This window comes from Eleutherodactylus coqui, chromosome 2 (genome assembly GCF_035609145.1).
Source record: "Eleutherodactylus coqui strain aEleCoq1 chromosome 2, aEleCoq1.hap1, whole genome shotgun sequence".
Taxonomy (NCBI): Eukaryota; Metazoa; Chordata; class Amphibia; order Anura; family Eleutherodactylidae; genus Eleutherodactylus; species Eleutherodactylus coqui.
The window spans coordinates 249,136,264-249,424,621 of record NC_089838.1 but is presented as its reverse complement, the minus strand read 5'-3'; the positions used below and the strand labels follow the sequence as shown (position 1 = coordinate 249,424,621).

Here is a 288,358-nt window from a genome sequence, read left to right as displayed (position 1 = left end):
CCGAAGGAGGTGAGAGGGTCGCTAGCACAGGTGGTGGGGCGAGCAGCGGAAAGCAACCTGGAGACTTCTTCTTCTGTTGTTAATAATATCAGTTATCACCAACCAAAGGTTACTTGTTTTAACTGTTTATAAAAGACTGTACCTTCATCTTTTAGATGTTGTACCGCTATGCTTTTTGGATAAGTAAATTGTGAGTTAACCTGTTTTATGGAAAGCTGATATTGTTACATTCACATATGTTATATGAGTATGATATTATTGCATTAACACACCCTGTTGCAGACAGGTTCATTAATGTTTATTGGTTTCGTGGTTAAATCTTGAATGGAACTTTGATCCCATTCTCTCTTCTGTAATATCCAAGATGTGGTAATAGCATCTGTGTGTTCTTCTTGTCCCTCGTTAACAAAGTTGGTCACAGTAGATACGGTTAAGGGGAGTCCTCCTTATTGTCTCAGTCACTCAGGCAAATACAAATTCTATCAGATTCAATGTCTCTGAAGTAGCCCATGAAATGAGAACTATATTAAGGCCCTTTTAGACACAACGATTATCACTCAAAATTCATCCAAACAATGGTTTTTGAGCGATAATCGTTGTATCTAAATCCTACTATTGTTTGCTTTTCTGATGAACAATGGATTGCATGAGAGCATGAAATACCTTATTTGTGATAGCAGGGACTGCAGGCTGGGTTCTCCACGGGCAGCGCTGATAACATTGTTATTAGCCTTCAGCCCATGGCAGAACACAGGACATGTGTTTAAAGAACAGACCACCTGCTGTTCTGTAAATACATCTGCAGGCGGCTTATTGACATGCAATTATGTTAGTTAGATGCTAATGGACATTAGTGCCCATTAGTAGCTATGCAAAAAGATAGCTCAAAACTGTCACTCAAACTGTCTTTGTGTGTAAATGGGGCTTTAGAACAAAGGGGAGATTAATAACTAAAATTAGGGTTTATCTGTGGGGTATATAAAATAACCATATTTCCAGAATTGGGAGACAATGCAGAGTCCAACGCTTCCACTTCCAACTTTGCATGACCTCACGAATAGGCCAAAGTGGATATCTTCTGAACCAATAATGCATTCCTAATGCATATGGCTATTGAAAAGAAAAGAGTGGTGACAAAAGTCACAAATCATGGTGAAAGTAATTTGTCGCTTTTCTACACCATGGGTACAAAGCTCTTACTAAGTTCCATCCTGTAAGTCTGAAAAATTATTATAAAGCCTAAAAACTCAATGTTTCCAATAACAAAAGTCGATTCTTATGAGGAATTATGGAATGTACATAATGGAGATTCACCTTGGATCACTAAATGAATGTCTTTTTCAACGTAGCACTTTTATTCGAGGCATATTACACTGCTGATTTCATATGAACAAATCTACATTCATAGCATTTAGATAAATTACCTTATTGCATATATCATATTTGCTTGATTTCTATCAATATCGAAATAAGGTTTTAATTGAGTCAAAGAATTGTATGTCGAAAGACAAGGACAACTTCTGAAGGCTGTTATCAAGTGTTCTCAACCCAGTTTACCTAACTAATTTATTTGATGATTAATAGTTCAGTCTGGAAAAAATATCTAGTACAGCAGTCTCCGAGTATATAAATATGGAAATAGTGTGCAGAATCGCCCTTCCTTGGATTTAGGGTGTGTTCACACATAGCAGATTTTGGTACAGAGCTACAACAAAATCCACTGCATATTTTCCGTTTTGGATTTTGGTGGGGATTCAAACCAAAATACATACAAAGATCTTCACCATTTGGTATGGATTTTGACATGGATCTACAACAGATGTGACCCCTTAAACTGAAGGTGTGAAATCTATATCAAAATACACTACATGTCAATGCATCCTAAAATGGGTTTTTAAAAAAATAGACTAATATAAAAATGTTTATTCCTGACTTCAGTCTGTATTTTTCAGCTAATCAACTTAATGGGAAGGTATCAACTTTATTTTTTTACTAATCAAAACCATGTAGTGAAACATATTGCATTTTCCCATCAGTTTTTATGTCTGATTGTAGATGTGTTTATTCTATTGTCTGTTCATGACCATTGGGGCCGCCCTCTTGTCTTTGCTGCAGAGATATTCTTTACAGCTACTTTTAGAGATCTACTTTACAGCAGCCTCAGGGGCAATTCATGCAATGAACAAGAGCTGACCCAATAACTTCTATAATAAACTGTTCTAGGCATGCTCTGTGACCTATGCAAATGTCACTATGCACTTATCCATTGAGCTGAATAGCTCAACAGGAAGAGCTGCCACCTGCAGAACAAGAGCTCCTGGGTGTGAGCACTGAAAGCAGCCACCTCCTTCTAGGATGGTCTCTGGAAATCTCAGGGGCTGGCTTTCCCAGATGCTTCCTATCAAAATCCGCAGTGAGCCTTGTGGTATGGATATTGTAGTCTGGCTCCCATGAATGTTCCTTTGGTCCATATCCCTTTCATTTTACCAGGTACTGTAATTTCCCTCTGCAAATTCTGGAATCCAGAATCTTGTCAACTATAAATGCTTCCTCCCCTTGCATTTTTACTGGTGGAGGGGGTGGATGACTTCTTTGAGTAAAAGTGTTCTCCCTGAATGGCTTGAGCAGTGACACATGGAATACTGGGTGAATTTTCAGTCTGTCAGGGAGTTCCAAGTGGAACACAACCTGGTTAATCCTTTAAGCAATCCAAAAGGGTCTTTTGACCCAATTTTGGAGATAGTACAGGTGTTTTTAAATTCTTCATAGATAACCAAACTTTGTCACCAATCTGAAAGGAAGGAGTAGCTTTGCCATGTTTATCCGCGGCCTGCTTATTGTTTTCTTGGGCTTCTTGTAGCATGTCTCTTCGATTTTTCTGGGTTTCATGCAACGTAGTTAGTCTGTGATTAACAGTAGGAGTAGGATTATCATACGGAAGATCAGGAATAAATACTGGATGTACGTCATAGTTAGCATAAAATGGACTTTGAGATTTAGAGTAATGTTTGAAATTGCTATAAGCGAATTCTGCTGTTGGTAAGTAGTCCACCCAATCATCCTGGAGATAGGAAATAAAACAGCAGAGGTATTGCTCAAGAGTCTGATTAGTCCTTTCAGTCTGGCCATTGGTCTGCGGATGGAAGGCAGAAGACAAATTAATAGTAATCCCAAAGGTTTACAATTAGAGTTATTCATGTGACCAATCCGTTTCCCTATATCTGGGTTGCAGACCTTGGATGGGTGGTTGTGTAAGAGTAAATAATGGTTATTAATAATTAATTTCATGAGCAAAATCTACTGGTTGATTTAGAGAGAATTAAAATTGTGAATAATTTACCAATTTTTGGCAGCTTTGTGTATAATGTATGGGAAGAGACAATGAAAGTGGTTAAAAATTGAGGGAACTATATTCCCTTAATAGTAGATTGCACAAGACGAAAAATCTTTTGGGGTTCAAAAACTAGAAAACTAGAGTAATGACAAGACTCAAATAGCCATATAACACAACAATTTATGTCAAGGATTTAGTTTAAAGAAAAAAATGGTATCTACAGTACTGGTAATTGCTTAAAGAGCTAAAACATATGGGGTTGGGAAAAAAAAAATAATTTTGCAGATTTAGATTGTTTGACATTTATTGTATTGAACAAGAATTGAAGAGGTGGCATTCGGAAGTTATGTTTTTTACCGAAGGGTTCCTTGAATTGTTAATCATGATCTCCGTAAAACAGTTGTTTGGGAAGTTACTATTGATGATCCATCCTCAGGATAGTTCATCAATAGTTTATTGGCAGGGCCTGCTGCTCAGGATCCCTACTGATCAGCTGGTCACTTGGGCTGCTATAACAGAACTAGAAGCAGACAGCACTGACCATAGTGCAGCAGTCTGGTTTGCATTGCAGGCTCAGCTCCTTTCGAATTCAACAGGAGATGCATCTGCAAAACCAACCTGGGATGCTGCACTACAGACAGAGCTGTCAGCTTCAGGCTCTGTCTGCAGTGACAGCTGGTCCTACATGAATTGATAGAGGAGATTACGATTGGTGGACCCTGATGGTCAACTATTGATGACCAATCCTGAGGATAGTAGTAAAGTCCCATTCAATATTTTTTAAGTCAAAATGGGAAAAAGATATTGGATTTTAACTGAAAAGAGTGTGAACAAAAGAATCTCAGATCGCTCTATGTTTTCCTTGCACTGTATATCAATTTTATTTGATCTCTAGAACCTATTATACACCTAGCAGGCTGAAAAAGATTTTTTTTAAAAGATGGGCTATAGAGGGAAAATTATCTCTATGAGCTGTAAGCAGGTGAAAAAGAATGTAGTGCATATTATGTGAAGATGCCCAAACTACATCCATATTGGAAGGAAGTATTAGTGAATTTACATACAGCATATAATGTAAAAATAGATACAATGTATACAGGATGTGTATATTTGAAGAACAGCAGATACTTTTTAAGTAAACAAACTTGGCAACTATATATGGCTAGAAAACAAATTCTGAGTTTGTGATTTTGAGGAAAACTTCCCAAAACTTCAGGCTGGATAGAAGCTCTGGACATAATCTTCTGCATAAGTAGCATGCCTGCCCTGCGTAGACCAAATGGCAAAATGTAAAGTTTTGAAAAGATGAAAACCCTTTATAGAAATTACTGGAGATCATTGAATGCTTATTGGTGTTTATGATATTATTCCCACCCCCCTCGGGAGTATTGGATGGGTGAGGTGGCAGGGATTGTAGGTGGGTTGTCTTATCTTGTGATATGAGTAAGATATTGATATATAGATGGTTGTTTAGATTTTATATAAGCAAAGTACAAAAAAATAAAGAGAAAAAAAGAAAGAAGGAGTTAATGGAGGTTCACCGTAGGATCACTAAATGGATGTCTGTACTCTCAAGGCAATACAATATTATTTTATTCAAGACAGTGCTTTGTAACAAATGCGAAGACTTGCATTACAGCCAAATAAAATCACCTTTGACTCATCTGTCCAGACATATCATAGCAGAAATTGAATTCTATACTCAGAAAATCATTATAGAAGACTTTGTCTCTACTTTGTAAAGGCAAGGAGGTGTTCAAAATACCCCCCCCCCCTCCCCTACACACACACTCACATGACTTCTGATTTCCTATGAACAAACCTACATCACATATCATTTAGCTAAATAGCCATATTGCATATATTACACCTATTTGCTGCATACCAACATCAAAATAGGGTTTTGATAGAATCTATGTACTGTATATCCAACGACAACTACAACTATTGAAAGTTATTATCAAGTGTTCTCTACCTAGTTTACCATACAGTAGTACATTTTTACTGTACGCCCTTTCAGTTTGACTTTCCCGAAACATATTGACAGCATCTTCCTTTTATAAACAGGCACCTAATAAATATCTATATTATTATAAGGAACTTCCTATATGGTATCTTGCAAGAACCTACATCATATTTAAGTGTATAAAAACTATTTCTACCACTTCCTATTTCACTCTAAAAATAACCTCATGTTGCCTGCAGAAATGCAATAATCCGGCATAAGCTGTTATAATTTATGTACTGTACATTAAGTAGAGAGAATCGCTTTTCAGAGTAGAGACTTGTTTATGAAGAATTCTGCATTACTGCTTAGTCATATTCTGTTATCTTTGCCACCTTAACTGCCTGCTGTTGCTACTGCCAGGTAGGCACAATTAAATAAGTATGACTCACTGTGTCAGATGGCAGATATTTTTGTACTTGTTATATTCTCCTCTTGATCTGCTTCAATATACTGTACAGTGTGATTTAAAGAGCTAATACCATAGCAAAAACTATAGAAATAAAAGATCCATCTATCACCTTACATCAGACAGGAATCAGAAGTTGGTCTTGCAATTATGCTGAATATTTTGAAGCCTCAGCTTATTTCCATTGCTGTGCAATTAGGAAATGCTACAATGTCTCTGCAGTATAACCTATCCAAAGCTAGCTTCCCTATAAAGTAAGTCAATGTCCCACCCTCTGATAGGTCTTGCAACTTGAGTAAGGATCTGGGGTGTAACTATAGGGAATGCGGTTGCACCTGGGTCCAGGAGCCTTAGGGCTCATGTCCACGGGCAAAATATGATTTAAGATCCGCAGCGGATCTCCCGCATGCGGATCCGCACCCCATAGGGATGCATTGACCACCCGCGGGTAGATAAATACCCGCGGATCGTCAATAAAAGGGATTTAAAAAAAAATGGAGCATGGAAAAATCTGGACCATGCTCCATTTTCGTGCGGGTCTCCCGCGGGGACGGCTCCCGCGGGCTTCTATTGAAGCCTATGGAAGCCGTCCGGATCCGCGGGAGACCTAAAATAGGAATTTAAAGTATTTACCATCCGTAGCGGACCGGGAAGGTCTCCTCTTCCTCACGGCCGCATCTTCCTTGCTTCGGCTCGGCGGATGTGCCCGGCGCATGCGCGCGGCACGTTGACGACGTGCCGGCGACGTGCCGCCGGCGTCAGAAATCCATCCGCCGGCCGAAAATGAAGATCCGGCCGTGAGGAACAGCTGACCTTCCCGGTCCGCTACGGATGGTAAATACTTTTAAATTGCTATTTTCGGCGCTCATCTCCGCGGGGCAGGAGGGACCCGCTGCAGATTCTCCATTGAGAATCTGCAGCGGATCTGATTTTCCCCGTGGACATGAGGCCTTAGGGGCCCAAAAAGGCCTCTCTTCTCCATATAGAGAGCCCATCACTATGCATAAAGCAATTATAGGTGGGGGCCCTGCTACAGATTTTGCATTGGGGCTCAGTAGCTTGAAGTTATACCATATATAGACAGCTGTTTGGGGGTACTTGCATCTCCCAAGTTTACAGTAGGAGTGTAGTTCCTGACTGAGGGTTGTGAGGAAGAGGTTAAAGGGGTTGTCTCGCGGAAGCAAGTGGGGTTATGTACTTCTGTATGGCCATATTAATGCACTTTGGTTAATGCACTGATTGGCTGGAATCGGCACACATGACGGGGCGGAGCTATGCGATGACGCGTAGAAGGGGGCGGAGCCAGAATGCCGCTGCTGCCGGACAGACCCGAAGGCAGAAGATCCTTCTGCGCAAGCGCGTCTAATCGGGCGATTAGATGCTGAAGTTAGACGGAGCCATGGAGAGAGGGACGCCAGCGCAGGGAAGGTAAGTGAATAACTTCTGTATGGCTCATATTTAATGCACGATGTATATTACAAAGTGCATTAATATGGCCATACAGAAGTGCATAACCCCACTTGCTTTCGTGAGACATATAAGGTCTTCCCTGAAAATCATCCCTAGCTGGTGAAAAAAAAAATTATATACTCACCTCTCTGCCGCTCAGGTGCTTCCTCCGGCTGGCTCCCTGGCACTGCTGTGAAGCTCTTTCAGCAGGCGGGGATTTAAAAACCCTCGCCTCCTGAAACGGTTGTGCTGATTGGCTGAGCGCTACCTGTGATTGGCTGAATGAATGACAGGCGAGAGCTGCCTGTGATTGGCTGAGCGCCCTTAGCCAATCAGAGCAGCTCTTTTAGCAGGCAGGGATTTTAATTCTCTGCCTGCTCAAAGAACTGCATTGCAGAGCCAGGGACAGTGCGGAGAAGGAGCGGCTGAGCCCTGGCAGCTGAAGGAAGTGAGTATGTTTTTTTAAATATTTTTACACTAGTTTGCCTTGTTTTTCAGGGAAGAGCTTATATATAAAACCCTTCCCTGAAAAACAATTATGTGGTTCCGGCAGACCATTGCCTTCAATGGAGCCACCGACAGCAGCCGTAGCTCCATTGAAGGCAATGCCTGCATTCCCTATGGTGTCCGCATGTCCTATCTTTTCAGGCACGCACCTGCAAAGTACAGACATGTGAACACACCATAGGGAATGTATTATATATAATAATGCACACGCTTTTGTGAAGCCACCCTTAGACACTATTATACACCAGTTTTAGTGGTCTTGGTGAACTTCCAGTTCAGTTTGAACTCATTCGGACCTTTTGCAGAAGTTAGTGAACCAACTGAACTGAACATTTCAAAGGTTTGTTCATCACTAGTATATTTATTTAGATCATGTAATTTCGCTGTGGCCTTCAATTGTGCTTATCGAGCATAGTATCATGATACCATTTAGCATGATAGACGTCAGGCACCCTCACACAATGGTCATTGACAACTGAATTTATGAGCATGCCAGATGATGATCCCAATTCTGCCTAAATCATTCTAGTAATGAGCTCGCCCTTGGGCTATTTGCAAAGAAGTATAGCACAGATTTGCCAATAAGAGCACTAATTGTTTTGTGTCCATCATTATTCCCAATGAAACCAGTGGAAGGGAAAACACAAGAAAATACTGGTCTTTGCCATGTCAAATACTGATTATGACTGTATTGCGCAGCCAAGAAATAAATAGCTACCCCAAAATATTTATTTTCATTATGAGAAGAATCCTTTTTTTATATTCTGATTAGGTCTATTAAATATGTATAATAAATGAATATAAATGCATTAAAATAGCTTCAACCGTGAGTTAAACTATTTGGAGAGCATTATAATGTGTCATAATGGCAGAGTTAAGAGTACTTAACACTTCATGATTAGCACGGAGATGATTTAAAACGTCTAAATAAAATGCATACACACAGAAAGGCAAATCAACAAGAAACAAACAAGAATTGGAATAGTTTTAGCATGCTGAGGTCTGTGCACTAGTTTTGCATTAATGTCTCATTTTTCAAGTAAATGGTGCATTGCAGAGCCTGAAATCCTGATACTACAGGTGTACATTCCTATTTTTCTGTTTCCATTTTTAGAATATAATGTATTTAAAAACAATACAAATCCCATACCGAAACTGCAGATTCTCTGACTCCGCAACTTGGGGCGCCTTGGAAACTCAAATGTATTTTAAAATCCTGCTTACTAATGGAGGAAAACAACAATTTAGATGCATTATACAGTATGGTAGAACTCAGCAGATAGTCTCCGGCATTCAATTGCAGTAATGGATTGTAATTCTGATTTCTGAAATTAGTCAGAAGTTCTACACTTCCTGTAAACCCTCGTCCATCTACTTTCTATTTACTTGTCGGGTAGAAGACGTCTAGTAACAGATGGGAGTTGTGCGCTTTAACTATGGTGGGAATAGTAAGCAAACATGAAAGGCACAAGTATTGTCACAGAGAGAGCCAGCATGAGCGGTGCCCTAGGCCTGTAAATCACCAGGCAGGGGACATGTCTAAACAATGCGGGGATCATGTAATTAAGGCTTTGTGTTAAATGAGGGGATGTCATTGTGCTGATAGAAGTGCAGCAAGCTCCATTAGCGGCACCCAGGCAATGACAGCAAATGAAAGATCACAGAAAACAATCACTACAAATTTATTTGCTACATTTTTTTATGGTACATTCATCATTGTCATTATTATTATTAATGCAATATTCTCTGGTTTATTATAAAACATGCATGGAATAAGCGCAGATCAGATTGCAGTTACAGAGGTTGGACAAAAATATGGAAACACCATATAAAATGCATGAAATTTTAATCACTAGGACTAAGCTGCCCTTTTGACCCCTGTTTAGCTAAGAGCTTTCCTGACAAATTTGTGTTTACTTCACCTCTTGCCCTGCTCTGGGTGGTTTTGAGAGCCAGTAGGTAACAGCAGCTGAGTGGCTCAACCCCTGACCAATGTAACCTTGTTGTTCGGGTAGATGTTCACTTCTGGCCGGCAGCATCTGTTTCATATTACCTCCATTTAACATGTCTTATTAGAATATGATTTATAATCCCATGTAACTTAAGGCATGCATTTCATACGGTGTTTCCATATTTTTGTCCATCCCCTGTACCTACGTATTCTCTAATACAGTTCTGTAAATGTTATTTTCTTTTAGTTGTAGATGAAGTTTATCTATCATTATGGTTGAGGATAAATCTGACCATAAACATATCTGTCAGCCCGAAAATATCTCCACTGAGATGTCATTTGGGGAAACAAAACCAGCTACTTCAAAACACAATCAGCTCAGGGATGTGCTGCTGATAATGATGAAAGGATACAGAAGATGAACAATCATATTAAAGATCGTTTCTCAATCATACAGATTGAATTGGGCTCTGTGAAGGCCCTTTAACTGAGCGATGATATTTTCAATCAGTGTTCGCTATCTGGCTCAAATTGAGCTGTTACACACCGATAGTAGTGGGGTCTGCCAACATTAATTTAACCCCTTCACGACCAATGACGTACCGGTACGTCATGGAGCGTCGGGGTATGTATGAAGAGAGGTTGCGATGCAACCTCTCTTCATACAGTGCGGGCGTCAGCTGTTTATAACAGCTGACACCCGCGGGCAATAGCTGCGAGTGGCCGCGCGGCCGATCGCAGCTATTAACCATTTAAAAGCCGCTGCCAATTCTGACAGCGGCATTTAAATCCACCGAACGATGTTCGTGGCCCCACACGGCCCCCACAGTGAGGTCGGGGGAACCGTGCAGGTGTCATGGCAGCCGTGGGTCTAATAAAAGGCCCCAGGGCTGCCTTAACAGACTGCCTAACAAAAATATGTATTTGGTATCGCCGCGTCCGTAAAAGTCCGAACTATCAAAGTAGTGCATTATTTTTCCTGCACGATGAACGTCGTCCGAAAAAAAAAAAGAACGTCAGAAATGCACTTTTTTAGTTACCCTGTCTCCCAGAAAAAACGCAATAAAAAGCGATCAAAAAGTCATATGTATTCCAAATTGGTACTATCAGAAACTACAGGACATCTTGCAAAAAATGAGCCCTCGCACAACTACGTCGACAGAAAAGTAAAAAAGTTATTGCGCGCACAAAATGACGGCAGAAAATAATTGAAAAAAATTAAATGTCTTTGAAAAAAAAAAAAGAGGAGTATAGTAAAAAAAACCTATACAAGTTTGGTATCGTAGTAATCGTACTGACCCATAGAATAAAGTTATCATGTCGTTTTTGTTGCCGTTTGTGCGCCGTAGAAATAAGACGCACTAAATGATGGCGAAATGTCGGGGTTTTTTTCATTTTACCCCACTTGGATTTTTTCAAAGTTTTTCAGTACATTATATAGTACTTTAAATCGCAGCATTGAAAAATACAACTCGTCCTGCAAAAAACAAGCCCTCATACAGCGACGTTGATGGATAAATAAAGGAGTTACGATTTTTTTAAAGGGGGGAGAAAAAAACGAAAATGGAAAAAGGGTCGCGTCATTAAGGGGTTAATGGGTTTGGATAACTTAAATGATGTTCCAGTTTCAGTATATGCATGCTATACTTTGCATAATGAAAAGCGGGATGATTTTTCTATCTGCACTTTCCAATTTCTACATCAATTCCTCGCTGTGTTTCGAGATCTATGCTTACTGTTATTCAATAGAAACCAGTATAGAAACACGAATTCTGGATTCTATTATATTCCAATGCTATTACCTAGAGTCAGAAGTTCAGGAAAAATAAAGTGACAGGAGATCATGCATAAGGCATGAGTTGCCCCAAGTGAAAACTAAGCAGTTTGTCCGTATTTTGTCACTTTACCACACGCCTTTTTGTAAAGATTTTAGGTCAGATGGATCACGGATATTTTTCTATGATGCTGCTATTTTGAGCAGTTCTGACAACCATGTTATATTCCCTCTATTCCCAATGGTAAATTTAGTTAGAAAATCTGATCACTTCTGTCTGCAGATTTACTTGAGTATTATTGGTATCAATTAATCCATCTCTCCAGCTGTATCCTTCTTTCCTCACTGAATATTGACCTTGTGACTGATTATTACACTTTATATACTACTGAAAAAACTACAAACTTAGTTAAGACTGGGGAAATGCTAGTGAGTTCTTAAATTCGCATTGCTAAAATTAGTACACTAATGAGTGATGGAAAAATAAAAAAATCAGTTAGACACTTTAGAAAATAGGGTGATATGAAAAAAAGCAGTCGTAACTACATTTTTGTAGCGGATTCAGGCACTAATGTGGAGCCTCGGGTGTAACAGCCGCAGGTCAGGAGAGACGTCAGAGAAGAGGCCAGGAGTCAGCAATGGGAGGTCTTGGTTTGCAGTACAGATGAATGAAGCAGGTAGCGTAGTCAGAAGGGAAGCCAGAAGTCAGCAATGTGATGTCTCAGTTTGCAGTACAGATGGATGAGGTGGGTAGCAAAGTCAGAAACAAAGCCAGGGGTCAGCAATGGGAGGTCTCAGTTTGCAATACAGATCGATGAGGCAGGTAGCGTAGTCAGAAGGGAAGCCAGAAGTTGGTCTTTTAGCAACAGCAGAGGAACAGACAGACGTGGAGCTTGACGAATGCTGTGGAGCAGAATAATCACGTAAGGAAAGAGTGTCAAGGCGAGACTTTTATAGAAAGTCCTAATCAGGAACAGGTGGAGCTAGAACAGGGTCTGGATAGGAGTATCTGGCTCAATAGGGAGAGCCACTGACTAGAGCACAGGAGGTCGTGGGTTCAAGCCCTGACAATTTTACTGAATAACGTGCAACAATTATACAGTTCATGGTAGCATGGTAAAACAGTTTTTTGTTCTGAAATCAGTATCTGCAATGGTGGAAAAACTTTTGAGGAAAAAAAATAGCATAGCATAGTTGATGTTACAAACCATCTGGCATGTTCACACGGAGTTTGATTTTACAGATTCACATCATCTGCCACATAATCTCCAGCAGAAGCTGAATTCTGCTGTGGATTTCCTTGTGGATTCACACATGGATTTAGCCCTATTCAGTGAGGTAAATCTACATGCCACCACGGGTCATAATTTGACACAACACTTTTTTTACCACACCGTATAAAAATCTGCAGCTTATGATCTACAGTTAGGATTCACATTTAAGTCAATAGGATGGTAAAATAATGCAGGTTCTGACATGGATTCCGCTTAGGAATCAGTGCAAAAATAGGCTGTGTGAAAATAGGTATTAGTATTTTTGTCTCATATGTCAGCTGCATGTAGTATTTTTTAACTCTGACAGTTTTTCATGAGTTCAACTTCAGAAGGTGCGCTACTATTTGCTCTGCTGTAACCCCACACACAGTCAGGCCTCAGTCACACAGGCGTTTTTTGCCGCGATTTGCGGATCGCATGATGGATGCGCATCCGCAAATGGCGTGACCGGGGCCGAAAAATCGCCCAAAAAATCTGCTCCTAGCCGCGTTTCATTAGAAACGGGCCGGAGCAGTGCAGCGCTGTCCAGCGCATTGAATTCAATGGAGCCGGCAATACAGCCGGCTCCATTGAAAGCAATGGGCTGTGGGCGATCTCAGGATGAATTTTCAGGAAGGGCTTAAAAATATAAGCCCTTCCCTGAAAATCATCCAAAACTGTGTAAAAAGTAAAAAAAAATATATACTCACCTTGTCCAGGCAGACGGAGTTCAGCCGCGGCCGGCCGGCAGTTCTCCTGAACTGCTGTGAGTAGTATTCAGCAGCCGGGGATTTAAAATCCCCGCCTGCTGAATGAGCTGCCTCTGATTGGTCACAGCCCTCACCAATCAGAGGCAGCTCTCACTCACCCATTCATGAATGGGTGAGTGAGTGCTGCCTCTGATTGGCTCAGCGCAGGGACCAATCAGAGGCAGCTCTCAGCTGAATGACAGCTCAGGAGAACTGCCGGCCGGCCGCGGCTGAACTCCGTCTGCCTGGACAAGGTGAGCATATATATTTTTTTTACTTTTTACACAGTTTTGGATGATTTTCAGGGAAGGGCTTATATTTTTAAGCCCTTCCCGAAAATTCATCCCGCGCTCGCTAGCAGCCCATTGCTTTCAATGGAGCCGGCTGTATTGCCGGCTCCATTGAATTCAATGGGCAAACATCATTCTTCTCTGCCACAGCTGTTACAGCTGTGGCAGAGGAGAATGATTTGTCTAGTATATGTTCTCAATGGGGTCGGCGCTGCTGCTGCCGGCCCCATTGAGCGCATATAGAGAAGAGCAGGGATCGCAGATCGCAGATCGCAGATAGGTGCGATCTGCGATTTCTGTTCTATAATTAATCGGAAGAGCGCATAAAAAGCGTTCATGTGTCCGATACCATTGCAAAGCAATGGTTCTATAAAATCGCCGGACGCGTGCGCAAATCGCGCAAAAAATCGCCCGTCTGACCGAGGCCTAACACTGTACCTTGCCCCGACCTGTATTTCTTGTGTCTGTTTCTAATGAACTAGCAGAGCATTCTGGTCAGTGTTCTAGAAGACCCTCTAATGCTCCTGTACTGGGATTAATTAATTATTGACTCATGAAACATGAGAACTGGCAGCCAACCTGCAGATACACCCCACCCCCACCTTACAGCCACAGCAGCAAAGCATTTAGAACCTCATTTAGACAAGCTTATGAAAACATGTCCGTAATACAGATCCATATTACAGACGTGTTCCAGATGACTTTACAATCATATGTCATCAGTATTTATATCAGTATTTGCCTGCATATTTTTTTCTAATTGTCAAATACTGATCAGCATTTGCCCAATAGAAAAAAATATTAATATGGAGGCGAAAATGTAAAAAAATAGGTCATGTTTAGAGATGAGCGAACGTACTCGTAACGAGTACTTACGCACCCGAGTACCGCCATTTTCGAGTACTTCAGTACTCGGGCGTAAAGATTTGGGGGGCGCCGGGGGGCGGGGAGAGGCGCTGCGGTGCGGGGGGGAGCAGCGGGGAACAGGGGGGAGCCCTCTCTCTCTCCCTCTCCCCCACACTCCCCACTGCTACCCCCCGTGCCGCCACGGCGCCTACCGAATCTTTACGCCCGAGTACTGCAGTACTCGAAAATGGCGGTACTCGGGTGCGTAAGTACTCGTTACGAGTACGTTCGCTCATCTCTAGTCATGTTGCATTTTGAAAAAAAATGGTCATCAAAAAATACAGCCATGTGAATAGAGACATTGATTTATATTAGCTCTCCCCCGCCCTCTCCATGCACTTAACACAGTGGTTGTTCAGTACTGAACGGCTGCTGTTTACACTCATCGTTCAGGATTTTATGCAGCCTAAACAATGAGCAATGATCCTGAATGATGATCATTCAGTGTAAACAGCAGTCATTCAGTACTGAACGGCCGCTGTGTTAAGTGAATGGAGAGGGGTGTGTGTGGGGGAAGGGGGGGGGGGGCAAGAAGTAAAAATCTCCTCCAGCCATCCCGGCCCCCTGCTGGCCGCTCTGAGAGCGAGCTGGCAATACTCGCTCCTGTGCAGAAGCACGGGAGCGATTACACACAGGGACAAGTGTTGGGCATTGTTTGCCTGACATTCGTCCCGTGTATATGAGCCTAAGAAATGCCAATAAGACTGAAAATTCTATAGATTTTCATGCGAAATTGTTGTTATTGTTTTTCAATGAGTGCAGAGAGTTTGACGAGTTACAGACAATGCAATAGCAGGAATAGGGGAATCTATAAATGGAGAAAAGGGAAATTTCTTTAATAAGATACTGTATGTTACAGAGTTTCTTTTTGCATACACTATTGATATATGAAACAAAGACAGAGAGTAAGTGTGCATAAAACTCCTCAATAGTAGTGAGTATCATGGTAAACACTGTCATGTTTGACCTAATACACAATTAAAGGGGATTAGTCTCTTTTTAAATGTTAGATAATCAGTGATGTCACTAATGGATAAAATTATATGCCTGATCGTGGGGTCATGACCACTGAATTTAATTGATGCTGGAGAAGTCTGCAGGTCTTTTGATCTTCTTCTGGGCTATTTTATGATTTACTGGGTGATTATTGGCTGTGCTATAGAAGTAATTTAGTCAATCAATTCTCAAGAAGATTTAGCACTGTTCCATGATTTCTTCATGTTGGGATGATGACTCTACTGTGATTTTGTAAAATTGACTTTGCAACATTTCAAGAAATGTATATTTACCAAGAATTTGTTCGCTTCTAGAATTTCATTTCACCATTGTTTTTATAGAACCATGTACTGACTATTGTTCTATCATAAAGGTAAATGTAGATGGGCTGCACTCAAGTATAAAACGACGAGGTGCTTGTGGAGGATGCTGGTCCCAATTCAAGTATAGAATGTAATCACAGTACACTCTTCTTGGCTTGATGTTATGTTTTATTATCATGTGACCTTAACAAGACACTTATATGTTGAGAGCCATAAATTGACGTTTTGGTCAACCTTTTTCTATTCATCAAAGAGTGGTGGCTGTTGCTGGTATGGAAAGAGGCTCATATAGTGCTCAGGTAGAGGATAGGTGCTGTCATAATCATAATGAACTGTACAATAAAAATAACATGGTGGACACCGTAAAAATAAATCCCAAAAAACAATGGTGAAATTGTTTTTTTTCTCTGATGTCCCATAGCAAAAAAAATTACTAAAAGTTATTCAATATTTTATATGTACCCGAAACTGGTTCTTATAAAAACTAGAGCTCGTCCAAGGTGTCATGATAAAATAAAAAAGTTATGATCACTGGAACACAAAAAGGGAAAATAATTTACTGGTTCTGAAGGCTAAAATAAGCTATTTCACTAAGGAATTAAAAATATACCTAAAAGGGTTGTACCAGAATGTCAAGTTATCCCTTATCCACAGGATAGAACATATCTTGTTCACTGGTGTGTTTCACCACTGAGAACCTGTTGATCTTGAGTAGGGATCTCCCGTGTTCTGCTCTTCTGTCATGTGCGGTCAGTGCTCCATTTATTTCAATTCGGGTGATGGAAATACCCAAACAAGTGCCACACAGATATCTCAGCACTCCTATTGAAAGAGCAGTAACCACGTAGTAAGGAGGACGAGTGGCATGAGACCCCTGTTTTTGAGATTAGCTGGCGGTCTCAGCAGTAAGACCCCACTGATCAACAAGTTATACCCTATCCACAGAGAAAGGAATAATTTGAAATTCTGGCATAACCCTTTTAAGGCAACTGAGTTTTGTGCCAAATATATTTACATGAGACAAAAATTCCAAATCTACAATAAAAAGTTACATTTTTAGAAGGGTTTTCCCAATTTTAATGTGGCTGTTAAGGCTCAGTCAGACAGGCATTTATTCGCACGTAAAAAAGATCACAATGCGCGCGTAAAAAAAGCGTGCCCATGTACATTGCCACCCATATGTTCTATCTTTTGTAGGTGCGAATTTTATGTAAAAATCCAACATGTGACCACTGCCATTAAAAAGCATTGGTTCATTAAAGATGCGGATCGCAAACACAAGTAACATGCGCACATAAAAACGCCCGTCTGAGGCCTAAGGGAGTTAAAACATCACAGAGTAAGACAAATATATGTCATCCTTCAGTGCACACCTATATATTCTTATTTAGTGTTATTCATCTTGATCAGCCAGGCATTAAAAATTGTCCCAAATTTACAAAATATATTCAACTCACAGCAAATTATTCCCAGTAAATATCCTTCTGTGGAGACCTTCCGCCTATTTGTACCCCTGTAACAAAAACCAACATTCCTGATTTCTGCTGCTAAGCTCCTAATCCTGCTTATGTGGTGCAGATCTGAGGCACCAAGACTAGAAATGAGCGAGCGTACTCGCTTAGGCAAACTACTCGAGCGAGTAGTGCCTTATGCGAGTACCTGCCCGCTCATCTCTAAAGATTCGGGTGCCGCCGGGGGGCGGGGGAGAGCAGGGAGGAACGGGGGGGGGGGGGGGAGATCTCACTCTCACCCCCCTGCTCACTCCCGCAACTCACCGCTCTCCCCCGCCGGCACCTGAATCTTTAGAGACGAGCGGGCAGGTACTCGCATAAGGCACTACTCGCTCGAGTAGTTTGCCTTAGCGAGTACACTCGCTCATCTCTATACAAGACACAAATTTTTAAGCATTTGGAAACCTTTTTACGAATACATCACTTCCAACAATTTTTAGCTTGGGTCCATGAACTTCACCCCAAGCGCTCTACTACGTCATAAATCCCCCCACATACCCTACTCCCCTAATGCTTCTAAAAATCCGTCCTCAGGTGAAACCTCGAATATGTTTGGAGAATTCAGATAATTTTCTCATTTACCACATAACAGCGACGGAATCTTTTAGACACAATTGCCTTAATCAGTTACCTTATTACCTTGTTTGTTTTGTGTTTTAGTTTTCTGTTTTGTTTGTTTTAAATCCAAAATACTATTATTGCAGGAAAGTAATGACCTCTTCTATATTTAAACATTACAAATCTAATTGGAACTTTATGTTAACAAGTAATTAAATTTATAAGTTCAGTTAGGAACCTGTGTGTTCCTGCCTCTTCCAAGTCTTTCAACCTGAATTAATATTAATGTAACCTGCATTTTCATTCTGTGATATACTCAATTAAATAAGATTTAAAAAAAAAATTGTCACACATTTGAATGCACTAATGCCCAACCATTTCTTTCTTCCAAAGAGGAAAACGAGAGTGTGTCTGTGTGCGTGGCCAGCACTCCACAGGCAATGTGTATTCAGAGGGATCTGAAAACAGAGGTGCCAGCTCATGATGTTCGCTGTAACATAGGGTCCCCCCAGGAGGAGAAGGATGATGAAGAGGAGGTGGAAGGAGATGAAGTACTCAATCTAATATGGAGAGGCAGGGGGAGTCATCCTAGCAGCTTGCAGGGGGATGAGGAAGAGGGGGACATTGCGGTGCAGTACTCTTCCAAGTCAATGCGTAGGGTGTCCTAGAAAAACAAAAGGACAGTGCCATCATCCTCAGGTACTTCTAGTACCTCTCAGTACTTCTCAGCTGAAGCAACATCAGGCCCACAGTTAGGTCTGCTCACAGGACTTGTGCAACCTTGCCATTCTTTGAAACCACACATGATTACTTTGGACTACAGAAGAGTAGTCATCTGTAGGATCTGCAGTTAGCATTTAAAATGTGGCAAGAATGTAAGCAACCTCCACACAGCACATATGAACAGTCACATGAACTCCCACCACCCGCTGCCTTGGAAAGCCCACTTGAGTTAGAGCCAAAAGAATCTGCCTCATCTTGCTCCCTTTTCAGCTGCTGCAGCTGTCTCTTCCTTAATCTACATCCCTTTTTCATGCAGTAGCCTCTGAACGCAGAGAGATAGTTTTCTGTACGGGCAGTAGCACACCTATTTCAGGCCTCCTCTCCACAATTGTCGATCAGGCTGCAGGCTTCAGAGCCAGCAGTGGAAAATGTAGAGCAGAAATTGGACCACCACCATCACCCCTATCTTCAATGACATTGACATCTACCCCATATTCCAGCATGTCCCAGGTCAGCAGCCAGCCTTCCATCCCCCAGCTATAAGAACTAAAAAATAAATACCACCCTAACCATCCATGAGCACAGGGCCTGAACACAAGCATTGTACAGCTTTTTGCACTGAAAATGCTGCCCTTCGGACTAGTGGACACAGACACTTTCCACAACGTGATGCTTTGTACTAACCCACAATACTAGATGCTCAGTCACCATTTCTTTGCCCAAACAGCCATCCATACCCTGTACCGCCATATGAGAGAGAACATGTTCCTGCCATTGAAGAACGCTGTTAGTGGAAGGATGCACCTCACCATGGACACATGGTCTAGCAAAAGGATAACCAGGGGCATTACATATCCTTTGCAGCACACTGGGTCAATATCCTGCAGCCAGGGCATGAAGCCAAAACTGGAACCCCCAAGAGTGGTTGGACATTTATCCTTGTCTATCCTCTCCTCATCCCCCACCTACTCCTTCTTCGCTTCCTTTACCTCCTCATACCTCTGACCTCCATACAGCAATGCACATGGTAAACTCCAAAATGCTGTCCTAAATCTCATATGTCTAAAGGAGTGCAGACACAGATGAAGAGCTGTTGATGGCTCTGCAAGCCCAGGTTGACATGTGGATAACCCTGCACAATCTGAAGCCTTGCAAGTTTGTGTGGGACAATGGGGCCAACTTGCTTGCAACCCTTCACCTCGGCATTCTCACACATGTGCCTTGCGTGGCCCATGTGATGAATCTGGTAGTGCACTAATTCTTAAACAATTACCCAGGTTTGCATTCAGTGCTAGAAAAGGCCAGGAAGCTGTGCTTATACTTTTGGCGTACACACCCAGCTGCCTCTAGTCTGGTGGAAGTGCTGCAACAGTTCGAGCTACCACCCAATCGTCTCAACTGTGATGTGCCTGCATAGTGAAATTTCATATTGCATATGTTGCAGAAGCTAAGCCAGCAGCACAAAGTGGTCACATAGTACCAGATAGGGTAGTACCGTGATGATGCACTGATCAGTATGACCACCCCTGTTGTTTTCCAGTTGGAAGAAATGCTGCAGGACCTCTGAGAAAATGACATGTTGTTGTCACAGAAGGAGGAAGGGATCGCAATCTCCCAAGTGTCTGGCTCATCTGCCATTACTCAACACCACAGCAAGGGTGGCTTTGAGCAAGTAAGAGGGGCATTATCTCCAACACATTTCTCCACCCATGGGAAAAATATGGAGGATGAGAAAGAGGAAGGTGATAATATAAGACCAGAGGCAGGGGAGGGGGCTGTGCAATGTTCCTTCCATCCTTCACTAACCATAGCTATACTTTGTGGATGACAGCACCAGCCGGAGGACACTCTTGTGGCTGACCCCAAACAATATAAGCCATCACCCTTAGGCACGTTGAAGAATATGAATGCTTTTATACTGCACTGCTTGCAGAAGGGCCGTTGTATGGCCCACACTAAAACATCAGATCATTACTGAGTGGCCACCCTCCTTAATCCCTGCTACAAGGCCAAAATGACAAATCTCATTCTGGAAGTGGAGAGCGACCCAAAAATGTAGCACTATCAGAAGAAACTATTAAGCTGCTTGAACACAGCATTTCCTCAAGGATGTGGGAATGGACCCACAATGGATCACAGCTCTGTGGCTCATGGTGGATAAGCAGGAAGCCGCTGCAGCAGCAGCACCAAAACCAGTGCCATGGTGTGATATAGTTTTTTTCAGCCCATCACAGCCTGCAGTAATAGCACAATGTAGGATTCAAAGTCACAGGCAGCATTTATCCAAGATGGTCCAAAAGTATGTCAGCTCCCACATGGATGTACTCAGACATGTCTTTGGCTCCTTTGACTTCTGGGTGTCTAAGCTGGACAAGTGACCAGAACTTGCATAACCTGCTTTAGAGGTGCTTGTCTACCTCGCTGCCAGTGTGCTATCAGAAAGGGTGTTCAGCCTTGTGCTACAATTGACCCTCACACCACTGTACACTATTTTCACGAATTTGTTAGAGGATCACAGTGCTTCCCAGATGTTTGGCTGTATTCACATGTGATTTGGGGGCTTTGGCTGCAATGGGGAACCCCTGAAATGCAAATTACTGAACCCAATTTGTATTCCCATTGTTTTTAATTGGAGTCAGAATTCAATGTCCTGATTCAAGACAATTTTCATGAAATCAACCAGATACTGACACAGACTGATTATTCCACTAATCGCTTATCACTATTCTTATTTACTGAAAATTCTTATGATACTCTTTGCTTTTAATGAACATGTACAGGATTCAGGATGCCATGAGAGCCTAAATACATTTATTAACAGTTGATTAAGAAAATGTTAATTTGTACTCTGCAAGCTTATTAAACCTGCAACAGATTGTCATCATGCAGGCATGTGGATGCCAAGTACATATATTTTTCCTTCCCTCCGGGGAATAGGCTCTGCTACACTGGAAGAGACATAGTGCAGCATGGAAATTAACAGCTACAGTTTATAGAAAGGAGATTTCTTAAATCAGAGCTGGACAGGTTGTTTTTATCAGAACAACGTGTTCTAAAGTGACCTTGCTTGTTCCAAGTCATCATGGGTTGATATGAATCACCTGATTTAGGAATAATATGAAGAAAAAAACAGAAGAACACTTTGAAGTGTTCTGTTTTTGTACAGGAAGCACATTTTGATGTTGTTAATATGGAATATTACTCAAATACACAGGCTTGCAGCTCTTAGCATTTTACCTATTATAACCAAATATGATTACATTGATTACGACTAGTGTTGCTCGTCCTGATAGGCCGGGTGATAAACTCAAGGTGGTTTTCAAAGAATCGGATCGGGTCAATCTGATCCAATTTTTGGTGAAAATCGTGGAAAAATTTGGCCAGTCAACAGTAGTGTTGAGAAACCCCCCCTCAAAAAGTCTTCCTCCACTGCACAGTGGTAAGCACTGTTGCCTTGTAGTCTTCAGATCCTAGGTTCAAATCTTCCCAAGGATAATATCTGCCTTGGTTTCTCCTTTATATTAATTATGATCATCTTTCTAGGGGCTCACAATCTATATTCACTCCATGCAGATGTTTTCCTTGGCTTGATTTGAGCCTGGGACCCCAGTGCTGCAATGCAACAGCACTAACCACTGAGCCATTGTGCTTTTCCTTACTCCTCCTATGTAATATGAATTATAGAATGGTAGAGTTGGAAGGAACCTCCAGGGTCATCGGGTCCAACCCCCTGCTCAATGCAGGATCACTAAATCATTCCAGACAGATGTCTGTCCAGCCTCTGTTGGAAGACTTCCATTGAAGGAGAACTCACTACCTCTCTAGTGTTAGATATCCCTCCTAGCTTTGTGTCGTTGGCAAATTTGATCAGGTTCCCCTCAATTCCCTCCTTCATATAATTTGTAAAAATGTGAACAACACTGGGCCAGGAAAATGACCGTGGTAGAACTTGATGCTGCAATCTTCTGGTCTGGAGTCAGACGCCTTATCCATTAGGCCACACAGCCCTTTTTGTTAGGCCGTGTGCTATATAAAAGGAAGCTAAGAAGGAGAATGATTATTTATTATATTGTTACATTAGAGACATTTTGGAAGTCAAATTAGTGAACCTGATGTTTACTTACTATGGATAGGGGATAACTTGCAATCTTTGTACAACCTTTTAATCACAGGTAAGATCTACATAAGTTTGAAATTCTTTGGTTTCCAGTAGCCTTCTGCTCTAACACTGTGCAAACAGTTAATTACTCATAGTTCCTGCTGCATCCATTATACATCTGTCCCAGGTTGCCAGCCACGTCAGAGGATTGATACCGGGGTGACATCATAGTGTCAGACACGGCCCATGTGATCCTCATGCTGGCGCATTCTCAGTTCATTTTGGTGCTAGATGCTGATGGAGACTCTTCTCTGTTGGTGTGTGTATTAATTGGTCAGCTGAGAGATATATATCCCAGCCAGCCACTCAGCTTTAGTTTGGACACATTTACTGTCTCCTCCTCACAAAGAACGCTGGTTATACTATTATACTGCAGGTGTTTCTGGTCAAGTTGGTGACTGCTAGGGAACTGACAAATTAAGTATCATAAATTTTGTCTTAAGCTACATAATTATTATTATGCCTTAAAGAAGTTTAGTTCAATAAATGGTTATGAGAAACAGTTGGAATGCTTGCAGAAAATATGCACATCACACACAAGACTACGGCCTTATTAAGAATGCAGTTTTGTCTTTGTTCCTTATCTAATGAGAGCAGAAAGAAGTTGTAACATAAAATAAGAAATACTGGATCTTGGACAATGGTAACAGCCTCTGCCTATAGAGGGATGACTTGTCTTCAGCATATGATCTTTCTATTCTACAGAAGAAGAATCAGTTCAAACCAGCTCTATTGCAACACACCGTAATACATATGTCTATTAATATAACAGATGCCAGATAACATGAAAGCCTTGAGGTGAAACATTTACTGAGAACAAGCAAAATAGCATGTGCATGGGTTAATGATTATTGGTTATATGCTAATAGTTTAAAAGCTAAATAGATTAATACGAATACAAGTGGCAACTTGTTGTATGTAATACTTCTAGCATTCTTATTAGAGATGAGAGAACCCCCCCTAATGCTTGGGTCCGCATTATTCGAGTCAAGCTTTTCGTAAAATTCGAGAGCTCTACTCGAGTAACGAACCCCATTGACTACAATGGGAGACTCGAGCATTTTTGTATGTGGGTGGCCGGATCCTGAGCTTTTTTTTTCTTCTTGGTTTTGGTTCTCTCTCTCTCTCTCTCCCTTCCTGCCTGACAAAAAATTTGCCAATGACGTGCTGCATCGCGGGGGGAGGGGCCGAAACAGGCACGTCACAGCGGGGAGGAGCCAAAAACTGGGGCGGGGTTGAACACGGCTTGATGCTCGTTCGAGTAACGAGCACCATCGAGTACGCTAATACTCAAATGAGCATCAAGCTCGGCAGAGTAGGTTCGCTCAACTCTAATTCTTATGATTGGCCCTATATAGGAGGATGTTTGTCCTCAAAATAATATATGAATGGACACCTAAATACAATAACAGTAGACTCAGCTTATTGTACACCTTTTATGATGTGTTACATATGTTGATTTCTCCGAGCTCATACCAACCACACCTAATATAGCACCCAAGTATATCCAATAGCACAGTTGCACTAACATGACTATGCTCCAGTCCAGCATTTCAGAAACACCTAAGTCTGTTTGGCTACTAGTGTAATCTGGGGTATTGTTACATCTTATCCCTTGAACAAGTGTGCTACATGCACTTGTGTAACATCTAGTTTTTATGTGTTCGCGTGACACCTAGCTTTTCACGTATTCATATAACATCTATTATAGCCATATTCCCTGTTTCCAACTAGGGAAAGTCATGGTCATCCAAGAATCCTGATGTGGGGTTACCCTCATCGAGGTGAGTGCTCTGCTTTTAGGTAGAGTCTCCTAACATTAGTAAGTTAGGGTCAGATTTCCCATTTCTCCACTTTTTGGTTTTGTTATAGAATATCCATGTTAGCACTTTATGTGTATATTCATCCTTTAAGGATATAACATTACCTGTAGTAGTGTCTTGCATCTAACTCCGACCAAACTACTCCCCAAGGGGACCAAATAGCTTCAAGGGCTTCAACTTTGTCGTGTGTAAGCGCTGTCAAGTATTCCACATTTTGGACATTCCATATTCTGGAGTATAGTTCCATACCAGAAGGTGAGGAGGTTGCCTTCCAGTTCTTTGCAATAAGACATCTAGCAGCTGTCAAAATATGAGTGAGCAGCCTGGCAGATGATTTTTTTTAACCAATTTTAAAGGGATGTATATTTGGTAGGAACAACACAGGATCTAATGGGAAGTCAATAATAAGGATCTGCACTGACAGAGCTCTCACCTCAGCCCAAAATGACCCCATCATAGTGCAAATCTAGTATATGCGAGAATGAAGAGTACTCTTATGCGCCTCCCATTTCCAACAGACATCAGCAACTGAGGAATTAAGAACATGTAAAAGGTATGATACCAGGACATCAAGGGCTTACATTAATTATCTTTTAAATTGCACAAATGTATGACTCAGAGGCTTGTTTCTATTCTCTGCCCTGGATGGGAATGTAGTAAATCTTAAGGAAACTGAGCTTGAATTTATTATGTCTGTTAGAGTTTACAATCTAAAGAATTTGACAGGTGTGACACACATGGAACAAAATCTTTATTTCTCCGATAGACCAGTCACTTGTACCAGTTATGTACAGAATATAAATAAAGCTTCATGAACCTGTTACCCTGACAGTATCTGTACTGAGTTGGGTGAAGAGGAATAGAAAACCAGGTCAGTCTCTAAATGACACTATATGTGGGTTATGGGATTAAGCTAGCATTTTGTGCTTATATGCCAAACATCCTTATAGAGATGAAGTTTCAAGGTACTATTAAATAATCATTAACATTTTAACAAAGATGTGCTTATCCACTAGCTAAAATGATAATTAACAAAGGTACAAATTATCTATTTACCTAAAATTACATTTTGTGATGAAAAATACCTTTAAAATGCTTGCCACTAGGGATCTGCCTTCCATCTTATTTGCTGTCCACATGAAGGTGGCTACTGGATTTAATGGTGGGTGATTTACTGTTCTTCAAATACTGGAATCACATGTATACTGCTCAGTATTGCTATACATTGTTCTCCATGATACAATTGTATGTATGTATGTCACAGAGAGCACAATAAAACGTTTTCTCCCTGTGAAGTGTATAGAAAATTGCACAGCAGCAGTTTCCACCCACCAGCTCAAAGATAACTGAAAATTAGATATATGTAAGATGCACCAATGATCACTTCGGAAGGGGGTTAAAAGATATTTCCTTTACCAATGTTTCACTGGAATCATACAGTTGTGCAACAAGCACAACCATGCAGGATTTTTGAGATAAAATTACAAGTAAACAGACAAGTCCATATATTCATCTCTTTGCATCTCTTCAAATTAACTCTTTGTCAGGGCTTGTCTCCAAAGTTCATGCTGTCTTAGCATAGTACCCGATTCTCCTATGACAGGTTTGTTCTAAGTCGGAACTGTCTCTCCAATCTGCAGCTGTCTTCACTCCAATCTGGCTGTACTGTTCTGTAACCAGCTGATACACTGCACCACTGCACGATCTTGACACTCAACACTTTGCTCAACACACAGTAGCAGGTATGGGCTGTATGAGTTGTGCTTCTACACATAAGGGTTTTGCAGTGATCTCTACCGCTAGCCTTCTGCTTGCCCACTATACTGTTTCACTGCACTGGAAGGACTTTCTCTACCTATCCCAGCAAGCACCTTTCCTTCCAGAACAGCGGCTTGCTCTCTCAACTGCATATAGAGCCCTTTTGACTCTCTCTTATGGTAAATGCTTGTTACATATACAGCCTGCAGAAGAGAAAAATAGTTAAAAAAGCAGGATGCAAGTCATATAATGGCCAAAAATAGTTTTATTTCTCACACACAGAAACTTATTCTAAAAAATCACCTGAAAAGGTAAGTACACATTTGAGCTATGCCTATTATGTGAGAGGCTAATATTCCAAGACAAAGCATGCTATGGGATGCGTGCAGCACAGAAGGAGTCCTGAAGATGGAAGTAAAAGAATTTAATGATGAGAATAATAGTTAACAAAAATAAATAATACATAATATACTATGCACTCCTATCAGAATACCAGAAGTAGCCATAAAATGAGATGCGTTATAATAAAAACATTAATAAATGTTTTATAAGACAGCATCACACATAAAACCTGTTTGCATATATCTGGCCAGCATGAGTCGATTTAACTTTTTTAATCATACTGAAATAGGCATTTAGCTGTTCTTTTTAATAAAAGGGGATAATCCGAAAGCCATATATTATTTTTACAATAGGAGTCAATGACGTTTGTATATTTCTGGGGCCTAAGTTCGTCAGCGCATTCAACTGTGCATGCTGTGCATAGTTATTAGGTTGTCCCTCAGTCATCTTTTTTTCTAAACTAAATAATCCCAAATTTGATAACCTCTCTGGGTATTGTAGTCCATCCATTCTGTTTATTACTTTAGTTGCCCACCTTTGTACCCGCTCAAGCTCTGTTGTATCCTTCTTGAGTACCGCTGCCCAAAACTGTCCACAATATTCCATGTGTGGTCTGACTGGTGACTTGTAAAGAGGAAGAACAATGTTCTCATCGAGTGCCCCTAGACCTCTTTTGATGCACCCGATGATCCTATTTGCCTTGGCAGCAGCTGTCTGACACTGGTTGCTCCAGTTGAGCTTACAGTTAGCTAAAATCCCAAAGTCCTTTTCCATGTTAGTTTTACCCAGTGGTTTCCTGTTTAGTGTGCAATGGTGACAATTACATATGAGGTTAGTTTATATTACATTTATAAGGTTCCCCATAATTTAATAGCTCACTATACCGATGAGCTCCAACCCAGCATCCCAAGAAGAATGGTCTGTCTATGAAACTTATTTTATTAGCCAGGTTTAACATGAGTCTTGATGCGTTATGATAACCAATTCATTTGTCCCATCAATTGCTTTGTTGTTTTAAGATGACAATAACTTTTTAATGGCTTAAAGGGGTTGTCTCGCGGCAGCAAGTGGGGTTAAGCACTTCTGTATGGCCATATTAATGCACTTTGTAATATACATCGTGCATTAAATATTGGCCATACAGAAGTTATTCACTTAGCTGCTCCGTTGCTAGCGTCCCCGTCACCATGGATCCGTCTAATTCTGATGTCTTCTGGCGTTTTTAGACGCGCTTGCGCAGAAGGGTCTTCTTCTTCTGGTTCGTCCGGGCACGAGCGGCGTTCTGGCTCCGCCCCCTTCTACGCGTCATCGCGTAGCTCCGCCCCGTCACGTGTGCCGATTCCAGCCAATCAGGAGGCTGGTATCGGCAATGGAACGCACAGAGCCCATGGTGCACCATGGGAGAAGACCGGCGGTGCACCATGGGAGAAAACCGCAGTGCATCCCTGGGAAAGGACCGGCGGCCATCTTTGGAGAAGAATTTTATAACTCCATATTTCGTCGGATCGGTGAGTAGCAAGCGGTTTAAAAACCGCTTTAAATTGCTATTTTAGGCCAGGGGGGGTGACAGGGGAAATGGGATAATGTAAAATTTTGAGGTTTGCCGCGAGACAACCCCTTTAAGATAACGTGTTACTACAAAGTTATTGCAGTCAAGTTAAATTTGGCTACATTGGTATGGTGCTGGTTCTATGTAGTTGTAACGGCTGCATATTACAGCTGATACTCTGATGCAAGAGCCAGGAAAATTATAAGTATGGGCTGAATTTAAAAACTAATGGGGAGATTTATGAAACTATCTAAAAGAAAAACTGTCTACGTTCTCCCTAGCAAGCAATCACAGCACAGCCTACATTTTTAATTCTGCTCTGGTAAAATTAAAGCTCTGCTATGATTCCTTGCTATGGGCAGTAAGGAAAATTTTTCTTTCAGACAGTTTCATAAATCTGCCTTCAAGGGACATACCCTTTAACTGGGGCCAGGAGAGAGAGGTGAGTAACGAGTAACCACTTTCCTGCCCCAGACCACCAAGAAATTTATTATGAATCCCATCACTGACATGAATCACTTGGAGCTTATCCATTATTTCCATCTACTCTATATTTATGCTGGATGTGCACAAACAGTGTATGAAGCAGGCTCAAGAGTAGAGTTAGATTGGCTGCGTTACATAGCTGACACTTGTCTGCAACAGTCAGGATCGGAGATAACTCAGATTCTGGCTGTTTAACTGCTTAGGGGCCACAATCGCTGGCATAACTATAGGGGATGCACCTGGGTCCAGGAGCCTTAGGGGGCCCATAAGGCCTCTCTTCTCCATATAGGGAGCCCAGTGCTATGAATTAAGTATTATAGTTAGGGGCCCTGTTACAAGTTTGCAATGGTGGCTGGGAGCTTCAAGTTACGCCTCTGGCCACAATCAATCATTGGCCAAGCTAAAACCAAACACCGCCATGTAACATCAATCTACTATTATTCCCCCCATGCCCTTGCCCTTTAATCCTTTGCTTCTTCTTCTGGTATTTTGCTACTGCGATACATTGTGTCTTCTTTTGATTGTAAGTATATGCTCAGTACTGTAAACAGTCACACAACAGGCGAAGGACAATGCACCGTTTACAGTAACATATTAACTAAGAAATATAACAAAAGACTTAATTATACTAATAACTAATTATTTTTGCACTGCATAGTGCGTATAAACCTTATTTACTGTTAACGTAGCTTTCCATTTATTTTGCATTTACTCTATAATTATGTTAGTGATTAGGTAAGGAAGGCTTTAATTAGATATGTGGGTATATGCATGTACCGTATAAAGCACCAGCATCACAACTGCAATATAAAGAGGAAATAGGTAGGTTTCAGTTATAAGCACAACACTGGTTAAAAGCAAAGTACAACAGTCACAACACTGAATTTTGTCATTTAGCTCTTTGAGGATCCCTCACTAGCCAGGGATGACTCGGACTGGAAGTTAGCACAAAGTCTACCTGAAGAGACGTGGATCCCATATGCTGCAATGGATGTGGCTGAGAGTTACTGAGATGAGTAGTCTAAAGTATTCAATAGTTTCCACCCTGTAACTCCTGTACAAAGATATGAACTTCACTGCAGGGAATCCACAATAATCATGGTGCTAAAGCAAATGCCAGAAGTACAGTCAGACAAGCTGAAGTCAGGACAGGTGAAGTTCTCTCATAATGGTAGACCGGCAAAAGTAAAGTCAGGCAGAGTTCTTTTGTAATGGCAGAAGGGCAAATGCACAGTGCAGGGAGAAGATAGCTAGACACGGTAGTATAACAAGCCAAATCAGTAAGTCGGAAGATAATACAGAAATACATCTTTGCGCAGAGCGGGAATCTTAAGAACCTTATTTTTTAGGTATTGATAGATGGGGGAATTGTCTTAAAGAAGATTGTAGTGGCTGAAGATTGGCAGAGGAGGAATTACACTGGAATGCACTAGTCCTTTAGGAGTATGCACTAGAGTCAGCTCCAAATACACCACCTCCCATTAGATGCAGACAGCCCAAATGCTAAATGGAGGAGCTTATAACAGGTGTAAAGTACTGATGAACAACCGCTCACATGACCACCCTACAAAGACGGGAGTGGCTACCTAGTGCTACACCTGCAAATAGATAAGGCATATAAAGGGTGCCAGGCCCATTGACTGAAACATGTGATTCCCCATGCAGATCCAAAGCCCACAATTTAAAGCGGGCTGAGCTGCAGCCCAAAAGCAATCCACATTGGCATTCCTCCATTTAGCATTTGGGCTGTCCACATCTCATGGGAAGTGGTGTATTTGCCTTCTCATCTATGTCTTACTAGTATTTTGGTAGGTAAATATGGCCATACTTATTTTCTGTGATTATGTAATTTGTCCCCTTTTCTGTGATTTTTTTAGAGTCAGCTCCAAAGATTCAGGCAGGAAAATGGCATCGGTAAGCAGGACACTAAGCAGGAAGCTCCAAGGATCAGCAGAGTGGGCAGCAGAAGACGCCCAGCATTGACCATGTGGAGAGCAGTGACAGCCACAAGGAAAGCAATGGCAGCTGGTGAACATAAAAGTAATGATATCACAATGAGGCCTCACACACACAGGTGTAGTGTATTAGGCCCAATATCCACAGGCGGATCTGATTTGGGGAGATTGGCAAATCAAGCCATCCATAGGGATGCATTAGCGTCCGCAAAGCAGCTAAAAGCATGTGGATGTGATTTTTCTTCCCAGGGTGCAGATCGCATGCACGGGAAGAAATTGCAGTATGTTCCATTTTCCTGCGGATTCCGCAGGACAGCTTCCATTGAAGTCAATGGAAGCCCTCCGATCCGTGCCACAGATCCACGGAAAAGCAGGAGATTTAAAAACAAAAAAGATTCCTCCCAGACAGATCATCGTGCTGAAGAAAGATGATCAGGGTGGCATGGTGGAGACCTGCGCTGGCTGTGGGCACACACCAATTCTGCTGAGGGATTCAGCAGTGGAATCAGTGCATGCAAGTGGACATGAGGCCTTAGGGTCGCATAATATGCAGCTTATTGGCGTGACCAAAATACATGTTGCCTTTATATTTGGGGCTTTTTGCATGCGTAAATATACAGTGATCACCAAGTATTTACAAGTGCAAAAAAACACAGAAAGGTGAAGATTAGAGATGAGCGAACGTACTCGGATAGGCACTACTCGTCCGAGTAATGTGCCTTATCCGAGTACCTCCCCGCTCGTGCTGAAAGATTCGGGACGCGCTGCGGAGCGGGGAGCTGCAGGGGAGAGCGGGGAGGAACGGAGGGGAGATCTTTCTCTCCTTCTCTCCCGCCCGCTCTGCCCCGCTCCCCGCCGCAACTCACCTGTCAGCAGCGGAGCGCCCCGAATCTTTCAGCACGAGTAGAGCGGTACTCGGATAAGGCACATTACTCGGACGAGTAGTGCCTATCCGAGTACGTTCGCTCATCTCTAGTGAAGATTTATCTTTCTTTCTTTTGTCAATATGCAGTGAATATGCATATTTACCGAATGTTTTTACTGTTCCCATAGACTCGCATGGTCTATTTTGGTCCATAATACGAACCAAAATAGGACATGCTGCAATTCTTTTCATGTGCGTAAAATAAATGCATGAAAAAAGCAAGTATGGGGATTCAGCCAAAAATACACCTGTGTGAGTGAGCCCTGAGATGTATAACTTATATCTGGCAGATCATGGTTTGTAGAGATCTATTAGTACTAAACCTGGATAGAGTTCTGCCTGTTATTGGTGCTGTCACCCTTCTATTTTAGTACAAAAAAGGCTCATCTTATAATGACAAGTAATAGACAAGTCTTTTTGTTGTTATGTTTTATATATTAATAGTTCATGCATATCCAGTATGTAACTCTGTAAGGTACCGTACAATATTCTACCAAAAGAAATAAAAACTGAGCAATAACCAAAAGTAGAATTTATTCACATATGTTAATACTTGGTGGCCTCCTTTAGCCCTAATGACATTGGTTACTCTCCGTGACAAACTTTCTACTAATGTCCAATGCACTTCACCTGCTATTTCCCTCCATTCATTTGTCTGCCAAGTTCTCACGAAGAAGACGGACGATGTTCATGTTTCCTTACCGGACATTGCAGTTCGTCCCAAAGATATTCATTAGGGTTACGATCAGGACTCTGTGCAGGCCAGTCCAGTCATGGAACATCCATATCCTCAAAGCAACATAAAACAGAGTTGGATTTGTGACAAGGCGTGTTGTCTCATTGGAAGGATTGATGACCATTTCCAAAATATTTCCACTTTGTCAGCAACACATTGTCTAGAATGTCAAGGTACATCTCCGTGTTACTGGTTCTTGCTGTTACAACTAACGGACCAAGACTATGCCACGTAAACCATCCCTAGACCATAACAGAACCTCCACCGTATGTAACTGTGCAGAACACTCAAGCAAAAGACGTTCCCGAGGCATCCTCCACATCCAGGTATGTCCATCTGATTTGAAGTTGAAATAACAAGATTTGTCACTCTATAGAACATTCTTCCATTGCTTAACTGTCCAATGATGACACTCCATGCACCATTGTAGACAGACCATTACATTATGCTTCATGTAGGACATCTTGTATGCAGCAGGGTAACCTGTATATCCAATAGCGTTCCCGTCACAAACTATGGCTGACACCTCCAAGGGTCTACATCTCATATAGCATGGTTTAGGACACATGACATGCGAATAAGACATGCTCCATTCGACTTATAAGCGTATCCAAATATTTTTGGGAGAAGGTGACATCTCTCTCACCTCCAACAGCTTATATTTCTCTTTCACCTGCCTGAAGTCTTTATTTAAATGTTCAGAAACCTCTTCAGTCTTCAATAGCATTTCTTCTCCTTTAAGAGATCACACTAATTAATGTGAAAATAACACTTAATGGATATTGGCATCTAAATTTCCAGGTACACTTTATAAGGTGTCTAATGGTTGGAAAAGTTAAACCAAGTAGGCATATGCTAATGACAAGAAATGCAGTAGCTGAATTAGTCCCTTCCATATTTCCACACAATACTGCTTGATAGTTCATTTCCTCTTAAATGTTAAGTTTTACAGATTCTATTTTTATTACACATCTTGTGCCAGCGGGGAATAAACCAACATATTTTTTTTTTGCCATAATGAATTCTATAATCTCCTTGAGATCATAAAATATATCTGGATTTCTTCTTGTAATTTGATAACTCATTAAGGAAACCCCATTGTCTAAATACATATGGCCAAACCGAGGGATTCCTTAATCCTCAATAACAGTTACTTGATAACATTTGAGTCTCGACACGTATTATGCTCTAATACTTCAGAATGTAGTGGAGCATGGAGATAAGCAATAGCACTGTGACATACATCTTTGATTTTCTAATACCCTGCATCTTAACACATACATCAAGTCCGGGGACAGTGTTTGCCTACAGACATCAATCAATTGAATAGGCTACACTCGGCTTTAGTCATTGTTTGCAAGGAGTTAATGAGCACTAAGGATGAAAACTGCTGATCAATAGTTGAAATCAATAAATGCAAAAGTCCACTAATGGGGTTTTCTATAATTCTGCAAAAGATAGTCGTCATGTTCGATGGCGTGATACACAGTGACTAGGTGACAGGGTTCATATCCTAAACATAAACTGTCACTTGATTCTCCATAGCCATTGTGACATTGTCCTGAAATATTAGAGGTGTTAAAAACCATTCTGCGACTCCAACATGCTGTCTGGTACATGCACACCATGCACTCTGCTGACTGCCCTGTCATCGCCAGCAAAGTAAATAAATCAGTGAAACATAATCAAAATAAAATCATGTATTTTCCTCCCACTTCCTTGGAAGAAGTGCCAAGTGTTTCCCCAAGAGACCCCTCTCACTTTCTGCATCGCTGATTTACACTGACACAGACTAGCACTGTGAGCACAGGGGAGCGAGGACGACTTGTTGACAGATCTATTCTTAGAATATTTGTTTAGACGGGTGCATTTATTTGGAAGCGGGTGATGAGGGGTCACCCGCCTGTAGGATGTAGGGGGTCATATTATTCCCCACCTTTTACATCTTCATCAGCGGCATTGTTTCACCTCTGTCTCATGCTTGTGAGTACATTGTAAAGAGCCATGTTAAAGCAATAGGGAAGACATGAAGGGATTTGTGCAGTGGTATACAATGCGGGAAACAACAAGAATGTAAATCAGACAGAAAGTATTGTTTGTTGCTGTATAAAGGCATATGGCATGATTAATTGCTTTATTTAAACGGTTTATTCTGGGAATGTGGTTTCATGGGAAACACAGCATACCCTAAAGGTATGCAATATGTTAGCATTGTATATGGATGTAAATATTGGAAGAAATCTGTTGTTTTTTTATGACAACATCCATATCAATAGCATTGTGCCTAATTGTCAACATGCTATGATAACTGGGAGTTAAAATAGTGGTCCATAGCAATAGACAGAAGAGGTCGGCAGGCGTTAAAGCAACCCTCCCGTTTCAGGACAAAGGGGCAAAGGGTATATTACCTGCAGTTGTTCTTGTCTGTTGCCCCTCCAATTCGTTGGTACTGGGTCCTATTTTAAGCCATCCAAGATGGTTCACACAATCTTCAAACTAATCCCTATAATTCATTGGTAGTGTTAGACTACCATTCATCATATCTGCCCTCTGTTTGGCCAGAGAAGCTTACATGATCAATGGTGGGCAATCAGGGAGCAGTGCACACTTTGCATTAGGTAGTTCAAAATTTGCTGTGGCCATTTTGGAAAGCCAAAAAGGAGGCCCTTGCAGGGGTGACAGAGAAGAACAACTGTGGGTAACATATCCCACTCTCCCACCTGTCCAAGCTCTGCTCTGGTGTCCTTTGAATATTCCCACAAAATGAGTGGGGTTTATGCTAACGTGTCATTTCATCAACTTTTTTTGTTGTTGTTAGCTGTTTAGTCGTTCGAGACCCTAAAGGCTCCCGCCCTCCATATTTTTTGGTTTTGCACTGCTTCTTTCAGTTTTGTGATATCCATGCCAGTATCAGCTCTGACAGTATCAGCCATCATGTCCTTTGGCGACCAGGTCTTCTTTTCCCACTGATCTGTCCAAGTATAGATTTTTCTAGTGACTCTGCTCACATTACATGGCCAAAATACGTGAGTCTGAGTCTGGCCAACTTGCCCTCCAGTGATATATTGGGTCTTATAAGATTCTGGACTTTTATAATTAGTCGTTTATACAATTGAGGACTTTTATAATTAGTAATATCTAAAGTGTCATCAAGTTGTGTAGTGCTTTACATTGCACAGTATTAGGATAACACATTATAGTTACAAAAGACATTGTGATACAAACAAGCCAAACATTGTTTGCAAAATACATTTGGTAGATTCCTTGGCCGAATGAGCTTGCAGTCTGTAAAGTATATGGAGTAGTTTCAAGTGATTGGGAAAAAGAGTCAGAAAAAGCTTTAGATATGTAATTGTTATAATATTTTATGAAGACTGGTTGCAGCCAACTCCATACCCTATCTCTTGCTGTCGGTCGTGGCCAGTACATGTATCCTGTGTCATCTGCAGCAGATGCCACATCAGCTGTCAGTTTTCTGGTGTCTATTATGATACAGTGGATCCACACCTGCTGATCGGATGCAGTACCAGTTGGGGGACTCTTTTGACCCAGTTATGCACTCATCATTTTCATGGAGTGCTTAAAGGTTTGGAGAATCTTGGATGATATGAGGGAGGGATTTTTATAGAAGAGGTGAGGCACAAGATAGTTCTTGCGAAAGAGTGAGGAAGAGATTCAAGTGGTGGGAGAAGGTTGTCAGTGGCAGAGTGGAGGTCGAGTGTAGAAATGTATCTGTGAATTAGGGAAGATATGTACCATGGGGCATAATTGGATAGAGCATTCTGAGTTAAATTTATAATACTGCCTAAGCCTTGAAAATATTTTACATAAGGGCATGGCAAAAGTATCTTTCCTGTTTCTTGCATTGCAACCTGGATTTAAGATGGAGTTTTGAGGTGTTTGTACCATTTTATTTGCACAACATGTCTGCCACTATAAGGGTGACTACCGACTACAGGTTTTTTTTTGTGCGAAATTTGCAGCGTTTTTTTTCTCCAGGGGTCTATGGGACTTGTTAATGTTAAAATTGCGATCGCGAAAAATCATGATTTTGCGGTAAATTGCGATTTTGCGCGATCACGATTTTAACATTAACAAGTCCCGTAGACCCCTGGAGAAAAAAAACACTGTGAATTTCGCAGAGAAAAAGAAGTGTAGTGGGTAGTCACCCTAAAGGGGCAAAAATATTTTATTCCCACAAACAATAATTAAAACATAAATAACTTAAATGTACATAAATGTTTACCACTTGAAAGTCAATACTTTGTGCAGCCATCTTTTGCTGCAATTATGGATACAAGTCTCTGAGTATATCTCTATTAGCTTAGCACATCTAGACCCTGGGATTTTTGTCCATTCTTCTAGGCATAACTGCTCCAATTCCTTCAAATTACAGCAGATGGGTTGTGTTGGTGTAAGTCATCTTCAAATCATGCTACAGATTCTCAATTGGATTTAGGTCTGGACTTTGATTAGCCTATTCCAAAACATGCCCATGTTTCCCCTTAGACCACTCCAGTGTATCTTTAGCAGTATGCTTAGAGTTGTTGTTCCGCTAGAAGATGAGCTTCATTCTCAGTCTCAAGTTTCTGGCAGGCTGAAACAGGTTTTCCTCAATAGTATTTACTACCATGCATCATTCCTTCAGTTTAGGCTAGCTTTCCAGTTCATGCAGATGAAAAGTATCTCCACAACGTGATTCTGCCACCATTGTGCTTAGCTGTGGAATTTGTGGTCTTGGGTTGATGGGAAGAGTTGTATTTGCACCACACTTATTGTTTCCCATGATGGCCAAAGAGTTCACTTTTAGACTAATCTCAGCAGAGAACCTTCTTCCATGTGTTTGGGAAGTCCGTCACTTGCTATTTGATGAACTCCAAAACATTTTATTTTTATGTTCTTTAAGCAATGGCTTTTTTTCTGGGCACTCTTCCATAAAATCCAACTCTGTGAAAGTACATCTTATAGTGGCCCTATGGACAGATACTTCCATCTCCATTGCGGATCTTCTGAGCTCCTTCAGAATTGTCATTGGTTACTTTGTTGAATATCCGATTATTGACCTCCTTGCCAAGTCTATAAGCTTTGGTGAGCAGCCTTCTCTTGTCAAGTTTGAAGTTGTGCCATAATCTTCCCATTGTGTTGTAATGGATTTAACAGTGCTCCATGGGATGTTCAAAGTTTTAGATATCCACCTCTGATCTATACTTTTCCACAACTTTTTCTCTGATCTGTTTGGAGAGCTCATTGGTCTTCATGTTTCTTGCTTAGTCGAATTATAGACTTAGGGGCCTTTCAGAGCCAGTGTATTTATATTGACATCATGTGATAAATCATGTGACTCTTTGACTGTACACAAGGGGATCTTATAAAATTAATTATGGGATTTTTAAGGCTAATTGGTTGGACCAGACCTTATTTAGGGGTTTCATGGCAAAGAGGGTAAATACATATGCATTCACAACTCTTCTGTTTTAATTAATTAATTAATTAATTAATTTTTAAACAATTTTTTTTCCATTCCACTAACAATTTGGGCTATTTTGTTAGGTCCATTACATTAAAATCCATTTTCATTCAAGTTTGTAATGCAACAAAACAGGAAAAAAGGTGGGTGAATACTTTCACGAGGTACTGTACATGTTCTTTAATGTACTAGTAAACCCCTTTGAGGCTTGCTGTGCCACAGTGGGTGCCAATATTGAGACTCCCATTCTATTAGCTAGCCATTCCTCGCCTGGTGCCCCAGACCATCATATGACTGCCAATTTCAACTGTTTCTAAATCATTAAGACATGGATATAGTTTAAACATATGGCAGAGCAGTTATCCATATGCTCCCTGCTATTTTTCTCTATTCCAGGGCATATCTACTGTAAGTGTACCTGAGTTTTGCAGGACAGCAGATGCCCATGGAAACAAAATTCAGCTTCAAGAAAAACAAGCATTTCCTCTGTGCGTTCTGAGCGATAACATCTAGGTAAATGTCTGTGACCAGCTTCCGTCAGGTGGAGCCACAGTTTGAGAACTTTAGTCTTCACTTGCTCTGAATGAGGAATAAAATCTCACTGATGACCACACTGTCATTTGCACCATTCGTTTTATGTCCGAACTTCGGAAGTGTGTCCCTGCCTGACCTCATATGATTAGAGATGAGCGAGCACGCTCGGATAAGGCAGTTACTCGAGCGAGCATCGCTTTTCTCGAGTAACTGCATTCTCGTCCGAGCAGGCTCGGGAGGGTGGTGGGGGTGAGCAGGCGGCGGTGGTGGGTAGCGGGGGGGAGAGAGAGATCTCTCTCACTCTCCCCCCGCCAGCCCCCCGAGCATGCTCGGACTAGAATGCAGTTACTCAAGAAGAGCGATGCTTGCTCGAGTAACTGCCTTATCCGAGCGTGCTTGCTCATCTCTACATATGATGCTCTGAGTTTGGGTCCGGAGACCTACAGTCCAGCTAGGACATACTTCTAAAGTCCTTACGTAAAATGGATGATACTAAAAAACAACATGGTTAGCCCTTGACTGTTACATGGTGTATCAAGGATTGAAACTGCATAGTAATCATAGCAGAAAAGTTTCTGTAGATAGTTAGACACAACAAAATATCTTTTTTGTTTTCTTGCTGGTGTCTCATATTTGTTACTATATAGCCACAGGAGACATAGGCCATTTTTAGTACTCAAAGTAGTCAGTATATCAAAGCAGAATTGGGCAAAATGTACTCAATAAATCTAAAATATATCTGTCTCATTGTTACCTAAATTTCAAGACTCAAATCAGTCTGTGTTACTCTGACCCAGGTATAAACTGATGAAAAATAGCCCCCTTACTCGCTATTTTTAAGGTAATATCATAGTAGTGAACCAGTATTAGATTAATAGATAACTTATCTTAATATCTGCCACTGTGCAGTAGAAGGTAGCCTACAGAGAGAGTTCCATTGAGATATGATTCATTCCGCATCAAATCATTTCTTTCCATGGTACTGGTATAAACAGTGTCTTCAGACCTGTTGGAATTGCAGTAGAATGCTTCATAACAGTAGTAATCAAACACGATTTTTTATTCATGAACCATACTGCCGCTTGAAAATGGCATGATTTTGTCATCCATCTGCTCTCGGTAATTTTCTCCCGCTCTATCCATGTGCTCTGCTGATATTTATCCTGCTTATAACTGGAAAAGCTAACATAAAATTTATAACAATTTTAAAGGGAAACCAATTTGGGAGCATAAAGAACACTAAGTATAATTCATATTGCTCCTATATGGAATAGTATATGACAGTATTTAAACATACTGGATAGAAAGCTTTTTAAATGGATTTTGCAGTTTTTGCTGGGGATTAACAACACTGGATGGAAATATTATTTTTTATTTTCTATAAAGAAAAGAACTTCAAAACATATAAAAGCCAAATAGATAATTACATTTATTGGAGGTTTTCATTCTTCCTTCAGTTCAGTCAGCATAAAAATCACACAAAAATGTGAATGCCAGCATAGGAATGTGAAACACTGAATGAGAAGTCAATAAAAAATCGGGCATTTCTTATTATGCCTAAAAGGAGCATGAGTCATAAAATGTCTATATAATGCTCTGAGAGTATTATACAGGGCTTTTAGGGCTCTTAGGCCTTATGCACGTGATTGTGATGGGCTCCGCAAGCGGAATACTGTAGCGGAATCCGTCACGGCCAACCCCCAAAGACCCCATACTTACCTCTGGATCCACTGCCCGAAGTCCCACATGACGCGCCGGCGCGCATGCGCAGTGCAGCGTGTGACACGCCAGCAGTGTCATATGACGTGCCAACGGTGTCACATGACCCACCAGCAGCGTCATATGACATGGCCGGCGGTGGGCGCGGCGCGTATTCACTCTATACTTCCGCTGTGCTGCAATGGAAGTACAACCTGACGGGCGGCTTCCATTGACTACAAATAGGACATGCTGCGGGTAATTTCATACTGCGGAATTCCGCAGTGGAATTCCACAGCATGTACATTGAACTATTCGGTTCAATAGAACCTAATAGCTTCAGTGAAACACCGCGGATTTCCGCCGCGTTTTATGCAGTGGAAATCCGGCCATGTGCATTAGGCCTTAGACAGTATTGTACACCCCTGTTCAAGACTAGTGTCGAGAAAACCAAATCAATAGAACCGTGCTTCGGGTAAAACTTTGTTTGCGTTTTACTGGTTTGGCTTGCTCACCACTGCTTGAATGTATAATAGGTAGAGGCAGAACAAATTCCCAATGCCTTGGGTAGTGGTTATAGAATATACTTCTTATTCTCCGTTCCTGAAGTTCAGCATGATTGCAGACATATTCAGAGGTGTAGTTAGGTTTTCCTGTACCCGGGGCAACTGCCCCTCCTCCTCCATAAACGTCACTTTCTGAGCTCCCTCCCCCTATCAATGAATTTACAAATCGTATATAATTCAGGTATCAAATGTATTTTAACATAACAATAACTTAAAATAGTTTAAAGACGTCTTATTAAACAGGTTGCATAACTGAAAAAAGTATATGGTGGCTTAATGGACAACCATATCCAGTCAGCCCACATCTTGTATGATGGGTGGAAGTTCTTAACTTGTCAGGATCTGGAGATACAACCTCCCATGGATTCCTATTCGAGAGAGTATGTCGGTAAGTTTGCAATTTTCTCAGCCCCACAGAGTGCTGAAGTCAAATTCTCAGCACTACACAACATAACCAGTGAGCATACATATTGTGCAAAGAAGGGAAATTTCTAACTTGTCAGGATCCAAAGATCCTCTCTCCAAGGAGATATCAACTGCTAAATGTCAGAGCCTAAGTCAGTACGAGACAGAAAGAGTATGTTGGTAACTTTGCTATTTTCCCTGATTTAGGCCCTGGCATTTAGCAACTAATATCACCTCGTGACCTGCAGCCCCCGAAGTATGAGCCTGTCTTAATAATCATGCAGCAGAGTGGCCCTGCACAGCGCTCAGCCTTCAACACTGAACAGCTGATTGCTGCTCCTGACCAGTAGATGCCGAAGTCCAACATAGAGCGCCTCTGTCAGCCGCAATCAGCTGTTTTACTTCACTGATGGAGGTGCTTTGTGTTGGTTTCCTGAAGTTGCAGGTCAGAAGCACTCAGCAGCAATCAGCAGTTTAGTGTTGGGAAGCTAAGGGTCTATGGTGGGCGGGTTTGGATGGCTGTAGGTCAGGAGATATAATCACTTTAGTACTGTCTTAGAGTGTGCGACTCATGCACCCTGCCCCACCTTCCCATTCTAATTACACCTGGGCCATATTCCCTGGCTGCCTCCTCCTAACAACATCCCTGTCAAATGAGCAGTAATTCATTTAATGTTCCCTTGTCACCCCTGCTTCCCAACAATCTCTAACATTCTTATATATAATGCATACTCCCCATTTCCTTCCACTATTATCTCTTCCATCATATGCAGTTCTCAATACAGAGCCACATATCTGTAGAAGGGTCTGCATCTTGGCTCCCAGGTCTTTTTTAAACTAGATCATCCTTATTCTTAATGCAGTTATAATTTTAATACAGTACCACATAATTTATATGCGTTAATATATACATAAGCATAATATACATAAGGCATATCAGTACCCCACCCAAAAAGTGCATTGAAACATAATTATGTTTTAAGCATGCCAGAGTTTTCAACAGGTTTTCTAATATAAACAAGATCCTCCTTACTGATTTGCACTTTGTTTCATGGCTGTAAGTTCTGATTTTCGGGTGGTAGCATTCTGCCAGAAGTACACTGTCCTGACTTCCTTGCCCTTACTTCTCATGCTACATGGCTCTGTCTCTGGTCTAATCAGCAGGGGGGCGATATTTGAATGCCCACCACTCTGTTTTCCCAAGACGATCAGGCATTCAGAGAAATTCTGGCCAAATGGTTAGTAAACCCACTATAATGCATGTGAGAGTAATGTGTGCACATACACACACCCACATGCTATAAGAACAGAAGATGCAGCTTTTGATTTTGAGTGACTGAGAGCCGCCTTTAAAGATAGCTCCTCCCCCTGTTGCTATGGAAATATCCATATGTCATAGTTACTACAGAGGCTCTGTTCTTAATAACAAAGGGGGATTGTAGAGAAACTGTAAGGGAGACCCTAGTGGCAGCCACTTCAAATGTGATTTACAGCCGTAAAGCAACAACATTTTCAAGGCAGTATTTTACAGAAACGATGAGATTAACACAAGCTAGTGGAAAAACAGACGTTATCTGAAATGTTAGTTCCCCTATAAACAGAACAAAACCTCCCCCATCCCCAACAAAGCCTACTTAAACAGGAAAACAACAGCATTAAGGCCTAAATCCCCTAGCCCATTCTAAATGCTATAAACTTTATCATGGTACCCCTCTATGCAATCAGCTTGCAATATTAACCACCTACTTATATACTCGACAATCGTCCCCAAATTTCCTCAAACTAAGGGCGCCCACCCACTGGCGTTTGCGATTTTCGTGCGTGAAAAACGCCGCGTTTTCGCGGCGTTTTTCCCGGCGCTTTTTGCCGCGTTTTCGCGGCTTTTCCATTAATTTCCATTGACTTTCATGGGTGCATTAGGAGAAAAATAAGGACACATATGCAACTGACAGTTCCTATGTTAAAAAACGCAACGCAACGCAAAACGCCAGTGGACAGGAGTACATTCAATTCTAATTGCTCTGCAGGAAAAACGCAAAACGCAAAGAAAAAAAAATCGCCAGTGGGTGGGCGCCCTTAATCAGGCAACTTTATATATATATATATATATATATATATATATATATATATATATATATATATATATATATATCCCCCTTTTCAAAGATAGAACCTCTCCCCCACTGTCAGGGAAGGGAGGCTACATACAACAAGCTGGTCTATCCATTACCTTTATATGCAATGGCAAATTAGAGTAGGGGCAAGTGGGGAAATTGCCCAGGCCTGAGGCTCCAGGGGGCTACAGCTGTTCCAATCACTCATATTATAATCTGCCCTGCTAAACCTCCAGATGCAGAGAGAGGAATGGGTTACGTTTAACCCCTTTCTCTCACTGCATCTGGAGATTTAGCAGTGGTGCTATGTTGTCTATTATGACCACTCTACCTATACTGTTTAGGGTACAGAGAGGGCTCTAGTAGTAGTTAGGGCCACTGAGAAAGCTGTCACTAACTGGTGAACATTGGAGGACCTATTACTAATTGAGTTCACTAAGGGGGTCTTATTACTAAGTGTAGCCACTGAAGACATTACTAATACTAAGTGGGGTCACAGTGAGCATATTATTATTATGGGAGGAACTGAGAAGTTGATTATGGGCTGCAGCAGGAGAGTGAGCAGAGGAAAGTCATGGCTGAAATAAATCTCAATGGTGAATTTGGGCCCAGAGATAAGAAAAACGAATACAGACAACTCCAGAATACAGACAGAGGGTGGCTTCACATGAGCATAATTTTGTGTGTGCATACGCATGCACAAACACACGCTTCTATTTGCAACAATGCATTCCCTATGTTGTGTTCACATGTCCGTGCTTTACAGGCGTGTGCCTGCAAAGATAGGACATGCGTGCACCATTGGGAATGCATGCATTGTTTTCAATGGAGCCGTGGCTGCTGCTGGTGGCTCCATTGAAAACAATGCTCTGCCGGCAACCCTGCATTCTTTTTCAGGGAAGGGCTTTACATATAAGCCCTTCCCTAAAAGAGAAACATTTTAGTGTAAAAAAATAAATAAATAAAAAATGACGGCATTCATTCGGCGAGAGCTTTCTGTGATTGGCTGAGCATGTCAGCCAGTCACAAACAGCTCTTTCAGCAGGCGGGGATTTTAAATCCCCACCTGCTAAAAGATCAGCACTAGAGAGTCGGGGACAGCCAGGAGAAGACACTGCTGAGCCTGGCAGCCGAAGGGAGGTAAGTATGTTTTTTTTTTTCTTTTTACAGCACTTTTACTTGATTTTCATGGAAGGGCTTATATTTAAAGCCCTTCCCTGAAATCAATTGCCGGCAGCAGAATCCTCTACTGCAGCTGACGTGTTACAACTGCGGTAGAGAATTGAAGAATTCCTCTGCTGCATCTTTTAACTAGCAGGGATGAAGGAAACATCTGCCGCATGTGGCAGATGTGTTCTTCATCCCCGCGGGGATCACAGCAGCAGCGGAGAGGTTTTTTTTTTTTTTACACTAAAATGTTTCTTTTTCAGGGAAGGGTTTATATGTAAAGCCCTTCCCTGAAAAAGAATGCAGGGGTGTCGGCAGACCATTGTTTTCAATGGAGCCGCCGGCAGCAGCTGCGGCTCCATTGAAAACAATGCACAGACCTGCATTCACGCATGTTTTTGCACGTACATGGGTGTACGCTCGTGTGAAGCCACCCAGAGACAGCATAACCTGTAATTACTGGAGGCAACTGCACTGTAAGAACTATTAGGGTGCATTCATACATAGTGGAAATTGTTGTGGATTTACACAAAATCTGTAACAAAATCCACATAAATTTTGCATCAAAGACCACATCAAAATCTGCACCATTTGTGTGGATTTTGATGCTGATTTCAGTGCAGATCTACAGCTGATTTCACCCTTTCAATTGAAAGGGTGAAATCTGCTGTGGACCTGCATCAAAATCAGCAACAAATGTGTGGATTTTTACATAGTCTTTGATGTGGAATTGACTCAGATTTGGAAAATCCACACCAACTTTCTCGACATTTGAAAGTATTGCTACTATGTAGAGCTTGTATTTCAGTGCATTATATGGTACCTATTATTTAGAGTCTTAAAGGGTATATATATATATATATGTGTGTGTGTGTGTGTACGTTTAGAGTCTTAAAGGATATATAAAGAAGGGGTTAAATCAGGGTCAGGTCTATGCTAAAATTCACAAAATTATTGTTGTAGTTACTTATTTAATGTTTTACCAGACAATATTACTGGTAGGACATGTTGTGTGTTAGGGGAGCCCAAGTTGTGTCAACAGCCCCAAGCCCATGTTCCTCTTAATCTGCCACTATCTATATATGAATACTTTTGTGAGTTTGTCACAGCACTAATGTAATACCCCAGAGTTGGGGTCCCACAGCATTGCTATTGCTACCTCATGTAAAGTGTGTGTGTGTATATATATATATATATATATATATATATATATATATATATATATGTGTGTGTGTGTGTGAAATTATGTGTATATCTGTTTAAATGGTAAGGAAAGTGTTAAATCCTGGTGTTTCTACTGCCTAACCTGCTCTCTCACACCTGTCAGTCACCCCTAGCTAGCATGGGATTGGATAGTAAGATTTCCCTTAGCATAGGATTGGTGGACAAGAAAGTTATAAAAGGTAGAGAATGGGTGGGGTTAGCTAATCTAGTCCTGGAGCTAATAGAGTAAAGATCTTCCAGAGATAGAGATCGGGGAGGAACAAGGAGAACATCTCCCAGAGTCAGGGTGATGGGGAGCTATAACATCTGAGTGTGAGTACTAACAAGCCAAGTTTATGCTGAAGAGACAGTGGCGGGGGGGGGGGGGGGGGAGAGAAAAGAGAGAGCAAAGGGAAACAGAAGAGAAACGGAAGGAACCCAGTCAGTGGATTTTATGCACAGTATTAGACAAGGCCAGGGATGAAAGCTGGAACTGTTTTACTGCAATGTGTTGCCACAACTCCCTGAGAAAGAGTTTCAAGTGTTGTCAATGCAATGTCCACAAGTGCAATTCAAAGTCTTCAAATACTTCTTATCAATGTGATTTAAAGCTACACTACCATTTTCATTTCAAATAAACTGTCCCTCCCGGCAAATAAATAGTTCAAAGTTGTTTTTACCATCTATAGTCTGTGACCTGAAGTCTCTTCCCATCACCAACATACTACACTAAGGTACCACACTAACGCTTCAGGGACAAGGACTACTACCCCCATTATTGTTTATTTCTCCAATTTTTATAGTGATTATTTTAGTCCGGAATGGGTCCCAACTAGTGATGAGCGAGCATACTCGCTAAGGGCAATTGCTCGAGCAAGCATTGCCCTTAGTGAGTATCTGCCCGCTCGAGAGACAAGGTTCGGGTGCTGGCGGCAGGCAGGGAGCTGCGGGGGAGAGCGGGGAGGAATGGAGGGGAGATCTCTCTCTCCCCCCCGCTCCCCCCTGCTGACTGTCGCAACTCACCGCATCCCCGCGCCGGCACCCGAACCCTGTCTCTCGAGCGGGCAGGTACTCGCTAAGGGCAATGCTTGCTCGAGCAATTGCCCTTAGCGAGTATGCTCACTCATCTCTAGTTCCAACCCATATATGGACTGGCATCACGACAAACTAACATCTTCCCCTACCGGACTCCACGGGTAGCAGGCTATAAAAACTGCCGATTTTATTTGTTTTTACCATTGCATGTGGCTTGCTAATACAGATCACAATTATACATGTTTTTAGGGGGGCAGCAGAGCCACCATTGACAGCCATCTTATTCCCTACTGCTTTACCCTTATCGCTGGTCTGCACTCAATCTACCACAGCACTGAATCAAAGCAATCATCACACCCTACACAATAATCATTTGGTCAAACACAGTATTGATGTACTACAGGATGTACGCTGATCCTTTGGGAAACGAGTCGTGGGTGCAGGAGAGCCTTATGGAAAGAGAGCAGAGAGCCAGCAGTGGACACAGCATAGTATGCAGTACATGGAGAAGGACGGCGCCCAGTGTCAAGTGAGCAAGAGGAACAGTGCCGCGCCATGCCAAAAGTGGTTGCACAAAGTAGTAACTGAATAGCTTATGAGTTACAACTTTTATGTAGAATAAGGGCCCTTCCATACAGGCTGATTTAATGCCTGTTTAACAAGTTCCAGTCGACAATACAGCTTGTCAATTGGTGCCCGCTACTGCTGTTCACATGCGGAAGAGGATCACTAGTATGGGGCCCAATCAATGTTGATATGATAGCTCTTTCCCATACAGATTGCATTTGTTTCCAGCACATCCCCTGTTTACATGTTGTTGATGAGAAAGTATTTTTATGCTCACAGAAAAGATTTGATCTGCTGATGATTTGCTCAAATGTGGGCTGATTGTAGACATATTCACACAGTCCGATGATCGGGCAAAAGAACGTTCATGCGGACATTAGTGCCCGATCATTGGCCCAAGTAAAAGGGCTTTTACTGTTTTAATGTATGCCAATCTTCTACATCATAAAATCAGTATTCATTTCATAAGTCATGATAAACAAGCTATATATCCCAACCAGATAAGAGCCATGAGACTGTATTCGCACATGAAATTGTAGGAGAACAGAATTTACAGTATATTTTATTTTCATTTAATTGTAAATGGATTTTCTTCAATAAAACATGATTTTCATATTTGAACATCTGTTGTTCCAATCTTCTACAATATAGCCTGCTGAAATAGTCGACCAATGCTCTCTCTTAACTGCATAAGATAGATATATTATAGTAAGCAACAGATAAATATGACATAAACCATATGGTAAGGCTAGATGAAGACTTCAAATAAGCCCTGCAGCGTGCCAGCCAAAGTTTGACAACTATCATCCAGTAGACATTGCCTTACATTTGTGTGCAGCTTAATAGGGCTGTGATACACCGACACTGAGATTGCATTTAACCGCAACTTGACTGAGATATTGTAGGTGACACAACCTACAAACAAGTATCAATCAGCTCACCAGACCCTCCGGTCTAGACAATGTAGTGCACGCAGCTTATTTGTAAGGCAGTAAGAAGGACACAACAGGAACAAGTACAAGAATCCTACATTTCACAATCTAATACAGTACACAAAGTCAACTTTATTGATTTGAACACATAAGAAGCAGCTTTGTGACTTCCTTTAATCTTTTAGGCTGGCTTTTAGCACATACGAAAGTGCATGACCATATAAGGTGCAGAGTGTAAGCTCTCACTCACGACCTGAGGGTTGTGGATTTAGGTAGCCAGCTCAAGGTCGACTCAGCCTTCCATCCTTCTGAGGTCGGTAAAATGAGTACCCAGCTTGGTGGGGGGTAATAAATAAAAATTACCAGAAAGCGCTGCGGAAAGGCACGATCGCCGTTTAACCTGGTAGCATGCGGCAAGCCAGATTGCAATATAGAGGAGCAAAAATATTCATGTGCAGACTGATTGAGCAGGCATTCAACTCAACCCAGTGTGCACATGAACATTTTGTATGTGTGGCGCACCCATCTATGACGGCCATCTTGGTATCGGTTCATATTGTGCAGACTGGGTTTGTTGTCAGTCACCCCTCCCCTACCCTGGGTTGAGTTGAATGGCTGCTCAATCAGTCTGCATATGAATATTTTTGCTCCTCTATATTGCAATCTGGCTTGCTGCATGCTACAAGGTTAAACGGTGATTGAGCCTTTCCTGCAGTATATATCCTGTATCTGGTTTCTTTTTCTGTGAGTTATGTCACTGAAAGCAAGAGAGTCCACAATTGAATTTTCCACTCCCGGGACATGTACCGCCACTACCCAAGCATCTACCGTTCTGACGAAGATTGCAACACTAACACAGTAAATTCACTGCCTGAGGAAGGACGCTGTTAAGCTGTTAATAGCCTGCCCCGCCCCCAAATTATCGCAATGAAACCTAACCTTCTTGTTGGGAAACCATTTGGCCCATAGCGTAACCATAACAATAATGGGAAAAAGCTCAAGCAGCACCAAATTCTTCGCCAAGCCTAACCCACTTTTCTGGCCATTGACCAGCGCACCATTGCCCCTGAAAAAATGTGCCAAACCCAGAAGTGACCGCCGCATCTGCAAACAACTTACAATCCAAATTTTCAAATGTAGAGAGTAAATGTGGCAGCATTCATGGGTGTAGAAGTCACGTTTCCTTTATTCTCCTATGACAAAAAAAATATATACAGGTTACGTTTCAGTCCCCAATTGGACCTTTGTCAAACTCAAAATCACTGGAAAACAATCCCTACTTAAATAGCATAAAACATATATAAAACACACCCACCTATTACTATCTAATCACATACAGTCGTGAAGCACCACCAGACATACATAGCAGAGGATAGTTACCTAATCATCCACAGCCATGTGCAGTATCAGATATGTCCGCCTTCAGCATCCTGGACTCCAGTGTCAGTCCGAAGGAGCTCACATGACTGGAATGTCATGTCAGCCAGGTACCGGTGCCTGCATGTGTCAATAGACCATTGTGCTCACATTGGAGCAAGCTCACATGACTGGAAACTGGTCATGTGAGCTAGATGTCAGCTACTTGTACATATGCAAAAAATGCAAAAGCCCCTCTAGGAGCAATAAACATATAAATAGCGCAAAAGAAGCCAGTCAGCAAAATGACTCCTATAAAAGATAAGGCACTAAAAAACAGCATCATTGTATATAACATCTTGTATGCCAAAATAGTTATAAATATTAAATATTATAAAAGACATTATAATAAAAAAATGAGAATCATCCAATTAATATTCAACCCCCTGATGGAGACCAATAAGGTAACTACAACTATCCAGGAGGACCGAAAGATTCTATATATCATATAAAATAGTTCCTACAAGCTCATATAACAAAAAAAAAATTACAAAGTAAAAAAAATTTTTTGATGCTAAATATTTTATTAATGTAGCCAAGACACAGAAAAAATACATTGCTCCTGGGAGACCAGAATGTTAGGGCGAGCACATCAGAAAACCGCAACCACAACCTAAAAGACATATAAACCAACAATTAATATCATAAAACAGTTCCAGAATCCCCTAAACAATACAATACATACAAGTTAACGGCAAGCTAAATATAAGGCATAAAGTAATATTCTTGATTTAACCCCTTCGGGGACATAGTATACAGCTCATAGATCCAATAGTGCTCTCTTCTCTTTAATTGCACAATTCTATCACCACCCCTAGGAGACGCCAGGACATGGTCTATGACCTAAAATTTTAGTTGTCTTACAGCATGATTACTTTCATTAAAATGTTTGGAGAGCGGTAAATCCGTGTTCCCAGTGCGTATTGTTGATTTATGCTTAATTATGCAGGAACGAACCTCCATTGTGGGCTCGCCCACATAGACAAGACCACATGGGCAGGTGATCAAATAAACCACAAAACTAGAAGCACTGGAAAAGCGTTCTCTGATGAAATACTTATTCCCACGAAGGAGATGTCTAAAACTATCCCCCTTCAGGAGATTGCCGCAGACCGAACATCCAAGACAGGGAAAATTTCCTTTTCTTGGTAGTTGCAAGCAGCCTTTGTGTGGATTTAGTGCTACACTCAACAAGTGATGTTTGGGCCCCTCTTATATGCCGTCATGGGAAACCCACAAAACTCAGGTACAGCCGAATTAGAATCTGCTACTAGAGGCCAATGTTTCCGAATAATTGCTGTCACCTTATGGCTCAGGTTATTATAGGTGGTAGAGTTGAGCGAACATACTCTGCCAAGCTCGATGCTCGTTCGAGTATTAGCGTACTCGATGGTGCTCGTTACTCGAACGAGCATCAAGCCGTGTTCGACCCCGCCCCAGTTTTTGTCTCCTCCCGGCTGTGGCGTGCCTTTTTTTTGCCCCGCCGCAACGCAGCGTGCGTCATTGGCAAATTTTTTGTCTGGCAGGCAGGGGAGAGAGAGAAAGAGAGAGAGAGAGAGAGAGAAGCGATGACCCTAGGGGGAAAAAAAGCTCGGCACCCGACGTCCCACATACAAAAATGCTTGAGTCTCCCATTCTAGTCAATGGGGTTCATTTCACGAGTAGAGATTTCGAATTTTACGAAAAGCTCAAGTCGAATAATGCAGACTCGGGCATTTAGGTGCTCGCTCATCTCTAATAGGTGGTGATAAATGGAAGTCTATCATGAGTCGTTGTGTGTGATTTTAGTGTCAATAGGTCCTAACCTTGGTCTTTGCTTCACTAAGAAGAGACCTGGGATAGCCCTTTACCAGAAATTTCTCACACATTTCTTCAAGCCTAATATTGACCCAATTATCATGAGTTGTTTTCCAGTGACTTCTACACCCATGAATGCTGCCACATTTACTCTCTACATTTGAAAATTTGGATTGTGAGTTGTTTGCAGATGCGGCGGTCACTTCTGAGTTTGACGCATTTTTTTCAGGGGCAATGGTGCGCTGATCAATGGCCAGAAAAGTGGGTTAGGCTTGGTGAAGAATTTGACTGTGGATTAGGTACGGATCCGGGTAGCTGGTGCATTATTGAGGGTCCCACCACAGGAGTGGTCGTTATATTGTGCTGCTGGGAATATCTGCACAATCCAAATTTGCAATTGACTTCACAATTATTGATGACTTTTCATTATAATGTTCCAGAAAATACATCCACACCTCCAAATCTGCATTATGCTCCTTCCCCAAACAAATATAATGATAGGTGGCTTTTACTCCCGACGCAGCAGCTGCCAAACATCAACAAAAGACCCTCCCCATGGGCATTATCCGACACATAAAATAAAGTTTACCCAACAGAGGTTATAAATCTCACAGCATATTCTTACTAACCCGCTGGACCTTGTTGATCTCTTGCCACAAGGAGTTCAATTTCTCCATTGGTAATCTATATTCCATAACTGCCGTGTCTATAGTAATGCCTAAGAAATTCAAGCAAGAAGAAGAACCTTCTGTTTTTTTCAGGAGCTATTGGGACCCCAAAATGCTGCAACATCCACTGTACCGTCAAAAGAAGAGTAGAACATATTGGTGAATTTGTCAGACCTAAACATAAAAAAAATTGTCAAAGCAATACTCGCTACATCTCTTACTACCCACTCTGAGAACTAACTGAATGCCTTGAAGTACAGACAAGAATTTGAACAACCCATAGGCAAACTTCTATCTGCAAAGTATGAACCCTCCCAATAACATCCCAACAGATGGATGCTTTTGGAATGAAACAGAAAAAGGCAAAATGCTGATTCAATACCAGTCTTTGCCAATAGCGCCCCCTTCCATATTTTCACACCCAAGTAACTGCTACATCAAATGACTTAACAATGCTCCAGATCATTGACTGATGCACTTTTTGGATGTTTTTAAATAATGTATCCTTTTTGGGGGACTACACCAAGTGGGGAAACAACAAGATCTGAAAATGGAGGTTCCCTGAAAGGCCCTAAAATGTGACCCATAAGCACCTCCTTTTCCAGCTTTTTCCTGACTACTGGATACGTAAGAGCAGATTGGAGATTTTTATTGGAAAAGAGGACTCGATGTAAAGGGGGTGGGATCCTAAAACTGTCGCAAAAACCTAAAAACAAAAGCTTGACCTTAAGCTTATCCAGGAATCTATTTAGGATTGGAACCATCTATGGAAGTTTCACTGGAGTTGCCCCTTTTTCCAAAACTAGATGATCTCTTCTATTTTCCTTTCTTAAAGCACCAGGATGCCCCATGGGATGTCCCGTTACATTGGAAACACATATCCTTAAATTTACAGCTCCCAGCAAACTTGCATTGGCCCTCATTAAATTGCCAACCCAGGCCTGTCTTTTGCCCTGCTGACTGCCCTGAAGCATGGGAACTCGTGGCTGAGTCGGATGACCCGGTTCCCCTGAAAAAGACTGCCTATATCTTATTGGAGCCATCACTCTCAACCACAGGCTAATGTCCTTGTGATCCTATCTAATATTGGGACGAACTGCTTTTCTTTGCCTGAACTGTTTGTCATATCGCAGCCAGGTTTGCCTGCTGTATACTCAATATACTTCCCCCACAGCATCTATATAACAAAGAAGTGGGGAATAGTTTTCCGGCGTCTTTTTCCTGATAATGCTGGCTAAAATGGTGAATGCCTGAAACCAATTAGTAAAGTTCTATGGTATCAAACAGCATCTTCCGTTTCCTTTTTTGATTCTGTCCTCTTCTCTTTGTCCAAATTACATTTTTCCAAAGGCAGGAGAGAGAATATCTCATAGTTATCCTTTTTTAAATGCGCCCACAGCAGACTCTCAAAACATACATACACCTCTCTTTTTGCTGTTACCAAACCACCTATTGTGTCTGAATCCTGACGGTCCTAACGAGACATCACCAATGCTTCACATTCCATTACTGGTGCGCCTTCTGAAATCTGGACTGTCTACCATAAAGCCACTGCTGCAGAAGCCATCCCCATTGTCCTTGACGATGAAGCTCTCCTCCGCATTGTATGACCAGCCGACTGTAGTCCATTGCCACCGACCCACTGACTGCTAGACCACAGGCCTCCTCTTCTTGCCTCTCTTCTGATGGGTGACAGGAAAGCTCACCAACCAGTGCAGTGGAGGGTCCCCAGAGGGGCTCCCCAGATGCCACCAGGCCCTACGCGCTACCTCAGGGCTGAGACACATCAGATGCCTCACTCTCTGCGACCGCCATTCTCAAGCAGCTGGCAGCACGATTGGTGCTCCTGCACTCTCCAGCACTCCCTCCATCTACTTAGTCATCCACTATAGTCCGTGTACTCCAGCAGCAGTGCGGAGCTGCTCCAGAATAGTTTTGATCTCCATCCGGTAAGTATGTAATCTCTCAACTTCTTCCCAGATTATCTCACTCCTAACTGCCTTTCCCAAACTTTCTCCCCCTCTTATCTCCTCCTAGCACCCTTCTTTCCTCCTCCCTCCTCCTAACTCCTATTAACCCTTGAATGCCCTTTCCCTGTCAACCATGTCGTGTGGGGCTTCACCCACGGTCTTAAGGCCTCCTGCCCACGGCCGTGTCGGACTTCGCCAGCAGTATATCACAGTGGAGTTCGACACGGTGCCCCTCAAAGACCCCATACTCACCTCTCCGGATCCGCCATGCTAGTCTCGTCCAGCGGGACAGTGTGCATGCGATACTACCGCTGCGCTCACAGCGGAAGTATTGCCTGACAGATGGCTTCCATAGAGTACAATGGAAGGCAGGACTTTTTTTATCCACAGCATGCGCGATTTCTTTTATGCTGCGGTAGAATTCCGCAGCGTGAATATTGAAAGGCAGAAACCTATTAGTTTCCATAGAACCTAATAGCTGTGGGATAATGCCGTGGATTTCCACCATGTGAAACGCGCCAAAAATCCGTACATGGGCATTACCCTTAGTTCTCTGTTTCGGCTCTTACGTTTTAGTCAATATCACACAATACATTCCAATAATCTAATGTAGCTGCATTATCTTCAAACTTACACAATTTTACCAATTCTATCCTCCAGTATAATGCAGAAACTAATGTTTCTGTGAAAATAGCTCATCAATACACCTACTCTGCCATAAATAAACTATAAAACACAATGTACAGAAATAAAATCAATTCAAAAGATGAGCAATAGAGAGCGATTAGGGGGAAAGCAAGCCCCCACAGCATTGTTATAACCCGGTAGCAAATGTTTCATCGTGGAATATGGAAAAGTTACTGAAAATGAAATGTTACATTAGAATTTCACAGGAGGATGATTAACAGATGTGGAAAAATACAAAATCAGAGGAAACAGCACAAAAACAACGGCTTACATTCTGTAAGGGAAAGTGTGGCTGTAGTGCTAGAATACATCAGACTCCAGCAGATGTTATATAAGAAATAACAGTGCAGTTGGGCAAACAGGTTTTCACTAATAAACATTGGTTAGCCAATCATAAAAAGGAATGAAAAAGTTAAAATGACACAAGTTGTTCCCCAAGATCAGTATTCTTCCATGTATAAAGTAATCTGTGTGACCTGTAGCAATGCTTTGTGTTGGTAACTATAAGAAGTAACAGCGGTCCAAGCTTTAGACTTAATGCCTTGTAGGTAGGTGTCATATAATACAGTGTTTCCCTGAAAATAAGACACTGTCTTATATTAATTTTTGCCCCAAAAGAGGCATAGTGTCTTATTTTCGGGGGCTTATACTCACCTGGTCCTCGGCGTCCTGATGCCTTGCAATGGTCTCCGCGGCGCTGTGGGAAGATGCAGAGTCCTGCGCTGACATATCAATTTCCTTCTGGTAAACGGGGCTTTGAATACCCTGCCTCCAGCAAAGTGAGCGCTGTGATTGGATCGAGAACCAGCCAATCACAGTCGGTGCTCGATGAGCCAATCACAGCCATTCAGTGATGTAGTTCACTGAATGGCTGCAAATGATCGAGCGCCGACTGTGATTGGCTGGTGCTTGATCCAATTACAGCGCTTGCTTTGCTGGAGGAGGGATATTCAAAGCCCTGTCACTAGAAAGAAACTGATATTTCAGCGCAGAGGACACTGCAGCTTGCCGCAGCGCCGTTGGAGACCATTACGAGGCACCGGGACACCGCAGACCAGGTAAGTATTGATGTTCTTTTCATGTAGGTTAGCAAGGGATTATTTTCATGAAGAAATTGTATTTCAAGTCTCCTTCGAAAACCAGGGTAGGGCTTATTATCGGGCTAGATCTTATTATCGGAGAAAAGCGGTAAGTACAGTATGCTTCGGAAGATCATAGATTCCAAACAGCTGACATAGTACTTGCCTAAAAAATACTTGGGGAAGAAACTACTAGAATAACAGCAGCTCCAAAACCAAGACAAGACCAAAACACATTCATATCCACGTATTTGTGCTCAAAAGTAATATATTTTGCATGAAATACAGAACGTGTGCAATGAAAGAATTTGATCCTTTTTGTCTTATATTACAATTAAAACTGAGAAAAATATAAAGAATTCTCACCTGGGTTCCAGAAGATTAGCCATGTCTTTCCTTCTCACTATCCAATGACTGGCTGTAAGAAAATAGGCTGCAGCAGAAGCCTTTCCCACCCACTCAGTCTGCAGTAGGACAGGAAAAAATTAGACCAAAAATTAGAACTTTTATAGGTCTTGTCACTCACCAGCTGAAGATGGAATAGCTTAGCTTTAGATTAACCCTTGTGTTCCCTGCAAGATTTCCATAAGACCGTTTCACGATCAGACAGGCAGTGCTGCAGACTAACATACAGTGATGGCAACTATATTACTTCTATCGTCCATTTCTAGTTTTAGTATGCCTTTAGCAGGAATCCAACAAGTTTAGCCCGATATGATGCACATATATTAGGCATCCACAGAACTACTCTTTGTGGTACTAACATTTCAGGATTTAATCATTTATTGGAAATGTAGATAATTGCAATATCCAATATGCAAATATATCCATCCATCATCTCCTTATTATCTGTATGATCACTACTGCTGTAGCAGCATTGTTGCTACAGTTGGCATTTGGGAACATTGTTATTAGGTGGCTGGGCATTTGTAATATGATTACAATTAGTTTTTTACTTTATTATTTTAAAGGGATTTTCTTGGAGTGAAAAAAATTCCATGGGCAGAAAATTTTTGAATACAGGAAAATTAGGCATACTCACTGCTAATTTGGCTTCTGATCCAGCAGGCCAGTGAAGAGACTGTAGTCCTCACCATTCCGTTTCTAAAAGAAGTTGTGTGCAGGGGTTGGATGGCAAATTTTAGTCCAGGGGCAAGCACACAACACTGCTCAATGAGTGGCAGCCCACTTTAAAGGTATGCTCATATGTAGTAGAGTGAAGTACCCTAAGGTGCAGCTGTCCACACAGTGCCAAACTACAACTACTCACTACTGGCAAAATTATGTGGCAAAGTTATACGTCATTCATTCGGGGAGAGCTGCCTGTGATTGGCTGAGCACCTCAGCCAATCACATTCAGCTCTTTCAGCAGGCGGGGGTTTTAAATCCCCGGCTGCTGATAGATCAGCACCACAGTGCAGGGGACAGCAGGAGAAGATGTGGCTGTGCCCCTGCAGCTGAAGCAAGGTGAGTATCTATTTTTTTTTTGTTTTTTTAAACCACTTTTATTGGATTTTCATGGCAGGGCTTATATTTAAAGCCCGTCCCTAAAATCAATTGAAGTGGTTGCCGGCAGCAGAATCCTCTACTGCAGCTGACGTGTGTCAGCTCCGGTAGATGATTTAAGAATTCCTTTGCTGCATCTTTTAACTAGCGGGGGTGAAGGAAACATCTGCTGCGTGCGGCAGATGTGTTCTTAATCCCCGCGAGGTCACGGCAGCGGCGGACAGGTAAGTATATTTTTTATTTTTTTTACACTAAAATTTTTCTTTTTTAGGGAAGGGCTTATATGTAAAGCCCTTCCCTGAAAAAGAATGCAGGGGTGCCGGCAGACCATTGCCTTCAATGGAGCCGCCAGCAGCAGCCACGGCTCCATTGAAAACAATGCATGCATTCCCTATGGTGCACGCATGGCCTATCTTTGCAGGCACACGCCTGTAAAGCATGGACATATGAACACACCACAGGGAATGCATTGGGGCTAATAGACGCGTGTTTTTGTGCGTGCATGCGCACACACAAAAAGACGCTCGTGTGAAGCCACCCTATATCAGTGTGTATGGCCTTTGGCATTGTTTTTTTTTTTTTTTTGGCTTTTACAAGGGCCAGCTATTGGACGACAAAAAAAAACACTCAAAAAAGCAATTTCCAATTGTAGTTGTCATGTCATGTAAAAACAGGACCCAAAGGCTTCTCAGCAAGAAATTAGTAACTAGTCACTGAAACAAAGCAACTAATGACTCCTCACGCAGTGTAAACATTCTGTAGGGGTCGATAGAGTAAGTAAGTGAACTCTTCCTTTTAGTGCCTAGCACTGTTGCCTTGCAGCGTTGGAATCCAAGGTTTACATCTGACCAAGGACAACATCGGTATGGAGTTTGTATGATCTTCCTGTGTTTGTTTTCCTTCTCCTCCTCCTCTGCAGCAGGTAGAAGAAGTATAGTGGTTAACAGTATTGCCTTGCACTGGAGTCCTAGGCTCAAATCTGATCAAGGACAACATCTATATGGAGTCCCTAGCACTGCAAGACAACAGTGCTAACCACTGAGAGACATCCACTGAACCACCCCCAGGCTTTTAGACAAGATTGAATATTTGTTCTTGATGTTTTTATGAACCAGCCAAACCAAACTTTTTTGAAAGATATAAAACATAAACGGAAATCCTCTACATGGCCAAAACAGTTGTCAAGAATCTCAGTGAGTTCTTACGGACTAGTATCATTGTGTGATTTATTTTTTTGCAACATAATGCCTGTGTGTAGCCCCAGCATAACATCATAAAGTTTATCCTGCTTCTTTCTCAAATCCAAGTGTATTGGGTAATTTTATGTTGCTTTAATCCAGTCCTAAAAATACGTATTTTGACAAAATGTTAATTCTGGTTACATTTCGTCTGTTATCTTAATACATCTGACTAATCCTTCATGTTTATTATGTCTCATGTGTTGTAAGCCACTCGTTACTTCATGTTCTTAATTAAAAAAATGTTGAAAACAGTGACTAAATGACGTTGGAGCAGTCAACCTCGTTATAGTGTACATAGCATTCTTTCTTTAACATCGCTTTAATGTTGAGCAATCAAGTTCCCGGGAACCAAACAGCAGCACCATCTACTGGCTATCAGAAATAAGATTTGGTGAAGGAAGTCTGTAGGAGCATCATGTACAGCTGTGCAGTGGCAGATCGCCTCAATAGTTACTTGTGTTAGTCGGTTATAAGCCAATATGCTCCTTAGGACAATCTTTTAAAGGGGACATGTCACAGAAGAGGAATATTCGAGATGCATTGGTTTGCTATGTTCTATACAGCTACACACCAACGCCTAAAGCTTTTTACTCTCAGAACTATTAAAGTCGGATTATTCGAGGCTAGCATTTAGCTATATGGGGTTTTATAAACCGGTGATGACTAATTTCTGCAATTTCAAAATGGCTCTCCAGTAGAACATAAATATGGCTTACAGCAATGAGGATGTGCTTTGATTCTTTTATAACATAGAACTGTGATTTAAAATATAGTGGGAAGGAGATCAGTCATGGGCAGTGTTTGATTGCTTTTACTATACTATATCTCATGTATGTGAACATACACTGAATGGACACTTTATTAGAGACACCAATTTAGTTGTGCATTGGACCTTCTGTAGCCTTCAGAACTGCCACAATTAGTTATGGCATAGATTCTACCAGGTATTGAAACCATTTGGCAGAATTATTGACCTATATAGACAGGATAGCTTCATACAGTTACCACAAGTTATGAGAAGCTACTGACATGCTTTTAGCACCTGACAGGAAGGGTTCATTGATTCATGCTGCTTGCACCAAATTCTGACCCTGCTTTCAGCATGGTAAAAGTCTGGAGTATCTGCTCAATGATTCATTTTTTGTGCTCTTTTGACCACTGCAGTCTTGTTTTCCTGCTTCTCTTAGACAGTAGTCTTGAGCGAACTGAAACAGTAAAGCCCTGTTTCGGGTAGAACTTTGCTAAAACTCTGAACCTGAACAAAGGTTTTAGCAAAGTTGTACCAGAAACAGAATTCTACTCTAGTGTATAACACTCTCTAAGAGCCTTAAAAGCCATGTATAAATCTCTAATTATTATGCAAGGCTTTTATGTTTCTTAGACAGTGTTATACACCAGTTTTAGGGGTTTTGGTGAACTTCCGTTTTGGTTCAAACTAAAGACCCATTTACACGCAACGATTATCACTTAAATTTCAGTCAAACAACGGCATATGAGCAATCACCGTTTGTGCAAACGCTGCCATCATTCACTTTTTGGCTGAACGATGATTTTAAGGTGAGCTTACAATCCATCATTCCGCTGGAGAGAGATAACAAGGGACTGCACAATGTGTCAGAGATAACATTGTATTCTGCCAACAGCCCATGTGAGAACAATGGAGCTGTGTGCAGAGCTCAGACCACATGCTGTGCTCTGCAAGCAGCTCCTGAAGGACCTTTTACATGCAAATGAAGATGATATAGTGCTAATGGACATTAGTGTTCATTAACACTTTTTGCAAAGTGATCGCTAAAACTATCAATCCTTCAATCGTTTGAAAGATTGTCTATCTCTGCGTGGAAATGGACCTTTAATCCAACCAAACCAAACTTTTCAAAAGTTTGCTCATCACTATTAGAAAACAATGGCCCTGAAACCTGTTTTTGCTGCTATAGCTCATCTGTTCTAAGGAATGACACATTGTGCACTTGGACATGTTAGTTGAAGCACCAATGATGCATTTGATTGCAGTTTGCTAGACTGTGCCCTGCCTGTTTGTAAGAACTATTTTTGACATTCTTCTCTGATCTCTTTCATCAACAAGTTGTTTACGTCTTCAGGATGACTTTTTTCTGGATGGGCAGACCTTATTCGAAGTCTCTCAAATCACACAATTTCCCTATTCTAATGTGAATTCACACTGAAGCTGAACCACAGAAAACTTTGACATTTGATTTTATGCTGCACTCTAGGGTCATGTGGGGAAGATCCAATCATGAAAGGGCAGGTGTATCTAATAAAGTGGACATTCAGTGTAGATCTCTACAGGTGTATCAGAGTGTAAGATCAATGCTTGCAGACTGATTTTAGCAGTGAACATATTATATTGTGCTTACTGCTTAAGGGTGCAGTCAGACGACCGTATATCGGCTGTGTTTTCACGCCGCTTGATATACGGCGTCTCTCTCTGCAGGGGGAAGAGGCTGGAAGAGCCGGGAGCAGTGCTCTGAGCTCCCGCCCCCTTTCTTCCTCCTCTCCACCCCCCTGGACTATTTTCAATGAGGAGAGGCGGGGTAGGGGCGGAGCTAATTCCCAGAACTTGGCCCCACCCCGTCCCGCCTCCTCTCATTGAAAATAGTGCAGGAGGGTGGAGAGGAGGCAGAGAGGGGGCGGGAGCTCAGAGCACTGCTCCCAGCTGTTGCAGCCTCTCCCCCCTGCAGAGAGAGACGCCGTATATCGGTCGGCGTGAATACCCGGCCGATATACGGTCGTCTGAATGCACCCTAATCTAAATGTTTATATGTACCAAACACTTTGGATGGGTTCACACAGGGCAGAATTGCCGCGGAATGTCCGTGTGGACTTTCTGCATGGAAATTCTGCCGCATTTTTAATCCCGGAATTAGCCAGCAAGGTGGACGAGATTTGCAAAATCCGTTGCAGCCAAACCACGCTGTAATTGCCCTGCGGCGCGGAAATCAAAGACGCAGCATGTCAATTCTTTCTCAGTTTCCGCAGCGGCCTCTCTCCTCTCTATGGGGAGAGATAGCCACAGCAGTATGCCAATGGCGAAGCCGCTCCAAACTCCACACCTATAGGCCGCGGGTTTTGAAGCTGCACTTGACCCAAAGAAATCTTTAGTTTTTTCTGTGCAGTCATTCCGCGAGATTTCAGTTTCGTGTGAATCCAGCCTAAATGTTTTGTCTGGAAGTACATAAATACAACAGTGTTAACAAACTCCAAAGTGTGCAATAAACCCCAAATTTACTAAGTATTAAACTTTTTTTCCACAAGAGATCCTTTTATTGAATAGCCCTTGAGTGGAGAAAACATAAGGTTAATGCCATCTTAAAGTATTCAGAAGCTACCAGAATATTTTGTACAAGACTTTAAAGGTAAATAATGTAATCTGACCAACCTTAAGTTGGGTAATTGTAAGTGCAATAGGATGGGGGATTCAAGATGGTACCTCTTTCTTACAAACTCTAGGACTGAGATTGTGTTATTCACTCTCATACTCCTATTGTGCTTAGTATATTGTGACATACACGCTTGGTCATGGATCATGGAGAGAGATGAGCGAGCACCCAAATGCTCGAGTCCGCGTTATTCGAGTCAAACTTTTCGTAAAATTCGAGAGCTCTAGTCGTGTAACGGACCCCATTGACTACAATGGGAGACTGCAGCATTTTTGTATGTGGGACGCCGGGTCCCGAGCTTTCTCTCTCTCTCTCTCTCTCTCTCTCTCTCTCTCCCCCCTGTCTGCCAGACAAAAAATTTGCCATTGACGCGCACTGCGGCGGGGAGGGGCCAAAACAGGCACGTCACAGCGGGGAGGAGCCAAAAACTGGGGCAGGGTCGAACACGGCTTGATGCTCGTTCGAGTAACGAGCACCATCGAGTACGCTTATACTCGAACGAGCATCAAGCTCGGCAGAGTATGTTCGCTCAACTCTAATCATGGATAGTCGATCAATCGGTGAAAGCACTGGAGTTGGCACAAGGCAGAGTCTATAGTAAGAAGCTGGTGAAACAGCATCCGAAATGTCTGGACAGGTCAGGCTGTTGCAGGAAGTATAGGTGAAACCATGCATGGGGCTCACTCAGCTACTTTTGTATCTTTCATAGATTTAGTGGAACCAGCTACGCATATGCGAGAACACATCTTCTATATGGATATACCAATTGTTAGCAGGACTATGATAACTTGATTTACAGCATTATAGTACAGTACAGTTATCATAACATGTTAAATGGTAGGGGTTGTCCAGGTGTGAGGAACTTTTAAAAAAGTGATCAAAAACCTGTTAGAACAATTAAAAAAACAAAACAAGGAATGAGGATATGTACTAATTAGAGATGAGCGAACACCAAAATGTTCGGGTGTTCGTTATTCGTAACGAACTTCCCGTGATGCTCGAGGGTTCGTTTCGAACAACGAACCCCATTGAAGTCAATGGGCGACCGGAACATTTTTGTATTTCGCCGATGCTCGCTAAGGTTTTCATGTGTGAAAATCTGGGCAATTCAGGAAAGTGATGGGAATGACACAGTGACGGATAGGGCAGGCGAGGGGCTACATGTTGGGCTGCATCCTAAGTTCACAGGTCCCACTATTAAGCCACAATAGCGGCAAGAGTGGGCCCCCCCCCCCCTCCCAACAACTTTTACTTCTGAAAAGCGCTCATTAGCATGGCATACCTTTGCTAAGCACCACACTACCTCCAACAAAGCACAATCACTGCCTGCATGACACTCCACTGCCACTTCTCCTGAGTTACATGCTGCCCAACCGCACCCCCTCCCCCCCACAGCGCACACCAAACTGTCCCTGCGCAGCCTTCAGCTGCCCTCATGCCACACCACCCTCACGTCTATTTAGAAGTGCGTCTGCCACGACGAGGGACCGCAGGCACACACTGCACAGGGTTGGCACGGCTAGGTAGCGACCCTCTTTAATAGGGGCGGGGCGATAGCCCACAATGCTGTACAGAAGCAATGAGAAATACAATCCTGTGCCACCGCCATCAGGAGCTGCACACGTGGGCATAGCAATGGGGAACCTATGTGCCACACACTATTCATTCTGTCAAGGTGTCTGCATGCCCCAGTCAGACTGGTTATATGCACCTTAACAGTAACCGCGTTGGTGGTAATGTGGTGGTGACTGCGGACCTAGTACCACGGTTGTATTTTGTTGGTTTTCGGAATGCGGCCAGGATTAAGTGGGCCGTGGCGGGGGGATGGTGTGGGGGCTCTCGTTGTGTCGGTAAAGGTGAAATTCTTGGACTGCCACCAGACGAAGCAATGCAAAGACATTTGCCAAGAATGTTTTCCCTGTTGGAGGAGGAGGGGGATGTTTTTGAGGCACTACGTGTCCTCTCCACGTGTCCGTGGTTATATGCACCTTAACAGTAACCGCGTTGGTGGTAATGTGGTGGTGACTGCGGACCTAGTACCACGGTTGTATTTTGTTGGTTTTCGGAATGTGGCCAGGATTAAGTGGGCCGTGGCGGGGGGATGGTGGGGGGGCTCTCTAGTAGTGTCGGTAAAGGTGAAATTCTTGGACTGCCGCCAGACGAACCAATGCAAAGGCATTTGCCAACAATGTTTTCCCTGTTGGAGGAGGAGGGGGATGTTTTTGAGGCACTACGTGTCCTCTCCACGTGTCCGTTCCATGTAAGCAATAGTAGCACTCAAGACAGGCCCCAGTAACAATTCTGAAGCAGCAGTATAGCGGGAGCGCAGTCTTCGTTCCATGTAAGCAATAGTAGCACTCAAGACAGGCCCCAGTAACAATTCTGAAGCAGCAGTATAGCGGGAGCGCAGTCTTCGTTCCATGTAAGCAATAGTAGCACTCAAGACAGGCCCCAGTAACAATTCTGAAGCAGCAGTATAGCGGGAGCGCAGTCTTCGTTCCATTTCAGTAGCCTTAGTATAGCCAAGGCACAAGTGACATTTATGTAGCTAAACTGTAGGCCAACCCCACACACCTTTCTGTACCATGAGTGCAGGCGAAGAACATAGAAATTACTATGATTACACTGTAGGTGAGGGCCCCAAAAAATTGGTGTACCAACAGTACTAATGTACCTCAGTAAAAATTGGCCATGCCCAATCAAGATGGCAGGTGAATCGCTTTGGTTAATGTGGCTTAAGTGGTAACTAGGCCTGGAGGCAGCCCAGTGTAACGAAAAATTGGTTCAAGTTAAAGTTCCAACGCTTTTAAGCTAATTGAAACTTAGAAAAATTGTTCAGAAAAATTATTTGAGTGAGCCTTGTGGCCCTAAGAAAAATTGCCCGTTCAGCGTGATTACGTGAGGTTTCAGGAGGAGGAGCAGGAGGAGGAGGAGGAGGAATATTAGACACAGATTGATGAAGCAGAAATGTCCCCGTTTTGGATGGTGAGAGAGAACGTAGCTTCCATCCGCGGGTGCAGCCTACGTATTGCTTACGTATCGCTGCTGTCCGCTGGTGGAGAACAGAAGTCTGGGGAAATCCAGCCTTTGTTCATCTTGATGAGTGTTAGCCTGTCGGCACTGTCGGTTGACAAGCGGCTACGCTTATCGGTGATGATTCCCCCAGCCGCACTAAACACCCTCTCCGACAAGACGCTAGCCGCAGGACAAGCAAGCACCTCAAGGGCATACAGGGCTAGTTCAGGCCACGTGTCCAGCTTCGACACCCAGTAGTTGTAGGGGGCAGAGGCGTCACCAAGGATGGTCGTGCGATCCGCTACGTACTCCCTCACCATCCTTTTGCAGTGCTCCCGCCGACTCAGCCGTGACTGGGGAGCGGTGACACAGTCTTGGTGGGGAGCCATAAAGCTGGCCAGGCCCTTAAAGACTGTTGCACTGCCTGGGATGTACATGCTGCTCGATCTACGCACATCCCCTGCAACATGGCCCTCGGAACTGCGCCTTCTGCCACTAGCGCTGTCGGCTGGGAATTTTACCATCAGCTTGTCCGCAAGGGTCCTGTGGTATAGCAACACTCTCGAACCCCTTTCCTCTTCGGGAATCAGAGTGGGCAGGTTCTCCTTATACCGTGGATCGAGCAGTGTGTACACCCAGTAATCCGTAGTGGCCAGAATGCGTGCAACGCGAGGGTCACGAGAAAGGCATCCTAACATGAAGTCAGCCATGTGTGCCAGGGTACCTGTACGCAACACATGGCTGTCTTCACTAGGAAGATCACTTTCAGGATCCTCCTCCTCCTCCTCCTCCTCCTCAGGCCATACACGCTGAAAGGATGACAGGCAATCAGCCGGTGTACCGTCAGCAGCGGGCCAAGCTGTCTCTTCCCCCTCCTCCTCATCCTCCTCATGCTCCTCCTCCTCCTCCTGTACGCGCTGAGAAATAGACAGGAGGGTGCCCTGACTATCCAGCGGCATACTGTCTTCCCCCGCCCCCGTTTCCGAGCGCAAAGCAGCTGCCTTTATGGTTTGCAGGGAATTTCTCAAGATGCATAGCAGAGGAATGGTGACGCTAATGATTGTAGCATCGCCGCTCACCACCTGGGTAGACTCCTCAAAATTACCAAGGACATGGCAGATGTCTGCCAACCAGGCCCACTCTTCTGAAAGGAATTGAGGAGGCTGACTCCCACTGCGCCGCCCATGTTGGAGTTGGTATTCGACTATAGCTCTACGCTGTTCATAGAGCCTGGCCAACATGTGGAGCGTAGAGTTCCACCGTGTGGGCACGTCGCACAGCAGTCGGTGCACTGGCAGCTTAAAGTGATGTTGCAGGGTGCGCAGGGTGGCAGCGTCCGTGTGGGACTTGCGGAAATGTGCGCAGAGCCGGCGCGCCTTTACGAGCAGGTCTGACAAGCGTGGGTAGCTTTTCAGAAAGCGCTGAACCACCAAATTAAATACGTGGGCCAGGCATGGCACGTGCGTGAGGCTGCCGAGCTGCAGAGCCGCCACCAGGTTACGGCCGTTGTCACACACGACCATGCCCGGTTGGAGGCTCAGCGGCGCAAGCCAGCGGTCCGTCTGCTGTGTCAGACCCTGCAGCAGTTCGTGGGCCGTGTGCCTCTTATCGCCTAAGCTGAGTAGTTTCAGCACGGCCTGCTGACGCTTGCCCACCGCTGTGCTGCCACACCGCGCGACACCGACTGCTGGCGACATGCTGCTGCTAACACATCTTGATTGTGAGACAGAGGAGGAGGAGGAGGAGGAGGGTGCTTTAGTGGAGGAAGCATAGACCTCCGCAGATACCAGCACCGAGCTGGGGCCCGCAATTCTGGGGGTGGGTAGGACGTGAGCGGTCCCAGGCTCTGACTCTGTCCCAGCCTCCACTAAATTCACCCAATGTGCCGTCAGGGAGATGTAGTGGCCCTGCCCGCCTGTGCTTGTCCACGTGTCCGTAGTTAAGTGGACCGTGGCAGTAACCGCGTTGGTGAGGGCGCGCACAATGTTGCGGGAGACGTGGTCGTGCAGGGCTGGGACGGCACATCGGGAAAAGTAGTGGCGACTGGGAACTGAGTAGCGCGGGGCCGCCGCCTCCATGATACTTTTGAAGGACTCCGTTTCCACAACCCTATACGGCAGCATCTCAAGGCTGATGAATTTTGCGATGCGGACGGTTAACGTTTGAGCGTGCGGGTGCGTGGCGGCGTACTTGCGCTTGCGCTCGAACACTTGCGCAAGCGACGGCTGAACGGTGCGCTGAACTACACTGCTGGATGGGGCCGAGGACAGCGGAGATGAGGGTGTGGGTGCAGGCCATGAGGCGGTAGTGCCTGTGTCCTGAGAGGGGGGTTGCATCTCAGTGGCAGGTTGGGGCACAGGGGGAGAGGCAGGGGTGCAAACCGGAGGCGGTGAACGGCCTTCGTCCCACCTTGTGGGGTGCTTGGCCATCATATGTCTGCGCATGCTGGTGGTGGTGAGGCTGTTGGTGTTGGCTCCCCGGCTGAGCTTTGCGCGACAAAGGTTGCACACCACTGTTCGTCGGTCGTCAGGCGTCTCTGTGAAAAACTGCCAGACCTTAGAGCACCTCGGCCTCCGCAGGGTGGCATGGCGCGAGGGGGCGCTTTGGGAAACACTTGGTGGATTATTCGGTCTGGCCCTGCCTCTACCCCTGGCCACTGCACTGCCTCTTGCAACCTGCCCTGCTGATGCCCTTGACTCCCCCTCTGAAGACCTGTCCTCCTGAGTAAGCGTTGCACACCAGGTGGGGTCAGTCACCTCATCGTCCTGCTGCTCTTCCTCCGAATCCTCTGTGCGCTGCTCCCTGGGACTTACTGCCCTTACTACTACCTCACTGCAAGACAACTGTGTCTGATCGTCATCGTCCTCCTCACCCACAGAAAGTTGTTGAGACAGTTGGCGGAAGTCCCCAGCCTCTTCCCCCGGACCCCGGGAACTTTCGAATGGTTGGGCATCAGTGACGATAAACTCCTCTGGTGGGAGAGGAACCGCTGCTGCCCAATCTAAGCAGGGGCCCGAGAACAGTTCCTGGGAGTGCTCCCGCTCCTGAGCAGGTGTTATTGTAGTGGAGTGAGGAGGCTGGGAGGAAGGAGGAGCAGCAGACAGAGGATTCGGATTGGCAGCAGTGGACGGCGCAGAACTGCGGGTAGACGATAGGTTGCTCGAAGCACTTTCTGCCATCCAGGACAGGACCTGCTCACACTGCTCATTTTCTAATAACCGTCTCCCGCGTGGACCCATTAATTGGGCGATGAATGTGGGGACGCCAGAAACGTGCCTCTCTCCTAATCGCGCAGCAGTCGGCTGCGACACACCTGGATCAGGAGCTTGGCCTGTGCCCACACCCTGACTTGGCCCTCCGCGTCCTCGGCCACGTCCACGTCCACGTCCTCTAGGCTTACCCCTACCCCTCAGCATGCTGTATTACCAGTGATTAGATTTCCCAGGCAGGAAATAAATTGGCGCAAGACTGCAGGCCAAATATAATTTTTGCCCTTTTTGGAAAACGAAAGGCCCCACTGCCTCTAGTGAATGAATTATCTAAGTTTAATAACTGTGCTGTGTCCCTGCTTATGTGTCACAGAACGTGAGGGTAGCAGAGTTATTAACTGTGGCAGAGCAGGTATTTTTTTTCCCAATTAAGGAAAGCAAATGGCGAACCCAGCAGTAAAGCGTAGCTGGCTGCGTATGATTTAGCAATGTTTTTCACGCAGCTCACACGTCTCCACAGGCGTAAGGACGGACACAGGCTGGACAAATAGATTTCTTTTCAGTTTTTTCCCACCAACAGGCAGCACTGCGTATATTCAATGAACCTGCGAAGTTTAATAACTGCGCTGTGTCCCTGCTTATGTGTCACAGAACGTGAGGGTAGCAGAGTTATTATAACTCTTGGAGAGCAGGTATTTTTTTTCCCAATTAAGGAAAGCAAATGGCGAACCCAGCAGTAAAGCGTAGCTGGCTGCGTATGATTTAGCAATGTTTTTCACGCAGCTCACACGTCTACACAGGCGTAAGGACGGACACAGGCTGGACAAATAGATTTGTTTTCAGTTTTTTCCCACCAACAGGCAGCACTGCGTATATTCAATGAACCTGCGAAGTTTAATAACTGCGCTGTGTCCCTGCTTATGTGTCACAGAACGTGAGGGTAGCAGAGTTATTATAACTCTTGGAGAGCAGGTATTTTTTTCCCCAATTAAGGAAAGCAAATGGCGAACCCAGCAGTAAAGCGTAGCTGGCTGCGTATGATTTAGCAATGTTTTTCACGCAGCTCACACGTCTACACAGGCGTAAGGACGGACACAGGCTGGACAAATAGATTTCTTTTCAGTTTTTTCCCACCAACAGGCAGCACTGCGTATATTCAATGAACCTGCGAAGTTTAATAACTGCGCTGTGTCCCTGCTTATGTGTCACAGAACGTGAGGGTAGCAGAGTTATTATAACTCTTGGAGAGCAGGTATTTTTTTTCCCAATTAAGGAAAGCAAATGGCGAACCCAGCAGTAAAGCGTAGCTGGCTGCGTATGATTTAGCAATGTTTTTCACGCAGCTCACACGTCTCCACAGGCGTAAGGACGGACACAGGCTGGACAAATAGATTTGTTTTCAGTTTTTTCCCACCAACAGGCAGCACTGCGTATATTCAATGAACCTGCGAAGTTTAATAACTGCGCTGTGTCCCTGCTTATGTGTCACAGAACGTGAGGGTAGCAGAGTTATTATAACTCTTGGAGAGCAGGTATTTTTTTCCCCAATTAAGGAAAGCAAATGGCGAACCCAGCAGTAAAGCGTAGCTGGCTGCGTATGATTTAGCAATGTTTTTCACGCAGCTCACACGTCTCCACAGGCGTAAGGACGGACACAGGCTGGACAAATAGATTTGTTTTCAGTTTTTTCCCACCAACAGGCAGCACTGCGTATATTCTATGAATAATAACTGTGTTGTGGCCCTGCCTATACAATTCTTTCCCTGCAGTATCAATGGAGGGTGCAATGCTCTGCAGAGGCGATTTTGAGAAGCCCAAAAAAAATGCAGCACAGCCAACAGCAGCCTGGACAGTACTGCACACGGATAAATATGGCCCTAGAAAGGACCGTTGAGGTTCTTGAAGGCTACACTCACTCCTAACACTCTCCCTGCCTATGCAGCACTTCTGTCCCTAATGCCAGGTGCAACGGTCTGCAGAGGCGATTTTGAGAAAGAAAAAAAAATCCCACTGCTAACAGCAGCCAACACACAGCTATCAGTGGCCCTAATAAGGACCTTTGGGGGGTCTTGAAGCCTACACTAACTACCAATTCTTTCCCTACAGCAGCTCCGGTATAAACAGCACTGTCCCTCATCTAACTCACACCGCATCTGAGGCGAGCCGCGGGAGGGGCCGACTTTTATATTAGGCGAACACCTGATCTCGCCAGCCACTCACAGCAGGGGGGTGGTATAGGGCTTAAACGTTGCAGGGGGAAGTTGTAATGCCTTCCCTGTCTTTCAATTGGCCAGAAAAGCGCGCTAACGTCTCAGGGAAGGAAGTGAAAGTAACCAGAACACCGCATGGTGTTCGTCACGAATAACGAACATCCCGAACACCCTAATATTCGCACGAATATCAAGCTCGGACGAACGCGTTCGCTCATCTCTAGTACTAATCCAATCAGTGGCCACATTAGTCAGATGCCAATCTCCTGGCATCAAGACTCACAGCATCGCAGTGGTAATGTCAGGAGATCGGCACCTAACTGTTGCAATCTCTTCAGCGGTCAGGTGGTTTCTGCTCCACAACAAAGAACGCAAGGACCGTATGACTGCATCACTCGATCACCAGGGCGGAGGATGGGTATATACCCTGCTTTTATTGTTTTAAAAGGTCTGCATCCATTTTTTAAAAGTTGCCTCACAGCCAGACAATCCCTTAACCCCTTTAGTGGCACACCCAGAAAATCTCCTTGATTTTGCTAAAATTATGAATTCTTTTATTTTTCAAAATTGTTATAATGTATACTTTTATTACAAAAAATGTTGCAATGTGATTGTTGCATTCCTTAATTAATACTTGTGAGATTATATTGCATTGTAGACTCATTTAAAAAACCTGCCCTGTGAGGCATGACATGGTAATAATAAACCTGCCACTGAAGGGGGTAAATGTTTGTTACATCTATACATGGCTGTGATAGTGAAAAGTCTTCCCTTGGACATTGTTAGTGAAAGCAATAAGGTTTTGCTTTAGGGGTATGTTTGCAGGTTTCCAAATGAGTTGCTTTATATTCGAGCTCGAAGTAACTACCGGAAGCAAACCACACGCAAGCTAATGTGATTGGAAGTCATCTGTTTATTCAATTACCAAGCAGAAGCATATATACAAAAGACATTTGCAGTGGGACTAGAACAAGTCCCACTTGTAATAATTACAATTTATTATAATTCATTTATTATCTTTGGTTCAAAAAACTAAACAAGAAAATTAACATCTCAGTCACCAGGCAGACTTTTCGCAAGCAGAGTAGCACAAAAGGGACAGAAGTGTATAACAATAAGATATTGCAGGAACAGGTCGCTCCGACCCCAGGCCCATGTATCTGCTTTCTTTATATCTTTGCTATGGAATGTTATAAATAGAGATGAGCAAACGTACTCGTCCGAGCTTGATACTCGTTCGAGTATTAGCGTGTTCGAGATGCTCGTTACTCGAGACGAGTACCACGCGATGTTCGAGTTACTTTCACTTTCATCTCTGAGACATTAGCGCGCTTTTCTGGCCAATAGAAAGACAGGGAAGGCATTACAACTTCCCCCTGCGACGTTCAAGCCCTATACCACCCCCCTGCAGTGAGTGGCTGGCGAGATCAGGTGTCACCCGAGTATATAAATCGGCCCCTCCCGCAGCTCGCCACAGATGCATTCTGACAGAGATCAGGGACAGTGCTGCTGGTGCCGGAGCTACTATTGGGAGAGCGTTAGGAGTTATTTTAGGCTTCAAGAACCCCAACGGTCCTTCTTAGGGCCACATCTAACCGTGTGCAGTAGTGTGGAGGCTGCTTTTTGCAGTGTTGCACTTTTTTTTTTTTGTGTATCGGCCGTGCAGAGCATTGCGCCCTGCAGTAATTATACATAGTCCAGGGCCAGTAGTGGTGGTGAGGCAGGGACAGAAGACATATTTATTGAATATAGGCAGTGGGCCTTTCCAAAACCATTTGGGAAAAAAAATCTATTTGGGCTGCCTGTGACTGTCCTCAGTGTACTGGGTCTGTGCTGGGGGTAGTTGTCCTAATTCATACGCAGTCAGCAAAGTGTTACAGCAGGCTTGCGCAAAATTATTTCCTGGCTCTGTGTTGGCTGTTACATCACCGCTGTATTCCAGTCTACAGTGCAACAGTCTGCAGTTATTTTACATACTCCAGGGCCAGTAGTGGTGACGCAGAGAGAGAAGACATATACAGTGTATATAGGCAGTGGGCCTTTCCAAAAACATTTGGGAAAAAAAATCTATTTGGGCTGCCTGTGACTGTCCTCAGTGTACTGGGTCTGTGCTGGGGGTAGTTGTCCTAATTCATACGCAGCCAGCTAAGTGTTACAGCAGGCTTGCGCAAAATTATTTCCTGGCTCTGTGTTGGCTGTTACATCACCGCTGTATTCCAGTCCACAGTGCAACAGTCTGCAGTTATTTTACATACTCCAGGGCCAGTAGTGGTGACGCAGAGAGAGAAGACATATACAGTGTATATAGGCAGTGGGCCTTTCCAAAAACATTTGGGAAAAAAAATCTATTTGGGCTGCCTGTGACTGTCCTCAGTGTACTGGGTCTGTGCTGGGGGTAGTTGTCCTAATTCATACGCAGCCAGCTAAGTGTTACAGCAGGCTTGCGCAAAATTATTTCCTGGCTCTGCTGTGCGTTCCGTAAGCGAAGTCAGCCTCCAACCACAGGCCAATAAGCGGCACATTTAATTACAGCGTTCTGTTTCTGCACTACTGGTAATACACCATGCTGAGGGGTAGGGGTAGGCCTAGAGGACGTGGATGCGGGCGAGGACGCGGAGGCCCAAGTCAGGGTGTGGGCACAGGCCGAGCTCCTGATCCAGGTGTATCGCAGCCGACTGCTGCGGGATTAGGAGAGAGGCACGTTTCTGGCGTCCCCACATTCATCTCACAATTAATGGGTCCACGCGGTAGACCTTTATTAGAAAATGAGCAGTGTGAGCAGGTCCTGTCGTGGATGGCAGAAAGTGCATCCAGCAATCTATCAAACACCCAGAGTTCTGCGCCGTCCACTGCTGCAACTCTGAATCCTCTGGCTGCTGCTCCTCCTTCCTCCCAGCCTCCTCACTCCATTACAATGACACATTCTGAGGAGCAGGCAGACTTCCAGGAACTGTTCCCGGGCCCCTGCCCAGAATGGGCAGCAAGGGTTCCGAATCCTCTCCCACTGGAGGCGTTTGTCGTGACCGATGCCCAACCTTTGGAAAGTTCCCGGGGTCCGGGGGATGAGGCTGGGGACTTCCGGCAACTGTCTCAAGACCTTTCAGTGGGTGAGGAGGACGATGACGATGAGACACAGTTGTCTATCAGTGAGGTAGTAGTAAGGGCAGTAAGTCCGAGGGAGGAGCGCACAGAGGATTCGGAGGAAGAGCAGCAGGACGATGAGGTGACTGACCCCACCTGGTTTGCTACGCCTACTGAGGACAGGTCTTCAGAGGGGGAGTCAAGGGCAGCAGCAGGGCAGGTTGCAAGAGGCAGTGCGGTGTCCAGGGGTAGAGGCAGGACCAGACCGAATAATCCACCAACTGTTTCCCAAAGCGCCCCCTCGCGCCATGCCACCCTGCAGAGGCCGAGGTGCTCAAAGGTCTGGCAGTTTTTCACTGAGAGTGCAGACGACCGACGAACAGTGGTGTGCAACCTGTGTCGTGCCAAGATCAGCCGGGGAGCCACCACCACCAGCCTCACCACCACCAGCATGCGCAGACATATGATGGCCAAGCACCCCACAAGGTGGGACGAAGGCCGTTCACCGCCTCCGGTTTGCACCGCTGCCTCTCCCCCTGTGCCCCAACCTGCCACTGAGATCCAACCCCCCTCTCAGGACACAGGCACTACCGTCTCCTGGCCTGCACCCACACCCTCACCTCCGCTGTCCTCGGCCCCATCCACCAATGTCTGTCAGCGCACCGTCCAGCCGTCGCTAGCGCAAGTGTTGGAGCGCAAGTACGCCGCCACGCACCCGCACGCTCAAGCGTTAAACGTGCACATAGCCAAATTTATCAGCCTGGAGATGCTGCCGTATAGGGTTGTGGAAACGGAGGCTTTCAAAAGTATGATGGCGGCGGCGGCCCCGCGCTACTCAGTTCCCACTCGCCACTACTTTTCCCGATGTGCCGTCCCAGCCCTGCACGACCACGTCTCCCGCAACATTGTACGCGCCCTCACCAACGTGGTTACTGCCAAGGTCCACTTAACAACAGACACGTGGACAAGCACAGGCGGGCAGGGCCACTATATCTCCCTGACGGCACATTGGGTGAATTTAGTGGAGGCTGGGACAGAGTCAGAGCCTGGGACCGCTCACGTCCTACCCACCTCCAGAATGGCGGGCCCCAGCTCGGTGGTGGTATCTGCGGCGGTGTATGCTTCCTCCACTAAACCACCCTCCTCCTCCTCCTCCAACGCAACCTCTGTCTCGCAATCAAGATGTGTCAGCAGCAGCACGTCGGCAGCAGTCGGTGTCGCGCGGCGTGGCAGCACAGCGGTGGGCAAGCGTCAGCAGGCCGTGCTGAAACTACTCAGCTTAGGAGATAAGAGGCACACGGCCCACGAACTGCTGCAGGGTCTGACAGAGCAGACCGACCGCTGGCTTGCGCCACTGAGCCTCCAACCGGGCATGGTCATGTGAGACAACGGCCGTAACCTGGTGGCGGCTCTGCAGCTCGGCAGCCTCACGCACGTGCCATGCCTGGCCCACGTCTTTAATTTGGTGGTTCAGCGCTTTCTGAAAAGCTACCCACGCTTGTCAGACCTGCTCGTAAAGGTGCGCCGGCTCTGTGCACATTTCTGCAAGTCCCACACGGACGCTGCCACCCTGCGCACCCTGCAACATCGGTTTCATATGCCAGTGCACCGACTGCTGTGCGACGTGCCCACCTGGTGGAACTCTATGCTCCACATGTTGGCCAGGCTCTATGAGCAGCGTAGAGCTATAGTGGAATACCAACTCCAACATGGGCGGCGCAGTGGGAGTCAGCCTCCTCAATTCTTTACAGAAGAGTGGGCCTGGTTGGCAGACATCTGCCAGGTCCTTGGAAACTTTAAGGAGTCTACCCAGATGGTGAGCGGCGATGCTGCAATCATTAGCATCACTATTCCTCTGCTATGCCTCTTGAGAAGTTCCCTGCAAAGCATAAAGGCAGACGCTTTGCGCTCGGAAACAGAGGCGGGAGAAGACAGTATGTCGCTGGATAGTCAGAGCACCCTCCTGTCTATATCTCAGCGCGTTGAGGAGGAGGAGGAGGAGCATGAGGAGGATGAGGAGGAGGGGGAAGAGACAGCTTGGCCCACTGCTGAGGGTACCCATGCTGCTTGCCTGTCATCCTTTCAGCGTGTATGGCCTGAGGAGGAGGAGGAGGATCCTGAAAGTGATCTTCCTAGTGAGGACAGCCATGTGTTGCGTACAGGTACCCTGGTACACACGGCTGACTTCATGTTAGGATGCCTTTCTCGTGACCCTCGCGTTACACGCATTCTGGCCACTACGGATTACTGGGTGTACACACTGCTCGACCCACGGTATAAGGAGAACCTTTCCACTCTCATACCCGAAGAGGAAAGGGGTTCAAGAGTGATGCTGTACCACAGGACCCTGGCGGACAAACAGATGGTAAAATTCCCATCCGACAGCGCTAGTGGCCGAAGGTGCAGTTCCGAGGGCCAGGTAGCAGAGGAGGCGCAGAGATCAGGCAGCATGTACAGCACAGGCAGGGGAACACTCTCTAAGGCCTTTGACAGCTTTCTGGCTCCCCAGCAAGACTGTGTCACCGCTCCCCAGTCAAGGCTGAGTCGGCAGGAGCACTGTAAAAGGATGGTGAGGGAGTACGTAGCCGATCGCACGACCGTCCTCCGTGACGCCTCTGCCCCCTACAATTACTGGGTGTCGAAGCTGGACACGTGGCCTGAACTCGCGCTGTATGCCCAGGAGGTGCTTGCTTGTCCTGCGGCTAGCGTCTTGTCAGAGAGGGTGTTTAGTGCGGCTGGGGGAATCATCACTGATAAGCGTACCCGCCTGTCAACCGACAGTGCCGACAGGCTTACACTCATCAAGATGAGCAAAGCCTGGATTTCCCCAGACTTCTCTTCTCCGCTAGCGGACAGCAGCGATACCTAAACAATATGTAGGCTGCACCCGCGGATGGAAGCATTGTTCTCTATCACCATCAAAAACGTGGACCTTTTAGCTTCATCAATCTGTGTATAATATTCATCCTCCTCCTCCTGCTCCTCCTCCTGAAACCTCACGTAATTGTAAGCCGCCGACCGGGGTGGGCTTTCCAGAATACAGCGAAGTCCTGAACAAAAGACGCGACTCAGAACCAATCCGTAGCAATGAGATTTTACTTAATTTGGCAGAACCCTTAACCAACCCGAACTCCCCCAGAAAGTTACATACGCTCAGCGGGGAGGCTGAGACTCTTGTGCCATGCAGCGCTGTGCTCTATAATGTGCGCCTTCAATATCCTCCAAGCTTTTGCCTAGCCGCCGGCCGTCTCTAACCAGCCGCTATTACCTTCTATCACCCTGGAAGCAGGAACAATCAGTGTGGATGCTAGGGAAGCACCGGCGGCACAGCACAAGAGCTTACAATCTTATCAACACACCCGTATTCTCCCCTTACACAACACCACTCAACAGATATAACAATATATAGCTCACAAGTCAAGGCAAAGTACAGTTGCGTAACGTGTGACTTGTAGATATCCTTAGACAGCTCTACGAGTATAGAGTTCTCTGTGTGTTAGGACTATGTCGGACAGTTCAGTCCCCAGCAGTGCGGCCGGCGGCCATCAGTATGCCTAACTAAACTAGCTAACTACAGGCCTTGTTATTAGTCTCAATCAGTTTGGCGGTGCGTGCACGGTTACACCAGAGGCCTTAGTTCTCTGGCTGACCCGGGTCTGGTGGGTACCTTTAGACTTTGTCCGGAACGCAGGAATAGGATTTCATCCAAGAACCATATGAACTCACTGACGCCGCTACTTCTGAGCCCGGTCTGTAATGACCATCTTCTCCGTTAAAATGGTAGTCTGACAAACTCTGGAACAGTCTCTAATGCAGCTCCCCTCATGATAGCTCCGGTCCTCGTTGGGGTCCTTTTCCCGGTGGATCGCAGTGTCTCTCTCGCTAGCTGCAGTCCTCCCCAGCTCATCTCAGCTCGCTCACACGCACCTCTCCTCCTTTTCCTCTGCTCCTCTCTCTGGTCATGATGTACTTCTTTTTTCTCTATCCCAGTCCAGAGCACAGTGACCTCTTGTGGTCAAAAACAAAATGACATTTACAACAGAAACAGGGACATTCACAGCAGGAGGACTGTTTCACCACCTTACATGCCACCCCACTAGATGTTGCCGTCCCTGGCAACCTCCCCCACTCAAACTCATCCTGCGCGTAGCGCTGTGGGGGTACACCAGCGGTGGACCTGGCCGTCCTGCGCAGAGTCATAGGACCAGGGACAGTTGGCACACTCGATGGATGTGGTTCTGCTGGCTGGGCATCTCTCTCCCTGGGTGGCGAGCTTGTCACGACCGGGGACTCCGACATGGCCGGGACAGAAACTACCCACCATTCATCATCTACCAGGGGTTCCCCAATACTAGGGGTAGGGATAAGCATCTCCTTATCAGCCGCAGGTTGCTGAAAGTGACAGTGTCTCAACATGTTACGGTGGAGGTTCCTTGAGGGTCCCCCAGTCCCCTCGGGCTCAACCTCATACACGGGGATATCAGGATCTACCTTCTGCTTCACTATGTATGGAACCGCCTCCCACCGCCCATCCAATTTTCCGGTTGGCCTCTTGGCTCTGACTATCACACGATCACCTGGAGCATACTCATCCATCTGCACTGGCCCCGGGTTGGGGTGCACCACTTGTCTCAGGCGCTCACCCACAAGCTTATGTATTGCTCTCAGTCGGCGACGATGGTCTTGCACCCAGGCGGTGGTGCTCCTCGGCGGAGGCTGCCTCGGATCCGGCATGTGAAGATCCTCGATCTCCTGGCCTGCTCTCCCAAACATAAGCATGTGTGGAGAGTAACCAGTGGTATTGTGAACCCTATTGTTGTAGGCCCACATCAGCTCAGGTAAGTACTCTGGCCACTGGGCTTTTTGACTTTCCTCTAGCGTCCGCAGCATCTGTATCAAGGTGCGGTTGAACCGCTCACATGCCCCATTCCCTTGTGGATGGTACGGAGTCGTGCGGGAACGTTCGATACCATAGAGCTGATACAGCTCCCTCATCAAAGCACCCTGGAAACATGCCCCCTGATCTGAATGAATTCTCCGCGGACACCCAAACACTTGTATAAAGTGTTTACAGACTGCCTCAGCAGCCGATTCAGCCGTCTGATCTCTGGTGGGCACGGCCACTGCATATTTTGTAAAGTGGTCCGTCATGACCAAACAGTAGGGGTGTCCGGAGGTAGAGTACCCGATCTGTACATAATCAATCAATAAGATTTCCAGGGGGGCGGAAGTCCGGATAGTTTGCACAGGGGCCCATTGCTCGGGGCTTTTACTCAGCCCGCAGGACCGACATTTCAGACATGCCTCGGTCACCATTTCTCCCAAATCCGGGCAATATACGAAGCGCTGGAGCCATTGGTACGTCTTCGTGCTCCCGAAATGAGCCCCCCTCTCATGGGCTTCTTGAGCGGCAGCTGATCCCAGTGACATAGGGATGACAACCTGTTGCCGGTGCTGCAGCTCGGACTGTACGTATATGGTCCGGCACAGGAGCCCCTGGTTAATACTCAGCTTATCCCATTGTCTCAGCAACTTCTGACCTTCCTGCGTCAGACTGGCCCGCTCGTCCGGGCTAGGCCAAACCTTAGTTCGGACCCACTCTCTCACTTTCCATAGGTCCGAGCAGCTACTTTGGACTCGTTCCCAATCTCCCAACGTCTTCCCCAACACCATCGGCATCCCTGAAGCCACCCCACTTGAATGTGTCAGATTCTGGAATGGTGGTACTCTGCCGAGGTGTGGAATTTCAGTGTCTTCTAAATCCTCTTCTCCCCTCTTGGTTGGCGACCCCACCGGAACTCGGGAGAGGGCATCGGCGTTGCCGTTCTCCCTCCCTGACCGGAACTGGATGCGGTACTGATACTTGGAAAGGCGGGCCATCCATCGCTGCTCAAGGGCGCCTAGCTTAGCGTTCTCCAAGTGCGCTAGCGGGTTATTGTCCGTCATCACAGTCACTTCTGCGCCCGTCAAATACTCTGCAAACTTCTCAGTCATGGCCCAGACCAGCGCCAAAAGCTCCAACCTAAAGGAACTATAGTTGTCAGGGTTGCGCTCCGACTCCCTTAACGACCTACTGCCATAGGCAATGACCCTCTCACGCCCGTCTTGAACTTGAGATAACACAGCTCCAAGACCATATAAACTTCCATCCGTGTACAGCAAGAACGGGCTATCAAACTGTGCATAGGCCAGGATTGGGGCGCTGGTCAGAGTTCTTTTCAATGCCTCGAAGGCTTCTTGCTGTCGTGGTCCCCACTCAATGGGGCGATTCCTGGGCCCTCCGGTTGTGCCTCTCAGCAGCTCGTTTAGTGGACCGGCCAGATGACAGAACTTGGGTATAAATCTCCTGTAACAACCGGCCAGGCCTAGAAACGCTTGTACTTCCCATAGGGTTCTTGGCTGGGGCCACTTTTGCACGGCCTCCACCTTGCTAGGGGCCGGTTGTACCCCTTCTGGAGTGACCACATGTCCCAGGAACTCTATGCGCTGTTGAAGCAGTTGACACTTTTTGGGCTTGATTTTCAGACCATGATCTTGTAGTCGTCCCAGGACCTGCCGCAGTTTTTTAAGATGATCTTCGAATGAAGTCCCAAACACCACAATGTCATCCAGATATATCAATACTGATTCAAAGTTTAGGTCACCCAGACAGTGCTCCATCAACCGCTGAAACGTCCCTGGAGCGTTGGTCAGTCCGAACGGCATCCTATTGAACTCATATAGTCCCATGGGCAAGATAAAGGCTGTCTTTGTCTTGTCTTTTTCAGCTACTGGCACTTGCCAATATCCACTAGCCAGGTCGAGCGTGGAAAAGTACTTAGCTCGACCCAAGGAGGATAGTGACTCTTCGATCCGTGGAAGAGGATAAGCATCCCGGATGGTTCGGGCATTCAATTTCCGATAATCTACACAGAACCGAAGACTTCCGTCTTTCTTTCGCACCAGGACCACAGGAGCAGCCCATGGGCTTTTACTTTCCTGTATCACCCGGTTTTCCAGCATGCTGGCCACCATATTTTTCACCTCTTGATACATCTTGGGTGGGATTTGCCTGTACCGTTCTCGAACTGGCGCAGCGTCGCGGGTAGGGATTTCATGCTCGATAGCGGTGGCACACCCGAAGTCTTCATCATGCCTTGAGAACGCTTCCTGGTACTCCCATAGCGTGTCTTCCAGAAGCTTTTGTTGCCCCGGGGTCAGAGAGCGGGGGTCCACTCCCATCAGAGACATGATCACTCGACCGTTCCACTCAGCTGTTGGGGCCTGTTCTTGCTGGACCTTCACAGCAAAGGTCCAAGCCAACCTCCCATCTGGCTGTAGCGTGAAGCTCCTCCGGTGAATGACACCGCCCTCGGGCACATGAACTTCAGCCAGCAGGGTATTCCCAGGAACGATCGACTCACTGTCCCAGACATTGAGGCAGCGTATAGGCACGCACCCATCTTTCACGGTGACGAGTGCTCGGGCTACCAGCGGGCGGTTCTGCATTTCTCCCCGTGGAGCAGGCTCGATCAGGACCTCCAGTCCATTCAGTGGCCGCCCAGCTCCCACTGGAAGCATCAAAATTTTCTCCTGTCGTGGTGGAATCTTCACTGGAGCTCTCAGCGGTACTCTCACATGCCCAATAGGACACCCTGACATGAGGCTCTTCTGTAAACTGCAGCTCCTCACCATCTGCTGTAGGACCTTTTGAGTTGGCCGGTGCGTGGTGGTCCGCTGCCAGTATTTAGGCCCTTCCTTGGCATAGAGGTAATGATCGAGGTCTCTCAGCACGTTCATGCCCAGCGTTACATCGAGTCCCTTTCGGGACGGATGATCTACCAGCACAATCCCCTTTTTGCCAATGTCCTGCCCAAACAGCCGGACTCGCATCCAGACGATCCCTTGTACATCCATTGCACCATTATTGGCAGCTGTCAACCGGATGACACTTCCATCTTCCGGTTCCATCATATGCCCGAAGTGTCTCTCGAAAAGCTCCAACGGCATCAGGGTGCATTCCGATCCGGTATCCACTAGGCAGTGTACCTTTTGGCCCTCCAGCTCAGCTTCCATAATGGGACTGCTAGCATAGAGATCGCGTTCATTGCGTAGTGGGCTTAGCTCTGAGGGAACTGCCGCAGGATGCCCTGTTACTGCGGCAGTCGGAAGTTTAAAGCCAGCTCAGGTTCCGTCTGTTGGTGGCACTCTCGAGCGATATGGCCATACCGTCGGCAGCTCCAGCAAAGGGGTCCCCTTGATCCCCGCACCCCGGATGGGTCTGGATTAATGGATCCTCGCCCCCGGAACACTCTCTGTGGAGGTGGGCAGGACGATGGGGTCAATCCCGGGGCCCTGGATGAGTCCGCCTTCATCTGGGAGACTTCCAGGCGGAGTTCTCTCATTTCTGCTCGTAGGGCCTGGACCACATCCTTCAAGGACTCGGAGTCTTCAAGACCTCCCCGGGCCCCTGTCACTTGGGTGCTACTCACTGCCTTCACACTCACAGCCATGGGCTCTTCTTCTCTCTCTACAGCAGCCCGGTAAACATTATAAAATGTCAGGTCAGCATCTGCCCGGGTCAACTCTTGCAGTTTATCCTGTAAAAATCTATTGGATAGTCCTAGAATAAATTGGTCTCGTAGTAGCCGGTCCACTTCCTTGAAAGCTCCCATGGCCCCTGAATCCCGTCGTTGCACTTCATTCAACACTTCCTGTAGGGCGTTAGAGTATTGTATTAACGTTTCACCCTCTCGCTGGGACCGGTTGAAGAAGCTGCTGCGCAAATGCGCTACCCTGGTTCGCCCTCCCTGTGCCCCCTCCAGCAGGGAGAATATTTTCTCCAAAGTGTCTCTTTCTGACTCGGGCCGTACCATCACGGTCCGTCTAGCGTCGCCTTCCAGGGCCCCCAATGCTATCTCTGCACGCAGCGCAGGTATCAAATTACTCAATTTAACTATACTTTGTACCCTTTCGGTCCAGTCCTGCAACCCCATATTTTTACCGTTAAACTTTGGCAAGTGCTGCATTAGTGCTCCAGCCGATAAGTACCCTACTTGGGCTGGCGTGACAGGTACTGGGGCTAGGAATTCTTGTTGCGCAGGGGCACCCTGGGCCGCTGGCGCTAGGGGAATGTTTCCCGCCACGTCTCCGTCCATGACGATCGCTGTATCCTGCCGACTACGCCAAGTGTAAGCCGCCGACCGGGGTGGGCTTTCCAGAATACAGCGAAGTCCTGAACAAAAGACGCGACTCAGAACCAATCCGTAGCAATGAGATTTTACTTAATTTGGCAGAACCCTTAACCAACCCGAACTCCCCCAGAAAGTTACATACGCTCAGCGGGGAGGCTGAGACTCTTGTGCCATGCAGCGCTGTGCTCTATAATGTGCGCCTTCAATATCCTCCAAGCTTTTGCCTAGCCGCCGGCCGTCTCTAACCAGCCGCTATTACCTTCTATCACCCTGGAAGCAGGAACAATCAGTGTGGATGCTAGGGAAGCACCGGCGGCACAGCACAAGAGCTTACAATCTTATCAACACACCCGTATTCTCCCCTTACACAACACCACTCAACAGATATAACAATATATAGCTCACAAGTCAAGGCAAAGTACAGTTGCGTAACGTGTGACTTGTAGATATCCTTAGACAGCTCTACGAGTATAGAGTTCTCTGTGTGTTAGGACTATGTCGGACAGTTCAGTCCCCAGCAGTGCGGCCGGCGGCCATCAGTATGCCTAACTAAACTAGCTAACTACAGGCCTTGTTATTAGTCTCAATCAGTTTGGCGGTGCGTGCACGGTTACACCAGAGGCCTTAGTTCTCTGGCTGACCCGGGTCTGGTGGGTACCTTTAGACTTTGTCCGGAACGCAGGAATAGGATTTCATCCAAGAACCATATGAACTCACTGACGCCGCTACTTCTGAGCCCGGTCTGTAATGACCATCTTCTCCGTTAAAATGGTAGTCTGACAAACTCTGGAACAGTCTCTAATGCAGCTCCCCTCATGATAGCTCCGGTCCTCGTTGGGGTCCTTTTCCCGGTGGATCGCAGTGTCTCTCTCGCTAGCTGCAGTCCTCCCCAGCTCATCTCAGCTCGCTCACACGCACCTCTCCTCCTTTTCCTCTGCTCCTCTCTCTGGTCATGATGTACTTCTTTTTTCTCTATCCCAGTCCAGAGCACAGTGACCTCTTGTGGTCAAAAACAAAATGACATTTACAACAGAAACGGACATTCACAGCAGGAGGACTGTTTCACCACCTTACATGCCACCCCACTAGATGTTGCCGTCCCTGGCAACCTCCCCCACTCAAACTCATCCTGCGCGTAGCGCTGTGGGGGTACACCAGCGGTGGACCTGGCCGTCCTGCGCAGAGTCATAGGACCAGGGACAGTTGGCACACTCGATGGATGTGGTTCTGCTGGCTGGGCATCTCTCTCCCTGGGTGGCGAGCTTGTCACGACCGGGGACTCCGACATGGCCGGGACAGAAACTACCCACCATTCATCATCTACCAGGGGTTCCCCAATACTAGGGGTAGGGATAAGCATCTCCTTATCAGCCGCAGGTTGCTGAAAGTGACAGTGTCTCAACATGTTACGGTGGAGGTTCCTTGAGGGTCCCCCAGTCCCCTCGGGCTCAACCTCATACACGGGGATATCAGGATCTACCTTCTGCTTCACTATGTATGGAACCGCCTCCCACCGCCCATCCAATTTTCCGGTTGGCCTCTTGGCTCTGACTATCACACGATCACCTGGAGCATACTCATCCATCTGCACTGGCCCCGGGTTGGGGTGCACCACTTGTCTCAGGCGCTCACCCACAAGCTTATGTATTGCTCTCAGTCGGCGACGATGGTCTTGCACCCAGGCGGTGGTGCTCCTCGGCGGAGGCTGCCTCGGATCCGGCATGTGAAGATCCTCGATCTCCTGGCCTGCTCTCCCAAACATAAGCATGTGTGGAGAGTAACCAGTGGTATTGTGAACCCTATTGTTGTAGGCCCACATCAGCTCAGGTAAGTACTCTGGCCACTGGGCTTTTTGACTTTCCTCTAGCGTCCGCAGCATCTGTATCAAGGTGCGGTTGAACCGCTCACATGCCCCATTCCCTTGTGGATGGTACGGAGTCGTGCGGGAACGTTCGATACCATAGAGCTGATACAGCTCCCTCATCAAAGCACCCTGGAAACATGCCCCCTGATCTGAATGAATTCTCCGCGGACACCCAAACACTTGTATAAAGTGTTTACAGACTGCCTCAGCAGCCGATTCAGCCGTCTGATCTCTGGTGGGCACGGCCACTGCATATTTTGTAAAGTGGTCCGTCATGACCAAACAGTAGGGGTGTCCGGAGGTAGAGTACCCGATCTGTACATAATCAATCAATAAGATTTCCAGGGGGGCGGAAGTCCGGATAGTTTGCACAGGGGCCCATTGCTCGGGGCTTTTACTCAGCCCGCAGGACCGACATTTCAGACATGCCTCGGTCACCATTTCTCCCAAATCCGGGCAATATACGAAGCGCTGGAGCCATTGGTACGTCTTCGTGCTCCCGAAATGAGCCCCCCTCTCATGGGCTTCTTGAGCGGCAGCTGATCCCAGTGACATAGGGATGACAACCTGTTGCCGGTGCTGCAGCTCGGACTGTACGTATATGGTCCGGCACAGGAGCCCCTGGTTAATACTCAGCTTATCCCATTGTCTCAGCAACTTCTGACCTTCCTGCGTCAGACTGGCCCGCTCGTCCGGGCTAGGCCAAACCTTAGTTCGGACCCACTCTCTCACTTTCCATAGGTCCGAGCAGCTACTTTGGACTCGTTCCCAATCTCCCAACGTCTTCCCCAACACCATCGGCATCCCTGAAGCCACCCCACTTGAATGTGTCAGATTCTGGAATGGTGGTACTCTGCCGAGGTGTGGAATTTCAGTGTCTTCTAAATCCTCTTCTCCCCTCTTGGTTGGCGACCCCACCGGAACTCGGGAGAGGGCATCGGCGTTGCCGTTCTCCCTCCCTGACCGGAACTGGATGCGGTACTGATACTTGGAAAGGCGGGCCATCCATCGCTGCTCAAGGGCGCCTAGCTTAGCGTTCTCCAAGTGCGCTAGCGGGTTATTGTCCGTCATCACAGTCACTTCTGCGCCCGTCAAATACTCTGCAAACTTCTCAGTCATGGCCCAGACCAGCGCCAAAAGCTCCAACCTAAAGGAACTATAGTTGTCAGGGTTGCGCTCCGACTCCCTTAACGACCTACTGCCATAGGCAATGACCCTCTCACGCCCGTCTTGAACTTGAGATAACACAGCTCCAAGACCATATAAACTTCCATCCGTGTACAGCAAGAACGGGCTATCAAACTGTGCATAGGCCAGGATTGGGGCGCTGGTCAGAGTTCTTTTCAATGCCTCGAAGGCTTCTTGCTGTCGTGGTCCCCACTCAATGGGGCGATTCCTGGGCCCTCCGGTTGTGCCTCTCAGCAGCTCGTTTAGTGGACCGGCCAGATGACAGAACTTGGGTATAAATCTCCTGTAACAACCGGCCAGGCCTAGAAACGCTTGTACTTCCCATAGGGTTCTTGGCTGGGGCCACTTTTGCACGGCCTCCACCTTGCTAGGGGCCGGTTGTACCCCTTCTGGAGTGACCACATGTCCCAGGAACTCTATGCGCTGTTGAAGCAGTTGACACTTTTTGGGCTTGATTTTCAGACCATGATCTTGTAGTCGTCCCAGGACCTGCCGCAGTTTTTTAAGATGATCTTCGAATGAAGTCCCAAACACCACAATGTCATCCAGATATATCAATACTGATTCAAAGTTTAGGTCACCCAGACAGTGCTCCATCAACCGCTGAAACGTCCCTGGAGCGTTGGTCAGTCCGAACGGCATCCTATTGAACTCATATAGTCCCATGGGCAAGATAAAGGCTGTCTTTGTCTTGTCTTTTTCAGCTACTGGCACTTGCCAATATCCACTAGCCAGGTCGAGCGTGGAAAAGTACTTAGCTCGACCCAAGGAGGATAGTGACTCTTCGATCCGTGGAAGAGGATAAGCATCCCGGATGGTTCGGGCATTCAATTTCCGATAATCTACACAGAACCGAAGACTTCCGTCTTTCTTTCGCACCAGGACCACAGGAGCAGCCCATGGGCTTTTACTTTCCTGTATCACCCGGTTTTCCAGCATGCTGGCCACCATATTTTTCACCTCTTGATACATCTTGGGTGGGATTTGCCTGTACCGTTCTCGAACTGGCGCAGCGTCGCGGGTAGGGATTTCATGCTCGATAGCGGTGGCACACCCGAAGTCTTCATCATGCCTTGAGAACGCTTCCTGGTACTCCCATAGCGTGTCTTCCAGAAGCTTTTGTTGCCCCGGGGTCAGAGAGCGGGGGTCCACTCCCATCAGAGACATGATCACTCGACCGTTCCACTCAGCTGTTGGGGCCTGTTCTTGCTGGACCTTCACAGCAAAGGTCCAAGCCAACCTCCCATCTGGCTGTAGCGTGAAGCTCCTCCGGTGAATGACACCGCCCTCGGGCACATGAACTTCAGCCAGCAGGGTATTCCCAGGAACGATCGACTCACTGTCCCAGACATTGAGGCAGCGTATAGGCACGCACCCATCTTTCACGGTGACGAGTGCTCGGGCTACCAGCGGGCGGTTCTGCATTTCTCCCCGTGGAGCAGGCTCGATCAGGACCTCCAGTCCATTCAGTGGCCGCCCAGCTCCCACTGGAAGCATCAAAATTTTCTCCTGTCGTGGTGGAATCTTCACTGGAGCTCTCAGCGGTACTCTCACATGCCCAATAGGACACCCTGACATGAGGCTCTTCTGTAAACTGCAGCTCCTCACCATCTGCTGTAGGACCTTTTGAGTTGGCCGGTGCGTGGTGGTCCGCTGCCAGTATTTAGGCCCTTCCTTGGCATAGAGGTAATGATCGAGGTCTCTCAGCACGTTCATGCCCAGCGTTACATCGAGTCCCTTTCGGGACGGATGATCTACCAGCACAATCCCCTTTTTGCCAATGTCCTGCCCAAACAGCCGGACTCGCATCCAGACGATCCCTTGTACATCCATTGCACCATTATTGGCAGCTGTCAACCGGATGACACTTCCATCTTCCGGTTCCATCATATGCCCGAAGTGTCTCTCGAAAAGCTCCAACGGCATCAGGGTGCATTCCGATCCGGTATCCACTAGGCAGTGTACCTTTTGGCCCTCCAGCTCAGCTTCCATAATGGGACTGCTAGCATAGAGATCGCGTTCATTGCGTAGTGGGCTTAGCTCTGAGGGAACTGCCGCAGGATGCCCTGTTACTGCGGCAGTCGGAAGTTTAAAGCCAGCTCAGGTTCCGTCTGTTGGTGGCACTCTCGAGCGATATGGCCATACCGTCGGCAGCTCCCGCAAAGGGGTCCCCTTGATCCCCGCACCCCGGATGGGTCTGGATTAATGGATCCTCGCCCCCGGAACACTCTCTGTGGAGGTGGGCAGGACGATGGGGTCAATCCCGGGGCCCTGGATGAGTCCGCCTTCATCTGGGAGACTTCCAGGCGGAGTTCTCTCATTTCTGCTCGTAGGGCCTGGACCACATCCTTCAAGGACTCGGAGTCTTCAAGACCTCCCCGGGCCCCTGTCACTTGGGTGCTACTCACTGCCTTCACACTCACAGCCATGGGCTCTTCTTCTCTCTCTACAGCAGCCCGGTAAACATTATAAAATGTCAGGTCAGCATCTGCCCGGGTCAACTCTTGCAGTTTATCCTGTAAAAATCTATTGGATAGTCCTAGAATAAATTGGTCTCGTAGTAGCCGGTCCACTTCCTTGAAAGCTCCCATGGCCCCTGAATCCCGTCGTTGCACTTCATTCAACACTTCCTGTAGGGCGTTAGAGTATTGTATTAACGTTTCACCCTCTCGCTGGGACCGGTTGAAGAAGCTGCTGCGCAAATGCGCTACCCTGGTTCGCCCTCCCTGTGCCCCCTCCAGCAGGGAGAATATTTTCTCCAAAGTGTCTCTTTCTGACTCGGGCCGTACCATCACGGTCCGTCTAGCGTCGCCTTCCAGGGCCCCCAATGCTATCTCTGCACGCAGCGCAGGTATCAAATTACTCAATTTAACTATACTTTGTACCCTTTCGGTCCAGTCCTGCAACCCCATATTTTTACCGTTAAACTTTGGCAAGTGCTGCATTAGTGCTCCAGCCGATAAGTACCCTACTTGGGCTGGCGTGACAGGTACTGGGGCTAGGAATTCTTGTTGCGCAGGGGCACCCTGGGCCGCTGGCGCTAGGGGAATGTTTCCCGCCACGTCTCCGTCCATGACGATCGCTGTATCCTGCCGACTACGCCAAGTGTAAGCCGCCGACCGGGGTGGGCTTTCCAGAATACAGCGAAGTCCTGAACAAAAGACGCGACTCAGAACCAATCCGTAGCAATGAGATTTTACTTAATTTGGCAGAACCCTTAACCAACCCGAACTCCCCCAGAAAGTTACATACGCTCAGCGGGGAGGCTGAGACTCTTGTGCCATGCAGCGCTGTGCTCTATAATGTGCGCCTTCAATATCCTCCAAGCTTTTGCCTAGCCGCCGGCCGTCTCTAACCAGCCGCTATTACCTTCTATCACCCTGGAAGCAGGAACAATCAGTGTGGATGCTAGGGAAGCACCGGCGGCACAGCACAAGAGCTTACAATCTTATCAACACACCCGTATTCTCCCCTTACACAACACCACTCAACAGATATAACAATATATAGCTCACAAGTCAAGGCAAAGTACAGTTGCGTAACGTGTGACTTGTAGATATCCTTAGACAGCTCTACGAGTATAGAGTTCTCTGTGTGTTAGGACTATGTCGGACAGTTCAGTCCCCAGCAGTGCGGCCGGCGGCCATCAGTATGCCTAACTAAACTAGCTAACTACAGGCCTTGTTATTAGTCTCAATCAGTTTGGCGGTGCGTGCACGGTTACACCAGAGGCCTTAGTTCTCTGGCTGACCCGGGTCTGGTGGGTACCTTTAGACTTTGTCCGGAACGCAGGAATAGGATTTCATCCAAGAACCATATGAACTCACTGACGCCGCTACTTCTGAGCCCGGTCTGTAATGACCATCTTCTCCGTTAAAATGGTAGTCTGACAAACTCTGGAACAGTCTCTAATGCAGCTCCCCTCACGATAGCTCCGGTCCTCGTTGGGGTCCTTTTCCCGGTGGATCGCAGTGTCTCTCTCGCTAGCTGCAGTCCTCCCCAGCTCATCTCAGCTCGCTCACACGCACCTCTCCTCCTTTTCCTCTGCTCCTCTCTCTGGTCATGATGTACTTCTTTTTTCTCTATCCCAGTCCAGAGCACAGTGACCTCTTGTGGTCAAAAACAAAATGACAGTTACAACAGAAACAGGGACATTCACAGCAGGAGGACTGTTCCACCACCTTACATAATCATGCCGAACGGGCAATTTTTCTTAGGGCCACAAGGCTCAGTCATATAATTTTTGTAAACAATTTTTATACGTTTCAATGCTCATTAAAGCGTTGAAACTTTCACCTGAACCAATTTTTATTTTAACTGGGCTGCCTCCAGGCCTAGTTACAAATTAAGCCACATTAACCAAAGCGATTAATGGGTTTCACTTGCCCTCTTGGTTGGGCATGGGCAATTTTTCTGAGGTACATTAGTACTGTTGGTAAACCAATTTTTTGGGGCCCTCGCCTACAGTGTAATCCAATAAATTTTTTGCCCACCTGCATTAAAGTTGATGTTACATCAGCTGTGTTGGGCACTGCAATGGGATACATTTATGTACCGCCGGTGGGTTCCAGGGAGCCACCCATGCTGTGGGTCCACAGGGAGTTGTAACTGCATGTGTCTACTTCTAAAGAACCCCAGTCTGACTGGGGCATGCAATGTGGGCCGAAGCCCACCTGCATTTAATCGGACGTTACCTCAGCTGTGATGGGCACTGCAATGGGATACATTTATGTACAGCCGGTGGGTTCCAGGGAGCCACCCATGCTGTGGGTGCACACGGAATTCCCATTGCGGAGTTGTACCTGCCTGTGACTATTTATAAAAAAACGCAGTCTGACTGGGCCATGCAGACACCTTGACAGAATGAATAGTGTGTGGCACATAGGTTCCCCATTGCTATGCCCACGTGTGCAGCTCCTGATGGAGGTGGCACAGGATTGGATTTCTCATTGCTTCTGTACAGCATTGTGGGCTATCGCCCCGCCCCCTTTTAAAGAGGGTCGCTGCCTAGCCGTGCCAACCCTCTGCAGTGTGTGCCTGCGGTTCCTCCTCATGGCAGACGCACTTATAAATAGACATGAGGGTGGTGTGGCATGAGTGCAGCTGAAGGCTGCACAGGGACGGGGGGGGGGGGGGGGGTTGGGCAGCATGTAACCCAGGAGAAGTGGCAGCGGAGTGTCATGCAGGCAGTGATTGTGCTTTGTTGGAGGTAGTGTGGTGCTTAGCTAAGGTATGCATTGCTAATGAGGGCTTTTCAGAAGTAAAAGTTGTTGGGAGGAGGGGGGGGGGCACTCTTGCCGCTATTGTGGCTGAATAGTGGGACCTGGGAACTTGAGATGCAGCCCAACATGTAGCCCCTCGCCTGCCCTATCCGTTGCTGTGTCGTTCCCATCACTTTCTTGAATTGCCCAGATTTTCACAAATGAAAACCTTAGCGAGCATCGGCGATATACAAAAATGCTCGGGTCGCCCATTGACCTCAATGGGGTTCGTTACTCGAAACGAACCCTCGAGCATCGCGATAATTTCGTCCCGAGTAACGAGCACCCGAGCTACCGCTGTCTTCTGTATACAACGGGAGCCTTCATTTACATACTAATAAGCTCTTAAGTAGCTAAATGGCTACTTAAGAGCTTACGCAATGTGAACGCTCAAAACTGTCACGCAAACTGCCGCTTGAGCGAATTTTGAGCAATCATGATTATCGCTCAAAAGATTGCTTTTGAGCAAATTTTGAGCGATAATTGTTGTGTCTAAATTGGCCTTAAAACTTCTACAAACAGCTACTATCTAACAGATTTTAACTATATGCATTACTGCACATTATACAAACCTAGGTTAGTATAAGGTGAAGTACAGGTTAGGTATTGTGGTTAGATACAGACAATAGAAGAACTCTTTTTAAATTATTGTTCTTAACTTTTTTTCTGCCTCCTATGACAAATTAACATATTATTTCTGCTATACCGATTGCAGCTCTTTTGCTCTATATACTTCTCATATGTTGCTGCCTTCACTATCCTATTCAACTGAACTTGGCAGAATGACTAATATTGTTTGCAGATTGTCTTATCAAGTGTTAGACAAGTTTTTAATATAAAAATCAATCAGGTATCTCCTTAAAGATATCTAAAATTATATCTAAATTTGTAGGAAGGAGAGGCAATTTGTTATAACAGTCTGGAGTCTGAATCTGGTTGCTCACATTATCCATGGAGGGAAATATTTCTCCTTTGTAAGCAATAGATAACAAGGAGACATAGCAAGGACAACATTCGACAAATTTATTCTACTCTAGTCACAGATAAATCTGCAATGAAATCATAAAACTTAATGTAATTCTTAATATTGTGTATTATTGTGTATTGTGTATTATTTAAGAGTTTGCCCATTATTCTAATACCATAGTCAATGTGACCCAGCAGCTTTCTCTCTGCTTGTATTTGTTTCTTTATTATGTCATTAACTTTTTCAGCATCTTAAAACTCGAGAAGTGCCTCACGGATAATCCCATATCACCAAATAATCTTGCTCACTATGCGGCTGCCGTATCAGCTTTGTCAGATATCACTGAACGCTCACATCTGTCTGTACCAGCTGCATAGTTCATCCTTGGCTTCTTTCCCGGTGTGCATATTACTTAAGTAACAGAATTGCTATATCCATGACCAGGAATCATAAATTACATGGGAATAAGATAAATATTTTATACAAACTACACCTAGAAACAGAACTTGTGCTCCTAATCTGGAATTACTAATATATACCTCCGGTTATTGGCTCAGGTCTCTATTAGCAAATGGAGCAAGAGAACAAAAAGTGTAAAGTTACAGGAAAAATCGGATGCATTTCAACTTGATATGTTTACATTTATATAATTTGTCTTCTTCCAGATATTGTACTATAGAATTGAAGATGGTTGCTATTTGGCCCATGGGCTTAGATGCCCAATGTAAGACCATACTAGTCATATACTATACATTAGTGAGCAGCAAACTTTTCAAACGTTTGTTTCAGATAGTTCTACAAACTTTTGTAAAACGTTCAGTTTGGTCCAAATTAGTTTGAAGTGAACTAGAAGTTCACCCAAACCCCTAAAACTGGTTTATAAGGGCTCAGTCACATGGGCGCATCTACGCCCGTGTTACTGCAGGAGGAAGACGGCTGTACCTCAAGACGGATGTCTCTCTGCAGCGCTGGGAGAAAGAACATGTGACTGGCTTCATTTCCAGTCATATGTTCTTTCTTCAGCACTGCAGAGAGACGTCCGTCTTGAGGTACAGCCGTCTTCTTCCTGCAGGAACACGGGCGCCGATGTACGGGTGCCGATGCGCCCGTGTGACCGAGCCCTAAGACTGTAAATATTGCTAAAATCCATCTGTTCCTCACCATGGACATGCTAAAGACACTAGACTACAGCAACTCGCTATTCATTGGCCTTCCCCACACCAGACTCTCCCCTCTCCAATCCATACTAAAACACAGCAGCTAGACTAATTTTTCTATCCAGCCATTTAATGGACGCCTCTGCACTATGCCAGTCACTGCAGTGGCTGCTAATCCACTGCAGAACCCACAATGCTCTCCATGGCGCCGTGTCACCGCACATCGCCTCCCTCCTGTCCGTACACCACCCAGCCCACACACTCCGATCTGCTGCCACACTCATATTAAAAACCCCTCTAATGCGAACCTCACATGCTCGCCTACAGGACTTTACCAGAGCAGTACCCATCTTCTTGAACGCTCTACCCCAAGGTATCCGGACAATCCCCGATGCACAAAACTTCAAACGTGCCTTAAAAACTCACCTCTTCAGGGAGGCATACCAAATCTCCTGACCTAGTCCCCTGCCCCTCCCCACGGCTACCCACTCCTTCCCCCCTCGCCTATCGCATACGACCTCTACCCCTGCACTTCCTTACAACCCCACCCCATTTCCTTTTTAATAACTGTTTTCCACATGTAATTTCTGTACTGCCTGTGTTCCCCTATGCCTCATCCCCCCACCCCCTTGTACCTCCTGTATCACCCCCATCCCATTTGTTTCAAACTGATTGTATATCACGTGTAATTGTTGTATTGTCTGTGTTCTCTTGTGTTTGAAAGCGCTGCGGAATAAATTGGCGCGATACAAATAAAGATTATTATTGTATAGACCAACCCTGTGTTGCACAGAATTTAGCTAAAAGCTCGATTTGGGTTTGTGCCAAACCAAACTTTTAGCAAAGTTTGAAGCAAAACAGGGTTCTACTGATTCATTTTGCTGAGCACTTATAGATATATAAATGTAAGACATGATTCAACTTTCAATATACCAATGGAGGAAAATACTGTAGGCGTAAATAATGCACTACCATGTGGGCATTGAACCTTTTCCCACTCCTTTCCCACTCCACTCCTACTCTACATTTCATTTTCATTACATTTCTATATTTTCAGCATCAGAACAATTTTCATGCTTTTAACACACGCAACTAAAACTAGAATTCGAAAATAGAAAATAATAGTGTACCACCCCCACAATCAAAGAAGACGCATTCTGAAAATGTTGCCCAGCACTATACACTAATGAGCACCTTCAGGCAATTTTGCATTAAGGCATATAGGTGAGATTTTTCTGAGCAAAATGCTGCAGGATTATGTCACAGTTTGCATTAAAGAAAACTGCTGCAGTGCTTTATACCATATTTAGGCCTTATTCAAGCATTTTTAGCATCTGCAGCATTGGCTTCCAAGGCATTCATTCAGATGACTGATTTTTAGCAGTGTGAAAACGTTGCACTAAAAATCGGATGTACGCAATCAAATTATTCGCTCACAGAAACTAAAGGTCTTGCCCTATCTTTCAACCGATATATGCTGGTGGCTCCCATAGACTCCTATGGGAGCTGCAAAAAAAGGGAGTTTAGGAACGTCCAACGCTGTGATAAGCTTACAGGTGCCTCCATTCAGGCATTAGAAGTCATTTCAAGGATTTATGCCGGGTTTTCTGGGCTGCGGCATATTTTTTCGCTAATACATCACACCTGGCCTTGTAAATGCCTGAGAAAACACTAATTAAGCTTGGGACTTGATTACGGCTATCTTCTTTTTACGCAATATTCACCTGCGATGCGTGAAAACGTATACGTTAGTGTGAAGGAGGCCTTGTTATGTGTTTTAGACACTGTTTACGCTGCAATCAACAAGTGGGGAAGGGACTTATTTATATAGCACCAACTTATTCTGCAGTGCTTTCAGGCAATTTGTTTATTACCCCCCCCCCCCCCCCCCAGCTAGCTGAGCAACCATTTTACCGACCTCAGAAGGATGGAAGGCTGAGTCAACCTTGAACCCTAGTGGGAATTGAATCTGGAACCTTCAGGTCATGAGAGAGAGCTTAGGACTGCATTCTGCTGCCTTAACACTCTGCGTCACACAAGGCCTGACTTAGCATAAAAGGAACAATAGCTTAAGGCCCTTTTACACTTAACGATTATCTTTCAAAAATTTGTTCAAACAAGCGAAAATGAGGATAATCATTAAGCTTAAACGCAGCCACAACCGGACAATGATCGTTCACTTTTCGTCCATTATTCATTCTCTGTAGGTATAAAAATCATTGTTGGCTCGTTTGGCTTAAATGCACTTGTTCAGTGGTTCCCTCTAGCCCCTCCCACTCTGTCCCTGCTCTCAGGGAAGCCCTCTAGCTCTGCCCCCTCTCTCTCCTCACTATGGTGATTTCCTTATTCTTCCCTGCAGGCAAACCCTGGTCTCGCCATAGTGGGGATATCCCTCCTGTCCGGCTGAGATGAAGGGAAACCCCACAGAGAAGGAGGTTCCCCCAGGGTTTTCCTTCACCTCTCTCCCTGCTGCAAGGAAAGAGAGGTTCCCCTGCAGAGGTACTCCTTCTCTTCCCCTTATGGGGAATTTTTCATTCGAGGACAGCTAAACAGGACATTTTATTTGCCTCACTGTAAACTCCTGTTAGTCTCCTCATCCCTGTGCTTAAAATTTTTTCATCTGAGCCTTTCCATAAAAATCCATGTGTTCTATTAGCCGCACTTTTTTGCGCGGGTAATACAGCGTGTGTTTCATGGTCGTGTGAAAGAGCCCTTAAACAGAGCCTGAGATATAGGAAAGTAAAACATTCAATATGTGCAGAGTTCATACATGCCCCATATGCACATATCTACCTAAAATCATCAAAACTGAAGAAGCCATAAATCCTCTGTGATCTAAATGCAACATCTGAGTCATGGAGTCGCCTGATTAGGCACAGGGGGTGATAAGATCATGTTGTCTTCCTGATGGTATTATACTGTGTTACCTGCTAATTATTATCTCTTTATTATTATTATTATTATCAGCAGGCACTACTTCATGGAGATAAAAAGTGCCACTGATAGCCCACGCACTCCTGCTGGGGTTTATACTCGTAAATGTATTCCTTTTAGGGTGCATTCACACAGGCGGGTGCTTGCAAAATTGCAATTCTGGATGTGAGCACTATGTATTTTTGCTTAAAAAATGATTGCCTCACATTTATGTACTTGCGACTGTCATTGACATTTTTAACACATGTGAAAATATTGCAAGTGCTTCCAGTAGTTTCCAATGGCAAAAATTGTTCAGCCCTTGCATGCAAATCGCATGGGAAGCGAGTGCAATGTGATTTTTTTTTAAAAGATTCCTCAGGAAATAAAAGAGATCCCTTTTGAGGAATCACCCCAAAATAGGACTTTTAACAATTTTCAAGGGGCGAGATGGGGGCGGAGCTAAGTCCCCCACCCCGCCTCTCCCATTGCAAATAGTGATGAGGGGCGGGGAAGGGGCGGAAGCTCAGTTCCTGCTCCTGACTCTTCCACCCCCCCCCCCCCCCCCTGCAGACAAGGACACCGTATATTGGCTCGGCGTGAAAACCGAGCCGATATACGGTCATCTAAATAAGCCCTTCGGTCGGATTCACACGGGCGTATTTGCATGTGCAAAATTTGTTCACACAATACGCAGAGGATAGAACCCTTTGATTTCAATTGGGTCATTCACATGTACATATTTTGTGTGCGTATTTCGGTTGCACAAAAAAATCTGCAACATGTTCTATTTTCCTGCACAGGGAAAGGTAACCTATGGAACTCATTAAACTAATTGGCCTTTGAATGGCTGAGAGCATTGCTGCAGGGTTTTTTTGCATGTGCAAATGCATAGAATTTGTGTGTGCAAAAAGTACAGTAAAAAATGCAATTGCGTGCGCAAATATCTAACGTCTATTCTGCAAAAATGTGCCACAAATAGGCATACACTTGTATGAATCTGGCTTAATGCATGAGTTCTGTCCATATCACTATCGGAGCTCATACATGAATATCACTCATGTGAATACGTACTTACAGGTTCCCAATCCCGGTGTGTTCTATGTTATATAATACTATGGCTTTCAGACCAGTCAAGGAAAACCCAATTCTGGTACCTACAGTATGATGTGTTTCACTTTTGTGATTTAAATGGAGCTACCAACAAAAACACAGTGTTGCTTAGGAGCGATGGTGATTGGCAAGTCTAGAATTTAAATTCCTTTCTAGATTTATTAAATTCAAATAATTTGCCCCAATTATTAAAATGCATCCAAAGTGCTTTGGGATGGCTTACTAGTAGGGTTGCTCATGGTCATCAGCCAGCGGAGCGGGTATGCCCAACCCATTTTGTGGTGAAAATTGCTGGAAAATCAGCTTTTCTATAATGCCTCTTCCATTACGGTGGCTCAGTGGTTAGCTTCTACATGGACTTTGGAAAACTCCATCCAGATGTTACCCTTGGTCAGATCTGAATCTAGAACTCCAGTGCTAAAGACTAAATCACCATACTTGTTCTTTTTCCTTCTTTCACAAACAGAATATACAACAGATGTTGTCCTTGGTCAGATTTGAACCTAGGATCCCAGCACTACAAGACAACAGTGCTAAGTACTGAGCCACCATGCTTGTTCTTAGTTCTTATTTCCTCTTTCTCCATATTTCAGAGGAAAAACAGAAGAAGAAGAAAGTGATGGATGAGGAAAGGAAGGATGAGAAAAAGGAGCAGAAGAAGAGTATTTTCTTATTCTCTGGAGAAGGATGAATCAGGAGGAAGAAGCTTGGTGGCTCAGATTTGGGTTTCGATTCCATCTTTATGCTGACTATACCCAATTATATACTTCTTACTGTGAAATTACATCTCTGCTTCTATAAAACGGCAGTAATTGTCCGCTCTTTTTAACACTATGTTGTCTCTCTACCTAAAACTGAATCAATAACTGACCTTCCTGTAACTTCTCAGAAGCACACCCGCTGTGTTAGGGTCATATATGATTCTGACCTTTCCGTCACTCCCCATATTTAGTTACGTGCTCGCTTATGTCTCCTGCACCTCAAAAACATCTCCCGAATCCATCCTTTCCTCACTACAGAAACAACAAAAACTCTTACTGTCACACTTCTCCAATCTCAGCTGATTACTGTAACTTGCTACTGATTGGTCTTTCCCTTACTAAACTCTCCCTTCTCCAGTCCATCCTGAATGTAGCAGCCAGGCTCAACTTTTTGTGAAGCAGCTACACTGATGCCTCCACCCTGTGCCTTTCACTCCACTGGTTGTCCATCAAATATAGAATACAATTTAAAGTAATCTCTCTCATCCATAAGGACCTCCACATCGCTGCACCACTGTGTATCTCCTCCCTCATCTTTGTCTACTACCCTACCTGTGCTCTCCACTCTGCTAATGACCTTAGACTAAATTCCACTATAATCCAAACCTCCCACTCTTGCCTCTGATTTTTTCCAAACCGTACCAGGTCCTTGGAACATGCTATCCCAGACAATCAGGTCAATTTGCAATCCCCGCAGCTTTACGTGTGCATCTAAAAACACAAGTGTGCCCTAATCTAAACTCTTCTCCATTTAAGCTGCCTCTATTCTCTCCCTTGAAAACCTGTCGCCTTCTCCCCACTGCACCCTTCACACACCCCATTGCACTTCTTCTCTGTTTATTCAAAAACACGGCTGGTTGTCCACTCACACAGTTTCATGTATGTATACATACAGTATCCTATGTGCATGCTTCCTTATAGTCTGTAGGCTCTCACGAGCAGGGCCCTCGCCCCTATTGTTCAAGATGTACATTGGTTTATTACCGGATCTTCTGACTTATTTTTTTAATGTTTTTTGTTTATTTGTTAAGCACTATGGAATATGTTGGCGCTACATAAATGAGGCCCCTTTCACATGGGGACCTACACTCGTAAAAATCACATGCGCAAAAAACTCACGGGTATTCGAACCAATCGTTTCTATGGGAACGTTCAGATGTTTTTTGCGCATCTTAAATTCCTTCATCTGAATCTTCCTATAGGATACCATTGGTTCTAATAGCCACTGTGATCTGTGAACAAAGTCTAATCCTTTCACTACTATAGACCGTAAAAAGTCCCCACCCTACTCTAGATTAACAAGAATGTTTCTATTCACTTCCTGGTTACAGGCTTCATAAATCCCGCCTCCAGGAAGCCATGACTCTGATTGGTTCTCGAGCACTGCTCAGCCAATCAATGCAGCGCTCGATAAGCCAATGCAATGGCTGTGATTAGTTCATCAGGTGCTGCATTAATTGGCTGAGGAGCAGTCGAAAAACAAATCACAGTCATCGCGTTGTGGAAGTGGGATTTATGAATTGGCTGAGCTGTGGCATTTTCGAGCCTGCTAGGTAATGTATTCTTTTTTTAAAATTTATTTAATGCAGCTAGGGCTTATTTTTAGGGAGGGCTTATATTTCACCTCCCTGAAAAACCGTGATAGGGCTTATTTTCAGGGCAGGTCTTATTTTCAAGAAAATAGGGTATATAGCAGTATTATACGGTATGGAGCTTTTAAAATTACAGAAAATCTGAAGATGAACTCTTACATTACAACTCTATTATTTTTAAGGTTGCTCGAAACAGACACTAACTTTTCAAACAATTTAGACTAATCTAACAGCCTATGTGTGCATCCTTAATCTTGTAATATACTTGTGTTAACATATGTTTTTTGTTTTACCACTGAAAATCAAATTTGAAGAAGCTGCTGCTCAGGGCTATCCCTTCCAGCACTATGGGGACACTGCTATTTACTACATGCAACAGGGGGGTGGGCATTCAGATGCTACCTTTCAGATGATTTGGGTAGGCATGGTGTGTGATAGGAAGTCCCAGGCAGTACAGCACTGGCAGAATGGTTGCTTAGATCACGATCCCCAACCTGTAAGTGGATTGCAAACAGCTGGGATTCAATACACTAGGAAAATGTACATGGAAAACTGAATGGATAGACCTAAAACTGTGAGCAACCAATGAATTCCTGAGTTGCTTCGAAACTTTTTTGAACACTGAGGTGCGCTTTAATAAATACAGTTACATTACAGGAGTAGATATTTATAATATGCTTATTATCTGTATGCGCTGGAGAAAGATTTGTGCATATTTGTCCGGAAACACAAGATATTTATTCTATTTGACTTAGCTGATAGTGTTTATCTATTGGAATGTTTATTGTATAAAATGATTCCCCGGGCATTATAAAAGTCTCAGGGCAAATTACAGTTTAAGAATGCTACCCTACGCAATCAAGTCTATCTAATTAGGTATTACTTAAATCCAGCTTTTATCTCAGTGGGGGATTTTACCAGCTAGAGCATTACAGAATTTCATATGTTTTTATTAACGAGAGGAAAGAATCCTTCTAACAAAACTGACTGACATACCTAAACAAGTCTTTAACTGTAAATTATACCGGGTTCCCACAGGAGCGGATTATACAACTAATAGCACTTGGATGGCATAGACGTTACCAGCATCTCATAACTGAAGATAGGTTTGCAGTGTTCTTTAATGTACAGTATACATTTTTTTCCTTACTCTCAGTTTTCTGTAATTTCCATGAAAAGTATCTCATCTTTCCAAATCCTGTCATCCAGAATCTTCCTATAGAATTCACCATCATCAGTTTGTTTTACCGGGTTTGTCTTTTCTAATTGCCCTTCTTGCCTCCTCTGTAGGAACGCTGTAATTAGAGGTAATTGGGCTCATTTTCCTTATTCTTTAATCATTACTGAAATAAACGTGTTCTACTTAAAACAAGCTAATCTGAAAAAAAAAAATTCTGTCATATTCCCAAAGAGTGTGGGAGGAGGAAAACATCTTCTCCGCCTACTCAAGAGAATTTATAGGTCTCAGAATAGAACATTTTTTTCCCCTTAGTGCACACGTTGATCTGTCAGTGGATTATTGGAAATGTCATTGAATTGATGCTTTGTGGTTAAAAATAAGAAAGAAAAACGAAAATGCATGACGATAATGCACTGCAGCTCCCATACATTCAGTCTATTAAATGCAAGGTCAGATTACCTCTGCTAACTCTAAGAGGGCTGAAAAAAACAGTTAAGATGCAAAGCCATGTGCCTTGGTGATCGTCGACGGTCTTACGAAGCAATCTGAATGCCACGTACATACCAAGCTTCTCGCCTTCAAAGGAAAATGTTTACAAATAGTTTGTGTCTATATTTTTGTTTGAAAAGGTGAAATATACCTTGTGGCGGTTCAGATGTTTTAGAGTACTAACAAATTAACAAATCTACTGATCTGCTAGTATTGCCGGCCATTACATGTCCGAGTTCTAAAATCTGATATCATTAGCTGTTTATAGGCAGTTGCTGCAAAGTAAGAATGCTTTCATAAATAGAACTGTTGACACTGGGAACAAAAATAGCAATCTTTTTCAAGGTGCCTGGAAGTTTAGACCTTATTCTGGGCATTTTTGTGCCGCTGATTCCAAAAATACCATCCATTGCATTCTAGGAGCTTTAGTTTTTGAGATATTCCTCATGTTATTATCTATTTTTGGTATATTTACTTTATTTTCCCGCCAGCATTTGTTTACTATTAGTACATATGATACATATCACTACCACTGCACACAGTCAAAGTCTGCTACAAAGGTGATGTTATGGAAGACAGTTTCATGTCACAAGTCATACACCATGGCAAGACTGAGCACAGCAACAAGACACAAGGTAGGTATATTGTATCAGCAAGGTTGCTCCCAGGCTGGAGTTTCAAGATGTGTTGTTCAAGCTCTTTAGCACAAAGAAATAGGCAACATTGAGCACTGTGGACATAGTGGTCAACCAAAGAAATAGTGCAGCAGGTAAAAGACCTATTTTTTTCAGAATTACAGAGCTGCAGTAATCACTGTTGCATAGATTGCACTAGGTGTTTAAATTGTTCTTCAGGAATACTAGTGGTGTATTGGTAATGGAGGTAGTATTTTCTGAACCATTCAAAGGAAAATTTCACTGATTCATGTTGTGCCAAAATCTGACTCCCCCATCACCATTGCTTGACACAAATCCAGATTCATCTGACCAGGTTCCACTATATACTTGGGATGCTGAGGTCCTGAGTTTGAGCCTCATTGGAGACAACTTTTAATTTATTTTTCTGTGAACTATCTAAAATGGGGGGTTGTTTATATTTACTATTGTATCATCTTATGGATGGGTTCAAATTATTTGGGCTGTAGCATTCTTTGATTAGCACTAGAGATGAGCGAGCACCAAAATGCTCGGGTGCTCGTTACTCGGGACGAAATTTTCGCGATGCTCGAGGGTTTGTTTCGAGTAACGAACCCCATTGAAGTCAATGGGCGACCCGAGCATTTTTATATATCGCCGATGCTCGCTAAGGTTTCCATTTGTGAAAATCTGGGCAATTCAAGAAAGTGATGGGAACGACACAGAAACGGATAGGGCAGGCGAGGGGCTACATGTTGGGCTGCATCTCAAGTTCCCAGGTCCCAATATTAAGCCACAATAGCGGCAAGAGTGCCCCCCCCCCCCAACAACTTTTACTTCTGAAAAGCCCTCATTAGCAATGCATACCTTAGCTAAGCACCACACTACCTCCAACAAAGCACAATCACTGCCTGCATGACACTCCGCTGCCACTTCTCCTGGGTTACATGCTGCCCAAACCCCCCCCCCCTGCATGATCCAGTGTCCACAGCGCACACCAAATTGTCCCTGCGCAGCCTTCAGCTGCCCTCATGCCACACCACCCTCATGTGTATTTATAAGTGCGTCTGCCATGAGGAGGAACCGCAGGCACACACTGCAGAGGGTTGGCACGGCTAGGCAGCGACCCTCTTTAAAAGGGGCGGGGCGATAGCCCACAATGCTGTACAGAAGCAATGAGAAATCCAATCCTGTGCCAACTTCATCTGGAGCTGCACACGTGGGCATAGCAATGGGGAACCTATGTGCCACACACTATTCATTCTGTCAAGGTGTCTGCATGCCCCAGTCAGACCGCGGTTTTTTATAAATAGTCACAGGCAGGTACAACTTCGCAATGGGAATTCCGTGTGCACCCACAGCATGGGTGGCTCCCTGGAACCCACCAGTGGTACATAAATATATCCCATTGCATTGCCCATCACAGCTGAGGTAATGTCATGTTAAATGCAGGTGGGCTTCGGCCCACACTGCATGCCCCAGTCAGACTGGGGTTCTTTAGAAGTGGACACATGCAGTTACAACTCCGTGTGGACCCACAGCATGGGTGGGTGCCAGGAAGCCACCGGCGGTACATAAATATATCCCATTGCATTGCCCATCACAGCTGAGGTAATGTCATGTTAATGCAGGTGGGCTTCGGCCCACACTGCATGCCCCAGTCAGACTGGGGTTCTTTAGAAGTAGACACATGCAGTTACAACTCCCTGTGGACCCACAGCATGGGTGGCTCCCTGGAACCCACCGGCGGTACATAACAATATCCCATTGCATTGCCCATCACAGCTGAGGTAATGTCATGTTAAATGCAGGTGGGCTTCGACCCACACTGCATGCCCCAGTCAGACTGGGGTTCTTTAGAAGTGGACACATGCAGTTACAACTCCGTGTGGATCGACAGCATGGGTGGGTGCCAGGAAGCCACCGGCGGTACATAAATATATCCCATTGCATTGCCCATCACAGCTGAGGTAACGTCCGATTAAATGCAGGTGGTCTTCGGCCCACACTGCATGCCCCAGTCTGACCGGGGTTTTTAATACATAGACACTGGCAGGTACAAATCCCTAATGTGAAGTCCCTGTGGACACACAGCATGGGTGGCTCCCTGGAACCCACCGGCGGTACATAAATATATCCCATTGCAGTGCCCAGCACAGCTGATGTAACGTCAGCTTTAATGTAGGTGGGCTAAAAATTACTAGGATTACAATGTAGGCGAGGGCCCCCAAAAATTGGTGTACCAACAGTACAAATGTACTTCAGAAAAATTGCCCATGCCCAACCAAGAGGGCAGGTGAAACCCATTAATCGCTTTGGTTAATGTGGCTGAGGGTGCATTCACACGAACGTTTATCGGCTCGGTTTTCACGCCGAGCCGATATACGTTGTCCTCATGTGCAGGGGGGGGAGGCTGGAAGAGCCCAGGAGCAGGAACTGAGCTCCCGCCCCCTCTCTGCCTCTTCTCTGTCCCTCTGCACTATTTGCAATGAGAGGAGGCGGAACGGGGGCGGGGCTAAGTTCCGGGAATTAGCCCCGCCCCCGTTCCGCGTCTCCCCATTGCAAATAGTGCAGAGGGGTGGAGAGGAGGCAGAGAGGGGGCGGGAGCTCAGTTCCTGCTCCTGGGCTCTTCCAGCCTCCCCCCTGCACATGAGGACATCGTATATCGGCTCGGCGTGAAAACCGAGCCGATATACGTTCGTGTGAACGCACCCTGAATTTGTAACTAGGCCTGTAGGCAGCCCAGTTAAAATAAAAATTGGTTCAGGTGCAAGTTTCAATGCTTTATTCAAATGAGAATTGAAACGTATAAACATTGTTTACAAAAGTTATATGACTGAGCCTTGTGGGCCTAAGAAAAATTGCCCGTTCGGCGTGATTACGTGAGGTTTCAGGTGGAGAAGCAGGAGGAGGAGGATGAATATAATACACAGATTGATGAAGCTAAAAGGTCACCGTTTTTGATGGTGATAGAGAACAATGCTTCCATCCGCGGGTGCAGCCTACGTATTGTTTAGGTATCGCTGCTGTCCGCTGGTGGAGAAGAAAAGTCTGGGGAAATCCAGGCTTTCTTCATCTTTATGACTGTAAGCCTGTCGGCACTGTCGGTTGACAGGCGGGTACGCTTATCCGCGATGATTTCCCCAGCCGCACTAAACACCCTCTCTGACAAGACGCTAGCCGCAGGACAAGCAAGCACCTCCAGGGCATAGAGCGCGAGTTCAGGCCACATGTCCAGCTTCAACACCCAGTAGTTGTAGGGGGCAGAGGCGTCACGGAGGACGGTCGTGCGATCGGCTACGTACTCCCTCACCATCCTTTTACAGTGCTCCCGCCGACTCAGCCTTGACTGGGGAGCGGTGACACAGTCTTGGTGGGGAGCCATAAATCTGTCAAAGGCCTTAGAGAGTGTTGCCCTGCCTGTGCTGTACATGCTGCCTGATCTCTGTGCCTCCCCTGCTACCTGGCCCTCAGAACTGCGCCTTCTGCCACTAGCGCTGTCGGATGGGAATTTTACCATCAGCTTGTCCACCAGGGTCCTGTGGTATAGCATCACTCTCGAACCCCTTTCCTCTTCGGGTATCAGAGTGGAAAGGTTCTCCTTATACCGTGGGTCGAGCAGTGTGTACACCCAGTAATCCGTTGTGGCCAGAATGCGTGTAATGAGAGGGTCACGAGAAAGGCATCCTAACATGAAGTCAGCCATGTGTGCCAGGGTACCTGTACGCAACACATGGCTGTCCTCACTAGGAAGATCACTTTCAGGATCCTCCTCCTCCTCTTCCGGCCATACACGCTGAAAGGACGACAGGCAAGCAGTATGGGTACCCTCAGCAGTGGGCCAAGCTGTCTCTTCCTTCTCCTCCTCATGCTCCTCCACCTCCTCCTCCTCAACGCGCTGAGATAAAGACATGAGGGTGCTCTGACTATCCAGCGATATACTGTCCTCCCCTGCCTCCATTTCTGAGCGCAAAACGTCTGCCTTTATGCTTTGCAGGAAACTTCTCAAGAGGCATAGCAGAGGAATGGTGACGCTAATGATTGCAGCATCGCCGCTCACCATCTGCGTAGACTCCTCAAAGTTTCCAAGGACCTGGCAGATGTCAGCCAACCAGGCCCACTCTTCTGTAAAGAATTGAGGAGGCTGACTCCCACTGCGCCGCCCATGTTGGAGTTGGTATTCCACTATAGCTCTACGCTGCTCATAGAGCCTGGCCAACATGTGGAGCGTAGAGTTCCACCGTGTGGGCACGTCGCACAGCAGTCGGTGCACTGGCAGAGTAAACTGATGTTGCAGGGTGCGCAGGGTGGCAGCGTCCGTGTGGGACTTGCGGAAATGTGCGCAGAGCCGGCGCACCTTTCCGAGCAGGTCTGACAAGCGTGGGTAGCTTTTCAGAAAGCGCTGAACCACCAAATTAAAGACGTGGGCCAGGCATGGCACGTGCGTGAGGCTGCCGAGCTGCAGAGCCGCCACCAGGTTACGGCCGTTGTCACACACGACCATGCCCGGTTGGAGGCTCAGCGGCGCAAGCCAGCGGTCGGTCTGCTCTATCAGACCCTGCAGCAGTTCATGGGCCGTGTGCCTCTTCTCTCCTAAGCTGAGTAGTTTCAGCACGGCCTGCTGACGCTTGCCCACCGCTGTGCTGCCACACCGCGCGACACCGACTGCTGGCGACGTGCTGCTGCTGACACATCTTGATTGCAAGACAGAGGTTGCGTAGGAGGAGGAGGAGGAGGGTGGTTTAGTGGAGGAAGCATAAACCGCCGCAAATACCACCACCGAGCTGGGGCCCGCAATTCTGGGGGTGGGTAGGACGTGAGCAGTCCCAGGCTCTGACTCTGTCCCAGCCTCCACTAAATTCACCCAATGTGCAGTCAGGGAGATATAGTGGCCCTGCCCGCCTGTGCTTGTCCACGTGTCCGTTGTTAAGTGGACCTTGGCAGTAACCGCGTTGGTGAGGGCGCGTACAATGTTGCGGGAGACGTGGTCGTGCAGGGCTGGGACGGCACATCGGGAAAAGTAGTGGCGACTGGGAACCAAGTAGCGCGTGGCCGCCGCCACCATCATGCTTTTGAAAGCCTCCGTTTCCACAAGCCTATACGGCAGCATCTCCAGGCTGATCAATTTGGCTATGTGCACATTTAACGCTTGAGCATGCGGGTGCGTGGCGGCGTACTTGCGCTTGCACTCAAACACTTGCGCTAGCGAAGGCTGGACGGTGCGCTGAGAGACATTGGTGGATGGGGCCGAGGACAGCGGAGGTGAGGGTGTGGGTGCAGGCCAGGAGACGGTAGTGCCTGTGTCCTGAGAGGGCGGTTGGATCTCAGTGGCAGGTTGGGGCACAGGGGGAGAGGCAGTGGTGAAAACCGGAGGCGGTGAACGGCCTTCGTCCCACCTTGTGGAGTGCTTGGCCATTATATGTCTGCGCATGCTGGTGGTGGTGAGGCTGGTGGTGGTGGCTCCCCGGCTGATCTTGGCGCGACAAAGGTTGCACACCACTGTTCGTCAGTCGTCTGCACTCTCAGTGAAAAACTGCCAGACCTTTGAGCACCTCGGCCTCTGCAGGGTGGCATGGCACGAGGGGGCGCTTTGGGAAACAGTTGGTGGATTATTCGGTCTGGCCCTGCCTCTACCCCTGGCCACCGCACTGCCTCTTCCAACCTGCCCTGCTGCTGCACTTGCCTCCCCCTCTGAAGACCTGTCCTTAGTAGGCTTAGCAAACCAGGTGGGGTCAGTCACCTCATCGTCCTGCTGCTCTTCCTCCGAATTCTCTGTGCGCTCCTCCCTCGGACTTACTCCAATTACTACTACCTGAGTGATAGACAACTGTGTCTCATCGTCATCGTCCTCCTCACCCACTGAAAGCTATTGAGACAGTTGCCGGAAGTCCCCAGCCTCATCCCCCGGACCCCGGAAACTTTCCAAAGGTTGGGCATCGGTCACGACAAACTCCTCCGGTGGGAGAGGAACCATTGCTGCCCATTCTGGGCAGGGGCCCGGGAACAGTTCCTGGGAGTCTGCCTGCTCCTCAGAATGTGTCATTGTAATGGAGTGAGGAGGCTGGGAGGAAGGCGAAGCAGCAGCCAGAGGATTCAGAGTTGCAGCAGTGGACGGCGCAGAACTCTGGGTGGTCGATAGATTGCTGGATGCACTTTCTGCCATCCACGACAGGACCTGCTCACGCTGCTCATTTTCTAATAAAGGTCTACCGCGTGGACCCATTAATTGTGAGATGAATGTGGGGACGCCAGAAACGTGCCTTTCTCCTAATCCCTCAGCAGTCGGCTGCGATACACCTGGATCAGGAGCTCGGCCTGTGCCCACACCCTGACTTGGGCCTCCGCGTCTTCGCCCGCGTCCACATCCTCTAGGCCTACCCCTACCCCTCAGCATGGTGTATTACCAGTAGTGCAGAAACAGAACGCTGTAATTAAATGTGCCGCTTATTGGCCTGTGGTTGGAGGCTGACTTCGCTTACAGAACGCACAGCAGAGCCAGGAAAGAATTTTGCGCAAGCCCGCTGTAACACTTAGCTGGCTGCGTATTTATTAGGACTACTACCCCCAGCAGAGACGCAGTACTGTCAGGACGGTCACAGGCAGCCCAAATATATTTTTTTGTCCCAAATTTTTTTGGAAAAGCCCACTGCCTATATAGACAGTATATGTCTTTCACCTTTTTCACTGTCCCTGCCTCAGCACTACTGGCCCTATACTATGTAAAATTACTGCAGACTGAGGATGCAATGCTCTGCACGGCCGATATACAAAAAAAAAAAAAAATGTGCAACACTGCAAAAAGCAGCCTCAACAGTACTGCACTCGGTCAGATGTGGCCCTAAGAAGGACCGTTGGGGTTCTTGAAGCCTAAAATCACTCCTAACACTCTCCCTATAGCAGCTCCAGCATCAGCAGCACTTTCCCTGAGCTATGTCAGAATGCATCTGTGGCGAGCCGCGGGAGGGGCCGATTTATATACTCGGGTGACACCTGATCTCACCAGCCACTCACTGCAGGGGGGTGATATAGGGCTGGAACATCACAGGAGGAAGTTGTAATGCCTTCCCTGTCTTTCTATTGGCCAGAAAAGCGCGCTAACGTCTCAGAGATGAAAGTGAAAGTAACTCGAACATCGCGTGGTGCTCGCCTCTAGTAATGAGCATCTCGAACACGCTAATACTCGAACGAGCATCAAGCTCGGACGAGTACGTTCGCTCATCTCTAATTAGCACCTTTTTCCCACTATATGAATTTTCTTTTGGGCTGTCCCTTTATAACGTAGCTACTTGGTTAAGTGGTTACTGTCTTAACTTTGGAACTCTGGGGCTCTGAGTTTGAATCCAAGAAATGGTTTAGCTGGGTTGTTAGTCTTTTCTATGGGAGCTTTAAAATAGGTTTTAACAGTACTAACCACTGAACCACATTCATTGAGAACTCACACTCCTACGCTTTATTTGTAACAAGATTTCTGGTGACTTTTGCTAAAAATTGGATTAGGATGACCTGATCCGATTTTGCCAAAAATTTGCACAATTTTATTGCCTGACTGATCGTGACAAGCAACACTATTCTTGACCCCTTTCCTCTATGTCCATGGGATCCCCTTTCGCTGGTTGTTTTTTTTATTAGTCCCACCATTCTCAGTATACTTTCAACATTGTTGTACAAGAAAACCCCACAAGGTTGTTAGTTTTTAAGATACTATCTCTGAAATATCCGCAGACCATAATGAAGCCTCCTCCATGCCTCAATGTGAACTGAATGCAAGTAGATAGCATTTGCTCACCTGTTGCTCTATGAACAAACTTTAATCTCTTAAACATATCATATTCATCCTTTATAAGGCACTCAATGAAACTAGTATATCCCAAACAAACAATGGAAATAAAGAGGAGAGAAAGAGGTTAAAAGGGTTGTTTCCATCTTCATCAAACATGGCTGAGTTGTAGACACTATTCTCTACGAGGTGTCCAAGTGGTAGGCATTATGTTATGCTATTTTCATAACTTCTAGAGAACTCAACGGAAGTTATTGAAATAGCATACCCTGTTTCTCCAAAAATAAGACGCGTCTTATATTAATTTTTGCTCCCAAATATGCGCTATGTCTTATTTTCAGGGGGTGTCTTATTTCGCCACGGCAAATCCGTCTGTGGCCACTAATCCCTCAATTGGCTACCTTTGTGGACGAAATTTCTCAGAAATCTCGTCCACATGGGACAGCAAATCTGTCATGGCAAAGCTGGGAGAAGCCGGTGTTGTGGTGCGGATTTACTAGCCACACAAACAGAACAGAGTGCAGCCAGGTCGCTTCAAAACAAGCGGCTGAGTGCCGTGGGTTTTGAAGCAGCGCTTTCCCGGCGGAAATCTCGCTGTTTATCGCTGTGGCCAAACTGCGAGATTTCCGCTGGAAATACGCTCTGTGAGAACCCAGCCTTAAGAATCACACAGGTTGCCTGACACACAGAGCCATAAAAAAAAGGGCTGTAAAGTAACGTACCTGTCTGCAGACAGAAGTTCCTGTACCACTTGTAAGCAGGGATGGTATTGCAGCTTCCGGCCACCAGGGGGAGCTCTGCAGATCTACCTATACATCTGGAGGTAGGAGACAACGGGGATGGCAGCAGGGGACAGGCCTCTTGACTTGCCTGCACACTTTACTATGCCTTACTATCGGGGGGTGCCTTATATTTGGGACTTCTGCAAATTTTGGGGGTGTCTTATTTTTGGGGAAACACGGTAGTTTACTGTTGTATGCTGTTTCAGGCTGGGGGGGTGGAGGTCCATACATTTTCCATGCAATGTACACTAATTCATGGACTGCCTATGTCCAGCAGAGTGAGTGCTCTTCTTTGTACGTACCACCTTGTTCCGGCTTACAGAGGGAATCCTAAGTGGAGATCTCTTCTAGGATGCTTTTTATACCCTAATAGGTTGATCAGTGTATATACATATGTACTCATTTAAATAGGAAATGCATTCAAATTTGATCTATGACATACTGTAGATATGTGTTATATCAAAGTATTCCATTAGTGTTTACAGAAGTGACATCCTACTCTACTCTTTAGAGCCCTCAAACCTAGCACTCCAACTTTAGGCCCATTTACACCATCCAATGATTGCTAAAAAATCGCTAATCGGCGATCGTTTTAGCAATAACCGGTGCATCTAAATGTGCACCCATTGTGTGCTTTTCTGGCACTGCTAGCTGATCATTAAATTCAGTCTGACCTAAAAATCTTCATCCACTCTTATCAGCAGTTCTCCACAGGTACTGCTGATAGCATTGTTTTCCCCTGGAGAACAAAGGATTTGAGCACAGATTTTAACTGCTATTAACTGCATTCAGCTAAGGCTTCATTTGCACACTTAATTACTACTAAGTAATTGAGTAGCTACTTAATACTTTATGCAAAATGATCGCTCAAAGCTGTCACTCAAACTGTCCTTTGAGAGATCATCAGCCCATGTAAACCAGCTTTTACAGATTTTAGTCTTTGTGGCAGTTTGTTTTGATGCTTATATCAGACATTTTCATTGAAGGGTAAAATGAGGTTTGAGTGTGCTCTAGTTGTAGGTAGCAGCAATATAAGAGGTACAAATATTTTCTCTATAATGTAATCAATTAACATTACTACTTTATGGCAAAACCTATATTTTAGATGGATTTCTAATTTTAAGGGCTGATTTGGGCAAATGTGGTTTTCTCCTGTACGGCCTCAAAAAGATAGGACCTACCCTATCTTTCCCACACATACTGAATACTATGTGTGGGAAAGATTGGGCAGCACCTATCTTCCTGTGGTTATTTACAAACTCCTGCACTCTGGCACGGAGTTTAAAAAGCCATCGAAGGGGAAAAAATTCCCCTTGTTCAGGCACATCCCCGCTCCATAGCAGCGAGCGTAGTTGCGCCTTGGGCTGTCTGAAACTGCCCTAAGAGAGTGAGCAGAAATATATAAATGTCTTTATTTCTGTCATTATTCTAGGCAATGGTGGGCAGGAGAATGTCAAAAGAATCAGCCACCTCGCCAACATCACAGCAGGTCAGAGTCAGGCCAACCTCAGCAAATTAGTTCTACGCAATTGCCAAAGCCCGCCGCTGTCACTCTTCCAGCCACGTTTCTCAGACTTCTCCATGCCTTCCATGTTGTGGGTACAAGTGCATATGCACAAAATTACTAGTGAGTTGGGTTTTAGTAATTCGAAATCCATACTGCAAACGGAATATGCGAAAAGCAAGGATCAGTTTATTACTACTACATCAAGAATTACACATGACGAATTCAGATTGCTTTTTCTCATTGCATGATGGGCTGCAAATTTGGAATAAGCCATATGATACTATAACAACATACCACGCACTTTGCAAAAATATATTAGGCAGGCATGATTCACTGTAAAGGTGACGTGACATAATTGTCAGGTAAACTATATAATTCTGTCCTGTGATTTTTTGTCCTGCTTTAGAAACTTTATGTTTTTGGACTCATCGTTAGGGTTTCCAACCATCCGTAAAATCAACAGGCAATCTGTAAAAATAAAAGTCAGGAAATAATAGTCACTGGAAGAAAAAAGTAGGCACATGTGCAAATTATGTTTAAAGCGACCTTCCAGTCCCGAGACAAAATTTTGTCCTGAGATCAGAAAATGGGGAAGGTTATACCACCTGGTGCCCTACTTTAATTCGTGTACAGCCAATGACCTTCTCTTTTCCTACTGCCCTCCTATCATGATCCAAGATGGCCATGGTGATCGTGTTCTTAATGAAGAAAATCAAAGTAAATGTACAGATGTGATAAATTTTACCTTGATTGTGATAGTGTGGTGCAGAAGGTTGCATTATCTTAACCCAGTACAAAACTATTGTTCTCTTATCTTAACACAGCAAAAATTATTGTAAATTCAAGTACTCAGTAATCTTCGAGGCGCAAATCGAAATGAATGTGTTTACCCAACCTGTGCTTCCCACACTGTGCTTCCTTTATTCAGGGTCTGACCAGGCCCCTGTTCTCATGATCAGTGGTGGTCCCAGTGGTCAGGCCTCCATAGACCAGCTGGTTACCCCTTATGCCTTAGATGGGGGATAAATTATTGTAATACCTCTTTAAGTATAGGATATTTGGACATATGCAAAACCTCTTTAATAAGAAGAGACCGCCCAAATGTTGATAGAATGGCTGTATAATGCCTCATTGGATATTCTGTAAACTATATAATGTAGTAATATCCATGGCATATAAGATTGCTACTCGACAAAAGACGATTGGAGCCCAGCATGGAATGGTACAGCTGAAGTTTATTCTTGTACTCTGGGGTAAATGGGTGAATTAACAGAGCTCTCAACAGACTGCAAGCTGTATATAATGGATGCTAAACATAATAGGGTCTTGCTTCTCCAAATCTTGTTAATATACTATCGTTGTGGTAACTGCAATAGGTAGTATTTAAAAAAAATCAAATTTTGGTTTATTGCACCCTGTTGGCCAATCTAGTGAGCTATACCAACTACAATATGTCGTATGTCATTTAATCCAGAGTAAACTCAATCATTATCATAGATTTAGAAAAGCAGGCAAGGTGATGGGTGCAAAATGGGAATGCTTTTGTTTTTTCTGTAAAGTTTGATAGATTTTGCATACAACCTGTTGCAGTTACCATGACAACATCCTGTTTGTATCCTTTAATCCTATATATCTCTTTTGATATCATGTATGTTTTGCCTATTTTTTTCTTACTTTAAATGGGTTGTCCAAGTATAAAAAAAGAAAAATTAAATGGCCATGCAATAAAAAACCAAAAGAAGCAGGAGTTAGCTCTCTTCTACCTATGTGAAACAGCAGAGCGGCTCTGGTGAAGATCCAGCTGTGAATACAGGCCAGATGTCAGGTGACTGTTGCAGCTAATCAGAGGCTAAAGCATCACCTTCTCTTCTCCAAGTATCAGCATTCACATCCTGGGTGCTATGATGCCATGAGTTTGGAATAGGACACTGTGGCCTCTGATTGGCTGCAGTGATCACTTGACTTTTGGCCTGTACTGACAGTGGGTTCTTTACTGGAGCAGCTCTGCTGTTACCCTGGAGAGAAAAGAGGTAAGTACTGTTTTTTTGTTATTGTATCCATTGAAATCCCTTTAAGTAAACTTTATTAACCCATTTAGGACCAAGCGCAGTAAATTTATGACGCTTGGTCCTGGGCTTTAAACCCAGCCGATAGTACAAATACAGCAGGAAGGGTTGAAGCCTCTGCTTCTGCAATAAATCAGAAGCATGTTAGGTTCTCAGCTGTTAGTGATAGCTGAGAACCTGTGGGAGAGGGCAGGAATGGTTTTTAACCCTTTCTGCATTCTCCTTTCTCTAGTACACAGCACTCAATGAGCGCTATGTACTAAATAGTGAAAGTGAAAATCGTTCTTCCACTACGTGAACTGGCTGCCAGGACACCCTGTCACAGCAGAGCTACGGGGTCCCAGCCGACCCTGATTAGCTCTGCCAATGACTATTGTCAATACAGGGGGATGTGTTCCCCTGTAACTGGGGCTCCTATGGCTGCTGCTCCTATGGATGCCTCAGCTACAGTGGAAAAGTGTGAAATTAAGAAAAAACAAAAAAACATGTGAATGAATAAGAGGTCTTATATAACGTCATGGGGGACATAGATAGTAAAAAAAATAATTACATAAATAAGTAAAACAAATTTGTAGAATAAAACAAAAATATATACATAAAAAAGAAAATAATCCAAAGCCGACGCCAACCAAAACCATCGCTGTATGCGCCTTGTACTCCAAAACCATACATATTATATATCAAAATGTCTGAAACAAAATGAGGAACCAATTCTTATACTTTATTTTAGCATAAATATGCTAATTAAAAAAATAACTATAAATGTTAAAAAAAAATAATTTTCTTAAGCTTTTTACCCCCCATAAAAAAGTGGAAAAAAAAGTATTGAAAAAGATATATATATAAAAAAAACATATGTCACGGTAAAATAAATGCAGCAAAAAAAAATAATTTTGGTAGCTGAAGGAAAAAAATAGGGAATTAAAACCACCACATGGGTAAAATCCCTAAAAAGTGTCTGGTCCTTAAGGTACAAAACAGCCTGATCCTTAAAGGGTTAAAGTTAAACCTTTGTGTGTAAACCTATTTATTCTTGCATCTTAGAACTCACTTTGATACAAACTCATGGATTGCTCTTGTCTGCCAGAGTGAGAGCTGCTCTTTCAGGCCTCAGTCAGACGGGCGTTTTTTCGCGCGATTTGCACATGCGCATGCGTCCGGCGATTTTTTAAAACCATTGCTTTGCGATGGTATCGGACACATGAGCGCTTTTTATGCGCTCGTCCGATAAATTATAGAACAGAAATCGCAGGTTGGACCTATCTGCGATCTGCGATTCCTGTTCTCTTCTCTATATATGCGCTCAATGGGGTCGGCGGCAGCAGCGCCGACCCCATTGAGAACATATAGAAGAGAAATCATTCTTCTCTGCCACAGCTGTAACAGCTGTGGCAGAGAAGAACGATGTTTGCCCATTGAATTCAATGGAGCCGGCAATACAGCCGGCTCCATTGAAAGCAATGGGCTGCCGGCGTGCGCGGGATGAATTGTCGGGAAGGGCTTAAATATATAAGCCCTTCCCTGCAATTCATCCAGAAATGTGTAATTCATGAATGGGTGTGAGTGAGACCTGCCTCTGATTGGCTCAGCGCTGAGCCAATCATGGGCAGGTTTGACTCACACCCCCTTCACACCCACTGCAGGCCGGCCGCGCTGAACTCCGTCTGCCGGGACAAGGTGAGTATATATATATATATTTTTTTTTACACATTTCTGGATGAATTGCAGGGAAGGGCTTATATATTTAAGCCCTTCCCGACAATTCATCCCACGCTCGCCCGCAGCGCATTGCTTTCAATGGAGCCGGCTGTATTGCCGGCTCCATTGAATGCAATGCGCTGGACAGCTCCGGCCCGTTTCTAATGAAACGCGGCTAGGAGCAGATTTTCGGGCGATTTTTGGGCCCCGATCACGCAATTTGCGGATGCACATCCGTCATGCGATCCGCAAATCGCGCGAAAAAAACGCCCGTGTGACTAAGGCCTCAAGCAACTCCCTATTTGGGCTTTCAAAGGAAGTCCGTAGTGGAGGACTTGCTCTAGAATGTTCCTAATTAATCTGCAAATATTGATATTTTACTGTGCAATTCTTCTACCAGGTTATTAATAAATATATTAAAATTAATAGGTCCCAATACTGACCCCTGTGGTACCCCACTAGTAACGCTGACCCAATCAGAGTCTGTACCACTTATAACCACCTTGTGCATTCTATCACTGAGCCAGTTACTTACCCACTTACACACATTCTCACCCAGACCAAGGATTCTCATTTCATATATCAACCTTTTATGCAGCACAATATCAAACACTTTTGAAAAGTCCCGATTTATAGGATCCAATGACTCTCCCCGGTCCAGTCTATAACTTACCTCCTAGTAGAAGCTGGTCAGATTGGTTTGACAGGAGCGATCTCTCACAAACCCATGCTGATATGGAGTTATACAGCTATTTTCCTTGAGGTCCTCCAGGATAGCATCTCTTAGAATCCCTTCAAACATTGTGGCCACAATAGAAGTAAGACTTACTGGCCTGTCATTTCTTGGTTCACTTTTTGAGCCCTTTTTGAATACTGGCACTACATTGGCTATGCGCCAATCCAATGGAAAATACCCTATTGCTATAGAGTCCTTAAATATTAGAAACAAGGCGCTGTGTATCACATAACTTAATTCCTTTAAAACCCGGGGGTGTATACAATCGGGACCCAGTGATTTATCTATTTTAATCTTTTTAATGCTGCTCTGCACTTTTTCCTGGGCAAAACTAGTGGCATTAATGGAGAGCTTACTTTTTCCTTCTGCATCTCATCTGATATTTCATTTGGAAAAAAAACTATTTAATAGATATGCTTTCACCTCATCACCTTCTATACTTTTTCCTACATTATTTATCTTTTTCTATTTATATAGTTGAAGAACAGTTTAGAAATCACAGAATGACACTTTAGGGTTTGGTGCATCCTGCTGCTAGTTATCAGGGCTATCTACTAAGCTTTAGTATATTCAGCCAGATGTTCTTACTTAGCTTTAGGGCTCCTGTCCACGGGCGATGGTGCACTGCATTCCCCGTGGTGATAATGGAAATAATGTCCCCCCTGTCCCTAGCAATTCTCCGTGGTGAGCCTATCTGTCAGATAGACTCACCCCAGAGAACTGACAGTTCACACCCCTGCTCTCGGGCGGCGGAATATCGCTAGCAATATTTTGCAATGGCCTTAGTGTTTCCTGTCAGCTCATAGAACAGATCTTCTCTACCTGATGAAAGAGCATTTATTTAGAAACATGTCAAGACTTGTCTAATGCCCTGGAATAAATTTGTAGGTGTTACACACAATCTATTTTGGCTTTCCACTGAGGATTTAGATGGATACATGGTGGTATTCTTTTATAACACATTGGAAACCATTTGCAAGTGTTACGCACAGTCAGTATCCATCTTTGGCTGGCATTCAGTTTAGTTTTCCATTGGTGTCAGGAGTCGAACCGGGGACCCCTTGCGCTCCAGGCGGTAGCTCTTACTACAGCCTGTGGGCAATTCCCTTGCATAACTATCAGCCTTATTCTAGGATCCCAGTTATTTAGTTCCTGCCTCCTAGTCCTGATCCCGCCTTTGTTCTAGTATGTGATTACTGCTCTAATTGGAGTTAGAATCATACGATATATAGATGGCTGGTCCACATCTTGGTGATCGTGCATCATCGCCCTGTTTTACTCTCTCCCTGTGCTTAGGGATTATTTGGTGTGCTGCTGTCGGCTGGACTGTGTATTTTATTTCAGCACCTCTTCATCGTGTTACTTTACTCTATACTTCTAGTATTTTCTATATCTGCTATTTGAGAACTCTAGAAACCATTTGCTGGTTAAACTATTTATTTATACGGTTCCTGAGGAGTTGAAAGATCAACAGAAACACGTTGAACCAAGAACCTGCATCTAGAATTTTGAGTCTCTAATTTGAGTCTGTAATCTGGAACCTGAGCCTGAAAAGATATCTAGGGACAGGATTCCAGAACTTAAATCTAGAATCTTGGTTAATCTAGAATTCAGAAAACCTGAACCTAGAACCAGTACCTAGAACTTTAAGCTTGAAACTTAGATTCTCTATCTTGAGTCAGCAATCTGGAAGCCGAGCCTAGAACGATTACCTAGGGACAGGGCTCCAAAACCTAAGTCTAGAATCTTTGTGAATCTAGAATGCAGGAAACCTGGAACTTGGATCTAGAACCAAATATTCTGTACCTAGAATTTGGAACCTACATCTAGAACCTAGAACTTGGGTCTAGAACTGGAATCTAAAACCTGGTAACTTATCTAGACTGTGAATCTAGAATGTGAATCTAGAACCTGTGTTAAACAGCACCTGAAAATCTGGCACCCTCTCAGGAACAAAAGAGCAAAGTTTGTGTCAAAACATTAATAGGATGGCAGTAATAAATAGACCACTTACTTGTACTAAGTACACTGCTTATCTACAAGTTTTCTTTCACTCTTTTCCTATCTATTCGTCTATTACACGAGGGGTGAAATTTATTCTGGTGGACAGGACATGTGCCATCAACACAGCTCTGTCTTATTAATCCTACCATTAAGCCTTTGAATTATTATAGCAACTACTGGATGTAGAAGTAGGATTAGGGTGGTATTTGTTCATTATTTTCTTATATGTTTGTTCTGAGCTCGTACATGTTTTAGTTAATTATTATTAAAAGTTAAGTTTTAGAGATCATATCAGTGAAGAATTTAAAATAGACTTTTTATTCCTCTGCCCCAGTGATTTTCATTGGGCTTATTACATCCATAACATCAATGAAACTAGTGGAAACTGCATTTTTCAAATACATGTATATGAATACAGTATATATAATACATATTGTAAAATTTTATATGGCTGCAACCCCCCACTCACCCACGCCCTCCCCCCCCCCCCCCGAATCTTTTCGCCCGAGTACGGAAGTACTCGAAAATCGCGGTGCTCGGGCGAAAAAGGGGCCTGGTCGAGTAGGTTCGCTCATCTCTACCGAAAATTCAATATGGCCTTAAAGGAATCTGAATGAGATAATTCCAATCCTTGGAAATTTTGTAGTTGAACTGCCATTAAATACATTTTTGGATGTGGTACTGCCAGCCCCCCTTCCAGTTTATTCCCTTGCAGAGTTTCCAATTTAATCCTCTCATTGCCCTTATGCCATATCAAATCACAAAACAAACTTGTAACCCAATGAAAAATAGCTTGTAATATTCATAACGGTGAGTTGTATAATACATATAACAGTTGGGGCATCTAGACCATTTTGATAAGATTAATACGCCCACCACTAAGATTTAAAAAGTTTACACCTGGCAATTATTTTTTTTTTAATTTAAGCACCAGTGGTTCTATATTTTATCGTTCATAGTCTAACAGAGATGGAGTTCTGTAGAGCATCGTACTTCTGAAGAAACTGTTTGGGTAAGAATACATGGAAAGAACAACAGAAATGACACCATTGTAGGCATTTACCGTAGGCCGTCTGGACAAGCAGAAGATATTGATGAACTCTTTCTACATCAGATGGCCAAGCTCTCAAAAAAGCATGACATAGTGTTTATGGGAGATTTTAACTATCCAGACATTTGTTGGGAATCTCTCTCAGGTAAAAGTAATGGGTCCAACAAATTCTTATTCGCTCTAGCTAACAACTTTATCTTCTGAAAGGTAGAAGAGTAATTAAAGGGATCTGCTATCTTGGACCTAATTCTTACCATCAGGGAGGAAATGGCTGAGGAAGTAGGGGTGGCTGTGATTTTAGGAGGCAGTGATCATGTTATCCTTGAATTTTGGATAAAAAAGGGGAGGAAGACCCGAGAAAACTCAGACCTCAAGGTTGGATTTCAGAAAGGCAGATTTTAATGAACTCAAACAGAAGGTAGAAAGAATCCAATGGCTGGATGTTCTTAAGGACAGAAATGTCCAAGAAGGTTGAGAAATATTGTGAAATGAGATTCTCAAAGCACAATCGTTAACAATCCCTAAAAAAGGAAGAATGGGAAGCATTTAAAGAGACCAGAATGGATGAATACAGAACATGCACACATGTTAAAAATGAAGAAAAATATGTGTATCAAATGGAAAGAGGGGGGATTATCTAAAGAAGAATATAATGTGGTCTGCAGAAACTGTAGGGCAAGTGTCAGAAAAGCTATAGCTATTAATGAATTGTGGCTTGCAACAGAGGCCAAAAACATCTAGGGGGTATGTCAAAAGCAAAAAAAAGTCCAAAATGCTATTGGATGCTTACAAGATGAAAATTGTGAATTGGTTAAGAATGATATTGAGAAGGCCGAACGTTTAAATTCCTATTTTGTATCTGTTTTTTCTCAGAAAGTAGATGGAACATCAACTGATTTTCCCTGTGCTATTGGGGGAGAGGGAGAATTATTTTAGACAGTGAGGGTGATCAATGAGTGGAACAGGGTACCACGGGGGGTGGTGAGTCCTCCTGCAATGGAAGTGTTCAAACAGAGGCTGGACAGACATCTGTCTGGAATAATTTAGTGAATCCTGCACTGAGCAGGGGGTTGGACCAGATGACCCTGGAGGTCCCTTCCAACTCATGGTCTTTGTCAAGCATATACCACAGGCATCACTGATCACATTAAATAGTAACAATATCCAATCACCACCATGTGGGTGGATTCTGTATGGTGATTGGGTATTGTTACTATTTAATGTGATCAGTGATGCCTGTGGTATATGCTTGACAAAGACCATAGCAACATTGGTCGAAACGTCGCATCTTTTTCTGTGGACTTTGAATAAAGACTACTTATGAATAGTATCTGGTAAGAAGACTTTTTTTTCCCATGTGCTGCCTTTCCATCATTTAAGTATTTGATAATGTCAGTGCATTCAATGGAATCTTCTCTTGATCTAATTCTGTATCCTTTTTATCTACTGGCAATAATTCTTACTTACACCAATTTATAGATAACCCAGAATATTGCCCCAAACTCTATACGTTTTATAGCATTGTTAAATGAAAATTGTGCATCCGCCAAAAACAGAAGTATGTCATCAGAATATAGAGCAATTCAATCATCCACAACACCATGGCAGAAGCCCACAATAGCAGAACATTCTATAGATTCTATTGCAATCAGGAAAAGCAGGGGAGCCAGAGGACAACCCCGCCATGTTTCCCTGCTTGTGATGCCTCTGTCAGTTGATTATTCATCTGCATTCTAGCCATCAGTCCAACATATAATAATCTTACAGTATGTATGAAAGAGTCCCCAAAGGCCATCTTGAACAAACTGTCCATAGAAATTTCCACTCAACACTATCAAAGGCCTTGGAATCCAAAGAACAAATCACTCTTTGATCAGGATTATCAACAGGAATCTGTAGATTCAGATAGTCTACACTGAATAATTGCTGTAGACTTTGCAGGTATAAAGCCACTTTGATCTGGATGAATAATAGAGGTCATCGCTTGGGAGAGCTGTATAGCCAAAGCCTTTGCAATTATTTTAATGTCTACTGGCAAAAGGGAGATATAAGGCCTATATGAGTCTGATAATAGAGGGTCTTTGCCTGCTTTTAAAAGAACAACTATGGCTTCTTGCATTGAATCCCGAAAGCATCCAGTTATCAAAGCAATTTGTAGTACCTTTAGAATCTCAGGGAGAAGCAATTCTCCAAATTTCTTATCTATACAGGAAGGCCATCCAGACCAGGAGCTTTATTAGAAGCTAATGAAGCAATAGCCTCCTGTAGCTTTTCCAATTGTGATGGTGTATCCAGGAAGCTTTTATCAGTTTCTGATAAAGTTAGGAGAGAAATAAACTCTAAAGGAGGTAAACATTTGATCTTTAAACATTTGTAGTGTAGACTTAGGGTTCCTGAACACTTGCGTTTTTCTTGTGCATTTTTTTCATGCGATATCGCTGCATTTTTTTCACACGATTGTCAATGGGAATTTCTAATGTTAAAAACGCATCACACAAAAATTGCAAAGCGATGCGTTTTTAACATTAGAATGTCCCGTTGACAATTGCATGAAAAAACGTGGCTATATCGCGTGAAAAAAACGCACAAGAAAAACGCAAGTGTGCAGGAGCCCTCATACAGATTGATATAAAAATCTTTGAAGACGGTAAGAATTTCCCTATGCTCAGACACCCGGTCTCCTGAGAAGGCCCTTATGCATGAAACATAAGAAGCCTCTAACTGATTTAGCTTTAGCTATGGTCCCTAACACGTGGACAGCTTTCTGCCCCTTCCTTACAGTAGTACTACTGAGAGCAATATCTCTTCTTCTCAGCCATTTGAAGGATATATGATTGCAATTCTACTCCGGCCTGCAACCAATTTGCTCTATGAGCATCTGTTGGTTGGTTGATAAAAATTGCTTCAGCTTCAGTCACCCGCTTACTGAATTCCTCTCCATCTGTCTGCCCCCATTATTATTTAAACACATATGGTATATGCTATGTATATGTCTGTGCATTACACTGTACAGTATGTGACATGTATATCTCCTTATAATATATATATATATATATATATATATATATATATATATATATATATAATGCTTGTATATTTGGTATCCATAGTACATTGTATAGTAATATACTGTGTGCATTATATATATAGTGTTTTTGAATGTATATATGTGGCATGTGTATATGCAGTGTGCATATGTGACTTTATGATACACTGTGGAGCAGATTTATATAGACTGGCATTTTATACGCTGGTCTAGACAAAGAATGTGCTGGCGTGAAGTGAGATACATTTATGTGCAAAAGCTTCTTAATCCATTTGTTGCATCTTCCAACTACTAACTGATGTAGATTTCAACTATAATTTATGCCATTTTTCTGGTGTAAGTTATAGTAAATTTGATGGCCTCTTAACACTAAGAAAGAACCATATACTTTTTTAAAAAAGAGCGATGAGGCCAGAATAAAATAACTATAAATTGCACATTTTGGCACACAAGATGCTGTGAGCCAAAATGTGTGACTTTTATACAGAGGTAGGGGTGCAGAAGAAAGCCTAAGTGAATGTATCTAGTATATACGCAGATACAGGCAACAGAACTTATGGGTAAAAATTAATTTACGGTTCTGGTCTGACTTAGTAATATATTTGTGCTTGTATTGAGACTTGGGGCGGCTTCAAAAGCAAGGAGCGAAAGAAGTCTTGAATAGAAACTCTGAACTTTTCAGGAGAAGTGGTCGTGGCAGTCTGGGATGGCTGTAGAAGAAAAGGAAAGAGAATGCCTCCAGTCTAAATAAGCGTCACCTGTGAGTCACTGGATTTATAGAGGAGCTGTCACCTCTCCTGACATGTCTGTAATAGTAAATCCTTTAGTACCCATGAAATAATTCTGGAGCATCTTTACTTAGAATTTTGTGTTGCTGCGTATATATGAATAAGTCCTGGCCTACTTGGGGACTTTTTATAAGACAACTAGTGTAATTAATTTAAATTATAGAGCTGCAGGTGCAATTCACAGCTATACATTTAGTTTTGTGCAGTCTTGTTGACTGCAGCTGTCACTCGATAGTTAAAATCAATCAGTAGTTCTACAGAAAGTCTTTTTGTAGTCTTGGTGTAATTGACGACTAGGTGTTAGGCTTTGCTTCCACTTTGTGCTTTTAGAGCTTTTCTACGTTGTCCCCATGGTGTTTTTGATATGCATGCTAATTGCCTATCAAATATGTTTTCTGAAAACTACATACTATAAAATGCTGTGCTTTTGCAATGCAGTTTTCAGTCAATTGACTTACAGGTGAAACACATTGAAATCATCTGCTTCTCCTGCAGAAGTCAATTGTAGAGGACCCCAAATTACTTGAGGGGCTCCAATGAATTAGCTGCTCCGTATTGTAGACCCCCTAATCTGGCCTTGTTCATGCTACTTATCTCAGAATATCTCAGAACAGGCAAAAAGGTAAGAAAGGAAAGATCATTTCTTATTTTACATAAGGCCCATTTACGCATAACGATTATCGCTCTATATTCATTCAAACGACCGAAAATGAGCAATAATCGTTGTGTGTAAACGTGGCCATCATGCACTTTTCGTCTAAACAATGATTTCAAGATGAACTTAAAATCTATCGTTTAGCCACAGAGAGATAGAGTATCTGTAGAAACTGTTTGGGTAAGAATACAAGGAGAGAACAACAAAAAGGACACCATTGTAGGCATTTACTATAGGCCACCAGGATAAGCAGAATATATTGATGACCTCTTTCTACATCAGATGGCCAAGCTCTCAAGAAAGCATGACATAGTGATTATGGGAGATTTTAACTATCCGGACATTTGTTGGGAATCTCTCTCAGGTAAAAGTAATGGATGCAACAAATCCTTATCTGCTCTTGCTGACAATTTTATCTTCTAAAAGGTGGAAGAGAAAACAAGGGGATCTGCTATCTCAGACCTAATTTTTACCAACAGGGAGGAAATGGTTGAGGAAGTAAGAGTGGCTGGGAACTTGGGAGGCAGGGATCATGCTATCCTTGAAATTTGGATAAAAAGGAGAGGAAAACCTGAGAAAACTCAGACCTCAAGGATGGATTTCAGAAAGGCAGATTTTAATGAACTCAGAAAGAGAGTAGGAAGAATCCAATGGCTGGATGTTCTTAAGGACAGAAATGTCCAAGAAGGTTGGGAAATATTGCGAAATTAGATTCTCAAAGCACAATCCCTAAAAGAAGGAAGAATGGGAAGCATTTAAAGAGACCAGGATGGATGAACACAGAACTTGCGCACATGCTAAAAAGGAAGAAAAAATACGTTTATTTAATAGAAAGAGGGGGGAATATCTAAATAAGAATATAATTCAGTCTGCAGAAACTGTAGGGCAAGTGACAGAAAAGCTATAGCTAATAATGAATTGAGGCTTTCAACAGAGGCCAAAAGCAAAAAAAAGGATTTAGGGGGTATGTCAAAAGCAAAAGAAAAGTCAAAGATGCTATTGGATGCTTACAAGATGAAAATGGTGAATTGGTAAAGAATGATGTTGAGAAGGCTGAACTTTTAAATTCCTATTTTGTATCTGTTTTCTCTCAGAAAGTAAATGGAACATTAACTGATCTTCCCTGTGCTATTGGGGGAATAAAAGAATGCAGGCTATCTGTAAGCAGAGAGATAGTGAGGGAACACTTAGCTAACTTACATGAATTGAAGTCTCAAGAGCCAAATGAATTACATTCTAGGATACTAAAGGAAGCAGCGGAGGTAATTGCTGAACCACCCACCATAATCTTTAAAAATTCCTGGAGAACAAGAGAAGTCCCAGAAGATTGGAAAAGGGCAAATGTTGTTCCTGTCTTCAAAAAGGGAAGAAGGTGGATCCAGGAAACTACAGGCCTGTGACTTCTATACAGGAAAAGATCTTTGAACAAATTATTAAACAGCATGTATGCAAGTACTTGGATAAAAATGGAGTAATTAACCAGAGCCAGCATGGGTTTATAACAAACAAGTCATGCCAGATGAATCTAATATCCTTCTATGACAGAATCACTGAATGGATTGATCAAGGAAATGTGGTGGATATAGTATATCTTGACTTTAGTAAAGCATTTGACAAAGTATCTTATACCATACTTATTGAAAAAATGACCAAATATGGGATTGACAAGGCTACTGTCAGGTGGATTCACAACTGGCTGAGTGATCATACTCAAAGAATGATTATAAATGGCTGCACATCCATGTGTAAAAATGTATCAAGTGGCGTACAACAAAGCTCTGTCCTAGGCCCAGTGTTGTTCAACATTTTTATAAATGATCTGGAGGAGGGAATTGATGGGAAACTGATCAAATTTGTGGATGACACAAAGCTTAGAGGGATACCAAGCACCAGGAAAGAGAGAATATTCAGAAAGATCTAGAACAGCTTGAACAGTGGGCGGTGACTAACAGAATTGTATTTAACAAGGAGAAATGCAAAGTCCTACATCTGAGCCAGAAAAATTAAGAAAGCACATACAGAATAGGAGGAATTAGGCTAAGCAGCAGCACAAGTTAAAAAAATTGAGTATACTAATAGATTATAGACTGAACATGAGTCAACAATGTGATGCAGCAGTTAAAAAGGCAAACACAATTCTGGGATGTATTAAGAAAAGCATAGAGTCTAGATCATGTGAGGGGGTAATTATCCCCCTCTACTCTTCCTTAGTCAGACCTCATCTGTAATACTGTATCCAGTTCTGAGCACCCCACTTTAAAAAAGACATAGACAAACTAAAGCAAGTTCAGAGAAGAGTTACCAAGATGGTGAGCGGTCTGCAAATCATGTCCATGAGGAACGGTTAAAGGATCTGGGAATGGTTAGCTTGCAGAAGAGAAGTCTGAGAGGAGACTTAATAGCTGTCTACAAATATCTGAAGGGCTATCACAGTGCAGAGGAATCAGCCCTATTCTCATTTGCACAAGGAAAGCAATTAGATGAAACTGAAAGGAAGAAGACACAGATTATTTATTAGAAAAAAACTTTCTGACAGTGAGAGTGATGAATAAGTGGAACAGGCTACCACAGAAGGTGGGGAGTTCTCCTTCAATGGAAGTGTTCAAACAAAGGCTGGGCAAATATCTGCTTGGGATGATTTAGTGAATCCTGCACTGAGCCAAGGGTTGGACCCGATGACCCAGGAGGTCCCTTCCAACTCTACCATTCTATGATTCTCTCAACAGACTGCATGCTGTTTTCTCCACAGGAGGTGGGAGATTACATTGTATTCTGCTGGCAGCTCTGAAGAGAAAATGCAGCTGTTTGCACAGCAGGGTCTGTGATTAGTCACACTCTGGGCTTTGCAAACAGCTTCTTGAGGCCCATTTACATTCAAGTGAAAATGAAAAAGTGTTAATGGAGATTAGTGGTCACTAACAGTTTATGCAAAAAGATCACTAAAACTTTCAATCTTTCGACCATTTGAAAGAGTATCTTTGTGTGAAAATGGGCCTATAGATGAGTATGATAATATCATTGTGTAGAGTTGAGGGATAAGGGACCTTGGAGGCATTTTATCTATCCCCACACATGGCCATATTCTCTATTTAATCGTTAAGAACTGGAATGTATATTGGCATTTTTGCCTGTTCTTGGGTTTTCATCGGTCATACATATAAAAAAAAAATCCTTAATACATTTTATAGGCTAATGTGCAAAATAGAAATGTGAATAACCGCAATCTTCTAGTCTTTTATTAAAGGAATCTTTCAGAGCTCAAAAAGGATTAATGTACATCAATTGTATGCAAACCATCTGTAAGTAGAATGAATTCCAACCCTTATCCCTGAGGTTTGTGCTATTCCCATTGTGGTCTTATCAAGGCTCTGATTGTCTAGAAGCACAAAAGCAAACAGTCTGTGAGGTAGGAAGCAATTTGCAGTCAAGATGTTTAAAAAAATATTCTTCCCCATAATAGTGGCGCTGATAACACAGTAAGCTGAAAATGAATTTGTTATATGAGGCAGAAGCCGGGGCTTATATATGAAGAACATCTCAGTTAAGACAACACTTCAGAGATTTCCATTCCCTCTGCAGTTGCAGGTGCATGATTCTCAGTTAATTATTTTTCACAGCCAAAACAACAGTCTGAAACTTCCAGGCCCACAGTATGCTCCGAGCCCCCTGCCCTCCTGGTATTACTAAATCATGCAGAGCACCTTCGGTTTACTCACCCTCTCAGTTTCTGGCGCCAGACTTCTGCACTCTGATGCTTTAGGTCCCAAGAAAGCTATTAAAAATCTTTTATTAGCGCATACAATGGCAAATTACAATGTTCGCAACAGACATGGATTATTATTATCATGGAATGAAGATTCTAATAACTCCAAGCTTTCATAATATGAAATAATACATTCCACTGTACAATAGCCAGTCGAAAGAACAAGAACATTAACATCTGCGCTCTCAGGGAAACAACTATGTCAAGTACTAAATCAATTTGTTGGTCTTGTGCTCCTCTGTAATCTGGGTGCTCTCCAATGAAGATCTTCTTGAGAAATTTTGTCTTTTTTTAACACTTCTAAAAAAAAACGCCCCGAGTGTCAACTGTTTTTCATAGTGTTTTACTAGTGTTTTGGTGGAGTTTATTTTTTATTTTGTTACATTTCTAACGTTTTGGGTATTTTTCAAGACCTATAGAGAAATCTAAGAAAGAAAACGCGAGATAAAAATACCATACACAGAGCATATTGTGTTTTGAGAAACACGTCACAAAACCCCCAAAAGGTCTACAAAAACAGCAAAGGCAAAAACGCTGTAGTCTTTGAAAATTTTGTTTGCAACTTTAATCCCTTCACTCCCACACCATTTTTCATTTTGTTTTTTTCTCCTTGTTTAAAAAAAATCATCTTTGCTTTTCTGTTAACATTCATGTCCTAAGGCTCATTTACATGCAACGATTATCGCTCAAAATTCGTTCAAACGATCAAATTTGAAAGATAATTGTTACATGTAAATGTAGGCATCATGCACTTTTCGTGTAAACTATGATTTTAAGGTGAACTTAAAATCCATGGTTCAGACACTGGAGATAAAACAGCTTGCTTTATCTGGCACTAGACCTCAGGCTGTTATCTCCACAGGGAGCCAGCAGTTAACATTGTATTCTGCCTGCACCCCTGATGAGAACAGTGCAGCTGTGAGCACAGCTGGGTGTGTGATTAATCACACCTTGGTGTCAGGACGCGGGGTCCGGGAAACTGGAGGTCCCTGAAAATACCCGCAACCCCTGTCCCTTCCTACTTGCCCCCCTGGGCTAAGCCCCAGGGCGACAACTGGGCGACGGTCCCTACACTCACTAAGGAAGGGGGACACGGGGACTAACGAACAGACAGGCACTGGAACAAACAACAGCAAGGAGAGTCAGGCAATCCGGGTCAGCAACAAGAGGGTACGCAGTACAAGAGGGTCAGGCAAGGCAACGTCAGGTCCAAAGGCAGAAGGTCAGTAACCGGAGTCAGGAGTCAGAAGTATGCAGTACGCTGGTGTAGCAGGAAATCCAAAACTAACACTGGCAATGCTAGAGAGAAACAGGCAGGTTTAAATGCTGTCAGAACTCCCGCCCCTGCAGCTGATTGGGGCGGGGAGTCTGCCAGCAGCCAGACCTAGGCAAAAGGCAGCGAGTGCAGATCCCAGACATGCAGCAGCAAGTGCAGATGCTGCTAATCCTAACAGTACCCCCCCTTCTACGGGGGGACACTGGACCCCCAAGACCCAGAGCGGGCTTAAGAGGGAAGGCCCTGTGGAATAATCGGACCAGACGTGGGGCATGAACATCTCTGGCAGGAACCCACGTCCGTCCATCAGGGCCAAACCCTCTCCAGTGGACCAGATACTGTAAAGAGCGCCGTACCCGCCTGGAGTCAACAATACTTTCCACCTCAAATTCAAATTCTCCTTGCACCAGGGTAGGAGAGGGCGGGTCACGGGTGGGCAAAACTGGAGTCACATATCTTTTTAGCAAGCTTTTATGAAAAACATTATGAATCTTCCAGGAGCCAGGAAGAGACAATCTATAAACCAGTGGGTTAATAACCTGCAAAATAGAAAAAGGACCAATAAACCGCGGTGCAAGTTTTAAAGACGGAACCTTCCGTCTCAAATTCTTAGAAGACAATAAAACTTGCTCCCCAACCAAAAAAGGTGCAGTGATAGTGCGTTTCTTATTAGACTGCCTAAGTACCTTCTCCTGGGAACCCTGAAGGTTCTTATGAACCTGGGCCCAAACTGTGCACAGTTCATCAATAGCAGTATTAGCGGGTGGAGTGTTCGAAACAGGAGGAGTAGAGAGTGCAAATCGAGGATGGAAACCATAATTACAGAGAAACGGCGAAACTTGGGAAGACAAATTGTCATGAATATAGAATGCAAATTCGGCGGATTCTGCAGGTTCCGGGGTACAAAAACTCCTAGACAAGGCATCTGCTTTAACATTCTTCGAGCCAGTTCTGTAAGTCACTGCAAAATTGAACCGTGAAAAGAACCCGACCCAGCGGGCTTGTCGAGCATTCAACCTCTTGGCGGAGTCTAGATACATGAGGCTTTTGTGGTCTGTAAGTACAGTGATTTGATGGAGGGCACTTTGCAGGACGTGCCTCCATTCCTCAAAAGCCCATTTAATAGCTAGTAACTCCCGGTTACCTACGTCGTAATTACGCTCTGTAGAGGAGAATTTTCTGGAAAAGTAGGCACAAGGCCTAAGGTTTGTGAGTGTGGAGGTACCTTGGGACAGTACCGCTCCTACTCCAAACTCGGAGGCGTCTACCTCCACCACGAACGGACTGGATAGATCAGGTTGGATGAGGACGGGCGCTGAAGAGAGAGCAGCCTTCAGGGTGGTGAAGGCCGCAAGTGCATTTGGCGACCAATTACTCACATCCGCCCCCTTTCCGGTGAGATCCGTTAAAGGCTTAGCCACCACGGAGAAGTTCTTAATGAACTTACGATAATACTCAGCAAACGCCAGGAAGCGCTGCAGGGCTTTTAGGGTACCTGGCTGAGTCCATTCCATGATAGCCTTCACCTTAACGGGATCTATCTGAATATCACATGGTGTAGTGATATATCCCTTTGTCAAACTGTCCTGAATATAGTCCTTCCTGGACTCTCTCTCAGGAACAGTTACGTTGTAGATCTGACCCTTCGGGAGTTTAACACCTGGGATCAGATCAATTTCACAATCAAATTCTCTAAGAGGAGGCAATCCTTCAGAGAGTTGTTTGGAGAAAACATCAGAAAACTCATCAATGTAGTCTGGTAACTCGATCCCCTCCAAAACAGAAGTATCCAGGTGCACTGGATTCATGTGATTAGTACAGTGGGACCCCCACTTGACCAGCTCCAGCGTGTTCCAATTAATAATGGGATTGTGTTCCCTTAACCAAGGGAGCCCTAAGACTATGTCCACCGACAAGTCTTTCATAACAAGGAAGGTGCAAGTCTCAGTATGCTGGGCTCCTATGGTGAATGTCAACTCTGGGGTAACAAGATTGACGAGGCCGGCATGCAAGGGAGTGGAGTCTACCCCTGCAATCTGAATAGGAGGATCTAAACGTAGCAAGGAACCAAAAATCTGAGCCACAAAATCAAAGTTCACAAAGTTTGCTGCTGCCCCAGAATCAACAAAGGCTTGTCCTGCACGAGAGAAGGAACGGAGCTTCAAAACGCAGGGCAAGAACATTTTAGACACAACAGGGGGTACCTGAGCCCCTAGACAGTCCTCCTGGCAACTGCCTAGGAGCGGAAGTTTCTCCTGCCGAGGTTTTTTCCCGCAGGTAGCGATGCGATGACCAGGCTCTCCGCAATAGAAACAAAGGTTCTTCTTTAACCGATATTCCCTTCACTGTTTAGGTGACATCGTCCCCAGTTCCATGGGTTCAGCGGGGGGAGGTGAGGTTGTCGGTCTAGCCGCAGAAGTGGCCGGGAAGGCCGGATGGATCAGACTGGGCCGAGCAGATAGTCTGGCCCTCAAGCGCCGGTCGGCTCGGATGGCTAACGACATTGCTTGTTCCAGGGTACCAGGCTCCGGCTGGGCCACCAGCAGCTCCTTTAGGTCTTCAGATAGACCAGTCAAGAACAAGTCCTTGAGGGCTGAGTCGTTCCACCCCGACTCAGTGCAGTGCTGTCTGAATTGGGAGCAATAATCTTCTGCCACCTTCTGACCCTGTCGCAAGGACAACAGTTTGGCGACAGCGTAGGCAGCACGGTCGGGTTCGTCATACAGCTGGCCCAAAGCAGCAAAAAAGGCGTCTAGTGACTGTCGGGTGGGGGAGTCAGCTGGTAAGGAGAAGGCCCAATTTTGGGGTTCTCCCCTCAGGCGAGTTATCACGAAACCCACCTTCTGGTACTCTGTGCCAGAGGTGTGGGGTCGGAGGTCAAAATAAAGCTTGCAGCCTTCTCTGAACACAAAAAACTGACTTCTCTCACCGGAAAAGAAGTCAGGAGGTGTTGCTCGGGGTTCAGAAACCGTACCAGGAGTGGCAGGGAGCTGCATAATATTAGAAGCCCCTCGCTGCTCCTGATGCTGCAGGCGAGCAGTCAGGTCCTGGACCAGGTCCGTCAGAATCTGTACCTGGTTGGCTAAGGCCGCCACAGCCTCCATAGTGGGTTTCAAGGTTGCTGGTCGGATGTAGGGATCCGACTTCCGTTCGGCCAGTGTTACTGTCAGGACGCGGGGTCCGGGAAACTGGAGGTCCCTGAAAATACCCGCAACCCCTGTCCCTTCCTACTTGCCCCCCTGGGCTAAGCCCCAGGGCGACAACTGGGCGACGGTCCCTACACTCACTAAGGAAGGGGGACACGGGGACTAACGAACAGACAGGCACTGGAACAAACAACAGCAAGGAGAGTCAGGCAATCCGGGTCAGCAACAAGAGGGTACGCAGTACAAGAGGGTCAGGCAAGGCAACGTCAGGTCCAAAGGCAGAAGGTCAGTAACCGGAGTCAGGAGTCAGAAGTATGCAGTACGCTGGTGTAGCAGGAAATCCAAAACTAACACTGGCAATGCTAGAGAGAAACAGGCAGGTTTAAATGCTGTCAGAACTCCCGCCCCTGCAGCTGATTGGGGCGGGGAGTCTGCCAGCAGCCAGACCTAGGCAAAAGGCAGCGAGTGCAGATCCCAGACATGCAGCAGCAAGTGCAGATGCTGCTAATCCTAACACTTGGGCTTTGCAAACAGCTCCAGGAGGCCCATTTATATGCAAATGAAGATGATAAAGTGTTATTGGCCATCAGTGGCCATTAACACTTTATGTAAAAAGATCGCTAAGACTTTCAATCTTTCAATCATTTGTAGGATTATCTTTGCCTGTAAATGGGCCTTCAAAGGGCCATTCAGGTAGAAACACATTTTTCCATCCCTGCTCACCTTACCTGATTGCCTATTACACTCTGGGGTTCTCCTCTGTGTATTGCAGCCACTTTTTATGCAGTACAGCCCTCTGTCTAATGCTTATCAGGCACGATCTTGGTGAGATTTTTTTGTTTCACTTTCCATCAGTCTGATGATGCATCAGCACAGTATTAGTTAGAGGATGTATCATTTCTGCCTGCTGGGGGAACAGTATCGTTAAAATTACTTTCTGTATTCACCTAAATAGGATATAGACCATAAGTATACAGTCAAGAGGATGAGCTGTGATCTCCTCAATTATATCTGACTTTTATATAGAGGTGGGGGTTCAGAAGAACTCATACTGTGAAAAAGAGCCTAAGTGAACACACTAGTACATGCAGCTATAGGCAGCAGAATTTATGGGTCAAAATAAATTTCTGGATCTGATCTGGCATTGTTATTTATTTGTGCTTGTATTGAGACTCGGGAGAGCTGCAAAAGGAGCCAAATAAATCTTAACTAGAAACTCTGAAGATGTTAGGAGAGGTGGTCGTGGCAGTCTGGGATGGCTGTAAAACAAAAGGAAAGAAAATTACTGCAATCAAAAGTAGAGTCGCCTGTCAGTCACTGGATTTAGAGAGGAGCTGTCACCTCTCCTGACATGTCTGTTATAGTAAATCCTTTATTACCCATGAGATAATTCTGGAGCATCTTTACTTAGAACTCTATGTTGCTACATCTTTGTACAAATGAGGCCTGGCCTAAACTGTGGGGTAGATTTACATAGACTGGTGTTTTAGATGCTGTTTCTGCCCCTGGTGTTTTAGGGGCAGAAACAGTCTACATAATTTCAAAGGTCCTTCATAGAATAGGCGTTTAACTAAAATATGAATCTTTATTAATATTGATTAAAATAAGGGCTACAAAGACATACAAAAACAAATATTTTGCGACTACCACAGGCCCTGTCACCTCTCCTGACAAGTCTGTTATAGTAAATCCTTATTACCCATGAGATAATTCTGGAGCATTCTTACTTAGAACTCTGTGTTGCTACGTATATATGAATAATACCTGGTCTTCATGGGGCCTTTTTATAACGTAACTACTACAACTAACTTTAATTATGGTGCTACAGCTGCAGTACACAGCTATACATTTAGTTGCATGCAGGCTTGTGGACTGCAGCTGTCACTCAATATTTAAAATCATTCAATTGCTCTACGGAAAATCTCTGTGTAGTCCAGGCCTAATTGACTACTAGGTGTTAGAGTTTTTCTATGTTGTCTCTATGGTGTTTTTAATGTGCATGTTAATTGCTCATCAAAAATGATTTCTGAAAACTGCATGACACCTGGTAACTTGGGGGCCGTACAGGAGACACAGGGAGCTCCCTTCCTCTGTCGAGCCATTTAAATACTGCTGCCAAAGACCGCCAACACCTGCCGCATATGGAGCAGGCTCGGCTCCCAGGCTCACTGCATACAAAAATAACTAAATACCATTAAGGGTGCCTACCCACTGGCGATTTTTTTTCCTGTAATGTTTTGCGTTTTTTCTCAAGAGCAATTAGTATAGAATGTGTTCTTGTCCATCTGGGGTTTTTTTTCCGTTTCATGGGGTTTTTTCACATAGGAACTGTCAGTTGCATATGTGTCCTTATTTTTCTCTTAATGCACCCATGATTGTCAATGGAGGGCTGCAAAAAATGCGCAAAAAACGCAGTGGAAAACGCGCGAAAACGCCGCGTTTTTCACGCGTGAAAATCGGCAACGCAAGTGGGTAGGTGCCCTTAGGCCTTAGTCAGACAGGCGTTTTTTCACGCGATTTGCGGATCGCATAACGGATGCGCATCCTCAAATCGCGTGACCGGTGCCCGAAAATTGCCCGAAAATCTGCTCCTAGCCGCGTTTCATTAGAAACGGGCTGGAGCTGTCCAGCGCATTGCATTCAATGGAGCCGGCAATACAGCCGCCTCCATTGAAAGCAATGCGCTGCGGGCGAGTGTGGGATGAATTGTCGGGAAGGGCTTAAATATATAAGCCCTTCCCTGCAATTCATCCAGCGCACGCCGGCAGCCCATTGCTTTCAATGGAGGCGGCTGTATTGCCGGCTCCATTGAATTCAATGGGCAAACATCGCTCTTCTCTGCCACAGCTGTTACAGCTGTGGCAGAGAAGAATTATTTGTCTTCTATATGTTCTCAATGGGGTCGGCGCTGCTGCCGCCGGCCCCATTGAGCGCATATAGAGAAGAGAACAGGAATCGCAGATCGCAGATAGGTGCGATCTGCGATTTCTGTTCTATAATTTATCGGACGAGCGCATAAAAAGCACTCATGTGTCCGATACCATTGCAAAGCAATGGTTTTAAAAAATCGCCAGACGCCTGCGCATGCGCAAATCGCGCAAAAAAACGCCCGTGTGACTAAGGCCTTAGACTGCAATAAAAATGCAATGAAAACTACACATGTGGTATGTGAACCCAGCCTTCTTATGCGGAAGTGTTTTATGAAGACCATGGATTTCTTGCAAATTTTTTAAAATTCATTATTAAATTTTTTTCTTAAGCTAAAGAACTGAATAATAGAAAAAGTCAAGTGAATGGAGTACGTAAAAATACTTGTTAATTTTATCTGAAGACAATGCTTTTTCAATATAATGTAGTGACAAACTGAACACACAAAGAAATATACCATATATACTCGAGTATAAGCTTAGTTTTTCAGCACATTTTTGTGTGCTGAAAAAACCCCTCTCGGCTTATACTCGAGTCAGGGAGGGGTTAAAAAAAAACAAAAAAACTTTATACTCACTTCCCAGCCGGCACCTGTGTTCCCGGCGGTGGTGCAGGAAGCTGCTTGAATTCCTGCGTTCCCGGCGGTGATGTGGCAAGCTGCTTGAATTCCCCCCGCTGTCATTCCCCAGCATTCTCTCTGCTTGGCTCTGTCATCCCCTGCCGTCAACGCTGTGATTGGATCGAGCGCCAGCCAATCACAGCCAGCGCTCAATCATTCACAACTAATCAATGAATGACGTTCACTGATTGGCTGTGAATGATCAAGGCCCGTCTGTGATTGGCTGGCACTCGATCCAATTACAAAGCTTACTTACACAGCGCTGATGGTGGGGGATTTGAATGTCGAGCAGGGAGATGACAACGGGGAGAATTCTAAAGCAGCTTGGCACACGCAAGCTGCCTTAGAATTCTCCCCACTGTCATCTCCCTGCTCTGCTTTCAAATCCCCCGCTGTCAGCGCTGTAATTGGATTGAGTGCCAGCTGTGATTGGCTGGTGCTCAATCCAATCACAGCACTTACTTACACAGCGCTGACAGAGATGACAGAGCTGAACAAAGAGGACGGCAGGGATGACAGTGGGGAGAATTCAATCAGCTTGCCGCACAGACACAGACGCCGGCTAGGAGTTTTTTTTTACCCAGTATATACTCGAGTATAGCTCAGCTTATACTCGAGTCAATAAGTTTTCCCAGTTTTTTGTGGTAAAACTTGTTGACTCGGCTTATACTCGGGTCGGCTAATATTCGAGTATATACGGTACTTACCTGTATACAATTTTACATAATCCATATAACAGCTTTGTAAGTAAGAGATATAAAGTATAAACTCTTGTAGTTGCATTAGTACTAGATCTTTAGATTTTTATACCTGCTTTTGCAGTTTGTGTTTCTTGTTTCCAAACAGAGGAGGAACAGAAGCGCTACAGCTAAGTGCTATATCAATTAAAGCCTTTGTGAGCGTGCGAGCTGAGTGAGTGTGCATGGCTGTCTTTTAAGTGTACTTAGTCATAAGTGTGGGACTCGGGATTAGTGATTTTGGAGTAAATTATTTAATTACTGCTTATTCAAAATATTTGCATATGTATATATTTTTTAAATCTATCTGTACGATCCCCATTAAGAATGTGCTCGAAGATTGAAGATGCTGTCCAGTGTACATTTTGTGCCGTGTATGCAGTCCTTGAACAGTCATTCGAGGGTGCATACTGCTGTACAAGATGTGAGCATGTTGCGCATTTGGAAGCCCAGATCTTGGATCAAAATGAGTAGCTTGAAACACTAAGATCCATTGCCAATATGGAAAGCAGTTTGCTGCAGGCTCTTGCTGAGGTGGATGTGGGGGTGGATGGTAATTTGGGAGAGCAGGATAAGGCGGCAGTTAGCTGGGTGATAGTTATGTGTGTTTGTGACTTGATCTTGGCAATCAAGAACCCCTCTGTTTCTCTAAAGAGGTTACCCTGAGCCAGCCAGAAGTTTGCCACAGTTCTGTGAACATGATTCCAACTAAGGTTAATGGCTTGCCTACCATGGAGCTCCTTCTTGGCCTATGATTGCTTAATGGTATTGGCATTTTTCGTGTTGTACAATTTCTAGATTACAGGAATGTAGGGTTAGCGGTGTGTTCTTTCTGTCTGCTAGAATTGCTGCTTTATCTAGCTGTGATGTCTCTTGTTTTCTGTAAAAGAACTCTTGTAGTGTCTGTATTTATTTATGGTGCAACTTTATAATTTCCCCTTTGCTCCAGGCGGCAGCTCTCTCAGCTGAGCTATCCAGCCATCTGAACAGCTTCTCTGCTAAATCGTAGACTTGTTTCTGAACTCCTGATCCGGTCGCCTGTCCACCATGCTCTTAATTAGACATACTATAAAAGCCCAGCACTTTTCACTGATAATTGCTGGATTATTGTGCCTCCCAGCCCATAGGCAAGCTCCACCTGCATGCTCCTCTGAGACAACTACAACTGTGCACCGACCTCTGGCTTCCTCTGACTATGCTACCTTCCTGCTCCTTTGTACCTAAAACTGATACTTCTATTACCGACCTCTGGCTTCCTCTGTTTACGCTATCTGTCTGCTTGGGTTACCACATTGAGACTCAAAACCAGAACCAGATTGTGACACAAGTCCTCATCCTACTTCTTTACGAAGGAGGATTAGCCTCTCTATCGCAGACTTTGGATGGTGCTGTTTATGCTTTGTTAGTGTTGTTTGTGGTTTTCTTTGCAGTTGTTCTACATCTGTGTGGGAAGAACTCCCAAGCAATAAGTGAGCCCTGGGATGGTATATGTATTTATAGCTTTGATTGTGTGTTTGGCATTTAGGTGTGTTCTTATAATGGAGTTTATTCTGTTGCTGTATGCTTTAGATAATCATTTTATTTGTGCATTTTCTGTAAGTATGGCCTGCTGCAATCTAAATACTTGTAGGTCTCACTATCTTCCGTAGATTCAATAGTGTCTCCATTTGTAAGTGTAAAGTCTTCCTCCTTTAGCATTCCTTTTTCTATGTGTAGTGTTTCACATTTGTCTAAACCAAGCTCCATGTATATGTCATTATTTTTATTATTATTATGTGTTTGTAAAGACAATTGTTGAGTTGTTAGAAGTTCCTTCCAAGGTCCATTGTTGATAGATTCCCAGCTGAGGCTCTAGTGCTTCTTATTTCTAAGCTGTAAATAGCTGTAAAAGCATCTGTCTGTTTTTTTGGTGCTATTAAGATCTGAACCGACCTCCATGTTCATACAGCAAAACTGCACAGGGACTGGTACATATAGACTAGTACCAGTGTTTCTGGTGGCGCAATGCACCTCTTACTAATATAATATAGTGAAATGGATTAGAGTTGGTCACAGGTCCTAAACCAGCAGACCAGACCTGTGATGATCTTACCGTCATTTGATCGGTCGCCGAGGCTCTGAGCTCCGCCCTTGATCACATGACAGTGACATTATCACAGGTCCTGAAAGCTCATGACTGCTATCAGGCTCTGCATGTTTTAGGACCTGTGATGATGTCACAGTCATGTGATCAGGGGCAGATCTTGGAGCTGACTTATCACATGACAAAGACATCCTCACATGTAACTCACACAGATACTCATCACTCAAAGACAGATGAGTATTTTGATAGCATGGTGGGTCAGTAGTTAGCACTGTTGCCATGCAGCACTGGGAGCCTGGGCTTGAATCTAAGGACAACATCTACATGGAGTTTGTATGTTCTCCCTGTATTTCTATGGGTTCCTCCCGCACTCCAAAAACATACTAATAGGTGAATAAAAAAAAAAACAATATTCTGTAAACTAGACCCTCATCCTTTTTCACAATTGGGTAACTTAAATTGAGCTATGTTGTACAGCAGATCAAGGCACAGCAAGTGGTTGGATGCACCCCTGTGTAGCAAAAGGTAGATTTTGATCATTTGTTCAGATAATTAGTGAGGGTCCCAGAGGTTGGCTTCCACTCAAGGCTAGTGTCTACCCATGGCCCACAGCTGCTATTTATTTGCATTGCTTCGCAGTCTAGTGTAGCTTCTTTTAGGCATACTGCTGCCCATCCTAACCTTCAATATTTTAGAAGCCTCCCCAATATTTCTCACCAGTGTTTGTGCTTTGAGGTTGTTTGGTAAAGTTGATAGGAAAATGTTCTAGTGATATAAAAACAAAAAGTGACAAAAATAATATCAAAACACCATGTGTGAACATACCCTCAGTGCCATTGGTGACATTAGGATATTACTAAGGGAGGTCAACTGTGATTCTATTGCTCAAGGTCTAACATAAATATGAAATGGCCTTGACCCCACTGATCATGAAGTGATGGCATATCTTAGTAATGTCTGCTCACTTCTTATAATAGGAATACGCCTTTAGGCCTCGGTCAGACTGGCGTTTTTTCGCGCGATTTGCGCATGCGATCTGCGCATAAATAGAACCATTGCTTCGCAATGGCATCGGACACTTGGCCGCTTTTTATGTGGATGTCCAATAAATTATAGGACAAGAGGAATCGTAGATTGCGCCTGTCTGCGATCTGTGATTCCTTGTGTTCTATTATATGCGCTCAATGGGGCTGGCGGCAGCAGCGCCGACCCCATTGAGAACATATACTACAAAGATCATTCTCCTGTTACAGCTGTGGCAGAGAAGAACGATGTTCACCCATTGAATTCAATGGAGCCTGCAATACAGCCGGCTCCATTGAAAGCAATGGGTTGCCGGCGAGTGCGGGGTGAATTGTCGGGAAGGGGTTAAATATATAAGCCCTTACCTGAAAATCATCCTAAAATGTGTAAAAATAAAAAAATATATATACTCACCTTGTCCCTGCAGCCGGAGTTCAGCCGCGGCCGGCCGGCAGTTCACCTGAACTACTCCAGCTGTGGCAGAGGAGAATGATCTTTGTAGTATATTTTCTCAATGGGGTCGGCGCTGCTGCCGCCGGCCCCATTGGGTGCATATAATAGAACACAGGGAATCGCAGAGCGCAGATAGGCGCGATCTGCGATTCCTCGTGTCTTTTTGCTGTGACGATAAACGTGGCTAGGTGCAGATTTTTCCGGCGATTTTTCGGATGTGGATGCGCATCCATCATGCGATCCGTAAATCGCGTGAAAAAACGTCTGTCTGACCGAGGCCTTAAGGTTAGGAATTCTTTCCAACATGAAATGACTGCACAAGTCATCCTTACCCCTCAAAAAAAATGTCTAACATATACTATGTTGCTATCATTTTGTTTTTAATAAGCAACATATTCTACTTATCTTCACTCCATTTTCTGTATCCATTGCTGTAATAGTTTAGATTTGTAGGTGCTTTATTGTGTAAAATCCACAAAAAAATTTTAAAAATTGTCTGTTTTTTCAGATTATTTGTATCATAATAAGTGACCTCTGCTGCAACAGTTCATTGATTAGCGACTAATATGGGAGGTGCTGCTTTTATTCTGCACATTCCTCAAGCGAGTTTCTGGAAAGGTCATACTATAATTTGTTTTTGTTTGGACATCTAGATCATGCCTGTTGCCCACATTAAAAAAACTACGAAGATCCATGTTTCTAAGGAAATGTCATCTATCTACATCCAGGAAATTTACCTGGAAATCAACAGTGACTTTTCCTGCCCAGTTCTTGTTAAAAATCTATCTGTTTTTGTTAGACTGATAAAGTTAGTCTTGCAGCGTAATGAACTCAAATCCAGTAGGACCACAGGAGTTTTCAAATCTCACTTACACCGAGGTGCCCTTAATCATGTTGGCTATTGTTCTGTATAACCTAATACCTTTAAAGTTCTTTTATGGCTTCCCTAATGATGAAATAAAAATCTTATCATGTTTATAGGGCATAAATCATGTACCTGGAGCTAATGCGATAAAGTGCTAAAGCGCTACATTTTCCACGCTTCCTTTTTTTTCTTAACTGGTTTAGGGGAATGAGATTATAGAAGTCAAATAATGGAAATGGCCAATAATATATCACATGGAAACTCAAAGCGCAACAGGGAAATATTTCCAATTGCTGATAATTTTATACTGAAGAAATCTCTATTCTATTTATTGGACATTTTATTCCATCACATATAGTAGATTTATTACTATTTTTATGCTAATGAATAGTTTTTTTTAATCATATGTACAATAAAAATAATTTAAATATATTATTCCAGTATTTTCAGCATACACTCTGCTATTTTTTAACAGTAAGAATAGAGCAGTGTTTTTTTGCCATCAAAAATGCTGGAAGCCAAGTAATCTACATTAACCCCTGAAACCCTGCGGGCAAAGGATTGTTTTGTTTTATTATATATTTATATTTAATTCGGTAATTTTTTTAAACTTCCTTTTACAACTTTTTTAACATCCATGTCCCTCATGATGTCATATTAGACCTCTGGGGGACATTCAGGGCTCAGTCACACGGGCGCATCTGCATCCGTACACCGGTGCTGATGCGCTCGTGTGACTGACAGTTAGAAGACGGCCGTACCTGAAGATGGCCGTCTCTCTCCAGCGCTGATGAAAGAACACATGACCGGCAATGAAGCCGGTCATGTGTTCTTTCCTCCGGCGCTGCAGAGAGACGGCCTTCTTCAGGTACGTCCGTGTCCTTCCTGCAGTAACACGGGCGCCGATGTATTTTTTTATTATTTCAGTTTTTCACTGCAACTCAGGCAACCATAGGAACAGCATCCTTAGGAGCCCTAGTTACGGTGGAAAACATCCACATTAGCCACTGTGAGAGCTGGGCTGGGGTCTTTTAAGGCTCTGTAGTGCTCACATGCTAGGGGTCGCCAGTGTATATGTGATCGCCAGGTCCCATACAAAAAACAGCATTGCTGCTTTCTCTATTCACTACATAGGATTCATTGAGTGCTATGTAACCTTTAAAAGGGAAGGCAGAAGTGGTTAACCTCTTAGGGAGCTTTCCTATGGGTGAGTAAAAACACAGAAATATTAAACTAATGTTTTTCAGGGGGCAGGCAGAACTTAGCTCCATCCCCATCCTGCCCCTCCCATTCCAAACAGTGGTGAGGGCGGAGATGGGACAGAAGCTCATTGCACTAGCTACTGTCTCATCCCGCCTCCTCCTCCTTGCAGAGAGGGGCTGCATATATCGGCCGGGCATGAAAACCCGACTGAATAAGCCCTTAAAGTGGAGTGAAATGGGGAAAAAATAAAAGTTTTACCATGTCTGAGGAAGTTTCTACAGCATATACACTTCAGCAGAAATGACATGATAACTTTATTCTATGGGTCAGGATAATTACTACGATACCAAATTTATACAGTCTTTTTTTTTTTTTTGGTTGTACTGCTTTTAAAATATAACATATCTTTAAAAATAAATAAAATTGTTTTCTGCCGCCATCTTCTGACTGCCATAACATTTTTATTTTTCTGTCAATATAGTTGTGCAAGGGCTCCATTATATTGGTACATATAGGAGCACATATCACTTTATGATCGCCTCTTATTAATTTTTTTGTTGCAGATAGCGGTGAGAAAAAAAAACACAATTCTGGCTTTTTTTTTTTTTTTGGCAATGTTCACTATGTGGGGTTAATAATGCATTACACTGATACATCGGACTTTTATGGACACAGTGATACTGAATGGATTTTTGAGTTTTTATTACTTTTTATATTTTTTAATAAGTAATAAAACTTTTTAAAACCGATTTTTAAATTTTTTTTAGTCCTCATAGGGACCAAGAACTTGTTTGATCACTCCTGCAGGCATGGCTTGATAGGCAATGTACAATGGAAGCCATGGGGGCTTTTAGAATGCCTCTGTCTGCCATGTCAACTGAACAGCATCCTGCAATCTCATCATGGGGGGCTGTTTAGGAACCTCAAACTTTGATCAGGGTATTTAAATGCTGCTATCAGAATTGATAGCAGTATTTAAAGTTTAACTGCTGCGATCAGTGGCAATGTAGATCGGGGCTGTTTTAATGCATGGGTACTGGTGTATCTTGATGCCACCGGAAGCTAGGGGTGTGAGAGCTGTCACCAGGAGCGAATTCCCCTGTCAATCCCCTAGCTTTGGGTTAGTTGACGAGATACAGGAATAACGGGCAGGTAAGCGAGCAGGATACTGTGTATCCCTACTCAAAGTAGTGACTGGGGGCTGCAAGGCAGACGGCGACACTGATTATCTACCAGACAGAACAAACCAGCAGCAGCAAGACGAGTGGCAGTGATCCATCGTGGCTGCACGGAGGTGTGAGCCATCGGTGAAGTGCTTGGATGGATGCATCGTAGCACTTGCAGCCAGGAAGGTGCAGAGGGGAAGCCACTGGCAGGGAAACTGTGCGCTGGGCCTTGCGCGAACACCTGACAAACCCTCTCCCCACCACCGGGGACTGTGACACCAGGGAGGCCGCCACTAGTGAAGATGCAAGCCTGCCAAAGCAAACCTCCCAGGGCAGCTGATAGCAGCAGGGTTGGAAGCTGGGAGAGCCCACCGGACAGCAGGATCCCAACACTCACATTATCAGCAGCAGGGAGATGCCAGCGGCACACTTACAGCTGCAGACTCTGGTTGCAGGTGTGCAGCGGGGGGTCGGGAGCTGAGGAAGCCTGCCGGACAGCAGCCTCCGAACACTCACATCAGCAGCAGGGAGATGCCAGCAGCACACTTACAGCAGCGTCTCCAATGCAAGTCTGTGCATGTACCCACCAGCCAATCCGGGCATGCCCTCTAGCTCCGGCAGGCCAGCCCATGTCTCCACCCAATACTGTAGTGGCATCAAGATACACCAGTACCATGCATGTTGGGTGTAAGAAACAGAAAGCATCCACATTATATGGAGCGGGATCAACTCCCGATGCCTCTACAAACAAACAACGAACCTCCAAGACATAAATGTACGCCCTAGAGTGTTAAGAAAGTTTAAAAAAACTGAAAAAAAGATCAGAGACAGCCGAGCACCTGACCTGCTCCTGCTAGTTTTCAGGAAGGGGAGCTTTATTCCTACGCAATATTTTTTATATTATGGTATGGATTAAAGCCCAAGACCTAGCACCATATCTTTAATTCATTAAAGGGAGCCTGTCATAACTATTATACTTCTCTCTCTGAGGGCAGCATCAGGCTGTGACAAGCAAGCTGATTGCAGTGATAAGTCCGTCTTATGGATCTGTGAAGTACTTTTTCAGAAACGTACATTTATCAGTAGCAGAAGACATCTACAGGAAGTAGTACTCCATATCCATAAGCTGCAGGATACTCCACCCTCCCACCACTGATTAATCACTGTTTGCCTATTATTGTGCATAGAAACACAACTGTCAGTCCATGGTGGAATAAGTAGGGCTAGCTTGCAGCTCATAATTATTTTGGACTACTTCTGGTAGTCCTCTTTGTGTGGTGATTACCGATAAAATTTACGTTTCTGATAAACTACTCACAGATATATAAGACAGACATATCGCTGCAATCAGTGTTCTTGTCACTACACTGTACTGCCTTTAGAGATAGTAGCATGACGGTGGTGACAGATTTACTTTAAAGTCAGTGAAGTTTGTTACAATCCATTTGTAACTGTCAGAAAATGAGTCTATCACAGCAGTCATGCCTCATTCATCAATAGAAAACATTACACTGGTGTGAACAGAGCCTTACAGAATATTAAATTATAGATCCCCATTAGGATGAGCTCCGTGCCTATCAGTGTCGTCCAGTCTGCTACCTGTGCAATGTATGCGGTCCTTGATCAGCCGATCGAGGGTGCATATGTATGCGCAAGATACGTGCTTGTCGCACATTTGGAAGCCCAAATTCTGGATCTAAATGAGAGACTGGCAATACTGAGATCCATTGACAACATGGAAAGGAGTTTGCTGCTCACTGAGCAGGCACTTACTGGGGTAAAGGCGGAGGCAGATGGTAGTACTGAAGAGTAGGAGGAGCAAACAGCTAGCTGGGTGACAGATAGAAGGAGGGGTAGAGTAAAGAGAATCAGAGAGGCTAGTCCTGAACTGGCACAACTCAACATGTTTGCAACTGGGGGTCGGGTACTGGAAGTCCCTAAAAGCTACCCGCAACCCCTATCCCTACCTACTTGCCCCCCAGGGCAACAACTGGACGACGGTCCCTATACTCACTAGGGAAGCGGGGCAGGGGGTCAGACTTACAAACAAATACAGAGACAAACAGACACAGAGGCAAGTCAGGAAGTCCAGGTCGGCAACAGGAGAATACGTGGTACCAGGGATCAGGCGAGGTCAAAGTCAGGTCCAAAAGCAGAGGGTCACAACGGGAAATCAGATGAGAATAATGTGGGTGTAGCCTGGAGACAAACATACACTGGCAATGCTGGAAGAAAAAAGGCACATTTAAATGCTGTCAGAACTTCCGCCCCAGCAGCTGATTGGGGCGGGGAGCCTGCCAGCAGCCAGACCCAGACCGAAGTCAGCGAGTGCAGAGACCCAGACATCCAGCAACGAGTGCAGAACATGCTAATAGATGTCATGGCAATGGGGATGGCATCACCACATCCCCAGCAACTCGATTACCCAGGTGCCGCCCCCTGAGCACAGGAGCGTGCGACCAGAGCCAATGTCCGGGACCCCGGTGGCCAGGAGAGGTCACGAAGACCGGGGTTCCCCTGCGCCGCACCTGATCAGCTCGGGTGATTGGATCGGAGGTGCAGGCACAGAGACCCCGAGAGCAGGCGGTCCTAACAATTGGCAGATGAGGGGAATGCATTACAGAGCCAGCACTGCTGCAGCACTACATGCCCTCTGAACACCAGGAGATGACTGCTCCAGTGAGAAGGGGAGCACAGGTAGGACCTAGTGGTTGGGGATTCAATTATAAGGGGGACTGACAGGGCAATCTACCATAAAGACTGGGATCATCAAATGGTGTGTTGTCTTCCTGGCGCTTGAGTTCAACACAACACGGATCGGATTAACAGATTACTGGGAGGGGCTGGTGAGGATCCAGTGGTCATGGTGCACATTGGCACCAATGAACAAATTAGAGGTCAATGAAGGGCCCTCAAAACCAATTTCAGCGACCTAGGATCCAAGCTTAGGGAGAGGACCTCAAAGGTAGTTTTCTCGGAAATACTTCTTGCACAACAAGCCACATTAGAAAGGCAGAAGGATTTTAGGGAGGTAAACAAGTGGCTCCAGAGTTGGTATAAAAAGGAGGGGTTTGGGTTCCTGGAGAACTGGGCTGACTTTGCTGTTGGCTACAGGCTCTACTATAGGGATGGGCTGCATCTCAATGGGGAGGGTGCAGCTGTGCTGGGGGAGAAGATGGATAGAAGACTGGAGGAGTGTTTAAACTAGGGACTAGGGGGAGGGCAAAAAAAGAAACAGGGGGTAGACAGTCTAGATAGTGACCTGGGACCAAGAAATGGAAACAGGGGTTGAGCAGGGGATGAGGGGTGGGGGGTTAGTAAAGTTAGAACTGACAGAATAGCTAATAGTACCATTAGTAGCACAATGAATATAAAGAACAACAAGAACTGTATAAATTGTATGGCAAGTCTGATCGGTAAAGTGGATGAGCTTGAAGCGGAAATGTCTGATGTAGATTACGATGTCTGATTAGAATAACGGAAATATGGCTTGATGATAAGTGCGATTGGACGGTGAATTTACAGGGTTACAATCTCTTCAGTTGAGACTGTGGAAACCAGAAAGGAGGAGGGGCTTTCTGTATTTTAAATCGTACTTATTTGCCAAAGCTACAAGAAGATATAGGTTATGGGGATGAACGCATTGAATCTCTGTGGGTAGAAATACAGGGAGAAAAAAAATAACAAAATACTGATAAGGGCTTTCTATAGGGCACCAAAAGCAACAGAAGAAACTAAAATCTTATTATTAAGGCAAATAGAAATGGTGTCAAACCACAATGAAGTAATTATTATGAGGGACTTTAATTATCCAGATATTGTAGTGGATATACGCAAAATCTATATTTCTGTGACAGTGGACATACATTTCATACGTAGTGGACAGTGGACCTGTAATAGACAGTTTTACGCATACTATACATTTCTTACCTTCTATATAGCTATAACAGTATTTTTCCATCTTGTATTTGCTTACACACATATTTTTATATATCTCATATATCCACTTTCTCATATGTACAATGAAACTCTCCGTTTCCCTATACCCTATACACATGAAACCGCAGTCTTTAACATTACCGCTTCTTAGCAGATGCGCTAGTCAACATAAGCAGTTTACGGGAAATTTATGCAAATAATACAGGAAATTTATGCAAATAATAGTTCAAGTCATAACCTTCAATCATAATGGACCATCCACATGTGGTTACCAAGACAACTCACTCATCTCATCTTGCCCCCCCCCCCCCCGGACTGATACCACGTGATGGGCAACGCCAAGAATAACAGATAACCGGATGAAGGAAGGATCTCAAGACGCCTATCCAATAATCAATCAATACGTTGTATCTGTTCAATCTTTGGCATGCCCAAAAAGGGCAGATATGTTAAACTCTTAAAAAGAGGCTACGTGCCCACAAATAAGGCAGAAATGAGGACGTTTTCATATACTGAACTTGTGTCAGTGTGATTGCTTCAGGCTGTGCGCACAGTCTCATAACATTAATTTGGAAGGATGCAAACATTCCTATTGATCACGCCATGGACCCCCAAAGGTCATCCACGACAATATGAAATACAATAGATGTATGGAAAGATAAAACCTGCAAATCTCATGAGGGTGATAAGTTCTTGAGAACAATTAAAGATAGCTACAGTACCCAACTTGTGTGGGAGCCAACTAGAGGGAGGGCCACACTGGACTTACTATTAACTAACCAACCAGATAGAATATTAGGGGGCAGGTGCAGGGAGACTTGAAAAATAGAATAATTAATTTCTAGCTGTCATTTCACAAGAAGCCTTATAAGGGAGCGACAAAAAAACAAAACTTTAGTAAAGCAAAATTTGATTAGCTTAGAATTACTATCGGTAACATTAATTGGGATAATGTCCTCAAAAATAACAGCACAGACGACAAATAGGAGAAGTTTAAAAACATCCTAATGACGTCATGTGAGCAGTTCATACCCTTTAAAAAGAAAAGAGCTACAAGTAGAAAGAAACCAATGTGGCTCGACAAGACAGTAAGGGAGGCAATAAACAAAAAAAACAATAGCGTTTAAACTACTAAAACAAGAAGGCAGCTAAGAAGCGCTAAAATCATACAGGGAAAAAAAACAAATCATGTAAAGAAAAGATCAAAATTGCTAAGGAGCAAACAGATAGACTAATTGCCAAAGAAAGCAAAAATAATCCTAAACTATTCTTCAATTATATCAACAGTAATTGGATTTGCACTGAAAGCACTGGCCCATTAACAAATAATGTAGGAGAAATCATAGAAGACGATGGAGGGAAGGCAAATCTATTAAATTGTTTTTTTTCTAGTGTATTCACAAATGAAAATGAAATGCCACATAAAATGCGGGGAATAAAACGAACCCCCACTAAAATTGATAAATCGCCAGGCCAAGATGAAATACACCCAAGGGCTCTAAGGGAACAAAGTGACGTGATAGCTAGACTGCTAATTCTTATATTTATGGACACTCTTGAGACCAGGGTTGTACCGGTGGATTGGTGGATTGGTGCATTGCCAATATGGTTCCAATATACAAAAAGGGGTCTAAAAGAGAGCCTTGTAACAACAGGCTAGTAAGTCTCACTTCAATAATTGGAAAAATATTTGAGGGGTTTCTGAGAGACGCCATCTTAGAATACCTCAAGGAAAACAATGGCATAACTCCTCATCAACATGGCTTCATGAGAGGTTGATCATATCAGACAAATCTGATCAGCTTCTATAATGAAGTAAGCTCTAGGCTGGACCTGGGAGAGTCTATTGATCTCGTATATCTGGATTTCTCTAAAGCATTTGACACCGTGCCGCATAATAGGTTAATATATAAAATGAGACAGCTTGATCTGGCTGAAAACGTGTGTATTTGGGTAAAGAACTGGCTCAAAGATAGAAAGCAGAGGGTGGTAATAAATAATTTGTACTATGCTTGGGCCACGGTTGCTAGCGGGGTGTCACAGGGTTCAGTATTAGGTCCCATTCTGTTCGATATATTTATCAATGACCTGATAGAGGGGCTGCACAGTAAAATATCAATATTTGCAGATGATACAAAATTATACAAGACAATTAATACAACGGAGGACAATGTACGGCTACAAAAGGACCTAGATAAGCTGGGGGCTTGGGTAGAAAAATGGCAAATGAAGTTCAATATTGATAAATATAAGGTTATGCACATGGGCAGAAGAAATGGATGTCACTAATATACACTAAATGGGGTACTGCTAGGGAAAAGTGATATGGAAAAAGACCTGGGGGTACTAGTGTGTTGTAGACTAAACTGGAGTAACCAATGCCAGTCAGCCACTGCAAAAGCAAATAAAGTCTTGGGGTGCATTAAAAGAGGCATAGGGGCGAGGAACAAAAGCATTATTCTTCCACCATATAAGGCACTTGTCAGACCCCACATGGAATACTGTGTACAGATCTGGACACCAGTGCACAGGAAAGATGCTGCAATGTTTGAGGGGGTTCAAAAAAGGGCAACTAAATTAATAAACAGAATGGAAGGACTGGAATACCCAGAGAGGGGTATTTTCAAAACTGAAAAAATATGGTTAAATAACTTTGTATAAATACATGAGGGGACAATACAAGGATCTCTCCCATGATCTGTTTATACCCAGGACCGCGACGGTAAGAAGAGGGCATCCGCTACGTCTAGAGGAATGAATATTTCATCACCAACACAGAAGGGGGTTATTTACAGTAAGAGCGGTGAGATTGGGGAACTCTCTGTCTGAGGACATGGTGATGGCAAAATCCATAGAGGAGTTTAAGAGGGGACTAGATGTATTTCTAGAGTGCTACAATATTACAGGATATAGACATTAGGTGACCAGCGGGGTTATCCTAAATGTTGATCCAGGGATTACTCTGGCTGCCATTATGGTGTCAGGAAGGAATTTTTTTCCTCCATAGGAACTAATTGGCTTGTTGTTGTTTTTTTGCCTTCCTCTGGACCAACAAGGGGAAGGTTAAAACAGGCTGAACTAGATGGACATTGTCTTCAATCAACCTAACATACTGTTACAATGTTTATACTGCAAAAAACATTTAGATCTTCAGAGGAGAAAAGGATACAAATGTTGGATTCAGCTATTAGTTTATAAAATATTTCAATACATTAAATTAATGCTTTTCCCATGTTTAATGACACAGAAGGCACCGAAGAACTACATTTTTAGTAAATCACAATGTCCAATTCAACAAAGTCTCAGGAACTGTGTTTTTCAGGATTGGAACTCTGGTCTTCACCCCACAGTAAAAAGTTGCAGACCTTAAACCAAAAGCTTTCTATTTGCTGGATTCCTGATTATTATGTCACAATGTTGCAGCAGGTACAGAGTCCAATAGGCGAGGCATCCAACAAAATTTAAATTCTACTGCGATTTAATCTAAAAAATAAAAAAAACAAAATGCCCCTGATTGATGAATTCCTAAGGCCGCCTGCAGACGGCCAGGTCGGATCCAGCTGCGAAAATTTTCGCAGCGGGTCCCGAACCGAGCGCCTGCAGAGAGCAGCGCGGGCACTCACCTCTCCCGCGGCCCCGGCTCTTTCATGTGCCTGCTGCTGGGCAGCCGGCGCATGCGCAGAGCGAAGTCGGCGGCCGGTGAGTGACGTTTCTGTGCGGGACTCTGCGAGCCCCATACAGAAATTGAGCATGCCGCGATTTGATTGTCGCGCGAGATTTCGCACGGCCAAATCGCGGTCGTCTGCATAGGATTGCGTTTGTTAACGCAATCCTATGGCAGCTTCCGGCGGCAGAAATCCCACAGGAAATCCTGACGCGGAATTTCCGCTTGTCTGCAGGTGGCCTAACTGGTTGATGCTGCTGTTTGGGGTACAACATAACATGGTTAATAAAAATAAAGTTTTGTTATTGGTATAAGCACCACTTTATTTCAGGTAATTGTTTTGATTTATCACCTCCCACCAAGCTGAGTATTCATTTTACTGACCTTGGAAGGATGGAAGGCTGAGTCAACCTTGAGCTGGCTACCTGAGCCATGCAGGGAAGGAACTTGGGACTGCATTTCTGTTGCCTTAACACTCTGAAATAAAGTAATAAATGGATAATTAATGCAGCAGTGTCTAATTCCAACATTTCCCAGGGAGGTTGGAGAATTTTAGTTATTGTCATGAACTCCCCAAACTCATTGCATAACTTGCTGAAAACTGATAATAATAATAAACTTTATTTGTATAGCGCCAACATATTCCGCAGCGCTTACATAGACAGGGGATACAGAAAGACAAAAGTACAAACATTACAGAACCACAGTTACATAGTAATCAATTGATGGAAACAATAGGGGTGCGGGTCCTGCTCCAACGAGCTTACATACTACAAGTAATGCGGTGATACAGAAGGTAAAGGGGCTGGAGATGTGCACGGTATGGCGAGGTGGAGAGTGAGGGGTGATATACACATAGACAATGGTCAGACATTTAGCCGTGTGACGGCAGAAACAGTATGACTGCAGGAGCGGTTTATGATGGCTAGCAGGGATTGCAGTCAGTAGGTCAGGGAGCATGTTATCAGGCGGAGTACAAAGGGGTTTGTTTAGGGAATTCGGTATGCCTCCCTGAAGAGGTGCGTTTTTAGAGCACGCCTGAAGTTCTGCGAGTCCTGGATTGCTCGGGTAGCCTTTGGTAGTGCGTTCCAGAGGACCGGTGCTGCTCTGGAGAAGTCTTGGAGGCGGGAATGAGAAGTTCGAATTAAAGGGGCGCTCAATCTGGTTTCGTTAGCAGAGCGGAGAGCCCGGGCTGGTTGATGGATTGAGATGAGGGAGGCGATGTAGGGGGGCGCTGCACTGTGGAGGGCTCTGTGGATGAAGGTGGCGAGTTTAAATTGAATTCTGTATTTAACGGGCAGCCAGTGCAGTGACCGGCACAGGGCAGAGGCGTCCGAGTAGCGGCTGGACAGGAAGATGAGCCTGGCTGCCGCATTCAGGATGGATTGGAGAGGGTAGAGTCTGGTGCAGGGGAGGCCGATCAGCAACGAGTTGCAATAATCGAGCCGGGAGTGGATGAGGGCAACAGTAAGCGTTTTTAGCGTGTCCACAGTGAGAAAAGAGCGGATTCTTGCGATGTTCTTGAGGTGCAGCTGACAAGTTCGGGCCAGAGATTGGATGTAGGGGGTAAAAGAGAGATCAGAATCAAATATGACTCCAAGGCAGCGGGCATGTTGTCTAGGAGTTATGTTGGCGCCACACACTCAGATGGAGATCTCAGGAGGAGGTCGGTTAGTGGAGGGTGGAAATACCAGCAGGTCAGTTTTAGAGAGGTTTAGTTTTAGGTAGAGAGAGGACATGGTGTTAGAGACAGCGGACAGACAGTTAGTGATGTTTTGGAGTAAAGGTGCAGAGATGTCACGGGAAGAGGTGTATAGCTGGGTGTCATCAGCATACTGGTGGTAGTGGAGGCCAAATCTCCTGATGGTTTGTCCAATAGGGGCTGTATAGATAGAGAAAAGAAGGGGGCCGAGGACAGAGCCCTGGGGGACCCCAACAGCAAGGGGAAGAGGAGGGGAGGTAGAGCCAGCAAAGGAGACACTGAAAGAGCGGTCAGATAGGTAGGAAGAGAACCAGGAGAGGGCAGTGTCCTTTAGGCCAATGGAGCGTAGCATACTGAGGAGGAGTTTGTGGTCAACAGTGTCAAATGCTGCGGAGAGGTCGAGGAGGATCAGTAGGGAGTAATCGCCCCTCGATTTGGCTGTCAGTAGGTCATTGGATACCCTTGTAAGGGCAGTTTCTGTTGAGTGTTGAGGTCGAAAGCCAGAGTGTAGGGCGTCTAGGAGAGAGTGCTCTGATAGGTAGCTTACAAGGCGGGAGTAAACCAGCCGTTCTAGTAGTTTGGAGATGAAGGGGAGGTTTGAGATGGGTCGGTAGTTGGCAGCATCAGTCGCGTCCAGAGTCGGCTTCTTTAGCAGTGGGGATATGATGGCGTGTTTGAAAGAAGAGGGAAAGATTCCAGAGGTCAGAGAGAGGTTGAATATAGTGGTGAGATGGGAGATGACCACTGGGGAGAGGGAACGGAGGAGGTGTGAGGGGAGGGGGTCGCTAGCGCAGGTGGTGGGGCGAGCAGAGAAGAGCAATTTGGAGACTTCTTCCTCTGTCGCTGGTCTGAGTACAGACAGTGAGCAGGAGCTAGATGCAGTGCTGACAAGACTAGGGTCAGGGCTAGTCTGGAATTGGGAAGTTATTTCCTGACGGATGTCATCAATTTTCTTTTTGAAGTAAGCAGCCAGCTCTTCGGCACTGAGATCCGTCACTGGGGGCTGTGGTTTAGGGCTGAGAAGGGAGTGAAAAGTATCAAAGAGCCGTTTTGGGTTGTGGGATAGTGAGGAGACTAGAGAGGTGAAATAGACTTGTTTGGCATGGTGGAGGGCAAGGTTGTAGGTTCTGAGCATGAATTTGTAGTGGAGGAAGTCTGCGGACGTTTGCGATTTCCTCCATTCTTTACCCTGTCATAAGGGCTCCTTCAAACGGACGTATATGTGTAGTTGCATACACTCAACATTTGCGCTATGAATGAGGTAGACTCGCAAGTGTATTGGCACATTTCACTGTACTTTTTACGTAAGCAGTGCATGTTCACATGGGCGCAGGACCCCCCCCCCCCGCGCGCGCGCGCGCACACAATTTAAAAGGCTATTTAGCCTGGTAAGGTCCAGATGTGTTCTTTCTCTTCACGGAATTGCAGAGCGTATTGCACATTTGTGTGAGTATTGAGACTTCTATAGGGACCTTTTGTGCGCAGATGCACACAAAAATAGAGCATGCTGCATTTTTTCCTCGCACGCGGAATGCACGGGAAAAAAGGAAGGATAACCACAAACTCATTGAAATCCATGGGTTCTATTCCCTGTGTGTTACGCGAGCGCAAATATGTCAGTCTGAAGGAGCCCTCGGCCTCATACTAGAGTTCCAGAATATCTTGGTTCCAGATATCAACAGGTTCCTCACTAGTTCAGAATATCCATCCTTATAAAGCTTACTAAATGATGTACCAATGTAAAAGAAGTCTGCAGACTCTGTAAAAACTGCACATGCTACTTCCCAGTTCTTTCTAGAAAGAAGTACAGTATATAGTAACATCAGAAGGTGAACAAATATATAGAAGGGCTGCCTCACACTAGTGTTTTTTGACAGATCCAATTTGATAAAAAACGGAAATGAAAAGCATTTATTTCATTAAAACCCAACGTAGAATTCACAGTGGTCAGATTTGCACCTAGGACTCCAGCAGTGATAAGGCCTGAGCTACCATACTTGTTCTGTTTTATCTCTTCTCTGGAAGAAGAGAAGAATGAGAAACAGAAAGAGAACACGCAAAGCCTTTGCAGATGTTGTCCTTGGTCAATTTTGAACCCATGACTTCATTGCTGCCAGACAAAAGTGGTAAAGTGTAAGTCAGCATTATTTTTCTTACTTCTTTTTCTTCCTCTTTTTTCTTCTAGCACCTCCTCCAGAGGAGAAGAAGAAGAAGAAAAAAAGTGAAGGAGAATAAAGAGGAGAAGGGAAATAAGAATAAAAATAATACAATATTTTTTTCTTCTCCTCCATGGAAGGAAGAAGCATGGGATGAAAGAAGGAAGAAGCTTGATGGCTCAGTGGCTAGCACTGTTGTCTTGTAGCACTGGGGTTCTAGGTTTACATCTGACTATGGACAACATCTGCATGAAGGTTGTATGTTCTCATTGAATTTATTCTTCTCTTTCTCCTCCTCCTCTTGAGAAGGAGGGGGGGGGGGTGGGGAGAGAAACCCAAGCATTGTGGTTCAGTTGTTAGTACTGCTGCCTTGCAGTGATGGAGTCCTAAATTCAAATCTGACCAAGGGTGATGTCTGCATTGCTTTTTTATGTTCTCTTTGTGTTTATTCGTGTTGTTCTTCTACTGTGGAAGAACAAGTATGGTGGTTCATTTGTTAGCATCGCTATCTTCTAGCGCCGGAGCCCTAGGTCCAAATCTGTATTGGGTTTTTCAAAGTTGATGTTGTCTTTGATGAGATTTGAACGGAGGACCCAAGCAATACAAGGCAAAAGTGCTGAGGACTGAGCCACATTTATTGAAGAGCCACAACTACACAGTAAACCATGTTGTGTATATGTAAGAAACAAAAAATGGATTGCGTCCCAATTCCATCTGTTTCTTATTGACGACAATGCAATAAAAGTGGATTCATCTATATTGAGTTTCCAAAACTGGAAACAAAAGTGCAGCACAAAAACGGAAAGGGAATCTGTCGCATAATTTTAGCCCTATAAACTAAGTTTATGGGCTAAATGTAGGTGACCCACTGATTCTGAGGCTGTGTTATATTTGCCTCCCCCCATTGTTTCCCATGGTGTAAGTGTTGAAAGCCAACACTCAGTGCATTGAGCAGCGCTGCTAAGTAGTCCGCCTGTTCTAATTTTATAATGGGCGGACTACCTAGCAGCATTGTTCTCTACACTAAGTGGTGGGTTCTGTGCTGATGCTATGGGAACAATAGGGAAGGTAAGTCTAACAAATCTCCGGATACAGCAAGTCGCCTACTTTTAGCTCATAAGCTTAGCTTGGAGGGCTAAAATTACATGACAGAGTCTTTTTAAGACAAGGTCATTACAAAACTCAGAGCAAAAAGGAGGTTTTCAGGATTTAAAAATTGCAATCAGGCAATCAAGTGACAAAATATAAAGAGCATTTATAAGATGCTAATACTATAGTGCTTCGGCAGCTGCTATTGCAATCACTAAATAGCCACCTGAAATCCCATTTGTGGGTGTCATTCAAAACCAAAAAGTGTAACAGAATGTTAATGACTCAGAGACATCTTATGGGTGTGTCTATGACTCTTTTTTGAGCAAACTCTCTGCAGTACAATGCCATCTATAAAAATGTTGTTCTACAAAAAAAAAAAAACACCACACTAATATGTGCCATTCTACATTCGAACCTTGTTTTGAGTCGAACTTTCATAAAAGTTTAGTTTGGAGCAAAACTGAACCTTGGATGGTTCATCTGTGCAGAACCCGCTAATATAATAAGAATTCTTCTTCATTAATTTTGCCTTGAAAACAGCTCCAAAGCACCTAGGTGACCTCAGAATGTTATACAGGGCTTTTATGGCTCTGAAACAGTGTCATACACGAGTTTTTGGGGTATTAGTGAAATTCCCGTTTGGTTCAAACTAATTCGGACAAAACCAAACTTTTGTTCCATTTAGCAAAACCAAACTTTTGAAAAGTTTGCTCATCACTAGCCTAACCTAGGAACTGAGCTCATACTGCTTTCATCTATCTAGTTATTTCACCATTTGCCTAACAGAGAATTGTGACTATCCTTTACAAAGTTCTTATCTTCACTTTTTATTCTTTTTCTTATGTCATGGAACTATGTAAGCCTACAATTGACAACTCTAAGGGGAAGTTTATTAAGAATGGCATTTCATAAATTGGCCTTAATATAATCCATGCTGCAGTATAATGTGCCTAATGCATTAAAAGGTGCATGCCTCTTAATACCTTGGGCCGTTTATGTCTCGTCTTGGGCCGTTTATGTACCTAAAAAGAAATCTATGCTAGGTATGAGCTTGAGTAAATTTCTGGTATAATTTACACAAGATACTGGTGCGAGCAGGAGTACCTTTAAAAGTCACAATATTTTTGCACCAAAATTTATGATTTTTATACTCCATTTTTAGTTTAGCATTTGGAAATTCAAAATAGCGACTATTACCAATAGCTATGGCAATGCTTTGTGTAGCAATTCAAACTAGACTTCTGAGCCTTAGGGGCTCTCAATCTCCGATAACTGAATTTATTAGGTAGCCAAAAAAGATGCCTATCATCTTCTTGAAAAAGCAGAAGATGCTAAATAAGCATCGGAGTTACAGGTAGTGATGTCCATTGGGGTCCAGTGTGCATTGCTATTACACCGTATTTTAATTATATCTAAATTTTCCTTAGGCTAATTTCACGCTGGCGATCGCAATACTGTGCCGTTAAACTTGGCCCGATATCTCGCTCGGGAATCTGTGATATTTCTGTGGATGTTAGGCATTTTTGTGTCAAAAACACCTCCCATCACTTCAGGGAAGTAGGGATCCTGTTTTAAATGGAAAACCTCGCATTGTACTTGCGTGCAATTCGCACACCATGCAATGTTTTTCCTAGTCCTATTGAAAACAATGGACGAGGCATTCCAAGAGAACAGCCAAAGATAGGACATGCCGCAATTTTTTTCCTGTATATGACCCCATTTAAATGCATGTGGATCCTATTTGTGCGTCACGCAACGCACAAATCTCATGCGATTTTCTTGACCATGTGAAAGCAGCCTCAATTATGCTTTATTTGTTCGGTTGTTACATTACATTAATAGCTATCACTCTACAACATGACAACAATGCATGTATGAAAATAGCATGACCTATTTTTGATTCTCTTACATGTCTACACAATAATTTTTTATAACATTTTTAAAAGTATGGTTTTTTACCATGTGCTGTTGTAGGTTGCATTAGTATGTAGTGACTCTACTAGGGTGCCAGCAATGAAAGAAAATTTCAAACCTTACAGCTAATCTATTATAATTGTATTATAATATATTATTGGGGAACTTGTACTTATGCTTGAGTCAAACAACATTGGTACCTGAAACGTTCTCTGATTAGCTATATTCAAGATGTATTACTCAACAGGAAGCTTTCAGCATGTAAAGAGAAATGTAAAAATAAATCACACTATGGTGCCAAAGAAGAGTTTAACCTGAGGTATTGTGACAAGTGATGAGCGATTAGTGGAATGATTGGTTTGTGTCAGTAACGGGCCTATTTGATGAAAATTATCATGGATTGAGTTGGCAGATTCCAACTCCCATTCAAGTCAATAGGAGGTAAAATCAGGTTCACTAATTTGCCCTTCAGAAGTTTCCCAATGCAGCCAAGGCTACCCAAATTGCATGCAAATACAGCCACACATCTGTGGAACATTGTGCTCCTCCCAAAAATTGGGAAAAATAGTGTACAGTGGGGTAGTGGTCAATTGTAGCACAGGGGTGTCACTGGAAACAAAAGAAGGTCCACATAGGGTCTCCTAGATTCAGGTATTGTGCCAAGGAAGACAGCAGGTGTGCTGCTTGTATTAAAAGTAATGTCATACATTTTGCAAAGAGAAATACTGCCAGGTGAAAACAACACTCAAGCACAAGCCTACTCCAAGGAACACATGTAGAGCTATCAAAACTTTCACTGTACAAGACAGCACATGACTAAACTGGTGGACATAAAATCAGAGTTTCAACACATAGGCCATAGAGTGGAGGACTGCTCAGACATTATCACTAATGCTAAGGCCATGACACATGTACCAGAACATCAACACACTCACCTAGACAGAGCTCTGATCCTTCTTGAGGACTAGGAGAATATGTGACATCGCTGCAATGTGCGTATCAAGGCACTCCCAGAGTCATGGGCTGCTGAGTCCTTACACTCAATCGCTGAAGAAATTTTTGCCGTCTTCTGGGGAAACAAAGGGCCTCCACCAATATCATTGAGCGCATCCACAGACTGATTAGGCCCAAGTGCAAAATAGGAGGCCACAGAATATTAATACACTACCCAGAGAAACTAAAAAAGGCCTGGCCAAATCTTGGAATTGACCCGATCTCCATCCCATTGTGGATGCCCATGCAGGACCTTGCCTCTCTACCAGCCTTACCTACAATGGAACCCTGAAAGTTAGCAAGGAAGGCCAAATCGCCAAAGATCAAGAAACATGCTACAAAGCTCTCCCTGCTTGTTATCTGAAAAGGCAGAGATCTTACAAGCGACAGAACTGAGTGATTTTGACATTGTTCTCTTCCATTTTTCACAGAGTTATCAGAAACACAACTGCCCGATTTACCCAGACTACATTGACCACATCAACCCCATTACATCTTTCGCTACCTATCATGGAATCTATGGAACATCAAGATCTGCTTTAAAACTTGTCCCTGAGGAAGCTGCGATTGTAGCCTTTTCACACTCTCACAGACCCCTGTTACAGATCGCGATGTTCCTACTTATTAATGCTTTTACTTGTTCAATCATAATTTTGATGTACATATATATTTAACTGTATGTATACTTTAGCGGTTTAGGATATGCAAAGACAGGTGCTCATAAACTAAGGTGCTTTAATTCGATCAGGTTCATATTTAGTACCCCCAATTCTATCAGATATATACCCCCCAAGCTTCCAAGTTCCATAGTTGATAAAGTCAATCACCCCTCCCCCCTTATTATTTCTACTCCTGATTAGCCCTTTAGCACCTCCAATCCCATTCTAGTTCCATCTTCCCCCTTCCACATCTTCCAACTTCTTCACCAATTGCTCTTTATTTACTTTCCGTTCTTCCATTTCCCATCTGGATAGGGCAACAGTCACTTCAGTCAACACCAAGAGCCTAAATTTACTGAAAAAAATTACAAGTCATTTTGCCCAAACCCATGACAGGCTTCAAATAAATATAACCTTGTCTCCTGTTTTGACATCTTAAATAGAACATGCCAGGGCTACCTCCTTTTTCTGTTCCTCTTCATCATCACCTTCGTCACCCTATTACAAGCAGTCGCACAGGACCAGAGGATATGGGAATTGTCCTTTGGCAAAGACTCCATTCAGTTGGCAGCCTTCTTGGATGATGTCCTGTTCTTAATCAAAAACTCAGAACAGGCATTTAATAGACTAAAGCCCCATATACACAGTACGAATGTCAGGATTTACTTGGGAGGAATTCTGCACAGGAGCAAGTATCATTGATTTGCAGCAAGGCGGCTGGAGGAGATTTCTCACCTCGTTCTCCCCCGCCCCTCTCCATTCACTTAACACAGTGTCCGTTCAGTACTGAACGGCTGCTGTTTATATTGAATGATCATAGTTCAGGATTTTATGCAGCCTGAATGATGAAAGATGAGCTAAACAATGATCGTTCAGTATAAACAGCAGCCCTTCAGTACTGAATGGCAGCTATGTAAAGTGAAAAGAGAAGGGCGGAGAAGAGCGAGGAGAGAAATCTCCTCCTGCTGTCCCGGCCCCCTGCTGGCTGCTCTGTCAGAGAGCCAGCGATACTTGCACCTGTGTAACAGCATGGGAGTGAGTATGTGTGGGGACGAGTGTTGGGCATCGTTTGCCCAACATTCGTCGCATGTAAATGGCCCTTAACTGAGATCTTTAGTATTTTGGCCTTATGTACAACTTTAGGCCTTAGTCAGACGGGCGTTTCTAGCTGCGATTTGCGCATGCGCATGCGTCCGGCGATTTTTTAAAACCATTGCTTTGCAATGGTATCGGACACATGAGCGCTTTTTATGCGCTCGTCCGATAAATTATAGAACACAAAATCGCAGATCGCACCTATCTGCGATCTGCGATTCCTGTTCTCTTCTCTATATGCGCTCAATGGGGCCGGCGGCAGCAGCGCCGACCCCATTGAGAACATATAGAAGACAAATCATTCTTCTCTGCCACAGCTGTAACAGCTGTGGCAGAGAAGAACGATGTTTGCCCATTGAATTCAATGGAGCGGCAATACAGCCGCTCCATTGAAAGCAATGGGCTGCCGGCGTGCGCGTGGTGAATTGTCGGGAAGGGGTTAAATATATAACCCCTTCCCTGCAATTCATCCTAAAATGTGTTAAAATAAAAAAAAATTGTATACTCACCTTTCCGCTGCAGCCGGAGTCCAGCCGCGGCCGCTGTCAGTTCTCCTGAACTGCTTCTTGGCACTATTCAGCCGGCGGGGCTTTAAAATCCCCGCCTGCTGAATGATCTGCCTCTGATTGGTCACAGCCCTGACCAATCAGAGGCTGAAAACACTCACACACCCATTCATGAATTCATGAATGGGTGAGTGACTGCTGCCTCTCAGCGCTGAGCCAATCAGGGGCAGGTCTGACTCACATCCATTCATGAATTCATGAATGGGTGTGAGTGAGGCATGCCTCTGATTGGCTCAGCGCTGAGCCAATCAGGGGGCAGGTCTGACTCACACCCCCTTCACACCCACTGCAGGACGGCCGTGCGGAGCTCCGGCTGCCGGCAGAAGGTGAGTATACAATTTTTTTTTATTTTTACACATTTTAGGATGAATTGCAGGTAAGGGCTTATATATTTAAGCCCTTACCGACAATTCATCCCGGGCTCGCCCGCAGCGCATTGCTTTCAATGGAGACGGCTGTATTGCCGTCTCCATTGAATGCAATGCGCTGGACAGCTCCGGCCCGTTTCTAATGAAACGTGGCTAGGAGCAGATTTTCGGGCGATTTGCGGGCAACTTGCGCGCACCGGTCACGCGATTTGCGGATGCGCATCCGTCATGCGATCCGCAAATCGCGCGCAAAAACGCCCGTCTGACTAAGGCCTTAAAGTCAACATCACCAAATCAAAAATATTAAACATCTCTCCCCCCCCAAGAAAAAAAGAAAATCAAGGAAATTCGGAGGACATCCCTCTATGTCTGACTCAGCTCTGTGGTGGAATGCCTGGATGACACAATCTCCAGCAATTTAACAGACCTGATCAGATTCAATTTCCACCCCCTGCTTACAAAAATAAAAAACCTCATCAACTAATATAACCTTCCCACTATATTTTGGTTCAGTTGGAAAAACCTAAAACTTACATAGTCCTAAAAATTCAATATAAACTCCAGATGCTTCCTATTCACATCCCATAATCCTTTTTCAGAAACATCCACTCACAATTTTCAAGGTTTTTTGGAGACTAAAAAACACTTGGCATATTAATTGATAAAGGAAAAAGAAGACAGATGAAGATTTGGGCATTCCAGATATATATATATATATAAATATTCAATTACATAGTTGGTTGGAATTAACTTTCCCTTCCAAAAATTACTTCCAAAACTTCTACCAAGTATCTTGACCCTATATTATTAGAAATTTGCAACCTTCGCTCTGATTACTCCATTCAAGACCTCTAATCGCTAAATCACCTAGCATTAATAACTCAGAACCTTCTTAGAAACTTAAATATCTCCCATCTACATTCTCAGCACTTCACAGTCCTTTTCCCAAACTTCAGGAAACAATATCCCTCTACAGGACATTTTACACAATTCAAAAAATTGTGTATTACCTAAAATGGAGACTCCAGGCAAGTCTCGAAAATGCTTAGAAGTTTTTTTGCACATCCCATGTTCTCCAAGCCGACATTTCTTACTTCTTGGGAAAAACGTATTGAAGATCAAATTGTCTGAATCAGCGTCTAAATCAGCGTTTGAAGAAGCCAACAATGTATTTGCCTGTATAAACAGGCTGCACGAGCGAACTTTGACGGCATTTGTTCATTTGCTCGTAAAAACGATAATTGTTTGGTGTAAATATAGCCTAAGACCATCCTAAAATAAGCATATGTAGGTATGCAGGAGAGCCACTATAAACTGTTATCAAGATGGTACAAGATACCTCAGTGGTTTTCCACATATGAACTATATTCCACAAACGAGTGATGGAAATGCATTAGCCATATTGGCCTATTAACACATATGGTGGGAATACATCAAGATAAACTTTTCTAAAGCTTAATAGAAAAGATCATACAAAAAATACATTAAAAGGGTCTTGGTTCTCACCCCAGACATAGTCATTCTCAATAGACCAAACAGATCTTTCCATCCGTTGAGAGAGAAATTAGTGGCATACCTTATTGCTGCAGCAAAAATCTTGATTCAACTCAGTTGATAAGAAACAGACCCTCTATCTATCTCGCAGTGGATGGAAAAAGTTGATCAAATAAGATTCGAGGAGCAACTCTGTTGGACTAAATGAACCCATGATACTTTTATAGATGTATGGAACTCCTGGATACTTTTGAATTTGCAAATTATCTGATTCACTATTGCTATTTGCTTAACTCACCCTTCTCTAATTCTCTCTGCCTTTTGAACCGGCTTGAAGGCCATGGAAGAGACTCATTTCTTAATTGCTTCATTATTTTAACTCTACTCCATACCTTTTAGTGTTGAAGTTTCAGACAATACACACAACTTTTATTTGTACCTTCTGTATCATGCATTAGAGCCTCGTGTGGTGCAGAGCGCTAAGGCCGCAGAAAAGCAGTCCAAAGCTCTCGCTCACAACCTGAAGGTTGCAGGTTCAGTAAGCCAACTCAAGGTTGACTCAGCTTTCCATTTTGGTAAAACGAGTGCCCAGCTTGCTGGGGGGTAAAGGATGACTAGGGAAGGGAATGGCAAACCAGTCTTCAAAAACAGTCTGCCAAGAAAATGTCATGTTGTGATGTCACCCTAGGAGTCAGTCATGATTCGGTGCTTGCACCAGGGGACCTTACCTCACTTTATCATGCATTGTGTGTTAACCATCTTTTTGACATGAGCTAAATACCATCTATGTCTACTGTTTTGAATGGTTCCTTTTTTGCATTTATTGAGATTGTACTCAACACAAAACTGTTTCAGTAAAACGTGATTTAATAAAAAAAGAAACAAGGTTGTTTGTTGATAAAATAAATAGAGAGGGGAATAATGATATGTGACATAGTTTCCATAGTGATTCTGTATAATAGAACTTTGCTGCCTTATAAACAGTGATTGACTATTTTTATAAGGTAGAGACTCATGACCCTTCTAGGCTTTCACTGCATTCTCCGAAGAATTTTTATCGCCCGGCTGATCAAGAGAAGCAACACTAATTGTGACCAGACTGCCACCAGTTAACAGAATGTTACTTAAGAGTCATTTAAAAAGTAGAAACAAGGTTGGTTGCTGATAAAATAAATAGAGAGGGGAATAATGATATGTGACATAGTTTCCATAGTGATTCTGTATAATGGAACGTTGCTGCCTTACAAACAGTGATTGACTATTTTTCTAAGGTAGAGACTCATGACCCTTCTAAGCTTTCACTGCTTTTTTCGAAGGACTAAATTAACAGCAAGCTAGAAAGATGTGGAAAAGCATAAGCACAATTAAATGAGACATATTGTTAAACAACAATGGTAATTATAAAATTAAAATATGAGCTGAATAACCCCTTAATGCTAAAGGCTTCATAAAGGGAGCACACGCTCTCTATGACATCATCGTCTCCCTGTGATGTAATCGCGCAGTGGCATAGGTTGCCATAGCAACCGAATGCCATATTCTGGCCTGCCATGGTTTGTGATCGCTACTGTGAGCGACAATGCATTGCAGTATGGGAGTACTGCAATGCATTATCATAGCAATTATGCCTATTATTGTTCAAGTCCCCTACAGGGACAAAAAAATAAAAACAGTGAAAACAAATTAGTCAAGAAAAACTTTTTTGCGCACTTTCCCGTTTGTATCAAAAAATGTAAAGATGTTAAAAAAGCCCACATATTTAGTGTCATCGTATCCATAGCTACCTGTACAATATGTTGAACATACTATTTATCCTGCATGGCAAAAACAGTAAGAAAAACGCCCCTAAAAAACGGAGGCAAAATGCTTATTTTGTTCATTTTGTTTCCCAAAAAGACGCAATAAAAGTGGTCAAAAAAGCCATATGTAACCAAAGTGGTACCAATAAAAACTAAAGCTTGCAAAAATTAAGCCCATGTAGAGCTTTGTTCATGGAAAAATAAAAAAGTTATGAGACTTTAAAAAGACTTTGAATGCAAAAGTTGAAAAACCTGAAAAAAAAACATTTTGTTATCTTCCAAATCATACCAGCGGGCAGAAAAAAAATTTATCATGTCACTTATGCTGCCTAACGCTAAACAGAAAAAAAACCTATAACAGAATTGATGTGTTTTTGTTTCTCCCTTCCCTCCAAAAAAAAAAAATAATCAAAGTTTTACAATACATTACATGTATTTAATAAAATGTATACCAATACAAACTACAGTTTTTAAAACTTTAAAAAATACCAATAAAAACTACAGCTTGCTATGCCAAAAACAAGCCCTCATATGGCCATTTGTTTTGGAATCTAAAAAAGTTATGGCTTTTGAAAAGTGAAGATGAAAATCGCCCCAAAATTTTCGCATCCTTATGGCCAAAATAAGCCATGTTGTTAAGGGGTTAAGAAATAATATTTTGGAATAGACACTTTGAGAAGTGTAGATAGGCTTGAGATTTACTATGCAGTCTATCGTACTGGTAGGTAAGAGTAGGTTCACATCCGGGGAGCAGTAACACAGAATGCCAGATCCATCTAATGATGGAAAGAATTGGTCCCGGACGGCCCCATTGACTATAATGAGGTCCATCCAGCTTCCGTCCTACCCTACAGCATTTTCCAGTACAAAATAGCGCAGCATGCTGTGAGAAAAGCCTCCAAAGCAGATGTGATCTTAGTCTAAAGTGTTTTTATTCTTCGAAATAGAAAGTTTTCTAACTTGATACATACTTTTATATATTTATGCTCACTGAGGGCTCAGTCACATGGGCATTTTGCTGCACAAATTACTTTGCTCATAACTGATGCGTTCAAAAATTTGCGTGACCAAAGCCGTGGGCACACAGGAAGAACCGGACCTAGATGCGTTTTTCCACTCAAAATTGCGCTGCCCGCTGTGGCCGTGATAGCTGAAGCAGAGGATTTCTTGGATGTGAAACACCTGGATGCTGTCATAACCAGGGGTTGCACCTGTTGTCAATGGGGCTGGCGGCAGCTGTGGCGGCCCCATTGAAATACAGATAACATGGCGATCCTCTGCTACAGCTGTGACAGGGGAGTCCCTTTGTCACTGAACACTGTGACAGCATTGTCACACTGTCTAGTGAAAATGGGACTTCCCGCGGAGATGAAGAAATCCTCTGCCACAACTGTCACAGCTGTAGCAGAGGATCGCGATGTTTTCCCATTGAATTCAATGGAGCCGGGCACTTGGAGCGGAGAACAGCTGGATGCAGAAGACAAGAAGGGACACCCCACTTCTCTTCTGCATCCTCCGCTGGCAGCGCAAGGTGATCGCTCATCTTGAGCGATCATCTTGCGCTGTAAATGACCCAACGATGATCGCTCAAAAGTTGCTTGAGCGACATCTTTTGAGTGATTATCGTTGTGTCTAAATGGGCCTTTAGTTGTTAGCACTGCTACCTTGCAATGCCAGAGATCTAGGTTCAAATCTGTCCAAGGGTAACATCTGGATAGAGTTCTTATGTTTTGTTTCTTCTTCCTGTTCTCCTCCTCTGATGTAGAAAGGACACGTGTCGTAGATCAGTTATTCACATTGCTACCGTGCAGTGATTGAGCTCAAGGTTCAAATCTGACCAAGAACAAAAACTGGATGGAGTTTCTCAAAGTCCATGCAATTGTTATCTTTGATGGGATTTGAATATAGGACTTCAGCACTGAAAGGAAACAGTGCTAACAACTAAGGCATACACACAAGGCAAGTTAGTGAGGCTCATTTTTATAGAACGTATATTTACACCAGAATGAAGGTAGGAGATGGAAAGAAACAGGCTGATACGTACGTGCCAGCAGATAGATTGGTTATTTCTGTGATTGAAATGCCAGTTTGCATGTTCCCATGTTACACCCTTTCCGTGGAATAGAATGGCAATAAAATGCCAAATTAGGGCTAGCTGTCTTCTTTTCCCTCTGTTGTATGCAGGGTAACTCCCTCTCTCTCCCTTTTTTTAGGCTGTCATTGACATCTATGGCAGCTTTCTGCATAACATAGACAAAGATAGGGCAGGTCCTATATTTTCTTATCCTTAGGTGGGCCATGTGATCTCATGGTGACCCTATGGGAATTACTTGCCTTTCTGTTTTCTCAAAGGGTCAGCAGAACTCAATCACCAGAACTTCCTGTATGATAACTTTACATTTACTGTACCACACAGGCTGTTCACAGGAGAAAGTAAAACTTCTACCGATGATTATCGCAGGCTCTTTTCAGTGCTGCAATAGTCCTACACAGCAAAAACATGTTCGTCTGAATGAATCTATTGACATCAAAGGCTTCGCTTCATCTCGTTATATGGGAGAGATTTTCATGGATGGAAATGCCTCAGCAAATACGTTCATCAGAAACTGCCCTCTCACTGTATAAACTTCTATGGGAAGCATATTATGTGTGTGTCTCCCTCTGTAGCTCCTTCCTCTCCTCACCCCTCTTCATAGACGTCTATGGGCAGCATGTAATATGATCTGTCAGTGAGCTGATAATTAGTCTAGTTTACTTAGATGGATTTTAACAGTTTTTCAGAATGAGTGAACAGTTTAGGAGAGAGGAGGAAATATGGTTTTAAGGGGGAGAAAGAGGCATTGTTCTCTGATAAGATATATTACTAAATTTCTAAGATTCGCCTGTACTATTGATGGATGCAAAATTAATTGAAACCACAGTGACCATTTAATGCAATGCAAATCAGTTGGCTTTCTTCCAGTTTTATACCAAGCTTATTATGTAAGCATGCTTCCACACCTGTCTTAGGGCTCAGTTCAGGGTTTCTATCTCTCTGCTTCATCAGAGAGACGAAAACCCTGAACTGAGCCCTAATGCAGATGTGAAAGCAGCTAAGATAATCACATAAGCATTTTGTGCATTTCTAATGGACGAGAGTATTGTTAAAATAATGGTATTTTTTGCCTCGTTTGATATATGTGCATTCGATGGCGTTTAGTGCTTGGGTATGAAGGACGTAAGACAGATGATGGCTGCCCTCTTCCGCTGTGACCAATGTCAATCACTACTAATATAGTTGTATATATTATACTGTACAACATGGTATTTGGCACCTTTCCCTTTCACAATGACTTGTAGATAATTACCCTACGCAGCACAGTGTCCATGTTCTTATAACACCTTCGCACATGACAAATGACAACATCAGCTCTGCTACCTTAGGTTACCTTATGGAAAGGAAAAAAAAGCCTGCATTTACAGTGCTGTAGTAGTTGAAATAATCCAAATTGCATGCCAATTCTTTCATGCAAGCAGTTGGATATTGTCTTATCAAGCTGCATTAGTAGAATAGAAGCAGGTACTTTGGTTAGTAATTACGTGTAGCAATAGGGGTGGCACATAAAAGGTGCTACTGCCAGGTGCGCAGTCATTGGTGACTATCATCCTGTACATGGGAGATATACTGTATTTCTAGCTGTAATCGAATTGACTTTCCCTCCCACTGACTAGGTAAAAAGCCTTTAGCTAATCATATGCCTATTCTTCTTAAATCAATGAGAAGTTTTAAACAGTGTCTCATTTACCGAATATCTCCCCTTGTTCCTGCTCAGCTCGCATATTAGTGCAGAATTCATGTACATTAAATGAGCAAATCCTTATGCAGTACAGAACCATGTCCTAAAATAGAAGCAGATGAAGGCAATTCTATTCAGCCACGAGCAATCCTTTGTAGAGACGGGAAAATTGGTATTCGAAGGTATACCTAGAAATTACCAACTAATGATCTAATTTCTCAAATGGTATTTATTAAGGATTAGTTCTGCTGAGCTCATAGACTTGTGTTTTGCAGGACCTGCTGTAGACAGTATTCACTCTAGGTGTCTGAGACATACGCTATGTAATAATGTTATGCTGTAGATCATGGTAGTTAGTCATTTTATGATATCTGATTTAGTTTGGTCAGACAGTTTACAGATGTTGTAAATGTCGACTTGGTAGTTTATGCATTAAATGCACCCTGGCAGTAAATGTTAAATTCACACTTAACACAACAAAAGCCATTGTAAAAGTCAAGTTAGTTTGCTGAAACTGTGCATTTAATTTGTTAGGTTTCAAGTTAATATTTATTATATCTGTAGATGTAATGTAAGAAATGTATAGTTGTAATTCGCCTTCCTATTCTACTTTCTTTAGCGGGATTGCTCTAGTGGCTAAAAGTTACCAGCACGATCCCGGCTATAGTCATGGTGTTGGATGTAGTGACCCATTTCTGTTTGGGAAGAAAAGTAGCAAATGAGGGTTAACACTGGTAAATGTAAGGTTCTGCACATGGACAGAGGAAATACATGTCACCATTACACACTAAATGGGGAAACACTGGGCAAAACTGACATGGAAAAGGGCTTGGAGATTTTAGTTTATTGCAACGTTAATTGGAACAACCAGCGTCAGAAAGCTGCTGCCAAAGCAAAGTCACTGGTCAGACCACACATGGAATATCATGTACAGTTTTGGGCACCGGTACACAAGAAGGACATATCAGAGCTTGAGCGGGTTCAAAGACTGGAAACTAAAGTAGTAAATGGAATGGATGGACTACAATAGCCAGAGAGGTTAACAAAATTCACCTTAGAAAAAGACAACTGAGGGTGGCAACCTAATAACTGTGTATAAATATATGAAGAGATAGTACAGAGATCTCTCCCATCATCTATTATACCCAGGTCTGTGACTGTATCAAGGGGGCGCCCTCTACCTCTAAGGAAAAAAAGGTTTCTACACCAAGATAAAAGGTGGTCCTTTACTGTAAGAACAGTGAGGTTATTGAACTCTCTGCCTGAGGACATGGTGATGGCAAATTCACTAAAAAAGTTCAAGAGGGGCCTGGATGTCTTTTTTGAGTGAAACAATATTACATGTTATAACCACTGATTACTTCAGAAGAGTTGTTGATCCGGGGATTATTCTGATTGCCAGATGTGGAGTCGAGAAAATTAGCTTCTACCTCATTGGGGTTTTTGCCTTCCTCTGGATCAATATTGCAAGAAAATAAGCTTAATTGGTTTGGCACAAGTCTTTTTTCAGCCAAAAATACAATATTACTATGTTAGTATATTATCTCATGACCTCAAACTACCGGTACCCTGTATGCACAGTATTGATAGTCTCGGATACTTTCCTCGCTGTGTTGGTGCCATGTCATATAGTCCTTACTTATACAGTAGGTGGACATGAGATTGATCACATCATTCAGTAGCAACTGTCCTTTCACTCCCCTCTGCTGTAGTAGACAGGAAAAGGAGCTGTGCAACACTACACTATCCTACTAAATATTTAGCAGGGGCTTCTTTTGGCCTGAATGACATTGTATCTCCGTGACATGCTTCCCACTAATGTTTAATACGCTTCAGCTGGTATTTCCCTCCATTCATCCTGTAAATGTTTGTTGAGTTATATTAAAGAAGATGCATAAGCTCGTCTAGAGTTGAGCAAGGAGCATTGTCATTAGCCAATTGAGCAATGGAAGAACATTCTTTGGGGCTATGAATCATGCTACTCTGTCTTCAAATTACATCACAGGAGGGGAAATCAAGAATTAAAAACAATCACAGAAAATGGCCGTTACTTACTGAGTGAGGAGTGCATATAGATGCATCCTCCTCTCACCATGCAGGTAGCTGACTACCAAAAGAAGGAGCCAATAACAGCTGTGAGGGCACCGATAAAACAGCCACTCACACTGCCTCCTGATAATGAGGGGGGTGGATGCTTGGTGTACACTCCCACACATAGTGGATACAGGGTGCCAGACCATTCTGATATATGTAGTTCACCATGCAGACCAGCAACCTATTAATGACGCCATGATAATTCGGCGGGTGTCCTGCACAGGTGTTATTGGCTCCTCCATTTGGTAGTCAGCTACCTGCATGGTGAGAGGATGCATCTATATGCACTCCTCAGTCAGTAAGTAACTGCCATTTTCTGTGATTGTTTTTAATTCTTGATTTCCCCTTCTGTGTTGCATTTATATTAGTGTAGGGACCCACTACAATGCAAGGAACCATGAAGTGGTTAGTGGGCTCATGTATCTTGGCCAACATCCAACCAATGCCTTGCATTTATTATCTATTATTCACGTGCAGTGTGGCATTAAGACTCCGGGGGAGCCCAGGGTGGCAGTACCAATGTGGTTCACTGATGGAAATGCAGGGCAACCCGCCGAATTATCATGGCGTCATTAATAGGTTGCTGGTCTGCATGGTGAACTACATATATCAGAATGGTCTGGCACCTTGTATCCACTATGTGTGGGAGTTTACACCAAGCATCCACCCCCCTGATTATGAGGAGGCAGTGTGAGTGGCTGTCTTATCGGTGTCTTGCACAGGTGTTATTGGCTCCTCCATTTGGTAGTCAGCTACCTGCATGGTGAGAGGAGGATGCATTTATATGCACTCCTCACTCAGTAAGTAACGGCCATTCTCTGTCTTCAAATTAGATGTATGTATGTAGGTGTGGAGGAGGCCTGTAGAACACCTTTTGCCTGAGTGTGTTGTGCCAACGGTCAAGTATGAGAGAAGTTCCGTTATTGTCTAGGGATGTTTTACATGGAATGGTCTTGGATGTTGGTTGTAGTGGCAAGAACCATGAACACAGACGTATATGACGACATTCTAGACAATAATGTCCTGCTGACAATGTGGCAATACTCTGGGAATGGCCAACAGTACTTCCAGCAAGACAATGAAGCTTGTCACAAATCCAATTATTTTTTTACTTTGGTCTGAGGATATGGATGTTCCATGGTTGGACTGGCCTACCTGAACCTGAACCCTAATGAACATCTTTGGGATGAACTGGAACATCAGGTCAGGAAATATGAACAGTGTCCATCTTCTATGAGAAAACTCACCATGGGTTTACAGGATGAATGGAGGGAAATACCAGCTGAAGTGTATCAGATATTAAAAGAAAGTATTCCATGGAGAGTATCCAATGTCATTGGGGCCAATGGAGGCCACTAAGTACTAATATGTATAAATAAATATTACTTTTGATTCTTGCTCAGGTGTCTTAATAACTTTTCAGAGGGTAGTGTATATCTAAGTAAGTTTTTATTTTGACCTTGACTTGTCATCTTATAAGATTGCCCCATTGTATGTGTGTGTCTCAGTAATGTAAAGTAGATTGTGAGATCCATTTGAGTCAAGGATTGATGCAAATAGTGGCAGTTTCTGTACAGAGATGCAACACATGTTGGAGCAATATATTCAATGGAAATGAGCTAATTTGCTTTATTTTCACTTGGATTTGAGCAGCAAATATCCAAGTGGGCAAATTGATTCATCCAATGAATGTTAATGCTAGGCTGATCTCAGTTTGCAAATTGAATATCAAACTTAGTGGACTGATTTGCTCATCTCATCACATATTGCATTTATCTGGAACCTCTCAGCTATATCTCCAACACTGCTTCACAGCCGAACTCCACAAGTGAAACTAATTTAAAAAGTGTAAAAATCACTTTTTTTTTACGAACTTTGGGAAGTATAAAGCTTTTTTATCATTACATGGTTCAGTAACTAGCACTGTGTCTAGGGTAACTGTGCAAATCATAATATATTATTTAGCCTTTCAAGGGCATAAAGACATTTTTTCCTTGGTGTTGCTTGTTCTAGCACTTGAACTGACAAAATAATTTAGCTTCTCTGTGTATTATTTTCACTCTGTGCCTGTGTGCATGCAGCAAAGTCCAGAATCAAGCCTCAGGCCAAAGTACGCAGAAACATGTCTTGATTTCTGTTGGTTTGGAAACCTGACTGTAGACATTCTCCTATTTTGCATCCTATGAATTTCCACTACTGGATATTGGCTGCCATGAGAACAATTCTATAATCTTTTTTTCCTCACTTTTGTAAGACTTCACTTGGACTTGGTATTCTCTCTGCAAGTTTTCCCCGTGATACTTGTATTGTACAACTTAAGTTAGGCTTGCAAGGTTACCAATGAATCAACAATGTCCGACTTGGGTAACTTGGGCCCACTGAAGAAAATAATTCTGAGTGCCAAACCTCTGTCTATACTCTTTTAGTTGCATTGTAAACTTTGTTGCTATCCTTACACACACAGCAAATATCATCAATATAGACAAATAGGTTATTTGTGAATTAAAGGGGTTTTCCAGGCAAATATTGTAATTGATGACCTATTCTCAGGATAGGTCATCAATAGTTGATCAGCTACTGTTGATAGTTGATCAGTGGCCAGCCACTACACAGAGGTCAGAGCTAATTACTTCCGCTCTGTATCCCTGTGTTTTGTGGCGCTGACAGCAGGCACCCGATCAACTGATCAGCTGGGGTCCCGAGTGCTGAACCCCAGCCAATCAACTATTGATGACCTATCTTGGAAAACCCCTTAAACCATAATAAATAGACCATGATGTCAAGTAATTGGGTCTTAAAAAGGTTTTCCAAGTGGTTTTGTTTAATATAACATTGGGCCCCCCCATGCCCAAAACTATATAAAATCAACATAGTCACCTTGGCGCCGGACCGCCGTTTTGGCAGTTCAGTGCGCGACATCCTTTTACCCAGACAGAAGGCCTAGAGTCGGCCCATAAACTTGTCACAAAAGCTTCTACTGTAGACAACCCACATAATGGCTGCAGACACAGCACCAGAGGACCAGAGCGCCTTGTGGTTGGTGGGAGCAGTTGGCCAAAAGGCCACCAATGTGTCTTAATAGGAGTTAACTTAGAAAACCCCTTTGAGTCTGCTCCAAATTGGGCTATGTTTTGCTGGCCCTTTTGGGTCTACAATTGTGCCTGGACCTAATGAAGGATTTTCAAGTCCTCAGGGGGACCAAAGCCGTATTGCGAATGATTTATGAATTCCCATACACGGTCAGTAGCTTTTGCATAAAATAATGACCGTTATAGAAAAACAGCTCCTGGAAAAAAAAGTTTTAAAACCCATATTGGCCCTTATGTTTATAGCTATTTACCTATCAATTTACTATGCATTATTAGTCCTCGCTATCAGGGCTCATTCTTATTAGCTGACAAGTAATGAGACAAGAAATGTGGCAGATGTTCTTTTGCAATAAAACAAATTCATTTGCACTCAAGCAAAATAAATAAATGCTGATCTGTAAAATGTATTTAGAATTTGTATAATTATTTCGGAAGAAAAGCTAGCAGAGCCGGCTTTAAACATTTTTTATCATCATACAACAGTGTGTTATTTTAGGTTTCCATAGGCATCCAGGCATATTTGCTGCATTATCAGAATGCAGTTAAATAGAACCTACTAGCTTTACTAACATATCTGTTTTAGTAAATAATTGTATCACCTATGATACAAAAATATTGTAGACCATTTTCTTAGAATTCTATATTCTTGTGTTGCTCTGTTATCCCTCCTGGAAATTAAGGAATATATTGACAGATGGCTGTTATCAGTTGAGGGGGTGTCACTACATTGCTCAATCAGTGCAAGCATAGACACCCCTTTAACATGGGGAATGGTAAAAACCCAGCTGTCAATCTATTCCATAATTTCCAGGAAGAATAACAGAGGAACAGAACAATATATTTATAAGAAAATATTCTCAGCTCTCCTTCAGCTGTTAGTGGATCACAAGGATTTCTCATAGTGTGCAGATAATTGTTTTTAATCTACGAAACTAATGCCTTATATCTTATTATACTGACACATTGCATCAGTAGCGCGTATTGGCAGGAGGGCAATAGATTTAAATCCTTTTTGCCAATATCTGATACATTTGATTGTCATGGCAACAAGAGGGGTAGTTAGAAAAAATGGCATTTGACATAAAAGTGCATATAAAGCAATGGTATGTAAATGAATCCCTCCATGCGGAAAAAATTGCACCCAATGACATTTATTGGGGCGACGCTTGCTGAAAGCTTATAGAGACCAACCAGGGGGTGTTAGCACAGTGAGGCGGTACGTAGGGTGTGTCAATAGGGGCAATAGTGACGTTAAGGCAAGCATTATGGAAGATGGCCATGAACAGCTATCACACCATGAAATGAAGAGTGTTATAATCAGCTCATGCACGCAAGTCCTTCCAAAGCATTAAAGCCGATATTCAGCTCTTTACATAAATCCCTCACTATAATTTGCCGATACGCGCGGATAAGCTGATCAAGATGCTCTTCCTTTTGTGGTGTGACAGCATTGTGTGGTCATCCGGTACGTGGCTTGTATTTCATGTTGCTATTGCCACTGTTAGGACGCGCCACTCACTGACTCGTTGTGCTAACACCCACCGTTTGGCCTTCGTGAATGCTCAGCAAGCATGGATGAATGTTAATGGGTGCCATTTTTTCTGCATGGAGGAATTCCATTTGCTTTGTACATACTTTCATGTTAAACGGCATTTTGTTAAACTGCCTCTCTGCTGCCATCCGTTGCATGGCAATAAAATTTACTGGATATTGTCAGATTGGTTCAAACCCTATTGCCATACGCTAGCATCCATTTCTGACGTCATGTGGCAGTATAATAAAATAGGAGGCATTCGTTTGGGAGCAGCCCTTGTGGAATTAATGTTAGTGTATAACGAGTTAGTTTTCATTGCATCCTTTTCCCAAGAAATATAATTAAGTTCCAAAATACTCTTAAGTTTCTCTGCACTTAGGCTCACAATTCTTCCAGGGAAGATTATCTCCATAATACAGGATGCAGTGATACATGTTATAATTTAATTCTATGGGATTCTTCTGGAATCCATGAGAAGAATTGTCAATGTGCTTCTATAGAATACCAGAGGCAAATAGTGGTATAGTATGAACGCAAAGCGGGGTATGCCATCCATGTTCTGAATCAATGCCCCTGATATGAGGTTTAAAGTCGGCCATACCCGTGAGATATTTATCTGCAAATCATTGAAAGATCCAGTTATATTTAGTGAGATCTACATATCTGATGTCTGTGATGGTCTGACACAAAAGATTTACAGCAGATGCGACTAAAATAAGTTGGATCTGCCAATGATCTGCAGATAATGACCTCAGGTTTATGGCCATGAGATACAGATTAGATAGTTGTCTGCTGAATGCTCATTCAGAAAACAGCTACAGATTTAGCAAATGTTAACTTGACATTTAATGCGTTATGATATCTCAACTACAATGTAGTCTAAAGCATTTGACACCGTGCCGCATAATAGGCTGATATATAAAATGAGGCAGCTCGGACTGGGCGAAAACGTGTAGTTGGGTAAAGAACTGGCTTGGAGATAGAAAGCAGAGGGTGGTAATAAATGGTTTGTACTCTGATTGGGCCACCATTGCTAGTGGGGTACCACAGGGTTCAGTACTAGGCCCCATTCTGTTCAATATATTTATCAACGACCTGATAGAGGGGCTGCACAGTAAAATGTCAATATTTGCAGATGACACAAAATTATACAATATAATCAACAGAGGACAATGTGTGGCTACAAACTGACCTAGATAAGCTGGGGCTTGGGCAGAAAAATGGCAAATGAAGTTCAATTTTGAAACATGTAAGACTATGCACATGGGCAGGAGAAATGGATGTCACCAATATATACTAAATTGGGTACTGCTAGGGAAAAGTGATATGTAAAAAGACCTGAGGGTGCTAGTTGATGTAGACTTAACTGGAGCAATCAATGCCCAATTCCAGTGAGCTGTTGCAGAAGCAAATAAAGTCTTGGGGTGCATTAAAAGAGGTATAGGGGCGAGGGACGAGAACATTATTCTTCCTCTATATAAGGCACTTGTCAGGCCTCACATGGAATACTGCGTACAGTTTGGACACCAGTGCTCAGGGAAGACATTGGAGTGCTTGAGGGGGTTCATAGGACAGCAACTCAATTAATAAATGGAAGGAGGGGACTGGAATACCCAGAGAGGCTATCAAATTTAGGATTATTCACTCTGGAAAAAAAACAGTTAAGGGGAGACCAAAAAGCTATGTATAAATACATTAGGGGACCATACAAGGATCTCTCCCATGATCTGTTTATACCCATCAACACAGAAGGGGGTTCTTTACTGTAAGAGCAGTTAGACTTTGGAACTCTCTGCTTGAGGATGTGGTGAAGGCAAAATCGATAGAGGAGTTTATGAGGGGATGTAATGGATAAAACTTTCAATTATTCCTCTGCTATTTTAAAATGCTGTCATAACGAGTCTGTGATGTAGGGCGGCTTTACACTGGATGACTGTTGGGTGAAAAAGCGACCAACAGGCATCCCAAGAATTATCGCTCTTGTGCTTTCATACAGGAGTGATAATCACTTACTGAATGGAGGCAGAGTGCGCTAGAGATAACTTCCGGCCACCCGCCTCCATTCAGAGTAAGTAGGCAGTGATTCATAGATGCAAGACTGCCTGTTAACAAGGGCTGATAGTCACTTAGTTTGTAGGCCAAGCCAAGCTACTCCAACGAGTGAGCAATGCTTGCCTATTAACCCTTTCCAGGACCTTGTTTACATGAAACAACAGTTGCCCATAATTGCTTTTTTGAGCCATTACACATGCGACTATCGACCCCTGTAAAACCACCTTAACTGTGAGGGGGTTTTCCCAAAGTGGTGACTTGACTTTGTCCATTGCTCCTACAAATGTCAATGGAGGTGAATCAGGCTCAGTGGGGGCCAAGTGGTTGCACCCTATTGATCATGTACTGTATTTATGCCATATCATATTAAGAGTAAAATCTGCTTTCCCATTGGTACAGTAGTTTGTCTTAAATTAATATATTGCAACCATTTCAAGCTGTTTGCATACTTGTATGGGCCGTTTTTACTATGTGCTACACTTGTAAGCCATTCATTTTCCTTCGTTTTCAGGACTATTGGCTGACTCCCATGTGCATCGAAATAGGAGCAGGGTTATTTTAATAAGCAGATCCTAGTGTCTGAGAGCAATGAAGTTAATGCCACAAAGTGACCTAATTATTTGAATGTTTAAAAATACTAAATGCCTTATTTGTAGAGCGACAAATTCAGGCCAAATGCAAAAGGAGCCGAAATCTGCAGAAAACAATTCCGCCTGAACACAATGGATGCTTATTTCATATCACCTCCCTGACATTATAAATATTCCTTCAGAGCCTGTATCATCAGCATTGTTATAATTGAGTAACTATCTAGCGATGTGCAGCACTACCCAAGATGCTTTGTAATTGGCTTTTTAAAAGTCCCAAGGCCCAATCCCTTGCCACAAAGAGGAATGTTTTCTACCAGCTAAAGGAGATAACAGCTCCTCTCACATATCTCTGAGAAACCACAGGTCCATCCGCAGCATTTAAAACTAATAAAGGCTCAGACTTTGTTTTAACAGCAGCGAGGTTAATGCATTGCAAAAATGCATTGTGGTAAATTCAAATAGGACTATTTATGGTGTCATGGTGTTAACCATTTGATGACGGATGACTAACATATAGGGTCGACAGAAACACTTATCCAGGGTCAACAAAGATCTTTCCAGAATTGCATCAGAGAATCTGTGTGGAATATGAGTATTCCAGCGCTAAAATAACCAAAGGGTATCAATTTAAGGTGAATTAGCATAACAAACAAATAATTTCTGACTGTTAAAGGATAAGACAAATGCAGCGCTGGAAACAGAGAAGTGAGCTTTACTATGTTACAGAAAATGTTTAAAAGGACCGCTGTCAGCAACTATACAAAATTGTCCATAGTTGAGCGTGGCAGAATGGACCCCACATAGCAGTTCTGGGGTCAGCGTTTCACAGGTCGCTTGTATTTGCCTCTCCAGTTTGTCAATATAACGAGGTGCTGTTGGGTATCCATTGTAGACGGCTGCCTTAAGGTGACCTGGACTAGGAAAATTAAAGTTAGAATCTGATTGGTTCTTATGCACAGCTCCTTCTCCTTATGGATCCTTTAATTGACTAATTTGTTTTATTTCACTGATGCCATTTATTAATTGTCACCAATAAATAACTGCATTGTTATGCTAATTTGTCTTGCACTGGTTATTTTAGTGCAGGAACAAGCATCCTTCACACAGATACAATGCAGTCTTGCAGATTCATGCTCTAGGCTGGGAGCGCAAGCTTAATGCTTTTTCAAACACGGTCTGCACCTCTCAGGTGCCGAGCTACAGGACGGTGAAAACAGTGAGTTTGTGTTAGACGCGAATCGTGCTCGGATTCATGCTCTAGGCTGGGAGCGCAAGCTTAATGCTCTTTCAAACACGGTCTGCACCTCTCAGGTGCCGAGTTACAGGACAGTGAAAACATCAGAGCCGCAGGAGCTATACCTTTTCTCCTTTCCTCCACCTGCACTATACCTCCCCTAGCTAGAGGGGCAGCGCAGCATTGCCTTGCATCCTGGGTATTGCTGCTAGCCCACATAAGCGCATTGGGACACTTGATCCATTCCCGCAATAGGGATCTTTTATGGACCAAGAGCCTGATTATCCTCTATAGGCTTTTCCTGTCCTTAATTAATAACAGGAGACGATTCCAGAGCTATTGTGCTTGGACCATATGGTCCATCTGGAATAGCCCCTTGACATATATGGGCATGATATATAATGCGCTATAGGAGATAAATCTCTGCCTCCTGACATCTCTCCTGTGGGGAGGTATTGGGACGTTTAACTCCCACCTACCCGCTTTGAGACTAATACACCCCAACCGGTGTCTCGGTGCGACTAGGTATGGTCTCCGATAAATACTTCTAGGGTAAAATTAGACTCTGTGCTAATTCATCTAGCATAGTGACCTATTACATCAAGGTCCTGAGCCAGGGCAGGTAGAGGAATCATAGGAGAATTCTGCTTTAATCAATGACAAAGTTTAACTTTCTAAAGGACTATCAGCAAGGGTCTGAATCACCGTGATAGGACAAATAGGGATAATCACGCATATTTCAGGGCGATAATCGGCCCCGCTCCTGAGGCACCGCCCCAGACAGGGACGGAGAAACGCGTCGAGCAACTACCCCACTTCTAACGTTGAAACACGCAAAAACACCTGAGCGATTACTTACCTTTGAGCAATTACTCCACTTCTAACGTTGAAACACGCAAAAACACCTGAGCGATTACTTACCTTTAATGGTGAAACATATAAAAACATCTGACCAGTTATATAAATCCCTACTGTGTAAAGGTATATTGAAATATCTAAGCGGCGACACGAACAGTCAGCTAGCCTCCAGTCCTGAACCATAAATAGGAATATTTGAGTTACTCTACTACCTAAGACTGGAAATCTGACACTTTTTGACTACTCCACGTAATGTGACGTGCCGCTATGGACTAGTGACCCAGTCCCCTAATATTGTTAATAGGGTCTAACCTGACTGGCTACTGGAGGGGAATTGATACCCTCACACCACCCGGTCACTGGGTTATTGAGCACGATCTATGTTGTTAGTCCACGTTTGTTTTGTTATATGATGTATGTGGCCCTAATTTTAATTAGTTGTTAATAAAAGTTATTAATTTTAATCTATATCTGTGAAGGGTAATTCGAAAAGGTATGTTTGGTGCAAAGCCAACACTGCACATCCCCAAAAGAACACCATACTCACAGTGAAGCATGGTGGAGGCAGCATTATGCCTTGGGGCTGTTTTTCCGCTGCTGGAACTGAGGCTTTAGTCAAGGTGGGGAGAATTTTAAACAATTCTAATTATCAGTCAATTTTGGCACAAAACCTTCAGGCCTCTGCTAAAAAGTTGAAGATGAATTGGAGTTTCACCTTTCAGCATGACAACCCAAAGCACACCTCCAAATCAACCAAAGAATGGCTTTGCTAAAAGAAGTTCAGAGTTTTGAAATGGCCCAGCCAGAGCCCAGACCTGAATCCCATTGAAGATCTGTGGATTGACCTGAAGAGTGCGCTACACATGAGATGCTCTCGCAATCTGACAGATTTTGAGCACTTTTACAAGAAAGAGTGGGTAAAGATTGCCAAGTCAAGATGTGCCATGCTGATAGACATCTACCCAAAAAGACTGAATGCTAAAAAATCCGACAAAGATGATATATATACACAATGCATTATATTTAATATTTGTAGCTTTTCCTAACTCTGAAGGGTTATTTTAATCCCTTTAGGGGTCTTATGCTTCAGTAAATGCAGACCAGCCATTGACTTAAAGTATACTTGTCATGAGACATTAAATATAACGTAAAGAATTAACCTACAGTAACTGGATTTCGGAGGTATCTAAGTCTGGGTTCACACCATGCTGAGGGTGAACCTTTAGTGTATTATATGCAGTGGAAAATCCTCTGACTTATGTGTCTCTTATCCTTTTAACATTTCATTAGCCAGACTTATGTCAAAGACGTTTTCTTCTGACATATGTTTGGCTGCCATGTTTCTTTAATGGGAGTCAATGACAGACATTTGCAACTGTATAGGCATATAATAACATACATCAGGGGTATATGTTCTTATAAAACACAATCCACAAACATGGAGTGAACTTTACTTAGGACACATAGGTGGTGCGCCATGTCTGTTGTGCTCCACCATGTACAAATGTAGCAAATGTCAACTTGACATTTAATGCATCATGATAACTTAATTACGATGAACTACGATGCTGTAAACTGAGTTATCATAATGCACCAGTCATGTTAATGATTGCTACATCTGTAGCATAGTTTAGAGTTTAATTCTCTAGTTAGTTGATTTAGTTTTTAAAGTGAACGGGTTTCAACAATACAGAGGAAAACCTTTATAGAATATTGTAACAAGGATATGCAAAAAAGCAAGCAGTTTCTGTCACATTTTATGAAGCTTGTTAGAAAACTTTCTACGGTAAAATATACATTTTTATATACTTGAGAAATATTGAAGTCACTTTTCAGTTATAAGTAGAGATGAGCGAACGTGTTCTTCCGAGCTGGATATTCGTGCGAATATTAGGGTGTTCGGGATGTTCGTTATTCGTAACGAACACCATGCGGTGTTCTGGTTATTTTCACTTCCTTCCCTGAGACGTTAGCGCGCTTTTCTGGCCAATTGAAAGACAGGGAAGGCATTACAACTTCCCCCTGTGACGTTCAAGCCCTATACCACCCCCCTGCTGTGAGTGGCTGGGAAGATCAGGTGTCACCCGAACATAAAAGTCGGCCCCTCCCGCGGCTCGCCTCAGATGCCGTGTGAGTTAGATGAGGGACAGTGCTGTTTGTACCGGAGCTGCTGTAGGGAAAGAATTGGTAGTTAGTGTAGGCTTCAAGACCCCCCAAAGGTCCTTATTAGGGCCACTGATAGCTGTGTGTTGGCTGCTGTTAGCAGTGGCAATTTTTTTTTCCTCAAAATCGCCTCTGCAGACCGTTGCACCTGGCATTAGGGACAGAAGTGCTGCATAGGCAGGGAGAGTGTTAGGAGTGAGTGTAGCCTTCAAGAACCTCAACGGTCCTTTCTAGGGCCATATTTATCCGTGTGCAGTACTGTCCAGGCTGCTGTTAGCTGTGCTGCATTTTTTTTTGCTTCTCAAAATCGCTTCTGCAGAGCATTGCACCCTCCATTGATACTGCAGGGAAAGAATTGTATAGGCAGGGCCACAACACAGTTATTATTCATAGAATATACGCAGTGCTGCCTTTTGCTTGTAAAACAAGTGAAAATAATTCTATTTGTCCTGCCTCTGTCCGTCCTAAGGGCGGTGGACACGTGTCGGCTGCGTGTGACACCTTTAAAAATCATACGCACCCAGCTACGTTTTACTCCTGGCTTCGCCATTTGCTTTCCTTAATTGGGAAAAAAAATACCTGCTCTGCCACAGTTAATAACTCTGCTACCCTCACGTTCTGTGACACATTAGCAGGGACACAGCACAGTTATTAAACTTCTCATGTTCATAGAATATACGCAGTGCTGCCTTTTGGTGCCAAAAAACGGAAAATAATTCTATTTGTCCGGCCTCTGTCCGTCCTAAGGGCGGTGGACACGTGTCGGCTGCGTGTGACACCTTTAAAAATCATACGCACCCAGCTACGTTTTACTCCTGGCTTCGCCATTTGCTTTCCTTAATTGGGAAAAAAAATACCTGCTCTGCCACAGTTAATAACTCTGCTACCCTCACGTTCTGTGACACATTAGCAGGGACACAGCACAGTTATTAAACTTCTCATGTTCATAGAATATACGCAGTGCTGCCTTTTGGTGCCAAAAAACGGAAAATAATTCTATTTGTCCGGCCTCTGTCCGTCCTAAGGGCGGTGGACACGTGTCGGCTGCGTGTGACACCTTTAAAAATCATACGCACCCAGCTACGTTTTACTCCTGGCTTCGCCATTTGCTTTCCTTAATTGGGAAATAAAATACCTGCTCTGCCACAGTTAATAACTCTGCTACCCTCACATTCTGTGACACATTAGCAGGGACACAGCACAGTTATTAAACTTCTCATGTTCATAGAATATACGCAGTGCTGCCTTTTGGTGCCAAAAAACGGAAAATAATTCTATTTGTCCGGCCTCTGTCCGTCCTAAGGGCGGTGGACACGTGTCGGCTGCGTGTGACACCTTTAAAAATCATACGCACCCAGCTACGTTTTACTCCTGGCTTCGCCATTTGCTTTCCTTAATTGGGAAATAAAATACCTGCTCTGCCACAGTTAATAACTCTGCTACCCTCACATTCTGTGACACATTAGCAGGGACACAGCACAGTTATTAAACTTCTCATGTTCATAGAATATACGCAGTGCTGCCTTTTGGTGCCAAAAAACGGAAAATAATTCTATTTGTCCGGCCTCTGTCCGTCCTAAGGGCGGTGGACACGTGTCGGCTGCGTGTGACACCTTTAAAAATCATACGCACCCAGCTACGTTTTACTCCTGGCTTCGCCATTTGCTTTCCTTAATTGGGAAAAAAAATACCTGCTCTGCCACAGTTAATAACTCTGCTACCCTCACGTTCTGTGACACATTAGCAGGGACACAGCACAGTTATTAAACTTCTCATGTTCATAGAATATACGCAGTGCTGCCTTTTGGTGCCAAAAAACGGAAAATAATTCTATTTGTCCGGCCTCTGTCCGTCCTAAGGGCGGTGGACACGTGTCGGCTGCGTGTGACACCTTTAAAAATCATACGCACCCAGCTACGTTTTACTCCTGGCTTCGCCATTTGCTTTCCTTAATTGGGAAAAAAAATACCTGCTCTGCCACAGTTAATAACTCTGCTACCCTCACGTTCTGTGACACATTAGCAGGGACACAGCACAGTTATTAAACTTCTCATGTTCATAGAATATACGCAGTGCTGCCTTTTGATGCCAAAAAACGGAAAATAATTCTATTTGTCCGGCCTCTGTCCGTCCTAAGGGCGGTGGACACGTGTCGGCTGCGTGTGACACCTTTAAAAATCATACGCACCCAGCTACGTTTTACTCCTGGCTTCGCCATTTGCTTTCCTTAATTGGGAAATAAAATACCTGCTCTGCCACAGTTAATAACTCTGCTACCCTCACGTTCTGTGACACATTAGCAGGAAAACAGCACAGTTATTAAACTTAGATTATTCATTCACTAGAGGCAGTGGGGCCTTTCGTTTTCAAAAAAGGTAAAAAATTATATTTGGCCTGCAGTCTTGCGCCAATTTATTTCCTGCCTGTGAAATCAAATCACTGGTAATACAGCATGCTGAGGGGTAGGGGTAGGCCTAGAGGACGTGGACGCGGCCGAGGACGCGGAGGGCCAAGTCAGGGTGTGGGCACAGGCCAAGCTCCTGATCCAGGTGTGTCGCAGCCGACTGCTGCGCGATTAGGAGAGAGGCACGTTTCTGGCGTCCCCACATTCATCGCCCAATTAATGGGTCCACGCGGGAGACGGTTATTAGAAAATGAGCAGTGTGAGCAGGTCCTGTCCTGGATGGCAGAAAGTGCTTCGAGCAACCTATCGTCTACCCGCAGTTCTGCGCCGTCCACTGCTGCCAATCCGAATCCTCTGTCTGCTGCTCCTCCTTCCTCCCAGCCTCCTCACTCCACTACAATAACACCTGCTCAGGAGCGGGAGCACTCCCAGGAACTGTTCTCGGGCCCCTGCTTAGATTGGGCAGCAGCGGTTCCTCTCCCACCAGAGGAGTTTATCGTCACTGATGCCCAACCATTCGAAAGTTCCCGGGGTCCGGGGGAAGAGGCTGGGGACTTCCGCCAACTGTCTCAACAACTTTCTGTGGGTGAGGAGGACGATGACGATCAGACACAGTTGTCTTGCAGTGAGGTAGTAGTAAGGGCAGTAAGTCCGAGGGAGCAGCGCACAGAGGATTCGGAGGAAGAGCAGCAGGACGATGAGGTGACTGACCCCACCTGGTGTGCAACGCTTACTCAGGAGGACAGGTCTTCAGAGGGGGAGTCAAGGGCATCAGCAGGGCAGGTTGCAAGAGGCAGTGCGGTGGCCAGGGGTAGAGGCAGGGCCAGACCGAATAATCCACCAACTGTTTCCCAAAGGGCCCCCTCGCGCCATGCCACCCTGCAGAGGCCGAGGTGCTCTAAGGTCTGGCAGTTTTTCACAGAGACGCCTGACGACCGACGAACAGTGGTGTGCAACCTTTGTCGCGCAAAGCTCAGCCGGGGAGCCAACACCAACAGCCTCACCACCACCACCATGCGCAGACATATGATGGCCAAGCACCACGCAAGGTGGGACGAAGGCCGTTCAGCGCCTCCGGTTTGCACCCCTGCCTCTCCCCCTGTGCCCCAACCTGCCACTGAGATGCAACCCCCCTCTCAGGACACAGGCACTACCGTCTCCTGGCCTGCACCCACACCCTCACCTCCGCTGTCCTCGGCCCCATCCAGCAGTGTAGTTCAGCGCACCGTCCAGCCGTCGCTTGCGCAACTGTTGGAGCGCAAGCACAAGTACGCCGCCACGCACCCGCACGCTCAAACGTTAACCGTCCGCATAGCAAAATTCATCAGCCTTGAGATGCTGCCGTATAGGGTTGTGGAAACGGAGTCCTTCAAAAGTATCATGGAGGCGGCGGCCCCGCGCTACTCAGTTCCCAGTCGCCACTACTTTTCCCGATGTGCCGTCCCAGCCCTGCACGACCACGTCTCCCGCAACATTGTACGCGCCCTCACCAACGCGGTTACTGCCACGGTCCACTTAACTACGGACACGTGGACAAGCACAGGCGGGCAGGGCCACTACATCTCCCTGACGGCACATTGGGTGAATTTAGTGGAGGCTGGGACAGAGTCAGAGCCTGGGACCGCTCACGTCCTACCCACCCCCAGAATTGCGGGCCCCAGCTCGGTGGTGGTATCTGCGGAGGTGTATGCTTCCTCCACTAAAGCACCCTCCTCCTCTGTCTCGCAATCAAGATGTGTTAGCAGCAGCATGTCGCCAGCAGTCGGTGTCGCGCGGTGTGGCAGCACAGCGGTGGGCAAGCGTCAGCAGGCCGTGCTGAAACTACTCAGCTTAGGCGATAAGAGGCACACGGCCCACGAACTGCTGCAGGGTCTGACACAGCAGACCGACCGCTGGCTTGCGCCGCTGAGCCTCCAACCGGGCATGGTCGTGTGTGACAACGGCCGTAACCTGGTGGCGGCTCTGCAGCTCGGCAGCCTCACGCACGTGCCATGCCTGGCCCACGTCTTTAATTTGGTGGTTCAGCGGTTTCTGAAAAGCTACCCACGCTTGTCAGACCTGCTCGTAAAGGCGCGCCGGCTCTGCGCACATTTCCGCAAGTCCCACACGGACGCTGCCACCCTGCGCACCCTGCAACATCACTTTAAGCTGCCAGTGCACCGACTGCTGTGCGACGTGCCCACATGGTGGAACTCTACGCTCCACATGTTGGCCAGGCTCTATGAACAACGTAGAGCTATAGTCGAATACCAACTCCAACATGGGCGGCGCAGTGGGAGTCAGCCTCCTCAATTCCTTTCAGAAGAGTGGGCCTGGTTGGCAGACATCTGCCATGTCCTTGGTAATTTTGAGGAGTCTACCCAGGTGGTGAGCGGCGATGCTACAATCATTAGCGTCACCATTCCTCTGCTATGCATCTTGAGAAATTCCCTGCAAACCATAAAGGCAGCTGCTTTGCGCTCGGAAACGGGGGCGGGGGAAGACAGTATGCCGCTGGATAGTTAGGGCACCCTCCTGTCTATTTCTCAGCGCGTACAGGAGGAGGAGGAGGAGCATGAGGAGGATGAGGAGGAGGGGGAAGAGACAGCTTGGCCCGCTGCTGACGGTACACCGGCTGATTGCCTGTCATCCTTTCAGCGTGTATGGCCTGAGGAGGAGGAGGAGGAGGAGGAGGATCCTGAAAGTGATCTTCCTAGTGAAGACAGCCATGTGTTGCGTACAGGTACCCTGGCACACATGGCTGACTTCATGTTAGGATGCCTTTCTCGTGACCCTCGCGTTGCACGCATTCTGGCCACGACGGATTACTGGGTGTACACACTGCTCGATCCACGGTATAAGGAGAACCTGCCCACTCTGATTCCCGAAGAGGAAAGGGGTTCGAGAGTGTTGCTATACCACAGGACCCTTGCGGACAAGCTGATGGTAAAATTCCCAGCCGACAGCGCTAGTGGCAGAAGGCGCAGTACCGAGGGCAAGGTAGCAGGGGATGTGCGTAGATCGAGCAGCATGTACATCCCAGGCAGTGCAACAGTCTTTAAGGGCCTGGCCAGCTTTATGGCTCCCCACCAAGACTGTGTCACCGCTCCCCAGTCACGGCTGAGTCGGCGGGAGCACTGTAAAAGGATGGTGAGGGAGTACGTAGCGGATCGCACGACCATCCTTGGTGACGCCTCTGCCCCCTACAACTACTGGGTGTCGAAGCTGGACACGTGGCCTGAACTCGCGCTGTATGCCCTGGAGGTGCTTGCTTGTCCTGCGGCTAGCGTCTTGTCGGAGAGGGTGTTTAGTGCGGCTGGGGGAATCATCACAGATAAGCGTAGCCGCTTGTCAACCGACAGTGCCGACAGGCTAACACTCATCAAGATGAACAAAGGCTGGATTTCCCCAGACTTCTGTTCTCCACCAGCGGACAGCAGCGATACGTAAGCAATACGTAGGCTGCACCCGCGGATGGAAGCTACGTTCTCTCTCACCATCCAAAACGGGGACATTTCTGCTTCATCAATCTGTGTCTAATATTCCTCCTCCTCCTCCTCCTGCTCCTCCTCCTGAAACCTCACGTAATCACGCTGAACGGGCAATTTTTCTTAGGGCCACAAGGCTCACTCAAATAATTTTTCAGAACAATTTTTATAAGTTTCAATGCGCTTAAAAGCATTGGAACTTTAACTTGAACCAATTTTTCGTTACACTGGGCTGCCTCCAGGCCTAGTTACCACTTAAGCCACATTAACCAAAGCGATTAATGGGTTTCACCTGCCCTCTTGGCTGGCCATGGCCAATTTTTGGGATGTACATTAGTACTGTTGATACAGCAATTTTTGTGGGCCCTCGCCTACAGTGTAATCAAATTAATTTTTAGCCCACCTGCATTACAGCTGACGTTACCTCAGCTGTGTTGGGCAATGCAATGGGATATTTTTATGTACCGCCGGTGGGTTCCAGGGAGCCACCCATGCTGTAGGTGCACACTGAGTTTTTAATACATCTGTACACTTCTAAAGAACCCGTCTGACTGGGGCATGCAGTGTGGGCCGAAGCCCACCTGTATTACGCACGACATTACTACCTCAGCTGTGTTGGGCAATGCAATGGGATATTTCTATGTACCGCCGGTGGCTTCCTGGCACCCACCCAGGCAGTGGGTCCACAGGGAGTTTAACCTACATGTGTCCACTTGTAAAGAACCCCAGTCTGACTGGGGCATGCAGTGTGGGCCGAAGCCCACCTGCATTAAGCACGACATTACTACCTCAGCTGTGTTGGGCAATGCAATGGGATATTTTTATGTACCGCCGGTGGGTTCCAGGGAGCCACCCATGCTGTAGGTGCACACGGAGTTTTTAATACATCTGTACACTTCTAAAGAACCCCAGTCTGACTGGGGCATGCAGTGTGGGCCGAAACCCACCTGCATTAACCCTTTCCAGTCCACTGTGTGACCTGTGAAGACATTAGGGTTTAAGGCTGTACAGCTCCGTTGTTGGTAGACGTCCGTCGGGGTTCTCTTACTGTATATTGCCAGCCTCTCTGCTGTCAGAGCCTATCCTACGTGTCAGCTCATGCAGTACTGGCTTTAGCCAGCATATAGCGCCGTTGTATAACGGCAGAAAAAGAGTAAGCCCCCTAGGAAAACCATATACAAATTGGATTGGAAAGGGTTAAGCACAACATTACTACCTCAGCTGTGTTGGGCAATGCAATGGGATATTTCTATGTACCGCCGGTGGCTTCCTGGCACCCACCCATGCTGTAGGTGCACACGGAGTTTTTACTACATCTGTACACTTATAAAGAACTCCAGTCAGACTGGGGCATGCAGTGTGGGCCGAAGCCCACCTGCATTAAGCACGACATTACTACCTCAGCTGTGTTGGGCAATGCAATGGGATATTTCTGTGTACCGCCGGTGGGTTCCAGGGAGCCACCCATGCTGTGGGTCGACAGGGACTTCACAATAGGGAGTTGTACCTGCCTGTGTCTATGAATTAAAAAGTCCGGTCTGACTGGGGCATGCAGACACCTTGACAGAATGAATAGTGTGTGGCACATAGGTTCCCCATTGCTATGCCCACGTGTGCAGCTCCTGATGGCGGTGGCACAGGATTCTATTTCTCATTGCTTCTGTACAGCATTGTGGGCTATCGCTCCGCCACTTTTAAAGAGGGTCGCTGCCTAGCCGTGCCAACCTCTGCAGTGTGTGCCTGCGGTCCCTCGTCATGGCAGACGCAATTCTAAATAGACATGAGCATGGTGTGGCATGAGGGCAGCTGAAGGCTGCCCAGGGACACTTTGGTGTGCGCTGTGGGGGGGAGGGGGGCGGTTGGGCAGCATGTAACCCAGGAGAAGTGTCAGTGGAGTGTCATGCAGGCAGTGATTGTGCTTTGTTGGAGGTAGTGTGGTGCTTAGCAAAGGTATGCCATGCTAATGAGGGCTTTTCAGAAGTAAAAGTTGTTGGGAGAGGGGGGGGGGCCCACTCTTGCCGGTATTGTGGCTTAATAGTGGGACCTGTGAACTTGAGATGCAGCCCAACATGTAGCCCCTCGCCTGCCCTATCCGTTGCTGTGTCATTCCCATCACTTTGTTGAATTGCCCAGATTTTCACACATGAAAACTTTAGCGAGCATCGGCGAAATACAAAAATGTTCTGGTCGCCCATTGACTTCAATGGGGTTCGTTGTTCGAAACGAACCCTCGAGCATCGCGGGAAGTTCGTTCCGAATAACGAACACCCGAACATTTTGGTGTTCGCTCATCTCTAGTTATAAGTCATGGTAGGGTTGAATAGCTATATCTTCTCCGATAGGATCCTGCCAAAAGCCTCCATCTGAAATACTGTAGGTATCTCCATAAGGTACTTCAGCCTCCTTTGCCGTATATGCTGGGAATCCAGCTTTGTAATAGAAGAGTTGCTTGCTAAAAACCAAAAAGGTTTTTCATCATCTTTAGGGCGCCCACCCACTGGCGTTTGCGTTTTCCGCGGCGTTTTCGCGGCTTTTCCGTTAATTTCCATTGACATTCATGGGTGCACTAGGAGAAAAATAAGGACACATATGCAACTGACAGTTCCTATGTTAAAAACGCAAACGCAAACGCAAAAAAAACGCCAGTGGACAGGAACACATGTTATCTCTATGCCTGTGCAGGAAAAACGCAAAACGCAAAACGCAGGTAAAAAAACGCCAGTGGGTGGGCGCCCTGAGGTTGGTTTCAGACAAGCATACTTTAACTTCAGATTCGGTCCTTGTTTTGCAGACAGTAATATGAAGCTAATATACTTCTATTTATCTGTTTACATGGGCCATGTTTTTCACAGCCATGTTTCAAAAAGCTAGCATAATTTATTTTGTCCATTTTTGTTTATTTATGCACTCATATTTATTGATCTGTATTAGCCGTATAGAAAATAAAACCAATGACAGTAAATACTGATTAACCCCTTAATGCTACAGGACGTACAGTTACATCCTGCATCTTCGGGGTATGTATGGAGTAAGATTGTGGGGCGATCTTGCTCCATACACCGCGGCTGCTGGCTGTTTCTTACAGTGTTACAGTGTTGTTGGATGTAGTTATAAAGAAAATAAAGGAACTGGGGCACTGGTGCTACCTGTTGGTCGATATCAACTGGAAGGAAGTAAAACCAAAGAAGTCAATTAAAATTAACTTTATTTCAAACAAGCAGGTTTAAAAGAACACTCATTTTAACTGACTTCTTCAGGTTCTACAGTCCTTCAAGCCAATACCTACCAAGTGGTAACAACAGTGCCTCAGTTTCTTTTTTATTCACCCTTCATAACTTTTTATGAATTTAGACAAGATAGATAGATAGATAGATAGATAGATAGATAGATAGATAGATAGATAGATAGGTAGGTAGATAGATAGATAGATAGATATGAGATAGATAGATAGATAGATAGATAGATATGAGATAGATAGATAGATAGATAGATAGAAAGATAGATAGATGAGATAGATAGATAGATAGATATGAGATACATAGATAGATAGATAGATAGATAGATAGATAGATAGATAGATAGATATGAGATACATAGATAGATAGATAGATAGATAGATAGATAGATATGAGATAGATAGATAGATAGATAGAAATGAGATAGATGGATAGATAAATAGATAGATATTAGATAGATAGATAGATAGATAGATAGATAGATAGATAGATAGATAGATATGAGATAGATAGATAGATAGATAGATAGATATGAGATAGATAGATAGATATGAGATAGATAGATAGATATGAGATAGATAGATAGATATGAGATAGATAGATATGAAATAGATAGAAAAATATGAGATAGAAAGATATGAAATAGATAGATAGATGGATATTAGATAGATAGATAGATAGATAGATAGATAGATAGATAGGGGATAGATCGATAGATATGTGATAAATAGATAGATAGATAGATAGATATGAGATAGATAGATATGAGATAGATAGATAGGTGATAGATAGATAGATAGATAGATAGATAGATAGATAGATAGATAGATAGATAGATAGATAGATATGGGATAGATAGATGGATAGATAGATAGATATGGGATAGATAGATAGATATGGGATAGATAGATAGATAGATAGATAGATAGATAGATAGATAGATAGATAGATAGATAGATAAATATGAGAGATAGATAAATTTAAGATAAAATATTCAGCCTAACTTCTGTTGATTCCACCTATTTTAGTCCCATGAGTGATGTCTTGCTTGTTTGTACATAAAACATATTTCTTCTGGTACTTTAGAATATTATAGGTATTAGCTGCATGTAATAAATTATCCATTTAAGCATCATTAGGTGCGGTACTGTGCTGTCATACATTTTATCACTTTTAGCCACATCCTGCTTGTTACTGCTTTTAAGAATGTGATGAGCTAACAGCGACATTTACAAAACCGACTTGGGAGCAGGTTTGCAATTCGGATTACAGGGGACTCTCTTCTTTCTCCAGAACAGAACTATGAATAACAAATGACCCTTAGAATATAGAACATTTTGTTTTCAGTCTGTACCATGCATTTTTAAAGCCTTGGTACAATGTATGCATGCCGCACCTGGAAGCAGACGGTATTTTAGCTTTTCATGTCACTGATGAATCTCCATAATGGTCTGTCAGACTGAGAGACAGCCATCATTATGTGAACCTAACCATTGGTACATTTTACAGTAGAGCAAACAGATGACCTTGGATCATACATATAACTACATATGATGCATTGATCAGCCAATTACAGCTAATTGTTCTGTAAGCTGCGCGTTGGAAAGATAAAAGTTGTTACAAGCGTCTATGAAGTCTATGGTTACTATTGTGCATTTACATATATGTGAGAAAAAATAGACATTGATTTCTCTATAATGTAGATATATATAAGAGATGTTTAAAAATGGAGCTTATTCAAATCCAATAAAACATACAGTATTTGTACATTACTATATGGACATTAGAAATTATAACAATTGCAGGTAGCAAAATTCTGATAATTCAGTATGTTTGGTTTACGACTACGAAGTTCTGAGGCTGCATAGTGTAAACCCAGAGGCGGTAATTTTAAGGTATCCATAGACATTCAATAGCTGTCAGCTGAATGCTCATACGAACAAAAAACATTTCTCTCGACTCCTCCACACACAAGAACACCTGTTTTAGATGAGTATTCATATGTTTCCATGGGGAGAGTGAAGAAAACTCCAGTCAGATATCTCGAGCAGTGCATTATCGCCAAGAAGAACAAAAGGATTGAGTTTTGAAATTCAACGTGACTGATCCTTCTTTACTTTAATATCATCTTTCTGGTAAAAGCTGGGAGGCCAACTGCAACTGTGTATATGAAAGAGTCAAACTTTTGTCCAGGGAGGGGAAGGTAAGGTGAGCAGGGAGGTAAAGAGCAGAGACTCATCCTGTGTGCTGGGGGCAGGAACAGGGCAATTACATAACAGTGAAGGCAGGCTGAACTGAGCATGCTCGACTAGAGTGGAGAATTACTGGAAGTTGCATCCAAGATCAACCAAGAGTAAACACTTTTCGTTGTTAACATAGGTACAGTGCTTTTTCCATGTGGGATTGGAGGACCATATTGACTTGGGGGTGCATATATTGCTACATATATACTCCTTGTAAAAAAAAACAAAAAACTGAATCAAGCCCCAAGGAGGAGTTGTTGTTCTGCTGCAAAAGTTGGCATGCAGTTATATCTTATGCATACATGCAAAACATTAGAGTTGTGGTGTGATTAGATGAATGGTTCTGCCACCTGAGGCACTAAAAGTGTTTATACCCTTGGCCTATAAAAAGGCTGTCAGAGGCGACTTGTGTTTAGTACACCTCTTTTTCTACTTGTGTAGAGCTTGTTGACCACTAGACATGCCTTTACAATGCAAGCAAAGAGATTTCACCCAATTAACAGAGTTTTAGAGGGGGTTCATTATTGGAATGCAAGAAGCTGGATGGTCATATCGATGCTTTGCTCATCACCTGTGCTATTCTGACCAGACTGTTAGGAGGTGTTGGGACCAGTAGATGCATGAGGCGACCAGACTCAGGATGACCTTGACAGAACACCAGTAGAGAGGATTATCTGATTGTCCGACAAGCATGAGCAACTGTGTTTCATTGTCCACCATCCAGAGAGGGTTGGCATCATCGTTGCAGGCCCCTGTGTCTGTCAGAACCATTTGGCTGAAGGACATTTTGTTTTACAGTGCCTATTATCTGTACTGCCTTTGACATCCACCACTGCTTCATTTGCAGTGGTGTTGGGAATTCCGAAACTGGACTGCTATTTAGGGGAACCAGGTTGTCTTTACTAATGAATCCAGGTTTCATTTGGGCACTGACAGTGGTCATATATATTTCTGGAGAGCGACTCATTCCTGCCTTTGCAGTGGAGTGGCACACTGCCCCCACGGCTGGTGTGATGGCCTGGGGGGGGGCATCACCTTCAACATTTGGTCACCCCTAGTAGTGTTACGAGGGACAATGACAGTTCAGCAATATGTTTATGACGTCCTGTAGCCCCATCTGTTGCTTCTCGGGACAGGATGTCCAAGAGGCATTTTCGGAAAGAATAATTGGCAGCCACACACAACAAGGGTGTCACAGAAATGCCACCACACATTGCCAAACTTCTTTGGCCTGCTCGGTTGCCTGATTTATCACCAATAGAACATGTATGGGACCATCTGGTAAGCCAACCTTCACAGCCTATATGTTTACATGATCTAGAGGCTCAGTTACAGCAAATGTAGACTGATATGCCGCAGTATACCATGCAGAACCTGTTTGCCACCATGCCCACCCATATTACATCTTGCTCCTAACAGGGTACTAAAGCCTTCCTTCAAGTTTCTAAGACTTTCCCATGCAGCTAAATGGGGCTTGTAGAAATCCATATACATGCTGCATAAATAAACCAATTCAGATGAATGAAATAGATTTTTGAGCAGCAGAGCATGACCCTGCCACTTGTGACATAAACAACTGCGTTTAAGCAATGCAAAACTATTCCTATGCTGTTCACATATAAGGTCCTATGGTGTTGGAGCATTTACACTCAGGTTTGCTATTATGGAAGAGCTCTATATCTTTTTTTCCTATTTTACTGTTGACTTTTGCACTGAGCAAAACTGTTACAATCATAAAACCCTACATATCATTATTCCTCACAAAGGTAAGAACAGAATTCCAGCTGTTCACTCTGTCTTACAAGCATATAAAGCCCACAACATTGTGATTCTGTCCTTGATCTCCGTCGCTGTGAAAACCCATTTAGCAAAACATTGAGTTAGGGCAGAGATGGATTTGACCTCCTCCTATGTATGTATTTCATGCAATGGCTTCTAGAGTATATATCCTTAAAGGATCCTTTGTGCAGAGCGTATGACGGAAAACATGTCAATAATGCGGAGAACGAAGCAGTAAACATATCACTTAACAAAGCACAACTCTGAAATTGATATACAAATCCTTAAATACCAGGCAGTAAGTTAACACTGAATTAATCCTAAAATAATCATTTTTATGATTACTTATGTACATTTTATTTTATTCTCTGTTAGGCATGGTAGCTCATACTAACTTATGGATTAAAATGATGGAAAGATGATCTAGAAATGATTTTATATTGGCTTTCTCTGTAACATTACTAGGCTTCGCTTTTAGAGTTGTAGGATATACTCTTTTTACAAATGGAATTGTAACACCCAATTGTCAATTTATTAAATTTCAGGATGCCAAGGCGTAACTCAAACCTCCTGGGCCCCATAGCAAAACCTGTAACAGGGCCCCAACTATAATGCTTTATTCATAATACTGGGCTCCCTATATGGAGAAAAGATGCCTTACGGGCCCCCTAAGGCTTGTGGGCCTGGGTGCAACCGCATCCCCTATAGTTACGCCCCTGTCAGGAGGAATAAAGAAGGAACAGCACAAGATGAAATTGTAAGAAATAGTGCACCATAATAGTTAATATATGGGGAAATCAATTATCTGCTAAAATGGTTGTCAGACAAGGTAACAGGTCCTCTTTACCCCTTCCTGCCCTGAAGACGTAGTTTTATGTCATGGGAGGGAAGGGGTTCCTGCAAAATGCTGTACATGTATGACATATGAATGGCATAGGCTCAGGAGCTGAGCCTGCACCATTTGCAGTAGGTGCCAGCTGTAAATGATAGTCACGGTTCCACTGCAGTGGAGGACATCAGGGAGCACAGCGATCCCCATTGTCAACCGCTTATATGCTGCGATCAATGTTGACCGCAGCATTTTAAAGTTAACAGAGGAAGGTAGCTCCCTCTATGATGTCAATGGCCCTCTGCCATCCAATCATGGAGGGTTAATGGACTGCCATGGCAAACAGATGCCAGTCAATGGCCTCTAGGCCTGCCATGCCTTTTGATATGAATGAACAGAGATGAATCACTGCAGTCTATGAGCCAGTCAAATTGGTTTATGGATGTTCTTGTATTTTTACTGTTCAATTTTTGGTGGTCTTTTCATTCCTATAAAGAATTTTATGCCAAAAAATTGAAAAAAGTGCCAAACCCAAACCAAGCCACAATTTGCAAAAAAGCAGCGAAAGTAAGAAAAAAAGTGACTACGAAACACAATGGTGTAGTGTTTCATATTTTACTCTTCATGTTCAGCAAATTACTGGGCACGATTTTGGACAAAAAAACACCACTGTGTCAAAATGCAAAAAAGGGATGTCTTTGAAAAAAAAAAGTAAAAAAATGTGTAAAACCAACCTTAAATATATCTGTCTGCAGTTCTTTTTAGTTTTACCAGTCTGAACCCTGCATCACCGTAATAGATATTTCTTCCTAGAGTTTTCTTTTTTCAAGTTTTTGTTTTTCTATTGCTTTGTGACCTTTTCTTAACACATTTATGGTTTGGGATGTAATAAAAAGTGTAACATAAAAACATATAAAATAATAAGATACATTGGAAAATCTTTTTATATGTTCAGCGTAAATTGAATTGTGCATGGATTGCTTCTTTAATAAACATACATCGAATGATAACATGACTCTCCTCGTGGGTCCTGAGGATAGAGTAATGCATCCTTGCTTTAGTGCTGTTTTCAGCAAGCACCGGCAATGACGGCTGAGAAGTATATGAAAATTCCACACACTATAAGCAATTTTCATTTTCATTATTGCTCAAGAAACCAAACTTTTTTTTCCTCATGTGAATACTGTTGATTTATTTCCCTTCTCTCCTCACATTCTTTAATTTTACAGTTCTTGGGTATAACTGTAACAAAATAGCAAATCTTGTCATAGCAAATAGATTTCTCTACCAACTATTTCTTTCCCTTTCCACAATTTGCTGTCAAAAGATATTATCTTTCAAAAGTGATCTTTATAATCAATAGCAACAACACTTATCTGTGTGATGTGTCGACTTTGTAGGGAGCATAATGTGCATACAGAGTGACTTGAAGATCTCATGAACACAGTTCCACCTACTTAATTTCGTATGGTGCTAAGATTATTCTCATTTTTTATTAGAGTAAGTATGGTAGCTTCAGGCACAAGGTAAGAAATAAAAACCAGACTGTGGAAGAGATATCCAAAGATAATCAAAGGATTAAAAATGGAAGAATAATATTAAATATAGATTCAAACTATTGCCAGCATGCCAATAACATCAGAACAAGAGATTTACCAAAATGCCCTCACATTTAAAGGGGCTGCCTCATTACAGACAACTCATCTAATATCAAAGCAACCGCTTTGATCAGATGATTGAAACAGGTCCAGATCACTATATGCCCAGCAAATAGCTAGTCTTGCCAGGGGAAGATGTGGCCAACTGTCATGGAATTAAGTTTTTGATGCCAACCATTCATATAAATGGCTATCTGTGGATTGCCTGAATTTGCCAGAATGAGGGTCACTGCCCGTTGTGTGTTCTGTGATCATGTGCAAATAGTTATCTCAATGTGTCAAGGACAAATATCATAAATCAATGGACTTGAGCGTCCCAAAAAGTAATTAAATAGTTAAAGGAAATGTATCACCTATATTTTTTTTACTAATTACTAATCTGTTTTCTTTATTAATTTTCTAATTTTCAGGACAACAAAGAACATGATGGCTAGAAACAATCAGGGCTGCCACTGACATGTCAATCGCAGGACTGAAAGAAGTGGTGAAAGACAGAAATACATGTAGAACGTTGATCCATAAAGTGACCGAAGGTCGCATGTGACAGAATGGATAACCATCATCATCAATCAGGTTTTTTTTAATGGTAGGTTCTTTTTTATTCTGTTTTCTGTATATGACTATGCGGATTGTCATCTTTCTGGACTGCAGTTAACAGCATTTAGACATAAACCTCATGGGCCATTGACACAATAGATAGCAGGATAGCCATTGACTTCAATGAGAGAGTGTTCAATTTTATTTTAAAAAATTACAACCTAGAGTAGAGAGCTTGGTGACTATATTGCAGTAAATTGTCTGAAATTTATCACTAAACTTACTTGTGACCCGCAACTTTGTCCATGTGGAATTAGTTTTTTTTCTAAGCTGTGTTTTGTGTATATTGAAACATAAAAAGTTTAAATAGTGAAAGGAATGTAACTGCAATCTGCTGTCAGCACAGTTTTGTACACTACATTTTTAGTCTTGTCATCTTTGGCTAGGATATAAAGATTTTGTGGGCTGTATGCACGCGAGCACGCCACATGCGAAAAACATGTTTTTTCTAAATGTACACCTGCTACCTTAAGTGTTTGCCCTTGAGCCTTATTGATTGTCATCGCAAATGCTGTGGTCATCAGAATCTTGGGTTCTAGTAATTTTCACAGCTCGAGCTCTGCTAGAGCTACGCGCTAAATCTGACTTGCGCGGCATATTAAAAGATCAAACAATGAATAGGAAATACAATTATCAAAAGTAAACCATTTCTTACACAGCTGAGGTAAAATAAAAACTACACAGTGATTGGTTGCTAGAGCTCAGATTAAATTTCTTACACAGCTGAGGTGAAATAAAAGCTGTACTGTGATTGGTTGGTATTTCTTATACTGCTAAGGTTAAATAAAAGATAGCACATTTCGTGGAGTTAAAGAAGCTACTTTCTGCGATAGAGTTTTCCAAGATTTTTGTAAAAGAAATCATTCGTCTACATGGGGTTCCCGAGAACATTGTATCTGATCGCAGTGTTCAGTTTGTTGCCCAGTTTTGGCGAGCTCTCTGTAGAAACCTGGGAACGTCACTTTCCTTCTCAGCAGCATTCCACCCGCAAACTAATGGTCAGACTGAGCGGAAGAACCAGGATTTAGTGCAATATTTACGGTTGTTTGCTAGCAAAAAGGCTCATCAGTGGGCAGAATTCCTGCCTTGGCAGAGTTTGCACTAAACAACCGTACTTCTTCTTCCACTGGGGTGTCTCCATTCCTTTGCGTATACGGTCAGCATCCTCGCTTCCTTACAGCTATATCTACTCCGTCTGCCTGTCCTGCAGCTGATGTCGCCACAGATGCGCTGCAGGGAGTATGGAAAGAAGTACAGAAGGACCTGGAAGCAACGGGGGCTCGTATGCAGCTGCGTAGTGGGAGGAGTCTGTCAGTATCGGAACCTTACCGGATGGGACAGAAGGTATATTTGTCTTCTAGAAATCTCAAATTGAAGGTTCCGTCTTTGAAATTGGCGCCGCGTTACGTGGGTCCCTTTGCCATCACGCAGGTCGTGAATCCGCTTGCTTATGAATTTGATTTGCCAGCTACATGGAGGGTTCATAGGGTTTTTCATAAGTCATGCATACACTATGGCTCCATTCACATTTGACATTCAAAGTGCACAGATCTCCCGATCGCTGGGGGTCACAGCAGCTGAATTTCCAGAGATCAGACATTTATCCTCTATTCTATAGATAGGAGATAAATATATTTAATGGGAAAAACCTCTTAAAGCTCAAAAGAGATGTCTTTGGAGAACGAGGGGTTTAAACTTTCCAAATTTTTGATGACTGTACCCATACTGATTTACAGAATTTAAAAATTTTGGGACATTATGGGAGATTTTTCTAGACATGCGCAACAGAAGTTTCAGTAAAAGCCAGCTTCACGTGGCGTAATCTTCTTTATTAACGTTACTTTTAAAACAGAGACATGACAACCTCCAAGGTGCCAGACATGTTTCAGCTATAAACTAGCCTTTTTCACAGTCAGAAACATGCTGGTTTACACCCGAAGCATGTCTGGCACCTTGAAGTTGTCATGGCTCTGTTTTAGAAGTAACATTATTAAAGAGGATTACCCCATGTGAAGTCAACTTTTACTGAAACTTTTATTGCACATTGCTTGCCCTGCTGAAGCTGGAAGCTTAACCCTGAGCTCTGTGGAGGATCTGTATCAGGCAGCTGGAGGTCCCATTTGAGAAGGTGAGCCAAACAAACTTTTTTTCTATTTTATTCTAGACATGCTCTGTGATTTGTATAGAGGTCATTATGCAGGGAGCAGAAGGAGGTAAGCTGTAACCTTCACCTATTATCATTGGGGGAACTTGTGTTACCTTTCATTGTAATCCTGCCTGGGATGATTATATCAAATGACTGCTGAGAGGTTTTTTCGACAGAACATGAAGTGCCAGACTATTATTGAGCCTAATGTATCAGTGTGAAAACTGCAGGATTTAAGATTATTTTAAAATACAGATCGTGACATTGAATATTAAAAAAAATCACCAAATAATCTTAAATATGTGTTTGGCCTCCTTCCCACGAACGGATTTACGCCGTGTAAATTCGCGGCAAAAATCCGCTGCGTTGCCCCCTGCTATTAGGTTCTATTGAACCTAATAGCTCAATGCTCACGATGCGGAATTCCACCGCGGAATTTCGCACCGTGAAATCTCCCGTCCTCACCCACAGCATGCTCTATTTGCCGCGGGTGTACGCGCTGACGGCTTCCATTACAGTCAATGGAAGCCGTCCGTTCACGCTATCTCCCGCTGTAACACAGCAGAAGATAGCGTGAAAACGCTTTCCCGCCTACCGCCGCGTCATATGACCCGGCCGGCGCGTCACGTGACCCGGCCGGCCGCGTCATGTGACGCGGTGGGCGTGTCACATGACGCGACGGCGGTGGGCGGGGAAGCGTCTTCACGCTATCTTCCGCTGGTAAGTATGGGGTCTCTGGGGGGCGCCGTGACGGGCTTCACTGCGGAATATTACGCGGCGGAGCACGTCACGCTCGTGTGAAGCCGGCCTTTAACACAAAAAACTTGATTAAGGGCTCCCACCCACTGGCGATTTTTTTTCCTTTGTGTTTTGCGTTTTTTCTCAAGAGCAATTAGTATAGAATTAGAGATGAGCGAACGTGCTCGGCCACGCCCCTTTTTCGCCCGAATACCGCGATTTCCGAGCACTTCCGTACTCGGGCGAAAAAATTCGGGGGGCCCCGTGGCGGCACGGGGGGTAGCAGTGGGGAGTGGGGGGGAGAGGGAGAGAGAGAGGGCTCCCCCCTGTTCCCCGCTGCTACCCCCCGCACCGCCACGCCTCTCCCCGCCCCCCGGCGCCCCCCGAATCTTTTCACCCGAGTACTGAAGTACTCGAAAATGGCGGTACTCGGGTGCGTAAGTACTCGAAACGAGTACGTTCGCTCATCTCTATATAGAATGTGTTCCTGTCCACTGGCGTTTTTTTTCCGGTCCGTTGCAATTTTTAACATAGGAACTGTCAGTTGCATATGTGTCCTTATTTTTCTCTTAATGCACCCATGAATGTCAATGGAAATGAACGGAAAAGGCGCGAAAAACGCGCCAAAAAGCGCGCGGAAAACGCTGTGTTTTTCACGCACGAAAATCGCAAACGCCAGTGGGTGGGCACCCTCATACTGTAGGTTATTTTGTGATGACACACTCCCTTTAAAACTTTAGTACGGTATCTGTAGATAGATGTCAGCAACTTGTTTAAATTGTTCTCAAAATGTTTGAATTAAATGTGGTATGCCAAGATGCACCTCTTTGAGAATACTGAGCTCATAGAGATCATGTGATTGCCCTGAATTCCACTTTTGGCACAGCAAACAGCAGATTTTTCCTGGGATCCTGGCTTTTGCAGGGAAAATGTATATTGCAGAACAACCAATCACATGAATGGCTCTCTAGTAATAGCAGGACGGTTGATGTTACAACAGAATGGGAGTCGTTCTTACTGAACAGATTTCCATTCTTAAACATCTAGGGGTGTCAGTTCTATGATGTTCATATGCCCTGATAGGGCTTATAAAGAGGGGATGCCATCTTTGCACAACACCTTTCAAAGGGTTATCTGTGATCTTTTTTTATATAAATCTCAGCTCCCCCCTGACATTAAATAAAAAATAGGTTTACGTATATCCAACTCTAATCATACACCACTGTGTCACATCTACAGGCTGCAGTCCTATCTGTTTATGACATGTCACAGGCTGCTGCAGCCAATGACAGAGCTCAGTAATTGAGTGCAGCCTGTGACGTCCCATAAGCAGGAGGGACTGTGGCCTGTAAACAAACAACCAAAACAAAGACCAAGTAGCGGTACAGAGGTGAGTATATGCCTATTTGTTATTTTATGGTAGGGGTAGCTGCGATTTATAGAATAAAACACTTTAAGCATACTTAGGACAAATATGGTATGTATTTAGAAATCAGCATTTGAATTAATTTTAAAATAAAAAAAAAATAAAAAAAAAAATATATATATATGTTAATTAATTTTTATATAATGCCAGTTTTTAGTACTGAATTAGTTACAGCAAACTATTCATTAGTATAGCCTAGTAACTATTCTATGATACACATCAGCTTTTGACCCTTTTAATGTAAAAGGCTACTTGGAAGTAAGTCTAATGAATACACTTCAAATGTAAATGTAAAGCATTATGACCTATAGGGCAGCAACAATAATGACCTCGTAATTAGTATTCACCACCACCCGACCAGAAAATAACAGAATATGACCATAATAAGACATCTATAAATCGCGCTTGATTTTATCCTCTAAGCAATTTTAACAATTCAACAATCAAAAGAAAAATACTGCAATTAAACAAATATGGGGAATTAAAATGCAACAAATCTAAATGAAATATATAAATGCTTATACAATACCTCACATTTATACCTTCATATTTAGATAGGAAAAGACCATTTAAAACCTATGTATGAGAATTCAATAAAATTATTACAAAGTCCACACCTTCTTAATGCTGCAAACATTTTAATAGCAAGGCATTGGCAGGAGACTGATGTACCTGCCTTTCTGGAGTCGGTTAATGAGGTGTGTCTAATTAAGTCTTGTGAAAAAATAAGATGGTCCCTAGAACTGAAATTAGAAAGTTTTGATGAGATGTGGGAGAGTTGGATCCGGTATATAGAAACAGATGCTTTCAAGACCATAATCGAACTATAAAGGTGAATTTTCAATAATTTCCCTACTCAGGGATTCAAAACTGTAGGTAGTCCTTTGTAGGTTTCCTCTCGATTAAGTAATAAGTTTGTTCAAGAGATGACAATTTATTTCTGGTTAATTTTTGTATTTCTCAATATTTTATGTAATGTTAAGAGATATCAGCAGTTTTTCCCCTTCTTCTCTTCTGTATTTTCCTTTCCCCATTTATTTCAAAAATAAAGAATTTACAAAAAAAATTAATACATTGTATTGCATAAAGAAAAGTATTGCATGACCATAGATTATATTTCCTATTATAGGGCATTTTTGGTGACATATACAGATTTAAGGCACTTTTACGAGGGCTGGTGATTGTGAATGAATGTTTGCTTATCCGATAGTTGCCCTGTATAAACAGGGCAGCAATCAGCTGATAAACAAGTAAACGCTTATTTGTCAGCTGATCGGATCTTTTGTGCTGCAGAAAAAAATCACTGCTGCTTTATATAAATTATTGGGGTATTTAATTAAGTATGCAATGCATCTTTCTTCCCTGTTTTTTTTTATCCATATGATTTTCCTTTATATGACATACTTTTTTTGAGGGCACTGACAACAGCTATGTTTATGTCTGGAGACCTAGGAGTGAGCTTTTCACTCCTGCCTTTGCTGTGGAGTAGCACACTGCCCCCACATCTGGTGCGATGGTCTGGGGGAACCATCGCATACGACAGTTGGTCATCCCTAGTAATGGTACAATAACAATGATAGCTCAGCAATCATTGCAAGTCTCCTTTAAGGGTCTGGTAGAGTTGGTGCTCTGCAACTGCTTGATCTTTCACGAGATTAGTGATGTCTCTGACAGGATAAATATGGCCAGGATGTGGTGGGCTAGGTCTTGTTCCAACTACAGAGATAGACCACTGAGCACAGGCAGAGAACATCACCAAGCTACGCTTTTGATATTGCACTTCTGATATTGATGAACTCTTTCTACATTAGATGGAGATTTTAACTATCCAGACATTTTCTCCATCATCACAGCCCCTATTGGACAAATCATCAGGAGATTTGGCCTCCAATACCACCTCTACGCTGATGACACCCAGCTATACACTTGTTCCCATGACATCTCTGCACCTTTCCTCCAAAACATCATCAACTGTCTGTCCGCTGTCTCTAACACTATGTCCTCTCTCTACCTAAAACTAAACCTCTCTAAAACTGACCTACTGGCGTTTCTACCCTCTACTAACCAACTTGATCCTGACATCTCCATCTCAGTGTGTGGCGCCACCATAACTCCCAGACAGCATGCCCACAGCCTTGGGGTCATATTCAACGCCAATCTCTCCTTTACCCCCTACATCCAATCTCAGACCGAACATGTCAGCTGCAACTCAAGAACATTGCAAGAATCCGCTCTTTTCTCACCGTGGACATGCTGAAAAAGGTTAACTGTTGCCCTCATCCACTCTCGGCTCCGTTATTACAACTCATTGCTGATCGGCCTCCTCCTCGCCAGACTCTACCCTCTCAAATCCATCCTGAATGCTGCAGCCAGGCTCATCTTCCTGTCCAAACTCTACTCGGACGCCTCTGCCCTGTGCCAGTCACTGCACTAGCTGCCCGTTAAATACAGAATTCAATTTAAACTCACTACCTTTATCCATAAAGCCCTCCACAGCGCAGTGCCACCCTACATGGCCTCCCTAATCTTAATTCATCACCCAGCCCGGCTATTCGGGCAATTCAGGACTCACAAAACTAACAGAATGGTATTTACAAGGAGAAATGTAAAGTCCTACATCTTTTGCCAAGAAAAATGACAAAAGCACAGATAGAGTGGGAGGAATTGGGCTAAATAGCAGCACATGTGAAATAGACTTGGGTATACTAATAGATCATAGACTGAACATGAGTCAACAATGTGATGCAGCAGCCAAAAAAGCAAACACAATTCTGGGATATATTAAGAGAAGCATAGAGTCTAGATCACGTGAGATAATTATCCCTCTTTATTCTTCTTTAGCCAGACCTCATCTGGAATACTGTGTCCAGTTCTGGGCACCCCACATAGATAAACTGGAGCAAGTTCAGAGAAGAGATACCAAGATGGTGAGTGGTCTGCAAATCATGTTTATGAGGAACGGTTAAAGGATCTGGGAATGTTTAGCTTGTCACAGTGCAGAGGGATCTCATTTGCACAAGGAAAGACTAGAAGCAATGGGATGAAAATGAAAGGCAGGAGATGCAGATTAAATATTAGAAAAAATCTTTCTGACAGTGAGGGTGATCAATGAGTGGAACAGATTGCCACAACAGGTGGTGAGTTCTCCTTCGATGGAAGTGTTCAAAAAAAGGCTGGACAAATATCTGTCTAGGATGATTTAGTGAATCCTGCATTAAGCAGGTGGTTGGACCAGATGACCCTGGAGGTCCCTTCCAACTCTACGATCCTATGATTTTACGAAACCTCAAAAGAACATTAGGCAATGCCTGAAAAATGTACGCTTCTGCGGGATACTGGACATAGCAGCAACACCGTTACCGGGAACTTATCAATGTGGGATTAATTTCACAGCATAATGTGCCATCTCTCTCTTACCTGGCCACACCTTGTTAAAGTGGGAATGTCCGGATTATTGCCATAACCACTATGAATAGAAGTTGAGTTGAACAGCATCTGGTGTGGTAAGCCTGTTAGAACAATAACCTTTCCATTATATGTGTCTTACCTGGAAACAAACTGGACAGGTACTGAAATCCCTGGCCCCCTAGAACTATGCCCATGCCTTCTGGGTTGCTGTCCCCATTTCCATCTTATCTGCCAAGCCCACTCTTTTCCACCTATATATGATAATTAGAAATGAGCGAGCACCAAAATGCTCGGGTGCTCGTTACTCGAGTCGAACTTTCAGTGATGCTCAAGAGTTCGTTTCGAGTAACGAACCCCATTGAAGTCAATGGGCGACTCGAGCATTTTTGTATATGACTGGTGCTCCGCTAAGGTTTTCATTTGTGAAAATCTTAGCAAATCACCAAAGTCATGTAAAAAACACAGAAATGGATAGGGCAGGCGAGGAGCAACATGCAGGGCTGCATTTCGGGCTCCGAGGTCTCACTATTAAGCCACAATAGTGGCAAGAGTGAGACCCCCCCCCACTGTCAGCATAACGATCGTTCTCCTCTGCCACAGCTGTAACAGCTGTGGCAGAGAAGAACGATGTTAGCCCATTGAATTCAATGGAGCCGGCAATACAGCCGGCTCCATTGAAAGCAATGGGCTGCCGGCGAGCGCGGGATGAATTTTCGGGAAGGGCTTAAAAATATAAGCCCTTACCTGAAAAAGAAAGATTTTAGTGTAAAAAAGAATAAAAATGCAGGCATTCTCTTCAATGGAGCCGCTGCTGCTGCCGGCGACTCCATTGAAGACAATGGTCCGCTGGCACACCTGAATTCTTTTTCAGGGAAGGACTTTACATATAAGCCATTCCCTGGAAATGAATTAAAAGTGATTTAAAAAACAAAAAAAAATAGATACTCACCTCCCTTCAGCTGCCGGGGCACAGCCGCGTGTTCTCCTGCTGTCCCCTGCACTGTGGTGCTGAACTGCTGTCATTCAGCTGAGAGCTGCGCTGAGCCAATCAGAGGCAACACTCACTCACCCATTCATGAATTCATGAATGGGTGTGAGTGAGATCTGCCTCTGATTGGCTCAGCGCTGAGCCAATCAGGGGCATGCCTGACTCACACCCCCTTCACACCCACTGCAGGCCAGGCGCGCTGAACTCCGTCTGCCGGGACAAGGTGAGTATATATATATTTTTTATTTTTACACATTTCTGGATGAATTGCAGGGAAGGGCTTATATATTTAAGCCCTTCCCGACAATTCATCCCGCGATCGCTGGTAGCCCATTGCTTTTTAATGGAGCCGGCTGTATTGCCGGCTCCATTGAATTCAATGGTCAGTGCTCGTTTAATCGAGACGAGTACCGCCTGGTGCTCGTCTCGAGTAACGAGCATGTCGAGCACCCTAATACTCAAACGAGCATCAAGCTCGGACGAGTATGCTCGCTCATCTCTAATGATAATTCATCCACCATACAGACTGAATCCGCCTATGTGAAACCAGACTTAGAGACAGTACTGTTGGTGTTTTAAGGATCTTTAACCCCTTAGTGACCAAGCCTGTTTGCACCTTAATGACCAAGCCAAATTTTGGAAATCTGACATGTGTCACTTTAACCTAGAATAATTCTGTAAAGGTTTTGCATTTCCAAGTGACTCTGAGATTTTTCTTTCGCCATATATTGTACTTTATTTAGGTAGTGAAAATAGACCAATAGAATTTGTGTATATTTAGTGCCAAAATTGGGAAAGTTTTTTAAAAAATTGTCATTTTTTCAAATTTTCTGCAATATCTCAAAAATGTGCAAACATACTGTATAAATTTTTGATGAGATATATATTTCCATCTGTTTACTTTATTCTGGAAGCACATTCGAAGAACTTCAGTTGTTTTTTTTAAACCATTTAGGAGACATACAAGTTTAACATTGATTAGCAACATTTTGAGGAACATTTTATTTTCCTACACTAAGTCAAGAATGCAAAGGTTCTTTTTTTCCTTAAATGATCACTGTTATGCATTGGATAACAGCAATCATGTGACCGGGAACTGCATACAGCGGCTTGCGGTGCTATCTCTCTGCTCCCGGCTACTCATGCTAGCTGGGAGCAGAGGGATTTTAAATTTCCTGCACCCGATGTATGACATCTGGCGCACATGCGCAGAAGGCAACGTCAGTTCTGGGAAGGACCAGAATATTGTGGGACATCGTGGAGGATGAATCCGATCCATAAGGGGAGCTGAATCTTTAACTTTTATTTACTTTTTTCACACTTTTATGTGGTTGCTGGTGTCCGATGGATAGCGGTGATCGCGTGACCAGCAAGGGACTTCCCACTGCCCCCATGACAGCTCCAGGTTTGCTTTAAACCCCAGAGCAAGTGTGTTTTTAAAGTCCACTAAAAAAGGACGTAAAAAGTCTATGGGATGGTCACTAAGGGGTTAAAAGAATTTGGAAGAATAGAAAAAGAAAATATTTCTAGGCAGGGAATGGCCTAAAATAGAACAAAAGTAAAACTCACTGGTCCAGTGCAGAAACTTTGTTATTTAGTGCTCCTGTCCAGGAAAAAGCTGCAATGTTCACATTACATTCATTGTATATGTGACCCCTAAAGTGAGTGATTGGCGGAGTATCAAGTTTACAATGAATGACATGTGACATTGCCATTTCTTCCGTGACCAGAGCGGTGAGCACAGGAGCTCCTCTGCTGAACCAGGGAGGGCATGAGACTGATGAGTATTTAGTTTTTTTTAGCTCATTCCTTGCCCCTTACTATCAGAAAATTTAATTTAATGTTCTTTGTCAGGCCGAAGGCCAAGCAGGCTTAGCAGTGATAACAGCTTTGCTGGGACAAAAACATGCTCAGAATTTTTGGAACTTCCCTGCTCCCACAGCCATTTGTAGGTCAAACGAAATTATTTCTCAGCAGATGGACAAAAATAAACATGGCAAGAAACATATCGTAGTACACTGATAGATCTGAAAACAAGGGTCCATCCTGTGGCATGATACTGTAAATCTGAAATTCAGAAATAGTAGGTCTCCTGAGGTCGAAGCAAGTTCAAGCAACAAAACTAATATTTGGTAAACTGATTTTCAAATACATTTGTCATTGAAAGGGGTTTTTAATTTTTTTTAAAATATCTCCTACTACATAATAGGTGATAAATGTGAACTGTGGTAGAAGAAGACGCATGGTGGCTCAGCAATTAGCATGTTGTGTTGCAGCGTTGGGGTTCCTAGGTTTAAATCCGATTGGGCACAACATCTGCATAGAGTTTGTATGCTCTCCCTGTGTTTGTGTGGGTTTGTTCTTTATAATAATCCCCTTTAGGCAAAATGTACAGGGGCAGATTTGCATTGCAGAACCAGGAGCACCATCTACCTTTGGATTCCGCAGCAAATACTGCCCATAAACATGCTATTGAAAATTGTTTTTCCCTGTCCACAAGTGGAAATCAATTGTGATTTTCTGCTCCTTGGGGGGAAATCGCAGCATGTTCTACTTCAGCGCGGATTCCGCGCAGACGGCTTCCACTGAAGTCAATGGAAACCATCCAATCCACTGCTCTTCCACAATCATCATTGCTAAAAGGTCGTGGAATCCGTGTCATCGTCTAACGACGGTGTGGCATAATCTGTACTGTGCATGTGTGGCCAGTACCTCCACAATATTAAGAATCCGGTACGCAGGGAGCCAACAGCCAAGCACGGGGTCAGATTCCGCTGCTTCAGTGTGCATGCGGCCTAATTTATATAGTGTATAGATTTTTAGAGAAGAAGGAAGAAGAAGCATGGTGGCTCATTTGTCAGCATTATCTTGCCGTGCTGCAGTTTAAATTTGACCAAGGGCAACATCTATATGGAGTTAAATACGGGTTACTATTATGACACAAACCGGGAGAACATACAAACTCCATGCAGATTTAAATGTAGGAGACCAGCACTGCAAAGCAATAGTTCTAAATACTGAACCACAGGAGAAGAACCAGCACCATAATTGTTTGGCTGGGTTCATTATTATTGATGAAGGCTTGGTTCAAACTAATTAGGATTGAGCCAAAATTCGGCAAATTGGCTGAATCAAACATTTCAAAAGTGCCCTCATCTTTACTGACTAAGCATGCATATGGTCCACTCTATGGTGATCTATGATTAGACTGAAACAGGTACACTTGGGTATTTTTTTAGTATCTCTCCTTGAATGGATCAGAACATATACATGTTTGGCTATGTCTGACTACTCATCCTTACTCATCCTATAGATAAGTGATAAATTGTAATAACGGTGGACCCTGTTTAATCTAGTAATGTGTACTGTACTGTTGAAGTTGACATGAATACTGACTTTTATGTTATCCATTATATAAGTGGTCAAACTTATTAAACATTCTCAAGATTGCCGCTTATTTAAAAGATACAATGAGTGACAATAGGAGAGGATATAGAAGCACAGAGGCACTTCCATTGTTTACTTGTGATCAAGAGTAATGTTACCAAGACTATGTCTATCTAAATATGTCTATATCGATCACGCTTAGAAGAGCACTAACTTTGTATAGAATGCACGTTACGCCTCATCAAGCGTCAAGTTGAGAAGTACATTTACAGTTTACTAATTAGCATAGATTAGTATTCAGTATACCTAAATTAGTTTGAGAAGTTAAGCTTGAAAAATCTCATTATTCTAATGACTTGTGTCTGAGAAAGAGAAATACATGATCATTATTTGCTATAATATGGTTAAGACATCCTACAATCACATTTGGTCTACAACCTGTTAGCCACGCAAGTTTGAAAGTGCTGGCATTATACATCTGTCCTCATTCGTCTTTTTATAATACTCTTGAAAGAGCTTTTTTCTCTCTCCTGTATTAACAAAGCCAGAGAAATCATAGATCTTTCTTACAGTGGATTTCCAGGCAACGCAGCTTATATTAACATCAAATGACTCTACTTCTCTGCCACTGTAGACATCTAAATCTACACATCTGCGCTAGTGTTGCTGCGGAACTGTGCAATATTACTGTTGCCATGGTAACGTAGAATGCACTCTGTTGGATATCCCCCAAATTGACACAGCTGTAGGGGTTCCACTTTCTCGGAGCACATTAGCACCTGCCAAATCTCAAATCACTCAAGACTAGTCTGAAAGGCACCAACTGCTGCTTCCCCAACCGATATATTATTTGTTGAGGGAGAGGTTTCCTAGATTTATAGACGTAGCTGCCCATGATAGGCAAGTGTTTATATGTATGAGCAGCAAACTACGTTCTCATTTTGTTGTGTGATTTTCACCGTTACAAAAAATGTGTGAAATTCAATAGTTACAACTGCAGTATAAAATAGATAACACTACACATTAATTGCTGTAAACACACAGATGTGCAGCAATAAATTAGAAGATACGGTGGAGGGTGTTTCATATCTGTTGCTTATACATTATGCAGACTACACGAGAAAACGAACATCCTTTTTTCCATAGTGGGGCATACAGATATAGCAATCTTTAACATGACTGGCACATCGTGATAACTCAAATTACAGCATTGTATTACATTGTAGTTAGGTTATATTAAATGTCAAGTTAAAAAGACAGAGGTCCATCAAGTCCAACCTATAATCCTACTGGGTTGATCCAGAGGAAGGGGAATCCCCCTTAACCCTATCGGACCGATTGTTCTATATTTGGGCAGGAATTTCCTTTCCGAATTTCAAATATGGCAACCAGAATAAATCCTTGGATCAGCATCCCATCTCTAGAAATCTAGTGACCATAACCTGTAATATTGTTACTTTCAGGAAAGGAATCCAGGCCTCTCTTGAGCTTGTTCAGTGAGTCCACAATCACAATGTCATGTGGCAAAGAGTTCCGTAGTCTAACTTCTTTTACAACAAAGAACCATCATTCATGATGGCGGTGAAAGTTTCAATCATAGTTACAATCCTAAGTGCAAAAAGGTCATTAAAAAGATTGGTGTACTGTCCATTCAATTATTTGTACATTGTGAACTGATCGCCCCCATAGTCAACTTTTTTCCAAACTGAATAACGCCAAATTTGATAAACCTCTTGTAATAACAGCAGGTGTTGATGCACTTTGCCTCTAATGATTTGACTTTGGGCTAAGTCTGAGGCCTAACTTGGGTTCCTTGGTTTCATTCTTTAACTCCGCCAGTTGTGATATGGTCTTTGCTGTGTGGTGCCCCAGATTGCTTCCCCAAAAATAGTCAGATAGCTGATATTATGGGGTCAGAACATGCAGTAGCAGAGGCTGTAGACAGAGACGTAGTTGAGGAACATGCCGAGGTCATGGCTGTTGGATGTATTGCATGGTTGAAGAATGGGCTGATAGTCAAAGCAGACAGTGGACAGAGAAATGCATAGTCAATTAATAAGTTGGGATCAGGAATAGAGAAAATCAGGAAACCTGGGTGGTTCAGGCATCAGTATATTATCAGGAGATCAGATAAGAAATAGCTAGAATCTTTTCAGAGTAGAAGCTGAATACTCAGGCACCTGCTGATGGGTGGGGTAGCCCTAAATAGCCTAGGATCTGTCACAATTAGCTGGGGACCAGAAAGCTGGGTGCACCCATTAGCCATTTAAGAGGTAGACTATGAGCAGGAAACTGTCAGGAGGTGCAGCATCTGCCACAGACAACACAGGTGACCCGTTGCTAGCCATGCCTGACATCTGGAGGAGGTAGAGTATGTTGACGGTTATGACACCTGTCTTTTTACTCCAATCTACGAATTCTCTTAATTACGTTGCCCTTCTGCACACCCACTCTACTTCAGTTATGTCCTTCTTACCCATAGGTGTCAAAATTTGTACATAATACTCCATATGTGGTCTAACTAATGATTTGTATAGAGGCAAAAGTATGTTCTTGTGAAGAGCGTATGTATTATATGATTCTATTTGCCTTAGCAGCACAGGCTTGACATTGGTTGCTAAAGTTAAGTTTCCTGTCCACCAAATCCCCCAAGTACTTTTCATATGCAGTTTTACCCATTGTTTTACTATTAAAGGGGCATTACCATCTCTGCTTTCCATGGCATAGATGCAAAAACCCGCACTTTATTCTGACCACCTGTTGTAAAGAGCTGAGCACTTCAGCCAAGTGCTGTTGTCGTAGCTCTCGTTGGGAATTATGGAAGCAGTATAGCATATTTCACTATGCTGTTTCAGTAGTTCCCATTCACATACAAAAACAGAGCTATGCTAAGCATTTAGCTCTTTCTGTAGGCTTCAGCCAGGTGTCTGGCAGCCATGACAGTGATTTTCCATCTCGGCTATGAAAAGCCCTTCAAATACATAATTGTACATTTTTTTTGGTCGGTCCAAGTGCATTACTTTACTTTTATCCATATTTAACTTTATTTGTCATTTCTCTGCCCAGGCCTCCAGCTTTCCCAAATCTCTCTGTAACATTACATTATTGTTGCGATCGTGACCAAAGCGGACTTAGTACGCACACAGGTTGCACACGCTATTCACACGGGTTTCAGGAAACTGACACTGTGCTACCGGGAGGTTGACCTGTCCCTACCTAAGCGGGGACATTGCCCCAATAAGGGCAGCCCAGCGGTCTTCGGATCTGGGGCCTAGCTGATCCTAGGAGCCATGCACCAGAACAGGATGCATTCACATACCACATGACAGGGACTGAACAACAGGATACACAGAGCCAGAATACACAGGAAGCTGAATAGAAATACTAGGTATTAGTTGACATTTTGTACAAACCATAAAACTAGCGGGCCACTTCACGGCTCCTGGCTTTACCGCTAGTCCCTACACTAACCAGGAGTCCAGGAGCGCAAGACACAGTTCACACAGCAAGCTGCAACAGGACAGGACACAGATCGCAGGTCACACAGGAAGCTGACACAAAACTGACAGAATATAAACAAGCAAACAGACATGAACCAGCAAGACACAGATCACACAGCAAAATTCAACAGACAAGGATTCATGACTGCTCACCTTGAACACTAGACAGAGACTGACCAGTAGCTGGGTTTATATGTGAGCACAGACCCAGGAGATTGGCTAGCAGGAAGAACCACACCCAGCCAGCTCAATCATTAACCCTGCGAGTGCTGTGCTGGAATCACAGTAGTACAACATGTCTCAGCAGCACACGTAACAATTATCCTCTTCTGTATTGATTACTTTACAGTATTGTCCACATAAATTCTACTATGTATGCCATCAACAAGGTCATTAATAAAAAAAAAATTAAAAGAAGAGGACTTACTGGTCATTGTAACCCAATCAAATTATGTTCCATTATTTACCACTCTCTATTTCATATCACTGAGCCAAATGATAACCCAATTCTACATATTTTCTCCTATTACCTGCATCCTCATTTCATGTACAGCCATTTACGTGGAACAGTATCAAATGGCTTTGAAAAGTCCGCCTCCAAATATACTGGATGTGAACCCTTACAACTACAGGTAGTGTCTAAAAGCCACCTGAACAAAATACTGAACAAAGGTACATATTCAAATGGTCAGCACCAGCCTTATCCCCATCAATATATATATGTACCTAATTTCCGCATTTCTGATCACAGCATTTATTAATAAATTATTTAAACATTATTAAAAGTTCAGGTACTTTTACATGGGATGACTGTACGTTACCCATCCCAATGATTATTGCTCCTCTGCTTTCACAGAAAAGGAAACAATCGCTCAATCTCTTCCAGACGACGACCTCCATTCAGAGTTAAATGGGTCAACAGTCACTTGGTTTTAAGTGAGCTAAACTCCAACAGGTGAGTGATTGTCACTCATTTGCCTTGTTAGGTTACTTTTTTTTTTTTTACATGGGATGATAGTTGCCAGTAATTGCTTTTTTGAGCGATTACTTGGACGACTATCTGCCCATGTACAAGTATCCTAACCAACACCTGCCTTGCCAGTAGATTCTTTTACAAAGTAGCCCCTTATCAACACTTTCAGGAAACCAGGATTTACAATATGAAGAGGTACAGTTTTCTAAATTCTTTTGCTTCATGTTTAATTCTTCAAATCTTGGCAGGTAGTCAAAGCTACTAACATTTTTACTTGCTATACTGTAACTGTCTACAAAAGCAGTAAATCATTACTGTTCATACCCTTCTACTGAATTTTTTATATCCTTGATACATCTGTAATTCATACTATTATCAACTATTATATTAACTAGCAAAATTGATGCGCTTGACAGTCAAAGCTCTTAGAGTCGCAATACCCATCTCCCAGGTACGCTGCACAAAACTATTGCCAGGAATCTGGTGATAAATTCAATTGATAGTAATTGCATCTTATTAAAAATCTTACCAGTTAAAAGGCATAATAGACAAGATCGCTTATGTTCATATTGCACTCACTAATAGTTCTATTGTTATACCATTTATCGGCACATTATACACTCTTTTTGTAATGAAAATTAGCAACAGGATTCATGGTAGCTGAATCAGATAAGGCATACCTAGATTAACGTGTATATGCAACCTTTTCTAGTTTTAAAGTCACCAAGGGAAAAAGAAAAATAGCTCCGCGCTCTTTTGGACCAAGGTTACACTTCTTATATAAGTGCCGTAAACCCGTTTTCGGGTTTCCATCATTTTATTGCAAGTACATATCGCTACGCGTTTCGGCACAATAATGTTTTTGTATATGTTTAAGCATAAAAAACATATACATCTCATCTCATTGGTCCCGCTGAGCCAATCAGAGGCAGCAGTCACACACCCATTCATAAATTCATGAATGGGTGTGTGAGTGGAATCTGCCTCTGATTGGTCAGGCTGTGACCAATTAGAGGCAGCTCATTCAGCAGGCGGGGATTTTAAATCCCCGGCTGCTGAATACTACTCACAGCTGTTCAGAGCAGTTCAGGAGGACTGCCGCTGGCCGCGCTGAACTCCGTCTGCCGGGACCAGGTGAGTGTATATATATATATATTTTTTTTTTACACATTTCTGGATGAATTGCAGGGAAGGGCTTATATATTTAACCCCTTCCCGACAATTCATCCCGCGATCGCCCGCAGCCCATTGCTTTTAATGGAGCCGGCTGTATTGCCGGCTCCATTGAATTCAATGGGCTAACATCGTTCTGCCGGGACAAGGTGAGTATATATATTTTTTTTTTACACATTTCTGGATGAATTGCAGGGAAGGGCTTATATATTTAAGCCCTTCCCGACAATTCATCCCGCGCTCGCCGGCAGGCCATTGCTTTCAATGGAGCCGGCTGTATTGCCGGCTCCATTGAATTCAATGGTCAGTGCTCGTTTAATCAAGACGAGTACCGCGTGGTGCTCGTCTCGAGTAACGAGCATCTCGAGCACCCTAATACTCGAACGAGCATCAAGCTCGGACGATTATGCTCGCTCATCTCTAATAGACATGCCTATTCAGATTTATGCTTGAAAAAGGCACACTATTGTGCTGAAAAGCGTAGCGATATGTACTTGCAATAAAATGACGGAAACCTGAAAATAGGTTTATTGCACTTTTATAAGGTGTAACCTTGGTCCAAAAGAGCGCCGAGCTTTTTTTTTCACTTGGTGACTTTATCCAAAGATTCTGGTGTCCCAGTGAGTTTTTCATCTCCAGACGTCTCTCCGGTTGGCCGGATCGTGGAAAAGGACTCTATACAACACAAACTTGAATACAAGGTGCAGGTGGGATTTCCCCTACTAGGGTTACCCCACCAGGCACCAGGTGAGTTTGATTTCACCTTTGTATCTGATATAATTGTTAGATGCATAGAAATACACAAGATGCAATTTGTATACAATTTTTCTTTGACTTTTCTAGTTTTAAAGCATATCTTTCCTCAAAATACTAGTTGTATGGAAAAATGTTTCTACTTCGTATCTTCCTATAATAAAAACAGACATCGTGAAAGAACCCACATGGACCACATTCTAAATCAATGGGGCCTGTTGGGCACTGGTGGTATCAGTTGTGAATTAACGACTATGGAGCTATCACTTAGTTAAAAAAACCACCCAGATTTCATAGAATTGCATTCCCCCTGCTTCTACATCCATTCTTCTAAGTGGGTTTTATGCTGACATATAGTATTTCATTTATGGAAGCATGGAAATGAAAAGGAACTACTTCCATTCATAATAGAGTCAAGACATCAAGACTAGATCCCTGGCAGGATAATAAGGTCTCCGGGTGAATGCTCCATAAGACTTTGTGCTTGGGTGATGTGTGCAACATAGTTTGTGTAAGTCTTTACACGTCCTTGCTTCTAGGAACTTGCTTTTGCACAGGTGCTGAATATTACTGGATCTGTTTCTTGTCTACAGGGCTGGATTCCCTGCAGCTATGTTGATTGGATTCATGTTTTTTTTTATTTTGGACAGCCTATCAGGGGTTTTAGAGCAGTATTTGAACTGCCACTCTTCTTCCTGGAGTGCCAGTGATATTATCCTCTTGGTTCTTTCTCTGGTTCTGCTACTTTGGTTTTGAAGTGCTAGCTTGGTGAATCCATCACCCAGCCCGGGCACTCCGCTCTGCTAACGAAACTAGACTGCGCACGCCTCTAATTTGAACTTCTCATTCACGCCTCCAAGACTTCTCCAGAGCAACACCGGTCCTCTGGAATGCATTACCAAAGGCTACCCAGGCAATCCAGGACTCGCAGAACTTCAGGCATGCTCTAAAAATGCACCTCTTCAGGGAGGCATACCGCATACCCTAAACAAACTCCTTTGTACTCCGCCTGATAACATGCTCCCTGACCTATTGACTGCAATCCCTGCTAGCCATAATAAACCGCTCCTGCAATCATACCGATTCTGCTGTCACACGGCTAAATGTCTGACCATTGTCTATGTGTATAGCATCCCCCACTCTCCACCTCGCCATACCCTGCACATCTCCAGCCCTTTACCTTCTGTATCACCCATTACCTGTAGTATGTAAGCTTGTTGGAGCAGGACCCTCACCCCTACTGTTTTCATCAACTGATTACTATGTAACCGTGGTTCTGTAATTTTTGTCTTTCTGTATTCCCCCTGTCTATGTAAGCTCTGCGGGATATGTTGGCGCTATACAAATAAAGATTATTATTATGATAGTTAGAATTTAGCCAAGAGTCAGTAACGGTTGGTATCAGTTGCAGTACATAGGAAACAGGCAGGTAACATAGTCAGAGGGTAGCCAGGAGTCGGTAACAGGTGGTTTCGGTTTGCAGGTATGGAGGATCAGATAGATAGAGGAGCTAGAAAATTAGCAGGGAGCACAATAATCACACACTGGTGTAGTGGAAGGGCCAGGCTTTTATAGTTTGCCCAATCAGGAGCAGGACGGAGCCAGGACAGGAAACCAGACCAGTACTACAGGAACATGGCTTAAGTCCAGCAAGGGAGCTGTCTAGATGGCTGAATAGCTCAGCAGGGAGAGCTGCCAATTGGAACACAGGAGCTCCTGGGTTCAAGCCCTGACAGACTTGGACCTTGACTATTCTCTTCAATTTCTCCCTTGACAAGGTAACTACTTCATTCCTGGACATGACTATTTCTCCTGACTATGGGTTTCTCCTTATATATCCCTCCAGTTGCAGACTCTGTTTGATTAAGTACATGAATTACCATTATATCCATAAGTGCAGGTGTTATTAGGAGACTATTTAGGTTTCAGCACTGGACTGCCCTTTTCAGGGCGATAATACTGTCTAGAATGAAGAGTAGTCAAGGTCAGCAAGTGAAAGTACAGGAGGTGATCCCTTAGCTGTTTGTGCTTTCTCTCCAATACCACTATCTGTAAGTGCATTTTCTGGATGCATTCCATAGCCCTTATGCTCATCTTCAATAAAGATACTTGAATCAACCTCCTGGTCCTCCGGCTCATCAGCATGCCAACGATCCTTCTGCTCCCTTTCCATTGTTGTAGGAAATGATAGTAAAAAACTAGAGCTCTAGCACAGCCTACTAGTATGAGGTTACTTCCAAAATTGCGATAATCCAATAATATGGATTATAAGAATACTTTATTTGGAACCAGCAGGTAACACGTTTTATGGTACATAAACCTCTTCATCAGACAGCTATGAAAAGCATTACACAGTAAATACAGTCATCATATCCCAATACATGAAGTGATTATGACCAGTTGTGTCCAGAGATTAAGCTTTGGTGGTCATTAAGGAAGATCTAGAGCTAGAACTATGAAGAATATTTTTATGGTCTGATGCTTTTCCCAGCTGTCTTAGAAAGAGGTTTATGTACCTCGAAATGTGTTACTTCCTTATTCCAAATAAAGTGTTCTCTCAATTTTGGAAGCAGCCTCCTACTAAGAAGTTGTGCCATAGCTCTAGTTTTTCACCACCTTCTCCTTCAGTATTCTATGCCAACATGACCTTTGGTTGACTAGCGCTACTAGACTAGCTGCACCTATATTTACACCATCTGTATCACTGCATACTAGAGATGAGCGAGCACCAAAATGCTCGAGTGCTCGTTACTCGGGACGAACTTTTCGCGATGCTCGAGGGTTCGTTTCGAGTAACGAACCCCATTGAAGTCAATGGGCGACCCGAGCATTTTTGTATTTCGCCGATGCTCGCTAAGGTTTCCTTGTGTGAAAATCTGGGCAACTCAAGAAAGTGATGGGAACGACACAGCAACGGATAGGGCAGGCGAGGGGCTACATGTTGGGCTGCATCTCAAGTTCACAGGTCCCACTATTAAGCCACAATAGCGGCAAGAGTGGGGCCCCCCCCTCCCAAAAACTTTTACTTCTGAAAAGGCCTCATTAGCATGGCATACCTTTGCTAAGCACCACACTAGCTACAACAAAGCACAATCACTGCCTGCATGACACTCCACTGACACTTCTCCTGGGTTACATGCTGCCCAACCGCCCCCCCTCCCCCCCACAGCGCACACCAAAGTGTCCCTGCGCAGCCTTCAGCTGCCCTCATGCCACACCACCCTCATGTCTATTTAGAAGTGCGTCTGCCATGACGAGGAACCGCAGGCACACACTGCAGAGGGTTGGCACGGCTAGGCAGCGACCCTCTTTAAAAGGGGCGGGGCGATAGCCCACAATGCTGTACAGAAGCAATGAGAAATAGAATCCTGTGCCACCGCCATCAGGAGCTGCACACGTGGGCATAGCAATGGGGAACCTATGTGCCACACACTATTCATTCTGTCAAGGTGTCTCTGCATGCCCCAGTCAGACCGGGCTTTTTAATTCATAGACACAGGCAGGTACAACTCCCTATTGTGAAGTCCCTGTCGACCGACAGCATGGGTGGCTCCCTGGAACCCACCGGCGGTACATAAAAATATTCCATTGCATTGCCCAACACAGCTGAGGTAGTAATGTCGTGCTTAATGCAGGTGGGCTTCGGCCCACACTGCATGCCCCAGTCTGACTGGGGTTCTTTACAAGTGGAAACAGATGCATTTATAATTCCCTGTGGACCCACAGCATGGGTGGCTCCCTGGAACCCACCGGCGGTACATAAAAATATCCCATTGCATTGCCCAACACAGCTGAGGTAGTAATGTCGTGCTTAATGCAGGTGGGCTTCGGCCCACACTGCATGCCCCAGTCTGACTGGGGTTCTTTAGATGTGGAAACAGATGCATTTATAATTCTCTGTGGACCCACAGCATGGGTGGGTGCCAGGAAGTCACCGGCGGTACAGAAATATATCCCATTGCATTGCCCAACATAGCGGATGTAACGTCAGCTGTAATGCAGGTGGGCTAAAAATTCATTTGATTACACTGTAGGCGAGGGCCCACAAAAATTGCTGTATCAACAGTACTAATGTACATCAGAAAAATTGCCCATGGTCAGCCAAGAGGGCAGGTGAAACCCATTAATCGCTTTGGTTAATGTGGCTTAAGTGGTAACTAGGCCTGGAGGCAGCCCAGTTTAACGAAAAATTGGTTGAAGTTAAAGTTTCAACGCTTTTAAGAGCATTGAAACTTTTAAAAATTGTTTAGAAAAATTATATGAGTGAGCCTTGTGGCCCTAAGAAAAATTGCCCGTTCGGCGTGATTACGTGAGGTTTCAGGAGGAGGAGCAGGAGGAGGAGGAGGAGGAGGAGGAATATTATACACAGATTGATGAAGCAGAAATGTCCCCGTTTTGGATGGTGAGAGAGAACGATGCTTCCATCCGCGGGTGCAGCCTACGTATTGCTTAGGTATCGCTGCTGTCCGCTGTTGGAGAAGAGAAGTCTGGGGAAATCCAGGCTTTGTTCATCTTGATGAGTGTAAGCCTGTCGGCACTGTCGGTTGACAGGTGGGTACGCTTATCCGTGATGATTCCCCCAGCCACACTAAACACACTCTCTGACAAGACGCTAGCCGCAGGACAAGCAAGCACCTCCAGGGCATACAGCGCGAGTTCAGGCCACGTGTCCAGCTTCGACACCCAGTAGTTGTAGGTGGCAGAGGCGTCACGGAGGACGGTCGTGCGATCGGCTACGTACTCCCTCACCATCCTTTTACAGTGCTCCCGCCGACTCAGCCTTGACTGGGGAGCGGTGACACAGTCTTGCTGGGGAGCCATAAAGCTGGCAAAGGCCTTGGAGAATGTTCCCCTGCCTGCGCTGTACATGCTGCCTGATCTCTGCGCCTCCCCTGCTACCTGGCCCTCGGAACTGCGCCTTCTGCCACTAGCGCTGTCGGATGGGAAGTTTACCATCAGTTTGTCCACCAGCGCCCTGTGGTATAGCATCATTCTCGAACCCCTTTCCTCTTCGGGAATGAGAGTGCAAAGGCTCTCCTTATACCGTGGGTCGAGCAGTGTGTACACCCAGTAATCCGTAGTGGCCAGAATGCGTGTAACGCGAGGGTCACGAGAAAGGCATCCTAACATGAAGTCAGCCATGTGTGCCAGGGTACCTGTACGCAACACATGGCTGTCTTCACTAGGAAGATCACTTTCAGGATCCTCCTCCTCCTCCTCTTCCTCCTCCTCAGGCCATACACGCTGAAAGGATGACAGGCAAGCAACATGGGTACCGTCAGCAGTGGGCCAAGATGTCTCTTCCCCCTCCTCCTCATCTTCTTCCTCCTCCTCCTCCTCCTCCTCACCGCGCTGAGATATAGACAGGAGGGTGCTCTGACTATCCAGCGACATACTGTCTTCCCCCGGCTCTGTTTCCGAGCGCAAAGCGTCTGCCTTTATGCTTTGCAGGGAACTTCTCAAGATGCATAGCAGAGGAATGGTGACGCTAATGATTGCAGCATCGCCGCTCACCACCTGGGTAGACTCCTCAAATTTTCCAAGGACCTGGCAGATGGCTGCCAACCAGGGCCACTCTTCTGTAAATAATTGAGGAGGCTGACTCCCACTGCGCCGCGCAAGTTGGAGTTGGTATTCCACTATAGCTCTATGCTGCTCATAGAGTCTGGCCAACATGTGGAGCGTAGAGTTCCATTGTGTGGGCACGTCGCACAGCAGTCGGTGCACTGGCAGATTAAACCGATGTTGCAGGGTCCGCAGGGTGGCAGCGTGCATGTGGGATTTGCGGAAATGTGCGCAGAGCTGGCGCACCTTTCCGAGCAGGTATGACAAGTGGGGGTAGCTTTTCAGAAAGCGCTGAACCACCAAATTAAAGACATGGGCCAGGCATGGCACGTGCGTGAGGCTGCCGAGCTGCAGAGCCGCCACCAGCTTACGGCCGTTGTCACACACGACCATGCCCGGTTGGAGGCTCAGCGGCGCAAGCCAGTGGTCGGTCTGCTCTGTCAGACCCTGCAGCAGTTCGTGGGCCGTGTGCCTCTTCTCTCCTAAGCTGAGTAGTTTCAGCATGGCCTGCTGACGCTTGCCCACCGCTGTGCTGCCACGCCGCGTGACACCGACTGCTGGCGACGTGCTGCTGACACATCTTGATTGCGAGACAGAGGTTGCGTTGGAGGAGGAGGAGGAGGAAGGTGCTTTAGTGGAGGAAGCATACACCGCCGCAGATACCACCACCGAGCTGTGGCCCGCAATTCTGGGGGTGGGTAGGACGTGAGCGGTCCCAGGCTCTGACTCTGTCCCAGCCTCCACTAAATTCACCCAATGTGCTGTCAGGGAGATATAGTGGCCCTGCCCGCCTGTGCTTGTCCACGTGTCCGTTGTTAAGTGGACCTTGGCAGTAACCGCATTGGTGAGGGCGCGTACAATGTTGCGGGAGACGTGGTCGTGCAGGCCTGGGACGGCACATCGGGAAAAGTAGTGGCGACTGGGAACCGAGTAGCGCGGGGCAGCCGCCGCCATCATGCTTTTGAAAGCCTCCGTTTCCACAAGCCTATACGGCAGCATCTCTAGGCTGATCAATTTTGCAATGTGCACGGTTAACGATTGAGCGTGCGGGTGCGTGGCGTCGTACTTGTGCTTGCGCTCAAACTGTGGCACTAGCGACGTCTGGATGCTACGCTGAGAGACATTGCTGGATGGGGCTGAGGACAGCGGAGGTGATGGTGTGGGTGCAGGCCAGGAGACGGTAGTGCCTGTGTCCTCAGAGGGGGGTTGGATCTCAGTGGCAGGTTGGGGCACAGGGGGAGAGGCAGTGGTGCAAACCGGAGGCAGTGAACGGGCATCGTCCCACCTTGTGGGGTGCTTGGCCATCATATGCCTGCGCATGCTGTTGGTGGTGCCTCCCCAGCTGATCTTGGCGCGACAAAGGTTGCACACCACAGTTCGTCGGTCGTCAGGCGTCTCTGTGAAAAACTGCCACACCGTAGAGCACCTTGACCTGTGCAGGGTGGCATGGCGCGAGGGGGCGCTTTGGGAAACAGTTGGTGGATTATTCGGTCTGGCCCTGCCTCTACCCCTGGACAATGCACTGGCTCGGCCTGTGCCCACACCCTCACTTGGCCCTCCGCGTCCTCGGCCGCGTCCACGTCCTCTAGGCCTACCCCTACCCCTCAGCATGCTGTATTAGCAGTGATTTGATTTCACAGGCAGGAAAGAAATTGGCGCAAGCCTGCAGGCCAAATATAATTTTTTAACTTTTTTTTAAAAAGGAAAGGCCCACTGCCTCTAGTGAATGAATAATAAGTTTAATAACTGTGTTGCGGCCCTGCAAAAGTGTCACAGAACTTTACTGTTGCAGAGTTATTAACTGTGGCAGAGCAGGTATTTCCCAGGCAGGAAAGAAATTGGCGCAAGGCTGCACTCAACCGTAGCTGGTTGCGTCTGATTTTTTTAGGTTCTCCACGCAGCACACACGTACCCAGAGCCCTTAGGACTGACAGAGGCAGGGCAAATATACTTTTTTCCCTTTTGTTAAAAAAGAAAAGGCCCACTGCGTCTATTCAATGACTAATATAACTGTGTTGCGGCCCTGCAAAAGTGTCACAGAACTTTACTGTTGCAGAGTTATTAACTGTGGCAGAGCAGGTATTTCCCAGGCAGGAAAGAAATTGGCGCAAGGCTGCACTCAACCGTAGCTGGTTGCGTCTGATTTTTTTACGTTCTCCACGCAGCACACACGTACCCAGAGCCCTTAGGACTGACAGAGGCAGGGCAAATATACTTTTTTCCCTTTTGTTAAAAAAGAAAAGGCCCACTGCGTCTATTCAATGATTAATATAACTGTGTTGCGGCCCTGCAAAAGTGTCACAGAACTTTACTGTTGCAGAGTTATTAACTGTGGCAGAGCAGGTATTTCCCAGGCAGGAAATAAATTGGTGCAAGGCTGCACTCAACCGTAGCTGGTTGCGTCTGATTTTTTTAGGTTCTCCACGCAGCACACACGTACCCAGAGCCCTTAGGACTGACAGAGGCAGGGCAATTATACTTTTTTCCCTTTTGTTAAAAAAGAAAAGGCCCACTGCGTCTATTCAATGACTAATATAACTGTGTTGCGGTCCTGCAAAAGTGTCACAGAACTTTACTGTTGCAGAGTTATTAACTGTGGCAGAGCAGGTATTTCCCAGGCAGGAAAGAAATTGGCGCAAGGCTGCACTCAACCGTAGCTGGTTGCGTCTGATTTTTTTACGTTCTCCACGCAGCACACACGTACCCAGAGCCCTTAGGACTGACAGAGGCAGGGCAAATATACTTTTTTCCCTTTTGTTAAAAAAGAAAAGGCCCACTGCGTCTATTCAATGACTAATATAACTGTGTTGCAGCCCTGCAAAAGTGTCACAGAACTTTACTGTTGCAGAGTTATTAACTGTGGCAGAGCAGGTATTTCCCAGGCAGGAAAGAAATTGGCGCAAGGCTGCACTCAACCGTAGCTGGTTGCGTCTGATTTTTTTAGGTTCTCCACGCAGCACACACGTACCCAGAGCCCTTAGGACTGACAGAGGCAGGGCAAATATACTTTTTTCCCTTTTGTTAAAAAAGAAAAGGCCCACTGCGTCTATTCAATGACTAATATAACTGTGTTGCGGCCCTGCAAAAGTGTCACAGAACTTTACTGTTGCAGAGTTATTAACTGTGGCAGAGCAGGTATTTCCCAGGCAGGAAAGAAATTGGCGCAAGGCTGCACTCAACCGTAGCTGGTTGCGTCTGATTTTTTTACGTTCTCCATGCAGCACACACGTACCCAGAGCCCTTAGGACTGACAGAGGCAGGGCAAATATACTTTTTTCCCTTTTGTTAAAAAAGAAAAGGCCCACTGCGTCTATTCAATGACTAATAACTGTGTTGTGGCCCTGCCTACACAATTCTGTGCCTGTAGTATCAATGGAGGGTGCAATGCTCTGCACCGCCGATTTTGAGAAAAAAAAAAAAAAAGCAACACAGCTAACAGCAGCCTGCACAGTACTCCACACAGTTAAATGTGGCCCTAGAAAGGACCGTTGAGGTTCTTGAAGGCTACACTCACTCCTAACACTCTCCCTGCCTAAGCACCACTTCTGTCCCTAATACCGGGTGCAATGCTCTGCACTGCCGATTTTGAGAAAAAAAATAAATTTCTCCACTGCTAACAGCAGCCTGCACACACGTAGATGTGGCCCTAAGAAGGACCGTTGGGGTTCTTGAAGCCTACACTCACTACAAATACTCTCCCTACAGCAACTCCAATAGAACAGTACTTTCCCTCAGCTAACTCACAAGACATCTGAGCCGAGCCGCGGGAGGGGCCGACTTTTATACTCGGGTGACATCTGATCGCCCCAGCCACTCACAGCAGGGGGGTGGTATAGGGCTTGAACGTCACAGGGGGAAGTTGTAATGCCTTCCCTGTCTTTCAATTGGCCAGAAAAGCGCACTAACGTCTCAGAGAGGAAACTGAAAGTAACCGGAACACCGCGTGGTACTCGTTACGAGTAACGAGCATCCCGAACACCGTAATATTCGCACGAATATCAAGCTCGGACGAGTACGTTCGCTCATCTCTACTGCATACCCCTGTTCTTTCCCTAGTATCTGTTCTTTGCCCGGTAGTGCTCTGCTCAGTTTTTTTTCTGCTGTTCTTCACTACATTCATAATATAGGGAAAGTTCAACTGATATGATTGAAAATATATTTCCTGCGCTAGGTTCCAAGTACAATATAGATGAAGAGGTCCTGCAGCACCACTTTTAGTACCCAATCATGGGGAAGAACTTCTGCACAGCCGATCAATAAGGGTGAACCAACCTTTATATATTGCAGTCCAAATGAATAAAGAAGATCCGCAGCAGACCAGAGGATGAAGTAAAACAAAGTTCTTTTATTCCAAATCCATAAACGGTACAAGCAGCGACGTTTCGACCGTCTCCGGTCTTTATCAAGCATGCTTGATAAAGACCGGAGACGGTCGAAACGTCGCTGCTTGTACCGTTTATGGATTTGGAATAAAAGAACTTTGTTTTACTTCATCCTCTGGTCTGCTGCGGATCTTCTTTATTCACTAGGTTCCAAGTACAGTATGTCAAAGCTACATACTATAATAGTAACTAATTACCAATAGTGAGCTTATCTTTATTGTGACATGGCACCAGGAATTCTCCACAGTGCTCTTGTTTGTAATGACAATAGCAGATTTGACATATTAACATACATAGCAATACATAGCAATTTACTATGCAAAAGAGAAACACCTGCATTAGTCCTACTGTACTCGTATACAGAAGTACACTGAGTACATTCATGTTCAGAATCTACAAATACAGCTGCTCTCAGATTACTGAGTTTAATACAATTAGCATTGCTTATTTTGTTGAGGTTATAACAGTACTTTACATAGGTGCACATCAATTATTTCTTAATATGCAGAGGGAAATAGTAGATATTAAAAACATTCAAATAACTGGAACATGCCAAAAGACCAAAGAGTGGAATTTCTAGTTATGAAAGGGAAATTGAAAAGTCATGAAATTGGAATTTTTGTTGGGTTATTTTACTCTTCTTCTCCCCAAATATTGCCTGACTTTTGGTGTCTAACATGTCTACACTTGCTAGGTAGTGCTTTGTTTAATGCATAGGTGATGCTTGTGTAATGTAAAAGCACAATTCAGGTGATATGCTTATATATGAACTGCAAGTGCAGCATTCGAGGAGTGCGCCCACAGCCGAGGAGACAGCAGGGTAGAGAAAGGCCATGTCACGGGGCTCTACCATCTCTTCCCTTGAGGGTCGCTCAGGACCCGACCAAGGTACTGCTGGAGAAGATCAAGGGGTTGTAACTGAGGGTTACCTTAAGTTCAGTTGTCACTCGTGACGCCAGCATTCCGTCCTCTGTGGAGGATCTTCCAGATGAAATAAAGTAGTCCAGACACAGGGCAACTTTCTGAATAGGAACCGGGAACAGTCGGTTCCGTTTGTTTACGGCAAAACTCTTGAACGTAATTCTGAACAAATTGTCTTGGTACAAATATAACAAGCCAAAGTGATGCAACAGGGAGGATTCTCGGGGCATCCAGGCAATCCACAGTCCATGTTATCTGAGTAATTCTCATTCCCGGCAAACTCTGTCCCTCTACCAGTCAGCACTCACTCTGCTGTCCCTTCGTCCTTTGGCTATGAAGCGGTTCCTTTCTCTCCCAATGCTCATCAGAAGCGCCAAGGATACCTGGGATAGTTAGGCCAGGCTGAGCAGTAGGCCATCACTTGGACTCCGCCAAGCTCCACACACAGACCAACTCATCTGGTGTGTGGGTGTCAGACTCTCCTAGATTTCTCACTTCTCTTAGACTCCCAGATCAACAGGCATTGCATTCTTGCAAACATGCATATATCAAACATAGTCACATGACACACAAAGCATTACATTTTTCAGACAGGACACCATAAACCAGACATTAACCCATTCAGTCCTACAGCCATGCAATACACATAAATCAAATGCACTCCACAATTAAGACGCTGACAATACAGTGGCACAATACACTACACAAGCAGTTGTTCATTTATTGCTCTTCTTGCCTGCAGAGCTGGAACCAGGGGTAGGCAAAGTAGTCACCCATCCATTGAGGGCACCAGTGTACTCTAAACTTGAGGTGGCACAATTTATACAAAAAGGCTATCTTTGCTTTTATTTGCAGAGTTTCTGTGCTGTGTCTGAGTGGCTGCTAGTACAGGGTAGTCGCTGAACATTTTCCCTGCACTGGAGGTTGAAGTTTAGGGCAGAAACACACGAGCGGTAGCGCTAATACGCTTGCCACATTGTATTTGCACATGAACAAGGTTTGAAGAGCCTGTTGCGTGTATGTCTGTGCATGTTACTGTAATTTTTGTGTGTGCAGGACCAGTTCACACATGTGACACACTCTTTCTATTGAAACTCATGGCCATTTAAAGCCTAATAAAGTTCAGCTGCCTTCTTTTCCTGCGTTTTTGCATTGGGTCACACCCTTCTCCTTGCGTAATTTCACCCCTGCCATAGACTTCTATGGCAGTTTCGCTGCGCAAAATGCAGGAAAATAGACCATAACCAATTTTTTTTTGCGCACACTTAATTCGCTCATGAGAACGAACCCATTGAAATCAATACGTTGTATTCTCTATGTTTAGTTCACTCAGATTTTGCGCATGCAAAAATATGCAGAAACACAACCGTGTGATGGAGCCCTCAATCTGCACAAATAAAAGTGGAGAAACTATGGGGACACACAGACAATTTTACCATAAGGTGGGGGTATATGAGGCCTGATACACACAGGCGTATTTTATGTCCATATTATGTCCGTAATTTTTATGGATATAATACGGACAGCATACAACATCTTTAATTTACATTGGTGTATTCAGATGTGCCTTTTATAAGCCAAATTCACATGGATGTGTTTGCGCACATACTTGCTCGCGCAAAATTTGTGCGCGTAATAGAATGAAATAGAACCCATTGATTTCAGAGGGTTCATTCACATGCGCAGATTTTCCTGTACATTTCAGTCGCGTAAAAGAAAGCATTGTCTATTGCATTCTATTTTCCTTCACATTTGCGCACCAAAGTTTCCCATTGCAGTCAGTGGGAGGTGCACAGATGCCCGGGCTATACGCTAGAATTGATATGTGTGATATACTGCATAATTCCCCTGGAAAAAGAACATATCTGCAGCTCATTAGACTAATTAGCTATTCTTTGTTTGCCACATGAAAATGAACATGCATTGCAGGCACAAAAAGTACAGTAAAATGCACAAACATAGTTCCACAAAAACGCCACGCTCATGCGTGCATAAATACTCATACGCTCGTGTGAAGGGGCCTAACGTGTACAAAAATATTTGCTTCGTGACCTATATTGGTCTGTATCATGGACCGAAATTGCCTATTAAAGTGTATGGGATCACGTAAAAGTGCAGCAAATATGTAGTTGTATGCGTATTCACTGTATTTTTAATGCATGTTGTCAGGAGACAGTAGGGGAAAAACATATCAATTGGGTTTACTTGGTTTTTTTTCTGCGTGCATGAAAAATGCAGTGAATATGGATTCAGCACATACCTAAAAAATGAATACGCACCAAAAGTACATTAAAACACACATGTACACAGTGAAAATAGTGCATTTATCACGGACCAAAAGTGCATGCACCTGTGTGCATGAGACCTTGGGGTTACCAATATAAATACATCGCTGCAAAAGGGACATAACCATGTAATGAAGCCCTGTGTCATACGAATATAATTGCGCTGTGTTTTATGCACGCAAAGTTTGTGTGTGCAATATGCAGTGAATAGAACCCATTGATTTCAATTGGTTTTTTTTCACATAAGCGTATTTTGTGCGTGCACTTCACTTTTGCCAAAAAAATATGCATCATGCTCTTACTGCGAATTTGCGCAGGGAAATAACGCATGTTGAACCATTTACACTAATTGCACATTTCAGTGAATGGGGGCACGGTTGAGTGTTTTTTGTACGTGTAAATGCACACAAAGGCGCATGCAAAAACGCAATGCCCTTTGCACAAATATACGGTGTAAATGAGAGTGCCAATGCCCATATGCCAAGGTATAGACAATAGAGATGAGCGAGCATCAAAATGCTCGGGTCCTCGTTATTCAAGTCAAGCTTTTTGTAAAATTCGAGAGCTCTACTCGAGTAACGAACCCCATTGACTTCAATGGGAGACTCAAGCACTTTTGTATGTGGGCTGCCGGGTCCCGAGCTTTTTTTTCCTGTGTACTCTCTCTCTCTCTCTCTCTTGCCAGCCACAAACTACCGTTGACGTGAGCAGCGTCACAGCGCGCGGGGGGGGGGGGGGGGTGTCAAATCTGACACGTCAGCGGTGGGGAGGGGACAAAACTGGGGCAGGATCGAACACAGCGTGATGCTCGCTCGAGTAGCAAGCACAATCAAGTATGCTAATACTCGAACGAGTATAAAGCATGGAAGAGTATGTTCGCTCAACTCTAATGGACAAGTCAAGACAAGAAGGACGACCTGTCCAGAGTTTGTTTTTCAGCTTTACTTATTCACTTTTTTTTTGGGGGGGGGGGAGGTATACTGTGACTGCCAAGTAGGCATAAGGAGACTTGGTATGCAATGGGCAGATAGTATAATGCCTCTACAATGCACCCTACTGGCCGGTAGCTTTCCTATAAGTCAATGTCTGCTCTTCTAGCATGAATGAGGATACAAGCCAAACCAGGATGTTCCCCATAATGAAGATAACACGTACAGACAGCTGTTTGAGGGTTTTGTAACAACAATATTTTCAGCGGCTTTCAGTTGTCTCATTTTTATAGTTTAGTGTTTTATAGAGTTACAAATGTACAAGTGTGAAGTATGCCGGGAAATATATGTACGTTCTGAGCTGTTCAATCAGGAAAATAACTTGAGAAACGTCTCAAAACAATGGTACATCAAAACAAAGCAGAGCATTACAAAAGAAATGGGCACAGATGCACCAACTTTCAAGGTTATGCTTACAAAAGAGTGGAAGTGAAAAGCTTTTGTAATCTGTATCCATCTGCTGTATATCACCGAGTCCATAGTGAGATAATGAGACATTTCATCTTGTGCATTATCTTTCTTACTTATGATGTTGACCTTTAATAGAATGTAACACTTATATTTATTTAATATGTAGAAAAAATTGTGAAATATGTTCTATTTGTTTAATCTGTTTATATCTTCTACCTGCCTATGTGTTTTGCATCAGTATACCAGTAAGTATGACCACCTTCTTTTTTTTTTACTTGAAATGTCCCTTTTCTATGATTAACTGAAATGCTAGTTAAGGGGCTAGTGTTGAGTGATTATTCAGATATTCAGGTTGGGAGTACCTGACCCAATTTTCAAAACATAATTGGGAATCAGAACAGCTGGTTCAAACTCCCATGAGAATAGAAATTGTATGTGTATGGGATTCACTTGTTAGTATTGAAGCCTTTCCGTACTGGGGTTCTATATTCAAATCCCATCAGGGGTAACATCTGCATGGACGCCATCCAGATATTGTCATTGGCTAGATTTGAACCTAGAACTGCAACACTAACAACTGAGCCATCATGCTTGTCTGTTCTGTTCAGGAGGAAGAGAACAACAACAAGAATGAACACAAAGCGACCAGAAATGTCCCTTCCAGATTTGAACCTGCAACACAAAACAACAGTGCTAACAGATGAGCCACCATGCTTGGCCTTCCTTTTTGGAGAAAAAGAGAAGCACGAAGAGAAAAGTCTATGCAGATGTTGTCATTAGTCAGATTTGAACCTAGGAACCTAGCACTGCAATGCAACAATGCTAATAACTGGGCCACCATACTTGATCTTCCTTCTACTTGTTCATTTTCTTCTACTTTCTTTTTGATCTTCATCATGAGGAGAGGAAGAATAAGAAAGTGAAGGAAAATGAGGAAAGAAATGAGAAGGAAGAGGAGAAGCTTTCGTGCAGGGGTGTAGTTGTAGGCTCAAATCTGACCAATTAGTTTTATAGAATCGAACATAGTGCATAACAAATCTGATCCCACAAAAGTTTAAGAGGTACATACGACCACCAAATATGAAGTAGAGAGCTAACTTGTTTATGACTAGAGATGAGCGAGCACCAAAATGCTCGAGTGCTCGTTACTGGAGTCGAACTTTCAGTGATGCTCGAGAGTTCGTTTCGAGTAACGAACCCCATTGAAGTCAATGGGCGACTCGAGCATTTTTGTATATGACTGGTGCTCCGCTAAGGTTTTCATTTGTGAAAATCTTAGCAAATCACCAAAGTCATGTAAAAAACACAGAAATGGATAGGGCAGGCAAGGAGCAACATGCAGGGCTGCATTTCGGGCTCCGAGGTCTCACTATTAAGCCACAATAGTGGGAAGAGTGATACCCCCGCACTGTCAGCGTTAAGATCATTCTCCTCTGCCACAGCTGTAACAGCTGTGGCAGAGAAGAACAATGTTAGCCCATTGAATTCAATGGAGCCGGCAATACAGCCGGCTCCATTGAAAACAATGGGCTGCCGACGAGGGTGGGATGAATTTTCGGAAAGGGCTTAAAAATATAAGCCCTTACCTGAAAATCATCCTAAAATGTGTAAAAAAAAAAAAAAAATGTATGCTCACCTTTCCGCTGCAGCCGGAGTTCAGCCGCGTCTGGCCGGCAGTTCTCCTGAACTGCATTCTGTAGTATTCAGCAGGTGGGGATTTAAAATCCCCGCCTGCTGAATTAGCTGCCTCTGATTGGTCACAGCCTCACCAATCAGAGGCAGCTCTCACTCACCCATTCATGAATTCATGAATGGGTTAGTGAGTGCTGCCTCTGATTGGCTTAGCGCAGGGACCAATCAGGGGCAGCTCTCAGCTGAATGACAGCCTACAGCTGCTCCTGATTGGTCCCTGCGCTGAGCCAATCAGAGGCAGCACTCACTCACCCATTCATGAATTCATGAATGGGTGAGTGAGAGCTGCCTCTGATTGGTGAGGCTATGACCAATCAGAGGCAGCTCATTCAGCAGGCGGGGATTTTAAATCCCCGGCTGCTGAATACTACTCACAGCAGTTCAGGAGAACTGCCGGCCGTGGCGGAACTCTGTCTGCCGGGACAAGGTGAGTATATATTTTTTTTTACTTTTTACACATTTCTGGATGAATTTCAGGGAAGGGCTTTTATTTTTAAGCCCTTCCCGAAAATTCATCCCGCGCTTGCCGGCAGCCCATTGCTTTCAATGGAGCCGGCTGTATTGCCGACTCCATTGAATTCAATGGTCAGTGCTCGTTTAATCGAGACGAGTACCGCGTGGTGCTCGTCTCGAGTAACGAGCATCTTGAGCACCCTAATACTCGAACGAGCATCAAGCTCGGACGAGTATGCTCGCTCATCTCTATTTATGACATCTCCAGCACATAATGGAGTGCTGTGGTGAAATTTTAGCTGAACAATATGGACTTAGTTACCATCTATATAAATGTTTTTTCTTAGTTTCCAAATGGTTCACACCATTGTTCTTTGTTGAAAGATTCTTGAAGTTCTCGCATCTAGTTTTAAGGAAGTATATATGAAGAAGGTTTCAATGATAGTGCCGCATACGCCTTTGTAAAACCTTTAGATTGTTTCCCGAATTATATAAATAGGATTCATATTTTGTAAGAGGAGTTATATTTGGGGAGTGAGTGAAGAGAGAAAGTGTCGTAGTTGCATATATGTATAAAACTCCTTATGAGGTAGCTGAAATGACTCATGCAGTTGTGTGAATGACTTAAACATCAGTTCTTCAAATAGATCTCCTACCTTGGAGATAACTCTAGCATACCAAACATTTAAGTTTATGTCTGGGATCATTAATTGATAGAGATGAGCAAACGTACTCGGTAAGGCCAATTTCGCAATCGAGCACCGCGATTTTCGAGTACTTCACTACTCGGGTGAAAAGTACTCGGGGGCGCTGTGGGGCGGGGGGAGGTGTGGTGGAGCGGGGGGCAGCAGCGCAGAACAGTTGGGAGCTCTCTCTCTCTCCCTCTCCCCCCCCCACTCCCCTCTGCAACCCCCGTTCACCCACAGCACTCCCGAGTACTTTTCATCCGAGTAGTGAAGTACTCGAAAATCGCGGTGCTCGATTGCGAAATCGGCCTTACCGAGTACGTTCGCTCATCTCTATTAATTGAATCACTTCTAAAGGCAATTTAAGAATTTGGAGAAGTAGGAGATTAAGATTCAAAGATGCCCCTTTTCAGATATATAAAGTAGTGGATATTGTAGAAAATTATATATAGGACATTTTTTAGTTAGTCTAGAAGCCTACAACAGATTTGATAGTTTAGGGTATTCAGTAATGCTTGACTAAATATTGACCCAATGTTAAGAAGAGTCATCTAACCACCAGCTTTTCAGTTAGTCAAGCAAGGTGGCGTAGTAAGAATTTTTTATACATGGACATCCCAAGCCTAGCTGAAAGGGATGAAGATGTATAATCATGGCTGATACTCTTGGCTCTCAATTGCAACAAATAAAAATTCATTCATAAATTTAGTGATTCTCCTTTTTTAAGGAAGAATCACAGAATAAGTAAAAAGTTCTGAGACATATGTATGTAGAACCCAGAACCCAGAACCCAGAAACTGAAAGAAACATACCTTATAGTGTCAGTTTACATATCACAGCTGTAGTGGCCCAGAAGGGTCCTACAAAAGCCTTATCTCTAATTTTATGTAGGTTTGCAATTAACCCGGGGCATGCAAGGGTTAATTATAGAGATGAGCGAGCGTACTCGCTAAGGCAAATTACTTGAGTGAGTATTGCCTTTTGCGAGTACCTGCCCCCTTGTCTCAAAAGATTCGGGTACCGGCGGGGGGCGGGGAGGAATGGCGGGGAGATCTCTCTCTCCCCCCCCCCCCCCCGCTCCCCCGTGCTCACTCCCGCTACTCACCGCTCACCCCCGCCGGCACCCGAATCTTTTGAGACGAGCGGGCAGGTACTTGCAACAGGCAATACCCGCTCGAGTAATTTGCCTTAGCGAGTACGCTTGCTCATCCCTAGTTAAATTCAGTTTAATCTGCCCAGCAACAGAGCTAAATGTAATCTGTCTGTCAACCAGCTATTACTCATTGGCTTCCGGAAGTCTGAGTTCTAATTGGCCAGTCTGTCTAGAGAATTTAACTATATGATTGGCTATCTGATAGTGAGATGACAGTTGAGAGGCAGGACACAATTGGTTAGTGCATTGCAAAGTCCGCGCAGGAGGACACGAAAGGAAGTGACAGTTAGTTTAGAGAGGTCGGTTGGAGAGAACAGTCGAGTTTTGGTCAGCTAGTTAGAGAAGATAGTCAGTGGTGAGTGGAGAGCAGTGGGTTGGCGCGATACAGAACTGAAGTGAAGAACTAGCAGAGAGCTGTGGCAAACTGAGTGGATGAAGTGAGACAGATCTTGGAGCAGGTGGGATCTGTGGAAAGGGAAGGATCTAAGCACCTCTTCAAGTGGTTGTCCTTGATTGTGATTCCGCATGCGCAAGGTAAAGCATAAAGGTGCCTAATATCCAGGAGCTGGCCTAGAAGTGACAGGGGCCTACTGAAGTGCTCCTGAGAGACAGCTAAGTAGCCAGGAATAGAAGTTGTCTAATACTGGTAACAGAAAGGTTGTGATGTAGACTGACAAAAGTCAGAAGGCCACAATATATAAATGGTGATATTTTAGCCTCAAATCTCCCAAGCATCCTCGGCAATCTTCCATGCAAATTACTTGATCTGCCAATCCAATGTCTGCGCATAAATGCTGCCTAGTTTCACCTTGTGCCAAACAGCGCTGGCGTCACGACATTTTACATTAACTGCAATGCCATGAACTTTGTTAGGCTCCGCTGTAGATGTTACTATCTGAAGAGCTATGGTGATAGCTGCTGTGACACCATTTCATTTCATATACCACGCTTATCATCATCTGATCCACTGCAAGTGCCGAAGTACGACACAGCAAGTGTTGTTCATCTTGATCAGCAGGGCGATAAAATCAGGCTGATTTTTGCAATATTGAATCAAGTCAAACCTGACCAAAGGTGACATCTGGATGTGGTTTTTATGTACTCTTTGTGTTATTCTTCCAATCCTCCGCAGATGAACAAACAAGTGTAGGGGCTCACTGGTTATCATTGCTGCTTTATAGTGCTGGAGTTGTGGGTTCAAATCTGACCAAGGGCAACATTTGCATTAAATTTTCGAAGTCTATGTAGATGTTATCCTTGACAGGACTTAAACCTAGGACCCCAGCACTGAACCCCGCCCCCCCCCCCCCCCACACACACACACACACACACACTTTCCTCTCTAATCTGAATATTTCAAAAATCACTCAACACTAATCAGAGCCCCACTTGCAATTCAGTTCACTGAATATTCCTTCAAACATGGCTCTATGGCAAGGATGTCGTTGCACTGGACAGTAGGCACATTTACCATATCAGCCGTCCTTTGAGTAAATTGCATTTTTTTAAATTTACTATGGAAAGACAAGGACCTAAATCTTTGTATACCCGTATGTGAGAACTGTGGATTAATATAACTATAATACAGGTAGGATGTTCTTTTTTCATATGGATATGGGAAGCTATGCTTGTGCCAGACACTGCAGCAGGATATCATTTCCAACTTCATCCATTTGCATTATAAAATAGACTCCCTATGTTACTGGAATAAATATCAAAGCAGATACCTTTCTGCATACTTCGCATTAACTATTTATTACCAACACCAGGCTATTCATCTACCTTACACTGATTTTTCAGCATATTTAACTTTATTTCCTATTTTCACATGATATAAATAAGTGTGCAGATTTGTTTTCATACAGATCTGCATACATGTATACATGTCTTACCGTAATCAACAGGAGAATCTTATGAGCCAGGCACAATAGGTTTCCATGGAAACATCATAACATATTATTCCGTTTGCATACTGCGTTGAGAGTATAAAGTAAAAAAAAAAATACTAAAACAATAGTATGCATGTTTGATTGTGTCACATGCTAACTGCTACTGCATTGTATTCCATTGTCACAGATTTCAATAAACTCCTTCATAGCATTTCCTCATTAAAGGCATTATGTGGCATGCTGTAAATCGTATGCCAGTTTTCAACTACTCTGCAGCAAAGCTTTCTCTTTTGTTTTCTGAGATTGTACACTTAATGGCTGCTCACGCGTTTTTATGGTGACTATTAGGACATTTATTCTGATGCTGCCTGCTTTTATTATACATTAGCTTTATAGAACTGCCATTGCTGGGTTTCCACTCTTACAACACATTCCAGAAAATTCTGTTTTACATTTCTTGGCGTAACAGTAGCTACATATTTGGTCCATTCATCCAATAATGACATTCGGATGTAATTTGTAGTCCTTGTGAGGATCATATTAAAAACTTTCCATCAACAAATTGGAATGCCTTGCCACCTTTGATACATTGGCTCTGCATTTCTCTTTTTGAATTTGAGCCTGATACTGTTTCGGGGTCTCTGCAGCCCTTGATGTCCTGGCTCCTTCCCACTCTTTTTGAATTCGGACCTCTTGTTGTATGGGTTTCTACAGCCCTTCATTGGTCACACTGTTTCCTTGTCTCACTCGTTCCTTGCAATAATTTTTCTTTCTTTATTTGTCCGCTGGGTTTCCATTTTCTAGGAACATCCCGGAATCTCCATGCCGAAACACAAAGCATCTTATTTTGACATAGATCATACTATAGGTTCATTTATTGAAACTGTTTAAAAACTGTTTGCTGCACATAACAATCAATCATCATTCCTTAAACTGCTCTAGTAAAATGAAAACTGCACTGTGATTGGTTGAAATTCCCCTAGTATTTTCAGTTGAACCATGAAGAGTACATGTACCGAGTTTTGTTGCGAAAAATCATCATTCTGTAAACTGCTCCATTGAAAGTAACATGCATGCTTGATAAAGCTGTGCTTGCATGTTTATGAAGAATGGTGTGGAGTTGAATTCATGGATCCCTATGGGACGAACAGATGTCTTAAGAGTGTCCTTTTGCTATCCACTAAGCAGATGTATACTGATATACCTTTTTACTTTACTATATGGAAAAGTGCAGCAGTAGATTGTTGGATGATTCTGCTGAAATCTTCAGGTTCAACCAACTTTAATCTAATGTGTATGGCCAATTAATTCCTCAACTAAACCTTTCAAGATTCTACTGTTGTATGTTGTCTGCATCAGCCACGGTGTCCTAGGAATATTCAGTGTTATAGACACTGCAAATGTTATTATTTATTGATCGAAGCTTCCATGAAGGTTGAATAAATCTTATTTTTCTAGATTCATTAAGATTGAATGTATCAAATAATCCAGGAAGAATGTCCTGCACACTATCATAAAATTCCACTAGAACTGACAGGATGATTGCCTAGTTTTCCAGACTACTTGAACTGATCTGAAACATGATTGGTGGAATCTGCTTGAGAATCACGGTATTATAAAATTCACGCCTAAGCTTGAGACTCAAAGGTCTAACAATCAGAACGGGAGTGGATGGGGACCCAACCTGAACTCCAGGTAAGCTCCACTTTTAACTGGATCTGCATTCTCAAGACATAGATCCAATTTACAACTATTGGAAAGCAAAGAGCAGTGCGTTCCGTACCCAGCCGCTTACATTGGCTGGGGCACAGGACTACAACTGTCACTTCCAGAGGGCACAATAGAGGCATTATTATTGTATAGAGGCACAAAGGGGCACAAGTGCTGTATGACAGCAAAAACACTGTGTGGAGGCACAATGTGGCACTTTTACTGTGTGGGGCACAAAAAGGACAATCTTACTGCATGGAGATGCAAAATGACTACTATTACTGTGCGATAGCTCAAAGAAGCACTATTATTGTGTGGATCACAAAAGGGTATTCTATAGCAGTGTGAAGCACCAAGGGCGGCATAATTACTGTCCGGGGTACCACAGATTGAGTGTGTGTCTAGAGAAAGGGAGTGATGGGGGAAAAGCAGGGAGCCGAAGGCATCTGTGCTTTAAATTCAGTAGGGACAAGTTTTGGCTGAAAGAAGCATCATAGAGATCTGGGCCAGATGTACTCTATATTTAATTTGTATATAAATATATAGTTGTTTTTTGTTTTTTTTTTGGGGGGGGGGCGTCCTATAGCTTTATAGAGCCTCTTATACAAGCAAAATGTTTGTGGCAGTCAAGGTCCACAATCTACTCTTGAACCTATAGGACTCTAGTTACACCCCCGTACTCCTGTTGAGACTGTTTTTTTGTATTTTCATATTTTTAACTATAAAAGACACACCTGATGATCAGACATTCCCCCCGTTTTAGAGGCAGAAAGCAGGGAAAAAATATTTTGAACTCACCCAGGGACAGTGCATGAGATAGTACCGTGCAATAGAGCAGAAGATGCAGCAGAGGTCTGAAACACCGGAGCTCTATGTCATAGTGGCGCTTGGGTACGGCAGGAGGAAGTGAAGAATCCGATTGGTGGAGGTGGGGGAGCAGCAGCAGTTCCCGCCGGTGCTCACCACCAATCAGAGATACGTACGGGCAGCAGTGCAAAAAAGAAAGAACTGCTCTGCTAACTGATCGCAAGTTTCTTGATTGTTCGTGCAAACAAATGGCACATTTGCTCTATAACACGCACTGACCCCCCCCACCACCACCACCACCACCACCACTTTGAGGGGAAGAAAAGTGCATCTTATAGAGTAAAAAATATGCTATATTTCATAGCCCTTATAAATGAGCATTAAACTAAGGATCCTGAATGAATAATTCTAAACATCTTGATTCTATAAATCATAGTATTAACAAGTGTGAAGTAAACTAAATCCATAGAGGCAAATAATCTGCTCTAAAATTAGCTTTAGGTGGAATGATATTGAACATTTAAGTAGGGTCCATTATTTTCTCTATACCTGTGCCAACAGGAGGATTTTCTGGTCCTCTGGTGGGCCAGTCTGTCCCTGGGCAACACAATAATGATTTTGTTTCTTGAGCTAGAAATTCATTGGCATGACATCTAGTTTTCTAAAGCCAAAGGGCACAAGTGGTTTAATTATGAAACAACGTCAAGCAAAATAATTTGTAAGTAAATTGTCATATATACAACACGGTTAGAGCGGATCGAAATTAATACAAATCCTACTCATGAAGATATGCCTGAAGTTTCAATACAGTCATGAGCTCTAAATAATGAATCCTGAAATATTGCTGTTTCCTAAGCAACCTTTATCAGAACATAAATGTTTATGCAGGTTATTTAATATTCATTGCAATATCTAAGGGATATGCAACAAAACAGTTTGAGGACCTTCAAAACAAATTAATTGAAGCAAATTGGATGCAATAATGAATAAAGATTGCTAACTAATTGTAACTATGAATGTCTATCTATGTAAGGGCATACTACGGCATGTAACAGGAATCAAAGTAGGATTGTTTCCATCAGAACTATTTTAATTGTTTAATGATAAAATAATTAATAGGGGTGAATGTTTTTTTGAATCAGAAGAAGCTCATAAAACAGGAAGAAATTGGGTGGAAATAATAGGATTAGAGATGAGCGAGCATACTCGTCCGAGCTTGATGCTCGTTCGAGTATTAGGGTGCTCGAGATGCTCGTTACTCGAGACGAGCACCACGCGATACTCGTCTCGATTAAACGAGCACTGACCATTGAATTCAATGGAGCCGGCAATACAGCCGACTCCATTGAAAGCAATGGGCTGCCTGCGTACGCGGGATGAATTGTCGGGAAGGACTTAAATATATAAGCCCTTCCCTGCAATTCATCTAGAAATGTGTAAAAATAAAAAATATATATATACTTACCTTGTCCCGGCAGAACGATGTTAGCCCATTGAATTCAATGGAGCCGCAATACAGCCGACTCCATTGAAAGCAATGGGCTGCCGGCGATCGCGGGATGAATTGTCGGGAAAGGGTTAAATATATAAGCCCTTCCCTGCAATTCATCCAGAAATGTGTAAAAATAAAAAATATATATATACTCACCTGGTGCCGGCAGACGGAGTTCAGCGCGGCAGGCTGCAGTTCTCCTGAACTGCTCTGAACAGCTGTTAGTAGTATTCAGCAGCCGGGGATTTAAAATCCCCGCCTGCTGAATAAGATGCCTCTGATTGGTCACAGCCTGACCAATCAGAGGCCAGCCCTCACTCACACCCATTCATGAATTCATGAATGGGTGAGTGAGGGCTGCCTCTGATTGGCTCAGGGGCAGCTCTCCTGCTCATGCTGACAGTGGGGGGGGGGGGGGGGGTCTCACTCTTGCCGCTATTGTGGCTTAATAGTGGGACCTGGGAACTTGAGATACAGCCCAAAATGTAGCTCCTCTCCTGCCCTATTCGTTTCTGTGTCGTTTCCATCACTTTCTTGTGTTTTGCAGATTTTCACAAATGAAAACCTTAGCGAGCATCGGCGATATACAAAAATGCTCGAGTCACCCATTGACTTCAATGGGGTTCGTTACTCGAAACGAACTCTCGAGCATCACTGAAAGTTCGACTCGAGTAACGAGCACCCGAGCATTTTGGTGCTCGCTCATCTCTAAATAGGATGTATATGAACTGGTACTTAGACAAACGCATATATCCCTCATGACATTTCATGGAGCTTTAAATACATAGTACACCTCAAAGTATGATAATCTGTAGTTACTTGTATAGGGAAAGTGTCAGCCTTATGTATGCTTACATTATTATAGATGTAATAAGGAATTACTGTCTAAGATGATATAAGCACAGTGGGGAAGATATTAATATGGCATATTGGATAAGCAGACTCTTCCTTATAGCAGACTCTGACGGCAGTCTTCTGTATCGTAGATGGAAACAAATGCTTTTGGAAGAGCATTGAGATGCCCTCATGCACATTGGATATTGAGGCACTCCTATCTAAATTGGCAGGTTTGGACCTCTTAAACCGGCCATACATGTTAAAAGGGATCTGTCAACCATCTAATGTGTAAAGGAGGCTCCCAACTATCCCCGAATAGCAGATATGGATCAGATTATTGAATTTCAATATGGCCAATCATTTGGTTCTTGGGAAGATAAGCCACTGCCAAAGTTGTCTTCCAGTGAGTTTCTTCCCTTTCCTATTGACATAATATACACACTGGGCCAAGCAAGGTATGCATGTGTATTAGGAGGATCAGGAGAGATAACTGTTGGTTAACAGGTATCTCATGGGTATGAGTAGCTTGAAACCCTAAGTACTGTAAATATGATCTGCCAACTAATATCCAATGTCTAGCACCAACTTTACCTGAGTTTACATCTGGTGTGTGTGTGGGGGGAGTCCTTCACAAGAGATTTGATCTTAAAGCAATAGTTGTCTCTTGATGTCATTTGAGAGAGATTTGTCCTGTAATCCAGTTCTGTCAATATAAGTCCTCCTATATCTCTTCAGCATTGCATTGTTGCTATGTGCAGTTCCCTTCAGAAGTTTGGAAGCAAATTAGTCAGAAAAATCTCTGGAAGGTTTCCCACCAAGAATATAAAATGTATTCCTGTGAAAAACTTAAAAGTTGATCCACTGCATTCCGATATACAAAGCTGTCCTACAGGCAAAAAGGGAAATTTTGAGGAATCCAAAATCTGAAGTTACTTGCAGATCTCAACAGTCAGACTAAAAATTGAGTTTTCAATAATAACTAGAGATGAGCAAGTATACTCGCTAAAGGCAATTGCTCGAGCGAGCATTGCCTTTAGCGAGTATCTCCCCGCTCGAGACGAAAGGTTCGGGTGCCGGCAGCGGGCAGGGAGCTGCGGGGGAGAGCGGGGCGGAACGGAGGGGAGATCTATCTCTCCCTCTCTCCCCCCCGTTCCCTCCTGCTGACTGCCGCTACTCACCGCTCCCCCGCGCCGGCACCCGAACCTTCCGTCTCGAGCGGGGAGATACTCGCTAAAGGCAATGCTCGCTCAAGCAATTGCCTTTAGCGAGTATACTCGCTCATCTCTAATAATAACACATCCCAAAACATCAAGATTTTTGAGTATTTGCTCCCAAGTTTAGAAGTTTCCAAAGTTCTGCAGGGTACTGTATAAGTACACTGACATTCCAAAAGTCTTGGGATAGCAATATGTAAATTCATTATAAAGTGGTATTACCTCAAGTGATGCCTTAGGTACGCCCACATATGTATAAGCTGTGATGTGTTATCATGTGAGTGAGGTTGAATACTGTCCAGTGTGCTCATGGCAAGGCAACGTGAATTATTAGAGTTTGAATGAGGCATGATTGTGGATTCCTGATGGATGGGATAGTCCACTTTCAAAGTTGTGTGGGCCTTTAACATTCCTCATTCCACAGTGATACATGTGTATCTGGAATACATCACAGAAGGCATTATCACCCACAGCGGACAGCGCAGTGACCACCCACAAGTCTCTAATAATCATGACCTGGAACATCTGGATAGAACTGTCTGTGTGAACAGAAATCATATCTACATTCAATATCCTGCAGGTCAGTGTTGCATTCTTTAGCTTCCATTGGATATATTAGGAAAAAAAAACATCACAGTACCTTTGTTAACACAATAACCCGGGACATTGAGCCTCACCTGGGCTTGTGAGGTTGCTAACTGGACCCCAGAGGACTGGTAATATGTGGTCTGAAGAGCCATAGTACTAATTGTTTTGGGCTGATGGTAGGATGTGTAGCACAGACCCCATGAAGCCATGGACACAAGATGTCAACAAGGCACTGTGTAGGCTGGTAGTGGTTCCATACTTTTGTGGGGTGTACTCTTATGACATCCGTTGGGTCTACCGGTTCAACTAAACACATAATTGATGGATGTCCTCTTCGTTTCACTACTTGGTGGCCATTTGCAGCTCTTCATGGACTTCACGTACCCCCACAGTGATGTGATATTCCAGCAGTATAATGCAATGCGCTATCAAGCCCAGGTTGTCCAGAATTGGTTAGGGGAGCATTCTGGAGAATTCCTATAAATGATCTGGCCTGTGTGCAGAGGCGTAACTTGAAGCTCCTGGGCCCCAATGCAAAACTTGTAACAGGGCCCCCATCTATAATGCTTTATTCATAGTACCGGCCTCCCTATATGGAGAGGAGAGGCCTTATGGGCTTCCTAAGGCTCCTGAGCCCGGGTGCAACCGCATCCCCTATAGTTACGCCAGTGCCTGCATGTTTGCCCAACATGAGCCCAATTGAGCATTTATGGGATGTGGTGAAGAGGTCCGTTTGCACCCAAGATTCTGCACCTACAAATAAAACAGAGCTGTGGGTGGATATCCAGACATCTTCCATCCACTTGTGGAATCGATTCCACGTCAAGTTGCTGCATTTTACTGAGCCGGAGGGGGTCTTGCATTATATTAATTCCTGTCCCAGTGCATTTGAATATAGCGAAAACAGCACAAAGATGCTATCACTTGTGTATAAATGTTAGCATTTATCAGAATCTTGCCTTATTTCTTCCCATACACTCTTTCATAAATCTTATCACTTCAAGAGTGAGATCATTGTCATATCTTTATTGGATTTTAATGTATTTCAGGAAGTCTATATGCAAGCACTTTATAATATACTGTATGGAAACGTATGAGCACATTACACCAGACTCTTCTGTCACACTCAATATATTTTTGTGTGCTCTTGAAATAATGATACAGGTAACTTTTATGTAAAGCATCAGGAATTGCTGCTCCTTCGAAAAGGGAAAATCCACAATAAATCTTTGATAGAATGAAATAATACATATCAAACAGAGAAATACATACAGCAAAAAATCTACAGGACATGCAGTCCCCAAATACATGAAAGGTTGTAATTATAAGCTGGAGTTAAAGTTTAAAGAATACATTAGCTATTTATATAAACAGTAATCCCTATATAATCTTAATATGATAACTATTAACCATTCAGAAATAGGCTTCCTGCTTCTGACTGCTGTACGGAAACTGCAGAGGATTTGGACTTCTTTGTACTCCTGCAAGGATTTATCACAATGATTCTATACTATTTCTGATAATAACATTTATCTAGGTGTTATGTATATAGTTCCATATTGTGTACATTATCTTAAACGGATTTAAGAAGGGAACTGCAGAAATGATGTGCAGAGTTTTCCTAATAAATTTGCTCAGGCTAAAGTGTTGTATTTCTTTAGTATTTCTGTTTCCCTCACACAAATACAGGGGGTGGGCAAAAATATGGAAACACCTTAGAAATCCATGGGATTTTAATCATTAGCACTGAGCTGCCCTTTTGACCCCTGCTTGGCTGGGAGCTTTTCCACCAAATTTGTGTTTACTTCACCTCTTGCCCTGCTCTGGGTGGTTTTGGGAGCCAGCCAGTAGCAGCTGCTGAGTGGTTCAAACCACTGACCAATTGAACCTTGTTGCTCGGGCAGATGTTCACTTCTGCCTGGAAGCATATGTGTCATATTTCCTCCACTCCAACATGTAGAGCCCAATTATTATGGAAATATTAATTATAATTCCATGTGATTTAAGACATGCATTTCATGTTTCCATATTTTTGTCCACACCCTGTACTTGGCTACATGTCGCCACCACTATGGCTCTTTACATGACTCCTATTAACTTGACTTGCCATCAACCATTTGATGTGGATTTTGATGCAGATCTGCAGCAGATTTTATCTGAAGGCGTGAAGTTTGCCGCAACTGATGGATAACCCAACGGTAGCTGGTGACATTTACGTGAGAATGTAAAGATGTGGATCTGTTGCATTTCTCATGTGTGTTTTACTAGGCTAGATATAGAGGTGATTTTCCTGCCAAGAGGGTGGTTGTGGGTAGTGTGTTGATAGAAGAACATGCAGTTGACAAGATAGGAGTGACGCAGCTACTAGGGAGGGTTACTAGTGCTTGAGTCATTGTGGGCATATGCCTTTGCTGTGAACATCTTGCTCTAGGGTTGGCTAGTGAGCACAAGAGAGTCGGGCAGAGACTGGGACCAAGTGTGGTTTTGAAAACATTGTGAGAGACAGACATTGTTGGGACTGTGATCGGGACTGTGGGCAACAAGTCTGAGGCAGTGGGGATGAAAGTAGAACACCGACTAAGCACCATGAATTTGGTATAGCTGAAGAGAAGGAGATTTTATATTGCTATGAAGTTCCATGAGTAAGAGTTAGCAAAAAGATTGCCCCACTGTTTCTCATTTGTCTTTCGTTTCTCGGGTACCCAGAGGGTGCCTGCCCCAACTTTGTGAATCCTGTGCAGTACAGAATGGCACAAGGCCATTTTTTAGCTGGTAATGGATGTCTGGACAACCTATTTTCTGATGATATTGACAAATGTTTTCTTTATCTCTCCTCGGATCGCCGAGGCAGAGCTGAGTGGCTCACACTTCCGCAATGCTGGCTTCTAAGTAGAAGACCGAACAGAAGCACATGGCCACCGCAGACAATCATTGGCTGCAGCATCATGCCCCCAAGCTCCTGCCATCATGGCAACCAGGATATGAGCACTGATGTTAGGAGTGCAAGCATGACACTGTGGCCTTTGATTGGCAGGAGCAGTCACATACTTTTGCCCTGCTGTCTACGTGTTAACCAGCACCTGGGCAATGTGAGCTGCTCAGCTTGGCTTTGGTGGTTTAAGGAGAGATGAGTTCTCTTCAAAATCAAAAGATATCCATCAGAACTTGCAGAAACCAGTCAAGCATGGTGGAGATTCTTTGCAAGTTTAGGGCTGCATTTCAGGAAATATAGTTGGGGATTTTGTCAGGATTAATGGTGTCCTCAATGCTGAGAAAAACAGGCAGATATTTATTCATAATGCCATACTCTTAGAGAGATGCCTGATTAGCTCCAAATTTATTCTGCAACAGGACAACAAATCCAAATATATAGCCAATACCACTGAGAACTATCAAACTACTAACGACCACTTGTCTGCATGTATGTGTGTGAGTGCTTTTCATGCTCCACCCCTGATAATGTCATCGCTCTGCCCCCTGGTGACGGCATCAAAGGTCCTACAACATATATTAAGCACAGAGTCTGACCCACAGAAGAACAACACAGTTAGGGCTCTTGGAAGGGGAGGATAAACATAACACACTGAGAATACAACTAAGCCATTATTATCTCAGAAGACACAACTCAGCGGTCCTGACAGAACACATTGACCTATCACCACAGAGATCCAGTGGGCTGAAAGACCTGTGGTGATGTCAGTGCTGTGGGAGGAGCCGAGCTGTGTGTGTGGGAATCAAGCTACTGTGTGTGTGATGTGTGGGGATCATAATCCATGTACCATGTAGCAGAGCTGTGTGTGTGTGACGTGCATGCAGCAGAGCTGTGTGGCGCATTGCACCACCAGAAATACTGGTGCTATAATTTCCTAATAATTACTAGTCTTTATCATAAAGAAGAACAGGGGATCCAGGAAGTGATGATTTGGCCCCCCAAAGAACCCTGATCTCAACATCATTGAGTCAGTCTGGAATTACATGAAGAATGAAGAGACAGAAGAATTTGAGCAAGCCTACATCCACAGAAGATCTGTGCTTACTTCTCCAAGATGTCTGGAACAACCTCCCTGCCAAGTTCCTTCAAAAACTGTGTGTAAGTGTAACTAAAAGAACTGAGGCTGTTTTCAAGACAAAGGGTGGTGTGTATAGAAGGAGAATTTTTTACTATGCCTGTAAATTCATAATTGGTATTTAGAGGTATTCAACATATACTCTGCCTGCCCTCCCCCTTACTGAATGGAGTAGCATTGCTGACAGACTGGCCGATGGCTGCTCCCTCCAATGCTGTACCCAGCCCGACTAGTGGAACTATAATGAGTTACTAGCGTAACGGGTTAATTAATGGCATCATAGTTTAATGAGCTAGAATGCAAGGCTTTATGAGGATTATGGTTAAGTGGGAAATGTTATATGCAATGTGATGTTATAATGTTATGCATGAAGGGGTAGTAACAGTGTAATGTACCTGTTGTGATGTAATAGAGTGTAATAATGATTAGATGTAATGGCGCAGTTAAGCGCATAGCGTAGAGTGTATATGGAACCGAATAATGTAACGCACTAAAGAAACTGGTAGTTGATGAGGATGTGATGACCTCTAGATTTAAGTATGTGTAAGATGTGCGACGTGACGTATTCAGTAGTTAATGAGTTAAGCCTACTCCTACGGGGTATCTGAGGTTGGGGCCTATGATAATGTATGTAATGGTTACACCGCAATTAATGAGATGTAAAATTACGCTGATAAAATATGAGTAACACCATGTGTCATACTGCTGTCAGTAGGAACTAATGAGAAACCAATGTAAGTGTCAGCGAGAGACACCGCGTGATGAAGATGTTTATTAACTGTCACTTTAAGAGTACCATCCCTTTAAGTGAGAGAGTTTATGCTACCTGTTTATTACATACCTAAAATCCAAAAACCCTCCTATGGAGCATATGAATATTTATTATGCAACTGTTCATTGAAGTTATTTTTTATTAATAAAAGAATGTGTCGCCTTTGCCTCAGTTCATCAGGAACCTGTGTTGCAAAACCACTCAGACCAATAGCAGTCACACCAAATATAGATTTGATTTACATTTATCTTTTGTTCATTCACTTTGCATTTTGTTAAGTGACAAAAAAAAACTATTAACACTTCTCTTTTTGAAAACATTGTTTAAGGGCCTTTTACACGCAAAGATAATTCCTTAAACATCCACATGACTGAAGGAACTTCAAGCGAACTGATGACATTTTTAAATAACAAATTAATTGCTTTAATCATCTGTGTTTTCCTCCACGAGTTGTTTGCTCAGCTGGGCATGTGTTTAGGCCATTGTTATTGCATAAACACTTCAACCAGCTGAGCAAACATCTGGCAGATACATTTCCTTGTTCTCCTCAAGGCTGAGTAAACATTGCACTCATTAAATATGCAAAGCAAAACAAAGCCGTCCCTGGGAACACTGAACAAACTGCATTCAAACTGAAAGAATTTCAAGGACCAAGCAATGGATTTTATGCCAGTCTAAAAACCTTAGCTAACGACAATTGAACAAATACTGCACGATGCCCACGATTATCACTCACTTTTGGCCGTTTGAACAAATTATGAGTCATTATTATAGTCATTGCGTGTAAAAGGGCCATAACTTTGCAGCCTTTTTCCACTTTTGCCTACAACTTTTGCACAGTACTTTATATTTACGAATACCGTACAAGCAATGTAACACTCCTGCATACTTTGTGAGCTAGTATATCATACTTATCACTAGGGTAGTTGTATAAGAAAAAAATAAAATAAAATATATGTTGATGATTGGTGTTATATATTAGACATTCAATACCATAAAGCCTGTCTTTGGAACAACATAATAAGATACATTACAGTTATCTCTGTAACAACAGATCTATATTTCAAGTCTGAGCCCAGAACAAGCATCCCCAGTGCGAGCATTGCTTGTCTTCATCGCTTGCTTTGTTAGAGTGCTGCTTTGCGGTGGTTTTTAAGTCACTCAGTAGTTCTTGGTAAAGCACTTTACATTTTAATGCCTTTAGGTTTTATTTTCAGTGACATTTTAGTGGTTAGTCTAATGGGCTCATCTCACCTCAGGGTTACTAATGAGGTCAGAAAGTGCTCAATCTCTATACTGAATAATTCAGTGATCATCGCAGCGGACTCCAGCAACAGAATTCATTTCTGACACCAAAACAGCAATGAAATTGTGGACAGATGTTTTGCTTACTCACATACTGTACTCTACAGCCACATCAATTACCTCCAAAAGGATAATGCCCTTATCTGGCCAAGGAAATTGTATATAAAATAGGACTTACTATGTTCTCAAGGAGGCAGATCAACCCCTTCTTCTAGAACATAGAGCTGCAACTTTAACACAACACTGAATTATTAAGAAGATTATTAGGCTTTCCCCAAACTTGTTACAATAGCTGCTCTAATTGTACATTATATGGATTTCTATGCTTGACATATTGCTTTTTGATCTATGGTTTCTAGCACTTTCATGTCTGTATAGATACATCCTATTATTATGCTGTATTAAATGGCTGAAAGGGGATTAGCGCAAGCATTAATCATACAAATGTAAAATGGGAATTTGATGACATATGGGAAAGACTTGTCTGTACTTCCTGATTTTCATTACTATCTCTTTATGAACATGAAAGGAACTGCATGTCTTAACCAATTGGTACTGAGATCACACAGTAAGGTTCTCATATGCTAAGCCAATGTCTCTATAAGCAGTCATTCCCTAATATATTTTTCTGTAGTGCTGAGTGAAGTTTGGTTCAGCCGATTCCATAAATTTGGGCAAACAATTTGGCTCGGTCCTAATTCGTTCAAACTGAACCGGAATTTTACCAATACCCCTTAAACTTGTATAACACTAAGAAGCATAAAAGCAGTTATTCTCTTGTTTCTCCTTCGTTAGAAATATATGCACTATATACTTAAAGATAATTATTATTATGAAGAAGAAAGCCTTGCAAACGCAGGGTTACCGTGTTTCCCCGAAAATAAGACAGTGTCTTATATTAATTTTTGTTCAAAAAGGTTTAACTTTTTTACATGTATAGCTGCCTGGACACTATTTAAATTGACTTTTTTAATTAACTGTTAGCAGGGCTTAATTTTGGAGTAGGGCTTATATTTCAAGCATCCTCAAAAATCCTGAAAAATCATTTTGCATCCTCAAAAATTCTGGAAAATCATGCTATGTCTTATTTTCAGGGTATGTCTTATTTTCAGGGAAAAAGGGTAGATTTCAACTTACGACCCACAAGGCCAGGCAACAGTGCTAACCAATAAGAGGAAGAAGCAGAAGACAAAATTTTAGTCAGTTGGGCCAAGATGAACTACCCAATTTTTGGTTTTACACCAAATTGAATTTTTAGGAAAGTTTGACCCAAAACAGGGTTTGTCTGTTTCTGTTTGTGCATCACTATTTTTCAGGGTCGAATTGGGGTATATAGGTCCCATAAGAGAAAGATGTTCTGCAGGGATGTTTACAAAAATGAATAATGACTTGCACACAGTCGCATGAAGGCTGATGGAAACTCTAGGGCAAAGACATTGGTGAGGGTTTCCATCTCACTTTGGAAGCCGGGTCACACCTGACCCTCTGTTATAGCCGCAAGGAGGAAAGATGACTACTCATGAGTGTAGTTCTCTCTACTGAAAGTATGGAATTTATGGTGACAATCAAGCCAACAACCCCAACAGATTTCAAAAGAGAGAGCTGAACACAAGCATAGTAAACTGTTTATAAGTCATCAGAACTGGTGAACAGTCACCAAGGAACTGGATTTTTCTCATTTTCTGAATGATAATGGTCTCAGAGGTGAAGAATGTATTTGCTACCCATACAAATAGACTGTTAAGATTGTAGCTAGAAAATACTGAGTGTGGTGCAACGGAAGAACCAGCCTGGATAGATAGGGTCCTCAAGGTGATGGAGGCTCCAGAGCATTTACCTTTAACCCTTGTCCCCTCTTGTTAACTAGGTCCAACATATGCGGCTTTTATTTAGTGGAAAGTGTTATTCTTGGAAAATGAAATGGCATTGGTATGTGTGTGGCGCAGTAGGTCAATTGTTCCAGGCTTTTAACAGGTTAGACTGACACGTCTATGGGGCTGTCAGCTAAATAGAAGTTGCCTACGTAAACGTCACCTGTACACTTATGTCTGTGTGCAATGTTATTCAGTATTTGATGTCTTTCAGAACAAAAAGTGACAAAGACAATTACATAAAGTAAGATATTTAGGACTAAATAGCAAAGCTCGGAAAAGTAATTCTAATGTATGTATATTGCTACTTTCAGATTGTTAACATTTAGCCGAATACTAATCAGCTTCATACAGGTTAAGAAATAAAAACACATTGTGCAGGGAAATAGCAGATGACATTTAATGTAGATAAATGGTCTGTTATGCACTTAAGCCAGATAGCGAATGCTGCTACTTATACATTAAATAGCTGGGGAACTCTGGGAAGGAAAAAGGTTTTCGGAATACTAATAGCAGAGTCCTTACAAGAATGTGCTCTGAAAGTCTAGCTTCTTCACTGCCTTTAGCGAATGTATTGACCAAGTGTAAAGCGGAAGCTGGCGTGTATGTGCAAGGTAAAATAATGGGGAGCATCTACATCAATGACTTGGGAGCTCTTGCTATCATTAATAACCCAAAACTGACCAACATTTTTATAAAAGGGGTAAAGATAATTTTGCAACTGATTAGTACTGACCATACTGGGAGCTTTTGAGTACTTTGAGTGCCAAATGTGATTTCACCTTTACAATGGTGTCATATTTTGCAGAGATGGTAAAAACATATCAGCTTTCTTTTCTAATGCCCCTTTAAGACGAGCCGACTCTTGTTTGAACGAGTAACGTTACCGCCGTTAACTTGTTCGCACTCGTTCAGCCAGCTTAGACAGGCAGATCATCGTTGAGAATCATTCACTTCTTGTTCAGTGTTTTACATTCTTAGGGCTTTAACCCTTTGCAATCCACTGTCTGATGTCTGAAGACATTATGATTTAAGGCTGTACAGCTTCGATGTTGGAAGACATCCGTCAGGGTTCTCTTTCTGTAAATTGCCAGCCTCTCTGCTGTCGGAGCCTATCCAAAGTGTCACCTCATGCAGTACTGGGTTCAGACAGCAGATAGCGCTGTTGTATAATGGCAGAAAAAGAGTAAGCCCCCTAGGAAAGCCAGGATACAAATTGGATTGGAAAGGGTTAAAGGGGTTGTCCCGCGCCGAAACGGGTTTTTTTTTTTTCAACCCCCCCCCCGGTCGGCGCGAGACAACCCCGATGCAGGGAGGTAAAGGAAGCTTACCGGAGCGCTTACCTTAATCCCCGCGCTCCGGTGACTTCAATACTTACCGCTGAAGATGGCCGCCGGGATCCTCTGTCTTCGTGGACCGCAGCTCTTCTGTGCGGTCCATTGCCGATTCCAGCCTCCTGATTGGCTGGAATCGGCACGTGACGGGGCGGAGCTACACGGAGCCGGCATCCTGCACGAGCGGCTCCATAGAAGATTGCAGAAGACCCGGACTGCGCAAGCGCGGCTAATTTGGCCATCGGAGGGCGAAAATTAGTCGGCACCATGGAGACGAGGACGCTAGCAACGGAGCAGGTAAGTATAAAACTTTTTATAACTTCTGTATGGCTCATAATTAATGCACAATGTATATTACAAAGTGCATTATTATGGCCATACAGAAGTGTATAGACCCACTTGCTGCCGCGGGACAACCCCTTTAACAGATGAACGGGTAATGTAATACTTCCACACCTGCGCAATTTTTTGCACTGTGCATGAGTGTATTTAGTGCTCATGCTTGCGCAAATACAGGGACCTTTTGTACAGGCGCCGCTCGTTCACTCGCTGGGGGAATCACCCCATCCTGATTTAAAAGGCTACTTTGCCCAATGAGGTGCCGGTGTTCGTGGGCATGCATTGTGTTTAGTGTATGCCCGCATGAGCAGATATGCAGGTTTGTTCACCCCCCATAGACTACTATGGGGCTCTTTTGTGTGCAAACACGCCACAGATAGAGCAGGTCCTACTTTTTTGCGCCTGTGAAAAGAAAGTGAGAATGAAGCCTTTGAAATCAATGGGTTTTATTCTCAACGTTATATGTATGGAAATGTTTCCGCACGCATAATCGCGCCGTATGACGCTCATCTGTTGAAGCCTTTATGTGAAACCCTGAATGACAGTCTTTATACACAACAAGAAGTCAATGATTTTTTGTTCTGCTGAAACTGAACGACGAATGAAAAGTGCGGGATTCGAAGGACTGTCATTCAGGTCATTGGCTCGCGTTTAAACTGCACAATTAGGTTTGAGTAGGATGTAAAGGGAAAGGTTTTTGGCCTTGTGGTATATTAAAGAAAATGAGTACTACAGGGCCATTATTATATGTTTTTGCAGCTTTCTATCCCTTTTAAAGTCAGTCAGTCCACAATATCCAATGAACTCAATGAAGTTCACAAGTTTTCTGTCATTTTCTGAAACAGCTCAAATAAAGCAATAATCTTTGTATTATAAACCAGAAAAACAAATGTGTGACAAAACATATAGCACTCCACAACAAGATATCAAAAAGTCTTTATTGTTACAACATGCACTAGAAACAGACGTTACGAAAACACTTTTAAATCCCTAACATATGGGAATGTATCAACAATGTGGCTACATATATGCTAAAATATAAACACTACAAGTAACCACGGCAATTATGAAAAATGGTTATACAATAAAACAGAATTGCCAGACCTTGCTACATGATAATGTCATTATTATATTCACAATAGTGTGTTCACATTTAACAACAGACGGCAAAGGAAAGCAACATATAGGTATTATGTGCAATCACAGACAATGCTGAACTCACAAGTCCCAATACAACATTCCCCTCACATTATGAATACGCAATAACCCTCCATCCAAGTATGATTGTTTGGCTAACGCATACCCAGGTTCTAGAGCCTCATATGATGCAGAGTGTTAAGGGAGCTGAAATGCAGTCCTAAACTCTGGCTCACAACCTGAAGGTTGCGAGTTCAATCCCCCCACTGTTCAGGTAGCAAGGTTGACTCATCCTTCCGAGGTTGGTAAAATGAGTACCCAGCTTAGTGGGGGGTAATAAATTACCTAAAAAGCATTGTGGAATAAGTTGGCACTATACAAATAAGAAGATTTTTTTTATTTTACCATATAATGATGCTACTCTGCCTCTGATGAAGCCACCCTAGTGGCTAGCTGTCGGGGTATTGTATGGTAACCTGGGCATTAATTCGCCATGTTGCTCCTGGGGCCTGTAGTTCTATGGGTTACTGGGAACACACTTCCACAGGTGTGGAATGATTGAGCTGACTGGAGTTTGTGGATTGTTCCAGTCAGCCAATTACCACTGGTCTGTACAAATAAGTTTCAGCTCCTTTTTCTAGATGGTACTGGACATTTATCTCATTCCCTCTCAGAACTTTGAGTTGCTTTCCCCACCTTCCCTGAAGATGGTCTGGACACCTGATCTCCCAGTCTGTATCTTCTGCAGTCCCCTTCTCCCTTCCCTTTTAGCAGTTGTGGCCTCCAGACATCTGATGTCCTTTATTGTGTTGGATGGGTGATGTCCGGCATCCTGTTTCCTGTTGCCATCAGATAGATGATGTCTGACACTCGTGTACCTTTTACAATGTCTGCACAATTGAACTATCTCCTGTTTATCTATGCATGCATGAGGTTCTGAGTGGGATTTCATTCTGTCTGTGAGATGACCAGACTTTAGGTGTGAATAAGGTCATGTTTAGTGTATATCTGAAGGTGTGGACTACACTTGGTGTGAACTGTCCTGTTCAGGGTGTATTATGTTGTATTTCTTTGTCTGGTGTTCCTGTTCATTACCATCAGGGTGAGACAGTTGGTCCCTGGGTTCCAGCATGGGGACGTCCCTACTCAGATAATAACCCTACTTGTAGGAAGGTTCCCAACAAGGACCCTTGACCTGGGCTTGTAAGCTTACGTATTTTGGCCAAAATCCAAACCAATACCTCATACTTACTTATAGATATTTCCATCTTTCTGGTAGTTTTGTACATTGGTAAGTATGAATCCATCTGGTGAGTTGTTGGGTCTGATGTCCCTGTTTTCCCTACAGCTCATTCTACAGAATAGGACTCTGTACTCCTCTGTACATTACCTCCAAAAGTAAAGAAAGAAAATTAAAGGCAAAGGGTTTTCCAGATTATAGTAAAATTAGGAAGAGAGCAGTGAATGGTAAAAAGAAAAAAACTAAGTTAGATTCGGCACTCCTTTGCCCCCGCTAGTCCATAGCCATTGCTCCCATCTTGACCACTGGTCTTATGTTGACAAACAGCGATGATGATGAGTCCATATACCCACTTAACCTCTGCCACCAATCACTGATCTCGGTGCTCTTCAGCTGCATACCATTGGCTGTAGCAGTCATGTGTGCATACAGGATGTCACTGTTGCATCCAGGTTTAGGTGAGGAGGGGAGCAATGGCACTGGACTGGTGGGGGAATTGAGAGGTGAGTACAACTTAGTTTTTTGTTTTTAACCATCTGCTGCTCTTTGGCCAATTTTACTCCTTAGAATTCTCTCTGATTTTCTGTAGCTTTATGAGTTTGTCCTTATAACAAATGCATACTTAACCTTTGTTACAACCGTTTGTGCTGATGCTCGGCCGCCATCCATATTCAGTGTTGTCAGCCAGGGTCCGGTATTGCCTTTTCTTGCTTACCTTATGTTCAGTTTTTGAATTTGCGAATTAAATTCACATTTGCTAGTGTGACAGCTGCTAGTTTAATGTTAGCACAAATTAAATCATTGATTAATATACTTCATTGCCCACATCTAATTTAAAAAAGGTCTACTCTTTAGCTGTTTTCCCTCTACTGCCAATGCCACACTGCCTTTTTTATGACTAATGCGCTAGAATGCAGAAGATTATTTGTCTCTGTGGAGTGTGAATAGACTCTGCATTTGTTTAGGTGTAAGGACTTCTTCAGACAACCGTATTTGTGCGTCTTTTTGTGCTCATAAAATATACACAGAGAATAGAATCTATTGATGTCAATGGGTTTGTCTTATGAATGTGTTTTGTGTGTGCATTTCATACGCACATACAAAAATAGAAATTGCTCTATCTTTCTGAGTATAGTGCAGCAAAAGCCCCCATGGCAGTCTATGGGAGGTATGCAAATGCGCAGTCAATGCGTGTGGAAAAACGGAATGCAATTCTGTGAAAAACATCTGGACCTCATTAGGCTAAATAGCCTTTTAAATCAAGGAGGGGGTGTTCTGCACATGCATGTGAATAGGATCTGCATGTGCAAAAAGTAAAGTACTCTGCACCAATACATGCGCAAATCAGCATAATTCACAGCGCAAATACGTTGCGTTGAGGCATGCACAATTGCACATATGGTCATCTGAAGAAGCCCTAATAGGACTAATGTTAAAGGGGTTGTCCCGCGCCGAAACGTTTTTGTTTTTTTTTTAACCCCCCCCCCCCATTCGGCGCGAGACAACCCCGATGCAGGGGTTAAAAAAAACAAACGGAGAGTGCTTACCTGAATCCCGGCGGTCCGGCGTCTTCATACTTACCTGCTGAAGATGGCCGCCGGGGTCTGCTCCCTCCGTGGACCGCAGCTCTTCTGTGCGGTCCATTGCCGATTCCAGCCTCCTGATTGGCTGGAATCGGCACGTGACGGGGCGGAGCTACACGGAGCCGGCATTCTGCACGAGCGGCCCCATTGAAGACAGGAGAAGACCCGGACTGCGCAAGCGCGGCTAATTTGGCCATCGGAGGCCGAAAATTAGTCGGCACCATGGAGACGAGGATGCTAGCAACGGAGCAGGTAAGTATAAAACTTTTGATAACTTCTGTATGGCTCATAATTAATGCACAATGTACATTACAAAGTGCATTAATATGGCCATACAGAAGTGTATAGACCCACTTGCTGCCGCGGGACAACCCCTTTAAGTATGGCTTTTTTTCTCATTACTGTGAACAATGAAAATCGTGTAAATATACAAACCTATGAAATTCCAACAATCACCATTTAGCATTCAAGAACCAAGCATTTGATTAGCTGTAAGGGAAGAAATACTTTCTTCATCTGTTCTTTAAGGGCTTAACACATGGGAGTGATTTTGTCCCGTTTTGCAGCCAGGAAAATCGCTTACGCAAAACAAAACAAAACAAAACAAAACAAAACCATTGATTTCAATGGTTTCGTTTTCACTATCAGGATTGTCGCACATTAATAGTACGTGCAAGAAAAGATAGAACTTGCCCTTTGTTTTTTGCACATAGTTTCCTTATGTGTGAGAAAGATAGTGCAGGACCCATCTTCCTGCTTTCTTTTTTTCAAACTCACGCGCAATAGCACAATGTTTGAATAGCCAACACCCCCCCTTGTATGTGCTAATACGCTCTGTAGTGGCAAGCCCATCTGTTAATACCTCAGGCTGTTTTCACACGGGTGACAAAATCGCACAATTTTCTTGCTATGCGGCAGTGCTACAAATCGCATGCTTTCCAATGGGTTCCTTTACATTAGCAATATTTTGTGGCCTGCCACATTGCAAGGAAAAAAATTGTGAGTTGCTACATATTATTGTGGTTTGCGATGTTTTGTAGCCCATATTTTCCTATAAAGCCTTCCTTTCTGTTGCATCAAATCACATAAAAACGGGGTTTTCATGCTGTGCGATGCAACTTTTACAGTAGGAAATCCTACTGTTTCCCCTAAAATAAGCCCTAGCTGCCTAAAAAAAAAAAAAAATCACTTAACAGCTGATATTCACTCCACCGCGTCTTTTCTGCAGATCCCTGGCACTTGTTTGTATTTTTCTCTCAACACTTCCTGGTCAGGGGCTCAAATTCCCCGCCTCCAGGAAGCGCTGGCTGTGATTGTCTGAGCGGCGGCGCTCAAGAACCAATCAGAGCTATTGCATATTGCATTAAATGACTATGATTGGTTCATCGAGCGCTGGCTCTGAATGGCTGAGCCACGGCGTTCGAGAACCAATCATAGCCAGCGCTTCCTCGAGGCGGGAATTTGAACCTCCAATCCTGGAAGCGATGACAGAAGACTTCAGGCAAGTCTACCAAAGCTTTAGGGGAGGCAAGTGGGGAACTGACAGCGCTTGAAAGATGATGTATTCTTTTTTTTCTGCAGTTAGGGCTTATTTTGGGGGTTATATTTCAAGCCCCTGAAAATCCTCACACGTGGTGCTGCAAAGTCGTACAACTTTGTAGCAACAGTAAATCGCAATATCGCCAACAGAAAACACAGTGCTATCGCACAGACACCCGAAGTGATATTGCTGCGATTTTCTCATGGTGATATTGCATCGTCGGTGCGAAAGAAGCCTTAATGATTGAAAAAACATCCCCCCACAGTGCTGCTTGGTGGGACCTTATGTGTCCTGATGTATTTATTGAACCATACAATAGTACAAATCTGGTGCTTATAGGAGTTTTGTCCAAAAGGGCCCAACTCCATCAGTTGGGAGTTTTCAATATCATCATATATTTTTCCTACTTTTTTTTACGACTATTTTCAAATCTGCATCCTGCTTTGTTTCGACTCCGTTGGAATCCAAGGATACCCTTTATCTGTTGATTGAAGGGGATGTGGCCTCTTCTTTCCAGTTCCGATGGTTGTTGAAGGTGCAACTGCATCACAAAAGTGAAGAGAAAAAGAGTACTTACTGATCCTTCTCTGGAAACACAGTGCAGTGTATGTACTTAACTGATCTTTAATATGCATTGTATGTTGGCACTGAGTACTGCAGTGGGTATCAATTGGGCATGATTTGATGGTATTGGCCATACTGCAGTGAGATAAGGGTGTCAATTGGGACAATATGTCTCAAGGTCATAACTGATTCTTGCCTTGGGGATATATTGTTCACAAGAGGGTACTTGTCATGAAACAATTAAAAATCACCGCCCAATAGTTTTAAAGGCCTTGCAGAATCAAGGGCAAAGTCTGGTAACCATAAAAACATTGTTGAATATCATAAGCCTAATGAGTTCCAGATGTGTTTGTTTTTTTTTGGAATATTACAGCATATTGTGAATTTGTGCTCCTCCCATAGGCTTCTATGGGGGCCTTTGCTGCACAGTACGTTGGAAAATAGAGCAGGTCCTATTTTTTTGTGCACGTGAGAAATGTACTCCAAAAATGTAAATGAGAACTAACCCATTGCCATCTATTCTCCGCGTATTGAGATTATATTTTGCATGCGCAAAAACACATGCAAATACATCCGACTGAATTAGCCCTTATAAAAACTAATGGTCTATTCTTGAACAAGAATCGCACAAAAATAGGAAATGCAGCGATTTTTTTTAAAACTTGTACTATCAGGGCTTAAATAGATGGCGAGTTTTAGTCCCGTTATGCCACCGTAAAAATCACAGTGGCATAATGGGGTAAGATGAAACCGTTGATCTCAATGGTTTTGTTTTCACTATTGTGATTCTCGCACATTAATACTACGCAAGATCGCATGAGTGGGGAAAAGCCACGACCAAATTGCGGCTAAATCTCCCATTTTCTCACCCGATCACACGGCCAGGCAACGTCTTAAATATGCCACAGCCCGGAAATACGTGGGCCAGGTGCTGCTAAGGTCTCTCCCCCTCCCCTTGCCGGCTGATAGTGGCAATAGAAGCTCCCATAGAAGCCTATGGCAGCTGCCAACATGGGGAGGTGGAGGGACTTTAGCAATGCAAGCCGCTGCTAAACTCCGTCCCACGTCCCTTTTCCGGCAGCTCCCACAGTCTCTCATAGAAGTCTATGGGAACGGCAGGTGTATTCTTTTCTGGCTGTGCGTAAAAGTGGCAGGCTGGAATGTGCACCGTATGCGCTATCTTTTCTGGCTGGCTGATCTTTCCTAACGTGAAATCGGCCATCTTAACAAATACATTGGAATCTAATGCTGCAGATGGTTTGCGTTTTTTGGCCGGCGTTTAATTGTGGCAAAATTGCGGCTATAAAATGCTTGTGTGAAATAGGCTCAAGTCTGAAGGAAAATTGCTTGTGTGACAACCCATTAAAAGGTGCTTTGGCCTTCCTCTGGATCAACAAGGGGGGTGGAAACAGACTGAACTGGATGTACAATGTCTTCTTTCAGCCCAACATACTATGTTACTATGTAAATGAATGGGCTCTTTTCTTGTGTGAGGTCTGATCATCTCGGAATAGGCCAGAACTCATATGGAAAAATTAAAAGGCTGCTCATTATTCCATATATACATGATTACAGGCATGACCTGTATAGATATTCTACTGACTACTGCGAATTGCATAGTGACCATTCTTTTTGGACTTAGAATTTAGTAGAATAATCTACTGTAATTTTAGTACTTGAGTCTCTAAATTCATATTACAAAGACTCTGAACTTCAGATCTCCATAGAGACGAGGGTCCTAATTAGCAAATAAGCCAGTCTCGTAATCACTTACAATTTCCAAGAAAAACTAATAAAAGTAGCAATGCAATCTATTGCTGGCGTCAGATGTGACGGAAGATTGGGATAAGAGATTGCACCAATGCATGAATGATGCCGGCTGCTTAATGATAAGAAGTACAGTTCTCATCCTGTTTCCTACAAGAGGAGAGGCAGAACAGACTGTAGAGCCATCCTGATGAAAAGTATTGCTAAACAGCAAGCACAATGGAGGTCCGAGAAGGCTCTGCCTCCACATCTCATCTGCTGCTGAACAGCTGTGTGCTCCCGCCAGCACTGAAACTGCCATAGAAAAGGAGGGAATGCTCGAATGAATGAAAGATGGAGGGCTGTCTTTCAATCTGACACCAAGCCTCAGATACCATTATATCCCAGTTCATTGTACGTTCTGCTGCTGGAAATTGAAATCCAACGCTTCTAAAGACTTCCATATAGCGAATGCTTCATTCTATACTGGAGGTATCCTGCGCTATTCTGCCCAACCAGGAAAATTAATTTATATAGGAAGATTAATAGAAAGTGTTCTCGTTGCTTGAAATTACATAGAGGAGAAATCTAATTTATCTAATTTGTGTTGTAATTTAAAATAATAATAATGGGAAATGAATGGTTGTCACAGCAACCCGCATCTGCCTTCTTTATGAACAGATAGCAAGGGCAGCAGTATGACGACTAGGCTAAATATGTGGATATTCTGCAATATTGTCAGATCATCTTAAAGGGCACAGAGCAGAATAATTGTATATGTTTGGAGCGATTTATCATCTTACCTGAGATCCTATCCTATAGACATACTTATTAGCCAGTTTATTATGTGCGCCTGCAGTATACAATACTTTGCTGGGCCAACTCTGGCACGTTCTTATACTCCATGTCTGATATTTTACTGTGTGTTAAGAAGCTGAGATCTGACTTGGTCCCTGTTTCGGATTATCTGTCATGCAATACACTGTTACAGGCCTGTTGCTTGTACAAGTCAACGTTCACCATCCATTAAGACTGCAACACCATAAGTATTGCGTGCATTGTGTTCTTGTTTTGTTTTTTTTATTTTCCACCCTCTGAAAACTTTACCAGCTGTTGCTCTGGAATAATTCACAAGTCAAGCTGTTTTGCTTATACTGGCACCAATGCTTCATCAAGAATTATTCCGCTTTGTGAGATGTTCACTTTCTTATACTTTCCAGTGATCTGACATCAGCAGAATATCTATTTTAGCATAAAATGCATAAAAATGTCAAATTATTCATAAGAAACAGCAAAACGGGATCCAGTGGATGTAAATGACTTGTTAACAAAGGGTCAGAAGAGGATGTCAAGAATCATTCAGATGAACAGGCAGTGCACAGTCAAGTACATTGTAGGGAAATATAACACTGATGCTCCAAATAATGTACCCAAATGCACAATTCATTGTTTCTTAGCACTGATAGGCTGTAGCAGCAGATGAATAGTTTGAGTGGTATTGCTGTCTGAGTGGAACAGAACAGCGTAACTCTAGTGGGTAAGAGAATAAAAATTGGAGCAGTGGAAACACATTGTTTGGTCAGATGAATCCGGATTTTAGCTACATTGTGCTGATGAGAAGGTCAAAATTTGGTGTAAGCAGCATAAATGCAACATGAATTGATCACTCTTTTTGAAGTGCCAACAGTTCAGTTTGGTAAAGAGGACTAATGATGTCGGGAATGTTTATTGGCATACCCTGGGTTCTCTTGTGCCTGTGAATGGACAATGAATTGCTGCACTTCTACAGGCCAAAAGCAGGTCCCATTCATTACAACATGGATGTCTCTAATACACTGGGCATTCAGTGTAGACATGTTATTACTTCATAGGATGTATTACTGCACATGTAGCAACACAACAGGTCACAGGCCTTACAGCCTGAAGGGTTACCTTGTGTATGCAGGTTCAATTGTCCAATAGTCTCAAGGAGGATGTTCCTGGTACAGGAATAATATTCTTTAGCCTGATAGTATCTCCTCTTAACTGGTGAAAACCTCGCCAGCTACCCTCTGTTACGGGGTCACCTGTAGGGTTGGGTGACTTTTACAAAAGTTTGGTTTAGCCACTTTGTCGAATTTGCGCTTGGTCGAAATTAGTTCGAACTGAACTAAAACATCACAAACACCCCTAAAGTTGGTGTGTAACACTGTCTAAGAGCCCTAAAAGCTGAATACAGGTGAATGAAGAAGTAGAAAAAGAATACAGGAAGAGTTAGAAGAAAAAAATAAGAAAAAGAGGAGAAAAAGGAAGTGCAAGAAAAAGAAAAAAAGAAAGAAAGAGGAAGAGAAAAAGGAAGAAGACAAAGAAGCAAAAGAAAAAGAAAACGAAGAGCAATATAGGAAGAGTAAAAAGTAACAGGAAAAAAAGAGAAATAAAAAAGGGAAGACAAAGAAGAGGACGAAAAAGAAAAAGAAGTATCCTCTTTGTCTTTTTATTTGTTTGGCTGTGATGAACTGCATGAGTTTTAGATTTGCACTGAACCAAACCTTTAGCAAAGTTTGACCTAAAACAGGGTTCTACTGTTTTGGTTTACTCATCATTAGTCCCCAGTACGTGGCCCACTTTGCAGAATGCAGACAAGTGCCTGTTCACCTCTGCTTTGCAGAAGACTGCATCCACAGTGTGCCAGTGTGGTCCCAATATACAAAAAGGGGTCTAAAAGAGAACCTGGTCTCACTTCAATAAATGGAAAATATTTGAGGTGTTTCTGAGAGACACTATCCTAGAATACCTCAAGGAAAACAACAGTGTAACTCCTGATCAGCATGGTTTCATGAGGAGTTGATCATGTCAGAGCAATATGATCAGCTTCTACGATGAAGTAAGCTCTAGGCTGGACCTGAGAGACTCTAGTGCTCTTGTATATCTGGATTTCTCAAAAGCATTTGACACCGTGCCGCATAATAGACTGATATATAAAACGAGACAGCTTGGACTGGGTGAAAACGTGTGTATCTGGGTGAAGAACTAGCTCAGAGATAGAAAGCAGAGAGTGGTAATAAATTCTGTTCAATATATTTATCAACGACCTGATAGAAGGACTGCACAGCAAAACATCAATATATGCAGACGATGCAAAATTATACAAAGTAATTAATACAAAGGAGGACAATATGCGGTTAAAAAAGGACTTAAATAAGTTGTGGGTTTAGGTTGAAAAATGGCAAATGAAGTTCAATATTGATAAATGTAAGGTTATGCACATGGGCAGAAGAAATGGATGCCACCAATATACACTAAATGGGGTACTGCTAGGGAAAAGTGATATGGAAAAGGACCTGGGGGTACTAGTTGACTGTAGACTTAATTGGAGCAACCAATGCTAGTCAGCTGCTGCAAAAGCTAATAAAGTCTTGGGGTGCATTAAGAGAGGTATAGGGGTGAGGGACGAGAACATTATTCTTCCACTATATAAGGCACTCGTCAGGCCTCCCATGAAATACTGTGTACAGTTCTGGTCACCGGTGCTAAGGAAAGATGATGCAGTGCTTGAAGGGGTCCAAAGATGGGCAACTAAATTAATAAATGGAATGAGAGGACTGGAATACCCAGAGAGGCTATCAAAATTGGGATTATTCACCATGGACAAAAGACGGTTAAGATGCGACCAAATAACTATGTATAAATACATCAGGGGACAATATCGCAAAATCAGTAGAGGAGTTTAAGAGGGGACTAGACATATTTTTAGGACACTCATCGTTAAGTTTAAACAGCCGCCGTTTCATAGCAAACGGCCGCTGTGCATCTCAATGGAGAGAGGCGGGGGAGCGAGAGGAGAGAAATCTCCTGCACTGCCCCACCCCCCTGCTGGCCGCTCTGTGTGCAAGCCAGCTGTGCTAGCTCCTGTGCAGGAGCACGGGAGCACAGAGACACAGGGACAAGTGTCAGGCATCATTTGCTCGATACTCATCCAGTGTAAATGGGCCTTTACTCACTGTGTTAAAGCTTTTAAGTAAAACCCATTCACTTCTTTTGAAGTAATGGAAACAGTATAGCGGTACTGGTGCATGTTGTCTCCACCGGCAGAATGGGTGGAGACAAACTGCATGCCCACATGTACACCCACAACTTGGGATTGGCTGGGCACCAGAATGGATGGAGGCAAAGTGCACGCCCCCAACTTCTGATTGGTTGGCCCATAGCACCTACAACCCTTACCGCTACAAACATACTGGGTCGGGGGTGGGAGGGGGAGTGGAAGCACTGCCAGATGGTTGCTAGTGGCAGCATCACAAGCAGGAGAACAATAGCAGCTGCTGTCAGTCCTGAGCAGAGTTGCCCAGCCCAGCGCCACAGTGGGGGTCCAAGAACAGCTGTCAGTCCAGTCCTCGGCAGAGGTGCCAACTGTGTCAGTATGGTCCTCTGCATAGCTAGCCATCCACAGCGCCGGAGCGGAGAACAGCCGTGAGTTGGGTCCTCCTGCCGCTTCCCTGTCACTGAGCAAGGCCAACCCATTTCTTCACCCTGTTCCGGTGGAGACAGGATGCACCAATACCCCATATAGCGCAGGGTGCTTGACTGTCTCTGCAAATCCAGCAAAGTATCACAGCCTGGATGCAGTGGCCAGTGGAACATGATGGGGTGGAATGCATAAATAAGACACATAAATAATACACTGCTTAAACAAGATGCTTATGGCATATCCTGTGGATATGCCATAGATGTCTGAGATGAAAATACTGCTTTGAAATTAAGAACATTATGGCTAACAGAGTGCAAGGAGGCAAAAACAAAGAAAAATTCTAAAATATCAAAATTGACTTGGTTCTTAAAGGGAATCTGTTAGTTTGAACATACTGACCAAACTGCCGGCATCATGCTATAGACCAGAATGAGATGAAAAGATTGATATATAGTTTTATGGGGAAAGACTCAGTATTTTATTTGTATTTCATTAATTTATATCAGTGCTCATTCTGAGCTGAACAGTCCAATGGACGGTCCCATCAGTGATTGACAGCTATCTGTGTATAACTGTGCATGCAGGGAAGGTTGGTTGACAACGGGACAGAGAGGGGGAGGGAGCTTAGCGGAGCTGCTGCTAAACTCCCCCCACCTCCCTTTCCCGGCAGCTCCCATAGGCTCCGATAGGAGTTTATGTGATCGTCCACCGTATTCCGGACAAATACAGGTTCAAACCTATCCTTTCCAGTCAGCGTAAAAGCGGCCAGCCAGAATCCGCACCGTATGCACTAATTTTCCTGGCTAGCCAATTTTATGCCCCGAAAAATTGCCCATCTGAACAAATGCATTGGAATCCAATGCTTCAGATGGTTGCGATCTTTGGCTGGTGTTTTATCACGACTAAATAAACGCAATAAAACACCCGTGTGACTAAAGCCTTAAGTTGACAGATTCCCTTTAAGGGGTTCAGTGATCAGTAAGGATCACTTTCTGTGGTAAGTACACGGAGCCTGTGTCCTTCCCTGTCTGCTATGAAGCTCAAATGCAGAAACCAGATTGTTAATCAAGGTAAAAAAAGAACAGTATTTAAATAGGTATTGTAAATATCTCCATCGGTAGGCTATTTGTGCAATCTCTTCACTGATCCCTCTAATTTACAGTTCTTGGTGCTCAAAACTCTCATTAAGTATGACCTTAATTAATGATCAGGAAACTTTCAGTTAGACAATTGATCAATGCTTCATTACAGCTTTGTAATCTACCAATCAATGGCTTCTTAGGTCCAAAAAAAGAACCATTTTGAAGTGAAGAGGTGAGGTAAGGTAAGGTTGTATAACATTTACAGTGTTCGACTTAAATTACTTTTACAAAGCTATACTTGACCTTTTGAGAATGATCATAGTATCAGGCTCAGGGGACAACAAGTAAAACAAGAAAATAGAGCATATTCAGAGACCTCTCCAGAAAATATAACAGAAACAGTGATTTATTCTTGCAGTGAAAAGAGTTTGGCCTCTTTCCTATAATAGTTTAAGATTAAAGCTTTAGGAACCAGCCAGTTTATTTATAACAGACACATTGCTTGCTTTGTGTGTAAATGTGAAGTGTATGTCACAGTTCAGGCCAGTTTTGTGTCTCTATGACCGTGAAGTTGAGTAATGCTGAAGGAAAATATGCATATTTCATACAACATATATCATACAATTTAGAAGGAAAATGCAATTTCAATAGCTGCACAAACAATAAATGGTAAGGGGCCAGGGCCAAAAATATGTTTACTAGGATGATTATACTCCAAATGTGACATCAGGCTGGTGTTAGGAAAATATATTCCTGTCTTCAGTAACACAAGTTTAATACAAAAAGTTAATTCCCAAAAGAGCAACAGTGAATCAAAAGTTTAAAACATTGAGAATTTACAAATGCAAATTATTGTGCAAAGGGCAATAATTCATTGTGTTGTTTTCTGAGAACTTCTCATCCTCCACCCCCAAATTATCTGAATTGTTTAAGAGACATTTTCTGCACTTTTGTTCTGTATAGTCACGCTGACTTAAAGGTGTTTCATGATTGTTTCTCATCAATGTGCATCCATGCTTGGCTACAATAAGCTTTGATATATATGTGCTAGAGGATAATAAGAGTAAAAAAGGTCAGACCTTCTATTGAGTGGCATAGCTATAGGGGTTACAGTGGTCACATTAACGAGAGGGGAGGTCCACAGGCCCCCTTCACCACACTATAGGCTGCTTTTATTGTGATTAGTTGGTGTTGATCGTCTGCATAGCATGGCAGCATGTATAGCATGAATTGTGCTCTTGGGTCTCCTCCCTTTTGGTTCTCTGCAGTGCCCGAGAGAGGGATAAATCAAGGTGCACATGCTGCCGAGCAGCACACCTTATGAGATACTGATATCAACTAATTATAGTGCTGATGAGCAGCACACAGGAGGAACTATTACAGAATTTGGAGGCACTAACACAGAGTGTGAGGGAGCTCAAAGTGCGATATTACAAAGTGTTTGATCATGGGGAAGTAGTAGTGCTGATCACTCGTGACGCCACCGTTCCCACACACTGGTATGCTACATGGTGGAGAAATGAACACAGAGACTTGTGTATAGTACCTCGGGTCCCCAGGAACGGTTAGGGCGCGAAATAACTTTTACTGAGTGAATAAACTTTTACAACAGGTATTCAAGGCAACGCAGGTACAGTTCTCTCTCAGTAACAGCAGGTTAGAGCTAAGAGGTAGGGAGGATACACAGGATGAATACGGTCCTACAGTCTACGTTATCTGTACTTCACCGGTCCTGGATTGGGAACATTCCATAGGAGAAAGGGAGTAGGGGGTCACTCCACAGACTCTCTGGCAGATTATTATTGACAGATACAGCTCAAACAATAAACACCTCGCATGGCAGACACGTGGGTGTAACTCCTAACTTTGGACGTCCGCACAGGAAAAGCCTATAGTGTGAACTGGTACCTGCACAGGACTATTGTAGGGCTCTCTCTCTTTCCTGATGGGACTCACTCCGTTCACATCCACACTCCAAATGCTACGAGATGTTGCTCTTCTTCATCCATCTTCACCTACATGGAAGCTGAAAGTGCTTCCATGTGGCTCTGTGTTAGTACTCTCTCAAAACTCCTGAAGATGGACCCTTTCCCGCTCTCAAGCACTCCTATTTATACCTTCACTCATGCCACATGACATGACAGACTGATACATTTACATGCAGGCAATGACCCCATTACTGTTAACCTCTGAAGCGCTGCAGCTGTGCAACACACACACTGGATATGACAGGACAAGCTTTGCACAGTGCACCTACATAGGACAAAAGATGTATGAGATCTATGGAGGGGACCAGGATGGTGTTCTGGGCCACTACACCCATGAGCATTTAACAGCATGCCAGCTTCTATGCAACCTCTTCATTCAGATAATCAACAGAAGTCACAGCTCAAGCACAACTCCCCATATTTTCTGATGTGTGTATGTTATCTATGTATTGTACATATGTGGAAGATGGAGTTCTAGAGGGAGTATACATCTCACCCGGTTGCTTAGTCTGGGTGAGATGAAACTCCAGTACAGGCCTTCCTTCTGGTTCCCAGTAAGCTCAGCTGGATCCACTAAGCTCATCACTGGGACATAAAAGGCAGATGTTTATTTTTTTAATTGCACCAGGTGCACTTGCTGCCAGTGGCTGTTGTTTTCCCATTGGGTTTGTGTTTCCTGTTGCTAGAACGAAACTTAAAACTGGTTGGACATTTATACAGACCAAGTGAGTGGCTGTGTCGTCACCGACACAGTAAATAAAAATTTGTTTGTACGTTTGTTCTTCATAGGTCCCTACATGTCTTGATGGATTTCAACCAAGCTTGGTATTCATACTCTTCATGATCAAACATCCTTTGATGGATCTCAACAAAAGCTACTGTTTGTTGCTTAGAGCAACTAATCACAGCACAGCTTTCATTTTAAAAGAGCAACTTGAGTAATGATGATTGGTTACTATGTGCAACAACACAGTTTTTTACTCAGTTTTACATAGTTTATGATTCAGTATGGTGAATAATTTAGACATGTGGTGAATTCAGAATACCTTCAGAAAAACAGAAACCCATCGAAGTCCACCTTAAGGGCGCCCACCCACTGGCGTTTTTTTACCTGCGTTTTGCGTTTTGCGTTTTTCCTGCACAGGCATAGAGATAACATGTGTTCCTGTCCACTGGCGTTTTTTTTGCGTTGCGTTTGCGTTTTTAACATAGGAACTGTCAGTTGCATATGTGTCCTTATTTTTCTCCTAATGCACCCATGAAAGTCAATGGAAATTAATGGAAAAGCCGCGAAAACGCCACGAAAACGCCGCGAAAAACGCGCGGAAAAATCGCGGTAAACGCGGCGAAAACGCTGCGTTTTTTTCCCGCGGAAAACGCAAACGCCAGTGGGTGGGCGCCCTTAAAGTAAAGACAGTAAAATTACTGCGAGCCAATACAACAAGTAAACAATGTTGACTTAAAAATGAGTCGGAAAGAGCCAGGACATCAAGGGCTGCAGAGACCTCAGAACAGTATGAAGCCTGAATTCAAAAAGAGAAGGAAAGAGCCAGGACATCTAGGGTTGCGGAGAGCTTGGAGCAGCATCAGGCCCGAATTCAAAAAGAGAAAAACAAAGCTAGTGTATCAAGACCTGATTTCAAGTATTGCAGGAAAGGTCCACTACATCAAGGGCTGCAAAGGCCCTGGAACTACATGAGGCCAGAATTCAAAAAGAGAGGGAAAGCCAGGAGATCAAGGCATACCCAGGCAATGCAGAGTTTATAAGCTAGTATGTTATAAAAAAAGAAATGTGAGGAACCTGTAATTCCCAATGAGAATTCTATAATTCCAAATGATATCTTCTTTATGAATTAGCATTCATTTTCTACAACTTACTGAAAAATGTATATCACTTAATATCACTTTTCTAAGTGTTTGAATGTTTGAACGTGGTCACTTTTCCTGTTTGAGGATAATGAATTTGGAACGGTTGCACAACCTAAAAGATGAAAGAAATAGGACTGTGATTTTGAGCTTGTTTTTGATACCAGACAGCTTCAGCATCTAAAGGAATTTTCAGCAAGTGGTCAAACCTCTGCTGAATATCTTTAATGTATGAGCGCATGTAATAACAGGCTACAGCAGGAAAAGGCTTTGAGCTTCGAACATTTTAGTAACGTTTTTATGTAATAAATGATTTCATAGTGTGAGGAGCTGTTTAATGGGACAGGAGATAAATTGAACCCATTAGAGTGCGCAGAAAGCACACTAGGTACTCATTTAAAAAATATCTTGTAATATACTACAGAGTGCATATATAAATCATTTCCATAAAGTCACTTTTGTACACAGCTTTATTTTCGCATCAATACTTGAAAGGCCCAGATTAGAGGTGTTGCTTGTTCCAAAGAGGTGACATTGCTGCTTGACTGCATCAGTGGTTTAAAAAATAATTTTTGAAGGAAGGTATAGACCCACGCAGGACCTTGAGAGCCTGTTTAATAGTCCACCACAAATGTCACAAGAAGAAGCAGCCTCTTTAAGGAAACCACTTACAAGCTAATAATGGCAATATAATCCATTCAAAATTGAAATGTATTTGTCCATAACACAGACCAGCGATCTATCTGATATCCGGCTGCAGGCCTTTATTGGTACATGCAAGGTTCTTTCCTGGTTTTTTTTTGACTCTGGGACAATAGAGTCACAGTGGGTTTCTTATGTCTCAACTTCTTTCATCCACCCATGACAACATACATACATAGTAATGTGCCCAATGACATGTACATCATGGTTTTGATACGTTTTTTGCATGTGTTTTCTTTTTTGAAAAAATGACATAAATATATTTTTGTCATGTCTACCAAAGAATGCCCCACCCCCCAAAAATCCCAACTGTAGACATACTTTAACTCCTTAGTGATAAAACTTGTTTGTGCCTTAAGGGCCAACTAATTTTTCAGGTTTTTTTTCCATCATCGCATTCCTAGAGCCGTAACGTTTACATTTTTCCATTGAAATAGCCGTATGAGGGCTTGTTTTTTGTGGGAAAATTTGTAATTTTTCATGCCATGATTTTAGAGAATATATAATGTATTGCATATCTTTAACATTATTATGACCCAATGAAAAAGTCACTTATAAGGGCTTAGTCACACAGGCGCATCGGCACTCGTGTTACTGCAGGAAGAAGACGGCCATACTTCAAGACGGATGTCTCTCTGCAGCTTCATTGCCGGTCATGTGTTCTTTCTTCAGCGCTGCGGGGAGTCGTCCATCTGGAAGTACGGCTGTCTTCTTCCTGCAGTAAGGGCTGAGTCACACGGCGCATCGGCGCTCGTGTACGGGTGCCGATGCGCCTGTGTGACTAAGCCCTAATAGAGTGCTAACAGGGACTGCTCACTCCTCTATGATCCCACCGTATACAAAAATATTTGTAATACTTTATTTACTCGGTTAAAAGCTCCCACTACCATATTAGGCTGAAATAAAGTAATAGATTTTTACATACAGAAAAAAGGGGGTTGTCCGAGACTTTACTATTGATGACCTATTTTTACGATAGTCCATAGAAATAAGCAATGTAGACGTCAGCATTCTAAAATCAGACATACTACACACAATGCAATGGTTTGGCCCCGTTGATCAACTGTTCGCCATGCCTACTGTCATAGCTTCTAGAGCCATAAGCAGACAGCTCTGTCTGTAGTGAAGTGGACCAGGTTGGTATTGTAGGTGCATCTCTCTCTCTCAGCTAGACGAATATCAGCTGGTTAGTAAGGATCCTGAGAGGTGAACTCCTGCCGATCAACTATTGATGGCCTATCCCAGGGATAGGTCATTACTAGTAAAGTCTCAAACAACCCCTTTAAATATATAATTATAGCCAGCAAAAATGAGAAAACAACTTTGAAAATAATTAGTTCTCAGACCATAAAAACCCAATCCTCTCTCATTTCTGAATGGTTTAAAGGAAACATGTCATCATCTATGAGCACCATAAGTTATGGTGCTCACAGGACAGGTCTTGAGAAGTCAAAACATGTGCTTTGCATACTTACTGGGCTATCTGCTCCTGTTCTGTCATTCATGGAAGTTGTTATGTGGACAGTTCAGCAGATTGATCTCTGTAGGCACACACAATTCTCTATAGGACCGCACACGCTAAGCCTGCAGACATCCACTGCACAGGTGATGACTCCCACATGTGACAGCATGGGAACGGGGAGCCCAGGAAAGTATACAAATACTTTTGGTGGACTTTGGTGACCCCTCCAGACGTCTCTCCAGTTCTATTGGATTGTGGCTAACAGGATCTATTCACTACAGGCTAACTTGGACTCCGGGTGTAAGTGGACCCCTATCCTAGGAGGGGAGGAGAGGGCTTTTCCTGCATTTTTCTATGTCCACATTGCATGTCGACATAGAACGTATATCTACGATTCTGAAAGCGCTGCTCTCATCACTTGTTTCTACATCTTCAGACTGCTCAGTATTTGTCCTGTGAGCACCATAACTTAGTTTTCAGAAAGTGAAAGCAATTTAAAAAAAATTAAAGAACTAATAGTTTTTACTAGAAAATTGTAATATCAAATTTTTCAACATTCGATCATCCACTGAGATGGCACAGTTGATTATTTGAGATGCAATCAGAGTGATTTGCATTTTGCAGACTCAGCAGATGAGAGAAAATTTATTAGCTCCTCTTTAGCAGTCACACAAGCAGTCACTTCCAAATTTATAGGAACACAGTGGACTTAGTCTGACCCAGAATGGAATTTCTTGAGGGTGTGTAGCAGACTCTACGGAAATATACAATTTATTTTTGGATTTTTGTTGTTTTGAAATATAAAATAAATCTGCAGTATTTCATTTCTATAGCATAAGTGGACCGTAGAACAGGTATGCTTGTTTTTCTTTATTTCCAAAAAGCTAAATTATATGTGTCATATAAATACAGTATGTGCTGTAAAACCCAGCTAGAGCCATATAGCAATGGGTGATTAAGAAACTTGACCAGAATCCTCAAGTCCAACTGTGACAAGTTTAATCTTAGATAAAGTTAAGATAAAAAGCCCACAGATATTTCTAGAGCTTTTGAAATAAATTGATCTAATGAAATAGAACAATATACATGTAAGGAGCTTTCCTCAGCTTTTTTGATGCTCTGCATGAAAAGATTCCTGGACTTGGCCTAGTAGCTGGCTTTTCAAAGACAGCTGAAAGATCCAAGAAAATGGCAAGAGATTAGATTGTGCAGTGTTAATGACAGGAGCAGTCATCTATGACAGTGCAGGAATTGGATAAAATTGTTAAGATTCCTAATTATTGCTTTGTGTTACTTTCCCCTATTGCTGTTAGCCAATTCGAGCTGGCTTCAGGGCTAGTTCTGTTGGAGTGTGGAATAAAATCAGCCAAGTTGCTTATTGTAGCCCAGGAAAAATAAATGAGTAGGTTAATATAGAACAGAAAATCAATTATGAACTTTCACTGATTCGGAAAGAAAGAACAGACTTATGTCCACCCCCAATTAACTGTTGTATAGAGGATGCTAATTTAAGAATCAAGCCTTTGAAATTTTGTAACCGAGGTCAACGCTTGGATCTAAAGTGATACGTCTGTCATAATTAAATGGAAATCTAAATTCCAAAGGACTTTGTTTGATCAATAATTTACATTGTATGCTTAAAAGCACAACACTCACTCAGGTTACATTAAAAGGAATTATTTACCAAAGATTTTACAATTATTTATTTTAATAAAAGAATGCAAAGAGTCGGTTATTCTACAACAGCAGTTGGATACTTTTCTCAACCTAAAGCATTCGTTTGCCTTTTAATACTGTTTTACAATTGATCCACAGAGACAATCTACAGTAGAGTAAAGGCTCTTTTACACGCAACAATTATTGTTGCGTCTTTCGCTGGACCGTGAGATTCTGGATGATATTCGTTCAGCGTAGATGTTGCCAGCGACTGAACGACAATCAATAATTTGTTTGCTAATCGTTTGCCGTTCTATTTGTTGGCCAGTGAAAACAGGCAGTCGTTAATCTATGAATGACTGTCTGTTAACTGTTAATGGAGGCAGGCAGGTGGAAGTGATCTCCAGCTCACTCCACCTCCATTCACTGAACGGTCATTGCTTTTAGTAGCATATGTGTCCACCACAGTAATTTTTGGCCAGCAAAACATGCTGGTAAAATTAAAGTGGTAATTCAACCTTATACAATTGATTGCCTATCCTCAGAATAGGCCATCAATATCTGATCATGGGGATCCATTGCTCATGCCTCTTTATTGTTTACATCTGAGCACGATCATTGCCATGCAGCAGAATGCCGTATTAACCCATTCCAATCCAATTTGTGTCCTGGTTTTCCTAGGGGGCCTACTCTTTTTCTGCCATTTTACAATGGCTCTATATGCTGGCTAAAGCCAGTACTGCATGAGGTGACACGTTGGATAGGCTCCGACAGCAGAGAGGCTGGCAATATACAGTAAGAGAACCCCGATGGACGTCTTCCAACATTGGAGCTGTACAGCCTTAAATCATAATGTCTTAAGACGTCAGACAGTGGATTGGAAAGGGTTATTGATAGCGGCCGTTCTGAGTACTACACATTTTAGGCATTCCTTTCATTGAGACAAGCATATAGTACTCAAAACAGCTAAAATCAATAATATGGCGTTCTGCAGTACAAGCACGCTCTTGCTCAGATGTAAACATTGAAGAGGCCGTGGCTCTCTTAGGAGCACCACAGCCCCTTCAATCAGCTGATCGAGAGTGGTAGACTCCACCAATTAGATATTATTGGCCTATCCTCAGAATAGTAGAGATGAGCGAGCACCAAAATGCTCGGGTGCTCGTTACTCGAGTTGAACTTTCAGTGATGCTCGAGAGTTCGTTTCGAGTAACGAACCCCATTAAAGTCAATGGGCGACTCGAGCATTTTTGTATATCTCCGATGCACGCTAAGGTTTTCATTTATGAAAACCTGGGAAATTCAAGAAAGTGATGGGAACGACACAGCAACGGATAGGGCAGGCGAGGGGCTACATGTTGGGCTGCATCTCAAGTTCCCAGGTCCCACTATTAAGCCACAATAGTGGCAAGAGTGAGACCCCCCCCCGCACTGTCAGCATAAAGATTGTTCTCCTCTGCCACAGCTGTAACAGCTGTGGCAGAGAAGAACGATGTTAGCCCATTGAATTCAATGGAGTCGGCAATACAGCCGGCTCCATTGAAAGCAATCGGCTGCCGGTGATCGCGGGATGAATTGTCGGGAAGGGCTTAAATGTATAAGCCCTTCCCTGTAATTCATCCAGAAATGTGTAAAAATAAAAAAATATATATACTCACCTTGTCCCGGCAGAACGATATTAGCCCATTGAATTCAATGGAGCCGGCAATACAGCCGGCTCCATTGAAAGCAATGGGCTGCCGGCGATCGCGGGATGAATTGTTGGGAAGGGCTTAAATATATAAGCCCTTCCCTGCAATTCATCCAGAAATGTGTAAAAATAAAAAAAATATATATACTCACCTGGTCCCGGCAGACGGAGTTCAGCGCGGCCGGCGGCAGTCCTCCTGAACTGCTCTGAACAGCTGTGAGTAGTATTCAGCAGCCGGGGATTCAAAATCTCTCATTGGCTCAGCTGGACCAATCAGATTGCTCCCTGCGCTGAGCCAATGAGAGGCAGCAGTCACTCACCCATTCATGAATTCAAGAATGGGTGTGTGAGTGAGATGTATTGCTGGCTCCATTGAATTCAATGGTCAGTGCTCGTTTAATCGAGACGAGTACTGCGTTGTGCTCGTCTCGAGTAACGAGCATCTCGAGCACCCCAATACTCGAACGAGCATCAAGCTCGGACGAGTATGCTCGCTCATCTCTACAGAATAGGCTATCAATTTTATAAATTTAGATAACCCCTTTAACTTCTTCCAGCTCCAAGGCATATATTTACTCCCTGGGATGGTATGAATATAAGTTCTATGGACGGCGCAGGCTCAGAAGCTGTGCATGTGTCATCCACATCTTGCAGTTGGCTGTAGCCTCCAGCAGCAATAGCGGGGATCAGTGAGAACACTGATCCCCACTGTTAACCTTTAACCCTTGTTAACCCCATATGTGCTGCAATTAATGTTGATTGCAGCATTTAAAAGTTTTATAGTAAAGCCTGCAGAATTGTGAATACGGCTCTGAATACAAGCTATACAGTAACTCAGGGACAGTAATAGACAAAACATTTTCACATATGTTTAACTTCTCACAATGTCCTATTTTCGTGTGATCTAGCGTAACCTACAAGAACTGTAACTAGAATGTTCTCAATGCAGTGGTCTGTTTGGCACAAGTTTGATCCTAATGGACTGCTCCTATCCCCATGAGTTGTGTTTTATTAGTGACCATTCAATCTCTAGTAACAGCATCTGTTCAGTTTATTCAACACACAGTTCGGTAGTGGGGTACTCGTCATTCATGTTTAGATAGACCACACTGGGTTTTCAAAGGCTAAATAGAGTGTTTAGTTATATGGAAAGAGCAAAAAGGAAGATCCATTAAAAAAATTAAATAAATAAATAAAAAACTGAATTTTTCATAAATTTAAACACTGTACAAAAAGGATGCGTAAAAAAGAGAAATCCATCATATGATATCATAGCGTTTTTTAGATTGAATTAAAGACTTGTACACACAAAGGCTAAGCTTGTTCCAAGATTGAGATACAGAAAAAGAATTCCCTCTTTGACAAGAAATATCAAATGCAGTGCTAGAGCGCAAATTGTTAAGTGTATCATGCTGAATGCAACCATATACTCTCCTATAGGAGCAATTTCTAGTTCCGCTATAATTTTTCTCTTAAGAGACCCAATAAAATAACTGTTATTGTATCCTGTATATAAAAATAACTTCACATGAAAATTACAGTGCACTTACCCAAGAGCCCTCCAGTTTGCTCTCAATCCCATACTTTGTAATTTTGTTTCATCATAACTTTTGTGTATATATGACACAATAAAAGTTGTGTTTCAGATTTATTTCAAGGGATACTATCACCAGGTTCATGCTGCCTTAGCCACAGGCAGCATGAACCCAGAACCGGTATGCACATTACCCCTGTGTATATTTGGTTCAGAAATACTGTGGAACTTCCGAATAATCCCACCTTGAAGTTTGACTTGGAGTTGAACTCCGAGTCATGAAGATGGGCTGTTCTGGCCTTTCCCCACCCACAGCATGTTGACTGACATCTCTTTACCTATCCACAAAAGGGGAGAAAATTGTCATTCTGCATGATGCGGGTGAAGAGAGGTTGGCGTTGCCCAACTCCCTGACCTGCAGCTCCAAACCGAGTCAAACTGCAAAGGGTTTTTATTTTGAAATGTTGCAGCATCTTAGAATAAAACCAGCATGAGGGTAATAAGCATACCCGTACCGTTTTCATGCTGCTCATGGCTTAGGCAACATGAACCCTGTGATAGAATCCCATTGGATTCTCTACCAGTGTCTTATACATTGTAACAAGAGAAGTGAAAATTTAGTGTTCAAGTAGACGCTCATATTAGGATATTAATTGATTGGTATTGTCTTCTCTTAAGACCGCCTGTACACGGGCAGATTTGCCTTGCAGAATCTGTAGGGGGCGTCCACCTCTGGATTCTGCAGCAAATGCTGCCCATACCATGCAATGGCAAAGCACGATTTCCTGTCCACGAGTGGAAATCGATTGTGACTTTCCGCTCGTGGAGGAGAAATCGCAGCATGCTGCGATTCTGTGCGGCTTCCATGTGGAAGCCGTCCCCTCCCTCCCACGACCCTCCTGCAATCATCATTGCGGGAAAGGATCTGCGTCAGAGTGCGGCATGATCTGTACTGCACATGTGCACCGGTGGCACATGCGCAGCACAGATTTGAAGACAGTGGACAGGTACACTGGGGTCGCCAACTGGGCACAGGGTTGGATTCCGCTGCAGGATCCCACATGCAGAATCGGACCCGGCCGTGGGCAGGCGGCCCAATGCAGACATTTCTGGAGTAATGTAATCTAAGCCAGCTCTGTTATCTTCTATTATTACTTAGTATATTTTCTAGAAAACATGAAAGTGACCCTCCAGTCCTGAACAAACAAACATGTTCAAACCGCTCCTCTGACTACCTGAAGGTCATTCTGCATTAGTATGCATTTGTAATCCAAGATATTACATGGTGCACCTACTGGCCATTACTGCTCATGTAGGCAACACTACTCAATCAAAGCAGGTGAAGTGTCTCAGACTAATGATGCACACTAACGCACATTGTACATCAGGTACTTAGACAAGCGGATTCAGCCATCTTTGTTTGTGCAGTGCCAAATGGATCGCTTTAACTGACACATCTCCAAACTACGTATATGTAGTGACTCAGAGTTAGGGTCCCTCCATCATTTGTAATCCTGTTTGTCTTTAAGTGAGTGATGTCAATCATGTGTAAGTCTGTTTGTCTCCCTAACCTATTAGTGTGATGTTTTGGGCAGTTTGGGAATTGTGAGAGGAATTGTGAGAGAGAGATGGAGAAGAAGAGAGTATTTGGTGGTTGGAGAAATAGTTGTGCAAGCAGGAGAGACGCGCCAACGCTCCTACTGGGACTGAGCTGTGGTCATGTCTCTTCTGTCACGAGGCTTGTTCTCTTTGGGGACTGAAGCGCAGGAGATGCTTCCTAGGAGTTGGAGTGCAAGTACCGCATGCTCCCCCGCTGAACTGCATCCAGAGGGGAAGCGCAAAAGCCCACTACAGCTAGCAACAGAAGTCAAAGTGTTTGCAAGGCCATGTAACACAAGTGTGGCTGTCACAAGAGAGTGTAAGATAACAGCGACTGAGGATATGCGTGCCTTGGTAAAAAGAACTCTCTGTTGTCAAGTGTGCCGGGAAAGGTAAAGCTCAAAATCTGTTCAGAAGCATTTATTTTGGTGTTGAGAAGTACAAGTAATTGCCTGTAAAATCAAAGTTTAATCATAAGTAAAAGGAAACCGCATGTCCCCGGTTTTGAAAATAATTTTGTTTGTGGGTTCATTTATTCATCATGAGTGACTTGTTGCTTGTCTAGAGACACTGGCGTCACGACAATAATCTAGGACTGATCTGTGGTAATTAAGTCTGCTGAAATCTTATCTCCCTCACTAGTGACTGAGCTGAGCTATACTTTAGCCTTTTGGGAAAGGAGACAGTAGAGCCACCGTGAACCTCCGCCATCTTGTGCCCCGCCATCTCCCCAGCTGAAGTCCTGGTTCTCGGTAGCTGCACATCTACATCTTGCACATCTTGCAGCTTTAATGATCCTCTGAAATGACTTATACAGTACATACATCTCAATTTTCCCAGTTTTTTGGCTTGTGCATCGAGTTTTAAAGCCCAAACATCACATTGGCATTGAGTATAGTTTTACTATTATTGTACCCATCAAAGTAGTAAGTTGCATGATGCATTCTACATAAAATTTTTCAACTGCATTTACTGCTGTTTCAGCCCGGTTTCAGCAGTGCTGGCATGCGTTATCTTTATGTGTCCTAACTACATGGGGTATGTGCAGTAAGGACGTATATAGTTGTATGTGCGTTGCAAAGGGGTTAAAGTAAAGTATTCCAGAGGCACAAAACTCTAGCAACCTGAACTATCCAACATGTCATAGTTTAACAGAAAGATTCATGGATTAGGGTGGCTCACCTTACCAGGGCTTATTTCTTTACTGATAAATTGCACCCCTCATTCTAAATTATGGGACCTAAATGTACTTTATTTTATTCAGTTATAAGCTGCACATTTAAGGTTGCATCTGAAACATCCTAAACCGTTTATTGGAAGGACAGAGATAAGCACAGAGTAGTCTTGTGACATAAATAATTACATTAGTCTGGACATCACCTCATTTTCCTCTACTATGGCCTGTCTGCCCTTTAAAATGGTGCCTGAGATGACATTGCCTGCCTTAACAGAGAACATATCTCCCAGCCGCTCTCCGTCTCCAATTGATACAAATAGCTAATTCCCACGACTGATATATTCAAGTCTAAACTAAAAATAAAATTACTGTATAAATTTAGATTTATTTAATCATTTACTTTCATTGCCAGCATCTGCTCAGCAGGCAGTTTTGATTCCATAGCTGCTCTTGACAAATAAACATATAAAGATTGGGTTATTTTAGAATATTTTAGTAATCTGATTTATAGCAGTGTAATAATTTAAAAACTATTCTACAGTCTAAAAAGTTACTCGATTGGTACTGTTCCATTCAGCGATGGGTATAAGACTGAAGGGGTCACGGACAGTTGAACAGTCTTTTTTATGAAAACTTGAATTGTTTTCATAGTTTTGGAAGTTTTTGTAGTTTTTATTGCATGAGCAAGGCGGATATCTGATTAACCCTTTGCAATCCAATTTTGGATTCAGGGTTTCCTAGGGGGCTTTCTCTTTCTGCCATTATACAATGGTGCCATCTGCTGGCTAGAGCCAGTACTGTGGTATGTAACATGCTGGAGAGGCCCCCAACAACAGAGTGGCCAGTAATCTACAGTAAGAATACCCTGCCGGATGTTTTCTGACATCGGAGCTTTACAGCCTTCAATCAGATTGTCTTTAGACGTCAGACAGTGGATTGGAAAGGGTTAAGTCCAGGCTCATACGGGCGTATTACAATTGCGCAATCTGCGATAAGCATCCGCATGGAAGATTCATGGCAAAACACAGGCATTAAGAAGCATGTACATCTTTCGTTTTTTCACTCAGACTTGTGGAATCCGAATTGCATACTCCGTGACTGGAGGAAAAATCACAGCATTCTCTATTTTGCCCTGGACTCCGTGCAGATGGACTAGAGTGAAGTCATAGGATAGAAATGGAACCCATTCATTTAAATGGGTGTACTCCCTTAACTCACAGAAAAAGAAACCAAATATGCATCACCTGATACTGCAGGCAGGCTCAATCACCGCATCCCTAGTAGCATGCAGAAAGCCAGATTGCAATATGAGGGTGCTAAATGTTTATATGCCGACTAATGTGCAGCCACTCAACTCAACCCAAGATTGGGGGACGGGTGGCTGCAGACAACATAGTCTGCACATATAAACTCCTACCAAGGATGTCAGCCATAGATAAGTGCACCACACCATACAGGAATACAACCCCTACTAGCAAAACAGTGGGTTGTCCTGTATCACCACAGTGCGCCACACTGGCAGGGCATCCCGGCTCCCCCAGCATCTATAACAAACTGCATGCAAAAAATACTAATAAATACAGGTGTTAGTTTGTATTTTGTCCAAAACACTTAAGCTGACGGACCCCGGCAAGGCCACCACGCATACGTCAGAACCCACACTGTCTCATTAATAGCTAAATAAAATCACAGAGCTCAGAAAATGTGCATAACTCATAGAAAAGAGGAAAAAAAGCCAAATATGCATTGCCTGATACACTGCAGGGCAGGTTAAGTCACTAGCTGGCTGAGTCACGGAGTGGCCAGAAGGGGGGCCGGGCAGTGCAGGAGATTTCTCTCCTCTTGCTCCCCCGCCCCCCTCCATTGAGATACACAGCGGACGTTCGCTATGGAACGACAGCTGTTTAAACTTAACGATGAGCAATGCGCGAAGAGCTGATCATTCATTGTTTATGCATCATAAAAGATGAGCGATGAAGCTCGTTGCTCATCGTTAAGTTTAAACAGCCGCCATTCCATAGCGACTGGCCACTGTGTATCTTAAAGGGGTTGTCCCGCGGCAGCAAGTGGGTCTATACACTTCTGTATGGCCATATTAATGCACTTTGTAATGTACATTGTGCATTAATTATGAGCCATACAGAAGTTATCAAAAGTTTTATACTTACCTGCTCCGTTGCTAGCGTCCTCGTCTCCATGGTGCCGACTAATTTTCGGCCTCCGATGGCCAAATTAGCCGCGCTTGCGCAGTCCGGGTCTTCTGCTGTCTTCAATGGGGCCGCTTGTGCAGAATGCCGGCTCCGTGTAGCTCCGCCCCGTCACGTGCCGATTCCAGCCAATCAGGAGGCTGGAATCAGCAATGGACCGCACAGAAGAGCTGCGGTCCACGGAGGGAGCAGACCCCGGTGGTGGCCATCTTCAGCAGGTGAGTATGAAGACGCCGGACCGCCGGGATTCAGGTAAGCACTCTCCGGTTTGTTTTTTTAACCCCTGCATCGGGGTTGTCTCGCGCCGAACGGGGGGGGGGGGGGGGGGGGTTAAAAAAAAAAAAAAACGTTTCGGCGCGGGACAACCCCTTTAATGGAGAGGGGCGGGGAAGCGAGATGAGAGAAATCTCCTGTATTGCCCCCCCTGCTGGCTGCTCCGTGTGTGAGCCAGCTCTGCTAGCTCCCGTGCAGGAGCACGGGAGCGCGGGGATACAGGGACGAGTGTCGGGCATCGTTTGCCTGACACTCATCCTGTGTAAATGGGCCTTAATATGTAGCCACTCAACTCAACCCAAGATTTAGCTCCCTCATATTACAATCTGGCTTTCTGCATGCTACATGCTTAACATTGCATATGGGCTGCAGATACTTCTGTCATTGCTAAGCGATGGCCCGGGAAATAAACCCAGGGTGTCCATGCAATCTTATGTGCATGTAGCCTAATGTCCAAAAATTACAGACTGGGAAATGTTACAGTAAATTCTCAAAACAATCAGTGAATCGTGTATTTGAGTACCGTGGTATTACTTTTTAACCCCTTACAGACCAGAGTGTTTGTATTGGCCCTAAAAGAGCAGACACCTTCTTGTGATTTTATGCATGTGGTTATCTTTTTTTTTTAATTTTCAAACTTATTTTCACTGCTTCTTTTGTGACATATAGGGCTATTTTTAGTACTTTTTTCAGTTACTTTTTTCAATTTTTTGTTTCATTAGGGGAACGTGTACAAAAAGTAAGCTAAAAAAAAGTTTTTTCTAATTTATAGCTCTATATATATATTTTTTAATTAGTATACTTAAGCTAAAATAAAGCACAGAAATGGGTACCCTATTTTGTTTCACACTTTCTGATATATAACTTGTATAGTGTCGGATTAGAGCAGCTATAGTCACAGTTAAGTTGGTGTAGGCGATGGGTCATTTTCTTTTTTTTATTATATATATTTGTATTTTATTTTGTAAATTACTTACTTTTATAACCATTTTTGTAATCTATATATCCCCCATGATGTCATATAAGACCTCTTGTGTACATTCACATTGTCATTTCTATCTTATATTAGAAATTTACACTGTAACTGGGGCATCTATAGTCGCACAATCCACGTGATCACCAATCATGCCATAGGTTGCTCGTGATCACATGATTGCCAGCTCCAATACAGGAAATGGCACTGCTGCTTCCTGTATTCTCTACATATTGCACATTGAGCGCTATGTAGGCTGGAAAAATAAAGACAAAAGCAGTTATAAACCACTTATGTTTTCTTCTCTGGATCCTGAGTTTCTGACAGCTGAGCTATAGAATAGGAAATCATACAGTTTTCTAATATAAATGCATATATTTAGGCAGCCCAAAGATGTCATGTAAACTTGTGGCTAACTGAAAACCAGGGGGTCACATGATCAGTGTCAATTGAATACTAGGGGTCAAATTACATGTTTGGTGGGTCATATTACTCACATCCATTAGTATGTGTAAGGGGGTAGCGTTGCCATGCTCTCTCTTACACAATACAACGGTTCACAGCCACCGTGACCTGCAGCTAATGGCAAATATCATGGGATTGGGGACAGAGGGACTGGCCAAGTGCCAGAAACGCTAGGTGCCTGTTGGTGCTATGAGGTAGTTGTGCCGCTGACCTTCGAGAAAATAGTACAGAATACAGCGATGAGTATTGAGTACTGCGAGGATAGTGGTTAGTCATGAGAGTAATGCAAAGTGCCTAGTCCTGCTAAGGTGAACCACTGTTATGGCAGTGTATAATGTATACGGTGTAGTGGAGTTAGAGTGCAACGCTTAAAGTACGATGCTTTCCTATTGAGTATAACTAGTAAACTGGTTTGTTAAGCAAAAGGTATTTTTCGAAAAAGAAAATGCTGCCTCCACTTCTGTCTTTCACTATATGCAACACCACCACCTTCTTCACTATGGACAGACCAGTCCATGGACTGTACCAATGTACTGTGCAAATATCGGGCATTGCACTGATATTAGAAAGATATGTGAGCAGAATTTTAAGTACATGTATATTAGAAAATGGTATAATTGTTATTCTGTAAATTAATACATATTATAATGTATAAACTTGACAACCCCTTTAACCCCTTTAGTGGCGCACCCAGAAAATCTCTGGGGCTTTCCCTGGGTTTTTACTGCATATTCAGCACAGCAAGCCCCAGAGATTTTACTGCCATAATACCAACTGTCAAAGTAGTACAGAACTTTTAAATACTTGCAATATTAAACCCTTGCCTGACTCCATCGAGAGAAAAAATTAAAATTTGTCTCTGACACGTCATGCGACGCGCGAGAGTAGCTCTGGTCCCATTAAAGTCAATGGGCGATGATCGTTATCCGCTGCCACTGCTGTAAGAGCAGTGGCAGAGGATTCCTTCCATCCTGCAGGGGGTCCCCTCATCACTGCTGTCACAGTGTTCAGTGATGAGGGGACTCCCTGCGGCGATGATTTAAAATCCCCGCCTGCTGAAAGCGCTGTGTCTGATTGGCTGAGCGCTCATTCATTGAATGACAGCTGAGCGCTGCCTGTGATTGGTCACAGCACTCAGACAATCACAGGCAGTGCTCAGCCATTCATTGAATTCAAGGGATGATTTTCAGATAAGGGCTTATATTTCAAGCTCTTCCCCAAAAATCACTGCTGGGGGTTGCCTGCATCCCATAGCTTTTAATGAGGCCAGCGGCTGTAGCATCACATCTCTTAAATTATACTAAATATTTTTAAAAACATTACACTCATAAGCTCAGAAAAATCATAGAATTTAAATTGCTAATAAAAAAAGTGACATTTTTCAACTCGTAAATAACTAAAAAATGCGTCACTTAAATGGTTAAATTGCATTGTTAACTCATTTAAAAAATCAGCCCTGTGAGGCATGACATGGTAATAATAAATCTGCCACTGAAGGGGTTAAATGTTGAAATTCTTATTTCTTATTTATTGATTTCAATTAAAACTGTTTGAATTTCTGTGCCATAAGATCCCTTTATTGGCTGCTTAGTATAACTGACTGGTTGTGGAAAGGGAAGCAAAGCAGGGGATTTGAAGCTCTATATGAGAGCTCTGACATCAATGAAGTTAATTTGAATCTGTATTTCATATATATATATATATATATATATATATATATATATATATATATATATATATATACCATATAAAATTAAATTATAGACACACTTTCATGCCCTAGATCATAATCTTTAACCCCTCACTATCCTAAAACATATGATAATACCCATATAGTTATATTAGTATGCAGGATGGTCCAAAGGTATGGAGACACCTGAATATATGGAAACCAGTGGTTAGGAACACCATTTTGTGTGTGGCATGTTGCTAAGGGGACAAATCTGTGAGGGGTGGTGTCCAACATGGCAGCCATTTTGAAAGATTAAGCACAGATTTAGGTTTCTCATAAAATACGTCACATGCACACCTTCCCATTTAAAAATATTGGTTCCAAGATGGTGGCTTTCAAAATGGCCGTGTTGGACACCACCCCTCACAGATTTGCCCCCTTCCCCTTAGCAACAAGCCACAAAGGATGGCATTCCCAACCCCTGTTTTCAAATTATTCAGGTGTCTCTAAACTTTTGGACCCTGTATTTTATTAGGTGTTTGCCACTAAAACACACAAGAGATCAAGGAATATAAGTTATTATACGATTGCCATTAGAGTTGAGTGAACATACTCTGCCAAGCTTGATGCTCATTCAAGTATTAGCGTACTCGATGGTGCTTGTTACTCGAACGAGCATCAAGCCGTGTTCGACCCCCCCCCCCCAGTTTTTGGCTCCTCCCTGCTGTGACGTGCTTGTTTTGGCCCCTCCCCACCGCGACGAAGCGTGCGTCACTGGCAAATTTTTTGTCTAGGCAGGCAGGGGAGAGAGAGAGAGAGAGAGAGAGAGAGAGAAACGAACCTAGGAATAAAAAAAAAAAGCTCGGCACCCGGCGTCCCACATACAAATATGCTCAAGTCTCCCATTGTAGTCAATGGGGTTCGTTACTTGAGTAGAGCTGTCGAATTTTACGAAAAGCTCAACTCAAATAACGCGGACCCGAGCATTTGGGTGCTCACTCATCTCTAATCACCGTCCTTGAATACGATGGATAATGAATATTCATATAAATCTCTTTGTCACCCTAGACCACCAGCGAGAGATACTAGGTTAAAACTGCAAAGCCACTCTATACCACCAGGAGTAATACACAAATACTACTATGCCAAAATGTGTGTTAGAATTCATATAACAATGTGACAAAAAGTGTAGAAATGGAGGGATTTTTTTTTGCTATATTAGCACCAATGTACTTCAAAAATAGTGTATTTGTCACCAATAGCACTATGTGTAGAAAGCTGTTTCAAATTTACAATAACACCTGTAAACAATAACACGGAAATCTTTTGTAAAAAAAAAATCAATGGTGGTCAAAGATGAAGGACTTCATCGATGGGATTATCTCATGTTTCAGTAAATCATTTTAGCTAGAGTTCTCGTTTAGGACAAAACTTTCTGCAAGTTCATGGACACATGTATTGCTACCAGGAACATCTGCAATCAGACCTTGCAGGGTATTGTATTAGAGTCCAGGAGTTTCAGATTACAATGTGGTGGCAGTGCCTAGTACAGTTAGTCATACTGCACAATAACACATCACATCATGGGCTCCATAGTCCAAATCTCCACAAGTCAGCTCCACTGTTCTCAGATCCGCTATCATTTTCATCAAACAACTGTATCTTTTTCAGCAACACATTCTCTTCTTCTAAAGCCGTCTAACCCACACGGCCACTTGCAAACATTCTCTACATCTTGTTCTACAATAGATTTGAAAATAGATCAAATGACCTACCAAAGCAGATATGAATGGTTATGCCAAAAGTATTAGGGCTACATCACATGGGCAAGATTTTGTCCCATTATGCGTCATGGTTTCTCAATCATAGCATGACCCATGATTTGGGATAAAAATGCATTAGTTTCTTTTATTGATGTTTTTTGTTTCTAATTTTGAAATGAAGGAATGAACTATTAGTTATACTTGATGATGAGAACTGAATTCTATTTTTGTGTGATATGTGGAATATACTGAACCTGTGATCAAGGTGGTGTTTCTTCTTACAGCATCATAGAAGTGCGGATCAGGGCATGGAATCATCATGAGGTGAAATTGCATTTTTTTGCTTGCTTAGACCCACAAGACTCATCTCTAGTTGCATATTGCTGGCAAACACTGGAAATCCACGGAATAATAGGACTTGTATCCATCATTTGTACCATACATTTGGTAAGCAGCATGTACATTCTCTGACACTGTATTGTGGAGTTGAGGGGTAATAATAGTGTTGTCTGTCCAACCCAATACTTAATGCATGTCAATGGTAATCCCTTAAAACCGTGCATTATTCCCGAAGGTCCAAAACATTATAT

At 43.6% G+C, this 288,358-nt stretch overlaps 1 protein-coding gene across 1 annotated transcript; it reads right to left on the bottom strand.

Moving 5' to 3' along the window:
- Nucleotides 1–78,305: 78,305 nt before the first annotated feature.
- Nucleotides 78,306–86,837, bottom strand: LOC136610140 (uncharacterized; the record flags this gene model as incomplete). Its single annotated transcript, XM_066589392.1, has 4 exons — nt 85,329–86,837; nt 81,689–82,132; nt 79,317–80,402; nt 78,306–78,458 (listed from the first exon to the last, which is right to left on the bottom strand). Coding segments are annotated over exons 1-4 (3,186 nt in total), but the record flags the coding sequence as incomplete, so codon positions are not given.
- Between the last annotated feature and the right edge of the window lie 201,521 nt (nt 86,838–288,358).